We start from the raw sequence: 281,037 nt of genomic DNA on the forward strand, positions 1-281,037 counted from the left end.
AGGTTACACTCCATTTATAGTTATTATACATGGTGGCCATACTCCCCGTGTTGTACAATATATACTTGTAGTTTATTTATTTTATACATAGTAGTTTGTACGACTTCATCCCCACCCCTATCTTGCCCCTCCCCCATTTCCCTCTCCCACTAGTAACCACTAGTTCGTTCTCTATGTCTCTGAATCTGTTTCTTTTTTGTTATATTCACTAGTCTGTTGTATTTTTTAGATTCCACATATAAGTGATATCATACACTATCTATCTTTCTCTGTCTGACTTTAAGCAAAACTTGTAAGTTTTAAATACAGCATAGATGGGTAATCATGCTTTTAAGATATTTCCAAAGAAGTTGGCATAACAATTCCAAGTCACTCTTATTGTCAATATTAAAACTTACCCAAAAAAATGGGGTGGGGACTTCCCTGGCGGTCCAGTGGTTAGGACTCCATGCTTCCACAGCAGGGGACCTGTGTTCGATCCTTGGTTGGAGAACTAAGACTCTACAAGCCACACAGCACAGCCCAAAAAACAAAAGCAAACAAACAAAACTTACAGCATTTGTTCTTAATATTTGGGGAATTATGGATAAAACTCTGAATCTCTACAAAAGGCTCTACAACGAGCACATGGAGGTTCACCACTAGCTCTCAGGTTTCTCTCTAGAGCTGTGGTCCGAGATACCAGAAGCTGCAGCTTCCACCCAGAGGTCAGTAAAATGCAGAAAACCACTGCCGATGGTCACAGATGCCCACAGTCCTGGGCTGAGAATCGTCCAGGGAACGCGAGAGGGGCTGCAAATCCATCTGCTGAAGCCCTTGCTGCAGCCATGGCACAGATGCCCCTTCTCAGCCCTGTCCTGGAGCCTCAGAAATCTAGTCCCCAGGCTGCTTGCCTCTGTGACATCAGGGAGTAGGGGCTGTGCTGACAGTCTCTGACACTGCCTCTTTGGTCCTCTGCCTTCTCCATGCCCACCCCTGCTCCTCTACCCATCAGGAATCAACAACAGGGCACCCAGTAACAGAAGACCAGATGGAAAGCCTGAGAACCAGCACAAGACGAGTCAAGACCCTGGAAGTGGGGTGGGTGAGAGAAAGGCACAGAAGGTTTATGTGCAGTGGGAGGGGAAAACAGGAGGTCCAAAGGGGAGAACCTTTCCTCCTGCTTATAAGATAGTGGCCATGTTGGAGACAGAAGTATGGTTTGGTGCCAGTGGAGAATCTGGAGCAGGGAACTAGTCCTGTAGAGCAGAGGATCTGTGGCTGCAAGTCCCTTATGAATGAACTCTGTGATGGGCTGGGATGTACAGCTGGGACCTGAAGATAAGACTTATATGTTTTCCAGACTTTCTAGGTGTGCTCCCATTAAGACCGTTTGGGCAAGGTCTGTACTGCTCCCTCCCTTTCGTGATAGCATTGTAGGCTGAGGAGCTGTGTAAAATGATAAGATTCAGGACTCTGCTGTTTGATAAAGGGCCTTTGTGTGAACTAGAACAAGGAGTTGTGTCCCTGGAAAGATCCAGCCCCACACCAAAGCATGTGGCTTAATGAGTGTACTGCCAGCTGCACCTCAGCCCGTATTCATCCCCATTGTGCAGTGAGTAGCCTGCACAACCGTACATAGCAGCCTCAATCAAATCCTAGCAAGATGAAACCATAGTAAATTCATGTTAGCAAATATATATACAGGAAGTCTGGGCAGTCTTATTCACCATTTAGTCATCTTAATTGGCTTTTTTTATTGGTTCTTAGTTTCATAAAAAGACTCAACAGTTTAGAAATAGTGCTGCAGAGGATAGAAAGGATCTACATGCATCTCCAAAGACAGAAAGATTCCAATTCCATAGGAGAGAGACAAATCTTAGAATAAATGGAGGAGAGATATGAATTGACTAAACCAGTGTTTACAAACAAGAAAGAGACAACATGAGATGACATCCCCTTAAAGCCAGCAATGTCCGTATCAACTATAATTAGCACAAGCCTCCAGGTAGAATGAATAACATTGAGAAATAGATTGTTGATCTTGAAAGATCTCAGAAAGGAATCAGGGATGAAAACTAAGCTGCAGATCTCCCAGAGATGACATATTACCAATAATCGGGGACTTCTCTGGTGGTCCAGTGGGTAAGACTCTGCGCTCCCAATGCAGGGGTCCGGGTTCAATCCCTGGTCAGGGAACTAGATCCCACATGCATGCCACAACTAAGAGTCTGCATGCTGCAACTAAAGATCCCACATGCCGCAACAAAGATCCCGTGTGCTGCAACTAAGACCAGGCAAGGCACAGCCAAAATAAATAAATAAATAAATATTTTTAAAAATAATAATGATAATAATCGAAGCCACCGAGTGAATGATTCAGACAGGCTGCCTGTCCCCCGCTTGCCTTCATCTCCAAAAAATTAGGCAAAAGAAGGAAATGATGCATTAAACAGCATCAGGGAGACAAGATGGGAAGGAAGGAAGAAATGTTTTAGCAACTGTAAAACTTGTAGAATTAGGTTTAGAACAAATTTGCCCCTCAAATTCTCCAGGGTCTGGTTCAGGTCCAAGAAATACATAGCTGACCATATAAAACTCTGTCTTGCAGTTTACATACAATGGCCAACTCTTTAGAAAGTCATTTTTCACATAATGAGTATATTATTTAACACTTGGTTATGGACATAGTTAGTCACATAAAGAACACAAGTAAACAACTTTGTGTTATTGTTTTGTTCTTTTGAAGTCGATGGGAACTGATTGCCTGAAGTCTTCAAATCTCAAATCTACTCTTCTGCTCCTGCCTTTATGATGGCTCTGTGGCCTTTGAAAATTTCAGTGGTTCCTTCTTCTCTACACTTTTCCTCCCCCGATTTCTGGGACATGGCACAGTTTCCCTTTTTCCCCTCTGTCCGCTCTCTTTGCCTCCTCTTCAACTTTCTATTTCCTTGGAGCACCTCTTAAATGGAGAACTTTCTAGAATTCAACCTTTGCAGATGAGATCTCTGAGGATGACTCCTAAGGCCATATTTCCAAGCCTAATCTCTCTCCTGAGGTTCAGACCCATTTTCCCAAATGGTTGTGGACATCACACACCTGGCCCACATGTACTTCATTCAGCTCTCCAACAGGTACTTCAAATTCCTCAGACAGGACGAATGATCTTCCCACCAGCACTGCTGCCCATCCTGTGTCTCTCTTCTCAGCTAATGGTCCTACCATCTGTCCAGTCACCCAGGCAGAAATTCTTAATACTCTTCAATAACTTCTTTTTCTCACCTGTCATATCTAGTCATCCTGAAATTCTGTCCACTCCACCTGTATAAAACCTCCCAAATGTATCTCCTTTTTTTCTGACAGAGTCCAATATATGGCTTCTTTTGAAGCTGAGATGGAGGTTCCCTATATGTCTGATTTCAAGATTACTGGGAAGGGCCCAACCCCCAAAAAAATTCCTCCCTGAAATGGTGGATCCCTGAAATTCCTCTAACAGACAAGGTTTTTATTACAGAATTAGAAATCATCTTAAATGCAAAAGGCTCTGGAAAGGTGACATCTTATATTGAAAACACACGAAAGTGTCACTGCTGTATCATACAGCCTTCCAGTGGGAAAGTTGATGTGACACACAGAGAGTAAGGGTGTAAATTGGAGGGTGAGGGATAAGAGCAGGGAAGAAAATGTGCAGGGGGCAGAGAGTAGTCACTGGGGCGACATTTCATGAACATACAGACAAAGAAACTATGCTTGACCAACCAAGGCAGAATCAACTAAAATATACTTTTGCACTGAAAGGTAAATTTAAAAACTCACAAAGATGGGAGCCAAGGTAGATAGGAAATTGTTTTATAAAAAGATTCACAGACACTCTTCTCCTGTTTCTACAATAAACAGAATGGAGCAGTTTCCCATTATTGGGTCTTGTTACAATAAGACCCAATGAATGTGAAAGTTCTAAATTTATGTGAGATCTCTGAAATTACTGCAGTGGGAAATACTGCCGAAGCACTTCTAAGTTCACAAATAGATCTTCCTCTTGGAGTTTTCACAGCCAGCTCTTCGAAACTTGGCCACCTTTGCCGTAATATTCCATGAAAATCCAGTCGTCAAGAAATGTATTTTGGCTGGGACTTTTTCCAGCTCCCTGGGGTCGGATCAAATTAATTTAGGTGAGAATTTCTTTATGTGAATTCCACACTGGAATAACTACTATATATTCCATTCCTAACTCATTTTCCTTCCTTAGTTCCCAGTGGAACCAGAAAGAGAAATTAATGAGGTCAAGAATAACAATGGGGTAACAGGCTGTAAATTGTTTTTTCTAGGTTTCTTTTTTATTATTTTTCTTTAAACAATTGCCAAGACTGGAATCAAAGATAAAGAGAAGGCACAACAGTTTTGCTCTGGTTTTGTGTCATTCAGATTTTAAAATTTTTTTTGTTTTTTTTTTCTTTTTTACAAATACAAATTAAACATGAAAAAACTCTACTTCAGAAAGACTCTAACAGGGCTTCCCTGGTGGCGCAGTGGTTGAGAGTCCGCCTGCCGATGCAGGGGACACGGGTTCGTGCCCCGGTCCGGGAAGATCCCACATGCCACGGAGCGGCTGGGCCCGTGAGCCATGGCTGCTGAGCCTGCGCGTCCGGAGCCTGTGCTCCACAACGGGATAGGCCACAACAGTGAGAGGCCCACATACCGCAAAAAAAAACAAAACAAAAAACAAAAAAAAAGAATCTAACAGTTCAGGAAAAGCTTATCAGTTGCATACTAGACATTTAAAACCTATCTCACAATTTAAATTTCAGTGGTAAAAACAGTAGGTTTTGGAACTGTTTTGTGATCATGTATCCAAAGAAAAGCTCCACTAGCACTCCTTTTATTCAGGTTTTAAACATACCAGAGAGAATCTAAACTGTCAATTTTTCCAACAGCAAATTTTCCACACCAGAAGGTAGTCATGACTCTCAAAGAAGAGACAATTTGGGGTTTTCCTGCCTTCAAAATATTTATCAAATCCTGTTAATTCTCACAGTCTTTTGAAACATGTAGAAAATAAGTAAGAAATATTCCAGCCTTCCCTGGTGGTGCAGCGGTTAAGAATCCACCTGCCAATGCAGGGGACACGGGTTCGAGCCCTGGTCCGGGAAGATCCCACATGCTGCAGAGCAGCTAGGCCTGGGGGCTACAACTACTGAGCCTGCGCTCTAGGGCCCGCAAGCCACAGCTACTGAGCCCATGCACCACAACTAGTGAAGCCTGCACGCCTACAGCCCATGCTCCACAACAAGAGAAGCCACTGCAATGAGAAGCCCGTCAACACAACTAGAGAAAGCCCACACACAGCAATGAAGACTCAACACAGCCAAAAATAAATAAATAAAATAAATAAAATTTTTAAAAAAAGAAATATTCCAATGAATGAAACATACCAAATGTCAGTAATAAGCAAGACACATTCCTTTGGGGAAACTGTTAAAAAAAAAAATCCAGTCTGTATATGCAAATAAAGCAAGGAAATGCAGTCTTTTTTTTTTCCTTCTTCTTTAAAAATCCATTTCTCCTAAAATATCATTCCACAAAATTGGAAGTGAAGGACTAAAATGGGGTGAGGGGGGAGGAAGGAGCACACACCATTAACACAAAAAGTAAAACTGTACAAACTTAAGCAGTTTATGATAGACTAGGATCAGATTCCAAGATACCAAAAGTTGGCTGAAGAAATTCACCATTCTGTGGGAGCTAGGGTTTGTACTGCTGCCTGAAGATCGGTGAAGAGCAATTCACTGTCTCGGAGCACTGCCCCGGAGCATTGCCCCTTCCCACTCCAAATCCTGGGTTTTGCACCATGCCTCCGCGGGGGGGCGCCTCTCATCCCACCACCCAACCCGCCTTGAGGGCCTCTAGGTCCCTGCAGGCGGTTATCTCGGCGGTCCCCTTCCTGGGCGGCTCCAGTCTTCTTTTCTTCCACATTCAGGCAGACCTCACCTCTGAACATGATGGGCCTGTTGCGAAGCACCTTCTGAACAGGCTCAGAATCATCAAACAAAACGAACCCAAATTGGGTAATTTCCCACCACTGTTAATATGCAGCTCCACCACATTCCCATAATTTTGAAAAAAATCTTTAAGTTCTACTCCACCTCATGAGGCAGGTTGCCAATAAAGAGCTGGTGGCCGTCAGGGTGTCTCACGGGGTTCAACATCACCTGCTCACCAGCCTCACGGACTGCTCTAGGTTCCCTCTGGGGAGGAACATTTATTCACTGTTCTCGCACCCTTTGATCCCTCTGAGGCCTCTGCGGTGGAATCTGAGATTCAGGCTTAGACTCTGGACGAGGCTGTGAAGCTGGTAGTTTAACAGCATGAGGTGGTATCCCAGTAACTGGAACAGCTCCACTGGGTGGAAGGCTCTTGCTGGTCACAGATGCCCAAGAAAAGCTTCTCAAGTCCTCCTGCACTGTCTGGGCTATGTCTGCAGGCGCTGGAGAAGAACTCTTCTGAGCATTCTTAGGAGTAGTTTCTTCCAATACACTCAGGCATTTCCTCTTGGACCACAGACGCAGGTTCTTGCTCCGGTTCTGGTTCAGGATCAGGCTCTGGTTCAGCAACAGGTTCTTCTAAATGTCCTTCTAAGTCATTGCTGACAGTTGGATCATAGAAAGTTCCAGAATCATCAGGTACCACCTCAGTGGTCTGCTGTCTTTCTTCAGGTTCCTCTGCTTCTTCTTCAGATCCTTCCTGAGGCTCAGTGACTAAGCCACCAAAGACCTCATCTTGGTATCTGAAGATATCATTGTGAACATAAAAATTATTTGCAGCAGAGCCCTCAGGAGCAAGGACAAAGGTCTCATGAATGTCCTCAAAGCCTGGTTGTTATTAGAGAGCAAGCCTATCACCTGGACCACCACACCGTCATTCAGAGTGGCATGAGTGTCGACATGACGGATCTTAGTGCGGCAATTCGTGAAGTTTTGTGACATCACTTTCCTATGGATTTCTTTCTGTCCATAGACCACATCTGCTGGCTTTCCATTTGAATCCAATCCCCCATGGACATAAGAAGTGTTCTTTCCATAAAATTTGTGTAGCATGTCTGCGGCCTGGTTCAGCAGTGTGTAATACTGTCTCACAAATTCTCACCTGACCAGCAGGGGACTAGGCTTCTCCATAACCATAGCTTTGGTCAATTCAACCTGCATGGCTGAGCGGGAGAGGAACGAGCTCTGCTCCACACACGGCAAAAAGCAAAAAACCCCTCACTCAACTGCATCAGCACCAGTTGCAAAACTTAAAGCTATATCAGCTGGAGAATTGAACCATGGACCTTAGAAAAGAAAGAGGTATGCTCCTGGCATCCAGTTGTGAAGATCGGAGGGGACCAGCCCCAGAGAAACCTGTATTACTGCTCATCAGGGCATTATGTCTATAAGTCTAATAACTGTCTATTGGTCTGTGACAAGAGAAATGGGAAATCTGTCCACAAAATCAGAAAAGGGGTAATGTAGTCTGGTGAGGGGAACACTGAGGTTTTGTGGGACAAAAGATCATGGGCAATCCAGCTAAGGTTTTGTATCCAGTTTTATAATAGTCTATTTGAAAGCCATATATGAATACATTTTCTCATGAAAACAGGGGACTTGTAACTTTTCAAATTGCAAAATCACTTCTGATAATTTAACTAGCCACGCCTTAAGTCAGGGTCTATAGAAGTACAATGGTTAATTTTATGTGTCAACTTGAATGGGCCATGGGGGACCCAGACATTTGGAAAAACATTATTCTGGGTATTTCCATAAAGGAGTTTTTGGATCAGTTTAAAATTTAATTTGATAAGGCTGAATAAAGCAGATTGTTCTCCCTAATGTGGGTGGGCCTCATCCAATCAGTTGAAGGCCTGAATAGAACTGGAGGCTGACTCTCCCCCAAATAAGAGGAAATTCTTCCTGTTTGGCTGCCTTGAGCTGGGACATCAGATTTTTTCCCGCCTTCAGGTTCAAACTGAAACATTGACTTCATGGGTCTCAAGCCTGCCAGCTTTTGGCCTGGGACCACAGCTTCAGCTCTCCATCACACCCAATCCTGCCTCTCAAGCTGGCCAGTGGCAGCCTCCATGATCATATGAGCCAATTTTTCATAATAAATCAATCATTCTCTCTCTTCCTCTCTCTCTCTCTCGATATATATATATATATATGTATTTCAAACTGTAAAATCAAAATAAAATTATATATAATACATAATTATATCATATAAATATAATCTATAATATAAATATATTATATAATATAATTATATATTAATATAGCATAATATATAATATCGATATATAAAGCATATAAAGTATAATATAATTATATAGTATAAATATAATATGATATATAACATATATAATAATATACAAAAATATATAAGATATATAAAATATATAGTCTGACACCCAGGCCTGTGCCCCCCCATTCCCCCATGCACCTCTGAGAAGTGAGACATCTCATTTTGGAAGAATAAGGGAGATGAGAAAAGGAGAAATCATGTCCTTCAACACTGACAGATGAATTATTTAATCAGAAGCAAGAAACTGTGTAGAAAGTGAGACACCGAGGCAATTTCTCACTCCTCAGGCACACAAAGAAGAGGATGGCAATGCTTTTCAGACCATGATGACGAAGAATTGTGGTGTCTCATTGTGATAATTTTCCCAAATCAATGGGCACCGGCTAATTAATACTTCAACAGAAAATTTTGCTCCAGGAACTGTTAACACTTTTAAAGTAAAACAAAGAAACAAGAATTTTTTTTAACATCTTTATTGGAGTATAATTGCTTTACAATGGTGTGTTAGTTTCTGCTGTATAACGAAGTGAATCAGCTATACATATACATATATCCCCATTTCTCCTCCCTGTCTCCCTCCCACCCTCCTTATCCCACCCCTCTAGGTGATCACAAAGCACCGAGCTGATCTCCCTGTGCTATGCGGCTGCTTCCCACTAGCTATCTATTTTACATTTGCTAGTATATATAAGTCCATGCCACTCTCTCACTTCGTCCCAGCTCACCTTTCCCTGTCCCCGTGTCCTCAAGTCCATTCTCTATGTCTGTGTCTTTGTTCCTGTCCTGCCCCTAGGTTCTTCAAAAGCATTTTTTTTTTAGATTCCATATATATGTGTTAGCATATGGTATTTGTTTTTCTCTTTCTGACTTACTTCACTCTGTATGACAGAGTCTAGGTCCATCCACCTCACTACAAATAACTCAATTCCGTTTCTTTTTATGGCTGAGTAATAGTCCATTGTATATACGTGCCACATCAAGAAACAAGAATTCAGTGTTCCTCCATGCTCTGCTTTGACTTGATGGAAAAGGTGGCAGGGAGTATGACAGCGTCTGTGTTCACACAATGGGAAGAAGCAGGAAGTAGCAGTATTATTGTGGTCTTCTTATTCAATGTTCACAGAGGACTGAAGATCACCTAAAAGATAAACACCCAGCTTCTCCCCAATGAGTTTACTGTTTCAAGGTCTAGAGCTGGGGGGCAAAGGAGAGGAAGGAAGTAGAGACCACATACACACGCACACACAAACACACACACACTTGCTCCGGCTTTTCTCAAAGCGGAGGCATTGTTCCTGGAACTCCAGATACTTGTCTGAGGCTGCTGCTAAATGGGCGACAGAGTAGCCCCCAATGCCAGAGCCTGGCTCTGACGGAAGCCTCACTCCTCATCCAGGGAGTTGCTGCAACACCAGGTATCAGTAAGAGGGAAGCGACCTATTAGAGGCATTTACACGCACTCGCCTGAGTCCCTGTTTCCAGTTCTTCGGGGTGTATACCTAGGAGTAGAATTGCTGGGTTATATGGTAATTCTGTTGAACTTTTTTTGAGGAAGCCATCCTCAGAATATTTGGAGCCAATCGGGAACTGAATCTAACTAAAGCTCAAACGAAGCCCAGACCCAGCTCAGCTACAGAGTAGATGACTGACACAGCCACTTCACCGCCGGCCCAACAGAAGAAGGGGCGTACGCTTTACTGGATAGCATGGTGATTTACTTCTGGTATTATTTTTGGTGGTTTTTTGTGTTGTTGTTATTTTGGTTTTCTGGGGGTGGGGGTGGGCGGGTGGGCTGCGCCACGCAGCCTGTGGGATCTTAGTTCCCTGACCAGGGATCGAACCCATGCCCTCAGCAGTGAAAGCGTGGAGTCCTAACCACTGGACCGCCAGGGAATTCCCTCGGTGTTGTTTTTGCAGCTCTACTGAGATATGATTTACATACCTTAAAATTCACCCATTGTAAGTGTACAATTCAATAATCTTTATGCTGAGAGAGTTGTGCAATCCTCACTACAAACCAGTTTTAGAATATTTTCCTCAATCCCCCAAAATTCCCGCGAGCTTGTTTGCAGTCCAAGCCACTCCCAGCCCCAGGCAACCACAAGTGTGCTTTCCGTCTATGCTTTCCTTTTCTAGGCATTTCATATATATGGAGTCATAGTATAGGTAGATCATAGTTTAGGTAGTCTTTGGATCTGGTATCCCAAGCGTGTATCTTTTTCTACCAGTAGCTCAGATATGCACAAATATGTTACATATCTTTACTTTCTGTGCACCCAGCCCTTGCCCTGTAGGAGTGTAGTGAAATCCACTCTTGAGCATCACTGAGGCCTTGAGTGGAGGCTCTCCTTCCCTGGGGTCATGGAAAAATCCAGGAGGGCTTTTGGCATCCACTGGAGTTAGGGCCATTTATTCCTCAGCCCGTTAAGTTGATCAGTCCATTGATGCTGGTATCCTCACCATCTACCGTAAAGCTTCTTCTAAGGAGAGGGCAGGTTGCTCTGTTATTTCCAGTGACAAGCCAGCATTCCAGAATCTGCAGAAGCTGTGAGAACAAGTCCCCAAGGTCCAATAGATGTCTCATATAGCTGTGTCACTCCAAGAGCTGGCCATGTGTCCTGCTGCTGCAGGGGCTGAGGCTTGAGTCCTTGATGCTCAGGAGATCGCCAACCTCCACCCCCTTCCCATTCGCCCAAATGCTGTGAAAGCCCCCCACCCCACCTGGGTTCTCAGCTCTCTCCCTCCAGGACATCTGGGGTAGATGATGATTGGGCTTTCTCAAGAGATAAGAAGAAAGGTTGGTCTTCCAAGAATCTTGCAAATACCCTTGTGATAGGAAACACAAAGGGATTAGCTGTATTCTCCAAACAAAGCGGGTGGGTAGGGAGGGGCACAGAAAGCACGACACAAATGAGTATCTCACTAAATAGCCTACCACGCTGCTTTGCATTAACCTACCGCAAAACCACATCAGTGAACAGCAGAGAGCATGTCATAATTTCAGTTTCCTTAGCTGCACTTAGATTCTATCTACTAATGGAAGTGTGAGAGAGGAAGGAGGCACCCCGCTGGACTATTCAGGCTAAGAAACAGAATTGGTTCTTTTTATTATTATTATTTTATTTTTTTATTTATTTTGGGCTGCATTGGGTCTTCGTTGCGGTGCGCAGGCTTCTCCCCGTGGTGGCTTCTCTTGTTGCGGAGCACAGGCTGGCCTGTGGGCTTCAGTAGTTGTGGCTCTCAGGCTCTAGAGCACGGGCTCAGTAGTCGTGGTGCACTGGCTTATGGGATCTTCCTGGACCAGGGCTTGAACCTGTGTCCCCTGCATTGGCAGGAGGACTCTTAACCACTGTGCCACCAGGGAAGTCCCCAGAGTTGGTTCTAACACTAGCAGTAAGAAGAGCAACTAACATTGTGCATCAGGCATTGTTCTGAGTGTTTTACATGTATTATCCCTTAATCATCACAGTGACCTTAGGCAGTAAGCTCTGTATTTCCAAATCCTTTATTTAAAGCCTTTGGCATGAACTCTATTTCAGAACTCAGAATGTTTTGGATTTCAGGAAGGTAATAAGGTGCATGTAATTTACATAATATAACTCCCCAAGAGGGTCTGAAACAGATCTCATGCAATCTAATTAAGGTGGCTTCAGTGAAACAAATAATCATATTAAGTGATGTAAATAAAGAATGTAAATAACTTTGCATCGGTTTGGGTCTGGTTCTGCCACCAAATGAACCGAGAAAGGCTTTGGATTCTCAGACCTTTGGAATTTTGGACCTGTATTAGAGGCCCCATTTTACAGATAAAGAGAATGAGGCTCATCGAGATTAGGTAACTTGTCCAAGGTCACACAGCTAAGAAGTGGTGGGAGTGCTCAACGTTTCAGGAGCAAGTGGGTCTGGAGAAAACGACCCTGACCACTTTCTCTACCAGAAGCTCACCCACCCTCAACCTTCTCACTCTACAGCTGGTGGCAGCCTTGTGTATGACGCCTCCCCCCACCCCTAACTATCCCACCCCATCCCATCCCATCCCTGCTCCGAGCTTCTCTAATACTCATTTAAGCTCTCCTTTAACATGGTTTAAAATACCGGAAGTGAGCCCGTAGAGTTGACTCGCCCCAGGCACCCCTAACAAGCCCAGGAGGGGCCCTCCAGAATTGGGTCTGGGGCACGTACTGACTTGCTAGCCCTCTTTGCCTTGAGCAGGGGGTTAGTCTCTGGGTGGTGTTAAGGGTCGGGCAGGAAGAGCTGGCCTGGAGCAGGCGGTCTAAATAGAGGAGTTGAATCCTTCAGGATACCAGGAGAGGGCGCGTCCCCCCTTTCCTATTTCGATTAGGGTTTTTTTTTTCCGTTTCCGTCTAACCAGCAAGCAGTTCGGGTGAGCAGCAACGTGCTTGGTATCCCGCTGATTTGAGCAGCGTCAGCCTCTTCATTCGTAAATCAAGCTTCTTCCCACGTGCGACGCGTCCTTCTTACTCTTCAGCACAAACCTGCTCCCAGACTCTCTCTCCCCCACCTCCTGGGACGCCGCCCAAATTTGTTTTATCTTACACGAGTGGCCTGTTACCCGGAGAACCGGCCGCACCGGCTTCGCCGAGACCTGGACCTCGCGATCAGACGCCTTGTGTGTCCTGTGTCTGCGTCCTTGCTTATCCCTCTTCGCGGTGCTTAGGATGCAAACTAGGGCGGCTCTCCCTCCTTCCTCGTCTTGTTTCCTCACTTTTCACGCTGTCTAGTCTGGAGGCAACCACCCTCCTCCGGTCCAGTAGATCAATACTTCTGCCTTCCAGGTACAGTCCAGGTCGATCTAGTAATCCCACCTGCCTGGAGCACCTGAAACCTCCGAGTGTCAACGGCTGGCCTGTTCCCCGGGAACAAGAGCCCCAGAAGCATCCGGCAGGCTTTGTGTTTTTAATTAAAGGTCTATTTCAAGGGCAAAATCGGGTGGAAAGCCGTGAGTGCTCAATTAACTCTATCTAAATGTAAGGCCTTTAACAGAGGTTGAGGTCTCGTCCCAAGGATGCCTGGGACCGTCGCCCTCTTTCGGTGGGGCGCAGCGGCCCCCGTGGCTCTGGACTGCTACAGGCACCCCCTGCGGCGAAGACCGACACCTCACACTCCATTTAATTAACAGTGTTTTAATTAACGCCGTCCGTCAGAGCAGTCACACTGGCTTAATGCGCAACCCGCATTAACCCGCGTCCGGGTCTGCACCCTGGGAGAACTGCGGGGCTAGCAGGGAGGCTGTGGGCTGGCCCACGAGACAGGCAGGGAAGAGAGTTGGGGCGGGGCCTGCGGGGGGAGCGGCCTGCCGAGGGGCGGGCGTTGGGGTGGGGCCTGCGGCGGGCGGGGCCCGGGAAATTCCCGGGCGGAGGTGAGGAGGCTGGCGCGACTGTCAGCTGAGCAGCGCTGGGTGGGGTCGCGAGGCCGCGCGTCCGCCAGAGGCTCCCCAGTCCCCGCCGCCGCCGCCGCCGCCCCCGGCCGGTCCCCTGGTCGGCGTCTGCATCCGGGTCCAGAGCCCTCTCCCAGCGGTAACGATGCCGAGGAGGCAGTGACCCCGAGGGAGGCCAGAACCCGGGCGGCGGGTGAGCCGGGGCAGGGGGCGGGTAGGGGCTCCCTCTCCGCCCTGGAAGCGGTTCCCGTAGCCGCCTTCCCTGCGACCCGGAGCCAGTAGGGACGTGGGTGGAGAGGGTGGGGCGTCCCCTCGGGTGGGTCGGCTGAGCTCGCTGGGAGGGTTTCCGGGCCCTGGCGATCCTGACCTGGTGCGGAAGGGCAGCGGGGGCGTCCAGCCCAAAACGCCCCTTCCCCGTTTTTTACCCTCCAGGCTGGCCGCAGGTGCCTTCCCCTGTAGGTCATGAAGGTGGTCTGAGGCTGACATCCTTCCGCAGGTTGGGAATGATTGTACAGCCAGTTCCTCATTATAAGGGAAGGGGTTAAGGACACACCTTTGGAAGACGTGCAAACTACTCTAGCTTTACGAGATGGCCCAGGACACTGAAGAACCGGTGACCGCTCTCTAAGGTGGCGGTATTACTGAACAGCTGAAAAGAATCTTCATAAACCGTTGTGTCTAGGAGGGCATGTATGTATGTATGTGTTTGTGTGTGTTTATAGATACATAGAGAATATGAATATGTGATGAGGCCGAGAACCCCAAAGGGATTGTTTCTATCGTGTAAGCTGCAAGCAATGAGCATCGCTAAGAGAAAATGTAACCCAGGTTCCGTCTAGCCTCCTTCCTCCACCAGGAAGACTGCTGTATGGAAATTATATGCCACAGCACTGCTTAAGGATGAAACGGAAAACCAAAACTTAAAACATCAAAAGCCTGGGATCTGGTTAAGCAAACGCACTGTTAACAGAAGAACCCCTCACCCTTGCTCTTTGCCGGAAGGAGAGAAGAGCTAGGGGGCCCTGGCCACCCCGCCCAGGATATGCCCAGTTTGGAGTGGGCTGGGGAGGTCCAGTAGCAGAGGCCAGTCCAGGGACTGCCCCGTAATGCCCTGGGCAAGACAAGTCGAAATGTAGCCTGTAGAGAGGACAGTAATTAGAGTCTTCCGGGTGATTGGCCAGTTCTTCTACTGGGCCAATTTTAGTTTTTCATTATAAAAGTAGTATTTTTTTTTTTTTGGTAACTGACCTCAAGTTGCATATTAATGTTATGGGTTCCAACTAAACTCTCCGAAAAAACAAAAACAAACATTCTTGAAAGGAATTGGTCACTGTTTTACCCTCCCATGGAATCCCCACCCTTAGGTAGGGGCACATGGGTATTCTCTTCTCCAAGCCTCACTTTTTCTGAATTTTATAGAGACTTGGACTGTGTGATATGTTCTTTGGAATCTATGGAATAGTAAATCCAAAGGAAAAGGAAGAAATTAAACTGTGTTTTGAAAATAAAATCTGTTTCACTGAGAAAGAAAAAAATTATATTGAAAGTTCTTGTTTTCACTTTGACCTATTATGTGGGTTGAGTAATAGAATATGTGTTATGAAATGACATCCAGATACCTTTGTAGTAGTGATATTTTAAAAGTGGTACTAATTTTCAAAATAAATTGAGTTCAAGAATCCGGAAATGAGTGCCACTGAACTGTAGAAAAACTCATAATACTAGTATGTCGGGTTTGTGTTTTACAAGTGTATGACTTTACCTCTTACACTATAGCTTCATTTCATTTCAGCAGACATTTCCTGAGAGCCTGCTCTCAGTGTGCCAGTCTGCAGGAAGAATAAAATAGAGACCTTGACTTAGGTTTGATGGGAACATAGACTGGCATGGTGTGATCACAGTACTTTACATAAAAGGACCAAGGGGGTGGAACACACAAAGCGCTGTTGGGTGCTCAGAGGAAAGAACAGGTCATTTTACACAGGACATCTGTTCGAGCTGGCATTGAACTGTCCAGTGGGAGTTTGCCAGGGTAAAAGCAGATCCAGGCATCTCGGGGAAGGGTAGAAGAGCAAAAGAAGGCCAAGAACTGTGAGCTCTTTAATGTGCCTCCGGCATGAGTGGCATTGGTGACAGGAGATGATACTCCTGGGTAAGTGGGGGCCAGTCTCTGAAAGGCCATGTTTGTCTTGCTCGGGAGCTGGAACTCTGTCTGTGTGGGAGGGGTTTAAGCAGGGGGATGCCCTGGTATTAGGAAAGAAACCATGGAGGTAGTGGGGCTGCAGTGGAAGGAGATGAGTCCAGCCATGGAGGAAGCTACGCAAATTCATTCAGCAAGTATTTGTTGAACCCCCATATATGTCGCGTAATGTTCTAGGTGCTAGGGACACGGCAGTGGACAAAACAGACGAAAGTCCCGTACTCTGTGGGCCAGACAAGACAAGAAGGGCCTGACCTAAGCTGGTGGGGATTGAGAGGAGGTGGGAGTGACAGGACTCGGTGACCCATTAGACTTGGGGGAAGAGCAAATAGGAAGAATCAAGCATAACTCTCAGGTTCCTGCCTTGGGTGATGAGGCTGTCTATTTCCATTTTCTGTATGTTTGCACTTACGAAAGTCAGAGTACCATTTCTGGCATAAAAGCTAAGTCTTCTTTTACCCCCTTAATAGGATATGTACTTTGAGTTCTTTTTCCGGGATGGTGATGAGTTTAGTTGATGCAATCTTGGAATGTTACTCAATCCCCTTGAAAACCCAAACCAGGATTTGCCAATAGCCAGCAATTGTCTCTGATCAGGAAATAGGTTTTCACTGTTTAAAACTAATGTATCCATGTGGGGATTGAACCTGTGAATACTTAATCAGCAGGTTCGGAGAATCAGCCACACCAGGGTAAGGACCTGGGTTTATTCTGTATTATTCTTGATGGTCCAACGACCAATGGAGAGAAGTCAGTGTAAGGCAGATTTCTGTTGGATACAAAACAGCTTTCTGGCAGTCAGAGCCATCCTGGAATAGAACGGGCAGTTGCCTGCTAAGGTCATGTGCTCATTTTTTCTGTCATTGAAGTCATTCGAGCCTGGTCTATATGACCATCTGCCATGGAAACCGGACAGGACATTCCTGCATTGAATAAGTTCGGCTGGGTCATTTTTAAGGCCAACTCAGAAACAAGATTTAAGCTCCTGCCTACGAAGTCAAGTCACTGCTGTAATTACTTGACCTCTGGAATTAAGAACAATAATTATAATCAGGAATTTGAATAGCAGATCCAGGAATAAAATCTAGGAGATTTTGCTTTTGATCTTCCACCTTCCAGGTGGTTCCTATTTTTCCTCATTGGTGAAATCTTGACAAATCCTGTGCGAAATTAATTCACCCTTCTGTAGTTAAAAATAAAACACCTTTGTTTAGAAATGATGCATTTCTGATCATTGGTTGGATTTTTATGAGAAATTCTGTTATTAGACAGAATCTTGGAGTAAATGGCTTAGTTCCTTCGTTCATAACCTTTGAGGATGTGTGCAAGGATTTATAATACATCCCTGCATTTTCTCAATTGAAAATATTTCAAGGTGATGCTAAACATTTAGAGAATTCAGCTTTCTCTACCTGGCATTCTACCAGTAGACATCTCATATACGCACTGTACTGTGATAGGTTGTAATGACGCCCCCCAAATATTCTAAAATCATAAAATGCACTTTGAGTCACCAAAAATCAATTAAATCGCTTTTGGTAAAATTTTGTTTATAAGTATTTATGTGCTTATGTTTGGCATTTATGTTAACTTCTTATATACTATGACATTTGAATTACCAAATAGTTTTCCTAACAATGCTGCGTAGCAAAGAGCTCACTATAATCGGGACGGGCGTATGTATTAGTGAGAGAGGGCAGCATGGCTATGAGGGTGCTGGGGTGTACGTGCTGGACAGTGCGGGTTGGACTGTGATCTTGCTAGAAGCTTAATACTTTTCATAGGGCTTTTGAGCTGAAAGCAGCTATAGTGATCATCATTTGCTAGGCAAGTCAGTAAATCATCACAGAGGTCAGATGAGTTCTCAAGGTCACGTGTCTGGTTAGTGGCACCCGGTTTATTTTTCTACCGTCTCCCTCAGCATAACCCTGTTTGTTTTTTTTTTCTCTCATGTCCTTATAAAATCTGGGCAACCAGAAAAAGTTGATAAGTAGAATCGGTTTTAACTGTTACAGTTGTGCCTCAAGTCTTGGTGGAGATATAACGGAAAGTCAAGGAGGAAAAATACCGGAAGGAACAGTCTCTCTTTTCTCCCCTCCCCCTTCCCTTCTCTCCCCTCCCCCTTCCCCTACTCTTCCCTCCCTCTGCTTTAGATACTTTAAAAACAAATCTGTTAAAGGTCTCCAAAGTATAGTCTAATCCTTGAATACCTGAGGAAATTTAATATTGACAAGTGAATGACACACGTTACAAGGATTTTATCTTTGTCAATTACTTAGAATTTTAGTATTCTTTGCAAAATAGATAGGAGCACTGTTATTTAGTAAAAACCCATTTTTATGAAATTTTAGCGCCAACATAGTACTATGCAAAAGTGAGTTTTATGGAAAGTCAGAAACTGGCTTTATCCAAATTATTTTATGCAAAATAATCCAAATTACTTTATTGGGGAAAACAAGAGCAGTCTATTCTGGTCACCTAATGCTAAGAGATAGCACACTTTAGCAGTGTACTTCTTTCTAAATGAATCAGGATATGCTTTCAAAAGGCTCAAAATGCTTTATCCGTGTTTTTCACTTCACAGACTTGCCGTCCTCATTAAAGAATTCCATGAGGATGCCTTTCCTGTGCCAGCTGCTCTAGAGGAATCACACAGGCCACAGTGCTGGGGGCCGGCTGTCCCCTCAGCAGCACTGTCTCTGATTTCCTACAGGTCCTTTATTTTATTTTTTAAACATCTTTATTGGAGTATAATTGCTTTACAGTGGTGTGTTAGTTTCTGCTGTATAACAAAGTGAATCAGCTACACATATACATATATCCCCATATCTCCTCCCTCTTGCGTCTCCCACCCTCCCAATCCCACCCCTCTAGGTGGTCACAAAGCACTGAGCTGATCTCCCTGTGCTATGCGGCTGCTTCCCACTGGCTATTTTACATTTGCTAGTATTTGTAAGTCCATGCCGCTCTCTCACTTCATCCCAGCTCACCTTACAGGTCCTTTAGACCAAAAGCAGGTCACCAGGCTCTCAGTTCCAGGAGACCTCCAGAGAGCCTAGGGATTGCCTCCTGCCAGTGGGAAAGAAGCACCGCTCTGCACCCCAAGGGTTTGGTGCATTAATATACGGGCATTAATACATGGTGGTTTCCCCAGCTTCTGCCCTAACATGCGCAGGGACTTAACAACAAAAACCATAACTGAAGCTTCCCTTGCAGCCTCTTAGAGAGAGAGTCATTTGTACTCTGCCTTCCTGTCGGCAGTGGCAGGTTCTATCGACACACGTGGGAACTTCTCACAGGGACGAGGTTCTTTGGACGCAGTGAAAATTTGTTAGTAACTTGTTTGTAAGCAGTTCATTGACTGTTATTGCTAAGAAGTAAGAAGAAAAAATCCTTCCGGCAGCCTTGGTTATTTCTTTAAGATTTCTGGCAGTGTGCGATGGATGGGTGAAGTGGAATCTGAACTCTGGGTGAGGTGAATGGGCCCGCCTTCCATGTTTATCTATAGAGCACACCCAGAGGTTATACAGCAATAGATCAGAGAGCACTTCTCTCTCCTCAGCTTCCAGTGACTGATGCCGTAACTCTGCAATTCCTCATGAAAAGGTATATCATCATCTTTGTGAAATGTGTAAAGGAAAATGTTTGCCCACAGCATTTGATTTCTGTGTTTGCCCAGGTGGTAGGCCATACAGAAGTACAGTTGGGATACGCCCATCTATCTTATTTATGGTCACACTGACCCCTCGACAAATAAAGTGGTATGCTTAAAGTATTCTCAGAATATGCAACAACTAAGCAAGACTTTCTTAGTCTTTTAGAACGCTTTGCAAAAGTATCGACTATGGAAGCCTAAGTATTCAGTGCTGCCTTCACTGTATGACAGGGCTGGGTTTTGGAATCATCCTTAATGCTCGGTTGTGCCCTTCATTGAGTGACCTTGGATGAGCTATAAAACCTCTGTGAACTCAGCTCTGTCACCAGGAAAATGGCTGTCTAGTTGAGTTTTAGTGAGGATTAGAAACTGACAGTCTGGTGCAGTGATCAAGAGCATAGTAAGCATTCGAAATACGTTAGTTCTCCCTTTCCTCTCAGCCAAATATACAAGAAATAAAGAGATTTTGTAACAATTAATTATTGAGATATAATTCACATACCATACAATTGCACCCAAAATAGGAAGATTTGAGCTTAAAGATTTTTCTGGGGAAAAATCCATTTAATAATACTTTGCCAACATCTACAAATGTATACATGGAAAGCCTCTTGAACTCCCCACGTTAGGATTCCTGATCATCGTGGTATCATGTCCGTCTCTCCCTCCTCTATCCCCCATCTCCTCGCTGTACCCCTTTATACACACTTATACACAAACATACACATACAAACTAAAGCTAGGATGTACCTTTTTTGTTTAAAAAGGAAGAATCAAGGTTGTTCAAAATATAATGGGAGAGGGCTGCCCTGGTGGCGCAGTGGTTGAGAGTCCGCCTGCCAATGCAGGGGACGTGGGTTCGTGCCCCGGTCCGGGAGAATCCCACATGCCGCGGAGCGGCTGGGCCCGTGAGCCATGGCCGCTGAGCCTGCATGTCCGGAGCCTGTGCTCCGCAACGGGAGAGGCCACAACAGTGAGAGGCCCGCGTACCGCAAAAAAAAAAAAAAAAAAAAAAAAAAAATATATATATATATATATATATATGTAATGGGAGAGAAAGCACCTTGTAGAATACTTATTAGCACTTGCACATGGGCTTGTGGGACTCGTGAGGACGCCATGCAGAGGGGAACAGTTATATTTTTGGTTTGTGACTTTTCCATAGGAACTGCTGCCATGTCCCACCAACCAGTTAGCTGCCTGACTGAAAAGGGGGACAGCCCCAACGAAACCACAGGAAATGGACCCCCCAGTCTGGCTCACCCGAACCTGGACACGTTCACCCCGCATGAGCTGCTGCAGCAGATGAGAGAGCTTCTAATTGAGAACCATCAGCTGAAAGGTGAGCAGCACCGGCCCCATGTTTCTTCATTCACGCTGGGCCTTCGGGAATGCCATCCTTTGGTAATAGCTTATAGGTGAATCCCTGTCTCTGCGCCTGGTTCCTTGGGGGAAGAAAGAGCACAGAATTAGCTCTGAGTAAGGCTAACGCTGTTTCCATTGTTTACTTTTGGATACAGGTAAAAATAAAGAGTATGCATCTCTGGGAAATGGTATAATGACATTTAGCCCATTTAAAAGGAAAAAGAAAACAAGGCTGCTATTATTACAGAGTTAGTCCTAAATATTACCTTAAAAGAAAGCATTCTAATATCTCCAGCCATGGTTTTTGGGAGAACCAGTGTTCGAATCCAGAAGTGATGGACCTCAGTCTATGTAGTTATTAATAGACATTTTGTTATAAGTCAATAAAATCAATTTTATTTTCTTGAGACTCTTCAGGACTAGAGAGGACATTAGACTCTGCTAGTCCTGTCTGGAAGTGGAAACCACTCACTCATCTTGCTTCGCAGTCTTTCCGGCTGACCCTGGGGCCCAGGTGGGTTCCATTCATGTCCCCAAGTCCAGTCCCCTGGTGTGACACTCTCCCTCTGCGCCCCATGCAGAAGCCATGAAGCTGAACAATCAAGCTATGAAAGGGCGATTTGAGGAGCTTTCAGCCTGGACAGAAAAGCAGAAGGAAGAACGCCTTTTTTTTGAGACCCAGAGCAAAGAAGCCAAAGAGCGCCTAACGGCACTGAGTCTTGAAAATGAAAAACTGAAGCAGGACCTCAGAAAACTAAAAGGGAAAACTGAAAGGTCATTCGAGGTGAGCAGACTGACCACTTGTGATTTTACTCTGTTCGTATCTGTAGTGCAGTCTTACTTGACCAGACGTCTAGATCAAAACCTTTCACGGTGCAGGCTAGATGGGTGCTTTGCATTATCTTGAAAGAAGTGTGCTTGATGAGAACATTGGTTACAATTTTAAGGGTCATGGATAATCTCTGGTGAAGGAAAGAAATGGGTAAAGCTTTGACCATATTGATTATAGTCAAAAGAGTGTTACGGTTATAAGTCAGTATTTTGTATTCATTATAGATGGTACGGAAGGACCTCTGCCTAGAACCATCCAAGTGTTAGTCGTCAGTTTATGTCTTTGGTGTAGAATTACACTTTAGAAATCTATCACTCAGAATTTTCACTCATTGACCTTGTCCTTTCTCTCCGTCTAAAATAGATTCCTCGCTTTATGTTTTACATTTACTTCTGAAAACTGGTTTGACAAATGTCATGTGATATGAGGCTGTAGGGTTGCCACATTTCCACTGACCCAAAGAACCCAAGAAGTGTGCTCACACCTGAGAACGAGTATCAAAGATGTGAGTGAAAAAGAAAATCAGAGCACATTTGAAGCCTCTGCCCATATTCTAAGGCTCACTGGGTATTTGTTTAGATGGACATCTGCAGTTCATTTTCTTCCAAACCTAGAACTTAACAACTTTAGGGAGGATGGAACACTGGGTTAATTCTTGGATATCAGTGATTTTCTTTCCTTTTTTTTTTTTTTTCAGTTCATTTACAATATTGTGTTAGTTCAGGTATGCAGCAAAGTGATTCAGTTATATAAATTTTTTTCAGTTTCTTTTCCATTATAGGTTATTACAAGATACATAGTATAGTTCCATGTGCTAAACAGTAAATCCTTGTTGCTTATCTATTTTATGTACAGTAGTTTGTATCTGTTCCCTTATTTTTTTTCTTTTCCATCATGGTTTATTACAGGAAGTAGTTTGTATCTGTCAATTCCATACTCCTCATTTATCCCTCCCCTCATCAGTGATTTTTCTTGAGACTTTACCTTGAACTTTGTTGATGTCTAATTTCTTAAATAGGTAAAGAATACAAACAAAGAAATAAAATAAGGAAAAGAGAAATATGGAATAATCTAAAGAATGAAAAGTTGTGTAGAAAAATATCATAGTTTATATCAATGATCTTACTGATCGACTCCTGCTCATGGGACAATGAAAACATTCAGCTTTGATAAATTTGTATTTGCATTGCAAATGTTTCATTGTTGATAAGAGTTATCATGTCTGATGCTTCAGTTTGTCTTACAGTTCAAAGGGCATTAAGTCACTTCTTTGGGCGAAACCTCTCATTGTCTAAATATTTTTGAGGTAGAATACTCTGAAGAAATGATCACTGGGATATATGGGTAATTTTCTACTTGCTGGAAGAAAATATCTCACTTTGTTTTCCTCCCTTGGCTTTTGGGATGTGGGCTGACAGTTGGCTTCAGCCTGCGGGGGCCCAGCACTTTGAAGCCAAAAAGGAAGCTTCCAGAAGCAGTTTGTCTGCCTGAGATAGTCTGCCTGTAGGTTTTCCAAAAAGGTCCCAGGATTGGAAGAAGTTGAGATCAGAAGCTGGAGCTCTGGACAGCTTCTTTCAGTGCAGACGATCAGCTGAAGCAAACTACAAGCAGGACTCAGAAATGAGCCCTTGGGACAAAGTGACATTTAGGACTCTTAAAAACCCTTGGTCATCAGCTGTATCCCCCCAGACTGTACCTCCCAGGCCCACCCCTTGCCCCCCCTGCCTCTTCTGTAATGTTTGTCCCCTGGACCACTTGTGTTGTTGTTGTTGTTTTTTGGTTTAAAAAAAATTTTGTTTTAATTTATTTAATTTATTTATTTTTGGCTGCACTGGGTCTTCGTTGCTGCGTGCGGGCTTTCTCTAATTGTGGCGAGTGGGGGCAGTGCAATGGGCTTCTCATTGCAGTGGCTTCTCTTGTTGCAGAGCACGGGCTCTAGGCACGCGGGCTCAGTAGTTGTGGCTCGCGGGCTCTGGAGCGCAGGCTCAGTAGTTGTGGCTCGCAGGCTCTAGAGCGCAGGCTCAGTAATTGTGGCACACGGGCTCAGTAGTTGTGACGCACAGGCTTAGTTGCTCCGCGGCATGTGGGATCTTCCTGGACTAGGGCTCAAACTCATGTCCCCTGCATTGGCAGGCGGATCCTTAACCACTGCGCCACCAGGGAAGCCCAGTTGTTTTTAATTTAGACCCTCATCTTCCTGATTTACTAAAGCTCTCAAGGCCTCAGATTTTCCTCACTCATGCTGGCCTGTCTTTGCTGCTGCTTCTGCAGGATGCGCCCCTCCTCCCCACTCACCCACCCCCACAAGCCATCAGGGCCTCTCCTGTGGTCTGTGTCACACAAGGGAAGGGAGCAGGGAATTTCCTTCGGAAATCTGCCTCTGATCTTTAGGGTGAGGCCGAGGCATTACTGGTTCTGTCCAGTTTCACTGAATTATACATCGTAATGATCTCTAAAGAGTACTTTTTAACTTTTAACTACAAATGGCCAGGCAAAGGTCATTAGATAGACTCTTGTTTTTGGATTATAAAATGGCATATCATCCTGGGCACATTTCCAGGACAATACAAGCACAGAAAAAGACAGAGAAATTGTTGTGTCACGAAGGCTAATCAGTGCTAAGTGCTCAAAACTGATGAAACACATAACAAATAATGGAGCTGGGCTTGAGATCCAGAGAATAAGCCCTGGAAGTTTAGTCCGGGAAGACGATGCACAGAGCCTTAACAAGTGAAATGCAGAGAAATTTAAGGTGTCACCTCACGAGGTGTTTTATAGCCAAATCAGCGGATCCGTAATTTCCCCAGGGTAGCTAAGAGGTCCGCACAGTTGCATAAAAGAAAACTAACCTGACATCTGAGATTCTAGAGTCATGGCCTTATATCCCCGGTCGTCAGACCCTTGTTTAAAACTCTTATTTCCTTCCTTAAAAGTCCATTCTTCACAGTGTACTCAGGGAGGGCAAGAGGGTGGATGTGAAAATCCCTCACAGAGCATAGTCTTGCCCTTCCCCGCCTGCTTCCTAGTACGAGGCTAGGCAGTACATTTTCTTTTATGTTTTCGTGCCTTTAAATATACATTTCTTTGGTCTGAGTCATTACCAAGAGAGACTGCACAGGCTTCTAACCTTTCCTTACAGACCTAACCCTTCAGTTTTACAACGCGTTGCTTTTTGTAACGCTTGTGGGAGTTTCCTAGCAAGACGATGGTCCAAATGAAGGCAGAGCATGATTCCACTGGTGTGAGGGGCATTTCCATGCTGCCAGTTACTACCAAGCCCTCTCTTCTTAATACTTCATGGACTAGCTGGTTTATGGTCCGTGCACAAGCCTTTCTGATAATTTTTTGGTTTTACTATAAGCCTTTGGGCCTGTTTACCATTCCTTAGGAGATCTGTCATAGGGGGTGTGTGTGTGTGTGTGTGTGTGTGTGTGTGTGTGTGAGAATTTTCTGTGTGTTGCAATCCTCTGATAATCTCAAGTGTATGTGTTTCTGGTGGTACCATGTCCATAAGAGCAGTGAGGGAAGAAATCAGAGAGGCTAAGAAGGTCACGACTGGAAGAGACCACAGAGACCACGTGGTACCACGTCTTTCTTTCTGAGCCGAGAAAACTGAAGCCAAGACATTGAGTGAATCTGCTCAAGGTGACACGTGCTCTGATTAGCAGAGTGTCTAGTGGACTAGAATCTGCTCGCCCTTCTCCCAAGTAAAAACACCACATGTCCACAGGCTCTTTCTCTTATGACTTTGTCATATGTAGTAACTGCAACAGGATGAACACAGCAGGTACTCAGGGAATATTAATGTTTATTATTAATTTTTATAGAGACAGAAATTTAGTTTTTCCACCCTTGGTACCAGCCTCTGAATTTTCAGTTTTCTTATTTCTCACCAGACTTATTTTTAGCAACCTTAAAACATGAGCATAGAGTACTGTAGCAACCAGACTGCATACCTGGGAGAATTGCGTTGTGTTTTGTTATTACTATAACATTATGCCCTTGGTGCTCTGGCTTCTGAGTAGACATGACAAGAATGGGGAGAGTAGGGGTGGGTATGCATTTGTAGGGGGGAGAAAAAGGCAAGAGGTTGAGTTGTGGCAGTTCTTTGTGGAATCTGGGACTAGAATTTCCAAGTCTACCATTGCCAAAGTCTGGCTGGTTACTTTCATGGCATCAGATTATTTCAGCATGCTGAGGAAGCCTTTCTTGTCATGAGGTTATTTTAACTTCCAGTTATTTGCATATGATAAAATAATGTAAGCTTTTCCATTTTAATTGGCACGTCAAAATAAATGGCTAAGGATAAGCTAGAATATTCTACTGTGAAGCATAGCTGTCTTGCCAGTGGGTATGGAGACACTTGAGTCTGATGGCCAAGTCCCTAGCGTGATTCATTAATTCACTTTGCTCCTCGTCCACAAGGTCCCCAAGGCAGAAGCAGAACAGGAAGTGGAACAGCTGAAGACCCAGGTGGCACGCCTTCAAGCTGAAAAGGTCGATCTGCTGGGCATCGTGTCTGAATTACAACTCAAGCTGAACTCAGGTGGCCCCTCCGAAGACTCCTTTGTTGAAATCAGGATGGCCGTAAGTGTGTTGGTTTGGGTTTTGTTTTAAGCAAGTTACAAAAACCTCACCTGGACAGCTGCTACAAATACCACCATTTCCTTTCAACATGAGGTAGCCAGATAGTGGGGAAACTTCAGCGTAGTCAACGTAAGTGTATAACATGATGCTTGTGGCTATCATAGCTGAAATGGAAAATACTGGTTACCTTTTATGACCAAAGAGATAGTCCTTTTTCTTCCAGTATGTCCTGACAAGAGATAGTCCTTCTTCTTCCAGTATGTCCTGACAAATTTATGTGACTGACCTAAAAAGAAAAAAAAGGCATAAACTTTTTCAGCCCAGGTCTCAAAGCTGTGTTCAGCATTTCACTTAGGTAAGCGGAGCTGTGATCAGATGCGGTAAAATCAAAAGGCTTTAAAACACTGACTAATAACAGAACCCTCTTGTCAAGCAAAGTCTTACGAGGAACGTTGGTATATTAAAACTAAGAAGTGGAGAAAAGAAAGAGCAGAGTGGTTCTGGTTGGACCCTCAGGGAATACCCTGGCTTGTCCCTGCCCTCTAACGGCAGCTGCTAGGGAACCCCCGAGAACAGGGTTTGAAGGCAGGGTGGTCTAACTGGCATGTATGTGCAACCCCAAATGACGCGAGCTGGGCAAGGCAGCATGTGCCGGCCCATCCCTGGTGGGAAGCATGTGTCGGGGTAGCTGGCGTGCAGGCAGTCCTGCTAAAGAGCACAGAAGGTAAGTGAAGCCCAGAGGGACCTCTCCTCTGCCACTAGAAAAAAACTGCATACAGGGTGAGGGAGACAAGCCCAGGAGGAGAAAATCCTCCCTCACACACACAGTCACTCCGGCTTTGTCGGAGTACACGTCTGATACAGGCAGAGAGGTTACCTGTGTCTCTGAAAGAGAAAACTCGACTTTGTAGGTAAGTGAGAGTGGGGCGGGGTGAGGGGCACCTTACGAAAGCTTAATAACTAATGGATGTGTCTGAAATGGTCGAGTGCGACTTTACCTTCTCATTTATTCGCTGTGCACAAGGTGAACAGAGTTGCAGAATGGCTCTTAATAGCCCTACCACCCACGCCCCTCATAAATTTTCGATGAATGGGGGCTGAAGTCAAGCGAAGTAAAATACTAATCAGGAAGTACACTAATGTCAGAGGACTCTTTCTGCAAGTGAGCAAAGATTATGAAAACACAGCGTTGATCAAAGCGTTAACCTTCTGCAGACAGCTGATAAAATTCAGGAAGCCCAAGGAGCGTATCAGAAGTTTCCAAATGAGGCTTCTTTCTTTGGGATGAATGGTTAGCATAATATTCTCCCTCACTGATGAGTGACAGTTATTTCTAGTGTCAACATGTTTTTCTTGCCTTGCTTCTGTGAACAGAAAAACACTGCCCAAGATTTAGGAATGGTGTGCACACACAGAATTGTCTAGAACCATCTCTGTATTTTTGGAAGATCTTTCTGCTAGCTCACTGGAATAGAAATGTCTTTCAAGGGACTTCCCTGGTGGTCCAGTGGTTAAGAATCTGCCTTCTGATGCCGGGGATGCCGGTTTGTTTCCTGGTCAGGGACCTAAGATCCCACATGCTGCAGGGCAATGAAGCCCACGTGCCACAACTAGAGAGAAGCCCGTACGCTGCAACGAAAGATCCCGCATGCCTCAACTAAGACCCGACGCAGCCAAATAAATATTAAAAAAAAGAAAAAGAAAAAGAAACGTCTTTCAAATCATTTAAGCGTCTTAGTCTTCCTGTCCCCTAAGTGGCCCGACATGCGTGCAGATTTCTAATAGGAGCCATCCTATGCTTGTGAGCCTGGCCCGCAGAAAACAGCCTTCTTTTCAACGTGGCTTCAGCAAGTTCTAACATTTTGCATGTTAAAGGACTGTGTGGGAAAGGTATGTGGAACTGTCACTAGCTCTGTGTGACCTTAATCTGGTCGGGGAGAAGGGAACTGCCAAGGAGAAAGAGAAGAAGATAAGCTTTCCTGTGCTGGCGGTCAGGTTGACTGCTGAATGAGAGGAGCCCGACCTTCTCGACCTTCTCGTCTTCGCCTGGATGTTTATAGTCCTGACGGGGAGTGCAGGTTGAGGGAAGGGTAAATTTCCATTACATTTGAGTGACCGAATTTAAACATCTCACATTTCCACGTTTGATAGGTTCCTTGGGTTGTGTGTCATCCAAATTCCTGCTCTTTTGCCTTTTTCTCTTTTGATAAGGAATTTGTCTTGCAGACATACTATGTTAAATCCCTTTCATTTCTGCTTTTACAGGAGGGAGAAGCAGCTGTGGCAACGAAAGAAATCAAGCCAAGTCCTGGGCCCACAAGAACTGATTCCACTGACATGTATGTGAAGACAGACTAGGGCTTTCAGACAGACACGCTGGGCAGTCTTGTCACTTTCAGCTCTCCCCTGGGAGGCCAAACATGGTGGGCTGAAAAAGCCACTTATTAATTTATACCGGGACCTTTCAAGAATGTTCCATTTGAATTGCTATTTAATGTTGCAGCCCCAACTGGTGGGTGGAGAAGAAAAACTATGTTTGGTGCCTTTGTTGGTGAACTGACCCCTCACCACTCTGTGTAGAGGTGTTTCGTCTCCATCAGATGGGCAGTGAAAACAAGCTTCTTCTCAATTAAGAGACCCATGTTTCCTGATTTGTTTACCGGTGCAGTCTGATCCGGACCAGGCTGCCCAGCTGATAAGGGGGAAGTTTCCATTTCGTCTTCCCTGTTCATTCCCGAGTACAAGCCAAGGTGACTAATTCAGGATAATCTTCCATAGCAATGACTGTTGTTGCTCTGAGTGACGGTGGCTGTTTTTTGAAAGTGCCCAGATATCTTACCTGGTGAACTGCAAGTAGACTTGTGACAAGTAGATATTAGGAAGCCGACATCTTAAGAGGTGGGGGGACCTTGAGGAGGAGACGGCAGGGGAACTGGGCACCTGAGTCTCTTGCAAGCAGCTCTGACCCAGAATGCGCTGTCAGCTCATCCTCTGTAAGCAGGTTCCTACTGCATGACTCTGCTTAAGAAGAGTTATCTGAAAATTTCCCTAAGGATCTCTTCCCTCATAGGCTTTTAGTATCTTTTTTCTATAACTTGATGAATGTACTTATAAAACATAAAAGTGGGTTATTTTTTTTTTCAGTTATGCTCCCAAGCCTTTGTATAAGGGAGAAAATCAGGATTAGATAATATTTTTTCATCAAACAGGGCAGTTGGCAGAAATGAAAGTTACTCCCTTTTTTAGTTAGAAATTCCTCAGCTTCCCCCTTTCCCCTATTGCTTTTTTTAAAAAATTTATTTATTTATATTTATTTATCTTTGTCTGCATTGGGTCTTTGTTGCTGCGCGCAGGCTTTCTCTAGTTGCAGCGAGCGGGGGCTACTCTTTGTTGTGGTGCAAGGGCTTCTCTCTAGTTGTGGCGTGTGGGTTTTCTCTTCTCTAGCTGTGGCGCGCAGGCTCTAGGGCGTGTGAGTTCTGTAGTTGTGGTGCAGGTCCAGAGCACTTGGGCTCTGTAGTTTGCAGCAGGCGGGCTCTGGTTGAGGTGCGCCAGCTCAGTAGTTGTGGTGCACAGGCTTAGTTGCCCTGCACCATGTGGGATCTTAGTTCCCCGACCAGGGATCGAACCCGCGTCCTCTGCATTGTAAGGCTGATTCTTTACCACTGGACCACCAGGGAAGTCCCCACACAGCTATTTTTTAATAACAGCTTCCTTACCCTGTTTGAAAGTATTTTAAGGAGTCAGAGATGGATTTCTAGGTTCAGAGTTTGAGCTTTGGCGATGGGAACTGGGATTGAATCCTGGCTTTTTGTTAGATGTGTGACCTTGAGTAGGTTACTGAAAGAGCAGCTGCTGTTGGCATCAGCATAGCTGTCCAGAATGTTTAGTTGCTGCAGTGCTCGTTGTGGTTTTCTTCATCATTGAACTGCCTCTTGATTTAATCTGAGTTGGAAATCAAGAAAAATATTTGACATGCCAACAGTGCCTACATTTCTCTTCTCTAATTGTTTGAAACCAGAAACAAAAATGATTTTCTTCTCCTGACTAGAGAACGTGGTGGTTTCAGTCGAGATGGAGAAAGGCCGGTGGTCTGCATGTCACCATGGGCAGCACACATGCTTGTGCCCTTTGTATGACTGTGGTCTTCCTGGAGATTAGTCCTCTAGAAAAGCCAGACACCAAAAACCAGGGCTACCTCTGCCCCACTGTTTCGGTGGGTCCTGTGGTCTGGTGCCGTGGAAATGGTGACCATTTGGAGGAAGCGAGCACGTGCAGTGTAAATCGAGCCTACCCATCAGTCCCCACTCCTTCCCTGGAAAGCATGGAGGAGTGAGGCACTGGTGGTCACTGGGCCAGCTGTGCTTGGTCTGTAAATGAGAATTAACTAGAGAATATTCTGGAAAGCAGTTCCTTTAAACCGGTTCCAGTAATATTCGTAGACTCTGACATTTTTGTTTTCTCATGAAAACCTTTTAACCTCTATGCTGTCCTGATGTAGGAGCAAATCTGCAGAAGGTGCCAGGAATTACTTGGAATTTGAGGAATTAACTGTGAGCCAGCTCCTGCTTTGTCTAAGGGAAGGAAACCAGAAGGTGGAGAGACTTGAACTTGCCCTCAAGGAAGCCAAAGAAAGGTATGAAATAGGCAATGCGAAATATGCATACATTGCTTTTTTTTTTTTTAAGAAGATGTTGGGGGTAGGAGTTTATTAATTAATTAATTTATTTTTGCTGTGTTGTGTCTTCGTTTCTGTGCGAGGGCTTTCTCTAGTTGTGGCGAGCAGGGGCCACTCTTCATCGTGGTGCTCAGGCCTCTCACTATCGCGGCCTCTCTTGTTGCGGAGCACAGGCTCCAGACACGCAGCCTCAGTAGTTGTGGCTCACGGGCCTAGTTGCTCCGTGGCATGTGGGATCCTCCCAAACCAGGGCTCGAACCCGTGTCCCCTGCATTAGCAGGCAGATTCTCAACCACTGCGCCACCAGGGAAGCCCCATACGTTGCTTTTTTAACAGTTTTATTGAGATATAATTAAGATACCATACAATTCATCCATTTGAAGTGTACGTTTCAATTTTTTTTTTTAGAATATTCACAGAGTTATGTAGCCTTTACCACATTATAATTTTAGAACATTTTTCCTTCCAAATAAGCAACCCAATACCTGTTAGCACTCACTCCCCATCCCTCCTAGTAATTCTACTTTCTGTCTCCATAGACTTACCTTTTCTGGACACTTCATACAAATGGAATCATACAACATGTAGTCTTTTGTGATTGGCTTATTTTATTTAGCATAATGTTTTCAAAGTTTATCCATGATGTAGCATGTGTCAGTTCTTTTCTCCTTTTTGTTGCCAAATAATATTCCGTGACGTAACTAGACAACGTTTTGTTTATCTCTTCATCATTTGATGAACATTGGGGTTGTTCCCACTTTTTTCCCATTATGAATAATATTTGCTCTCAACATTCATGCACAATATTTTGTGTGGACATATCTTTTTAATTCTCTGGGTATATCCCTAGGAGCTGAATTGCTGGGTCACATGGTTACTGTTGAATATTTTGAGGAACTACCAAACTGTTTTCCACAGTGGCTGCACCATTTTACATTCTCACCAGCAATGTATGAGGGTTCCACTTATTCCACATCCACATGAACACCACTGTTGTGTATCTTTTTGATTATGACCATCCTCGTGGATGTGAAGTGGTATCTTATTGTGATTTTGATTCTGTTTCCCCAATGGCTAATAATGTTGGGCATCTTTTCATGTTGGCCATTTGTATATCTTCTTCTTTGCCCATTTAAAAAAATTGGATTGTCTTTTAATTATTGAATGGTAAGAGTTCATTAATATTCTGGATACAAGTCCTTTATGAGGTATATGGTTTGCAAATATTTTCTCCCAGTCTGTGACTTATCTTTTCACTTCCTTGTTGCCATTGCCAAAAAAATAAATTTTTTTTATTTTGATCTAGTCCTGTTGATCTGTTTGGTTTTTTGTCCCTTCTGCTTTTGGTGTTGTATCTAAGAAACCATTGCCTAACCCAAGGTTACAAAGATTCACCCCCTGTGTTTTTTCCTAAGAGTTTTCTACTTTTAGCTCTTACGTTTAAGTCTGTGATCCATGTTGAGCACATTTCTGTGCATGGTGTGAGGTGAGGGTCCAGCTACATTCTTGCATATGTAGATATACTGCTGTCCCACACCATTTGTTGAAAAGATAATTCTTTTCCTCACTAAACTGTCTTGACACCCCTGGTGTAGATCAGTTGACCATAAAGGTAAAGATTAATTCCTAAAGGCTCAGTTTTATTCACTTGATCTACATGTCTATCCTTATGTCAGTACTACACAGTCTTGATTACTTTAGTTCTGTAGTAAATTTTGAAATTGGGAAATGCAAGTCCTCCAATTTTGTTATTCTTTTAAAAGATTGTTTTGACTATTCTGGGTCCCTTGTTTTTTTTTTTATGTAATTCTTAGGATAAGTTTGTTAATTTGGGGGGAAAAGCCAGCTGGGAGTTTGTTAGGGATTGCATTGAATCTGGAGATCGATTTGGGAAGCATTGCCATCTTAACAATATTAAGCCTTCTGATCCATAAACATGGGTGTCTTTCCATTTACTTAGGTCATCCTTAATTTCTTTCAATGATGTGCTGTAGTTTTCAGCATACAGGTCTTGCACTTCTTTTTCAAAATTTATTCCTTTGTATTCTAGTCTTTTTGGTGCTATTATACATGAAATTGTTTTCTTAATTTCATTTTTGGATTATTCATTGCTAGTGTAGAGAAATACAACTGATTTTTTTTTTTTTTTTGCGGTACGCGGGCCTCTCACTGTTGTGGCCTCTCCCGTTGCGGAGCACAGGCTCCGGACGTGCAGGCTCAGCAGCCATGGCTCACAGGCCTAGCCACTCTGCGGCATGTGGGATCTTCCCGGACCGGGGCACGAACCCGTGTCCCCTGCATCGGCAGGCGGACTCTCAACCACTGCACCACCAGGGAAGCCCCTACAACTGATTTTTGTATATTGATCTTGTAGCCTGCAACCTTGCTGAATTCATTTATTAGTGCTAATCATTTTTTTAGTGGATTCCTTAGGATTTTCTGTAAACAAGATCATGTCATTTGCAAAGAAATAGTGTTACTTCTTCCTTACCAACCAGGATTCCTTTTATTTCTTTTTTTTGCATAATTGCCCTGGCTAGACTTCCCGTACAGTGTTAAATAAAAGAGGAGAAAGTAGACATCCTTGTCTTGTTCCTGATCTTGGAAGAGAACGCTTTCAGTCTTTCACCATTAAGCTGGTATTACCTTTGTTTTTCATAGATGCTTTTATCAAGTTGAGAAGCTCCCTTCTATTTCTAGTTGCAATTTTTATCATGAAAGGGTTTTGGATTTTGTTAAATGCTTGTTCTGAGTCTATGAAGATGATTGTATGGGTTTTTTTTTTAATATTTACCTTTATTTATTTGGCTGTGCCAGGTCTTCACTGCAGCAGGGGAGATCTTTTTAGTTGCGGCATGCGGGCTCTTAGTTGTGGCATGCAGACTCTTAGCTGTGGCAGGCATATGGGCTCTAGTTCCCTGACCATGGATCGAACCCGAGCCCCCTGCATTGGATCACAGAGTCTTAACCACTGGCCCACCAGGGAAGTCCCTGTATGGGTTTTTTTTAACCTCTATTAATATAATGTATTACATCAATTGATTTTCCAATGTCAAACTAACTTTTCACCCCTGGATAAATCCCACTTGGTCATGACGTATGATCTTTTTTATATGTTGCTGGTTTGGATTGCTAGTCTTTTGTTAAGGATCTTTGCATCTGTATACCTAAGGGGTACTGGTCCGTAGTTTTCTTTTCTTATGTTGTCTTTGTCTGGCTTTGGTATAAGGGAAATACTGGCCTCATAGAATGTGGTATACACACGCACTTTAGGATAAAATTTATTTACCTCATAGAGTTGTGAAGTCAGTGAATTTCTACGTGTGAATGAACTTTTTATGAAGGCAAAGTGCGAAATCACATAAGACGGGGGAGATAATGCAACAGTTTTAGGGTTCCATTGATTGCAACATTTAATAATAAATATACTATAAATAGAATATACTATAATATACATAAATATATTATGTCTGAGACATAATTAATTCTCTCAGACATTATAAATGGCTCATTAATCTTAAAATTATAGCACTATAAGAAGCACTTTCTAACTGAAGCAGTTGAAATTTTTAACTATAAGATCTGTTTTTAAAATATGAAGCGTAAGTTATTTATTCAGAATGAGGGTAACCTAGAATATTCAGTGTTTGTCCAATGACTTATTTGATCGTCAGCTCTTTTCAGAGGTGAAAAAGGTATGATAGCTATGAATCGTAGGTTTTTACCCCATATCCTACCACTGTCCCTTAGAAAAGTTCAGAGGTTAACTTCCAGGAAACTAGTACCATGTATTCTAATGGAGTAAAATATTCATCCTGCCTTTTTGACAAGTCCCAAAATCTAGTACTAATGCACAGAAAAATAATTAAGTAAAAGCATTCTTTTTACACCTTAATTATTCCAGCCAATTTTTAAAGGGAAGATGTTTTGCTTTGAAAAAGACCCTTAATAGTCATAAGTAATCAGTGTGTTTCTGTTTCATTGGCACGTTTACCCTCCTGAGTTCTGCACACCATTCTAAGAAGTCAAGTTTAGCCAGTAATTCATCCTTCCTCAGATAACATGATTAGCTTTAATGATAAAAGTATAAACTTAGGAATTTTCTGATTATACATCCGGATCTTTCATATAATCTAGTATATATTTCCTGCTTTCAAAATAATGATAGCTCTCTGTCTGGAGGTATAGCTTTTCAGATTGCAGCTAGGAAGTCAGGCCTGCCTTTGAGATGGGTTTGTCCCTCTCTCACCCTGAGCTCCCTGTAAAGGATCCCTTTCTCAATAGCATTAAATTTCCATTTTGTGAGTCAGCCTTCTCGCAGTATTTAACACCTGGCAAGTCAGTGACTGGTTGCCAAGAGTAATGTTCCCCGTGTGGGTATATTAGGATGACCTCCTGGCTAAGGTCGGACTGAAATCAAGAAATAAAATCACTGATTCCTGGACAACCTGGCTTGATTTACTATGTGGGATATGATGGAAAGACGTTCCAAGACCTAACATGTCTTCTTCTCAAATACATAAGTCAGTCTTCAACCATTTTCATGAGAAATAGGGGTAACAGACAGTTTAAAATTTACTCTGAAAAGTTTTAGGGATTTGTGGGGACAGCGGACAACAGACTTGCCTTTCTTCCATTGTTTGCCAGGATTCATATTTCGTGCAATTTGTGTCTTCTAAACAAACTTAAACTGATAGCCAGGAAGGAGAGGGAAAGTATACATGAAGTGTGACCCGGGATAATCAAGAAGTAGTAGGGAAAAGTCAGCCGAGATGAAAATTTGCCCTACAAAATTAAGTTGAAATTCAAATGTAGGTCAGAAGCCTGCGTCATATGTGAGTGGCGTGATAACGGCCCATCCTTCAACCCTGCACCAACCAGCTCTCGGCCCATTGATTTGCTTAGCTAGAAACAGTGCCTGTGCACCAGTTAGGTTGGGCAGTTTGCAACAGATACTAATGCTGTTTGTTTATTTGTTATTATCACTAAGTTTTTAATTTTTAAAAAATTTTTTAATTGTTTTTTTTCGGTACGCGGGCCTCTCACTGTTGTGGCCTCTCCTGCTGTGGAGCAGAGGCTCCGGACGTGCAGGCTCAGCGGCCATGGCTCACGGGCCCAGCCGTTCCACGGCATGTGGGATCTTCCCGGACCGGGGCACGAACCCGTGTCCCCTGCATCGGCAGGCGGACTCTCAGCCACTGCACCACCAGGGAAGCCCCTATCACTAAGTTTTTTAAAAATCAGGTTTGAATTCACATAGTTTAAAGAATTGGTTCCACAAGCTTTTTATGGAAAAACAGTAATTCTTTGACCAACCCCCCTCCACCCCCCACCTCCTTTTCCTGCTTCTCAGACAACCACTTGCAACATATTTAGCTGGTTCTTTTGATACATACTCCCATATATCAAGATTAAATTGCTACTTAAATTTTGTTTCCTATTTTAGACATAATCTATTGACCTCCCGCTATGAAGGATGAGGATTTAACTGCCTTTCACCCTCACCGTTGTCACTCCACACACTTCTGGACCCTTCTTCCCACCCCACTCCAAAACTGATTATATTGACATTCAGTTAGGTCACTACTGTTTATTATTATTTTGCGTACATACCCATGCACACATACAGTTCTCTGTTGAGCTGTGCTCTATGCTTTGACCACTTTTCCTTTTTTATACTTTAAAAAAAATCTCTATGCAGAATTACCTTTACAAAAATTTGCTTAGTTTCACCATACTCTTCTCCAGTGAGGAAATCTCAATTACATTCAAACATGTTAGTAGTCTAATAGTTTTCTCTTGAAGACTTTTCTCCTGGAGTCAGCCTGGTTGTTATCTAGGTCCTGCTGTATTGCAGTCATCTTGGAATCTCCCTTTGTCATTGTCCTGTGGAATTCCTTCATCTCTACTGTGTTGGATCACCTGTTTACTGAATCCAATGCCTTTCTCATTCCCTAAATATCTTTAAATATCTCCACTAACTTACTAAGAAAGAATATATGGGAAGGATATTTTCTGAGAACTGCATATCTGAAAATGTCTGTTTCTACCTTTTTATACTTAATGGATAATTTGGCTAGATATAGAAATCTGTATTGGATATAATTTTCCCTCCAAATTTTGAAAGCATTACTTCATCGTATTCTAGCTTTTGGTGTTAATGTTGAAAAACTCATTGCCATTCTGATTCTTAATCTTTTGGTTTAAAACTTCTTTTGTTTTTCCTCTCCCCCAAAGGTTCTGTGCTCTGTCCCAAGTTTTCTGACATTTCACATGTGCTTTGGTGTGACCTTGTTTTCATCCATTTGTTCTGGAGATTCTTGGCCTCTTTCTTTCTGCAAACTCATGTCCTTCAGTTCTCAAAAAATGATCTTGAAATAATTCAGGGATAATCTCTTATCCTCAGTTTTCTCTGTTCTCTCATTCTAGCACTACTGTTATTTTTAATTGGACCTCCTGGACCAGTCCTCTGACTTTCTCAACTGGGTGTTCCTCTTTTCCATTTTTCTCTCTCTCCTTATCTCTCTCTTTCTCTCCATCCCCCCTTCACTCTTGCTCTTTCTCTTTTTCTGCTTTCTGATACATTTGATCAACTTTCATCTTCTTTGTGGGGCGGGGGACAGTTCCTTTGAATGTTCCTCTTCCATTTTATTATGGTGGTAATACGTTTCCTTCTGTCCCTATTAATGATAGGTTTTTTGTGTTTTATTTGAAGTTCTTCCCCTTGGCATATTCTAATTTCAGTAAGTTGTTTTACTTTCTGGTTTACTTTGTCTGTTTCATTTTAAGGTTTTCCTGAAATGTCTGGTAATCTTTACTGTTTGATTGGATTTAAGACTGGGGGGTTAGATGCTGATCAAAGTGCTGTGTGGGGCTTCCCTGGTGGTGCAGTGGTTGAGAATCCGCCTGCCAATGCAGGGGACACGGGTTTGAGCCCTGGTCCAGGAAGATCCCACATGCCGCGGAGCAACTAAGCCCATGCGCCACAACTACTGAGTCTGCGCTCTAGAACCTGTGAGCCACGACTGCTGAAGCCCGCACACCTAGAGCCCATGCTCTGCAACAAGAGAAGCCACCGCCATGAGAAGCCCGCACACCTAACAAAGAGTAGCCCCCGCTCGCCGCAACTAGAGAAAAGCCCGCACGCAGCAACGAAGACCCAACACAGCCTAAAATAAATAAATAAATAAATTTATTTAAAAACAAAGTGCTGTGTGCATGTGTAGGGAGATCTGGCCGGGAGGTTTCCTTGGGGAAGTCTTACGTCAGAAACTTTAAATCTTTTCCTTTTCCTGATCAAATTCTCCAGAGGAGACTTTTCCAGTCTCCTGTCTGAAGGGTACTTTTCTAGATGCCAGCATTCTGGAGATGAGTAGGAACAGAAGGCTGAGGGTCTTAGTATTCTGTAAGTTCCCCTCTTTTCAGTAGGGAACCCAACCCCTCAACTCTGATTAATGACTCTGAGTCAAGAGACCCTTTATTTTATGACCTTCTAGTCATTCTTAAACAGGTCCCAACTTTATCCCCACGTCCAGAGGTACCTGGTGTCACTGATTCCTGAGCCTTTGGGGTCCCACAGTATGAAGTGGGTCCATCTTGGCTCTCCCTACTGGTGGCTCAGATCCAGTCCTCTTGGGCTATCTAGTCAGTTCCCACTCATACCTAATGCTTCCCAAATCTTCTTGCTATTATTTCCTCTCCCTTTCTCTTTGTTCTTGTAGGTATGTGGTTTTTAAAAGTCATTTTAGTGGCATTCAAGGTGGGAGAAAAATTACACGCGTATATTTAAATCTACCGTCTTTAACCACAAGTCTCTTTATTTCATTTGTATCGGGATGGCTTTCATATGATTATGATTCAGTGTAAGAATGTTGCTATATTTGTTTGTTTTCAGGACCTCATAAACTTATATGGGTCCCAAAAAACAAGTCTTTCCCTCTCTGCCGGATCCTTATAAAGGGACACCCACTCTCATGTAGCACATATGCATGCACATGTGTACAAACATAAAAACACAAATTTAAAAAATATTTCTGTGCATGACAATGACGTGAAAAGAGGCAGTATTTTTCAGTGTTCAAGATAAATTATACATATCTTATACCTCCATGTGCATTCATCCCTTAAATCAATTCTAGCCAATATCAGATTGAAAGCAAAACCAGAGCTAATATAGAGAATGCGAAGAGATTTTGAAAACATTGATCTTTTATCCAGATTTTGAACAGTGTTCTTTTCAGTGCTTCCGCAATTGTTTTTCCTCTGGAAGCCAAAGAGAAAGTAACTTTTCTATATTCTTTAATTTTTCAGAATTTCTGATTTTGAAAAGAAAGCGAAGGATCATTGTGAGATTGAGACCCAGACAGAGGGGCGCACAGAACAAGAGAAAGAAGAGGAGAAAGGCACGGAAACTGTGGGTACTAAGAGTCTAAGACTGTTACCATACCCCCGGTGGACAGAGAGTAGTGCAGGCGCTGGAGTCGCGTCTTGTGATGTGTTATTGGCTTTAGCAGTAGAGAAATAATTTCCATGTTGAGTATTTTCTATTTCTCTCATATTTCCTTGTCCTGATCTGAATTTCATTCATTGTAAATCGTACTGAGATGTATTCCTGTCCTAGTGATTCTAGGAAATCACGTCTCTCTCTCTTCTTGGCTGATTTTCTCTCCAGAATTCCTAAGTGGACAGGCCCACTAATTGAGAAAGGAATTTTGTCCAATTTATAATAAGATCATTTGAGGATGTGACCCAGAAACGTAAGGTAGCATTGAAAGATCTTGGTTCTATCCCACTACTGGTTTGAACAAAATAGTATGAACAAAAAAGGCTCATTTTTATATACATGCTCTTATACATTTCTGTTCTGTGGCAACTCAGAGACGTGCCTCGTAGCCTGTCCGAAGCTTGGGGAAAGGTGATGAAGGTAGGAAGTTGTAAGACCCATAGTAGCCCGTGAGAAAGGCATTTACATAAAATACTTCAGCTACTTTATTTATTCAGCAAGTATATATCAAATGCCTACTGTATGCCATGCTCTGGGCTGAGTCTCCTACTTTCAAGAGAATGGAGAATATTTTAAAAACTGAGATGAAGAGAACACCTGTGAGTAGTAGTACCCTATTGACTACAACTAATCGCTAACTAATAATAGAGAAGTACTGAGACTTCCATGGCACCATAAAACTCACTGACAAAAATTCTAGAGCTGCCAGGGAAAAGGCAGTACAGTGAAAATAGTTGAGTAAACTAGAAAAATAAATCAGCCAGGGAATATGGGCATGAGTTGCTAGCTGGATAAATTAGATTGTGCTTTGACATCACTGTGATCTATGATCCCTTGAACAATGATCAGGATTCTTTTTTTTTTTTTTAATTTATTTATTTTTGGCCGCTTTGGGTCTTTGTTACTGCGTGCGGGCTTTTCTCCAGTTGCGTCGAGCAGGGGCTACTCTTCATTGCGGTGCGCGGGCTTCTCATTGTGGTGGCTTCTCTTTGTTGTGGAGCACGGGCTGTAGGCACGTGGGCTCAGTAGTTGTGGCTCACGGCTCTAGAGCACAGGCTCAGTAGTTGTGGTGCACGGGCTTAATTGCTCCATGGCATGTGGGATCTTCCTGGACCAGGGCTCTAACCTGTGTCCCCTGCGTTGGCAGGCAGATTCTTAACCACTGCACAACCAGGGAAGTCCAGGATTCATTTTAATTAAGATAAAGACATTATCACAAGTGCATCCAAACTGATCAGTTAATGATCTATAATGAAACAGAGTTGTACCCAAAGCTTTTTTTTTCCATACAAGATATTTGGGGCGTTAATTGCCAAAAGTTTAATCAATTCAGCAGTCTTATTTAGACACCAGTGGTTCACACTGTTTTCTCACAAAGAGGTTCATTTAGCCTCTGATAAATGCGTGTTTGTGGTTGCCTGGATGACAGGTTGGAAGTGAAGTGGAAACGCTGAACCTTCAGGTGACAACCCTGTTTAAGGAGCTTCAGGAGGCTCACACGAAACTCAGTGAGGCTGACCTGATGAAGAAGAGACTTCAGGAGAAGTAAGAATGAGAGATGAATTTTATCCTCCTTCGAAAAGTGTACAGTTTTACAAAATATGTTAATATACAAAAATATAGTTTTATTACTGTTTTACTGAGTAAAAGAAAAAGAGACCTAATTAAAATATGAATTCAGAAAACACTAATGTTCAGGTTAATATAGAAACATATTAAGAAGTCCTTGTAGTAATATGGGGGAATGGGCCCAAGGGACTCTGATTCTGCTGTCTGGGGACATTTGTTAAGCGTATATGAAGACCTGGAAAAAGCAGTGAGCCAGACTTCCTGTGACTTACGTGAGCTGACAACATTGATGTGAACAAACATAAAAGCTACAAAGGGCAAGAAGAACTTGAGTGAGATTTACTTAGGAAAAAAAAATTGATTTTCAATCAGTTATGAAGTCTAATTTATAAATTGGGAGAATTTTGCATTTGCTTGTTTCTCTTGATGTAAGAAGTTATCCCAAATTTAGGAAAGCTAAGTTGATGTTCTTTTGGATTAGTTAGCAAACATATTTCCAGCCCAATATACAAGTGTATGTTTCCACGGAGTTACACTGACCAAGGTTGTACAGTATTAATGGTTATCTAGTACAGCATAGCAGCTGATGCTAAGGACTTTGGATAAACAGACCTAAGGGTGAAATATGGATCTACGCCTTATTTGTGGTATTTCCCTGGACAAGTTCTTTATTTAACCTCTCTGAGTCTCAGTTTTATCATTTGTAAACTGTGTGTCATAATTCTGACTTTGTATTAAGTAAGCTAATGTTTAACATGCTTTGCGTTTATATTTGCTGTTATATTGAAATTTTCTCTCTGATCTTTAAGAGGACTGAAAGCATTTCCTTCTCCCCTATTGAATCTTTGTCAGAAGTCATATTTTTTATGCTTAACACAGCCCATAGTTTTAAAAATACTAAAGATATCCATGGATCACTATATGAGAAGCACCTCTAGCCAATTACTAGTTTGGTCTGTATCTAAATCACAGAAATATATTTGCATGACTAGTTGAAACAATTACTCCAGGTAGACAGTAGCTTGTGTGATCTTAGATCTGTACTTGTTTATGCTAGGCATAACGGTTCAGAAATATGGAAATTTCTTTTACAAAAATCTGTATTTTTTTATATTCAGGCATAATGGTTCAGAAATATTACTTACTTCTAGTAAAGAAGCAGGGAGGATAAAATATTTAATTTTGTACTGTTAAATTTTTGAAAAATGTAATCCTAAAATTCTTTGCATTTGCTACATAATCTGGGGATTCGTTTAAAAGCCACTGAGAAATGAAGTATTGTTTTGTCCTCATGAAATTTTGCTCTTTCTTAGATGTCAGGCCCTTGAAAGGAAAAATTCTCCAAACCCATCAGAGCTGAATGAAAAGCAAGAGCTTGTTTATAATAACAGAAAGTTAGAGCTCCAAGTAGAAAGCATGCGATCAGAAATCAAAATGGAGCAAGCAAAAACAGAAGATGAAAAGTGAGTATGCTGTGACTGAATGGCTACTTGCTAAAAGAAGATAGAATAGCTCTTTTATGCAGATTGGAATCAGGATTTAAGAATAAATTTAAAATTTTTTTCTCTTTTATTTATTTGAAGGCGTACTAGTAGACTTTTCTGAGGAGATAAATGTTAAGTTTTATAATAACAATTATGAAAATTATTTGTAATCTATCTTGACTGGGGAGGGGGGATTTGTTTTCTTTGCAAGTAAGAACATGCTAGTAGGTGGTGGGATGATAAGGGTGGGAGGGAAGATTTTGTCACCTGAGTGTTCAGAAGAGGGTTGGGAGGTAAGACTAAGCTTCTATGATATTTTTTCCAAGATTCCATTTTAAAATTTCTTTCTAAATAGGTCCAAATTAGCCACTCTACAGTTGACACACAACAGGCTTCTTCAAGAATACAATAATGCACTGAAAACAACTGAGGAACTAAAAAGAAGAGAGGTACTCATAGAAAAAAAATTACTTTCATAGCCATTTAACATTTTATGTAAATATCTAAAGTAGTTGTGTTAATCCTTAACTAGGTCTGGTTTCAAGGGTTGTTTTTCCATTTGTAATTGATTTCTTGTGTCTAAGTGTTTATAACATTTTATAACTCCTGATATTCCACACATGTATAATGTGCCTTGTGTACAGAGGTGATGTGCATGTCCTATGGTCGGAGTACAGTTTTAGCATTTTTTAAATAAATTTATTTACTTATTTATTATTTATTTTTGGCTGCATTGGGTCTTTGTTGCTGTGCGCGGGCTTTCTCTAGTTGCAGTGAGTGGGGGCTACTCTTCGTTGCTGTGCACAAGCTTCTCATTGCAGTGGCTTCTCTTGTTGCAGAGTGCGGGCTCTAAGCACGCAGGCTTCAGTAATTGTGGCACACAGGCTCAGTAGTTGTGGCTCGCGGGCTCTAGAGCACGAGCTCTAGAGTACAGGCTCAGTAATTGTGGCGCCTGGGCTTACTTGCTCCGTGGCTAAGCTTTTAGCATTTCTAACAGTGGATGGGTTTGTAGGAGAGCTGAGCCTGGGCTCCTACATGAGTAATGACTGTATAGTGAGACTGCTGCCTGGAGCTATCACAGGGCTAGCTTGCCTGCTGTCAGTGAACTTGAGGCCTTGGACTTATCCGGCTGCATCTTAAATTATTGTAATAGTAATAGTAATAATGCCCCCAGAATGGTGTGATAATTTAAACACCATGGATAGAGATGTCAGGTGATAGATGTCGTAATTAACCCGATGGTGGGAATCCTTTCACGATGTATATGTATATCAAATCATCACATTGTACACTTTAAATATTTTACAATTTTATTTGGCAGTTTTACCTCAATAAAGCTGGAATAAATAAAGACCACAGGAGCTTTGAATTAGAAGGGGTCTTTGAGTTTATATTCTTAGAAATATATTTTCTGTTTTTCATTTACTTTTACTAGAATATTGTTCCTCTCTAGGACCTAGTAAATTTTTAATTCAAACATTCCACTGACTTCATAAAGTTAAGAGTAATGTGAGTGAAAGAATAGGAGTATCAGCAGCTTACACCCGCCCTGAGATAGGGTTTACTATTTTCTCCCTTATTTTAGTGTTTTCTTTTTATAAATCATTATTTTAAATTAGGAAATTATTATCTTCAAGGTGTAAATTCAGTGCATGAAAGTTGCCGAATAAGTTATCACTGCTGATTACCAGAATAGTTTACAGCCAGTCATTTTTTAAAAAATAAACCTTCATCTAATATTTTACTAAAATAGGTTGAATTATTTCAAAACCATGTCTAGAATAAGTTTGTCTTTTTCAGTCGGAAAAAGTGGATAAGGTGGTGCTGCAGGAACTGAGTGGAAAGCTGGAACTGGCAGAGAAAGCCCTGGCTTCCAAGCAGCTCCAAATGGATGAGATGAAGCAGACCATCGCCAAGCAGGAGAAGGACCTGGAAACCATGGCTGTTCTCAGGGCTCAGGTAGGCTTCGTTCCCAAATGTGAGCCGAGGCAGGCCAACCCCGATTATATTCTCTAACAGGAAAGTGATAGTGCTTAAAATATCTGTTTTGATTTTATACTATTTCCACCAGTATATTTTTAAAAACCTTTTTACTGAAGTATATCACAGGTGGAAAGTGCACCACACTTTTAAGGGTATTACTCACTGAATTTACCCATTCTACAGTTTATAGACAGCTGGATTGTTTCCAGTTTGGGGCTTTGTGTTTAATGTTGCGCTGTCATTCTTACGCGCGTCTCTTTGTTCACCTGTGCATTCGTTTCTGTTGGGTACACACCTAGGAGTGGAACTGCTTGTTCATAGAGTATGCATGTTACCCAGCTTTAACAGATAATGCCAAAGAGGTTTCCAAAGTGGACCAGTTTTCACTCCCACCAACAGAGAGTTCCTGTTGCTCTATATCCTTACCCATACTTGTATTAGAATTTTTAACGATTCTAGTGGGTTTATGATGGTGTCTCATTAAATCTGCATTTCCCTGATGGTATGAGAGTGAGTACTTTTTCAGATGTTTACGGCCTTCTAAGCATCCCCTTTTGTGAAGAGCCTGATCAGGTCTTTGCCCAGTTTTCTTCTGGTTTTCTGGCTTTTTCTTCAATTTATAGGAGTTCTTTATATATTCCACATACAAGCCCTTGCCAGTTATACTTTTTGCAGATTTCTTCACTCTCTGATTTGCCTTTCCACTCTCATGAAGGTGTCTGTTGAACGAAAATTCTTAATTTTAATGCAATCCAGTTTATGAGTCTTTTTATTTATGATTATAGTACTTTTTGTGTCCTGTTTTAAAAACTTTCACTATCTCAGGGCCATGAACATATTCTCCTATGTTGTCTTCTAAAAGTTTTATGGTTTTGCCTTTTACATTAAGATCTAAAAACCATCTGGAATTAGCTTTTCTATATGGAGTGAGGTAAGGGTAAAGATTCATATTTTTTTCTGCATGAATATCCTGTTCATTTGGCACCATTTATTTAAAAGGTCATCTTAAGGACTCTGATGCCCTCTTTGTCACATATTGTGTCCAGGTACCCACGGGTCTATTTCTGGATTCTATACTGTTCCATTGGCCTATTTGTACATCCTTGCTCTGGTACCACACTGTGTTATTATAAAGAATCAAATGCTTTGATATCTGGTAGCAAGTCTTCCTACCTCATTGAGATTCTTCAAGAGGACCTTAGGTTTTCCTTTTCTTATAAATTTCAGAATTCGCTTGATATTTTCTACACAGAAAAAAAACCCTGGGATTTTGATTAGAATTTTATTAAATATATAAAAATCAATTTGGAGATGATTGGCAACTTTACATCATTGACTCTTCCAGTCCACAAACATGACATATCTTCTTTAATTATTTTCAGTCATATTTTTAATCTTCTTAGTAAAGGTCTTGCTCATCTTTTATTAGATTATTCCTAGATATTTTCTATTTTTTTGATATTTTCTATTTTTATGATAGTTTTATAAATAGCATTTTTAAAACTTCATTTTCTAATTGTTGCTGCTATATAGAAATACAATTGATTCCTAATATTGACTTTCCATGCAGTAAACTTACTCAACTCACATTTTAATTCTAATAATATTTCTAAATATTCCTTTGGACTTGGTACACTAAGATCAGTTAAATAATGACAGTTTTTTTTTTTTCCTTTCCAGTTCATTATATTTTTTTTCTTTCTTTTTCTTGCCTTATTGCACTGGCTGGGACCCCAGTGCAATGCTGTGTAACAGTGGAGAGAGCAGGCAGCCTTGCCTTGCTCTCAGTCTCAGTGGCAGTGTTTCCAACATTTCACTGTTGAGTGTGTGGTGTTTGGTATAGGCTTTTCATGGGTATCACTTACTAGATTAAGAAAATTCCCTTCTCTTCCTTGTTTGCCAAAAATGTTTATTTTGAGTGGATGTTGAATTTTATTTAGGAAATGTTTTTCTTCGTATAATGATATAATTAGATAATTATATGCCTTTTTCCTTTAATTTGTTAATGTGGTAAATCACACTGATTTTTAAAATATTAAACTTTGCCTTTCTTGAATTATCCTCTGTATATATTGTTGGATTTGGTTTGCTTATATTTTGCTTAGGATTTTTGTATCTATATTCTTGAGTAAGATTGGCCTAGAATTTTCTTTCTGCTCATGTCCTTGTTGGGTTTGGATTTCAGGGTTTTACTGGCCTCATAAAAACAAGTTGGGGCACATTTCTTCTCTCACTGTTCTCTGGAAGAATTTGTGTACAATTGGCTGGTTGTGACTGTTTTGGCCCACTTTTCATACTAGTGGGTGGAGTCCTTAGAGAAGAGTTTTATTAGTGAACATGCATCCTGCCTGAGATGTAAAATCACCAAAAAAGTGGGGGGAAACCTTTTTTTGTTTGTTTCTATTTTGTTTGCTTAATTAAAAGTGGGATCATGCCATACATTTTTGCACTACTTTTTCATTCATGATATATCTTGGATATCTCTCCATGTTATTACTCACAGCCATATGTAGTTTTTTTTAACAGTTGTATGGTGTCCAAAGTGTACATTGCCATGACAGGTTTAACCAGTCCTCTATTAATGGACCTGTAGGTTGTACCAATATTTTTGCTATTATCAACAATGCTGAACTGAACATTCTTGTATCTGTGTCTTTGTGCACTTGTGGAACCTCTAGTAAGATACAGAAATGGAATGGTTGGGTCATTGGATATGCCTGTTTTTAAGTTAAATAAGTATTACCAAGTTGTCTTCCAAAAATGCATAATGAAAATTATTCTCTTACCAGAAGTAGATGAGAGCTCCTATTTCCCCACATCCTTGCATCACTCTTTTAAATGTTTGCCAATCTGAAGAAGATAAACAGATTATTTGTAGTGTAACAATGCCAGAAGTTTATTATTTCCTATATACATACTCAGTACCAGCTGCCCAGAGTGGCTGGCCCAGTGAAATATGGAAGTGGTTGACTGAACTTATGGTTTTAGTTTTATTTCGACAGGAATAGAATTTCAGCCTGAGCTCTTTAAGGCATTTCCTTTGTTTGTGCATGATACTGTAGTCATGTACTTTTGCCATGTTCTGTACAGAGACATTTGTTTTGATGGATACTCTTGTTCATTCATTCAACAACTCTTTTTTGAGCACTTTATGTCAGACACTGTTCTCACTGCCGGGGATATAGGAATGCACAAAACAAAGGCCCAGTTCTTACTGGCTCAAAGCTCATAACTGATGGAGGTGAGACTCTAACTCAGATTTAGGTCTGACTCAAAAAAAAGCCCATAATCTATCAATGATAACCATAAAATGTTGGATTACTCACAAATGGCAGAAGTCCCTTAAAATGATCTATTTCATACTTTTTTGGTAACTACAGTGTGATTAGAATATTTAAATTTTTATTAATTTTACTTTTTAAAGTAATGGATAAAAATTTGTATCCCAAAAAATAAATAAATAAATAAATAAATAAATAAATTTGTATCCGAGAACCACTAAATTTGAAATGAAAAACCCAATTTTAAATATAGGAAGTTAAAAACTGGTATTGAAATAATACTCAATTCACTATTAAGGCATTCATTTTCACTTTATAATTTTTGTAACAGTGAAGAAACTACATATTATGGCATATTTACTTTTTTATAGGTAACAAATTATTCTCCAAACGTAGCAGCTAAAACAACAAGCATTTGTTATCTCACACAGTTGCTATGGATCAGGAATCCAAGAGCAGCTTAGCAGGGTGATTCTGACTCAGGGTCTCTCATGAGGCTGCACTCAGGATGGACTGAAAGATCTATTTCCAAGATGGCTCATTTTCATGGCTATGGGCGGGAGGCCTCAGTTCCTGACCATGTGTGCCTCTCCATAGGGCTGCTTGAATACCCTCATGACATGGCAACTAGCTTCCCCCAGAGCAAGTGATCCATGAGAGAACAAGGCAGAAGCCATGGTGTCCTTTATGACCTAGTTTCAGAAGCCACACACCATTACTTCTGTAATATCCTAGTGGTTACACAGGTTGGCCCATTCATTGTGGGAGGGGACCACATGAGGGTATGATTACCAAGAGGTAAGGATCACTGGCGCCATCTTGGAGGCTGGCTACCACTGTGGAAAGCAGTATGGTAAATGGAAGCGTCCATGGTACATGGGCTTCAATCTGGGTTCAAATGCTGGTTTGAGCACTTAACTAATTTCCCCAAGATTAAGAGCTATTAAATTTATAAATGTAAGATGAGCATAGCAATTCTGCCTTCCCAGGATTTTGGATAAGGAGGAAATAAAATGGTCAATAAGGGCACCAAACATAGGACCCTGCAGATGTTTGGAATTCAATAAATAGCATGTATTTATTGTTGTTATTTTAAATTTAGCTTAAGGCCAGCCTTCATAAATATACCTGCCAGGGTAAATAAACCATTTACCATATTAAGCTAGTGCTGAATATTATTTTTAAAAAAGAGACCAGAGAATTTTACTGAACTAATGGTACACACAGTATTTAAACTACCTATATCTATGTAATTGCTGGGCTCTGATAGTTTAAAGCACGCGCACACACACATGTAACTTGTGTCTTCTAGGTAGTTGGAAAGTCATGGTGATTACACTGGTTTCTAGCAGGGACAAGTACCTGTTATTTGCAAGACAATGTCACAGGATGCAGCACTACCTCTTCACCTTATCAGCAGGTGAGCTGTAGAGAATCCACATTTGTCTGGGTGGTAACTTCTGTCTCTTTTTTTCCTCTAACAGATGGAGGTTTATTGTTCTGACTTTCATGCAGAAAGAGCAGCAAGAGAGAAGATTCATGAAGAAAAGGAGCAAATGGCATTGCAGCTGGCAATTCTGCTGAAAGAGAATAATGCTTTTGAAGATGAAGGCAGGTGAATGAGGGGAAGACTTAGAGCACATATCACCCGGTCTGTGGGAGAGGTGACCCACAGTGTTTCCTAATTTGAGCTATAAGAATTGCTCTGGGGCTTCCCTGGTGGCGCAGTGCTTGAGAGTCCGCCTGCCGACGCAGGGGACACGCGTTCGTGCCCTGGTCTGGGAAGATCCCACATGCCGCGGAGCGGCTGGCCCCGTGAGCCATGGCCGCGGAGCGGCTGGGCCTGCGTGTCAGGAGCCTGTCCACAACAGTGAGAGAGAGGCCTGCGTACCGCAAAAAAAAAAAAAAAAAAAAAGAATCGCTCTGAGCACACTTTGCCTGACGGTGTCCCTAACACTTAGTTTGCCCTGCAAGGCCTGGCAGCATCTTGTGGGAACCTGATCGAGTTCTTTTAGATAAATTGTAAAAACGTGACATTATGTGTTCCGAAGTCATATCCTGCCATTGTCATGGATGAAATATTCCTAACACTTTAAATAATTCTGTAATGTTTTCAAAGAAAATACTGCTAAAATTACTTCTATCTTTAAAATTTTCATTTTGATAAAAAACTGAAATATTGAGGAATAGAAAATAGAAAAATACAGAGAATAAAATAATACACACCAATATGTATCCATCCAGAATTGACAGTTACTTATATTTGTTTTATTTTCTTCAAGTATATATATATATATTTTTTTTCCCTTTGCCGTACGCGGGCCTCTCACTGCCGTGACCTCTCCTGTTGCGGAGCACAGGCTCCGGACGCACAGGCTCAGCGGCCATGGCTCACGGGCCCAGCCGCTCCGCGGCACGTGGGATCTTCCTGGACCGGGGCACGAACCCGTGTCCCCTGCATCGGCAGGCGGACTCTCAACCACTGTGCCACCAGGGAAGCCCCAAGTATATTTTTATTAAAAGAAAAAGGAGTTGTAGATGAAGTTGCAGTCTTCTCCCCACACCCCCTGCCATTATAGTCCTCTCTCCCTTCCCCACACTGCCTGCAACAGCATCCCCAGCTGTTTTGTACTTTTGCATATATACACATCTATATAATATCTTAAAACAAGGTAATATTAATTTCTTAAAACAAGGTGCCTAGGTTATAAAACGGTCACTATAGGTATTATTCTGCAACTTGCTTTACATAACTAATTTTGAACTCTGTGTGTGTGTATATATATATATGTAGATTTACTTCACTGTTTAATTGCTCTGTTGTGTCTTGTTTTAGAAATATGCCACTTTTTTCTAATCTTTTCCCCTGTCAATTGACATTTTGTTTGTTTCCTGATTTTTAAAAATCTTATTTACTTTTACTACATTGTGTCCTAGTGCCAGTAATATTTAAAGCTCAAATTACTCTTAAGTTCTGGTTTCTATGAACCTTGGCTTTGTAGTTTAGGTCTTTTTTTCTCGTACTTCTGTTGAATGCCTGCTCAACGTTGTCGTATTTCAGGGTTTCACATATAGTGCTGCTTTTCATCCCAGCAGGCAGTCCCTGATGGAAATGCAGAGCCGTCATGGGGCGAGAGCAAGTGACGCTGACCAGCAGGCTTATCTCGTTCAAAGAGGTGAGTCACGTGTGATTCTAGGTTGTCAGGGCTCCCGGGGTTAGCTATCCTATGAAGAAGATGCTTGAAGAAAAATTCCACTATACATCTATACAATGGATTCCAAATCAAGCTACCAAAAATGTAGCACCTATCAGTCTTTTTTCCACAGTACCTCAAACTCCATCTACTCTCTACTGAATCCAGACCAGACTCTTCACACTAGCAGTTAAGGCCTGGCATAGCCAAACTTTTGAGCCTTCTCTCACTCTGTTCCCCTATAGATATTAGCCAGTGGAATCACTTCCTGTTCCTTGAACTTATCCTAAGCTTATATAGCTACATATACTTGCTTATGCGGTATCCTTCACGTAGATGCCCTTCCCTCATTCATATCTCTCTTCCTACAGTCGCTTTCCAATGAACTCTTACCCCATTATTTATGTGTTCTAAATATGCATTTAAGTACTCTAATAAATAAGCTCCCTTGGAGCTTATATGCTCACCTGCTTCCTGTTTTGCACATAGTAATGTTACCATTTATTGAGAGTTGACTATGCATGGATGCTGTGCTGATCCCTTCATACATATTATTTCACGTGATCCTCAAAAATTCCACGAGGTATATAGTATCACCATCTTCCAGAAGACAAGGTTAAATAACCCAGGATCACGAGGACTTTTAGGGACAGATCTGGACATGGGACCCAAGGTTATCTGACTGTTCACCACTACATGGTACTGCATGTAATAGACTGGCACTAATTATGTACTACATCCAGATTTTAATTCCCTGAGTGAAATTGATCATGACACTCATTCAAAGTACGGTGCTTTGTTTATTGCGTGGTTTTAATACTCTAGTAATAATGTTCCGTCATTTACAGTAAATTACATCACTGAAAGGGAAGTATTTTCCTTGAGTCTAGATATGAAAAAACATAAAATTCACAGGATCAAAGACTGACATAGCTAGAAGAAAAGTTAATAGCAATGCCACTAAGAAGAATCAGGGTGTTAGATGTTATCCAAAAAAAAAAAGAGAGAGCGAGAGAGAGATGTTATCCACATTTCACATAACTGGTTCTTTAACTTTTTTTAAATGCTGGCTGAGTCTAAGTCCCTTCCACATACCAACAGACTATTGAAATGGAACTATCACAGTGTTATCAACAGCAAGGAAGCAATATTAGTATGTATAGTTAACTATTAAATCCTAGGGAAATTTCTGAGTATCCCTTTTACCTCCTAACTCCACCGATGCCCCTGCCAGAGTTCTTTTACAGGAAAAATTAGGTTAAAGTAAATATTAGAGGTAGTAATTCAGGTTAAAAATACACATAGAAAAAAAATTCCACAAAAAATAATACACATGGTATTCATGGGGCATATGCAGAAGCAGCACAGGGACTGACATAAATATTAGCCTCAGGCATTTTTTAGCATCAGCAGGTAAAGCTGTGTTCTCTGAAGGCTGCATCTACCCACGTGAGCACCACCAGGCCTTTTCTCTAACGTGAATTTAAATATCCTATAGCAACATCCATATACCCCATACCCAGAAGTGCCTCTAAGATTGTTTTGGTTCAAAAAACGGACAATCTCTTGCACCTGGATTTCTTAGGGGAAGATATAAGGCAAATATCTATTTACACTTAAAAAAAAAAAAAAAAAACTGGTCAAACACTCTTTGACTTATAATCTAAAAATTGCCACAGAGGGGCTTCCCTGGTGGCGCAGTGGTTGAGAGTCTGCCTGCCGATGCAGGGGACACGGGTTCGTGCCCCAGTCCGGGAAGATCCCACATGCCGCGGAGTGGCTGGGCCCGTGAGCCATGGCCGCGGGGCCTGTGCTCCGCAACGGGAGAGGCAACAGCAGTGAGAGGCCTGCGTACCACAAAAAAACAAACAAAAAAAATTGCCACAGAGTGCAAATGTATTCTTAATTATCCTAATAAGCTTTTTTGTCTTATAAAAAACAATATTCCAAACAGATTGTCTTAAGATTTTTTGTTTGTTTCCTAACAAAGCTGCCTTAAACAATAGCTCCCCTCAGTATATTTCATCATGGTTGTCCTCTGCCGTCTGCAGCCGTCTAAGTGTCTACTCTGGTCTGGGCGCTTGACTGAACACGAGGGAACAAAGGGGCATAAGGCATGGTCAGATCCGTGAAGGCCTATGGTTTAGTCGGAGAGACAGGATGTGCACATAAAAAGATGAATTCATAATACAAGATAACAAGTAAGGAATAGAAATAACAGTGCTGGAGATAAGAGGAAAGGATAACCCCTAAGGGCCAGGGGGGTTGAGAAAGGGCTTGGAAAGATGTGACTTTAAGCTTGACCTGGAAGCCAGGATTTAGATAACTTCTGTATGAGAATAAAGGGGCAAAGGCAGAAATGAGTGTGATGTGTTAATAATGAAAACTGACTAAGCTTATTTTATAGTGAAGAGCCAGGAGGCAGAGGGAACCCATTAGCTGACTGATAAAACAGCCCCAGTCTGCATCTTGAAACCTAGACCAGGACAAAAATAAAGGCACAGACAGATGCAATAAAGTTTAAAGGGATGAATTAACAGTCCCTGATAAGTGGCAGATTGTCATCTAGAGCAGGGTTTGGTAAACTGCAGCCCACGGGCCAAATCTGGCCTGTCACATGTTTGCATAAGTAAAGTTTTATTGCAGCATAGTCATGCCCTCTTATTGACATATTGTCTGGCTACTTTCATGCTACAGTGGCAGACTTGAGTAGTTATGACCAAAATTTATGACCTGTAAAGCCTAAAATATTTACTGTCTGGCCCTTTACAGAAAGTTACTGACCCCTGATCTGAAACAATGAGACTGTTAGAAAGCTCCCTGCTTCAGAAATCATGCTTTGCGATCAGTATTTCTATTCAAGGGTGCTTCTAAAGTTTGCTTAACACAAACTATCCGTAACAGTCTCCCATGTTAGTGAATTCAAATAATATGCTCAGAAGCAAAAAACCATACTAAAAGTTACCTCGGGCTTCCCTGGTGGCGTAGTGGTTAAGAGTCCGCCTGCCAATGCAGGGGACATGGGTTCAAGCCCTGGTCCGGGAAGATCCCACATGCCGCGGAGCAACTAAGCCCGTGCACCACAACTACTGAGCCTGCACTCTAGGGCCCGTGAGTCACAACTCCTGAGCCCACGTGCCACAACTACTGAAGCCCGCGCGCCTAGAGCTCGTGCTCCGCAACAAGAGAAGCCACCGCAATGAGAAGCCCGCGCACCGCAACAAAGAGCAGCCCCTGCTCGCCGCAACTAGAGAAAGCCCACGTGCAGCTACGAAGACCCAACATAGCCAAAAATAAATTAATTAATCAAAAAAAAAAGTTACCTCCACTATCATCTGCAAAAACAAACATTTTGGGGGCTGAATAAAAATCTAGAGACCTGGGTGGAGACGCTGAAAAACTAAAATGCTTTGCATCGGTGCAGAAAGATCAGATCAATGAGGTGCTCTGGGAACTAGAAACCATTTCCTGTACTGAGCACGGTCTGCACACAGGGGACCTGCTGAGAGCCCTGACTTCTTCAGAGCGTTCTTTGATTTAAGACTTGAACCTCAGTCCAACTCCAGAATTGGGGGAAACAATAGGACTGATTCTTCAATTCCTTCTCCTCACTTCCTTTATCTGGATAACTCTTGTTCATTCTTAAGACTCCTCTCAAGTGGAGCTGGTCTCATCAGGGGGCCTGTCTGCACCGAGCAGTCTGAGCCAGGCGCCCTTTCCTGCCCTCCCCAACAAAACCACCTTGTGTCTGACACAGCCTCAGTGCTTCCCTCACGTCGTGCCACTGTCTCTTTTTCTTGCCTGATGTCCCCACCATGTCTGTATCCCTCTCTCCCATCTCCCAAGTGCTCAAAAGCATCTACTGAATGGCCGTAATTGTTGTCTCTGCTCCTGAGAAGGTCCCTGCTGTGCCAGGGTCCCTCTCCATGCTCTGCGCACTGTCCAAATTCTCTCCTTCTCCTTAGCTTACATCCTCATCTATCCTTTTCTTCTCTCAAAGATTCTAGTTTTTACTAGAACGTGTATCATCCTGTACCTAAAACCAAAACCACATATTTTCACATACCTAGAACCTGGAACAGAGCCTAAATCCTAAAACATGATAGGGAAGCAGGTATTACTTTTGGAGATTTTTTTCTATGTGTGTCGATTACTTCAGTTAAAGACCAAAATAAAACCTGTATTCATTTCCCACGAGGTATTGATTACCAAGTTTAACTGATGTTAAAATTAAAATTTACCATCTGTTTTTAAAAACTGCTTGCAACATGGAAGGAATGGATTAACATTTCATTTAATGCTTATTCCCAGGAGCTGAGGATAGAAACTGGATGCAGCAGGAACAACAGAATATTCCAATTCATTCTTGCCCCAAATGTGGAGAAGTTCTGCCCGACATAGATACACTACTGATTCATGTTACAGACTGCATCATTTAAGTGTTGACCTTTCACCTCCCCCAAACTGTTGGTAAATGTCAGATTTTTTCCTCCAAGAGTTGTACTTTTGTGTCATTTGTTTCACTCAAATATTTTGGCTCATTATTTTAGGAGAAAGAAAACCATTATGTTCTAAAAAGGACATTTTTTGGTGCATTCCCACAAACTCGCAAAATAGAATCCTTAACGTACCACTCTTCTGATAAGAGGTCTGTTTTTTTTTTAATATTGTTGATGTGAGCACTGAACTGTCCATGCGGGTTATGAGTGTGTGACATCGTGGATAGAGTAAATGTGGTAATAAGATGGAAGAAGCCTCACTGATTAAGAACTTTCTAAGGAGGCAGGAAAAATGAAGTGGTCACAGATTTAATCAAGAAAAGTGTCTTTGAAGTATTTTTAAATAAATTACATTGTTATTTTTCTTTATTCATTTAAGATAGATCTATCTGGGGTTGTGTATGTGTGTATATCTTACAGTTTTATTTCAGCCACAGCACCAAAATTATGATGTGGCTCTTTTCAGATGAGCCCTGTGACCTTTTACTTGATCCTCAGGACAAGTGAAAAAATACTGACCTACATGAAGCGGATATATTAGGTTCACTGGATGTCACGTAATCATCCACAGTGTAAAGTTTTCTTTTTCTTTTGTTGTGCTGCAGGTATATGTTTATCAACTATACAGTAAATAGTGTATTAATTTCTAAAAAGAATAGCTATCTATTAATTTTCTTCCTGGATCAGGCTCTATATTCATAATCACAAAAATAGTTATTGCAAAAAAAAAGTTATTGCAAAATAAAATTTTGCTTATGAATCTTTCACATTGTTCATATATGACTAGCTAATTTCATAGGATGTGTTTTCTGTATTCAGCTTCATATAAGCTTAATACTTATTCAGAACCATTTTGTTAATTCCGTGAATATGAGCAAATCCCTTTACTAGATACCAGTAAGTGGTGTTTGAATTAGAAACTGTTCTTTCTAAGGAGGTGAAAAGATAGGGATTTGCCGTATTTTGTAAACCTACAGTTTACCAGCCATAAAAGTTAGCAATGTCCTTATGTATCTATATCCTAAAATATTTAAGAGAAAAATTTTAAATCTCCTCTGTTTGACTTTGTCATAAGAATCTCTCCTACACAAACTTGACTTGTGTGTGCCTATGTGTGTAGGTATATATATATTTTAAAACAGGAATCAAAACAGTTAATTACAGCTTCATGCCAGGAGAACACACTGCACAAATTCAACAGTAATTTAGATCCCCCCCCACCCCAGGGGGTTTGTTAAAGACATTTCTAAAATAACCATGAAATTTTTACTTTTAATTTCTTGTTTATAGTTTCTAGTTTAAATTCTTTTCCCTTACTATCTTATATTGGAGAAGATAGATTTCTACAGTATCCTAAATAAAAAAGCAAACCAAATGGTTCTACACTTATGATATTGGGAATATCCTTTTACTTTGTTCAAGTAAAAATATCAACCTGATCCCAATGTGAAATAACAGTGTGAATGTGCTGATCAAGCCTGTTACCAAATTGTTTCCTTGCTAATTAGATGGATTGTAAATGAAGGCAAGTTCATATGGTCAATTTAAATTGAGGCTATTGTTTTGGGGGAATCAAACAGTTTGGTAAACAACTTGTAAAGTCTGTGCATGTCTTATCCAGTTAATTTAGTCTTCAAGGCCTTGTTCCATGTTACCAGTTAACTACACCTCATCAGAATTTAGGTCCCTCTTCTAGGGCCAGCCATGCTGTATTCTTGTGTGGCTAATGGGAACAACAGAAAGATGGCAAATGTGAAGAAATATGAGGGAGCAAAAGAAACTTTTACAGCTAATAATTTTACACAATTAAGTCTTTAAATATTATGTTAAAAATAATTTTGGTCTGGCGTGTAAGGAGCTTGGACGTCATCACTCCTATCCTTATAATAAGAAAAACGCCGAACAAACTTAAAATCGTCAACTCTTTTAAATCTTTCAGAGAACTGAGGTCACAGGGTAAACCTCTGCCCCCAAACTGGAGAGACAAACAGGGAGATACAGAGAGTCGCTGATGACCAGACCACAGTCTCAGGAGCAGAAACCACAGTAGGAGCCAGTACCTGAGTAGGAAAATGTAAACTGTAATTGAAGAATTGCTAAAGTCTCAGTGTGGATGAGCTTGAGAGTTAAAAACTCCAGGGGGAGCCCAGTCTTAGGGGGAACCCTGCACTTTCATGAGTTTTACCTCCACAGATCCTACCAGATTCCCACAGTAAAGATTAGAAAAAACTCCCCCATAATTCCAGCAGGGCTGGGGGGCAGGTGGGAGTAGACATTTTGAAATACACCAGAGCATTCTGTTCTTCTTAAGGAGTTTCCTCAGGGAAACTTTTTTACCAGAGCCTTACTTGCTGGGATATTATCAGAGCCTGACCAACCTGGGGGAACAGATACACCCAACTTATGCCCCCTTATTCTTAGCACCTAAGGAGGAGGGAAAAAACCTGTAAAGGTCACAGCCCAGAGGCACAAGCTCACGAAAAGACTAACCATAGACCTATAGAATGCTTCCCCTCCCCGCTACCCCTCACCACTACATCAACAGGGCTTCTGTATAATAACAAGGGATTACAACGGAAACAACTGCACATCTTAGACTTTCTCTAAGAAGTCTATAGGGAAACCCAAAGACAACAGTGGAGACAAAAACAAGGACACCAGAGGAAATTTCAGCATATGACACAGCTGCAGCAAACACTAATAGTCCAACTCCTAACCAGATAAACAAAAACCCCACACCAAAGGCCTATTTACCACAGTTCCTTTTACCTAGTACATCATGTTCAGTTTTCAACAAAAAATTATAAGGCATACTAAAAGACCAAAAAACAGTTTTTAAAGATAAAGAAAGCATCATAACCAGACTCAGACATAATGGATAGATATAAAACGGAATTTGAAACAACTGTGATTAACATCCTAAGAGCTCTAATGGAAAAAGTGACAATATGCAGGAACAGAGGGGTAATGTAAGCAGAGAGATGGAAACTCTAAGAAAAACTCAAAAGGGGATACTACAAATCAAAAAGCCTGTAACAGAAATAAAGAATGCCTATGATGAGATCATGAGTAGACTGACCATGGCTGAGAAAAGAATCAGTGAGCTTGAAGAAATGGCATGAGAAACTTCCAAAACTGAAAAGCAATTTTAAAAAAAGAATGAAGAAGAACAGAATATTCAAGAACTGTGAGGCAGTTACAGAAAGTGTACAATGAGAATACCAGAAGGAGAGAAGGGGACAGAGGAATGTTTGAAGTAATAATGGCTGAGAATTTTCAAAAATTAATGACGGGTACAAACCACAGATCTGGGAAACTCAGAGAACACCACACAGGATAAATGCCAAAAAAGTCTTCACCTAAGTGTATCATGGGCAAAAAGCAGAAAATCAAAAACAAAAAAAAATTTTTTGAAAGAAGCCGAAAGGGAAAAATAACTTACCTGTAGAAGAGCAAGGATAAATATATCAGACCTCTCTTCAGAAACCATGCAAGCAAGAAGACAGTTGAGAGAGAAGAACCACCAGCCTATAATTCTGTGTCCATGGAAATTATTCTTCAAAAGTGAAGGAGCAGTAGACTATCTTAGACAAACAAAAGTTGATGGAATTTGTTGCCAGTAGACCTGCCTTGCCAGAAATGTAAGCTCCTCAGAGAAGGTCAAAAACTCAGATCTATAAAAAGAAAAGAAAAGCGTTAGAGAAAGGATACATGAAGATAAAGTCTTTTATTTTTCTTATTCTTCATGAACAGATAATAGGTTTTCTCGTTTTTTGTTTTTTGGTGTTTTTTTTGGCTGTGCTGCATGGCTTGTGGGATCTTAGTTCCCCGACCAGGGATCGAACCCAGGCCCTGGCAGTGAAAGCATGGAGTCCTAACCACTGGACTGCCAGGGAATTCTCAAATAGAATACAGTTTGTTCAAAGTAACAATAGCCACATGTATTTGGTGATTATAGCTAATGGATAAATGAAATACATGACAACAATGTTACAAGGGATGGGAGGGAAGAATTGGGGATACTCTGTTACAAGGTATTTTCCCTACCCATGAAGTGATATAGTATTCTTTGAAAGTGAACTTGGATTAGTAGTCGATGTATATTGCAAACTCTAGGGCAACACCACCCCACGCCCCAAAAAAAAGTTTTAGAAAGTATAATTGATACGCTAAGAGAAGTGAGAAAATGGAATAACATAAAATGTTCCATTAAAACCAGAAAAGTCAGAAATAGAATGAAAGACAATAGAAGAAACAAAGAACAAGGGCAGTGAACAGAAAACAGTAACAAATATGGTAGATGTTAATCCAGTTATATCAGTAATCACTTTAAACATCATTGGTCTCAATATACCAATTAAAAGACAGAAACTTTGAGAATGGATAAAAAAGCAAGACTCATCTATATGCTCTCTACCCACTTTAAATATAAAGACACATATAGATAAAATGTAAAGAGATGGAGAAAGATACAGCATGCCAACACTAATCAAAAGAAAGAGTAGCTATGTTAATTTCAGACAAGATTTCAAAGCAAGGAAAATTATCAGGGATAAAGGGGCATTACAAAGTGATATAGGGATCAATTCTCCAAGAAGACATAAAAATCCCTACTGTATATGTACCTAAAAACACAGCATCAAAATACATAAGGCAAAAACTACAGGGAAAAATATACCAATCCACTAGTATAGCTGGAGACTTGAAAATCCCTCTATCAGTGATTAACAGACCCAATAGGCAAAAAAATCATTAAGAACATAGTTGAACTGAACGGCATCAATCAACTAGATCTGACATTTATAGAATACTTCATAGTGTACATATGACAGGATACACATTCTTCTCAGGCTCTTAGAGGACATTTACCATGACAGACCACATTCTGAGCCATTAAACACAGAAATTTAAATTTAATTTAAGAAATTTAAAACAGCAGAAATCATACACAGTATGTTCTCATACCACAGTGGAACTAAACTAGAAATCAATAACACAAAGATACCTGGAAACCCTCAAAACACTTGGAGATTAAATACACTTTGTAAATTATACATGGATTAAATAAGTCTCAAGAGAAATTTAAATATATTTTAAACTAAATGAAATAAAATATAACATCAAAATTTGGGGATGAAATGAAAGCAGGGAATGTGTAGCATTGACTGCATATATAGAAAAGAAGATCTAAAATCAATAGTTAATGCTTCTTTAAAAAAAAAAAACAACTAGAAAACGAATGGCAAGTTAAACACAAAATAAACAGAAGAAAATAATACAACTGAGGCCAGAAATCGATGAAATTTAAACCAGGAACTCAATAGAGAAAATCAATGAAACCGAAAGCTGGTTCTTTGAAACAATTGATAAAATTGATAAACCTCTACCCATGTTAACTAAGAAAAGAGAAGACACAGATTACCAATATCAGTGTGCCATGAATAATTGGAACTTGAAATTAAAAAAACACGATAACATCTATATTAACACCCCAAAATGAAATGCTTAGTTATAAATCCAATAAAATATGTATAAGATCTGATGAAAGAAATAAAAGAGATAAATGGAGAGATATTCCATGTTTATGTACAGGGAAACTCCATATTGTTAAGATATCAGTTCTTCCTAACCTGATCTACAGATTCAATGCAATTACAATCAAAATCCCAAGTTATTTTGTGGCTATCAACAAACTGATTCTAAAGTTTATATGGAGAAGCAAAAGACCTAGAATAGCCAACACGCTATTGAATGAAAAGAACAAAGTTGGAAGGTGGACACTACCCAACTTCATGACTTACTATAAAACTACAGTAATCAAGACAGTGTGGTACTGGTGAAAGAATAGACAAACACATGAATGGAACAGAACAGAGAGCCCAGAAATAGACCCAGAGAGTCTTTGACAAAGGGGCAAAAGCAATTCAGTGGAGAAAGGATAGTATTTTCAACAAATGGTGCCGGCAAAACTGAACATCCACATTCAAAAAGAAAAATAATAATAATAATCTAGTTGCAGACCTTATTACACCTTTCACAAAAACTAACTCAAGCCACAGACTGGGAATAAATCTTTACAAAACACAGATCTGAGAAAGAACTGGTATCAAAATATCCAAAGAACTCTTAAAATGCAACAATAAGAAAACAACCCAATTTTTTAAAGGTCAAAAGATAATGGATACCTCACCAAAGATGTAGAGTTGGCAAATAAACATATGAAAAGATGCTAAACCGCGTATGTCTTTAGGGGATTGCAAATTTCAACGATACCATCTCACACTTATTAGAATGGCTACAATTCAAAACAATAACACCACCAAATGCTCGGGGAGGATATGGAACAACAGGAATTCTCATTCACTGCTGATGGAAATGCAGAATGGTACTTTGGAAGACAGATTGGCTATTTGTTGCAAAACTAAGCACACAATCCTTGGAATTTACCCAAATGTATTGAAAACTTACATCCATACAAAACCTGCACATGAATGTTCATAATAGCTTTACTCATAACTGCCAAAACTTGGAAGCAACCAAGATGTCCTTCAACAGATAAATGGATAATCAAACTGTGGTGTACATCCATATGATGGAATATTATTCAGTGCGAAAAAGAAATAAGCTATCAAACCACAAAAAAAAAAAACATGCAGAGACCTTAAATGCATATTGCTAAGTGAAAGAAACCAATCCGAAAAGACTACACACTGTATGACTTGAACTGTATAATGCTCTGGAAAAAGCAAAATTACGGAGACAGTAAAGAAGGTCAGTGGTTGCCAGAGGTTTGGTGGAGGGATGAGGGGTTAAGAGCACAGAAGATTTTTAGGGCAGTGAAACTATTCTGCATAATACTGTAATGGTGGATACCTCTGTCACAACCTATTGAATGTGTAACAAAGAGTGAACCCTAATGTAAACTATAGACTTTAGTTAATAATGTATCAATATTGGCTCATCAATTGTAACAGAAAGTCCCATACTAATGCAAGATGTTAATAATAAAATTGTGTGTGTGCCAAAGAAAACATACAGATGGCCAAGGGGCACATGAAAAGATGCTCAACATCACTAATTATTAGAGAAATGCAAATCAAAACTACAATGAGGTATCACCCCACACCAGTCAGAATGGCCATTATCAAAAAATCTAGAAACAAAAATGCTGGAAAGTGTGTGGTGAAAAAGGGAACCCTCCTACACTGTTGGTGGGAATGTAAATTGGTACAGCCACTATGGAGAACAGTATGAAGGTTCCTTAAAAAACTAAAAACAGAACTACCATATGACCCAGCAATCCCACTATTGGGCATATACCCTGAGAAAACCGTAATTCAGAAAGAGACATGTGCGACTTCCCTGGTGGCGCAGTGGTTAAGAATCTGCCTGCCAATGCAGGGGACATGGGATTGAGCCCTGGTCTGGGAAGATCCCACATGCCGCAGAGCAACTAAGCCCATGCACCTCAACTACTGAGCCTGCGCTCTAGAGCCCGCAAGCCACAACTACTGAAGCCCGCGCTCCTAGAGCCTGTGCTCTGCAACAAGAGAAGCCCCCGCTTCCTTAAACTAGAGAAAGCCCGCACACAGCAACGAAGACCCAATGGAGCCAAAAAATAAATAAATTTTAAAAAAGAGGACGTACCACAATGTCCACGGCAGCACTATTTACAATAGCCAGGACATGGAACCAACCTAAATGTCCATCGACAGGTGAATGGATAAAGAAGATGTGGTGTATATATACAATGGAATATTACTCAGCCATAAAAAGAAACGAAACTGAGTTATCTGTAGTGAGGTGGATGGACCTAGAGTCTGTCATACAGAGTGAAGTAAGTCAGAAAGAGAAAAACAAATATCATATGCTAACACATATGTATGGAATCTCAAAAAAAAAAAAAAGGTACTGATGAACCTAGGGGCAGGACAGGAATAAAGACGCAGATGTAGAGAATGAACTTGAGGACACGGGGAGGGGGAAGCTGGGACGAAGTGAGAGAGTGGCATGGACATATATACACTACAGAATGTAAAACAGATAGCTAGTGGGAAGCAGCTGCATAGCACAGGGAGGTCAGCTCCGTGCTTTGTGTCCACCTAGAGGGGTGGGATAGGGAGGGAGGGAGGAGATATGGGGATATATGTATGCATATGGCTGATTCACTTTGTTGTACAACAGAAACTAACACAGTACTGTGAAGCAATTATACTCCAATAAAGATCTACTAAAAAAAATTGTGTGTGTGGAAGGGGCTATATGGGAACTCTGTTCTTTCCACACAATTTTTCTGTAATCCTAAAATTGCTCTAAAAAAATAAAGTCTATTATTTTCTTTAAAAATGAAAAAAAAACCTTTTAACTATATATAAGATTATTTAATATGAACACATATAAAATTGTTCACATTAAATCATAAAATCAAGATTATGGTGAAAATTGACCAACAATTTCATTTGACCCATAATGAAAGGGCTAAGTTGGAATTGCTTTTAATGAAATATCAGATTTATTATGCAATCATTAATTCATGGAAGAAAGCTGATAGAACAGCTAGTTGCAGCTTTGAAGTGTAATAGGAATCAAGTATATGGACCAATATTCAAATGTTTTAGTGAAAGGACAGGTACCAAAACTGCTTTGCTATGAAAGCAAAAAGTAGAAGTAATTTTACCATCTTCTTTGGTATCCTTTGACTTACAGAGTTCGTCATTTTAAAAATTATTGAAATAACATTATGTTCTCTTTGTGAAGATATTGGTCATCACTGAGTATTGCAAGTGTTTTTTTTCTAGGTAAGTAATTGCAAAGATATGAAGTATAATACAAAAAAATATTGGCTTAGGAACTCTCAGTAAGCTGATAGGTTTATGTAGCAATTTTGTCCTTTAGACATATGGAGCCATAATCACGGGTAGAATTTATTCTGCATGGAGTGTGTATTGTAGTTATTAACTCAGCAAAACCAATGAAGAAATGTGTTGAGCATTCTCATGAATTAATTAAAACCAGCAAGGCTAGAGTTTTTTTTATTGGCTTCTCTTTGCAAAGCATCAGTTGAGATGGAGGAACATACCCTGTTGCTTGAAGTAACCTCTAGATTGTTTGAAAAGCAATAGACATTTATTTGGGCAACAAAGACAATATTCTGTTAGGAAAATTAAGGAGGCTGGGTTTTCCTTTCTCAGGAGGGCCATTCATCTTCAAGTAGAGAACTGCCTCTGAGGAAGGATGACAGTTTTCTCAGTAAAGCGTTTTTGTTCAGTTAGTTGGGCAAATTCAAGTTTGGGATAAGACTCTAGAGAATTCTGTGCCATAAAGCATGAGATGTGAAGGCAGATGTAAACAGATGTCTACAGGGAGGTGGTGTGGGTGCTTTGGAAACCGGCTGTTAATTCCAACAGAAGATCTGATTTTCTGATTTTTTTTTTTTTTTTTTTTTGCGGTACGCGGGCCTCTCACTGTTGTGGCCTCTCCCGTTGCGGAGCACAGGATCCGGACGCGCAGGCTCAGCGGCCATGGCTCACGGGCCCAGCCGCTCCGCGGCATGTGGGATCTTCCCGGACCGGGGCACGAGCCCGTGTCCACTGTATCGGCAGGCGGACTCTCAACCACTGCGCCACCATGGAAGCCCTGATTTTCTGATTTTGAATAGCATTGTTTCCTGCTGGGCCGAAAGGTGGAAGCATCGATTTAATCTTCTGGTGCATTAACCCTGGAAACATACTCAAAGATATTCTGCTTCTACAATCTCTACTTTAGAGAACTCAACTGCACTCACTAAGCCTACACCTGCAGCCCTGATATGTCCCCTTGGCTTGGGTCACATATCTAAAAGTAGCGCTGAAATCTCCCCACCATCGCCTCAGGCTGAACTCACATCTCTACCCTGTCCAAAGCAAGCTCCTCCTCTGTAAGTCAGCCGTCTCTCAGCTGTTGCCAACCTGGCCATCGTCCTCTCCTTTTCCTGCCAAAGGTAACTTTCCTTTGGTCAGTTACCAAAGCAGATAAGTTTCCCTCGTAAAGTGCTTCCAATTCGTCCCTTCCCTTCAGCTCTCACAGTCTGGGACTATCACGATCTATCAAGCTTCTTTGTCTTCAATTTCTGGTGTATCCAGTTCCTGAGCACCTATCTTTTGAATTTTTTTTCTTTTTGGCCGCACTGTGCGGCTTGCAGGATCTTAGTTCCCTGACCAGGGACTGAACCTGGGGCCACGGCAGAGAAAGCACCAAGTCCTAACCACTGGGCCGCCAGGGAATTCTCCCGAGCACCTATCTTTGTTAGCTTAATCGTCCTAAGCATTGCCTTATAAAGTAGTAAGAATAAAAGTTATTACACTTTTAATGCTTACATGTGCTGGGCACACTCTGCATATTTTCAAGTTTTTCTCATGAATCCTCACAATACCCTATGAAATAACTATGACTGTCCTTGTTTTGAACATGAGTAAGTTGAGGCTCAGAGAGGTTAAGTAACTTAGCCGAGGTTGCACAGTTAGCATGTGGCAATTAAAAATCATGCAGTCTTAACTGCATAGTCTGGGCACTTAGCCACACCTTTCTCTATCCATCTACCTTCCTCCCCCACCTGCTCAAACGGGGTCTCTTTACCGCTTACAGAATATTCATCATCTGCCACCCTATTTGTTTTACCTACATTTTAAAATGTTTCCACCTCATCTTTCCACCTATCTTTTACCTCCTCATCAGCAAGACTGGTGCTCCCTGGTAGTCACCTTATGTTATTTGTCTTTTATGCATAGATCACATCTCCCAAACTAGACTAAATGCCTACAATATGGACCTTGTCTTTGTCCAAACATGTACACCTGAGGCACTAAGATTATGGCTGATAACCAGTGTGTGAAAAGGTACTGGAAATTCTCATTTGATCCTTCCTGAAACCCTCTAGTTATCGCTATTATCAGCACTTTACGGATGAAGAAATTGACCCCCCGCCCCGCCCCCGCCAAAGCTAAGTGCCTTGTTCAGGAGCACATACTCTATTCTACTTTTTCTCTCTGTAAACATTTATTGTGTGCCAGGCACCAACAGCAAGAGAAAAGACAGAGGAAGAGCTAGGAAGATGAAAAAGACACGGTCCCCTGGTCTCCCGATGCTGACATTTTGGTGGGAAGAAGCAGAAAACAGTTATTCCCAACTCTGACGCAATTAAAGTCCACGGACCACGAACTCCTCCGCAAACAGTGGTTTCTACTGGGTCTAAGAATCTCATCTAGTCTTTCCTTCTCATTTTACAGACGGTGACGACGGTCAGAGAGAGGTAAAAGTGGACCAGATTTTTGGTTTGTTTTTCAGTCCCATTATCTCAACTGAAAACGAGGTTGTAAAATAACCAACCGAGCGAAATTATCAACAAGCCTGTTCAGACCTCTATACAGTCAACCCAGCCAGAGGCAATCTGTGAGGGCAGGGGGAAGGTCTGCAGTGGGTTCCGCGGTTTGAGCCTCAGTGTGCAGGCTTCTCCGCGTCAAGCGTAAGAGAAAACGAGGCTCAGAACTGGATGACACGGTCAGTGCCAGAAAGTGTCAGGAACTAACTTCTGACCTCCTATGAACATACAGTACAGGGACAGTTCTACTTCCCGGCGCCTGTGGGGACGCTAGAACACCTACCGGAAGAAGCCAGGGCTGCACCGACCGGAAGTTCCCTTGCCCCCAACAAAGAGGGCGCCGGTCACGTGAGCCAATCAGATTGCTCTACGCAAGGGTCACCTTCTTCCCGCCCCCCCACGGTCGTTTCCGCCAAGACCTCTGAAGTAGCCAATCAGTGCAGCCCCGAGCCGCGTGCGTCTGACGTCAGAGGCGTGGGGGCGGAGTCGAGTTGGAATTTTGGCGGTCTGGCTGTGGAAAGAGAAGGAGTTCGGAGCCGGTTAAGGTGCGGGTCTGCGACTGTTGAGGGGCAGGGTGAGGGACTGCCCGCGCGCGTCTGTGGGAGAGTTTAGCGAGCTCCGAGGGCGGGAGGCGCGGAGTCCGGGGGCGCTCAGGTGGGCGAGACTGGAATTGGGCGAGCGCGGGGGCGACCTGGGCCGAGCGCGGGGCCGGGCGCGGGGGTGGGCGCTGAGTGCTGAGCGGCGGAGGTTCCGGGGCTGGGGGATTGCGGGCAGTTTCGAAATGCACCGAGAGGTGCCAGGTGTTCGGCCGTCCAGGCTATTTAAGGGTCCAGTTTTTTCTTTTTAAAGGTAACCTTTTAAGACGCTTGCTAAACGGGTGCCGTCTGTACTGTGTCTTATTCATTCATTCATTTGTTCAAATTGATGATTTGCTAATAGTTACTGAATGCGTCACCCATCACTTCAGCCTTCGTGAAGTTTACACTTTAAAGTGGCTAACAGGTAACAGACAGGTACACCATAGTGGAATGTGCAATAAAGTCATGAAAAGGAGGAGGTGAGAGGGTTCCAGGGGCCTGGTCAGATAGGGTGGTCTGGAAAGGCTTAGAAAAGTGGAGAGTTAAGCAGAGACTGAGGGATGAGAAGGAACTAGGGGAGAGCTTTTCAAAGAACCTGAGGCCCCAAAGCACTTGTGTGTTCAAGAAGTTGAAAGCAGGCTAGTCTGGCTGGAGCATCCTCCGTGGGGGGGGGGGGGGGGGGCGGAGTGGTTTCAGAAGAAACTGAGGAAGTGGAAGTAGGCGGGAGAGAGAGTAGACATTGCCTCGCAGGAACTTTTGTAAATTTTGTTCTAAGGGCAATGGAAAAACCATTAAAGAAATTTTATCAAGGGAATGCTGCCATCTGACTTAACGTTCCTAAAAGACTACTAAGGAAAGAAAAGATTACTGTAGCTTTTGTACAGAGGATAAATTACAGAGACAGGGAGACCAATACAGGAAGCTAACACGGTAGTCCAGGCAAAAGATTGATGGTGGCTTGGACTAGGCTCTTTGGCAGTGAAATTGGGGAGAAGTAAAAGATTTGAGCAATATACTGGAGATAGAACCCCTAGCACTTGTCGGATGGTCCTAGGTGTGAGGGTGAGGAAGGGTGCGTGGGTTTGTTCGGGGGAAAACAGGGTTGGTTATACAAATAAACAAGAACAGTTTGCTCCTACCTAGCTCTCAGGAAGCTTACAATCCCGCAGATTCCCCAGTAGACAACACAGTGCAGGGTCCATAGAACCTGCATGATGGGTCCATAGAAATGTTTGTTGAATAAATGAAAAGAAAGCACCATAATTAATATTTGACATCGGACTTAGCACGGTCATATATATTATAGGGCCCATGTAAGTTAAGCAGTAGCCTAGAAAAATTTATATTTTCTTCTTGCAGTTCTAAAAACCATTTTAAATGAAAAAAGGAAAGTGCACAGAATTATATGACTTTATCCTAATTAATTATGCCAACTATTCCTCTGAGCTTTGCTAACTAGTACTGAATCGAAATCTTGATGTGACTAAGGCTGCAACTAAGTAGAACCACACAATAGGCTCTTATGGACAATGTAGATCTCAGATGTGTTACAAGAAATAAAACATAATAGCCCTACTATTTAGACCAGCCTTCATAATACCTGTTCACAATTTGTCTCATCTGTGTAACCTAATATCAAACAAACTATACCTCAACCAAGTTTCTGTAACCATAGATTGGAGACAAGAAAAGGAACTGCTTCCATACTAGGAGGCAGATGGTGTTGGTGGTGGGGTGAGAAATAGCCAGAGTCTGGATGAATTCTGAGCTCAAGCCCCTACAATTTGTAGGCTTCTGGGTTTGCTGGATACGCGTGCGATGTGAGAGAGAAGACTCAAGGGTGTCTTTTCTTACGTTCATTTCACACAGCCAAGGTCCTGCATCTCCTGCCGTCTCCTGGGCACCTGATCCTGCCGCACAGCTCTCCATCTCCACTGTTCTCTTGACAGCATGGATGGTGAGTCCTAGCCGTTTTCTCAGTTCCTCTTTGTTTCATGGAAAATCACTCTTGTGTTCATGGGCTTGTTGTTACTTATTCCACTTATAAAATAGTGAAAATCGCTGCCCTCCCCTCAAGCACTGTCTGAGTGTTTCGAAAGAAATCTCACTTCAGTCAGTGAATGTTATTTGTTTTAATCAGGTGAGATTTCTGTTCCTGACAGCACTGATTGTCTTTCATAATAACGGTAGTTGACATGTACTTACAATATGCCAAGCACTGCTCGGAGATCTTACGTATACAGTTGGCCTTCCATATCTGCGGATTCAACCAACTGCACATAGAAAACATTCGAGAAAAAAAATCCAGAAAGTACCAAAAAACAAAACTTGAATTTGCTGAGAGCCGGCAAGTATTTACGTAGCATTTTCATTGTATTAGGTATTACAAATCACCTAGAGGTGATTTAAAGTGTACGGGAGGATGTGCATAGCTTATGTGCAAATACTACGCTGTTTTATATAAGGGACTTGAGCATCTATGGATTTTGGTATCCATGCGGGATCCTGGAACACATGCCCTGTGGATACCAGAGATGACTGTATTAACTGATTTTACCCTCACAGCAACTATTTTATAGACCGGAAGACAGATGTCTGAGTGACTTGTCACAAGTGAAACTGTCAGAGGCAGGGATTTGAACCCAGGCAGCCCACGTCGGAGTTCACATTTGATATTGAAATCTGTTGAAATGGTTTCAGTCTAGCTCTCACTTAAATTCTTATAGTGCTTTTAAATTTTGTTCATCTTGCAGGGATGTGTGCAAAATATTTACCTAGCAAAGTGATGTTGCTCTAATTAGCAGAGCTTAGCCTGAGAGCTAATGATTGTGCTAAATGATTGTGCTGGCTGTGAAGAGACCCTAACAAGTAAAATGCATTATTTTTCTGGTTGTGTAATTTTGTTTATTATTTTTCAAAATTTTTATTGGGGTATAGTTGATGTACAGTGTTGTGTTAGTTTCAGGTGTACTCTGGCTGGTAATTTTAAAGCCCAACTTTGTTACACTTTGACTTTTAAAAAAATTAAAACCAAATGTTGAAATTCATCGCACTGTGATAATATGTGAGATTGATTGTACCATTGGTATAATGATAGTTTCCTATTTCTTAAAATCACCAAATTACCTACAGAGCCATTGATGTAATACAAAGTGTAACTTTTTGCTGTGAGGTGGTCATGAGCAGAAGTGGTGAATGGGTCCATGTTCTCTCAGAAATCACTGTATCTAAAAAAAGTCTCATTTGGCTGGCATGGCTTTACAATTTGGTCCAGTACAGACGAAATCAAAAAGTTTCCTGGTGCTAGGTGCTGCTGAACAACATCCGTGTTTACTTGCTAGTAGAGAGAGCAAGATAATAAAAAAACAAGTAGGGAAATATCAGGCAGTTGGTAAGATGGAAGGCGCTGGAACGAGCTTGGATGCTGAGAGGAATGCGCCAGGAGACAGGGAAGACCGGTGATGTGGGAGAGAGCTGGTGATTGTCACCCGAAGTCCTGGAGAAGCTGAAAGTGGGAACCAGTGTCTAAATGGAGAAATGGGCCAGAAATAGGACTCGACACTTCATCTGTCATCGCTGGAGGAAAAGCAGAGAATACAGGTTCAGGTTTGGTAGTGAAAGATGATGAAGTCTGATTGCTTCTATGTTTTTTCCTATAAAATACGAAACAACATCAGTCAGCCAAGATTAAAGTGGGAGGAGAGGGCATCAGAGGTTTAAGGAGAGACGTGGGAAGGAGTTAGAGAACAGGAAAGCAAGTGTTATCAGGGAAGTGTGAGGATTTTTAAGCAGTATTGACTGCCCGTTTGTTATTGGCGGGTGTATATTTAAAGTTAAACCAGTCATGGTGGTGGGTCTTTGTTCAGGAAAGTTCACCAGGTGGAGTGCAGGCAGGGAGGTGGTGGCCTCTCGGATTTCATCAGGGTTAAGAACCATGAGGGCAAGAGAGACAAGCAGGGGAGTTAAGAAGCTTTAGAAGGCAGTGATTATAATGATAGAACATGGATCCAAAGTGAGGAGATGGGGTATGAGGGTGGTAAAAACACTGTAGGAGGGTCGATGGATTTGGACATCTTTTTTTTTTTTAACTTTTATTGGAGAATAGTTGATTTATAATGTTGTTTAGTTTCAGGTATACTGCAAAGTGAATCAGTTAAACGTATATCCACTCTTTTTATTTTTTTTTTCTTAAGATTCTTTTCCCATATAGGCCATTACAGAATATTGAGTAGAGTTCCCTGTACTATACAGCAAGTTCTTATTAGTTATCTATTTTATATATAGCAACGTGTATATGTCAGTCCCAATCTCCCAATTTATCCCTCCACCCACCCCCATTATCCCTGGCAACCATAAGATGAGGGGAGGACAGGACCATTGAAGGTGAGGTCAGGAAACAGAGACGAAGGCATTGGCTGGATCATCCTTGTGCAGGTTGTAGTGACTGAGAATGGTGACAGCAGTAGAGATGGAGGGGAAGAGGGAGGCATCCAAAGGGAAATCAGTCGGTGACAGCAACCAGGAGGGGATCTTGATGAAAAAAATCTTCTGTCATGAACTGTGGCTTGAAGAAAGTTAAGAGGGGGCTTCCCTGGTGGCGCAGTGGTTGAGAGTCCGCCTGCCGATGCAGGGGACACGGGTTCGTGCCCCGGTCCGGGAAGATCCCACATGCCGCAGAGCGGCTGCGCCCGTGAGCCATGGCCGCTGAGCCTGCGCGTCCAGAGCCTGTGCTCTGCAACGGGAGAGGCCGCAACAGTGAGAGGCCCGCGTACTGCAAAAAAAAAAAAAAAAAAAAAAAAAGTTAAGAGGTTCCAGAGTGAACAGGGATAAGCAAAGAAGACATCAGAACCCTGGAGTTGATCTCCAGATATCTATTGCATGCTTAGTGCGTGCTGGACACCGTTCCAGCATTTGCAGTGTGGATGATTAAAGAACTTCCACTCAAGAGGGTCACAGGGCAGCCAGATTTTTGTTGTAAGAGCAACTGAAGATATAGGAAATGGGCTGGTAGTAGATTCTGTTGGGTCCAGAGAGCAGATTCCAGGAGTTTGGGAGCAAGGATGGTGGAAGATGGAGTAGTATAACTTGGAGAAGACAGATGATTTGGGGTGGTGACCGAGGTAAACTGGGATGGAAGGCATCACGGGATCAGCCCTGGTCCTCATGAAAAGATGGGTTCAAGGCCCAGAGTGTGGAGCCACTAGGCAACCTTTTTCACCTGTGGCTCCCAGTGGTGTGGGCCCAGGCCTCTTCCAGGGTGTGCTCTTTACAGCAGCTTGGAACGGGAGAGAGAGGAGGGCCTCTTGGCTCCGTTTGGGGGTGTGGTGATCTCAGCTGGCGCCTAGGGAGTCTCATGGGCTCTTCTCTCTTGCTGCACCCTGCTGTCTTGGAGTCTTTGTTGACTAAGCAATTCAGACTAATCGTTAGGCAACCCCTGACTTTAAGCTTTAGACTCTTTCATCAGATTCTAGGCCTTGAGTTTGGCTATTGGCTCATTTCCTTCTGGTAAGGGAGCATAGAGCAGTGGAAAGGATATTGGTTTACTGATCTAGAGATCTCCATCCTAACCCAGGCTCCTGTGCTGACCTGTTTCACCATGTGATCCTGAACAGACCCTTAACCTTTCTAGGTTTCAGCCCCTGTCTTTCGAGCGAGGGGGTGCATCACATATTCTTAATGATTTTGCTTTAAATGCCTTTGATTTTATAAAGGAATCATGCCCAAATAGGGGAAAAAATGAGCAAACAAAATAAACAGATAAATCAAGAAAGAAGAAATCCAACTGGCCAGTAAACATAAGCAGTTCTCTACCTCACCAGTAATCCTGGAAATGCCAATCAAAGCAGCAAGCTACCTTTTAAAATCATTCATCAGATTAGCAGAACATCTTAGATGATGTACCAGATGTTGGTGAGGTAGTAGGGAGAAACTCTCACAAATGTACAGGAAGGTAGATACATGCTTGCAGCCTAGTTTGTAGTGGGAAAAAATTAGAACTAGCCCGTTTATTGGAAAATGGCCTTTATTGGAAAATGGGTGAGTAAAACGTGATACAGTCTTACCGTGGAATACTATACAGCAGTTGAAAGAAATAAACTACAACTATATTTTGATTTGGTTGAATCTTACATGCAATGTTGAATGAAACCAGGATAGGAGTAACACGTACAGTATGAAATAATCTATATAAATATTTTTAAAGCAACCGAATACTATGTTAATGAATACTTATATATTTATGTTAAAAGTATGAAGAATGGCCTCGAGTGATATAGCAAAATTATGACAGTGATTGCAATGGGGCCTGGAGCCAGCCAGTGGTAAGGAGTTGGGACAAGATTTGACGTGATAAACCTTTTAAACTTTTTTTTTCCCCAACCATTTAATGTACAAGCTAAAAGCAAACATGATAAAATGTTAGTGATGGCTAATTCTGGGTGACAGGATATGAATACATTTAATATAATGCTTTGTAACTTTCTATAGTTTTTAAAAATTGCTCAGACGATTAAAAAGTGAGGGAATATGTCCATCTAGAACCTAAATGTATACTTAGCATGTTTTTCAGTTATTCCCTTGTGGGTTGAATTTCGTTTGCAGGAAGTGTCTGATTAGCTGAAGTAGCACAGGTAAACAGGTCTAGCCCAGTGGCTGCCCCACGGTGGTCACTAAGCAGATACTGGCTCCTGCTTTCTTAGCCCAGTGCCCTCCAAGAAGCACTTGGGGAGAGGAGAGGTAGAAACAAGAACAATACTTACACCAGGCAAAATGGTGAATCTGCCGAGTCATTTTAACTGCCTTATGAATGTTGAATGTTTTAACTCTGCTTGTCAACGGCTGTTTTTCACAGGTAGGCTTTCTTTCTTTGCTTTTTCTTCTTTTTCCCATAGTGGAGGAGGATGATTTGTCTCTGCTGACCGCACTGCTGGAGGAGAATGAGTCGGCCTTGGACTGTAATTCAGAAGAGAGTCAGCCCTTGACCCAGCAAGATGGTGAACCTGATGCATTCGATGAGCTCTTTGATGCTGACGGTGATGGTGAATCTTACACAGAGGAGGCTGATGAGGGTGAAGTGGAAAAGGCTGAAGACCAAAAGGAGAATTTGGATGCTCTCTTTGGAGACATGGATGACTTAGCAGATGAGGAAGAAGCTCCTACATCGCGATCAACGCACAGCAGGGTCCTCCCTGGTCCTGCCCCCAGTCAAGGGAAAACGAATCAGGAACTGCAAGGTGCCCTACCACTTGCTTTCTCTAATTCCTTTACAGTAGCCCTGATGCAGACCGCCCGTCTTACAGCTTTCCTCAAAGTAGCTGCCGAGTCAGGGGTAGAGATGAAGGACTTTGCCAAGGACATTGGACGAGTTAGTGGAGCGAGCATTTAAAGCCAGCATCGGAGGGTACAGAGGCCCCCTTATATCAGGGTCAGCCAGGTGTGACTGATCCTTCGCAGAATGGCTCTAACATTTCTCACGCTCGTTACAGAAAAATAATACTTCAGGATTTAGCAAAGGGGGCCAGGGACAAGACTACAAAGCAGCTACACGTTCTACTTCAGCAGAAGACCATTTCTGAACACTCACATTGAGGACTGCCATTTCCTTATTCCTGGCGTCTTTCTTATATATTTTTAAATTACAGTAAAATTCTGCTCTAATCAATGGGCTATTTCTTCTAATACAGGAGCCAGCATTTATTATATTAATTATGGTACTTGATTTACGAAATAAATATAATCATTTCTTGACTTAAGAAACTGTCAACCATGGACATGTATCTGTGATTATCTGTCAGTAGTACAAATTCATAACCAGCTTTGGTATTAGAGATTTGATTACTGGAAATAATCATGTTTCTTTCTCTGAGGGGACCCCTTCGAAGTGCAAAAGTTAATTGTGAGTTTTCGGTATGTGATTCTATTGTGGGTCTCAAGGTTGTGGAGGTGATGGGTGGACATCAAAAATCATTTCAGCACTTTCATCATGTATACTGTTTCCTCTGGTCTGGTTCTTAAATCAATATATTTTTCTTCCCTAGATGAATTAAGGAAGTTGCAAGAGCAAATGAAGTCCTTACAAGAACAGCTGAAACTAACTACAATTAAACAGCCTGCAAGTCCAGCCCGTCTGCATAAAACCCCAGGTAATCAGACTAATTCTAAGGATAGTATGCATTTCTCTTACGAAGAAACTATAACATTACTTCTGCATCCAACTCCTGGTAAAACGGTTTTTGAGCCCCTTTCTAAATTTTCTTTACTAATTTCTTTTACTTTTAATCGAGTAGATAAGTCTCCACGTCCCCCTCTTAAGGAGAAGAAAGTTCAGAGAATTCAGGAGTCGTCGCGCTTTTCTGCAGAGCTTGACGTCCCTACTCTACCAAAACCCAAGCGGGTGGCTCGGACACCCAAAGTTTCACCTGCAGGTGTAGTACTTGAGGCCTCCCTGGTTTCTCACTGCTTGGGTTCTGTTTGCAATATATTTTGGCAACGTCGTGTGTGTGTGTGTGTGTGTGTGTGTGTGTGTGTGTGTTTTGGTGTATCTTACCTGCCCATTGAGAAAAGTAAGCTTCCTGGGAATGGAAACCATATGCTATACTTCCTAATCTTTCTCTACATCTCAAAGTGCTTAGAAAATCCTTAGGTAGAGAATAGATATTTAACTAAATGCTTAGTGGATTCAATATTTTTTTAGCTCTTATAGTCCTATAGTTGACTTGAATTATAGTCAGGTATAACCACTGGGTTGAGTTTTTATGCTAGCAATCCAGAGATTTAATCTTCAGACTGTGAGACTGATCCCCTTATAAAATGATCAAGTTTTATTTGAAGCCAGGTTGTTTTAAACCAGAAGGTCCATTCTTTAGAAAAGACTTCTTTGCCAGGAGTATAGAATGGTACTCAAAATCCTATTTCAGCACGTACATATATACACACAAAATAAAATGAAAAGGATTTATAAGCTCTATGTATTGGTTTTGTCGTACTGCCTTTTTGCCCAAAGTGATTCTTTGGAAGATCTAAGACAAAATGGTCTGGAGATAACATAGTTTAGAGTAAGCAACATTTTATTGATCACATGTTCAGAGAGGCCCTTTTCATTACAATATGATACATATGGCTCAATAGGACGGAATAGCTGTAGGCTCCTAGTGTTCGTATTTATTTGACAAAAATTATATATTCCATGTATCCACTTATTAATAGTGTTTATCCCCTTAGGACCTTTGGTATATTACTAAGCTGTTTTATTAGGCAATGTCCAAAGTTAGGTTTTGAAGGGATGGGTCAAGGGCATGGTTTCTGGAGATTCTAAAGTTCTAGGGTTGTCCTGGCCCCTGGCTTGCGAGAAGTGATCCAAAGTCGCTTTGAAGGTAAACAACAATCTTACTTAAGAGAGAGAGAGATTGTATTAAGGAGAGTACCCAAGCTTTCTGACCCTCAGGAGCATTATCAGATGCTTCTAAAATATGAGAAGTAACCATGTCAGAATACCCTGGGCCCCCTAATTACGCCCCCCCCCCAAGTAAAATGGGATTGAAATGAAATGAAACAAGAGATAAGAAAACAAAGGGGAGCTAACTTTGGATGTTTTTCAGGTAGAATTTGACCCTGTGCATACATCTCCACTAATTACTGATTTCTGTAGGAGGTCTCTACCTCCCTTATGGAATCTTCTGCAGTGCTCTGTATATGGTGAATACTCAGTAAATGGCTTTGCCCAGAGGAACAGTGTTTTAGAGCAGCACTGCTGCAGCAGCCACTGGCTACATGTGGCTAAGTAGATTAAACTAGGCATCATTTCCTTAGCTACACCAGTCAGTTTCAAGTGGTCAGTGTCCACCTGTGGCTGGTGGCCGCCACACTGGACAGCGGTGCTATAAAACATTTTCATACGCGGCAAGCTCTTTGGACCACACTGCAGATCTGGGGGTAGTACAGAAATGGTCCTGTGGGCTTGCTTTGTTCTCTCAAGATTTGGTTATTGCATATGTTGATTAAAAAAAGAAGCAATTCCATTTAATGTTTAGTTATCAGTGTGGTTTTCTTTTTAATTTTTATGTTCATTTTTTAGAGCCCCAAAGCTCATCTTTCAAGATGACAAGTGCACCTTCCCAACCACTCCGAACAACTCCTGGGAACAAACCTGGTGGGATGACGAGGGATCAGAGTGCAGGGACCCCCAGGAGCTCTGGGGAAACAACTCAGACAGTCTCCGTGGAAGCCTTCTCTGGCCTGAGGCTCAGGTCAGTAACTGTAACGGGCCTCTCACTCTGCTCATAGGACCCACTAGATGCCTCTTCCTCCTTCCTAGGGACCTGGGGTTCCAGAAATAGTGTGTTTGTACCGCAGATCCGCATAAGACCTACAGCTCTTGAACTTGACCGTACTAGCCATCAGCACTGGGTTTGAACCATATATTTACATATGAATGAGGAAAACTTTCTCTTGCTTGTGTAAAGAATAAAAGATATATGTTCATAAAAAGAGGTCAGTAAATAATAAGTACTGTATTTAACCAGAAACTGATGGAAACAGTGATAGAGACTATTTTTAAACACCTAAAGGTATATACAGTTTAACCAGGATAGTAGTATCTTCTTACAGTTGATGTTAAGAGAAATAGCTGTGCTCTTTTTCTTCCTGATAACTTTTAAGGCCAATTTATACTCTGTGTATCTGTTCCATGGAGAAATTAAGATATTCAGTTAAAATAGGAATAAATCCCAGGATCAGTTCAGGAAAAAGCGGACTTTTAAACCTTCTGTGCTCTGCATCACTACTGCCTTGCATCTCCATTATTACTGCTCTTGAAGCCCAGGGCAGAGCAGTAACCCTTAATTCTGAAACCTGATTGCCTTTAGTACTGTCTAGCTGAGTAGCCAGGTGCAACCCCTCTAGAAGACCTGAGCTGTCAATCAAAAATAAAACTGCTAAGCTCTTAAATAGTTTATTATTAAGCAGGGGGAGAACAAGTGACTGCTAACATGCAGTAGAAGTTTATTGTAAAGACTCCGTACTCTCCAAAATTGGGGGGAAGATCAGTATCTTAATTACATTTGAGACAGTGTCGGAGGGACAGAATACAGTAAAAGCTCATTGAGGGGGCTCAGGGTTCTTTTTCAAGGTAAACATGGCCCTCCTGAGATGATACTGCCTTTCCCAGTTGAAACTCCCTACAGATAATGAAAGACGTTGCTGATGTGAGCGTGCTGAACGTTTGAACTGTATGGAAGTAGATGAAGTTGAAACACTCAGCCAAAGCTTCTGAGGGGCCTACAAATTTAGCGGATTGCAGAATTGTTTGAGTCTCTGTAATTGTTCTACTTGAACCACAGAACCTAGAAATACTCCGAAGGATCACTGCCTGATAGTAACCTATTAACTTACAGAAATAAGGCAAAGAAAGGATTTCTTCACCTATGTCACTGTTTCCCTCCTGAATATTCTTCATTGTTCAGAGGTAGCTCTTGGACTTTCTATTCTAGAAGCCTTCTGAAAGAGTCAGAAAGCATGTTTTTTCCTGTTTTCTCTTGTCCTTGAATATGTAATATGATCAAACATGGAACAGATGTTAATATTCTACTAGAGAAAAACAATTTGCAAATTCATGAGTTTTTAGCCACTCATTAGGAAAAAGAATATATTAATTGAAGCTAGGTTCAAAGCTTTTATTTATTATGTGAAAAGGTTGGCTTAAAGAAAACTAATTAGAAATAGTAGAACTTCTGAAATTCTTACAGAATTGATGGAATTGAAATATCTTATTTACTTTTTTCATGATTTTGTATTAAAGTCAAGAGATTATTTTTAAAAGGATATTATAACTTTATATTAGAATTCATAAGAACTTAAAGAATTTGTGATCTTTATTTTCTACAGAGGTCCCAGTTCTAGATCCAAGGAAGAGCAAACCTAGCTTTTAAAATTATCTCTCTCTATCTCTTTTTTTTTTTTTGCCGCACTGTGCACCATGTGGGATCTTAGTTCCCTGACCAGAGATCAAACCCGTACCCCCTGCAGTGGAAGCACAGAGTCTTAACCACTGGACCGCCAGGGAAGTCCCAATATTATCTCATTTTTATCTGCTGTAAAAATATGTGCCTTGTCCATTACTACATAACTACACCTCCCTGAAAACAGGTGCTTTAGAGATTTCTGCCAATTACATCTGTGCTAACCAATTTGCTACAGTGCCAGATAATCTCTTCTTAGAATAGTAATCTACCAATCGCTGGTTTTCTTGACCCAGGAAGCCTCGAGTATCCTCCACAGAAATGAACAAGAAAATGACTGGCCGAAGACTGATCAGACTATCTCAGCTCAAGGAAAAGATGGCAAGTGAGAAGCTGGAAGAAATAGACTGGGTGACATTTGGGGTCATATTGAAGAAAATCACTCCACAGAGTTCTAACAGCGTAAGCCATTTTATTGATTTCTCAGCTGTTTCATCACAGATTGACAGTGGGGACTCATATGTTCTTGATTTGCTACCCAGAGGCCATCAGTATTTCATTTTGAAGTCATTGCTAATAAGTTCCCAAGTTGCCACACCATCGTTGGGTTGGTACCCGAGGGGGAGATGTGTAAGGAGGGCCTTACACATCTGGTTGTACAGGCTTCTTGGGCTTTTTACTGTCCATGTCATTCTTTCTTATGTCACTTGTCATTGTTTGTTGATGCATGTAGATGCCCCTATGACACTGCAGTCCCTTTTGTGCAAGGGAAGCAGGTCCTCAGAGAGGCTGAGTTCACAGATCCTTTGGAAGCTTTACTAGGTGTAAGATGTCAATTGCAACAGTCCTGAAATTGCTGACTTGTGCCAGTACAGTATGGTATATTTAATTTGATGGATATTGCAAAAGATGTAGCAAGTTTTAAAATAACAGTTGACTGAGGCATAACAGGAAAATTATTTTATGGCCTGACAAGTCAGAAAACCTGGGTGCTAAGCCTCGTTCTCCACTTAGCAGGAGTTGTGGCCTTAGGGTGGCCCTGAATCTTTCTTTGAGGACCTCCATTTCCTTACCTGTAAAATGAAGGAACTGGCTTTTGATTCAAAGGCTCTCTCTAAAATACTGCAAGTAATCTTGCTCAAAACTAATTCATTCTCCAGTTTAGATCTTGGCCAACCTTAGATTTTTTTATGAGCTCTGACACGAGGGCTTGAGTTTCAGATTCTGAATCCTGCTCTAGCCCTGTTCTATCTCGCTGAATGTGAACAAGTCTGGTTTTCATTTGGTTAAGTTCCTAATTGCATCACTACTGGCTATAATGACATGGAAATAATAGGTGTGAAATTTATCTGAACTCCTCTGTACAAATCCTTGGGAGAATAATTAGAATACTTGAGTCTAGGCGATAGCTCACCATAACCTGTAACCATGCCCACTCTGGGCTGCCTCTGAAATAGCTTGATTCAATGTTGTGTGAATTATTTTGTTTAAAAAAAAAATCTGTAAACATGGAAGATGTTCATATTATAAATGGGCAGCATTTTGAGTTGCACTTCTTGATATGTCATAGTATTTCCAAAATTTTACAGTTAAATACAACTAGTTTTCTTTAAATGATGCTTTTTTCTTCTAAGCTAAGCAGAGATTTAGAAACATTAAGCTGAAACCTCCTTATTAATATTAATAACATAATCAGTGATAAATAATATTTACAAAATTTATATTAGTAAGTTCTTTTTTTATTGAAGTATAGTTGATTTACAATGTTGTGTTAGTTTTTGGTATACAGCAAAGTGATCCAGTTATACATATATATATTCTTTTCCATTATGGTTTATTACAGGATATTGAATATAGTTCCCTGTGCTATACAGTAGTGGTCCTTGTTGTTTAAATATTTTATATATCATAGTTTGTATCTGCTAGTAACAAGTTTGCTATTGGCTTGCCTTTCTTCACCTTCATTTCTAAAATGAGAAGAGTCATACCAAAACCTAGAGAAAGGATTAATTTATAATTAACAGACATTCTGATGATTACATATTCAGGGTGGGTTATACTTAGATATTTTTCCACAGTAGAACACTCGAACAGTAAATGGAGACATTGTAACCCATTGTTCAAAATTTATTAAAAATAAGAATAAATGTTTGCTCCAGGGGAAAACATTTAGCATCTGGCGACTGAATGATCTTCGTGACCTGACGCGGTACGTGTCACTGTTCCTCTTTGGAGAGGTTCACAAAGAACTGTGGAAGACTGAACAGGGTACTGTCGTAGGGCTGCTCAACGCGAACCCCATGAAGCCCAAGGATGGTTCAGAGGAGGTAAGACTCTGTTTCCATGATTTTTTTTTTTTTTTTTTTTTTTGGTCTTTATAACTTAGCTGAGTTCTATCAAAAACATTTATATTGGTCTACCTCCAGGTAATAAGTCAAGCTTTTATATTCTTTTGTCTCCATTAAACTGTTTTTTTGTTTATTCATCTACCCCTCACCCACCAATATTCTGAATTTCAGACTACTCTGGAGTATTTCATAACAACTTCTTTCATTATATCTTTTCAAGTTCGTTCCAAGGTTCCTGTAATTCTTTCAACTCTTGGGCTCAGGTTCCCTTAGATCTCCCATGAATTTCTATGATGGCATTGAGAAGCCAAGGGTTTATAGTTGAGGGAACTGTGTTCCATTTGTTAGTACAATCATAGCTGCAGCTTGTGAATTTTCATTTTTAAAGTGAATTTTCATCTTCTCAAGCATCATTAGAGTTTGGATACTACCTACTGATTCTCTAGTAAATTGCAAACTTAGATACAGTATGAATAGCAACAGTTTCTCCACTCAAGCCAGCAAGAAACTACTGCTTCTGTTGTAGGCAGATTATTATATCACAAGGAGTGAGAGACTAAGTTATTTCATTCCTTGCTTTCACAGAGAAGGGCAGCAAGTCTTCATTTATTGGTTAAGAAGGTGTTTGGCTACAAATAACAGAAGAACTTCGCTACAGTTTCTTTTTCATAGTAAACCCTGGGGTTTGTTTTTCTTATATAATAAAAAATCCAGACATAGGCAGTGTGGTGATGCCAGGGCTGGTGTCCATGAGTCTCTCAGCCTTTTCCTCTTAGTCACAAGATGGCCGTGAAGCTCTAGCCATCATATTTCCATTCAAGGCAGGAAGTGAGCCAGGCTCCTTGCTCTGCTTTTAAAGGAAAGCAGAAGCTTTCCCAGCTACCTTCCCTGCTGACTCCTGCTGAGTGGAGTCACATGACCACCACTAGCTACAAAGAATGCTGGGAAAACTGGGAACTGGATCCATCATCTAAGGCTGAGCGTTTGGATTCTGATAGCAAAGACACGGAAGAAAATAGATAGTGGGTGGAGAACTAAATGTGTCTTCTACACCTCCCATTTCTACAGCTGTCTTATGGAACACTGGCTTCAAATTCCAGTGCACTGATAAAAAGGATAAAAAGCTTCTTAACTCACGCCAACTGTTGTTATATCCATTCTTGCTGTTGAAAGGCCGTACCTTTGTCTGCTTTTAGCTCCAACTCCCCGTTTTTTCTACAGGTGTGCTTATCTATTGATCATCCTCAAAAGGTCTTAATTATGGGGGAAGCTCTTGACCTGGGAACCTGTAAAGCAAAGAAGAAGAATGGAGAACCGTGTACACAGACTGTGAATTTGGTAGGTTTCAGCTTTGTTGGGGTGGTTTTTGCTAAAGACAGAAACTAATAGGAATAAATTATAGGTACTTTACCTGTAATGACCTGTTTGGAACTGAGTTTCCTACATAACAGGAAGCATCAAAGTGAGAAAATTGAATGTGTGGTTAATAATGGCCAGTTTACAAAGCTGAGGGTGGGGGAAAGATTTAACCTCTTAGGAAAGTGATCTTTTATTGCTAGCTGACTAGGAGGTATAAGAAAGATAGAATTTTAATTTGCCCTCAATTCTTTCTAGTGGTGGAGATTAAACACTAATGATGAAATATACTGAAACCTTATTTTAGTCAATACTTAACTCTATTATACCTTTTCTTAGAGCTTTCTTTTTAAAAAAATAAATAAAAGCTTTATTGAGATAGAATTCACATACCAGACAATTCACAATTCTAAAGTGCACAATTTAGTAACTTTTAATATATTCAGAGAGTTGTGCAACCATCACCACTATGTAATTTCAGAACATTTTCAGGACCCTTCCAAAAAACCCATATCCATTAGCAGTCATTCCCCACTCTTCTCTCTCCCCAAGCCCTGGCAACCACTAATCTACTTTCTGTCTCTATAGATTTGCCTATTCTGGACATTTCATACAATGGAATTGTATCATATGTGCCTTTTGTGTCTGGCTTCTTTCACTTAGCATAATGCTTTTAAGATTCATCTGTGCTATATCCATGCTACAAAGCCATTTATTAGCGCTTCATTCCTTTTTATGGTTGAATAATATTTCATTGATGACCACACTCTTTTTATCCATTCATTGGTTGATGGACGTTTGGGTTGTTTCGCATTTGACTGTTACGGGCAATGCTGCTGCGAACATTCACGTACAGGTTTTTGTGTGGATGTCCATTTTCAGTTCCCTCGGGTATATATAAGCCTAGGATGGAATTGCTGGGTCTTATGGTAACTCTATGCTTAGGCTTTTGAGGAACCACCAAACTGGTTTGCAAAGTGACTTTTACATTCTCCCCAGCAGTATTGTAAGTGTTCTAGTTCCTCCACGTCCCGGCCAGCACTTGTTATTGTCTGTCTTTGATTGCAGCCATCCCAGTGGATACTATCCATCTAAGTGGTACTTCTTAGAGCTCTTTGAAAGGATTAAATGACAGATTTTGGTTTCATCTCTTTTTGTTTCCCTCATTCTTGTCTAACAGATGAACTAGTGAGCAGGACATAGGAAGGAGGGAGATGGTTGGAAAAAGAGGTCTCAGGGGGAGTACTTGACAAATCACTTAAAACGCCACTGCCACCATCTCTGAGGTTCACCCAATAGGGTAATACTTCGGAGTTTCTCTTTGTTCCTTTCACTGAAAGGGTAGCATTCGTCCAAGAGTCAACCAGAGAAACAGAAAACCTCACTAGAAACTGATTTTGTTTTATTTTTTAACTTTTATTGAGGTAAAATTCACATTATGTATAATTGACGATTTAAAAATGTACACGTCAGTAATATTTAGTGTATTCGCTTTGTTGTGCAACCACCAGCTTCTTCTAACTTCCAAACCTTTTCTTCACCCCATAAAAACACACCCTACCTATTAAGTAATCACTTCCCTGGTGACCTGTAATCTGCTTTATGTCTCTAGATATATGCCATAAAAGGAATCATACAACATGGGACCTTTGTGTCTGACTTCTTTCGCTTAGCATAACCTTTTCTTTTCTTTTCTTTAAATAAATTTATTTATTTTATTTTTGGCTGCGTTGGGTCTTTGTTGCTGCGTGTGGGCTTTCTCTAGTTGCAACGAGCGGGGGCTACTCTTCATTGCAGTGCACAGGCTTCTCATTGCAGTGGCTTCTCTTGTTGTGGAGCACGGGCTCTAGGCACGTAGCTTCAGTAGTTGCAGCACGCGGGCTCAGTATTTGTGGCTCTCGGGCTCTAGAGCGCAGGCTCAGTAGTTGTGGCGCACGGGCTTAGTTGCTCCGCGGCGTGTGGGATCTTCCCAGACCAGGGCTCGAATCCATGTCCCCTGCACTGGCAGACGGATTCTTAACCACTGCGCCACCAGGGAAGTCCCTAGCATAACCTTTTCAAGGTTCATCCTAGAAGCTGATTTTACTTCCATTGTAGAAAGAGGGCAAAGGCAGTGAATGATGCCACTTTTTCTTTCTCCCAAGTAGTGTGTTCAGAGGAGTTTAGGGGAAGAACTTCTCCCACCAACCCCGCTTTTTGTTTTAAATTTTTATTGGCGTAGAGTTGATTTACAGTGTTGTGTTGGTTTCGGGTGTACAGCAAAGTGAATCAGTTATACATATATCAATACATATATCCACTGTTTTTAGATTCTTTTCCCATATGGGCCCTTACAGAGTATTAAGTAGAGTTCCCTGTGCTCTACAGCAGGTTCTTATAGTTATGTATTTTATATGTAGTAGTGTGTATATGTCAATCCCAATCTCCCAATTCAACCCCACCCCCCCATCCTTACCTAGGAAAAGAACATCTAAGTTGCTGCTTAGCTGTGCGTTGAGAATGGTCTCGGAGGTCAGCAGGGAGGCTTCTGCCCGCAGAACAGCTCTCTGTGAGACTGGGAGAAAGGAGCTGTGTCTCTTAACGTTGTCCCCGGCCTGTCTCCCTAACGCTGATGCAGCCGCTCTTCCTTTTTACAGAATGACTGTGAATACTGTCAGTATCACATCCAGGCCCAGTACAAGAGGCTCAGCGCCAGGCGAGCAGACCTGCAGTCCACCTTCTCCGGCGGCCGAATTCCAAAGAAGTTTGCCCGCAAAGGCATCAGCCTGAAAGAAAGGCTGTGTCAGGATGGTTTTTACTACGGAGGAGTTTCTTCGGCCTCGTATGCAGCCTCAATGTGAGACATTCTCAGGGCTTCTTTGGGGTCAGGGGTCTTGCTTGTCTTCTTTTAAGAGTAAAAAGTGTGGTTGTACGTTTCTGTCCCGGTCCTGGAAGACTTGTACAGGTTTTATCTTTCATAGTGTGCTGCCTGGAACAAGACGGCTGAGGGCCTCTTTCGTTCCCGGGAAGAGAGGAAAACACTCAGAAGGCGGGGAAGCTAAGTCAGGTCATGGTGGTCTTTAACAGGGAACCCACACTTCCTCTTTGGCTTCTAATGTGAATAGTGCTGCTTTGTCAGGGCTGATGGGCCGTTAAAAGTGTTAATCATAGTGTTGACATACTTGAAATCATTTCCCTGACGACTGACTATTAGTGTGAGGTTGCCGACCTCTGTGGAACCCACATTTAATTTAGTGAATGAATATGCAGAGAAGCCTCACGGGGGAGGGGGCGCTGCTGAGGCTGGCATGCGTGGCCTCCCCTCTGGGGATCTCATTCTCTCCCTGGAGTCCCTGCGTAGATGATGGATGGCCTCGTCCCTGTTCTCTAGAAAGTACGTCTGAGGATGCGGCAGGTGGGGACCTGGCTCAAGGGAGCTACACTTGGTCCAAGAACAAAACAGATTTTGTCCTCTATCCAACAGAAATTGGGCTAGAGGACTCTCACTTCGTGTATATTTTGTGATATCAAGCACATTTTTAAGATTTAAAATAATTTTTGTATTTTACCAAATTGCAAAAAGCAATACACATGTTACTTTTAAAAAATGTATGTACAGTTTAGCCAAAAGGAGACAGTAAAAACCATCTATAATCCCACCACCTAGATAACTGTTAGTTTTGATATATATGGTTCTAGGGGTCCTTTTTTCTCAAATGTATAACGTTTTAATAGTATAAAATGAGATCATAATATACCTATACTTTGCCAACGTTCTTTTTTCCCACATAAAGTAATGAATTTTACTTTGTGGAACATTCACTTATGGCATTATTTTTAGTGGCTACATGGTGTTCTTTTACATGGCTCTGTGATAATTTAAATAAGTCTCCATAGATAAATATTCATAGCATTTCCAACTTTTAACAATACAAACAAAGCTTCCGTTAATATCCTAAATTTTTGGATAGGTCTTAGGTAAATCCTAGACTACTTGGTAAGTCCTAGTCTACTTGATCAAAGTGATGGCATATTTTTTATTTCTCTTGCCAACTTGCTCTTCCGGAACAGCCTTCAATCAAATTTGTAGGTCGCCTGTTGTTTTATATCTGTGACATAATGCACACACCAGTTATGCTGTAGGGCCATGGTATTAAGAAAGTCTACTTACATGGTGATTTGAGAAACGTTGACAGTTTGTAATAAATGACTACTTCTGCGCCTTCTTTACCTCACAGAGCATTGAAGTTCAGTGATTTTCCTTTTTTGAGGGGGTGACTCTTGTCATTTCAGTGCAGCTGCTGTCGCACCTAAAAAGAAGATTCAAACCACTCTGACTAATCTGGTGGTTAAGGGCACAGACTTGATCCTTCAGGAAACTCAACAAAAACTCGGTAACTTTGTTTCTAGATACTATCTTTCTTTCTCAGGTTTAAACGTGTAGCCTTCAGGATTGAAACTGGTTAGATCCTAACACTAAGTTATACTTGGTGAGTGATGTGGCCTCAGCAGAACGAACCAAGCTTGGTTGGCAGCATCTTAAGAAAAAACAGCATATTAATCTTAGCTGTGTCTTAGCTTTTTAAAATGTCTTGATGGGGACTTCCCTGGTGGTGCAGTGGTTAAGAATCTGCCTGCCAATGCAGGGGACACAGGTTTGTTCCCTGGTCCAGGAAGACCCCATGTGCCGCGGAGCAACTAAGCCCGTGTGCCACAACTACTGAGCCTGCGCTCTAGAGCCCGTGCACCACAACTACTGAAGCCCCCACACCTAGAGCCCGTGCTCCACAACAAGAGAAGCCACCGCAATGAGAAGCCTGCACACCGCAACGAAGATTAGCCCCCGCTCACTGCAACTAGAGAAAGCCAGTGTGCAACGAAGACCCAATGCAGCCAAAAAAATAAATAATAAAATAAAATAAAATGTTTTGATGTATCTGAGTCTAACTCTTAGTGTCCAGCACTAGAATCAGTAGTATCAGGTTCCTAGTCAAACTCGTCGGTTATCTTTCATTAAAACAGGTCTAGGTTGGAGAATGCCACCTCCACCCTGTCCTTGGGGCTCTGTTCATAACAGTGGTCCAGGTCTAGCATGGATCCTTATGTATAGTGCATATTCCAGGAATAGTGTATGAAATGACCCTGCAGGTATTAGTATTCTAATCATTTTTCAAAAATAAGATACATTTGTCTTACCCTTGCAGTCCTACTCGTCTGAGGTTAGAGGTGAAAGATTCTCTTTTCTCTTGATATTCCATCTACTTCATTTACAAATAACTAAAGTTATGAAAGCAGAGTTTAAAAAGGGATAAGTCACACAACATAAAATACTCTGAATTTTGAATCCTCTAATGCTGATATTTGTATATTCCAGGAGTACGCCAGAAGAGCTTGTCTTGCTCTGAGGAATTCAGGGAACTGATGGACTTGCCTACATCTGGAGCCAGAAACTTGAAACATCATTTAGCCAAAGTCAAGTCATCAGGTAGAGTCAGCCTGTACCTGCTCTAGTGTCTGCGCGTGGGTCCCCACAGCCTCTCAGAACCCCCTCAGCCTGTGCCTTGTGTTTCAGGGATCATGGAGAGCCCGAAACCTGCTTTCCAGTCTATCTCGGCATCAGCCCTCTTGAAGCAACAGAAGCAGCATATGTTAGAGTTGCGGAAAAAGAAATCAGAAGAAATACAGAAACGGTAGGAGTCACAGATTTAATGTTCCCTGTTTAGGTAGCTCATCTCAGGAATTCTGAGGATGTCTTAATAGATTTCAAAAGTGTGACTTTGGATTTGGGGTGGTTGGCTACCTTTTTAACTTTGGAAGTTTTTAAAAAATTAATTTTAACATAACCTTTAAAATTATAAAGCATTTAAAGTTATGTATTTCTGACTTATGCTAGTAAATCCTGAGACCTGGTGGTACAGGCTGCAGTAATTAATATCACTGTGGAAACGAGAAAGGAGTAACATATAAAGACAGTTTTGTGAAAAGGGAAAGTAGGTGTTGAGCTGTTTGGTGCCCATTTCTCAGTTTTGCCACAGTTCGGTTTTTAATTACAGGCTGGGCCAATGCGTAGATTCTGCATTTGTTCAGGTCAGTGATAAAAATGAGGCACTGAGAATGGAGAGTCATTTCAGAGGCAAAAGCAAGTGGAGATGGGTGTGGAAGGTAAACAAATCAAAGACTCTTGAACTCAAGTTATGCAGTGGTAGTAAGAGCTACTGCTTACAGTCACCCAGCATGCGCTGAGCCACCCTGCTTTACACTGTACACACATCTCATCGGGCCTTACCATAATCTGCGAGGTGTTATTAGCCTTGTTTTATGGCTGATGTAACTGAAGACCAGAGTTAGTAAGTGGTGGAGCCAAGTTTGAACTCACACCTACCTGTTCTACTCCAGTGTTGAACCATTATGCTGTCCCAGATCTAGGCTCCTGTAGGGTACCTAGTTCCATGCAAAAGGACACCTATTACGAGTCAGGAGGAAATGCTTTGGAAAAATAAGAGAATGGATTTGGCCTCAGGCAGGTTAGTTTGAGGTGCTGGTGGGATATCTATAGAGGTATTCATCAGGGGCCTACAGGTGACGTAAATGTATATATATGGACATAAAAATGTATATGGAGTTGTGAACCTTGTAGGGAGTAGAAAGCACCCGTCAGTTTAAAGGCATTAGTCTGAAGTTTTTCAGAATTTTGCTGGGCAAACAAAACATACCTTTGGGCAGGATCTGCTAGGCAATTTGCAAACTCAGCCTAGAGCCTACAGAAGTGGGGATGTGGTAGGGGAGAGAAGACTGGCCCAGGATTACCTGGTACTACTAGTCCCGGGCCTCTCACTTATGAGCAGTTGGCTCTTGGGCCTCAATTTCTTTATCCCTACAATGAGAGGTTTGGCCTAGATGATTTCTGACCTTTGTTGTTTTTTTTGTTGTTTTTTTTGTTTGTTTGTTTGTTTTTTGTTGCGGTACGTGGGCCTCTCACTGTTGTGGCATCCCCCATTGCGGAGCACAGGCTCCAGACGCACAGGCTCAGCGGCCATGGCTCACGGGCCCAGCCGCTTCGCGGCATGCGGGATCTTCCCGGACCGGGGCACGAACCTGTGTCCCCTGCATCAGCAGGCGGACTCTCAATCACTGCGCCACCAGGGAAGCCCCCCTTTGTTGTTTTTAAATAGTCCTTAAAGCCATATATAAAATAATCACTGTGTGAATTATAGCACCTTTCTGTTAGGACTTCCAAATGTAACAAATGTGTTATCTCTTCCCAGTAGAGGAAATAAAGTAGAGAGATTCGGTGAGTTCCTGAAGGATCTCAGCTAACCAGAGGGCTAGGAATACAGTCCACAGCTTGCCTTCGGGGCTGAAGGTGCTCCATAGTCTGCACCCACTGGGAAGCGAGTTGATAAGAATAGTAATCAGTTCTAAACTGGTGAAACAGTTAGCACTTATTCAATGAAAAACCAGTTAGCTTAAGAGTTAGTGAGGCTAGTATTGTTTCTACTGTGCACTAATCTGAATTAATAACCAAGAAGGGAAAATTATTTTACTGACGACTGCTTATCAGCTGGTGGCCTGCCTGCGGTCTCCCAGTCTGCATGTTTTGTGCTCGTGTGCATAGTTTGTGACTGCCTATTTCTTTAAAGATTTCTCCAAAGTGCGAGTGAAGTTGAGAGCCCAGCTGTGCCATCCTCTTCTCGGCAGCCCCCTTCTTGGTCTCCACCAGCAGGGGCTGAGTTCCCCAAGCTGAAAGGAACCCCAGCCATACAGATGCCAAAGCTTGGAAGAGACATCTCAGAAGGAGATGATGTCCTATTTTTTGATGAGTCACCACCACCAAGACCAAAACTGAATAAGTTAGCAGAAGCCAAAAAGGTAACTGGCATCTCTTTTCTTCACCACTTGAATTTGTATTCTGTGACACACAGCTGGTATTTCAAACTTTATATACCTGTGACCAGGAAAGACAGTCCCCTCATACCTATTTATTGATCATGATAACTAGTCAAAGGAATTTTAAATGATAATGGGTATCAACATAATGCCATTAATTTAATCCAAGAGAACTAGCTACTGTCTCCATACTAGTTCTTGTTGGGCTGCAGGAGATAACCTAGAAGAAGATACTGTTTTACAGCTGGAGACCCTAGTATTAGGGGGAAACATTCTTGGAATTGTTGAGGCAATTGAATTGTCAAATAGTGGTTTAAAGAATCCTTCTTTAAAAGAAATCTTACACAGAAGCCCAGTCTGTAGACAGATAAAAGCTAAGCTGCTCTGATTGAATTGGGAATTGGGGGTGGTCAGAACCCCACCACCTCAGCAAGCTCTGTCTCTCCTCTTCCTGAGTCACCCTGAGCCCCCAAATTGAGCCTGTCTTCTCTTTATTCTAGTTAGCAGCTAGAACCACATGAAGGGCAAAGGCTAGCTGCAAGCCAAAGCCATACCTACAGTAATAGTAATAGCAATTATGCACGTATGTTACTGTGATATGTGCATACATGCTATTTACTATGTACAAGTACATGCTTGGCTTGCATTGTCTCATTTTATCCTTAAAACCACAACCCTAAAAGGTAGGTTAGTGCTGTCATCCCCATTTCGTAAATGTAGAAACTGAAGCTGAACAATTAAGTCAGGTTATAAACTAGTAAGTGGCAGGGCTGGAATCTTTTCCTAATCTGTCTATTCTGAAACAAACTTCCAAAATGTTTATGTGGTTCCTCTGTGGGTCTAAAAGCCTACACACTAGCTGAAGGACTAGCTGAAGTTTAACTATTGATATTTAAATAAGCTGAGATTTGTTCAGAGACCTGTCTTCCATTCTTTGAAATTTTAATAATTGTGTTAATGATGCTAAGTAAAATGAAGATATATTTTGCTAATGTATGTTTGAGAACAGCCAGAATTCCCTGGCTAATCACTGGAAAGGGATACAGAGCTACAGATGCCTATCTCATCTTTTAGATTTTTATCTCCCTCTCTTTCCTTTTTTTTTTAGTTGGCTGCTATAACCAAATTAAGGGTAAAAGGCCAGATTCTTACAAAAACAGACCCAAACAGCATTAAGAAGCTAAAGGAACCCCAGGATGTCCTGGAAGTGAAGGAACGTGTAGAAAAGAACAACACATTTTCTCCTCAAGGTACTGCGAATGGGAAACTTAGTAGTAGGAAAGAGACACTGCTTATAAAGGAAATGGTCCAAAACATAACCAGCCTCCCTGACATCAAAAGACATTATTTTATTTCCATTTACCTCTATGGAGAGTACCTAAGTAGAATTTCTGCAGTTGGAACTGATTGTTTTTTATAGTTACATTAAATTAAAATGAAATTATGCACAATTTGAAAACTTGAGATTACTCATTGAATCTTTGCACATACATATTAGTAGATAGATTTGTTTTGAAAGAAGTAGAATTCCTTTGTTTTAAATTGCCCTATTTTTATTTTTAAAACTCTGAAGCTGGCCGTGTCCTTTTAACATGAGTTTGTAAATAGGAATTTTGTTGTTGTTGTTGTTACCTGTTTTCATAATTGGCTCTTATTTTAAGGTGAAAACTATTCTAATTTAGTGGTCAAGTCTGCCATCCCCTCCCGCATATTCTAGTTTGTACTTCTCAACTCAGTTCTCTAAGAGCCATCCTTTGCTCATACCAAGTGGGGGTAAATGCAGTTTGAAGGGTCTTGTAGGGGGAGACGCAGCTGAGTTGGCGAGGCCCGCTGGCCCTCTGAGGTTCCTCTGTTCACTCTTTTTCTTTCTGCTCTAGCTGAGGATGAATTGGAGCCTGCCAGGAAAAAAAGGAGAGAACAGCTTGCCTACCTGGAATCTGAGGATTTTCAGAAAATTCTAAAAGCAAAATCGAGGCACACAGGGATCCTAAAAGAGGTAAAAAAGAGCCCAGAAGGTCAAAGGTGACAGAGATGTCCTCAGACTCGGGCTAGTATTGTTAAGAATCTCTTCCTGTTTCCTTAGCCGAGATGTTAGTTGTATGTCAGTTTGTTTGATTTTGTTTTGAAGAACAGGAATATTGCTAATAGATTTTAGCTTTGCCTTTGTTGCATTGAAGAATATCATTCAACATTATTTAAATTGACTTCAGTATTATAAAATGTTTCAGTCAATATTTTATAACTTTGAAGTATATTCTATAAAAATGTCAAATTAATGTGTTGTACACCTAAAACTAACTAAGGTGTTCTACACCTTAACTAAGTTAAGTCAACTATACTTCAATTTTAAATGATTAATTAACTCTTTAAAACGTTTACCTGTAGTTATGGCTGTGAAGTTATGTTTTAATGGCTCTCCACTATCTACTATTTTCTGCCTTGCAATATGGGAAGGGATTTTTCCATTCATACATTTTTATATGGACCCTGCAAATGCTCTAAATCAGTAGTTCTCAACTCAGCACTCACAATGCCCCTTTTTAATAACAAGTGTTTTGTATTGTTCTCTTATTCTGAAATTAAATCGTGGATAATGTAAATTACCTAGCTAGTAATTTCAAAAATACCAATATAATATCCTAGCTGTAATATAAAGAGGAAAAAAGGAAAATGTTTATAATAAAAATATGTATTTCATTATGTAAAATACATGGGCACAACTACCCTTGAAGAAGGAATAAAATAGAGGCTTGGATTTGTAAGTATATATAAGTGGATTTATCAGGCAGCTAGCAATGAATACTCAGTAGATGTGTTTTCTTAGAAACTTGAATACCGTGGGCCTATTTCTTTGACAATGTGGTTTATTTTTTTAAACTTTTGAAGACATCAAAGCACAGTTGTCTCTCCACATCCACAGGACTTGGGGAACAGTCAGTGTATGTGAAAACCATGCACAAGTACTGTGGTGTTGTATATAATGCTTCTAGGTTTGAGGGTTACAATCGGGTTTTTCATCCACATGGATGCCCTGTAGAACACTGAGAACAATCCTTTGATGTGTAAGGGACTGTTCCATGCATTGCAGAAGGTGTAGTGTCCGTGGTCCCTGCCAGTAGCAAAGGTTATGGTCACTGGGATAACAAAAAAAGTACTCCCACAGATTTTCAAAATGTCCCCCACTTAGTGCCAATATGCCAAATGATCTGCCTTTCTTTTGATTAACAAAGGGCTAACGAGACAATGATATAACTTTCTACTGGACTTGAAACTCAGTCAGGAGAGGTGCTCAAGCAGACCCCAAAAGACTGCAGAGCTGAGTTCCTTGGTTCTTGTGGCCACCAAAGACCTTGCGCCTTTTGCCTGGTGCAGCTGCACTGACTCGAGCTGTGACCACATCCTGCCCTGAATATCTCTCTGCACTCACACCTCCTACCTGTGTTCCAGACAAGCAGGGATTGTTCCTGCCAAGTGCTTGGTCTGGAGAATAGTATCGAATAGAATGGGCGTCATCACTGGGGAAGCATCCAGCACCTCTCCCATAGCTGAATCTATATTGGAACAGTGGAAACAGTTCCCTTCTGGTGCGCACTTGATCTGATGATGCTGTTAATCACATCAGTAGTTTAAATTTGTATTTAGTGTCTCACACATCACCAAATGCTTTCATACCCTCTTTTTGCCCATTAAGGGCTTGTTTCTACTTACTGTCTGGGGTTGCAGTTCATTGATCCTCATACAGTTAGCTTGTCTGTTCAGTTCAGATTTGATTATTATTAAGCAGCTGCCTGAGTCTATATCAGATTTGGTACAAGGTCTTCTGGATGTCTTGTCATTCCAGGCCGAGGCTGAGCTGCAGGAACACTATTTTGAGCCCCTGGTGAAAAAAGAACAAATAGAAGAAAAGATGAGAAACACCCGGGAAGTGAAATGTCGAGTTGTGACGTGCAGGACGGTGAGTGCGGGAGACAGTTCTCCCCACGACCTGTCTGGGGTTGCTGGGACTCAGCAGGATGTGGAGAGTCTGGGGTGTGGGCCCACGTCTTATGACCAGAGTCCTGCCCGGGCCATTTAATTAGGCTGCAAACCAAATGGCATCCGATAGCCCAGCACCGGGCTTCTCGTGACCCATCCACTGAGCTCTGATGGTAGAGCCTTTGTATTGAGATGTTCCTCATTTGGCCACAGCTCCTGGTTCTGTGGAAGAGCCTCTTCCCATCTGACCACTGGACTGAGTATTCTTATCTCTCCTCCTCAAGTTTTAGCACGCCCTCAGTCCATAGTACCTAAGACCCTGGGGCCTTGGTTGAACAACTTGATTTGGCATCAGATGTCATGATCAACTACTGTTGTTCCCTTCTGCTCAGGTCCTAACCTACTAGATTGAATCTCAGGGCAGAGTGTGAATTGTATTATTGTCTCTGTTTGTGGAATTTTTACCCTGAGTCTATTAGAAAATTCAAAACCCTCTACTCCTCAACATTAATCAAAAATGGCCAAAAAAAAAAGTTATTGCTGAATACTACTTCCATTACCATTTCTTTGAAATAAGTCTGCATGGCTAATCCGCTTCGTGAACACATGTAAGAGGAGAAAGAGGTTTAGCTTACCCAGTGCAATTTTCTCTATCTTTATTCTCTTTAAAACCTTAGATTCTCCTTTACATTTAGGGGATGGGCCAAAAGGTGGAGCTTCCTTGAGAAAGTTCAGGCTGTGGAGAATCAGTAAAGCTTTTACTTCATAGGACAGCTTTTCCTCTGACAGCGTGGCTGTATTAGGACAAAGCTGGTGTATTCATTTCCTGTTGCTGCTGTAACAAATGACCACCAACTGGGTGGCTTAGAACAACACAAATTTATTATCTCACAGTTTTGCAGGTCAGAAGTGGGTCTCGCTGGGGTAAAATCCAGATGTCAGTAGGGTGCGTTCCTTTCTGGAGGCTCTAGGGGACAGTCCATGTCCTTGCCTTTCCCGGCTTCTAGAGCTCACCTGCATCCCTTGGATCGTGGCTCCTTCCTCCATCATTGAAACCAGCAATGGGAGGTGGGGTCCTCTCGTCACAAATCAACTGATTAGCAACTGTAATTGCATCTGTAACCTGAATTCCCCTTTGCCATGTAACATAACATGCTTGTAAGTTCCAGGGAATAGGGTATGCACATCTTGGGGGGATTATTTTGCCTGCCCCAATTGGCATACCACTCTCCTCTGCCCTCTTTGAGGCTGCCAAGGCCAAAAGTTACTTATCTAGACTCAGTGTGATTACCCGAAATTACATTGCACACTGTCTGGCTCTGTTTCAACCTTCACCCATCATTTCTTGTTCTTTTCAGTCCTTTGAAGGATCAAAATTAAAAGTAAATTAATATCTGTCTTGGTTTTGCTGTGTATGAAATAGGAGTAGTAATAAGTTTATAATCCTTTCCAGTGGCCTTATAAGAGAAAATGAAAGAGCAGCTCATCATCCTTCCTGAATAGGCCCCATGGGTGTAATCTGTTGTCTTACAATAAGGGACTACAGTGAATACAGGGCAGACCAATCAAAGCTACTTAGAGATTTCCAGTCCTTTTCTTCCTTCGCCCTAGCTATTGTCTTGATGTCACAGAAGATTATTGTGTATTTTACACCTGACATTGGGGCAAACATGAGAAGTGGTATCAGTAGGGGGAAAGTCAAGAAATCACATGATCACTGCAGCCAGAAGATAGTAGCTCCACCGGCACCTGCCTGGTGGCGACGAAAGAACAGAAGTTCTCAGGACAGGCTGCCCTTGTGGCGGGTGGCTCATTTCTCCTTCGGAGCTCTTGACATGACATGTGCCTTCTTTCTGCTGTTCTGTGCAGTGCGCTTACACCCACTTCAAGCCTCTGGAGACCTGCGTCAGCGAGCAGCACAACTACCACTGGCACGACAGTGTGAAGAGGTTTTTCAAGTGTCCCTGTGGAAACAGAACTGTCTCCCTCGGCAGGCTCCCCCAAAAGCACTGCAGGTTTGAGAATTGCTGGGGTTCTTGGTCTCATCCAGGCTTCCTGAACCTTTTTCCAATTCCCATGTGTTGCTGTTCCCTTGGAATTGTGGACAGTCCGTGACCCCGGGAGGGTCACCCTTGCTCTGTGCTACCTTACGGCTCCTGGGTATCCCCAAATGCTCCTGGAGGGAAGGGACCCTGCCCCTTTCACAGCTGTATCCCCAATACTAAATATAGGGCCCAGTGCATAGTAGGTTATCAGAAATGTTTGTTGAATAAATAAATGGAGCCTGCGTATGGTGGGTTGGTGAAATATGTGTGTTTGTGGGGGGCTTGGATAGGGAATTTTTTTTCTCTGCTGTAAAGAGTTATTTGTTTAAATTTTTATAATATGTGAGTATGTGTGTTTTAAGGGACTTTTGCTTTTACTTTGGGGGGGAATTTTGGATACAGAGGCAGAGCTGCTGTGTTTGACTACTCGGGGCATGCTTCACGTAGAACAGCCTGAGGAATACCTGTGCAGTTCGGGGTGCAGTTTGTAGAACATTGTCCTTGGTGCGTTCAGTGCTCTCCTAATTTATGTATTTCTCTGTCCCCTTCTTCACTCACTATGAGTGTTGTTAGATATCTTTTCTTATTTTCCTTTGATTTATCAATGTGGTATATCACATTGTTAAGTTTTTCTGAAGTTGAACTTTCCTTTTTTATTCCTTGGATAAGCACGACTTATCCTGATGACTTTTTTTATTTCAGCACACTGTTATAATCAATTAGCTAATGTTTCATATGTGATTTTTATATCTATTCATAAGTGAATTAGACCCTTTTTTTCCTTTTCTTATATAGACCTATCTCGTTTTCAAACCAAGATTATGTGAGCCTTATAAAACGAATTGGGCAGCTTCCTGAAATAACCTATCAACTAGCAATTATTTCTTGAAAGTTTAGTAAATCTCAGCTATAAAATTATTTAGGCCGTGTTCTTGGAAGAAAGGGGTGGCTTTGATTACCATTTCAGTTTCATGGTCTCTTTTCTACCAATTTCAGCTTTTTATATTTTTCTAGGAATCCATTTCATTTAGATTTTCAAACTTATTAATATTTAGTTGTCCCTAATGTACTTTTTTCAGTCTGTTACTTGCTATATTTTATTAATAGGTATTTGCTGTATTTTGTTCTGTTGTTTTTGTTCTTCTGTTTTTCAGAGTCAACCTTGATAGAAGTCTCTGCGTTCTTTTAACCTTTTCAGAACACCATCTTGTAGTTTTCTAAACATTTATTGATTTTCTTTCTGTTTTCCTGATTTCCACCCTTATCTTTATGTACTTATTGTTTCTTTGGGTTTGCTTTGTACCGTTTTGTGTACATTCTTCAGTTAAAAGCTTAAACTCAACTTATTAGTATGTAACCTTTCTTGTTGCCTCATAAATCAATTTTTTTTAAATGAATTGAAGGTTTGTGGCAACCTTGAGTTGAGCAAGTCTATTGGCACCATTTTTCCAACAGCGTTTTATTTATTTATTTATTTATTTATTTATTTATGGCCACGTTGGGTCTTTGTTGCTGCACGTGGGCTTTCTCTAGTTGCAGCGAGTGGGGACTACTCGTTGAGGTGCGCGGGCTTCTCACTGCTGTGGCTTCTCTCGTTGCAGAGCACGGGCTCAAGGTGCGCGGGCTTCAGTAGTTGTGGCTCGCAGGCTGTAGAGCGCAGGCTCAGTACTTGTGACACACGGGCTTAGTTGCTCCGCGGCATGTGGGATCTTCCCAGACCAGGGCTCGAACCCGTGTCCTCTGCATTGGCAGGTGGATTCTTAACCACTGTGCCACCAGGGAAGTCCCCTTATAAATCAGGTTAAAGCTCCTATTTCCCTCTAAGTAGTTCTGCTTTAGCAGTCACCTGCAAAGTTTGATACTTAGTTAAAATTATTTCTTAATGTCTTGGATGATTTCCTTTTTGACCCAAGAGTTAGTAATATATATGGGATTGATTTTATCCTTTTTGTTATTAATTTCTAACTTTATTGTGTTATTCTTGAAGGACATAATTTGTATGATGTTGATTCTTTGGAATTTGAGGCAATCTCACTATCACCTCTTCACCAGGATATTCTCACTACCTTTTTGTTTGCTCATTTCGTTTTGGTTGTTGTTTATTTCCTGGACCCCTAACTCCACTCATTTCCAGTTTCTCCAAAGTTGATTTGGGATGAGGGTGGGGGCTAGTTCATCACCTTATCAGGAGTTGGTTTCTGCATCTTTTTACAATCTAGGTTAGAATTGTTCTAAGTAGCTATTTGTATATTGATATCTGACTTCTCTCCAAAATATTGTAACAGCAAGAGCCTGTGTAAAACATTTGATTATCAGAGAAATGTGTTCATTGAGGATAAGCAGTAAGTACAACTCAAATGGAAGAACACGATGCCTTTCAGCCTCCAGGTGGCACTGTTATTTTTGTTAACATCTGCTTTCTCTGGTCTCTCTCTTGTCAATTCTTGATCTGGAGCAGAAATGGGCAAACTGTTTCTGTGAAAGGCAGATAGTAAATATCTTAGGCAGGCAGTGTGGTTTGTTTCACCGCTCTTGTGGCAGCCATAGGTGATGCTCAAACAAGGAGGCTTGGCTGTGTTCAGCAAAACCTCACGAAAACTGTGGCAGGCTGGATTTGGCCCTTGTGTTGTAATTGCCAACCCCTGACAGTAAGCTGTGCGTAATATCATCACTGATCTGGTCGTAGGCCACGAAAGTCTCTCAGTAGACATTCAGTTGGTCTCTAGCTGGGGAAGGTGGTGGAGAGGCTCGGGGCTAAGTCCTCGGGCAGCTGATGCTCAGGGCGGGAGTGGAGTCTAAGCCAGATGGGGAGGAAGGATGAGGCTGGTGGGGTGACCCCTACAGCCCGGACCCTCTCAGATCCAAAGCTGCTGGGAGACATAGTCCCACGGCTTCACTATATTTCTTTTCTGTTTCTCTCTCTCTTCTCCAGAGTAAACTTCATAGACAATGAGCTGTCCCCATAGCATCCCAGTGCCTCCTCGGGGCTGGATTCACTTACCATGTTAAAAAGTGAGAATGAGAGTCTGCAGGCCCTTTGAGTGAAGAGAGTGAAAAATCTCTGGGTTATGAAAAGATTTCCTTCCTGTTGTGTTGGTTTCACACCAAATTTAACATTGACCTTTGAGTGGAAAATCAAGATAGCACTGTCTTCCCTGTTCTTAACTACTGAAAAAGGGGGAGGGGGGAGGATTGTTCAAACCAGAAGGAAGAGTAATCCTTTCTTATCACAGCCTTTTAGTTCCAGAACAGGAGAAAAAGGGGCAAGCCATAGGCTGCACGTAGCTGTAGGCTGGCTTCCTCGATCCAAGGGTCTTCCCAGTGACCAGCACTGGAAACCAAGCTTGCACTCACCACCTATAGCGTGTGTAGCCCTGTTATACTACCATTTGAAATTCCTTCTCTGAAGTATCTAGCTTACTGCAGAGTTGAAGACCGTTTCTCAAATCACTGGAGTATTTTCAGTAGCAATAGAGCATAGCCTGGAATATGAATGTCACCTTGATCAGCTTCTGCTTAAATGGGGGAGATCTTCCCCCAAGTGCAGGGAGTGCTATTACCTTCATGTCTATGGGCCCATAACCTCACTGCTGAGTCAATCCCATCTTTTCTGTTTCAGTAATTGTGGCCTCTTCAAGTGGGAACGGGACGGAATGTTAAAGGTATGTCATCTGCAAGGTGATGGGTTTTAGTGACCCATGCAAATAATATTGACCCATTTCTTATTAAACTATTTTTATTTTTCTAGGAAAAGACAGGTCCAAAGATAGGAGGAGAAACCCTGTTACCAAGAGGAGAAGAACACGCCAAATTCCTGAATAGCCTTAAATAGCCCCGACTTCAAACAGGTACCCACAGCCTACATTGCTTCTTGTGGTTCTGGAAAAGCAAGAGTATTGGCTCTGAATTGCCCCTGTTCCTGATTGACACAGTCAGAACGAATACTTGCTAAGCCTACAGCTTTGCCTCCTTCCTCGGTTGTGTTGGTTTAACATCAAATTTAACGTTGACCTTTAAGTGGAAATTCAAGGTATCATTGTCTTCCCTGTTCTCAGTACTGATGGCAGAATTCATAGTTTTTATGCCCCAAACTGGAAGGTAGATAGAGAGTTGTGTTTCTCTCTCTTGGGTTGTAGAGAATGCAGTGTTGCTTCTTGATCACAATAAGGTTCTGGTATTTATGTGGACACCCAGAGACAAAAGAATGAATTTAGCTCAGGTAACCTGCCTAACTTCTGGGCTTCAGTTTCCTCACATGTAAAATGAGGAAGGTTGGACTAAATGATCTTGAAATGTGTCTTTGAGCACTCAAAGTCTAAAAATAATACAATGTTTTGCCATCTAGAAAATTATGACCGTCGCCCTTGATAGAGAGTCTTGCTGTATTGATATTAAAAGCTGGGTTCCTTCTGTTGATTCCACTGTTACCTCTCTTTTGTTCTTGGAAATCAAGTCACTGACCCACTTGGCATTTCAATTCATATCTATATGGTCTCTGTGCTGTTAGAATATCGTGGAGCTCTGTAATGGAAATGCCTAAAATCTCATCATTTTAAAATGTGGCTTTATTTAAATATGGCTTAAAGAAAGTGAAACCTCTAACCAAAACAAACATAAAATTTGAGAAGCCATGAAGCCCAATTGGAGAACAGAAACATCCCACAAGGAGAATCCTCTGGAGTTTGGGATTTGCAGATATGCTTTATCATACACGTTAAGAATTATAGGTCGGGGATCGCTGCATGTTGCAGGGTGAGGGGCAGCCTGGGACTCGTGGTTACGCCCGAGTCTCAGCCCTTCCGCTCGCTAGTTCTGTGTCCTCAGCCGAGGTGCCCGTCCTCACTTTCCCCGTCTGCAAAACGAAGGCGATGGTGTCTTGGTGGCGCGGACTCATGTGAGATAGCGCGTATGCGCAAGGGCTCAGTAGGTGCGGCTTTTGTTACGCTTCCCAGGTAAAAGCACAGAGACCCGAGAAAGCAGGCCCTGAAAGGAGAGTTTGGTTGCGGGTCGGGAGGCGGTGTCGCAGGTGAGGCTGGAGAAGGAGGCGGTGGCAGACCTTGAACTTTGCAGTGCCTCCTTGGCTGTGGTGAGGACATGGGTCTTGGTCCTGTGTGTGCTGGGACCCACGAGAGGGTTTTCAGCAGGGGACTCTCTCATACCACTCAGCTGCTGCGTGGAGAATGAGGCGGGGGCAGGGGTGCTAAAGGCAGAACGATGCTGGCAGATCGCAGCACCTGAGGGAAAGGAACGGCAGCCTGAACGGAAGGGTGATGATGGAGGTGGACAGTGGTGGATGGCCTCAAAGGAACAGACAGATTGTGCTGGAGAGGGAGTCCAGGGTAGCGTTCCGGGTTAAGTAACTAACTGCATGGATGTTGAGGGGAAACTCTGAAGAGGTGGGAGACAGACAGCCCAGACGTTCAGCTGCACCAGGCTTCCCACCCAAGGGAGATCAAGGCCGTGGCAGGAAGCAACTCTGGGGCAGCTTGGCCCACAGGGCAAGACCCATACTGTCTGAGGTTCCCCCAGAGGTTGCTAAGGGCACATGGGAATGTGGACTGTAGCCACCATTTGGTACAAACATTAGGTGCTCAATATGCTTCTGAAGAAATAGCAATTTTATGAGGACCAAGGGCCAGAAGAATGCGGTCAGCATTCGAGATAAGGCACGATGGGGTTTCACCGGGTCAGCTCCGTCTTGTCCTTCAGCCAACTCAGAGGCACCCATAATGTCTTGGGTCTTTGCCCTGAACCAGCCCAGGCTTGGGAGTCACCGTCAGGAATCAGGGTGTATGACTCTGTTAGAGTGACCGGCAGAAGAATAGATGGGGAGATGAATGTTACTCATGGAAGATCCTTTCCAGGTCATTCCTCAAACACAGCTCAGTATTTATGGGTGAAATGATAAAATTGTCGACGATTGGCTTTCAAAGCAAAGTAAAGGGATGGAAGGCAGCAACGGGGCTTTCGGTGAACCACAAGTGGCTGAGTTACCAACTGTTAAAGCCGGGTCATGGGGACATGGAGACTACTGCTCATCTCTATATTGTCACTTATGTTGTAAGATGTCATGATGAAAAGGAAAAAAACAAGATAAGCAGCTTGAGCATGCTTTCTCTGTGACGCCTGCCCAGTGTCCCTGGGAGCAGTCGGCGCTCCTTCCTCCAGATTGTTGCTGTATTTTGAATGTTGCTCTGGCAGGGAACTTATTGTAATGGGTTTGTTTATCCATGTCACCTGCTAGCTTGTATATTTTAGTGTGGTTCAATTTCCAGGTGCCAAACATAGTGCTGACCTACTGGTGCTCAGTGAATGTTGGGTGGGTGGAGGGATTTTACAAACTGTGAATACAAGGAACTTAATGTTTTCTGAATTGTTCAAACAAACAAATAAAAAAATAGAAGTATAGGTCAAACCTCACGCAGGTTACCACCAGAAAATTCCATTTAGGAGAGTCCTCTGCCTGGGCGACCTGATTTTCCAAATACCGTTTGACCCAAGTGAATGCCACTTAAAGATTGGGTCAATTGGTAGGATTATTATATTGGGATTTAAACTCTAGCTAGGAATAATTTAGGTTTCCCCCAAGATGGTATTATAGTAGGGACATAGGTGGTTGTGAGAGATGGTTGCTTTAGGTTTCCGAGAGCCAGAAATAAATTTCACATGCCTTAGATTTCATCGAAGTCTGCTCTCTGTGCATAGAAGGTGCTGTGTCTGATGCTTGCGTTCCCCCTAAGGTCACATCCTTATAGCTATATCTTTAGGAGTATTTCACTTTCCGGGAGGTGTGTGTGTGGTTTTTTTCTTTAATTTTTAACAGAGAAAATGTTTTAAGTTTCAAAAAGAACCAAAAGCCCTTGAAATTCTGATATTTTTGATGGCTCATCTTGAGTAGATGTGTTTGTCCCATAAACCTAAAAGAGAGCTATGGATCTGAAGTAGGTGACTACTGAGCAGCTGCCTGGACACTGAATGCCAGGTTGCTCTTTGAGGAGCCCCTTCCTATGTAAGCAATTTGTTCTTGTTTGAACCAAGGGTGTTGTCAGAGTCCGGATTCACTTGTATATTGTGTATAAGTCATGTAGTAACTTTCTTATAAAGGTTAATGGGTGAGCTGAACCTAGATGCCCTCTGTTTTTAAATTTGATTTTTACATTTTAAATAATTAAAAATATAATTGAGTTACTTCTCAGTTACTCTAGGTGTTGGGGGGCTTCCACTGGGTTGCCTTGTGTGTGTGTGTGTGTGTGTGTGAGAGAGAGAGAATATTCAGGGATGGGAAGGGATGGGTGGGCTGGAGGGGGCACGCACTTGTTTGCATTGAAAACGTGATTCATCGTGAGGCAAGTCTTTAATCCTGCCACCTTCTTTATCAATGTGTATTAAATGCTTTCATATAAATCCAAAATGTGTGTTTTTTTCTTACGCTGTCTTTGACAACATAGAGATTATTGTATAATCACGGGCCATCAGAAGAGAGTAAGCACACGGTGGTCTAAGTTAGTACACAAAAACTGGCCATGTCCTTCGTGGTTGATCACAATGTTCTGATCTTTACAATAGATTTTTTTTTCTATGCCTTTTTCCTTTATTTTCTTTTTTGGTTTATTTTATTTATTTATTTGGCCGTGCCACAGGGCTTGCAGGATCTCAGTTCCCCGACCAGCGATTGAAACTGGGCCACGGCACTGAAAGCCCAGAATCCTAACCAGTAGGCCACCAGGGAACTCCCTATGCTTTTTTCTGTTTAGAGGAATTAAGTGGCTTTTTAAAGAAAACCATCTTTTTCTTGAGTTTTGTTAAACCATACTTTCCCTTTCCAAACAACAAAAGGAAAACTGAACTAATGTAGATAACAGTGATCCAGAATAGCAAATAAGAAGCTTCTGAATGATTGGTGTGGAATTGTCCCCAAAGGGAACTTAAAACATTTAAAGTTTCCACTTTTAAAATTTTTCCAGTTTTCAACTTCTAAAAACGTTTCAAGTTGATATATAGCTAAGTTGACAGGCAGTGATTGAACGATTGGGTTCTTGTGTAAAAGTTGATGATAGAAGTAAAGCTTGATGTTCATAAGAGATTAAATGTGTCTGACAACATTAATTTCTTAAAATCAGGAGAGTAAGTCTGTTTGCCTAAGTTGTCACTGCTAGCAGCCCATCAGAGCCTCTGCTCTTACACGTAAAACAGACATCTCAGGTGCCACGAGGAGAGATTTGCAAACAGCACCACTCAAAAGAAGGATGACTGACCCCCAAAATGAGATTCTGTATTTGCCAATATTGAAGAAAGAAACGGTGATATATCTAAAGAAAATAACAGAGAGGCACAAAAGGTGGAAGAAATCAGTTGGCATAAGTCGACAGCAGTTTGTGAAAAAGCTGTGGAATTTTAGAAAATTAAAGAAAGGCAGTATAGCCACACAGCTGAACTCTCCAGATCAAAATGGGGGAGAGGCCTGCCATGTCCTGCACAGTCAGACCATGTATCCAGTAAGACTGACCTGCATTTTGGAGAAAAGCAGGACATCAGTAATCACGGTGGTGAAAACTCAAAGCCATTTCACCAAAGAAAGGAAGAAAGAACTAGAAATACATAGAGAGTGGATTTTTGTTATTCACAGTAATTATGTTTCATAAAGTCACCAGCTGAACTAGCAGATACCCAATCACTGCTCCTAGAGGAAATACAGGCTTAGGTTCCCTTGAGCCTCTGGTCATGTCTTCTTCACCGGATCAGTACATAACCTTGTATTATGTGTGTTTCTGTTTAAAAACACCTTATTTGATATGTATCGTCGATTCATTAACATGGAACTCACAGCCGACAGCAGTGTATCTCCTAATGGAACAAAGCTGATCTCATCACACGCTTTTTCTCCAGAGGGTGCATCCCAGCCTTCTTGCCCTCAGGAACACTTAAGCACTATGCCTGTGGGCCATTTTCAGCAGCAAAAGTACACCAAAGAAGCACAAAAATGTGATGAACGTGGCATGAAAACGACATCTTTTTACAGCATCAGAGCTGAAACCAGCAAAAGTTGTTGTTCTACCTCAGCTGAGAACAACTTAGATTTCTTGTTGGTCTGCACATGTGCATGTCCGTAAGTGACCACAAAAACACCACATTTATTGCTTTTATAAATTTTAGCAATTAGGTGAATTTGGAAAAACATGGCATCCACAAATAATGAGGAGCAACTGTATAATATTTCCCAAAACAGGGCCAGATCGGGAGTGTCCCCATTTTGCAGATTAGAAAATTCAGTGATTTGAAACTATGGGAAGAAACCAGGATTGCAATCAAGTCTGTGGTAATGTTGCTTGAGCAGAGACTTCTCTATTGGTATTTTTTTAAGTCAACTTTATTAAGGGCTAAATTTCACACAGCAAAAGGCACGCATCTTAAGTGTACAGTTTGGTAAATTTTGATGAATTTATACATCCACATGACCACCACCACAAGCAAGATAGAGAACATTCCCACCACCCCAAAAAGTTGCCTCTGCCACTTCCCAGTCAGGCCTCATGCCCTGGTCCCATCCGTCACTGATCCGTTTACAATCTGCTTAGATCTGTCTTTCCTAGAGTTTCATATAAATGGAATCATACAGAATGTACTCTTATACTTCACTCTGCATATTTTGAAATAAATCCATGTTATTGCCTGTGTCCATAGTTCATTTTTTATTGTTGAGTATTTCAACTGTATGGATATGTCACTGTTTATTCGCCTGTAGATGGACATTTGGGTTGGCTTGTTTCCAGTTTGGGGCTGTTACGAATAAAGCCATTAGCAATATTCAGGTATAAGTCTTTCTATGGATATGTTTTTGTTTCTCTTAGGTAAATATCTAGGAGTGGGATTCCTGGTAAGTATGTTTAGCTTTATAAGAAACTGCTGGGGCTTCCCTGGTGGCGCAGTGGTTGAGAGTCCGCCTGCCGATGCAGGGGACACGAGTTCGTGCCCCGGTCTGGGAAGATCCCACATGCCGTGGAGCGGCTGGGCCCGTGAGCCATGGCCGCTGAGCCTGCACGTCCAGAGCCTGTGCTCCATGGCGGGAGAGGCCACAACAGTGAGAGGCCCGCTACTGCAAAACAAACAAACAAACAAAACTGCTGAACTGTTTTCCGAAGTGGCCTTTTACATGCCCACTGATGATGCACCAGAGTTCCATTTGCTCCACACCCTCAACAGTACTCGGTGTTGTCAGTCTTCTCAGTTTTAGCCATTCCTGATGGGTGTGTGGTGGTATCTCATTGTGGTTTTAATTTGCATTTCCCTCATGACATCTTTTCCTGTGCAATTGGCCGTTGGTATATCTCTTTTGGTGACATATCTGTTTACTTATTTACTGGGTTGAGTTGTAAGAATTCTTTCTATGTTCTGGATACAAGTGCTTTTTGTGGATATATGTATGGTGAATATTTTCTCCCAATTTGTGGCTTGCCTTTTCATTTTTTTAAGTGTCTTTCAAAGAGCATTTTTGTCATTTTGGTGGAGCCCATTTTATCACTTTATGGTTCATGTGTTTTGTATTCTAGCTAAGAAATCTTTACCTGCCTTAAGATCACAAAGATTTTCTAGAATTTTTTAATATGGTTTTAGCTTTTACTATTAGGTCTATGATCCATTTCAGGTTAATTTCTGTATAAGCTGTGAGGTAAGGGTTGTGGGTCCTTGTTTTCCAAATGGACATTTAGTTGTTACGGCACCACTCAGTGAAAAGATTATAATTTCCTCATTGGATTATTTTCACTCCTTTGTCAAAAATCAGTTGACCATACATTTTGGGGGTCTACTTCTGGACTTAGTGCTGTTAAATTAATCTGGATGTCATTCCTTATGCCAGTACCATTGTCTTAATTACCGAAGCTATATAGTAAGTCTTGGAATCAGGTAGTGTTAGTTCTCCAGCTTTGTTCTTTTTAAAATTTGTTTTGGCAATTCTAGGTCCTTTGCGTTTCAGTGTAAATTTCTGAATCAGCTTATCAATTTCTACCCCAGAAACCCTGCTGAAATTTTTATTAGGATTGTGTTTAGTCTTTAATATTAAGATTTTGTATCTATGAATATGCCTCTCCATTTATTTGGGTCTTCTTTAATTTTCTCAGCAATGTTTAGTGGTTTCAGTGTACAGATTGTATATATATTTTGTCTTTATTTTTAAATAGTTTTGATGGTGTCATAAACGGTATTTTTTTCCATTTTAATTTCCAATTATTATTCTGCATACATGCTAGTATACAGAAATACAATGCATATTTGTCTATTGGCCTTGTGTTCTGGGACCATGCCAAACTTACCTACTAGTATAGCAGCTTTTTTATACATTCCTTAGGATTTTCATGTGGGATCTTGTTGCCTGAGAAGTTTAACATTTCATTTCCTGTATGACTTTTTTTTCTTGTTCCCAGTCTGAGGAGGAAAGCATTTTCCTTCACCATTAAGTGTCAAGGAAGTATTTTGAGTAAGGTTGGATGAGATCTCTAAATAATGGTGTGGTTTTTCTGTTTGTCTTCTCTTATATTCCCTGGAGTGATGTTATCAATTGACCGTTAGTGGGCTCAACCTTGAGAGGAGGAAGTGGATTCAAGTCCTGAGCTAAGTACATTTTCAGGTGGTGATGCTGACTTTATTACATAATTATTAATCTTGCCCAAACAGAAGTAGTGTCCAGTTGTATGTCATTCGTGCACTTTGAGTTAAAGGTTCAAGAAAAGCTGTCTTCAGTGACTTACTAAAGGAATGTACTGTTCTCTCTTTTTCAGCAGTGATTTCAAGGGACCAATCTAACGGTATATTTGGGTTTTTTATTATCTAAATCCGCTTACAAAATAGAAAATATCTTGCACCTTGTTACTACAATTCTGTGCTGGGTACATGATAAACAAACCAAACATGAGCTAATAAAACCATACTCGAAGGCTCCCGGACCTCACTGCCTCATATTAATGACGTTGTCATTTTATTTAGAAAGTTTTTAATTTGGGAGCCTACACACTAAATGGTTCAGGCTCACTAGTGTGTTATTTGAAACTCATTATTACAGGGTCTAAATTAATGAGAAATTATCTAGAAAAATATTTTTCACTTTTCGCTTTATTAAAGCAGTGTTCTTTTCAGTCATGTCTCCTCAAATATCGCCGTTCCCATAGGAAGCTTTTTCTTTAAAAGGCTTTATGAAAACTACTTAGCTATAAATTACTATACAGATTTTCAGTGGTAGAAAATTAGTTTAATATGTAAAGTAGGCATCACTGGTCAAAAATGAATTTTAAAGTTTAAAAATAAAAGTGGAAAAGAAGTATAGCTGGATACTTAGATGTGCACAGGTCACTTGAAGGATGCTCAGGACTTGGGGATGATGGTTTTCTTTGGGAGACAGGGAAAGGATATTGAATTCTTTTTTGTCCTGTGAAAAATTTAAATCATGTGTATACATTGCCTATGCACAATATTTTTAATTAAAAAAATCAAAATAACGTGGAAAGTGGACAAAACTTTTTTTACAGTGGTAGTACACTGTAAGATCACAGAGTATACCAGTTAAAATTGTGAACTAGAATATCCAGACTTAACCAATTTGCTTTTGGACAAATCCCTTAAGAGCTTTTAAATTATGAGAAACTTGCCAAAGAATTAGAACGTAATGGTTGAAAAGGAATTAGAAATGAATTTTCCCAACTAAATATTTTTAAAAAGCATATGACACTTTTTTAAAAAAAATTTAAAATCATTTTGGGTCTTAGGAAAATTACCACCTCCTTCCAGAAATCTAAGTAAACAAAGGCACATGATAATAAGTTACAAAATCTCCCCTGGAGCACACACACTCTCAAAAAAATAAAAGAAGAAGAAGATGAAGAAGAAAATAAAATGACAACATACAGAATTAGTGGAAAAAAATAATGAGTTTTCACCAATTCATCGTTTGACAAAATTTGTTTTCAGCCACTTACCTGGAACCCCTAAAGGACTTGGGGATGGTAAGGAAAGAACAGAGAAGAGTTAGAAGAATGTCCCAAAGGCCACCCTTTTGACAAAGCCTATCTCTGAAAATATAGATCCTCCGTTACTAATTCCTGTGAAATTCAGCTACCCCGATTCCGGTCATGTTTCCTTTGGCATCCTTCTTACCCTACCCAGGAAATGGCTGCAATTGGTTCTGAGAGAAGGAATTCTAAAACCCTGAGGTATAATGGGGCCCTTGTTAAGGATGGGGTAGAACAAGGTAATAGAATTCTTCCTTCTGCCAGAATTCTTTATCTAGAGCTGACATGCCAAGCCTGGCTCTTGAACAAACAAGGAAAGGCTGCTTTTCTTTTTTTTTTTTTTTGCGGTACGCGGGCCTCTCAGTGCTGTGGCCTCTCCCGTTGCGGAGCACAGGCTCCGGACGCGCAGGCTCAGCGGCCATGGCTCACGGGCCCAGCCGCTCCGCGGCATGCGGGACCCTCCCAGACCCGGGCACGAACCCGCGTCCCCTGCATTGGCAGGCGGACTCTCAACCACTGCGCCACCAGGGAAGTCCGCTGCTTTTCTTTTAAACCGGCCACTCACCAAGACCATTCTTGGTATTTGACATCTATATGGGCCCGGCGTTCCCTCCTGTGTAAGCAGCAGGCTTTTTGAGCCAGGTGGCTGCAGAGTATGGCCTTGAGTCAGACTCCATGGGCTGCCGTGCACCTGGTTCCTGGCCCTCCGGTCAGAAGGCGTTGGGTGTGTGATTGTCACCATATGAGCCAGACTGTGGCTCCTTTGTTTCCTGGCTGAGGTGAGAGAGCAGTGCTTTGCCTTTTCTCTGTTGTACATCTGGGTGTGTGAAAACGCACGCACACCTTCGTCAGTTGGGGTTACCAACCTAAAGGGTCAGGGGCTGGATCTTCTGGCTTGGCATCTGGCTCCTGGTCAACCAAGAGGGCATTTCATGCGGGTAGAGCACAGGCCCACTTGGATCGCTGGCCCAGCAGCTGGCAGCCCTGAGCTCAGGACCTGAGCTAGCAGTCAGCAGAACTCGCACCTGCCCCATGACAACCCTGTCTCTCGCTTCCCTGAGTAACTGAGCTGAGCAGAGGCACTGTGGTTCCTACATGCCTGTAGCAAGAATTTCTCATCTGTGTGTGTGGCCGGGTACCATGAGGGGCCCCGCCCCCGAGAGCACAGACCCTGGACCAGGGGGTCTGTCTGGCCCATTTGCTAAGGCTCCCTGTCCTGCTCTTTTCAAGGGTGCAGTAGGAAGCGGGTGGGATGCGTGTGTGAGGCTCCTGCCCTGTAGTTCAGAGAGGACCATCTCTGACCTATGTTCCCCTCAAGCTGACTGATTTCTCCAGTGTAGACCAGAGATCGCAGAGATGGAGGACAAATAGCAGAGCTCCCTTTTGGTCTGTTCAGCTTTACGCTCCGAAACTTTGGAATACTCATTCCTCCCAAATAATTTCAGTCTCATCAGGTAATAAGAAAAAACAGTAATGAAATATTGAGGCACCTGCAGAGTTTTTATTTCATGCCAGTTTCTTCCACTGCTATCACCTTCTAAGTTGAAGCTCCTGGTACTTGTAGTGGGAGCCGTGGGGGGCAGCGGGCTTCCCGAAGAGCCTGTCTGTTGAAGACAGGCCCAAAGGCGGGGGGTGGCCAGTGGGAAAACGTAGATCGTGTAGGTGGGGTGTTCGCTGACAACCTGGTTTCAGATGAAGTGCTGGCTCTGCATGAGGCGGCTTGGAATGTGCATATTGCTTGATCACTGAATGTTTTTAAAGATTTTATCCCAGGCTTTTAAAAAATTCCTTTGCATTCATTGCACAGTGTCCAGATCTGGTTAATTGTTCCACCTCTGGTGGGGGGTTTTACTACAGTTGAGCAGCTTTTCCTTGAAACAAAGTTGCCCTTTACTGTTCTGGAAACCCAGCCTCCAAAGCAGGCTGGAGCAGCCAGCCTGGGACCCAAGTCAAGGCGGCGGAGGCACAAGGCCCAGGAGCGGGGCGGGGAGGTGGCCAGGAGTGGGTGCTCATTCTTCACCCACAGTTCGCTTTGTCTTCGAGAGCTGACCCCACAGGGGTGCCCACTTAGGCTGTTCTTGAGTTTTCTGCATTCTTAGTGTGGAATTCCTGAAGGCAGTTGGGAGCAAGGCTGGAAGCAGCCTCGTGCAGAGTCTGGGGCAGGAAGGCAGAGCCCTTGGGACAGAAGAAAGGGCACTGCTATGGGCGGAATTGTTTCCCCAGAAAGATATGCGGAAGTCTAACCCCTGAGACCTGTGAGTGTTGACCTTATTTAGAAATAGGGTCTTTGCAGATATAATCAAGTTAGTGGGGCTGGTAGGGTGGGCCCTTAACTCAATGACTGTTGTCCTTATAAGAAGAGACACAGAAACACAGAGGGGAGAGTGTGTGGAGACATGGGGAGAAAAGGCCGAGTGACAGTGACGACAGAGACTGGAGTGACGCTGCCACAAGCCAGGGAACAGCTGAGCCCCCGGAAGCTGGAAGAGGCAAGGGAGGACCCTCACCCGGAGCCTTAGGAGGGCGTGTGGCCCTGCCCACACCTTGACTTCAGACTTCTAACCTCCAGAACTGTGAGAGGATAAATGTTCATTGTTTTAAGCCTCCCAGTTCTGGCACTTGGCTGTGCAGCTCTAGCAAATTAATACTATGAGGAAAAAGGAGGTGATACTAAAACTAAACCTTATCTGCTGTCTAGTTTTGGTTACCGCCGGCCTTGCTCGTACCCTGGCCTCTGAGTGATGCCATTAAGAAACCACCGTTGAACCTTAAGACTTTTTTCAGAGACATGCGAAGCACCTGGGCTTTGGAGAATGGTTTTTCCCAAACAGTTGCATTAGCAGGTCCCTTCCAGTCACGTGACTGCTGAGACAGGCTGCGGAAATAGTGAGCAGTGCTCCTGAGTCCAAGCTTCCCGACACCCAAGTCGGGAGAGGCCCAGTGTCACCTGGGAGGGACAAGCTGGTGCGGCTCAGCGTGAGATTCAAGAGGATGGTACAGAGTGTTGACTCAGCGTTTTTATTCATAGACTATAAGCAGACACGTGGTCTTTTCTCTCTACTGTGATTCTTTCATTGTTCTATGGGCCAGGAGTCTCACTGTGGGAACCATGGCGAAGCAGTGGGAAACCACCATAGGGGTGATGCCCCACAGGCCTTGGCTCACCTCAGAAATTCACCTGCCCAGAAGCGCAAGCCAGGGCGTTTCCATCCAGGAGAACAGAAGGCCCCAGGCTGAGGCCCTGGGAAGGGGCCTGTTTGTATGCAAAAGAGGTGCCTGAATGCCGAGGGTGGGCGCGTTTGTCAGGTGCTGTCTTCTGGGTGCATCGGGCTGAGGTCAGATATGGTGGCGGTTGTAGAGATAGGGTGGGTACAGGCCGTCACTGTGCCACTGGCGCCACTGCTCGATGGCCTCTCGGCTTCTCTCTTCCTGTTCTGGGGACGAGAGATGAAGTCGTCGTGTGAGGATGGAGGGCTCTGATCTGGGGGCAGCCACCGAGTCCGCCCAAAGCCCCTCCCCCCCCCCGCCTGTGACACGTGACATGAGCCACTGTGCCTGCGTGCATGGATGACAGACAGAATCCCAGCTGGAAGGGCCTGAGAGGATGCCGAATCTAAAGTCCTCGTTTTAATACAGATCAGGCCCAGATAGGTGAGCGTCACAGAGCTGATTGCCAAGAGAGCGGAGACCGGGGCCCTGCCTTCAGTTCAGTGTTCCTTCCCTGTACAGCCAGCGAAGGGCGAAGAGCCGCGTGCAGAAACTGGCCCAGAGACACACCAACTAAGACAGAATCCAAAATCACAGCAGCAGAAAAACAGACTGCAAACCATACTGTTGAAAAACTCATGGAAATGATTGTCAATTCCGAGTGATGGGATTATGAGTAAGGTTTTCCTTCTTACTGTTTCTTAGCTTTAAAAATAAAGTTATGTTTTTAAAGCTAACTGGGGAAAGGGGTGGGTGAAGCAAGTGCAGGAAGATCTTGATAACCCCTGATTCTGGGTGATGGTTATATGAGAGTTTGTTATACTATATACTTTTCCATGTGTTTGAAATGTTTCATAGTAAAGGCTAAAAAGAGCAGAAGGGAGTTTTTAATGAGTAAGAAAGTCCTGATTTTTCTGTCTTTGATAAAGACATGTTTCTGAATAACGCCTTTGTGAAGCTATAGAATTAGGCTCCTGATGCCAGTTCAAGACTGCCTGTCACTCACTGTTAGGTACACTCACTGTCGCGTTAAAGCGCGAGCAGATATCCCAAGGCTCTCGGTGTTTAAAAAGCACCCTCAGAAAGCTAAACAGAATTACCATTAACCCAACCGTTCTTAAAACAAGAATAGATGAATCGATAAAATGTGAGATGATAGATAGACAGACAGACAGACAGGAATATATAGATATGTCTGTATGTATTATTCAGCCATAAAAAGGAATGAAATTCTGATATGTGCTATAACATGAATGAGCCTTGAAACATGCCCAGTGAAATACACCAGACACAAAAGGACAAATATATGTGATCTCTCTTCTGTGAAATACGTAGTATAGGCAAATTCGTACGGGCAGAGAATATATTAGAGGTTTCCAGGGCTGTGGGGAGAGGGGAGTTAATGCATAATGGATACAAAGTTAGTTTGAGGTGATTAAAGGGGTTTGGAAATAAATAATGGTGATGGTTGTGGATGTACTAAATGCCACTGAATTGTACACTTAAAAATAGGTAAGGTGGCAAATTTTGTGTTCTAGATATTTTACCACAATTTTTTTTTTTGAGTATTTGGAGAAAACGTTGAGAGGATAGAAAGTTAATAGAAGGTAATAGCAAGGATTCAAAACTCAAAATGTCTTCCTTGCCTATTTTCTCAAATGTGGGCTTCACCAAAAAGCCTGTGACCCTGCCTTGGTGCTAGTGACACGCATCCTCTGTGGCATTGGGCAAACAGGACAGCCTGGTGGCTTCAGGATATGGAGGAAGTGGGTGTCCCCGTGGTCCTTAGCACCTGTGAGAGCCAGGTGCCCGCAACAGGAAGGGCCCTTGTGACCACGGGGTGTGCAGGAGCCATGTCTGCTGGGTATGTTTCCTTCTATGTGAACTTGGGGTTGGCGCTACCCTGGATGCTGAGAATCCTCTTAGGGACTTGGTTCCTCAGAGGAAACCTGGAGCTCAGAGTCAGCCCAGGCTGTTAGCCTTGGGCCATTCAGACCTTTCTCAGGCCACGTAGAGCAGCTACCCTTGGCCAATCTTGAGAGCATGATTCTGACATAAAAGTTGATTTTTTCTTCCCAGATCATGCTGAACTCTTCTTAGACCATTTCATTTAGACAAAGGGAAGGTCTCGCTGGTAAAGACCCAAGGCCTGGACACTGTAGCCTTCGTGTAGGGACCACTTGTGGCCAGGCGTCGTGCAGCCAGCCTGGGATAGCCTGACCCAGGCTTCCGGCTTTGAAGGTGGAAGCAGACCTGGGCTGCTACCACGTAGGCCTTAGAAGTGGGAGTTCAACACTGTTTATCCTGAGCTTTTGGAGGCAGAACTCAGCTATTTTTGCCTTGAAGTTGGTGGTTTTGAGTAGGGTTACAAGCTGGAGCCGTGACAGAGCCGAGTGAGACTCTAACCACGCCCCTCCCACTTCCCCAGACAAGGGCCAGTATCCTGGGTGGGTTGGTAGAGGGGCCTTTGACTAAGGTGGGGTTTTCAGGCCCTCAGCAAGGTCACCGGTGTCCAGAAATCTCCCTTCAGACCACCTGCCTAAAATTCCTCCACTGGAAACCCAAGTCCTTCCCGTCCCCCGTGGCATCTCTCAGCATTCGCTTTTATGCAGCAAGTACCTCGGGGAGAGAGCATCATCCGCTGCTCTCCAGTATTCTGAGACTAGGTGACGTTGTCAATCAAGAGAGCTAACCGAACCCGGGGTCCTGACCGACGGGGAACGTGGGCGCCTCAGAGAAGGGCTCTGAGCGCTGCTCACGGTGGAGGTTTCCGGCAACCTGGCCTCTGTGCATGGTCTGTTCCGGGGCAGAGGCAAGGGAAGGGGGGAAGCGGAAGCGAGTTTCACCTTTGTCAGTGTTTACCCTCGGCCAGGCTGGGCCCCCTGCACCTCTTTGCCTCTCCTTCTTTCATCAAGCTCGTGGGGGGGGGGCGACCCCCGCTGAGCTGCTCTGCGTTGCCCCCTCCCTCCCTCCATCCTCACGGGCCACGCTGAGCTGCTCTGCGTTGCCCCCTCCCTCCCTCCATCCTCACGGGCCCCGCTGAGCTGCTCTGCGTTGCCCCCTCCCTCCCTCCATCCTCACGGGCCCCGCTGAGCTGCTCTGCGTTGCCCCCTCCCTCCCTCCCTCCCTCCATCCTTGGGTTGAAGAACCTCTCCAAGACCTCTACGCATTTGGTCTTCCTTCGGTACAAAAACATGGGCTTTGCTGGCAAACTCGCCTTCATTTAAATCCTTCACTACCTGCGTCACCTTGGTTATTCATGTATCCTTTCTAAGCCTGAGCTTTTAAAACTGTAAAGTGGCAATTGTAAGACCTGAGATGCTGGTCGTAAGCATTAGGTGGTTCAGTACAGTGTCTGGCAGGGCAAGTGCTCAACCAGTGACAACGGCTGCTGTCACTACAGTCCCCGAAGGCCTGTGCCCTGCCCTGCAGCCTCTTCCTCTATGGGCAAGGCCTGAGGCCCCTGACCTTAGTCTCCTCTGGCTTTGGTGGAGGACCTGGCATCCCTCAGGTGCCTAACCCCTCATCCTAATCCATCGTGGGAGGGAAAACAGGGAATGGTTTTCATCCAGATGCTAGGGATTTGGACCTGAAACATTTCAAAATGCACAAAATAAAATGCTGCTATTAATACTGTGAGTTAGGGGCTTCCCTGGTGGCACAGTGGTTGAGAGTCCGCCTGCCGATACAGGGGACGCGTGTTCGTGCCCCGGTCTGGGAAGATCCCACATGCCGCGGAGCGGCTGGGCCCATGAGCCATGGCCGCTGAGCCTGCACCTCCGGAGCCTGTGCTCCGCAACGGGAGAGGCCACAACAGTGAGAGGCCCACGTACCGCAAAAAAAAAAAAAAAAAAAATACTGTGAGTTAAAAAAAAAAAACACTGAAGGAATTTTAGAGGCCACATCCTCATTTTTTAAATGCTTCTCCCCAAGCTGTCCACCAAGGTAAACAGATCTTTAACAGGAGTATTTGCCTCTGAATTACTACAGTCTGAGCTTTCCCCAGGATGTTTGATTTGCTGGGATCCTGCCCAACACCTGTCTGCAGGGCTCAGCCAGGTGCCACCCGCAAAGCCATGGGCATGGCCTGCAGCCCCCTGATACCTGGTGATGGTGTCCTTTCCACTAAGAGGTGCCCTAAGGGCATATTACCTCCCAAATCCACCAGAGCAGGCAAGCAAGGGGTTGACAACTTGGGAACTGAAATTGCAGACTTTCTCTAACAAAGGTCACCTTAACTGGGGTCTTATGTCCAAGCTCACCTGCATCCAGGAACTTACTTGGAAGCATTTAAATCTTGAAGTTTTGGAAGAGACCGAAAAAGGAATAAAAACACACATTGGCCTGCCTGGTCTGATCCCTATTACCCTGTTCTATGGATTTTTTGCTATAGGTGACCCTTGAGGGCACTTAATAGATACCAAGTCCAATCCCATCCCCCATGGGAGGCTGGGATTCAAAGGCAGAGCCTCCCTCCCCCTCCACCCTCCCCCACACCCAGAGGCCTGGTTGAAACCAGCATTCCTGGGAGGAGGCTGGAGCCCTGTCTCCCAAGGCCAGAGGGTGGGGATGAGGTGTGCTGACTGTCTGGTGAGAGACACAGAGGCAAAGGTCAAGGCTTTGCAAACGAGACGCTCGGGGCCCCCTGGGTGAGGGAACACGCAAACCCCATAAAAACTTGCTCTGGGTGAGGGGAGCCGCCCCGTGGGCTGTAGATGTTGACGCTGGAGGTGGGGAGGGTACAGAGCTCCCGTGACCAGAGCCATCTGAGTTCACTTGTCCTGGTTTGCTTCCACTGGTCACCCGATGCTGATGATAATAACTAGGTAAATGAAGGCCTAGGTTTTCCAGGATGGGCAGTTCCTAGAGCCATGACATTGATGGAAATCCAAGGCCCTTGAAAGTGAGTTTGAAATCCTCCCAATTCAGCTCTAACGGGAACTAAGCCAGGAGTGCAGCTGCTAAGACAGAACACACAAGTAGGAGGAGAAAATACGATCAACCAAAAACTCCTCCAGCCCCACAGTCTCCAAGCCAGTGGTGTTCTGTCTTCCATTTCTTCTCAAGTTCTGTAGCCACTTTTGTGACTTTCTCCCTGTTTTCCGAGACTCCCATAGATATGAATTGAAAGTAGACCTCCTCTTACCTCCCTCCTCTAGTTAAAATTTAGGGATAAGTACAGGCAAATCACATGGTTCTCCTGCAGAGGTCCACTTCCCCGAAGTCACTGGCTGACGAGCTCTTACCATCGTTTTGCTCCTCCACGAAGTTCTCAAACTCGTTCCTTTGTTCCTCGTAATGTTCTTTCCGTAGCTCATCCGCCTGCAGCTTCTGCCTGTTCTCCGCTGGGGGAGGGGAAGAGGTGAGAGTTGCCCCCAAGCATAGGGGCAGCCGCACGCATTTAGGGGGACACTAATCATTCTGCCTGAGAAACTTAATCAGGTGCAAAAGGGGCTGTTTGTGAGGGGCTAAGAGTGGGGCTTCACTGAAATGGTTCACTCCTGACACAGACTTTAAAACCTGAGGGACCTGGGGGAGTGTCCCACCCAACTGCCTCGTTTTGTGAGTGAGAGGACAGACCCGCAAAAGGTGAAGCCATCTAGCTCCAGGTGCAAAATGAATGGTGTATCCAAGCATGCTTGTCCTCTTAGAAGCTAGGAATTTGATGATAGAAATGAATTCTATGAGGGAATAATCCAACTTAATTTCACATTAATTAACCTGCAAGTCCATTCAGCATCTTTGCGCTCCTCTCATGGCCAGAATATATACTAAGCACTGGGATTAAAAGGTCAAGTAAGAAAGATTCTGTCCCTCTGCCTAAGGGGCCTGTGATCCACTTAAGGAGAAAGATATGAAAATAAATTACACCCAGCATTATGGCTGCTGTGATAGAAATTGCCACGGGGTGTAAGGCTGTGGTCCAGGGAATCTAAGATGATCCTGATATTCATGCCCTTAGGTGATTCTCTCCCCTTGTGTGGACTGGCCTAGTGGCTCACTTCTAATGGGCAAAATATGACAGAAGTGACGGGTTATGACTTCTGAGATTAGGTTACAAACAAGACTGGCTTCCATCTTGGGTTCCTCGGTCTGTCTATCTATCTGTCTATCTCTCACTTTTGCTCTTGCTCGGAGGGAAGCCAGCTGCCATGTTGTAAGCTGTCCTGTGGAGAGGCCCGCTCATGGCAGGAACTGGTGTCCTTGACCAGTAGTCCGCAGGACTTGAGGTTTGCCAACGGCCATGTGCGTGAGCTTGAAAGCGAATCTTCTCTCAATCAGGCCTTGAAATGAATGCAGCCCCAGCCAATACCTTGACTACAGCCCATAGAGACCCTGAGCCTGAGGCCACCAGCTAAGCTGGACCTAGACCCCAGAAGCTGGGACAATAAATGTTTGTTGTTTTAAGCTGCTCAATTTGGGGCTCATTTGTTACACAGCAGTAGATAACTAGTACAGGATATGGGGTGATCAGGTAAACTCCCTGATGATGAAAATACCAACCTCAGGTATCCCTTAGTTTGTGAGGCAATGCATTCCAGTAAAGTTGGCTGTAAACTCTTTTATGAGGAGTCCCAGTTTCACATTATAAAGCTGAAGGTACGCCTCTGGTTGGAGAAATACCCCCAGTGATAACTGAAAACTGCCACTGAGAACACGTAAACACTCCTTGGCTGTTGAACATGAAGCTTACCAGAGGGAACCTTACCTGAGCTGCCAGGTCACATCTCACCAGCAGGTACAGCTGTCCCTCATCTGCTCTAATGCAGCCCCCTCAAAAAACCTCTCTAGATTTTAGATTTTCCAACGTCAAATAAGTTTCTAGGTTCATCCATTTCTGCCCTCACACCTTTACATCTTTAGTCTGGCAGAAGCTTAGAGATAGGAATTGCCTGTTTTCTGGTTCCAGATTCAAGTTTATCAAAGTGTTGCCTGCCTTTACTGAACCTCAGACATAACTGGGCATTGTTCTACCCATCACCGGAGTTGACCAGGTAACAATAGATTAACTCAGGTGCATCCTAGGTGTTCACCGGGCTGTCCTGGGTTCCCACGACTGAAACCCCGAGCTTCCAACCTGGGTGACAGACCTCTGGCTTAATCATACATCTCATTGTTCTGAATCCACTTAGAGAATGGAAACTATTTGCCTCTTAAATTCCTGCACGTTCCCCGCTGGGAGTCTGCCAAAAGTTTGCTTCTCTCATTTCCGTCAAGAACTGCCCAAACTCCATCAGTCTTTTCAGTGTTTCTTGACATTTGCTAACCTTTAAATCCCAAATTGTGCGAGGCCTGGAGATTTTCCCAGTGTGGTTGTACTTCTCCACTTAAAAAAAAAAAAGGGAATTTCATCTCCAAGCATTTTCATCTCACTTCTTGCCCATCATTTGAAAACAGTCCTGTTATTTTCACTGAGCAAGTTACCTTGCTGAGTGTGCTGAGAGGCACAAAGAGTTTATTCAGACAGACACATAAGTAACGAATCTAGCCTTGGACTCAGAGTCTGTCAGACCTGAGTCCTTGGAAGAATCTAGTTCAAGGACAGAGAACTCAAATCCCTTCAAGGGTCGGCAGGTCATGGAAATGAGGGTCTCTGCCAAGCAGGGGATCCCAGGGCCTACTTCAGGCTGAGAAGGAGACATACTTCTGAGCTCAAAAGCCTCCCAAATGCATTGGAAGTGAAGACTTTTAAAAACACTGCTGGCAGATGTAGAGAATGGACTTGAGGACACGGGGAGGGGGAATGGGAAGGTGGGACGAAGTGAGAGAGTGGCATGGACATATATACACTACCAAATGTAAAATAGATAGCGAGTGGGAAGCAGCCGCGTAGCACAGGGAGATCAGCTCGGTGCTTTGTGACCACCTAGAGGGGTGGGACAGGGAGGGTGGGAGGGAGACACAAGAGGGAGGAGAAATGGGGATATATGTATATGTAGCTGATTCACTTTGTTATGAAGCAGAAACTAACACACCATGGTAAGGCAATTATACTCCAATAAAGATGTTTAAAAAAAGTAACTAGAAAAAAAAAAAACACTGCTGGCTGAACACCACTCTTTCAGGGGCTTGTAAATAAGGAAACGGGCCCAGGGAGAATAAGTGGTCAAGGCCACTTAGCAGCAAATCTGTCACCAAGCCCACATTTCCAGTTCCCGGTCCCATGTGCCCTCCTCCCTGCTTACAGTGCCCGTAGGGTGCACCATGAGTACCCGGAAAGCACACACTGAGCTATTATGTCCCCTCTCCACTGAACATAGATTTTCCCCTTAACATTTCTTTTTTTGGCCTCGCTACACGGCATGCAGGGTCTTAGTCCCCCGACCAGGGATGGAACCCGTGCCCCCTGCAGTGGAAGCAGGGAGTCCTAACCGCTGGACCGCCAGGGAAGTGCTGCCCGTCCCCGACCTTAACATTTTTAACTTTCAGAAACTGAGATGCAATTCAACACTTAAGTGCATTCAGTGTGGCCCTATCCTCTTTGTTTCTTACCCCTGCAGCATAGCCAATCAAAGAGTGACCTACAATCGAGGGAATGTGATGTAACTTCTAATTCAGAGCTGCAGTCACTGAGACCCGAGGGCCTAGGTTGAGCCCTTGGTCCCTGGCCCAGCTGACTGTGGGAGAGAGAAGGAACACGAGGCAAGAGCAGAAGGCAGGCCACCGGCATCCTTACCATTGACCTCTTCTCGGGATTTGGAGGACCGCTTGCCTCGCTTCTTGAGGAAATTCAAGGCATCTGATTCCTGCATGAAGATCTTCCCTTCCACGCCTGAAACCCGAGAGAAGCCGGTCACAACCGGCACATGCTCACCAGGGCTACCTCGGGAGCCCCCTGGGTGGCCCCGGCACTCACCTTCCTGCACCTCATGTCCTGCCAACTGCCTGGAGCCCACCGCCACAGCAGTCCCCTCCCGCAGGGCTGTGGGACGAGAGCACAGCGTGAGGGCTGCCGCACCCCGACAGGAGCCCTCACCCTGAGCCAGGCCGGGACAGTCCTTCCCAGGGCTGGACTTGCCCTGGAGACTGGATGCCTCAGATACCAGCCACACAGCCAACTTCCCCAAGAAACCACCAGGCGTGCTGGTTTCTCTGTACTGTGTTGTATTATACACACAGACACACACAAACACACACACCCAGGTACAGCCTTCTGAACAGAAGGTACACCCTCTACCTGGCCACCTGAGCAGCCTCACCTAACACCAAGGCCATCCTGGGGCCTCGCATACTCACTGGACAGGAGCACAACGGCCGAGAGACAGCAGATCAGGAACAGCTGTCTCCAGGCCATCTTTGCAAAGGCCGAGGCTCTGTCTGGGAACTGCAGACACAGGGTTCTACAGATCCTGAGGCTGCCAGGTCCTCACTACTGTGTCAGGCAGATCAGGAAGGAGAGAGAGAGGCAGGAGGCTGGGATGCCACTGAGGGGGGTGGGGGGTGGGGAGTGGGAGGGGTCCCGGCCACGACTTCCATTGGCCGCGCCTGCCAGAGTACCGGAGATGTTTTTGGCACCTTGCAAACCACACAGAAGCAGAGTCTGTCATCGGAGCCTCAGCCAGGACAGTTCTGAAGTGGCCTCTCCAAGATCCGCACCCAAGGAGTTGCCTCAGAGTCAGGATTCCAAAGACCAAGGGCAAATTTCAAAGAGCCCCTGGCATCTGCTTCAGGGGAGGTGGGGACTCTAGTCCTGGAAGCTGAAGCATGTGGGGGGCTCAATGGGGGACTTTGACTCAGCTGTCAGGCCAGGAGGGACCGTAAGGCTGGAAGAGCCCCCCTTAGTGTGACTCTGGCATGGACACGTGGGCCATTCTGACAGTAGCCCCCGACTTGACATGTCCCCAGCTGATGCTCACTGTCAAGCAAAGCAAAGACCCCTTGGCCTGGGGCCCTCGAGCCCTTTCAAGACATCGAGAAAGAGAGGCAGTCAGCCTTCCACGGGAGAGAGGCGGAGCACAGTGTGTAAAGAGCCCCTCCTCTGGGCACGCTTCTCACGGCACACCCCGTGTAGGGGAGGAAATGCATTCCCAGAAATGGAAATGCTGATGGAATCCGAGCCCTACGGGGCCATCAGAGCCCAGTCCCTTAGGAGCTTTGTTCTTGACACTGTCATGTAGTTTGAACCGTCCAAAGAGTTGCCTTTGGGCATTGTTTAGAATCATCCTAATAGTGACCATCCCTAGACCCACCCACATGAAGCTCCCCTTTCATCAGACACGTAGTAACATCCCACATGTACTTGGACCATTGGCAGGAAAAGAATGTTAATAGCGGAAAAATAAGCAAGGCACAGCCAACAAAATAAATGGGTTGTTTTCCAGTGGAGGGAAGTGCGACTGACACCTCTGCCAGCTCTCGGTGGCTGTGAGCACACAGAGGGCTCCCCTTCAACACTGGCTGACCTCACTTAACCAGGTGCGGGTGGGTTCTGCATGATCAACCCAGGAGGGGCAATACCCATGAGGACACATCGGCAAGGATTCATCTGTCAGGTTGACTAGCTGTCACTTGAAAGAGAGAAGGGCCAGGAGACAGAGCGATGTTGATGGGACTTGTGGGTGAGAAAGTGGGTGTGTGAAATACCTGTGACATCCTTGATACACTAATTCTTCTTGCTGCCTTTTTTAGTTCCATTCATTTCAACCATGAATATTTATCGAACACCTACTCTAAACCAGGCACCTGTGCTAGTCACATGCTCACCAGCTTTTAGTAAATCTGCCCAACGTTTCCAAAGTACCTTCCACCTCAGGTCGGACACTGTGCATCCACTGTCCACGCAGAAAGGCTTAGGGAAGAATCTCAAGCCCTAGGAAGTTCTCTCAGACCCAGCCTGGAAGAAAAGGGCAGGAGATCCAGAATTCACTGAATGGAGGATGGAGGCTTGCAATGGGATGTAAGCTTTGTTCTGGAAAAACAAGCTTACATTTCTTACATACCAAGGCTGGTGGCCTGAGATTTCTATCGGCTACACTGATGTGCTCCAAGGAATGGTCTGGCCACGGCTGGTCTCAAAGTATAATCTCTCAGTTCTTCCAGAGCTTTCTCTCCCTCTAGACCCTTTGGTGTCTACACTTCCCACCCTCCTTCATTTTGCACCTTCAGCTCGCCCACCTCTGGGGCTGCTCACTGCACCTGGCTGTGCTGCAGAGGTGGCCTCCTCGTGACATCATACCCCAGAGTATAACAAGCCACCCACCGCAAGGCAAAAGCATGATTCTAATGCAACTATAATTTTATGAATATACTAAAACCCATTGAATTGTACACTTTACGTGGATGAATTGCATGGTATGTGATCAACATCTCAAAAAAGCTATTACAAAAACATGTGTATAGGGTACTTCCCTGGTGGTGCAGTGGTTGAGACTCCACGCTCCCAATGCAGGGGGCCCGGGTTCGATCCCTGGTCAGGGAACTAGATCCTACACGCATGCCGCAACTAAGAGTTCGCATGCCACTACTAAGGAGCCCGCCTGCCGTAACTAAGACCCAGTGCAACCAAATAAATATTAAACAACAACAAAAACATGTATATACACATATATTACACAATATGGAAACAGCTTCAGGATACTCATCTGTAGGGGTCATGGGGGTTGGGGGAAGGTCAGGAAGACTTTAAAGAAGCACTGATGGCTGAGATGAAGCCTGAAAGATGAGGGTTTCCAGAGCCCAGTTAGACGGAAGGCATTGTCAAAGGGCCCAGAGAAATGAAGCCCTTTTGAGAAATTGCAGGCAATGAGCAATAGCAGAGCACGGGAGCACACGGAGGGGCTGGAGGTAGCCAGGGCCTAGGTCACGGTGTAAGGGGTCTGGCCTCCATCCTTGTGAGACTAGTATGGCAGCTGTAAGCACATATCCCAGGGCCAGTCCCCCAGTTCAGCCCCAGCTCTGGACTGAACCAGCTGCATGGCCTTGGGCAAGTCATTTTACCTCTCTGTGCCCAATTCCCTCCTCTGTCACACAGATTGATGTGAGGATTGGAGACAATGCATCCATGGTTCTTACAGCAGTGCCTGGCATGCACAGACCATTGTATATGTGTTTGCTCTCATGACACAATAACGAACCATTGAATGATTTTGAGCAGGGAAGTGACATGAGGGTTTTTTTAGGAACACCACGCCTGTGATGTGGAGGGTGAGAGGGATTAGACTAAAGTGGAGACAATGAGAGAAGGCTGTTGCATTCGTCCAGGTGAAGCTCAGGAATGGAGAGGAGAGATATTTAAAAAGATTGAAGAAATAGAATCAGTGAGACTTGATGACTTATTAGCTCAAGGGAGTGACGGATTGGGAGGTGTGCATTTCAGGTGGCTCCTGAGTTTTTAGTTTGGATAACTGGGTGGATGGATGGTAAGATCATTCTGTGAGGTGGAGAAAACAGAGGAAGTTCAAGGGGTGTGTCATTGGACAAATCAAGTCCAGTGATCTGTGGATTCAAACCAGGTCTTCTGATGTCAAATCCAGGTTCTTCCCATCTTCCCACAACCGTAATTTTGTGAATATACTATCCCATCCCCACGGTCAATTTTAGAACACTTTCATCACTCCCCAAAAAGAAATTCCATACGCATTAGCAGTCACTCCTCATTTTCCCCAACCCTCAAAGCCCTGGGCCACCACTACCCTGCTTTCTGTCTCTGTGGATTTGCCTCTTCTGAATATTTCACCTAAATGGAATCATACCCTGTGCGGCTTTTGTGACTGACTGCTTTCACTTCAAATACAGTGTTCAAGGGTCATCCATGTTGTAGCATGCATGCAGACTTCACTCCTTCTTATTGCTAAATAATGCCGTGTTGTACAGATATACCATATTTTATTTATCCATTCATTGGTTGATGGACATTTGGGTTGTTTCTACCTTTTGGCTATTATAAATAATGGTGCTATGAACATTCTTGTGCATGTTTTTGTGTGGCCATAGGTTTTCATTTCTGTTGGGTGGATACCTAGATGTAGAATTGTTGGGACATATGGTAACTCCATGTTTAGCTTCTGAGGAACTCTCACATTATAACTAAGATGTTCATTTACTTGTCTGTCTCCTTCAATGCTGTGAGGTCTCTTTGAGGAGGAGTTTCCACCTTGTTCATACCTGAGATGGTCTCTGGCACCGAACTGACGCATAAATGTTTCAATAAACATTAATCAAGGAAAATACTCTGGGTGAGGGCATTAAAGGGAAACATTTATGAGCTCACTTCAATGGGCTATTCATAAGAAGGTACCTCCCCAGGGACCTGAAATTTCCAAGTTTATGTATCACTGGGTTCAGGGTCCTTCTCAAGCAGCAGACATGAATTCTGTGGTTCATTTGTGGGTTGTCTTAGAGGGCAACCAAGATGGCCTTCATGTTCCCCTCAGTTTGACTGAACTTTAGACAGGTTTCTTTCTGACTGTAAGCCCCTGACCTCCCTTTTGTAAGAACGTTTAATTTAGAAAACGTGCGCTTGTAAATGCTTACCCTGCACCTTTGAAATGTATGCAAATCTTCTAACCTCTTGCCAGACATTCAAGCCAGGAAGTGTCTTTCTCAAGGACCTGGGAATCATGTTTTTGAAATGAAAACACCAAAGGAGATAGCACTTCTATCTCACACCAGAGGAGGTAGCATTTTTGCCCTCTGTGGGAGGGTAGGCACCTGACTTTGATGGGCACTTTATTCCAATTGTGACGGCCAATTAGCAAACACAGGTGGCCTGTGATTCCCCCTACCCTAGCTCTTAAAACCTCTCCACGTCTACCATACCATCCAGCAATTCCACTCCTGGTTATTTATCCAAAGAAAACAAAAACACTAATTCAAAAAGATACATGCTTAAAAAAAAATAAAAATAAAAAAAAAAGATACATGCACCCCAATGTTCATAGCAGCATGATTTACAATAGCCAAGATATGGAAACAACCTAAATGCCCATCAACAGATGAATGGGAAACAAGATGGGGTATATATACACAATGGGGTATTACTTAGCCATAAAAAAGAACGAAATGTTGCCATTGGTAGCAACATAGGTGGACCTGGAGGGTATTCTGCTTAGTGAAATAAGTCAGGCAGAGAAAGACAAATACTGTATGTTTTCACTAATATGTAGAATCTGAAAAGTAAAACAAATGAACAAATATAACAAAACAGAAACAGACTTACAGATACGGAGAACAAACTAGTGGTTTCCAGAGGGGAGGGTATAGGGGGAGGAACAAGATAGGGGAAGGAAATTTAGAGGCACAAACTACTAGGTATAAGGCTGTAATGTACAGTGCAGGGAATATAGTCGATATTTTATAATAACTTTGTATGGAGTATATTCTATAAAAGTATCAAATTACTATGTGGTACACCTGAAACTAATATAATATTCTAAGTCAACTATACTTCAATTGGAAAAAAAAATCTCCAGCCCTTTGTTTCAGTAGAGTTGAGATCAGTCTCTCTCCTCTATTGCAATAGGCTTTTTATGTTTTATTTTTAAATTTATTTGGCTGTGTCGGGTCTTAGTTGCGGCACGCGGGATCTTCATTGCGGCATGCGGGATCTTTCGTTGCAGCGTGCGAGCTCTTCACTGCGGCACGCGGACTTCTCTCTAGTTGTGGCATGGGGACGGGGCGCTTCCGAGCATGTGGGCTCGGTAGCTGTGGCATGCAGGCTTAGTTGTCCCTCAGCATGTGAGATCTTAGTTCCCCGACCAGGGATCGAACCTGCATCACCTGCATTGGAAGGCAGATTCTTAACCACTGGACCACCAGGGAAGTCCCTACTGCAATAGTCTTGAATAAATTCTCCCTTGCTTTTTCTGGTGCAGTTTTAACTTTGACAAGGGCACTGACTCAGCATCTCATTTGATCCACCAGGGAAAGAGGGCATAACTCATGTAAGTGGAAATGATCCTTAGGGAGTGGGTCCGTGCAGGTGAGGTCACCAGATGCCATGGCCCAACTGTAAGTGTTATCCTGAACTAAATATAGAAAAACCCGTTGTCTATAGCTAATACTAAGAATATATTATGTTCTTTCGTTTCACTTCATTTTCAATGGACTAATTCTACCCCTGAGCACCTCCCCGTGTGGTAGAGGTGAGTTAAGGATTGTACCAAAAAGGGGACTCATGACCCTTGGAAGCAGGAGGTCCTCAGAGCTCGGCCCCCTCAGGAGCCCTCACAGAGCACGTAGATGGACACCTTTCCTGCCGCCTCCTCAGTGAGAAGGAAACACCCTATAGATGTGAATGTGAAGGCTTATTTGTTGGGCAAGAGAGTGATAGTTTGCAAAATATAAAGTTTCAACTCATTTGAAGTGCCTCTGGATCTGACTGTGTTGACACAGGTGGGTGTGGAAAGTGAGGACTTCGTGAGTCAGGACAACATTTCTAAAACCTTCCTGGTTTCTTATTTTCCTGTGAAAGACATTCATTTCTCTAAGCACCTAGCCAGCGTGTCATAGAGCTTCTTTATAGCTCTTTCCCTCATGCACCATGGAAATATTATCAGTCCCTATGAAAATGGTGTCTAGAAGTCTCCTCCTGAAATTAAGTCTGGCAGGAGATGTCTCCATTCAGTGCAATCGGCATCACTAGGCTAATGTTCTGTTCTCAGTGTGACCAACGACGTCCTTGAGTTTATAGAGAAAATTATAACCCTTTCTCTGTGTCTTGCTTTCCCCACATGCCATGCAAGGAAGCCAAGAAGCATTTGCCTTCCACCATCACCACTAGGCTATATGACACATTAGCGGAGAAAGCTCTGAAAAGGGCATGGGGTCTTCTACAGCTGCATGGAGTACTGCTGTGAATATCTGAGTTGATATTCAGCAGGCAAGCACTGTTATGGCTAAAACAAGTTAACTAAAATATCAAAATACTTCCTTATCAGTTGTTCAGTATCCACTTTCCTGAGCCATCTCTCACCCACTGTTGCCCCAGGTACCCCAGGCTACCTCTCAGGACTCCTACTTTCCATAGTCCATTATCCAAGGGGACGATGCTTGGCCCAGCGGGGAACCCTGCTCTGCTCCCACAGCTGGCCTTGATTCTGATTGGTCAATGTCTGTCCTGTGTCAGCTAAACATATTAATATCCCTCTGAATTCAGAGATTTCTAATTACTCACGAGTCATCTAAAATTACATTATATTTTTTCCCACCTCTCCTCTTTGCCACCTTTTGTGTTTCTCACACCGAAGTACTATCCCTAACCCTCACCAAAAATCCCACATCTATTACAAAGACTCATGTGCACCGAGGCTTAAAGTATCTATACTTACAAAAGTGAAAAGTGGAAACAGTCTAAATAAAACAGCAGGGCACACATGATGGTGTATGTGTGAGAGAAGAGTGTGTACCTACTGGAAATGTTATGAAAGATGGAGAACATGATGGTGTAATCATTGCTGATGAGAAGCCACAACAGTGTAGGTAGCCAGAAAGGTGTTCCACCGTGACAGGTTCTCCTGGTTTGCTGAGGAATCCCTTTAGAGTTGGGGTGAGTAAAGTAAGTTAGTGATGTAAGGGAAAGGTGAGTTGGGCCCATTTTTCTGGAAGGAGATCAATCACCTGGAATGGGTAGATCTTCACTGTTGTGAAAATTAGTCACTTTGGCAGGTCTTATGGGACGGGGAGGGGTTGGAGGGGTAGAGGAGGAAGAAGAGGGGCTGGAGGGATGTTTCAGGTCAGTGAAGGGGGGTCTTGGGCAGGTCCTCACCCAGCATCCCTTGGGCTTCTTGTCAGTGGAAACAGCAAGAGCTGATCATTAAGACTGCTGAGACTTGTCATAGCTTGGGCTTAAGACCCTAGACTGAGAGTCACCTGGGGCTCATCTCCCCGCAAAGAAGCAAAGTGAAGGACGTTTGTTCTACTACCCGTGACAGCAACTAGAGCAGAGCACGTAGCTTCCACCTCTGGAGCGCCCTGTGCCGCCACGGTCACCTGTGCCCTAACCGTACGAGCCTGAGCCTTGTGACCCAGACTCTCTGGCTCCCACCTTCCTCAACAGCCTCTTGCCTTTGACCCATGAGACTGAACCCCTGCCCACTTTCCAAGCTGCCCCAGGCTTTGGGAGTAGCCTCTTGGTGCCTGGGTTACTGGTACACCACACCCCTAGCCTTCACTGCTCAGAAGTTGACCCGTCAGGGATTTAAAAAGCCTCCCAGTCAGAGTGGCTTGAAGCCCCTGTCCTGAAGGTGACACTTGAAGGTGGGAAGCCCACCCCCAAGGGTTTACTGCTCTACATGGTGACAACAGCTTAGCAATTACAACCACTTTAGGAACTGAAGACTTGACCCAGCCTGCTGACAGACCCAACTCACCGAGGCCAGGTTCCAGCGCAAACCCTAATCTCACTAGGCCATGGTCCCAAGATTAACGTCCCAAGATTCAACCAAGGCAGACTGTACGGCTGCCTACAGGACCCGTGACGTACAATGGGAAAGAGCCTGGACTTCTGTCAGATGGAGAGACTTGAACGCTCTCACTCTTGGGATGGATGGATATACATTAGCTTTACTGTAGAGGGTTTAGAGATGTGGTTCGCAGACTTGACTATGAATTCAGATCTCCCTGGTGCTTTAAAAATACCAGCACTGGGGACTCCCCTGGCGGTCCAGCGGTTAAGACTCCACAATTCCACTGCAGGGGGCACCGGTCCGATCCCTGGTTGGGGAACTAAGATCCCGAATGCCGCGTGGTGTGGCCAAAATAAATAAGTAAAATAAATTATTTTAAATAATACCAACATTGGGCCTCAACCTCTAAGAGTCTTTGTGTGTGTAATTTGAAAAATTCATGTCTTTCACAAATGAACGTATCTATGAAACAGAAACAGAATCAGGGACCTAGAGAATAGACTGGTGATTGCCAAGGGGGAGGGGGGCTTGGAGAGGGATGGATTGGGAGTCTGGGATTAGCAGATGCAGACTGCTTTATGTAGAATGGATAAACAACAAGGTCCTACTGTATAGCCCAGGGAACTATATTCAATATCCTGTGATGAACCATAATGGAAAAGAAGGTGAAAAAGAATGTATGTATATGTATAACTGCATCACTTTTCTGTAAAGCAGTAATTAACACAACGTTATAATTCAACTATACTTCAATTAAAAAATTTGTTTTTTAATTTTGCAAGGACAGAGGTATTATCGATAACCTAGGTCTGCAGTGGCACCTAGAAAGTTGTGCATTTTTCTCAACAAAGGCGCGCTATCTCTCTGGAGATGAAATACAGAGCTGCTTTCTGGTTTCAGGATGGGCTCTCTGGGGCAACAGAAAGGCAAGGCCCATGGAAGAGCATACAGACAAGGTCTATGGGACAAGAAGTGTGGGCCAAGCTGACTGGGGTCCCTGGCCATCCAGGAATCCTGTGAATATAAGGCTTATATCCTGGGTTCTCCACAGTCTGGACAGCTCGGCACGACATAAGGCAGGCCCAGGGAGGAGAGAAACTAAGTCACATCAAGAAGCTTGGGCCAGGGCTGAGCCGTGTTAAAGGAAAACAGGCACACAGTCCCCCCCAACTTGTCTTGCCCAGCTTGTGGGGACAGCTTTGCAGGCAAGACTCGGGTGCGAGGGGACTCTGTTAGGCTAAGTCCTACATGACAGGCCTGGGGAACCAAAAGGACTGGTAAATAGCAGGCAAGACCCCTGACCCTCTTCCTCCCACCAGATGCCAAAATGCATCTCACCGGAGGTAGAGGGCATCATCCTGTCACTCCCAGTAACAGCCCAGCACTGGGGAATATTTTAGGGTGTAGGTTCCCCAAAGTTTGGACACCCTCTACTACAAGATACTCCAAGATGAAAGGCTTCCAGGGTCAAATAAATTCGGGGAGTACTATATAGACTCTGTTCTCCTCCTTTGTGCCAGATTCACAATGCACAGGAGCATATTAAAGGCTCTGACAAGGCCTGCAGCTGGAAAATCTGTTTTTATTTAGCATTCCCCAAATTTAATTGACCATGCCATCTTTATCCCCCGGGATAAGGGAAAGAGTCAGCAGTTAAATTGCTCCATTGCTGCCCCACACCATCCTCCGAAGGCAGAAGTTCCCCAGGCCCTCTCTGTAGATGTCCCTGTGACCAAGCTGCAGGCTGTTTTGTTGTGAAGCTGTGGCTGGTTCAGTGTCACACCAGCCATCTGACCACTGCTCCCTCTCCTTCCCAGCCTCCCCTCCTCTCCCTCACTCTCGTCTCCTGGGGTTTCACTCCCCAACAGAGTCAGTGCAGAAGTTTTTGCGTCCAGTTCTGAGACTTAAGGAATCAGAGCTCACATAGACACTTCCTCTACATTCTACCAAGGAAAATAAACCACAACCATGATTTTCTTTGTGATTATAAGTAAACACCATCAGCAGGTATTCTGAGTGTGGTGTGATAGAAAGCGTCTGATCTAGGAATTAGAACTCCGGGATTTTCCAGTCTCATCTCTTGCACAAACCAGCTAAATTACTCTTCAGAGAATGGATTACCAAAAATGGGGCAACACATGTTTGTCCTCATATCTCACGTTTGTGAGGATTAATAAGCATTATAGGGACTTCCCTGGTGGTGCAGTGGATAAGAATCCACCTGCCAGTGCAGGGGACACGGGTTCGATCCCTGGTCTGAGAAGATCCCACATGGCACAGAGCAACTAAGCCACAGCTACTGAAGCCCACACGCCTAGAGCCCATGCTTCGCAACAAGAGAATCCACCGCAAAGAGAAGCCCGTGCACCACAACGAAGAGTAGCCCCCGCTCGCCACAACTAGAGAAAGCCCACACGCAGCAATGAAGACCCAACGCAGCCAAAAATAAATAAAATTAAATATTAAAAAAAAAGCATTATAACTAACACTTGTTGAATGCCTACTACACTGTATGATCTCTTTTGATATTCCACCAACAAGCTGGATATTTTTACTTTCAAAGACAGGCCTTATTAACTCCATTTTTCAAATGAGCATTCTGAGATCCAGAGAGGTTAAGTAACTTGCCCAAGTCACACAGCTATTTAATATCAGAGCCAGGAATTAAATGCAAGTTTGTCTGACCTCCAAGCTCATCTTTCCACCGTACCGTCCTGCTTGTCCAGTGAGGAAATGCATATGAAAATATGTTAAACTCCACAAAACATAGATAGTAAAATGTACTCTGTCAGAGACTTCCCTGGTGGTCCAGCAGTTGGGACTCCATGCTCCCAATGCGGGGGCGCCCAGGTTTGATCCCTGGTCAGGGAGCTGGATCCCGCATGCCACAACTGGGGATCCCGCACGCCATGGCTGAAGATCCTGCACACCGCAGCAAAGACCTGGCACAGCCAAATAAACAAATAAATACTAAAAGAGAAATGGTAGCATCAAAAAGTTTTTAAAAAATGTATTCTGGGAGTTGAAGACACCGCTGATCACATTTATCCTAATAAAGTCTATGTTCTTTGAGGCCTTTTGTTCTGGAAATGAGACACAAAGTCAGTGACTTAGACAAAAGTTAGGTCTTTTATGTATATCCTTTTGGCCCCTAACTCCTTCTTGCCACTAGAGATACCTCCACACATTGCCACAATTTTTAAAAATTGTCTCAGACCGGTAACAAATATTGGCCGTCTCTAAGCCGGTGTCCTCTCTCTCCCCGCCTCGGTGGCAGCCAGCAGGTGGCATGTGGCTCACATTCTGTCCCCAGAGCTTGTCCCCAGGTCTTGGCTCCAGAGCAGGGGCCCCAGGGTCAGGGGTGGGGGTGGGAGGGTCACAGCTCTTGCTGCGGCCACTGGCCCAGCCCATCTTTCGTGTGTGCTCTTGTCCACTGCATGCTGGGCCTCCTGGCTGCCTGCATGTTTCTGAGCCCTAGAGAGCCTGCCAGCACGGCGCATGACTGTTGCCTATGGTCATGATCTGTGTCTGTTGTTTGTAACCAAGAGTTTTGATGGACATTGATGTATATAATTAATTAATTAATATATATGGACATTGATGTCCATATAATTTGATGGACATTTGATGTATATAATTGATGTATATAATTCTGTGACTCTATCAGCATCTCCTCTGCACCTCAGAGGAGCTCCTTTCTGGGCTACAGACTACACCACAGGTCTCGGGGGTGTCCCTAACTTAATCGAGATCAACAATGGGCCGCATCAAGGAAAAAAATAAGGATGTTAACTAAATTTCTGGTAGTCACTTTGCAGTATATGTGTAAATCATCATTATGTTGTGCACCTAAAACTAATACAATGGTATATGTCAATTATATTTCAATTTTATAAAATAAGAATACATTTTTTTTTTTTTTGCAGTACGTGGGCCTCTCACTGTTGTGGCCTCTCCCATTGCAGAGCATAGGCTCAGCGAGCCCGCTCCGCGGCATGTGGGATCTTCCCTGACCGGGGCACGAACCCATGTCCCCTGCATCGGCAGGCAGACTCTCAACCACTGCGCCACCAGGGAAGCCCAAGAATACATTTTTAAAAAAGAAAAGCAGAAAAGGGAACAGCCATCCATCACACGTGAAAGCAAGCCACACTCTGCCCTGGGCAGGGCCAGGCTCACGGCACCTTCTGTGTCCTAAAGAAGCACTGTGCGGGGCCTTCCTGGTGGCACAGTGGTTAAGAATCTGCCTGTCAATGCAGGGGACAAGGGTTCGAGCCCTGGTCTGGGAAGATCTCATGTGCCACAGAGCAACTAAGGCCCGTGCGCCACAACTACTGAGCCTGCGCTCTAGAGCCTGCGAGCCACAGCTACTGAAGCTCATGTGCCTAGAGCCTGTGCTCCGCAACAAGAGAAGCCACCGCAGTGAGAAGCCCGTGCACCCCAACGAAGAATAACCCCGCTCGCTGCACCTAGAGAAAGTCCGCGTGAAGCAACGAAGACCCAACACAGCCGAAAATAAATAAATTTATTTTTAAAAAAAGAAGCACCGTGGGTGCACCCCAAGCACAGCTGCCACTAGGCCAGATGCTTCTTGCCCAGGTGCAAAGGACTTGTTTGCTCTGCTGACTCCGGGCATTCATCCAGAGCACGGGGGCAAACAGGAGCTGGGGTCAAATCTCACAGGCCACCTGTTTTTGTAAATAGAGCTTCGTGGGGTCACGGCTACTGTGGTCCCCAGCTGCCTCCCGGAATTGTTGCAATAGACACAGTATGACCAGTGAAGCGAAAAATAAATATTTTTGACTCTTTGACCCTTGACAGAGAAAGATCACTGACTCCCGACCTAGGGCAGAAATCCGGAGAAGGGCAGAGAGAGTTTTGCTTGCACCCCTTAGTGACCAGTCTCTGAGTCACTCTCAGTTTCTTCCTGTTCATTTTTTTTACTTTAAAATTTTGCTTTAGTTTCTGAATGGGGAGTGCATTCACCTGGTTCAGTCAAAGTCAAATAAAAGAGAAAAGTCCTGGGCTTCCGTGGTGGCGCGGTGGTTGAGAGTCCGCCTGCCAATGCAGGGGACATGGGTTCGTGCCCCGCCCACATGCCGCAGAGCGGCTGGGCCCGGGAGCCATGGCTGCTGAGCCTGCACGTCCGGAGCCTGTGCTCCGCAACGGGGAGAAGCCACAACAGAGAGAGGCCCGCGTACCGCAAAAATAAATAAATAGATAAATAAATAAGAGAAAAGTCCTGGGCCTTCCTCTCCCCACCCAACTCTGTTCCAAGAAATGACAGTTCTCAGGAGAATTGTGTGTATAGCGGCTTTCTTTTTTGAGGTGACAGAAATGTTCTAAAATTGACTGTGGTGATGGTTGCACGTATCTGTGAATCTACTGAAAGCCACTGAATTGTGTATTTTAAATGGGTGAGCCCTCTGATATGCAAAATAATCAAAAAAATCAACAGTGCAGAATATGGGTGCGTGTTAATTAAATTTAATCTGCACCCTCGGATTAGTCAGCATTGAAGCATCCCCACCAGGAACTCATGTTCAAGTACTTTAACTATCATTATCTAAATCTGCACCAGAGGGTTTGTCATTCCCATAAGGGAAGCTAGAAACAGTGCTCCATCCTTAATAGAGTGTCGCTTGTGGCTAGAAAGAGTGTGTGGCCACAGCTCTCCTCGCATGTACAACACAGAAGCAAGCGGCCACCAGACCCCAATGGTGTGGCATTCTAGGTCCAGGGACCCTCATTCACAAGGACCCTGTGGCCAGATCAAATGACAAGGCTCACCTGCTCTCAGATCACTGTTTCCTACCCCAGGATGGCAAAGGAGAGAGATCTGAGATGAACAGACCAGGTTAGATGACTGACTCCTCTGTCCCTTTGCCAACAGCTGTTGGAATCGGTAGCAGAATCTATCCTGAGACTTGCTTTTATTGTCCATTTGACAGTTGTTGGAAGCAGGTGACATCAAAATGTTGAATAACTAGTGAGGCTTGGCATGTTCACGGTCCTGGGGCAGGTCCCCTCTGGCCGCTGGATTTGGGAAGTTGTGGGGAGGAGTCCCAGGAGAGAGGTGGGAGCAACTGGGATGGAGAGGCGGCACTTGGCCTGGGGGGCGGTGATGGAAATGCTCGGGACAACGGCTCGCTACCCACTGTTATGACGGTTTTTCCGTATTTCAGCAGCAGATATAACTGCTCTGGTACACATGGGCTCAGTGCCAGTTCTGGTGAAAGGCCAGTTTTGGCCTATGTCACCTTGCATCACTGTTACACACCTCCCGTGACCCTCTTCCCTTTTGCTTTTCTATCCCCATTTGTTGTCTTTCCTTTGTTCCCAAGGCTGTCCCATTTCTCTTATCAAAAAGGAGGAAATGTCCCACTAAGATGTTAGGATTTAATGCCAGACTTCCTGAGGCACTTGAGTTTTAAAAGAGAATGTCTAGGGACTTACCTGGTGACGCAGTGGTTAAGAATCTGCCTGCCAATGCGGGGGACATGGGTTCGAGCCCTGGTCCGGGAAGATCCCACATGCCACGGAGCAGCTAAGCCGTGAGCCACAACTACTGAGCCTGTGCTCTAGAGCCTGTGAGCCACAACTACTGAAGCCCATGCGCCTAGAGCCCGTGCTCCGCAACAAGAGAAGCCACCGCAATGAGAAGCCCACGCACCGCAACGAAGAGTAGCCCCCGCTCACCGCAACTAGAGAAAGCCCGCGTGCAGCAACGAAGACCCAGCACAGCCAAAAATAATTAATTAATTAATTAATTTAAAAATAAAGTCAAGTCCCATTTTTTTAAAAAAAAGAGAGCGTCTAGAAAGAGGCTCTGTCCTCAAACTCATGGCTAGGGTGGAATTTGTGACATGGGTGGAAGATGATTTGAAGTGGGAACCTTCTCAGCCCTCTTGCAAACACATGACAAAGGGGGTCAGCCTATGTGGGACCTGCCTTGTTCAGGATAATGGCATTAGAACTAAAACCCAAGAGTGGCTTATGTTTATTTGGAATAATTTTGTCCCTGTGAACTTCCAAAGGTATCCTTCTGAAGAAGATAGAATTGATAGTTCAGAGACAATGTCTTAGCCAAAGACTAAAGTATTGTGAGATGGAGAAGTTACCAGGTTGGAACAGTGAGGGAATTTACATAATGATAGAGATGTACACCACCTCCCTCCACCTACTCTATTTCAGTAAGGTAGTCAACTTTCAACTGTCCTTACAAGTCTGAGCTAAGAATTTTACTTTGGTCAAAAATATCTAACCCAGCACCACCTCATACCCATTAGGATGGCTACTATAAAAATACCAAAAATAATAAGAGTTGGAGAGGATGTGCAGAAATTGGAACCCTTGTGATTTTTCGATGGGAATGTAAAATGGTGCAGCTGCTGTGGAAAACAGTGTGGTGGGTCCTCAAAAAATTAAAAATAGAACTACCATATGATCCTGAAATTCGGCAAAAGAATTGAAAACAGGGTCTCAAAGGGTTATTTGTATACCACGTTCATAGCAACTTTATTCACAATCGGTACAAATTGGAAGCAACCCAAGTGTCTGCAGATGGATGAATGGATAAGCAAAATGTGGTCTATCCATTCAGTAGAATACTATTCAGCCTTAAAAAGAAGGAAGTTCTGACACTTGCTACAGCATACATGAACCTTGAGGACAGTATGCTAAGTGGAATAAGCCAGTTGCAAAAAGACAAATACTGTATGATCCCACTTACATGAGGAACCTAGAATAGTCAAATTCATAGAGATAGATAAAAGGTAGACTAGTGGTACTCTGGGTTGGAGGGAGGGGTAAATGAGGAGTAGGGGGTTAGTTTTGCAAGATGAAGAGGGTTCTGGAGATAGATGGCAGTGACGGTTACACAACAATGTGAATGTACTTAACACCACTCAAATGTACACTTAGAAATGGTTAAGGTGGTAAATTTTATGTGCATTTTACTGCAGTTAAAAATTTTTAAAGCATATCCACCTAAAAAGTAGATATCAAACTCAACACAATCAAACCTATTGTGGAGCTTCTGATGAGTAACCAGACTTCTCAGTCACAGTCACCTCCTTTCCCAGCGTCCCTGTCCCCCAACATATATGAAAGAGGTACTGGTGAAGAGGTGAAGAGTGCAGTGGAGCGAGAGGTGGCTGGAACACTCAGGGGAAGACATGTCAGGAACCGGAAATCGGGGCCAAGGCTGCACAGGCCAAGTGTGTTTAAGAGGGACATGCTCTCTCTCTTTTTTGATGTACAATGTTGTGTTAGTTTCTGCCACACAGCAAAGTGAGTCAGTTGTACATATATATATACATATATATATATCTGCTCTTTTTAAGATTCTTTTCCCATATAGATCATTACAGAGTATTGAGAAGAGTTCCCTGTGCTATCCAGTAGGTCCTTGTTAGTTATCTGTTGTATATATAGCAGTGTGTATGTGTCAATCCCAATCTCCCAGTTCCTCCCTCCCACCCACTACCCTGCCTTTCCCCCCTGGTAACCATAAGTTCGTTTTCTACATCAGTGACTCTGTTTCTGTTTTGTAAATAAGTTCATTTGTATTATTTTTTTAGATTCCATATATAAGTGGTATCTGATATTAGTCTTTCTCTGTCTTACTTCACTTAGTATGATAATCTCTAGGTCCATCCCTGTTGCTGCAAATGGCATTATGTCATTCTTTTTAATGGCTGGGTCATATTCCATTGTGTGTAAGTACCACATCTTTATCCATTCATCTGTCGATGGACATTTAGGTTGTTTCCATGTCTTGGCTATTGTGAATAGTGCTGCTGTGAACATTGGGGTGCATGTATCTTTTCGAATTAGTTTTCTCCGGATATATGCCCAGGAGTGGGATTGCTGGATCATATGGTAGTTCTATTTTTAGTTTTTTAAGGAACTTCCATATTGTTCTCCATAATGGTTGTACCAATTTACATTCCCACCAACAGTGTAGGAGGGTAGAGGGACATACTCTCTTACGAAAGAGAAACAGTTACAAAAATGAGGGACTTCCCTGGTGGTCCAGTGGTTAAGACTCTGCACTTCCACTGCAGGAGGCAGGGGTTCAGTCCCTGGTCAGGGAACTCAGATCCCACATGCTGTGCAGCACAGCCAAAAAAAATGAGAAGTTTGGTGCTTACATTGAATAAGCAATAAATAGCAAGGGTCTCATATGTGAGGGCACTGTGAGCACTAACAGAGGTGCCCAAAGGAATAGGCAGGGCCTTCAAGGGTCTTTACTATCTCTATTCAGGAAGGCAGGGTATTTACAAATGGGAAAACCATACTTTCAGGAAATGTATTAAGTGCCAGGTGGTGGTATGTACTATACATACAGGATGGTTACAAGAGTTGAGTTGAAGGAGAGATTAATTCAGGTTGTGCTGGGTTAGTAAGAAAAGATTTTGACAGGTAAATTTGAGATGGTTTGAACCATTGAGCTGTATTACTAGAATTAGCTTTGGGAAATGTTATCATGTTTTGTTGATGCAATCATAAGCTTTTCAAACTCATTTAACCTGTGGTTTAAAAGGGGCAAGCTCAGGGGCTTCCCTGGTGGCACAGTAGTTGAGAGTCTGCCTGCCGATTCAGGGGACGTGGGTTCGTGCCCCGGTCCGGTCCGGGAAGATCCCACGTGCCGCGGAGCGGCTGGGCCCGTGAGTCATGGCCGCTGAGCCTGCGCGTCCGGAGCCTGTGCTCCGCAACGGGAGAGGCCACAACAGTGAGAGGCCCGCGTACCGCAAAAAAAAAAAAAAAAAAAAAAAAAAAGAGGCGAGCTCCAAGCAGATCTCAGGAGCAAAGGTTTCTGGTTTTCCTATGATTAGTCCCAAATATAGAAAAAGAGGAGCCTTTCTATTTGTTTTGTTCTGTGCTTTGAGTACCTCATATACTCTTTTTAGATGGGTCTCTGATGAAATAAACATAAGCCCAGGATAAATCCCCTTCACCCACTGTGAAGCCAGGCTCTTGTTTTCTTCCAGGCTTTTCCTTATTCTGCCAAGATCTAGTGATATTCCTATCCCAGCCCATCAGTTTCCAGCGGACATCGGCTCCCACCTTTCCAGGGGTCCCATAAGCAAAATAAGCAGTCAAGTTCATCCTGCTACTGTCTTCGTTCCATACTTGGGCCTGTTACGCGGAGTGAATGTGAAAGCGTGGGTAATCGTTAGTCAAATCCATTTCACCTGCCTCCACTAACCAAGGTCGTTTTAATTGTTGCTATACGATGTTTGCCTGAGTTCTTGTCCCAGAACTTGGAGTCAGCTGTGTCTGCCTGGAGGTGAACTGGTTAAGACCGGATAGGACCACCCACCCTCCAACTGGGCATGCGCGAGTCTCCGTTAAGTGACCTTTTGACATCAGGGGGCTGAAGACACCACCCTGGGTCTGTGCAGAGCGCCTGCCTTTTTGAACGTGCAGAGAACTGAGGCTTAGCCACACCTGCGCAGAATAACAGTGATGACCTGACTGCACCTTTCCCCAACCACCTTTCCCACGCTCCCCATGCCTCAGTCCGCCCTGCTGCCTTATCCCATAAACAGCCCAAGCCCCTTGCCTTCCAGGAGGCAGATCTGAGGCTTTGTTCTTCCGTCTCCTCCCTGCTGCAAACCTCGGGTCTCAGCATTTTGGCTTGAAAAACTTTTCTAGAAACTGGTGCAAAACGAACCTGGTTCAGTAACAGATGCTTGGATATTTGTTAGATAACTAGTAGGCAAAAGGGACACGGGAAGATGGGAAATGTTTCCCAATTGACTAGTTGGAGTTCACTCAAAAATGCACACGGGGGCTTCCCTGGTGGCGCAGTGGTTAAGAATCCGCCTGCCAATGCAGGGGACACGGGTTTGAGCCCTGGTCCGGGAAGATCCCACATGCCACGGGGCAACTAAGACCGTGCGCCACAACTACTGAGCCTGTGCTCTAGAGCCTGTGAGCCACAACTACTGAGACCACGTGCCACAACTACTGAAGCCCGTGAGCCTAGAGTCCGTGCTCGGCAACAAAGAGTAGCCCCCGCTCACAGCAACTAGAGAAAGCCCGCGCGCAGCTACGAAGACCCAACACAGCCATAAATAAGCACAAGGGAAGTGACAAATTCTGCTGTCTGGTTTTCCTGCTGAAGTCTACTTTTTCACATTTATTTTAAATTCAAAATTAGTTGGGGGCTTCCCTGATGGTGCAGTGGTTGAGAATCTGCCTGCCAATGCAGGGGACACGGGTTCGAGCCCTGGTATGGTAAGATCCCACATGCCGCGGAGCAACTAGGCCCGTGAGCCACAACTACTGAGCCTGCGTGTCTGGAGCCTGTGCTCCACAACAAGAGAGGCCGCGATAGTGAGAGGCCCGCACACCGCGATGAAGAGTGGCCCCCACTTGCCACAACTAGAGAAAGCCCTCGCACAGAAACGAAGACCCAACACAGCAAAAATAAATTTTTAAAAGAAAAAAGAAAACCTTAAAAAAAAATTAGTTGGAAAAGTTTATTGCAGAACAGTGCCCCATACATGCTGTTTACACTGGCTTTCCCTATGTACATTTTGTTTCCAATTATTCCATAATCCTTAGACGCTGTCAGGGATTCTCATGTCTTCCCCAGTATCTAGCGAGACCTGAGCTTAAACTGGGTGTTCTTACAGAGAAACTGACAAAAACGGTGAAGCTAGATTTAGGAAAACATGTGCATAGCAGAATGACAAAAACGGGGACTCTTTCTTTCTTATTAAAGCTTTAACTAGAATTTTTAAGAATAAGGACCGTGGCTCCTTGCTGCCCTCAGCTGGTGTAGAAATACAGTGCTCTATTAAATTCCCCCAGTCCACACCACTCGAAATCCAAATCAAAAGTATCTAACCATATGGTATTTATTTTTCTCTTTCTGACTTACTTCACTCTGTATGACAGACTCTAGGTCCATCCACCTCACTACAAATATCTCAATTTCGTTTCTTTTTATGGCTGAGTAATATTCCATTGTATATATGTGCCACATCTTCTTTATCCATTCATCCGATGATGGACACTTAGGTTGCTTCCATGTCCTGGCTATTGTTATAAAGCAGAAACTAACACACCATTGTAAAGCAATGATACTCCAATAAAGATGTTAAAAAAAAAGTATCTAACCATTTTCCAAGACCTTTGAAAGAGGTTAGATTTCATTCGTAAATGCTGCCCTGCCCAATATGAATTGGCAGAGAAAGTGACCCTGGTCTTCTCTCTTTAGAGAAAAAGGCTTGGAAAGATCCAGTCTTTAAGGAGGTTGGTTGGGCTGGAGAGGCCATGGAAGGGAATCCTGTGTCAGAACATGAGTCTCCACCCACATTTTTACTCCCTGATGCCCTTCTTAGGCCGTCCACTAACTGTGCCTCTAATATTCATTGTTCCAGATTTGAAAAGAAATCTCTCACAACACGAAATTGGGAGGTGGTGGGCTTTGCGTTTCAGAACATTAATCCCTGCTTGGGTAAAGAGCTAATTGAATGAAAGAAACTGATCGAACAGACTTCAATTATGCATCACCTTTATTAGTTGCAACCCCAAGTTTTCCTTAAAACAGTAATATTTCACTTCTACTGATTTTATGTCCATTAAAGCCACGCCGCCGTGCTGCAGAATTACCTGTATGCAATTAAGTACTGGATCTGTGCACTTTGATTTTGTTAACAAGTGGATAGAAAAGATTACATCATCTCATTGAGAAAAGGTTTTCCTCTGAGACCTTGTTCCATCCTGGTTTTCTTGAAAAGAGTTCGAGCGAAGGGCTATTTCAGAGGTTGATTCTTTCTCCTTTCACGACGCGTGCTCGAAATCTCCAAACATCCTGGAAATAATACCAAACACAGTGAGTTTATGGGACACTTTGATTTACCTATTCACCATAAGGCAAAGTAGATTACTAGCATCTACAAGTGGTTAAATACAAAAAAGAAAAAAAAACCATCCACAATGGTCATAACAGTAAATAAAGCACATTCTGAGAGTCCAGTTAATGTCCCTGCCAACATCTAAAATCATGTTTAGTAGCCAAGACAGTGAGTCCCCACTCGTGTCAGTCTTGTTTTACTTGGCGCTCGTGCTGATTACAGGTGTTGGAACTGGCGGTTAAGTCTGGTCACAATACAAACAGTTTAGTACCCAAGCTCCTGCTTTCCTTGGTTATGTTTGCCTGCCCCATTCTGAGCCATGTACCCCTGATTAGATCATTATCATGAAAATGATGTCCTGGGCTACTGGTTTGGGTTTTTTCTTCTTTGTTCCTAATAAAACAACTCAGACTTTCTTGTTTATTTTTGAGCAAACAGCAAGGTATCCTGGGAAGAACGATTTGGGAACTGGACCTGACTCTGAAATCTCCGTCACTTACGTAATTGAGGGCAATCTCTTGAACTCTTCATTTTCTCATTAAGAACTTGGAGCTATAATGACTGCTCCACTGGGTTTTGGTGAAGAAGAGAAGAAAAGGGATATGAACGTGCTTTTGTACCTGGCAAAGAACTCTATAGCAGAAGTTAGTATTGTTCTTTTAAGTAAAGCCAATGAACTATAGCTGAGAGAGTAACGAAAAATAAATACAGGAACTGATTCATTTAGTACAACTGTGACAGACCTCAGACGTATATACATTTTTTTCCTGCCTTGAAATTCAGGGTGTTGGATGGAAGCTCCAGTTGGCAAAATATGTTGCCTTTGTAGGACATTTAAGTACTGGACAAAGGGAGAAGGACAAGACTTCCAGGATGTGCCAGTGTGAGACCAGAGCATTTTCAGATATGGGATACATTCACAGATTCCAAAGAGAAAAGGGGTTAAGGGTGGAGGAAGATTTGTGCTCTGGGAAGTTGTTTCAGAAGGTGGTACCCTGCCTTTGGTGAGCAAGGCTCTTCAGAGTACTAGAAGGCCCTGAGTTATCATTACACTCAGCCTATTTGGGGGTCATGTCGCCCCCAGAATAGATGCATTTAGTTATCTAATGCACATTTAACAAGTAGGGTCAGGTTCTTGGTTCAGATGCTAAAATGTACACAATCTACGATGCAAATAAGTTTATTTGCCTTGACTGATAACTTGTTGTCGATCAGCAGCAGCATGGAATGTTCACCAGTTAAAAACAAATAATCTGCAGATGAGGTGTATTAATTAGGGAAGCATATGGAACACCGTCTTACGCCCGCTATGACAAGCATCCGTGATCTCTCATCTCTGCTGCGTGCAGGCTCTCGTCAAACTCCAGATGCAAACTGACCCAAACAAACACTTGCTTGAGAATTGCTTTCTGGGAGTCTTACTGGAATTCCAAATGCATGTACTCTCTTTACAAACAAAGGAGGCCTATGACTGACAGCCCAAACCTTTAAAACGTGTGCGTTCAGAAGGTAGCCTTGTCCTCCATTTGCTCTCCCCTGAATATGTTATCTACTTCCTCTCCTACCTGTCCGTTCTGCAACACGACGGCCTGCGTGCCACAGGACAGCCCAGAGACTTACAGAATTCAGGTCTCCCACACTGGGGAAGCAAGTAGTACAAACAAACTCCACTGTCATTCTCAGGTCTCAGCAATGTTTCCGAAACGAGCTCTAAACCCAAGCATTTTATACTTTCAAATTAAATCAGGTATGAGAATTATTAAGCATCTGAAGAAAAGACAAAACCAAGATCTTTACCTTGTCATTTCATACAAACATACATACCTTCAGGCTGACGTCTTTCACTCCATGGATTTTACTGGCTATCTCTAAAACTTCCTCTCCAATGTTTTCTTGACTGGTACCCTTCACATCGATGTAGTGGCAGTTGGCATCCGCAAAATGGCAGGAAATTGCCTGTGCAAAGTGAATCGATTCATGTTACAAAAACAAGAACAAACAAACAAAAAACACCCCGTTAACACCAGCAACCTAGCAAGGAGGCTTCTTTTAGAAAGTCAGTTCTGTCACTGAGCGTTCGATTTCTAGACTGAACGCTGTTCCCACGTGTCCTGAATCAGTCTCTCGATGGCTCAGCTGCTTTTTTTTCCACCCAGCTAAAGGCTAATTGAGAATTTACATGACGTTTTTCACTAGCTGTGTTATTTATTTTCCAAAGGTATATACGGGGCAGGGAACAGAATTATGTAAGTAAGAAGTCTTTAACTTTTTAGCATTTGATTTTTCTAATGAGTGGATACTGCCAAGTCCTACAGAGGAATGTATTGCAGGGTTTCTCATCACCTCAGTTACAGAAGTTACTCAGTTAAGTTTGTAATGAGTTGGTATTTCAATGGCCACAGATGATGGGGTGAAAAAACTGAAAAGGCCTTGCAAAGGAAATAATAGGCAGACACCCCTCTTGAATCAGAAGGATGTTTAAAGTTTGATCGCATTCACATACAATACCCACCTCGTTTCCTTTTGAAGGTAGGATGGAAGTTCCTTGGTTCTCCCCATTCTTGAAGGAGTTATAAACAGATCTAACTTGCAAGGCGGTAGTTAAAACTCACCTTCCTTGTCACAGGTTAGTTGTTTTAGGGTGACTGCACCCATCAGAAGAGCTTCCTACTTTGCCCCAAATATCAAATTTCGAGGCAGTTGAGTCACAGACTTTATTTCCCATGGAAGCCCTAGTGCCATACCAAGCCATCCTGGAGCCTGAGGCAACAGGGAAAAATTGTACAGTCCTACCTGCACCCTTTTATGTATTTTGTAACGGTTAATACTTCCCCAAACATTAAAGCAGTTAAAAAATATTGAAAAATTATAAAGTCGGTATATTAAAACACATTATTTCCAGCGTAGTGCCTGTACCCCTTTGCACAGTTCTGAGGGTCACAGTTCTTTCCTCGTCTTTAAAATTTTGGCGTTGTGCTCACCATGGATTTTTTGGCATTAATTTTGATTTTTTAAACTACTACATTAAAATATTATGTAACTGGACTGTGGAGTGTTTTGGGTACCCCTGAGGGGAGTGCCTTCTTCCCTCATGCCCATCCCTCACCAGGCCCATGGAGCCTGCTGGATATTTGAATGAATGGAAGATGAAATCTGACAACTAACCCCCAGCCTCAGGGAGACACAAGGGCTTGTTGTGACAGACTGGAAAACTTCCCTCGGCCCCAAAGAAGCCCCTAATATTTAGTATAAACAGCCATGTCATCATAGGGAAATGGGAGCCCATAGTAGCGTCAGATCTGCGGAATCTTAGAGAGGCAAGGAATCTGGGAATTTATGAGAAATTATGTCAATTTTTAATGTAAGCACTGAAATCATGAAATTGAAAACACTGAGGCTAAGGGGTGAAAAACATGGCCATATCTGATTTCCGGGAGGCCAATTCAGACCTTCCTTTGCGATCAATAATATTTTCCCCAGTAGCAATAATATTACAAACGTTCCTCTTATATGAGCTGTACACATCCCAGATGTTCTTATTTGGTATGTCTGCCTTTGTTTTTGCCTCTGAAACCATACGCTAGCAGCTTCCAATTAAGTAAACTCTCACTCTGAAGCAATTCCATGAATGTTCAGTAGGCTGGGATCCTGAGGTCACCTGGCTCCTTGCTGCTGTGAGCAAGAAAGCGTGACGGAGGCAAATATATTTCCTGCTAAATAAACCAGACTAAAGGGCAGTTTAGTTAAAAGTCACAAATCCTTTAACTTTGAATATATCATGGCACTTTTGTTCCTAACCCGTTCATCTTCAGAAAGAGCTGTGATGTGAATGCATACCTTCCGGAATCCTTGACTTTTGTTCCGACCAGATCCATGGATGAGCAAAGGATGAAAGAAAACGGTGTCTCCTTTCTCCATCAGGAGGTGCACCCGGTCATTATTTTTGTCATAGTCCTGGATCCCGTGGAACATGATGTTAACCCCTCCCTAAAACACGAGAGAAGCCAAGTCCAGATGTGAGGAAGCCACTAATTAAGATCCTATCAATGACTCATCAGGAAAAAACAAAGCTTCTCTAAGTTCTTCCAAGAGAAACAGATAAATAAATTAGATTTAAAAAAACCAAAAAACCTTACATATACCAAAGCTTCTCAGATGACTGGTTTTAAGAAAGCCACATGTTGATGCTAAAATTTTGGACTTTTTAGACCGGATGAAAAATTTGGAATTTCCACCTACCCTTCATTACTGAATTATAAATGAAGATCTAGATCAGCTTTGCATTTTGTGGTAATGCAGGAGACCAGCTTTCCAGGTTAACCCATAATCATTCTTTCCCACCTGGAACTTGGCATAAATCATTCTTCTGTTACTCAGGAGCATCTCTGAGAAGCTAACTATTCTCCCAGACTAGGGGAGAGAAAATACTCAGTTTTTCTGGGCTGAAAAACCACTCATGTCACATGCAGAGTAAAGAAAGAATAGTAAATTATAACATTATGGGGACTTCCCTGGTGGCGCAGTGGTTAATAATCCGCCTGCCAATGCAGGGGACGCAGGTTCCATCCCTGGTCCGAGAAGATCCCACATGCCACAGAGCATCTAAGCCCGTGCGCCACAACTGCTGAGCCTGTGCTCTAGAGCCCGTGCGCCACAACTCCTGAAGCCCGCGAGCCTACAGCCCGTGCTCCACAACAAGAAAAGCCACTGCAATGACAAGCCCGCGCACCGCAACAAAGAGTAGCCCCCGCTCGCTGCAACTAGAGAAAGCCCACGCGCAGTAACGAAGACCCAATGCAGCCAAAAATAAATAAATAAAATAAAGAATAATTTTAAAAAATAATAAAATAAATAAAACATTGTGTTTGTTTATAACTATTTTCAAAGTTAGTTACTGTATTAGGTAATGGTTATGTCTTTATGGAAGAAGCTAAAACGAGAAGTGACAAAGTTTGCAAACCTTTATGGGTCTTTGGAGGGTAGCATCCCATTTCCTTTCCTAAGACTATCCCAAATACAAATTCCTTTTGGGGAATGACTACTTTCGTACTGCACTGTATTGGGACTTTGACCCAGTGAGCTTCTCTCCGTGCACAGGGTTGATATGTAACCAAGATAAGCTAATCTGACCTCCCACCGAGGCCGCTTTGAATCTGAGCAGAGGATCGAAGAGACCGGATGTAGTCAGGGTCCACTGCCCATGCCAGGTACCCCACCCAACTGTTCCCGCCGAGCAAGGACTTCCGCTTTCCTTCCCCATCCCCCAACCCCCAGAGCTGGTCAGCCTTCCCACCGATTCTGCCTGCCCCTGCAGCCCTCCATTCCCTTCGGCTGAAGTCGGTGAAAACCCACTTCTGTTGCTTGCACCAACCTTTCCTAAACCTCAACTTAATCGACGAATTTCAGATTTTATATCAGAATCTAGACTCAGATATTTTCACTTAGCACTAATCCTCAGTGCAAGAATTCTAACTAGGGGCTTCCCTGGTGGCTCAGTGGTTAGGAATCCGCCTGCCAATGCAGGGGACACAGGTTCGATCCCTGGTCCGGGAAGATCCCACATGCGGAGCAACTAAGCCCATGCGCCACAACTACTGAGGCTACGCTCTAGAGCCCGCGTGCCACAACTACTGAAGCCCACGCACCTAGAGCCCGCGCACCGCAACAAGAGAAGACACTGCAGTGAGAAGCCCGCACACCGCAGCGAAGAGTAGCTCCCACTCGCCACAACTAGAGAAAGCCCGTGTGCAGCAACAAAGACCCAGTGCAGCCAAAAATAAAATTAATTAATATTTTTAAAAAAGAAGAATTCTCACTAGTTGGCACAGAAGTCCTAAGAGCCATATTCTTTACATCCCACAGAACCGTGTCCATTCTGTCTGCCTTAACAACAGGTGCTCTTCCCACCTTGATCATCATTATGGGATTTTTGAGACATTGCCTTATACCTAAAATGCTAAGAGTCTCCTCTCTGGTTTCTCTGCCTCTGGACTCTTATACCTGCAGTACATTCTGTGCCAGACCACAAGGTTATCGCCTTGAAGAACCAATTTGACCTCATCATTCATGGGCCCCAAAGCATTAATCAGTCCTCCAGCATCATCAGCTGAATCGATAAACCATGAACAGCCTCGCAACAGGATACTACTCAGTCCTCCCCAGAGCCTCTCTCTGCCCGTCTGTTCAGCTGGAAGGAGATGATCCCACTTGTTTACTGCGAGACCCACCAATCAGGGTGTAAGACTCATGTGGCACTTGGCACACACATCTGGTGTTGCCGCTTTGTGTCTTACCTCTGCACTTAGGCTTCATAATCTCAGATCTTTTATAGCATCGCCAAAGTTCCCCACTTTGGTTGGCTTTCAAGCACTTGTTGAAAGAACAAAGACAGTCATTTTATCTGACATCCTTGAATTTTCCCTGATTGTTATTCTAAATCCTAGAACAATGTTTTGCTAAGAAAGGAAATGTCATCTTATTGGCAAAGCTCCTTATGTATACTGATGTGAAATCAAAACAACAAAAGATTCTGATCAAGACTCAGCCTCCAGGCAGACTTACCTCCCACTGGGGATAATCGTGTGTCTTCAAGGGGCCTCTGTGTGTCCCTGGGAGCACAACCAGACAGCCATTGTCCCGGTCGATGTGCTCCATGGCTGTCCAGGCACAAACGATGCTATTGCTGGGCCTGAAGGGGAAATAGTGCAGATCCTGGTGCAAGGGGTGACGGGATGTCTTCTTGCCTAAAACAGAACCTGCTGTTAAAATAAGTAAACTCAAGTCTCAGAATTCTTCTCCTCTGCCTGAAAAACCAGAACAATGACCTATCCCTGCAAAAGCAAACAGATGAAACAATGCTAAAGAAAACCAGCCTCAACAGATAAGCACCAAATTGGAACACTGAGTCAGCACAGTGACTGTCTTTTTTTTTTTTTGGCCATGACGCGAAGCATGAGGGATCTTAGTTCCCCAACCAGGGATTGAACCCATGCCCCTTGCAGTGGAAGCATGGAATCCTAAGTGCTGGACCACCAGAGAATTCCCATCAGCACAGTAACTCTGGATCCTGTCATTCTTTCTGGGCTTCTGGTAGCCAAGGACTACTTTACACTATTTTCTAGCATGCTGTACATATGTCATCATCTCTGTTGTGCTTTATTCCTTCCTAACTCTGGTTTGGGCACAGAGTTTGGTATTCCCAAAAAAAGGCTGATTAATTAAAGAGAGTGGTCAAATCTGAGGTCCTCTGATAGCCTTCAAAGTGCCTGGTACAAAAAAGTATATCGTTAATTAACTAACTAACTAAATAAAAGGCCTCTCAGAGGTTTCCCCACCAAACTAGAAGCATTTGGTGTACAATCAATGTGGATTATCAGAGATACTAGGCCCATGTTTACATTTTTCCCTAGTTTTGCCCTCTGAACGTGGTTCCCCCAGGCCACCGGATCTCTCCAGGCAAGACACCCAAGGAGGGAAAGACTTGATGTTAAACTACAGACCTGTCACATAAACCTCTCCCAGCCATCAGGAGGAAGACAAAGTAGAAAAGGATCCAGAACCTCTAGTGGCCGATTACTACCGCTGGTACAGCTGAATTTCTCAGTGTGGCCAAGAGCCATCTGCATTAGCATCTCTGGGTATGGTTAATAAAAATGCAGATTCCCGGGTTCTGTTTTCTGAATCAGTCTCTCTAGGAGGGAGGTCTTAGAAGCTACATTTTAGCAAGCACAGGAAATTTTAAGAATAACTGTGGTATATGATTTATAAGAATAGTTTTAACTTTGGTAGTAATAGTAATGGCTTTAGATCAGGAAGGCAAAGTCCACACTCTCATGCATGGGTGAGACTGCTAACAAGGCTGAGAGATGTTGAATAACAGCCTCTGGGGTGTAGGGACAGTCGTGTTTACTGAACTGCATCTTTCAGAAGCCAGTTGTGTAAAAACCCAGCGATAACCCTATACTTCAATGTTTTTATGACGTAAGCTATCTTAAGACTTAAATAAAAGTACATATATTCATTGATGCGAAGTTTAGCAGTTGTACACATTGCTATTAGTTAGGACATCAACCTTATGTACTTAAACACTTTTTTTTGTTGTTGTTGTTGCTTCTACTTTACAAATAAGAGCTCTTTACCAGAATCTGGAGGTTTGTTTATCAGCATCGTATGCATGGCCATAATATTGGGTCCGGTGAAGCACTCCACATATTTCAGAATCTAAGGGAGAGGGGGAAGAAAGTTCATGAGAAATCAGATACACAGGCAGGTGGCACAAAGTACATCTGTCTATACAAGAACTCAGATGGCAACTGTTTAAAACAATCAATTGATATTTCACAACCTTGCAAACAAACCATGGAAAAGTCAGCAACTGGAAATCATTGGAAATTTACAACACTCTGAACTAAACAGGCTTTTTGGAGCCAGCTGGAAACTTGGGTACTTCTTCTACAAGAGAGGCGTGAGTTTCTGTGAGACACCAACTGCAAAGGGCAGGAATGCCCTTCTTTCCACCAAAGCTGTTGGCAGTTGCCCAGTGAGAAGGCAGCTTCCTTTTCCTTCACGGAGACCCTTCGTAAGAAGGGACCACGAAAGGCCCCGACAGGTTTGCCGCTGTCATGAGTAACCCCGAGGGCAGGAGAACAGGGGCCTGGAGACCACTTCACAATCAGCATGGCCATTAATTCAACAACTCCCTCCTAAGGTCTCTGCACCAGGCAGAGTGACAGCAAATAGGGACACAACAGTGAACAAGATAAGCGGGTCCCTGCCCCAAAGGAGTTTATATGCTGGTGGGGAAAAAGGTGTTAAACACATAATGACGTGGGCCGATGTGGTTGAGACCCACGCTCCGAGGAATAAGCTGCAATGGAAGCAAGTGACAGGGAGGACCACCTCCTGCATCAGACCCACTAGAAAGGGGTAAAAAGCAGAAAGGACTCAACACTGCATGCCTCCTACCTGCCAGGGGCTTTCTATATATTGACACATCAGCTCGGTTAAGCCTCACAATAGTCCCTGAAAATTAATGCCCCCATTCATTAATAATACTTTGAAATGAATGCCCCACACGAATAAGATGCCTAAGTTTGCAGAGCCAGTTAAATGAAAAAGATGGTATTCAAACTCCCTTTCTGTCTGCCTCCAAAACACGAAGCCCAGTCTACGGCTTTCTCTCTATTTGATCTCTTGTGTATAAGGAAAATCGGCAGTTTGAGTATGAAACACTTGAAATGTTACAAAAATCTCAGGAGTCAGGCCTCATGCTTGTTTTTTTAATAAGAAGTTTGTTTTTGTCTTTTTTTTTTTTTGGTATTCACTTAGGCTGCGATTTTCTAAACCTTCGTCATTCAAGAGCCATCCTCGCCGTTTCTGTCCTGCTTTGCAGAATTTCCCAATATATTTAGCCAATATTCTCCCTCAATTAAATTAACTCACTTCTTTTACTTAGTTTTTTTTCTTTTTTAAAATATTTATTTATTTATTTTTTGGCTGCGTTGGGTCTTCGTTGCTGTGCGCAGGCTTTCTCTAGTTGCGGCGAGCGAGGGCTACTCTTTGTTGCGGTGAGCGGGCTTCCCATTGCGGGGACTTCTCTTGTTGCGGAGCACGGGCTCTAGGCACACGGGCTTCAGTAGTTGTGGCACACAGGCTCAGTAGTTGTGGCACACGGGCTTAGTTGCTCTGCGGCATATGGGATCTTCCCAGACCAGGGCTCAAGCCCGTGTCCCCTGCATTGGCAGGTGGGTTCTTAACCACTGCGCCACCAGGGAAGTCCCTCTTTTACTTAGTTTTATCCTGATTAATAATATTCCTGAAATCATGGATTTGAGGTGCTGGTTCATTTTTCCAATACATATTAAAATAAATACCCAGCTATTAAAAGAATGCCTACCTCCCTAAAATCATTGCATGAACCACCAGATACGTGGTTCACATGTTGCAGAGGTAGGAAATCTGAAAGTCCCGATAGAGCTTAATCTATTACATGTTGCCTGTGATCTCCAGCTTTTTATCCTCGATCCATCCACACAACTTCCATTTCTATAACAGGACTTGAGGTTGGGAAGCATGCATGGCTCAGGGGGGCCACTTCTCCTCCCACCCCCAACCCAAGGGGCCCGACATCCCAGGTGGCTCAGCTATACAGTCTTTCTTCACGAATCAGATTTTTTAACAGCACTTGAGATTATAGTTTCTAGTGAGTACTTTGTGCCAAGTGTCCTTTCAAACCATTCTAAATAAATGGTCATAAACTGTAGTACATTTATGCAATGGAATACTATGCAATAGTTTACAAAGTATAAAGTAGATCGAGATACTAATATGGAAAGATGTCTCAGATCTACTGCAAGTGGAAGAACAAAGTGACAACCAGTACGTTCCCTGTCACACAAAAGGTGGGGTTATACAGATATGCTTGATTATACCTGAAATAATTCTAGATGAATACATAAAAAAACTGAACAGTGAGTGATGCTGGGGGTGGGAGAATTCACTTTTCATTTCATGTCCTTCCATACTATTTGGATATTTTTATAAATATGAACTACTCTTAAAGAATAATTTTTTAAAAACTAGTTTACATTTATTTGTTTGCTTTGGTTTTTTTTTTTGGCTGCATTGGGTCTTGGTTGCTGGGCACAGGCTTTCTCTAGTTGCGGTGAGCAGGGGCTACTCTTAGTTGCAATGCATGGGCTTCTCACTGCGGTCCCTTCTCTTGTTGCAGAGCACAGGCTCTAGGCGCGTGGGCTTCAGTAGTTGTGGCTCGGGCTTCAGCAGTTGTGGCTCTCAGGCTCTAGAGCTCAGGCTCAGTAGTTGTGGCGCACGGGCTTAGTTGCTCCGCGGCATGTGGGATCTTCCCAGACCAGGGCTCAAACCCATGTCCCCTGCATTGGCAGGTGGATTCTTAACCACTGCGCCACCAGGGAGGCCCTAGTTTACATTTAAAAACAAACTCACAACTCTACTGACCAGATCATAAAACAAAATGAAAAAATAAATGGATATTACAGTAAATAGCCTCAGCATTGTCACCCCTGTGGAAGTGCCTGTATGAAGTGTGAGAAAGGCTCTCTTGCTCTCTCTTACCACAGAATTCCTGCTCTCCTTCACCCGAAATAATTAGCAAAAGCAGGATTTCTCAGTCTTGGCACTACTGACATTTTGGGCTGGATAATTCTTTGTTTGCGGGAAGGGGCTCTTCTGTGCATGATAGCATCCCTGGGCCCAAGTAGCAGCATCCCTGACCTCCACCCATTAGAAGCCAGCAGGACACCATTCCTCCTGCCTGACAAGCAAACACGTCTCCAGACATTGCCAAATGTCCATCTCTGATTGAGAACCACCACTCTAGGACCCCAGTAGAAAAGGGCTAGATGAAGTAAAAAATAATAATAATATTTCAGAGGCAGGCATGCAGATGGGCAATTAGCTTAAAGAGAAAGAGAACACAAGAAGGCCTTGAACCTCAGGGAGGGTGCAGTATCTGAAGAGTTCCTTATCTTCTTGGAAATCTTGGACCTTGGTGATCACTTTCTCACTTGGCACATACTCTGATTTTGCAATGGTCACATCTCTCATCACCATCAGTCCCAGTGGTTTCACCTCCATTCTGCAGATTCTTTCAAACTCATCCCTAGAAAATTCAATTGGTAAATGATGTCATTACCGCAGGCTCCAAGCACCTCCCTGGCCTTGTTCTGTGGAAAGATTCGAAGGTTTGGGGGTGGTTTTTCTGCACCAAGTTGGCCTCTAGCCCCAGGTTGAATAGTTCTGATGGGAGGAAGGAGAAAATGGCCAACTCAGAAGTGCCTGCCTCCTAACTGTGAGGCTGAAACTTGCTCCCAGAGTTCAAATATTCCTTAGATTGGCAGACCAGTGGGGAAATATTTGTGAGTTGGTTTCATCTGAATGAAAGAGCAAACACCTCCCTAGCACTACAATAAGCCAGGCCCTGTTTAAAGTATTCTCTCTCTATTTTACCTATTTAGTCCTAAAAACAACTCTAGGACGTAAGTACTGTTATTTCCCCTGTTTTGCAGATATGGAAACAGGCATGGAAAGGTTAAGGAATTGCCTCATACACACAATGTTAAGCGACGGGGCTAAGATTAAAGCCAGCCACCCTGGCTCGAGCCCAGGTTCTAACAAACCACTTCCTAACAAACCCAATCCCTGAAAAATATCTGTACAGACACAAGCTCATCTTACTCATATTCCCACTGTACACATATAATACATATTTCTGTTATATAACAAATAGGGTTACTGTACCTAAAATATTGAATATCAGCATCAGACACCAAATTTTTAATGACAAGAAATCCATTTTCTTCATAAAATTTTCTCTGTTCTAGGCTTAGAATATTATTATCCCGAGTATACCTAAAGGAGAAAAAAACCTCAAGTAAGTCCAATTTAAAAATCACAACCTAACAATATGTATCAAGAACCTGAGAAATGTATGTACTCTTCCACTAAGCATTTTTATTTCTAAGACTTTAAGGAAATAATCTGAAAAAAATGTTAAAGCTTTAGATCCAAAGCATTAATTACTGTCACCAAGAAATGGAGGAGTAATTAACTAATCATTAAAATAATTACCCATTCAATGGGACATGACTCAAGCATTAAAAATAAAGAGCATATAATAGCATGGACAATGCCTATTAAATTAAAATATGATGACAATGATGTAAAACCAAGACACTACTTCTTTAAAAAAAAGACTATAAGGAAGTACAAAAAAAATTTTTTAATAGTGATTGCCTTTATGTAATGGCATTATGATGTTTTTTTAATTCCTTCTATTTCTCTGATTTTAAAATCTATTCTGTAATGAATATGTATGGTTTTTCAGATGGGAAACTAATATATTTTATGTTTTAAATTGTCTAGTTCGTGCATTCACAGAAGAAATCAAAGTAACAAAAATCTGAATAAGTGTACAGCGCACACACACAAACTCAGATCACCCTGTCCATTACTCTGGTTTGGAACTGTGACCCTATGAGAATATTCCACGGAGATCAATGTTTTCCACTTCAAAGGTGATTTTAAGACAAACCAAAGATGCTAGCTAATACATCAGACTAACCAAACGACAGGCTAATTTAAATGAGATATACGATGCCTGAATTTTACAAAATAAGATTATGCACTTTCTCACATTTTTCCCCCTTTCTGAATTTTAAAATACATATAGAAAAAGTCAGGGTCTTCAAAATTTTCCATGATCGTTAGAACAAATCCTGGAAATGGAGGATTTGTATAATGCATTCTCATCGGGCAACATGTATTTTAAATCCTAGTTACCACTAGAAAAAAAAAAAAAACCTTTATATACATTGTATGGTTAAAAATTAAAATTAGATCTACTCACTGGAATTGTTGAGGATGGAAGCCGGCAGGAGAAACAGTCCCTGAAGTGTGGTGCGCTATCTAGGATGTGAATTAAGGCAAATGAAGTAAAGTTTAGGTGTCAACCTTTTCTAGAAACGGTCTGCCCTGGATTGGTTTTCACAAGGGAAGACGGGCTCTAAGTAGTCACCAAGCAAACTGATGACACACGTAAGCTCTGATGCGCTGCTGCTTACCTCATTTCATTTCACAATAGCCTGAGGAGGTGGCTGCAAGCCAGGAGCTTTACTATTCCTGTTGCATAGAGAAGGAACCCTAGGCTGGGAGAGCTCAGTAACTAGTCCAAGGTCACCGAGCAGAAAACAGCTGAGCCAAGGCTTCCACACGGTTTTCAGAGTTTCCATCCGTTTCATTCCCCCGGCTATTTCTCCCACCGAACTACTGAACAAAAAAAAATGGAAAGGCTCTATTCTAGAAATAAGGAGAAACCTGTGCTATTCAAAAGAGGAACTTAACTTAGTAGGAGTCTAGTCCAAAATATTAGCAATATTGGCTGGTCATTAGAAAAAAAAAGTGTACCTTTATAGAAAATGTTTGCCAACCCTGGCTCAAGACTAGGAGCTGTTGGGACTTCACTGGTGGTGCAGTGGTTAAGAATCCACCTGCCAATGCAGGGGACATGGGTTCGATCCCTGGTCCGGGAAGATCCCGCATGCCGCGGAGCAACTAAGCCCGTGCGCCACAACTACTGAGCCTGCGCTCTAGGGCCCACGAGCCACAACTACTGAGCCCCCGTGCCACAACTACTGAAGCCCGTGTGTCTAGAGCCCATGCTCCGCAACAAGATAAGCCACTGCCTTGAGAAGCCTGCGCACCATAATGAAAGAGTAGACCCCGCTCGCCGCAGCTAGAGAAAGACCACGCACAGCAACGAAGACCCAAAGCAGCCAAAAATAAATAAATTATAAAAGAAACAAAACTGAGTTATTTGTAGTGAGGTGGATGGCCCTAGAGTCTGTCATACAGAGTGAAGTAAGTCAGAAAGAGAAAAACAAATACCATATGCTAACACATATATATGGAATCTAAAAAAGAAAATGGTTCTGATGAACCTAGGGGCAGGACAGGAATAAAGACGCAGATGTAGAGAATGGACCTGAGGACACGGGTAGGGGCAAGTGTAAGCTGGGATAAAGTGAGAGAGTAGCATGGACATATATACACTACCAAATGTAAAATAGCTAGTGGGAAGCAGCCGCATAGTACAGGGAGATCAGCTCGGTGCTTTGTGACCACCTAGAGGGCTGGGATAGGGAGGGTGGGAGGGAGACACGACAGGGAGGAGAAATGGGGATATATGTATATGTATAGCTGATTCACTTCGTTATACAGCAGACACGAACACACCACTGTAGAACAATTATACTCCAGTAAAGATGTTAAAAAAAAAAGACAGCCCAAAGAACAGGAAAAAATGTTTGCAATCATATATCTGATAGGGGACATGTATCTAGAATATAATAAAGAACTATTACAACTCAATAATAAAAAGATAAATAGCCCAATTAAAATTTGACAAAGGAGGGACTTCCCTGGAGGTCCAGTGGTCAAGACTCCATGCTCCCAATGCAGAGGGCACAGATTCGATCCCTGGTTGGGAACTAAGATCCCGCATGCTGCACAGCACAGCCAAAAAAAAAAAAAAAAAAAACACTAGTTGCCTTAGATTTAAGATTTGCAGCAATACAGCCTTTCACAGGCCTCTGAATTACCTATGGTGTCTCAAAAGAAAAAAAAAAGTCTATAAAATAAACAATGACTCCAAGAAAAATATGATCCACGTAGCAGAGTATCATTTTAAATATCTTACAGAACTAGAAATTCCTTTTTGTTTTCTATCCAGTAATCACAGATGACTGACTTAGCATCTTGGTTTTTTTCTTCTCATTTTTTTCATTGTTTCTTTAGCTTAAAGAGTTACTTTCAGAATGTCACTTCTCTTAAACATGTTATCCTTTTTGAATGATGTCTTTATATAACTGGGGACAATATAATAGTCAAGGAGATGGGAATTCCCTGGAGGTCCAACAGTGGAGGGCCCAGGTTCAATTACTGGTCGGGGAACTAAGATCCCACAAACCACGCGGTGAGGCCAAAAAGAAAACGTCAAGGAGGGGCTTCCCTGGTGGCGCAGTGGTTGAGAGTCTGCCTGCCAACGCTAGGGGATACGGGTTCGTGCCCCGGTCCGGGAAGATCCCACATGCCGCGGAGCGGCTGGGCCCGTGAGCCACGGCCGCTGAGCCTGCGCGTCCAGAGCCTGTGCTCCGCAACGGGAGAGGCCACGGCAGTGAGAGGCCCGCATACCGCAAAAAAAAAATAGTAAATAAAATAAAATGTATCAGAAACAAGTGCAAACAGATCGCTGGGCCCCATGCCCAGGTATTTTGATACCACAGGTCTGAGATGAGCCTGAGTATCTGCGTTTTTAACAATTGCCCAGGTGACGCTGATACTGCTGGTCCGGGGACTGCACTTTGACAACCACTGCTTCCCTTAAATGACCTTGGTCAGGAGTTTTCATCTCCCCTAGCCTCGACTGTTTTCTCAACTGTAAAATGAGATTACAGAGTCACCTGGGTTCCCTTCATCAGTTTGTGGATGAAATTTTAAATTTACAACGGTTCCGATTCATCAAGGCTTGGAATTCAGCCGAGAGAGCAATAGTGAAAGTAAAAGAAACAGCCAGTAAGATCGTTTCAGGAAAGATTTCAGGATCCTAAATATAGCAGAACAGGCCACAAGGGAAAAAAATCCCAGGCCCAGTTTTCTGCGGAGCTTCCAAAGGTTCGCGCTGAACGAGAACACTTAAACTGAGCAGGCAAAAACAATTCTATAAAGCTACTTGACTTCTATGTCACAGTGACATCTCTCTGGATCCAACGCCCGTAGGGCACACATGCTCTCGGGGATTAACTTCTCAAGGCCTGACCAGGAGGGGACACAGGGCACCCAGCCCTTCTCCAGGAGACAGTGTTAGCTCCACGGGGCTCCCCTGGAGAAGCAAGAGCTGCTCCGCCCTGAGAGGACTCCGTGGCTCTTCCAGGTAGCTCGGCGCCCCCGTTTACGGTCTCGGTCTCTGGGCAGCCGCGGCCATCAGGCGCGGCCAAGTGCAGAAAGCGACAAGGTAGCAGAAAGCAGGCCCGCTCGGTAACGACTTCCCCCCCGCCCCCCCGCCCCCAAAGCCGGGGAACAGAGGCCCTGAGGGCCCGGACGGCTGCAGCGACGCCACTCCAGTCGCTGGGGCCAGCAGTCCCGGGCCTACCGGGCGGGCCGGTCCCCTCTGGGGCATTGGGGACCACCGGCTCCTGGGGTCGCACCTATCCTCGCCCCCAGGGCCCGGAAGAGACGTGACCATTCACGGGGACAGGCGGCGCGGAGCAAGGAAGAGCCGGCGCGGCGGCTGTGTGATGCGCCCTGATAGCCACCACCCTTCCAGCTCGAGACCCCCGCACCCAAAGGATACGACGGCCCCGGCCGAGCGGCCGCCGAGGTGTCGCAGCAAGACGCGCAGGCGGGCGGAGGCGCGATCCTCGTCCATGGCATCGGGCGGGGGGACAGCCGGTGGCCCGGCCTGGGCCGCACTTAACTCCGCGGGCGACCCCGCCTCCGCGCGGCGGGCGGGGCTGGGCACGGACGCAGCTCAACCGGGCCGCGGGGCTCGGGGAAGCGCCGCCTCCGGGGAGCGGCCTAGGGCGCTACGCGCAGCTTCACATGGCGACCACAGCGTGGGGTCGCTGCCTGCGCACCTTGCTTCTAGCGGATCGCAGAGGTCATCTTTGTCGCACAGAGCAGGAAGCTAGTCCCCAAGGGCTCGGTCACTAGGGTAAGATCAACCAGGAGGAAATCCAGCCAGGACATAACATGCTTAATGGCATAGTTTCCACTTATTTTATGCTGTATGACTGATCCTTCCACTAAACTGCTGAAGGAATAAAAATTCAAATGTTCAGCCCTAGAAGCAACATGTGCTTTCCAAAAGAGACCTTTAATTTAGTGGGAATCCAGTCCGAAATATTAGAAACAGTTTGGTCATTTTTAAAAAGTGTAATAAATGATTGTATGAAATGTCTAAACCACGGTCTAGTATAACATTTTTTATTTTTTTGGCGGGCCACGCAGCATGCGGGATATTAATTCCCCGACCGGGGATGGAACCCCTGCCCCCTGCAATGGAAGCGCGGTGGGTCCTAACCACTGGACTGCCAGGGAATTCCCTAATTTTAAATTTAGTAAAGAACCAGAATTTTTTTTTTCCCCCAATGGGATGAGTTTGGGGACGAGTGTGTGAAACCATCACCACCATCAAGGACATAAACATCCATCGCCTCTCAGTTTCCTCCCACACTGTTTATCTCATTTGTGTGTGTGTGTGTGCATGTGCGTGTGTGTGTGTGTGTGTGTGGTAAGAGCACAACACAAGATCTACACTTCTAGCAAATGTTAAGTATAGCTACAGGCACTATGCTGTATTGCAGATCTCCAGAACTGTTTTCTCTTGCATAACTGAAACTTTGTACCCACCTCTCCATGTCTTCCTCCCATATGCCCTGGTAACCATCATTCTCCTCTGTGCTTCTATGAGGTTGACTTTTTTTTTTTGAGGTTGACTCCTTTAGATTCTACAGAGTAGTATCAGGTAGTATTTGTCCTTCTGTGATTAGCTTATTTCACTTAGCATTATGCTCTCAAGGTTTATCCATGTTGTCACAAATGGCAGGATTTTCTTCTTTATTAAGGCTGAATAACATTCCACTGTATGTATATACCCCGTTGTCTCTACCCGTTCATCCATTGATGGACACTTAGGTTGTTTCCATTATCTTGGCTATTGTAATAATGCTGCAGTGAACATGGGGGTGTATGTATCTCTTTGAGATCCTGATTTCAGTTCATTCGGATAAATACCTAGAACTGGGGTTGCCCGATCATATGGTAGTTCTATTTTTAATTTTTTTGAGGTACCTTTATAGTGTTTTTCATAGTGGCTGTAAGAGCTAGAAATTCTTCCCATAAGATCTCTTTTCCATCTAATATCTACAGATGGCTGGCTAAGAATGTCCTTGGGGTTTTTTCCTCTCATTTTTAAATTGTTTCTTTATCTTAAAGAGTTACTTTCAGAACGTCTCACCTCGTAAACATGTTTTGATTTCTTGATGATGCCTTGATACAATGTGGTCAAACTGCCTTGGTCAAGGAGAGAAGCAGGACTCAGAATTACTGTAAGCTGCTGCCTGTTTTCTCCAAGGCAGAAAGGAGAAAGGACTGTCTTTGGGCTTCCACCTCTGGATTCTTCATTCTCTTTCCATGATTCCTCCTTACCCACACTCCCAGATTCTTTTACTTAACAGGAGGGCCCTGGGCCTTCCCTTATTAGCTCTTAACCTCATTCCCCTCAAACTTCTCATCCCGTGGCTGGAACCTGACCCTGAACTTGTCGACTGGAACTTTAAGGGTTTCCAGGAGATATACTTGTGTTTATCATAGTTTGAAACGAAGTATCTGGCCTTTGATAGGTACACGAAAGAAAATCTGCATCTTTCTGAAACTTTCTGAGAAAAACCCCGACGGAACGGGAATGGTCAAATAGGTATCTCCTTACTGCCCTCGCGTGGTGAAAAGTGGAGACTGCTGGGAGGAGGCAAAAAAAGTAAATATGTCAATTCAGTCTACCTCTACCTGAATTTTTTTTTTTAATTGAACTGTAGTTGATTTACAATATTGTGTTAGTTTCAGGTGTGCAGCAAAGTGATTCAGTTATACATGCATATATATGTATATATAGTCTTTTTCAGATTCTTTTCCATTATAAGTTATTACAAGATTTTGAGTATAGTTCCTTCTGCTATACAGTAGGTCCTTGTTGTCTATTTTAAATATAGTAGTGTCTGTCTGTTAAACCCATACTCATAATTTATCCCCTCTCCCCCTTTAGCAACCATAAGGTTGTTTTCTGTGTCTGTGACTCTTTCTGTTTTGTAGATAAGTTCATTTGTATCATATTTTAGATTCCACATGTGATATCATATATTTGTTTTTCTCTGTCTGATTTAGTATGATAATCTCTGGGTCCATCCATGTTGCTGCAAATGGCATTATTTCCTTCTTTTTTATGGCTGAGTAATAGTCCATTGTATATATATACCACAGCTTCTTTATCCATTTATCTGTTGATGGACATTTAGGTTGCTTTCATGTCTTGGCTATTGTAAATAGTGCTGCTATGAACATTGGGGTACAAGTATCTTTTCGAATTATGGTTTCCTCCGGATATATGCCCAGGAGTGGGATTGCTGGGTCATATGGCAACTCTATTTTTAGTTTGTTAAGGAACCTCCATACTGTTTTCCATAGAGGCTGCACCAATTTACATTCCCACCAACAGTGCAGGAGGGTTCCCTTTTCTCCACAACCTCTCCAGCATTTATTATTTGTAGACTTTTTGACGATGGCTGTTCTGAGTGGTGTGAGGTGATTGTAGTTTTGATTTGCATTTCTCTCATAATTAGTGATGACGAGCATCTTTTCATGTGCATGTTGGCCATCTGTATGTCTTCTTTGGGGAAATGTCTATTTAGATCTTCTGTCCGAATTATTTAAAGATTAAGACATTTATCCTTACAGGACTTGAGAGAAGCCTTGGCTTTCCTGACCAATGAGAAATCGGAATGAAATGAAGTTATCTACACCTGTATTTTTAATGTTACCCTAAAATATCCTCATTTTACAAGTGTGTGAAAATCCCTGCCCTCTCTACCACCAGCCATTTACACAATGGTTGTGTGTAAGTTTATGACTGTTAGAAGAGATGAGGAAATCCCTGAGTACTTCCAGTTGTTATCTGCCTTTTTAAAATTAGAGGCAATGCTGGGTTTAAATTTTCCATCTAAGATTCCATTGGGAATTAAAACAATAAATTGTCCTTTAGGTAAAGAGGCAAATGTTACTAGTTTCTTGTTTTGCTTTGTTTTATCTTTAACGTTACTAGTTTTTTAAAATAGCAATTTGGGGGGTTCCCTGGTGATCTAGTGGTTAGGACTCCGTGCTTTCTCTGTCGTGGCCCACATTCAGTCCCTGGTCGGGGAACTGAGATCCCACAAGCTGTGCAGCAAGGCCGGAAAAAAAAAAAAAAAAAAAAGGTAATTTGGATCATTTGGAAATTCCGTACGTAAGCATCTTTAGTAATTGTGTTATTAAAATAAAAAGTTTACAACCATTGAAACAAAACATTAATGGAATGTGAACATTATCACAGGAGTGACGATTTCTTCTTCAGCGTTTGATATTTATTCATTTCTTATTAAATAAAATATTTATTTTCCCCCCTTCAAGCAATGTACTTGGTTTACCCAAATATTGAAAGTAATCTTGAAGACAAATGTTGAAACGTAACAGTTTTCAAAATCATCTAAGGAATAGTTTTTCCCAATGTGTAAGATGTTTAAGGAAATGATTTTTTAGATAATAGCCATATATTTGAGCAGCTAAGAGAAATTAGGGGAATTCCCTGGTGGCGCAGTGGTTAAGAATCCGCCTGCCAATGCAGGGGACACGGGTTCGAGCCCTGGCCTAGGAAGATTGCACATGCTGCGGAGCAACTAAGCCCGTGTGCTACAACTACTGAAGGCTGCATGCCTAGAGCCCGTGCTCCGCAACAAGAAAAGCCACGGCAATGAGAAGCCCACGCAAGGGAGAGCAGCCCCCACTCGCCACAACTAGAGAAAGCCTGCGCACAGCAACAAAGACCCAACACAGCCAAAAATAAATAAATAAAATGAATAAATTTATAAAAAAAAAATTAGGACCTAGGAAAACCTTGGATTAAATTGTTCAAGTGTTGTGCACACTAAGAAAATTTCATTATATGAATGAGAAAATGTAATCAATTCCAGATTGAAAAATGCCATTTCCTTTTGAGAAAAACAGATATGACTATAGGCCACGTTATTTGGTAGCGAGTTTTTTTTTTTATTTTATTTTATTGGAGTATAGTTGATTTGCAATGTTATGTTAGTTTCAGGTGTACAACAAAGTGATTCAGTTATATATATACATATATTCATTCTTTTTCAGATTCTTTTCTCATATAGGTTATCACAGAATAATGAGTAGAGTTCCTTGTGCTATACAGTAGGCCCTTGTTGGTTATCTATCTTATATACAGTAGTGTATATATGTTAATCCCAAGTTCCTGATTTATCCCTCCCCCTTGGTAACCAGAAGCTTGTTTTCGATATCTGTAAGTCTGTTTCTGTTTTGAAAATAAGTTCATTTGTATCATTTTTTAAAATTAGATTCCCCATGTGAGTGATATCATATGATATTTGTCTTTCTCTGTCTTACTTCCCTTAGTATGATGATCTCTAATTCTCCATCCGTGCTGCTGCAAATGGCATTATTTAGTTCTTTTTTAGGGCTGAGTAAGTGAGCTTTAAAGTGCACTTAAGGAGTTCCCTGGTGGCCTAGGATTCCGGCCTTTCACTGCTGCGGCCGGGGTTCAATCCCTGGTCGGGGAATCCGCAAGCCAAAAAAAAGCACACCAGAAGCCAGCACACTTGCCATCTACCTGCAGCTCTGCTGTTGAAGGACCGTTCAGTGCTCCCAGCAAAAGCCAGCCCTCCCCTTGTGCATCCCTCGTCTTGATGTTTCTCCTCCTCTCCTTCTCCATCTTGTTGGGTCCTTCCCCCATCAGCATACAACATCCTTTTTTCCCCCCTATTTTATAAAAGCTCCCGTTGGCCTCACCTCTCCTTCCAGCTGTCACTCACACTTCTCTATCTTTTTGCAGCAAAGCTTGAGAAAATTGTATAAATTCACCGTCTTCAATTTTTCTCATCTCATTTTCTTTGGAAGCCAGTCAATCTTTCAGCCTCATCATTTCACTGACACTGCTCTTGTCAGGTTCACCAGTAATCGCGAGCTCGTTGAGCATCCAATGGTCAATTCTCCTTTCGAAACTTACCGGACGCCTGAGCAGCTTCGGACCCAGTGAAACACTGAAGGGGCCACTTCCTGCTCTTTCTCAGCCTCCTCTGCTGGTTCTTCCTCATTCCCTGGGCTCCCCATTCAGTCCTTTTGTTGCAGGAAGGGGGACCCCTTCCAGGGCCCGAGAGTGGGCTTTTGTCTAACACTCGGAAATGAACTGCCCGAGGAGACACACGTGCTGACAAAGCAAGAGACCTTGCTGGGAAGGGGCGCCCGGGCGGAGAGCAGGAGGGTGAGGGAACCCAGGAGCACTGCTCTGCCACGTGGCTCGCAGTCTCGGATTTTATGGTGATGGGGTTAGTTTCCCAGTTGTCTCTGGCCAATCATCTTGCTTAACCCGTCGTCTGCCTCAGGGCCCTTCTGGTGGCTTGCGCAGCTCTTAGCCAAGATTCTAGCGCGAGGGTTTGTGGGAGGTTAGCGGGACATATTGTCTCCCCCCTCCTCCTTTTTCCCCACCCGAATGCTTCTGGGTTAGTTTTATAAGACATACTATGGGCTGGGGTCTCCTCCCTCCTTGTGGCGCCTCTCGAATGCTTCTGGGTTAGTTTTACAAGACATAGTATGGGCTGGGGTCTCCTCCCGCCTTGTGGCCCCTCCCGAATGCTTCTGGGTTAGTTTTACAAGACATACTATGGGCTGGGGTCTCCTCCCTCCTTGTGGCCCCTCCCGAATGCTTCTGGGTTAGTTTTACAAGACATACTATGGGCTGGGGCCTCCTCCCTCCTTGTGGCCCCTCCCGAATGCTTCTGGGTTAGTTTTACAAGACATACCATGGGCTGGGGTCTCCTCCCTCCTTGTGGCCCCTTCCGAATTCTCCCGGTTAGTTTTCAGCGGCAGCACCATGTTCTTTATCGGGACCTCGTGATGTGAGACAGCTCAGGCCAGCGGTTATCATCGTGCCTGGCCCAGGTGGGTGGTTTCGGTCAATGGTTGCTTAACACTTTGACATCTGTCTTCTATAAACTCTAGTTCCCTCGGTAATCTCCGGCCTCATGATGTTAAGTTCCTTCTGTAAACTGGTGATCCCTAAATTTATATCTCTGGCCTGGACTCTCCAATAAATTCCAAACCCTGTGTATCCAACTGCCTACTTCACGTCGTCACTAGAGTTTCGAACAGACATCTCAGAACAGAATTTCTGACCTTCCCTCACAGCGGAGGCCCCTCCAGAAGATCTGTCCATGTCTTAACCCCTGGAAAGGGTCATTGTGACCTTGTTTGGAAAAAGGGTCTTTGCAGATGTCGACTGAAACGAAAATACATAGGAGAATTATGTTTTATTCGGCGGACTTGCTGGCCATAAGCCCAGGAGAGAGAGAGCCTCTCAGAGAGGTCTGAGCGACTGTAAAGGAGGAGGGGCCAGGATATAGAGAAGTTTTTGCCAAAAGAAAACCAAAACCAAACCAAAACCAAACCCAGGTAGTTGGAACGTCAAAAGACTACCATTAGTTACAGAAAAACGAGCTGGCCCAAGTTCATGAATTTAGCACTTTTCTTTTGTATGGGAAGATGCAAGAGTCTGGGCTCCTTGAAATCATTCCTCTGATGTGCACCCTAACTATCTAGGGCTGGTATCCCGTGTTTTCTCCACCCTGAGTCCCCTCAGGGCGCACAGTCTGGGGCGGCTGCAGTGACTGCTGGAGGATGGCCACAACATCCTTTGTTTCCTGATATGGAAGGTGACGTTTTTTTGTCCACACAGATGTGATTAAGGATGTAGCCGTGAGCTTATCCTGGGTGAGCCCTAAACCCAAGGAAGAATCTCTCCAGGTGACTTTGACATATCACTACCCTCACTCCCATCCCATTGAGAACCACTGATTTCTGGCGTTTTTGTGGTGAAGGTAGGGTAGGGAGGAAGGAAACAAGAAAAAAAAAATCGCACACGCACACACACACAGCACTCATTTCCATTCCTTTAGCTCTGACTTATAATTTCTGCATCTGTCCCATAAAGATCATGGTCTTCTCTTATGAAAATAATTTAAGTAAAACAGCATAAAGATATTTCTAAGGGCACAAATATAATTAAGCTGTGTGTTGAAGTTATAATACAAACCTCCTATAAATCATTTCCAGACAAAGAGATGCAAGTTTATTTTCTCCAAGCCCATTTCTGGTGTCAGCCATAATTAAAACAAGTCTGAAGAGTTGAGAAAACGTGTGGTGCAGAGAGGTTTTTAATCTTTCAGGAGGAACTAGAAACTAAAGGCTATATATGTACAAATTCAGCAGAAAAGGAAGGATAAAATTATCACTTTATGGAATTGTTAGGATTGAAAAATGTCAAGAGGACTAGGGTAAATTGTCCAACATGAAATGAAGATAAATCAACCAACACAACTTCACACACTTCTTGGGTACCGAATTTGTGCAGGGCTGTCTGCAAAGTACAGGGGGAAATAGAGAGGGATGCGGGTCAGCATTCACGTTAGCAGAGGGTTCACAGTCTAGTTAAAGAGGAAGACAGTAAGCACCTGGCAAGGGCTTCAGGATCTGTACAAGGCGTTTCTCCACGGGGAGTACATGCAGCCAGAGGGGACAGGGGACAGGGAGAGAAGCTGGTACCAGAGACCCTGGGAGCTGGTGGGTCAGAGGGAAACACTATAAACCAGGGGAGGGAAAGATCCTTAGAAGATGTGTCAAGTCCAGAATTTCTCTGCCGTTTTACAATTCAAGTATTTGGGGATTGGCTGTTTCTCTAAAATACCACTTATAACCTGCTGGTTTATCCTTGCACGTCAGAAGAGCAGACTATGCCACAGGGTACCTGTGGGCCCAGGCTTGCCAGGTGCCCAGGGCTCAGCAGTGAGTGATGAAGAAATCTTCCTCCCAGCCGGCCCTACTTGGCAGGGCCGCGTAAGCAATGCTTGTTAATTGATTTTCAGTGAGTGCCCTACGTACGAACCTTCAAGTGTCGAACTTTCCCAGATGAGAACGTGCGTTTTCATGTCCAGTCACGTGAGTTAGTTCACGTGTCCGGCATACACTGTCATGTGAGCGCATCCTCTACAAGTGGTTGCGCTTTTGTGTACTTTACAGTACTGCATAGAGTACAGTAGTACAGTATCTTTATTTCAAGCTAGATCTGCGAGAGGACAACCTCATTGAACTTGCTGTGCAACACGAGCTTACTAATGAAGATCTGATGGAATCTGCCTCCAGAGAAAGGACGAAGAGAGACGAGAGGAAGAAGTAAACTGAAAAACTGAAGAGATTCACGACGCAGGAGACGGCAAGGGGATTTTCTGTATTTGAGGAGGCACTGTGAGTTTCTGAGGCACGGGACCTGAACGTAGACTGGTAGACGAAGGTTGCAGCAGCCATTCAGAATGCAATCCAGTGCTACCGTGTCATCTCTGATGAGAAAAAAAGAGCTACTACCCAGACATCCCTGGATCGTTTTTCAAGAGGGTAGGTAGACTTGAATTCAGCAAGGAACCAGAACCTGTGCCATCCACGTCAGGCGTGCGTGAAGTTGCAGCTGGCCCTCTGTCTCCTATCGCTGACGATCCTTCAGCTCTACCATCGCCCACCTCCTCTCCCTCCTCCAGTCAGTAACTCTTCTTGCCAGTTCACTCGATGCCAGCCCCTGGATGCCAGCTGTTGTACTGTACTACTGGGCTTTTCAAGGTACTGTACTGTAAGATTAAAAATATTTTCTTTCTTTCTTTTTTTTTTTTTTTGCGGTACGCGGGCCTATCACTGTTGTGGGCTCTCCCGTTGCGGAGCACAGTCTCCGGACGCGCAGGCTCAGCAGCCATGGCCCACGGGCCCAACCGCTCCGCGGCATGTGGGATCCTCCCGGACCGGGGCACGAACCCGTGTCCCCTGCATCGGCAGACGGACTCTCAACCACTGCGCTACCTGGGAAGCCTGTTTGTTTTTTTATGTATTATTTGTATGAGACTATTCTAAACCTATTACAGTACAGTACTATATAGCTGATTGTGTTAGTTGGGTACCGAGGCTAACTTTGTCGGACTTATGCACAAATTGGACTTACGAATGTGCTCCTGGAACGGAACTTAAGTACTGTGTTTGAGCCAACACTTGTCGCCTCGAACAGGAGTGAACATTTAGGTTTGCAGCATTTCAAGGATTAGTGTTCAACAAAACTGAAGGTGAGTGAACTGGAGACAATTAGAAACATCTTCAATATTTCTGTTTCAATGCCTGAGTATCCTACAGCCATACAAGTGGATACTACATGAGGGTTGAAGTGATCGGGGATAGTTCTGGCATTAAACATGATAAGAAATTAGGTCCAGGGTATATTAAGTGAAAAGAAACATGTTGCACAACAATATATCTACTATATGCCAATTTTTAAAAATCTCCATTACCCGTTTGGCATTTCTCTTAGTTTTGTTCACCTCCATTATTTCAGACTCTGGAAATTCTCTTTCATTCTTCCCTTAAAATATAAAAACTGCCATGAAAACACTATGGCCGGAGGCAAGGCAGTCTGCCCAGCCGAGGACAGTGGTGTGACGTCCTTCACCTGCCACTTAGTGTCACCGTGTCTGCAGTCTACCTATGTGAGTGGCTTGGTCACCACCAAGCCAGCCTGTGTATGTATATATGTACGAATGTGTGCCTGCTTGTGTTATACATGGAGAGGAAGCGAGTGTGGTAAAATGTCAACAACTTCACATTTCTAGGAGAGTCCATTCTGTTTCTTCAACTCTTCCATGTTTAATTTTTTTCAAAATAAAAAGCTGGGGAAAAGAAATAAATGTTCCCTGGACTTGAAGCACCACCCCAAAACTTCTTAATGTAGGTAGACTTACTAGACCTATTTCCCTGGCATAAGGTGGCCATGGCCTTTTATAACTTATTATTTTTAATTTTTTTACTTTTTTTTTTTTTTGGCCGTGCTGCATGGCTTGAGGGATCTTAGTTCCCTGACCAGGGATCAAGCCCGTGTCCCCTGCAGTGGAAGCGTGGAGTCTTAGCCACTGGACCGCCAGAGAAGTCCCCCCGGCAATTCTTGAACGTGTCTAGACACCTGTGAACTCCCCATCTCACTGATGGTTTCACTGGATGAAGGCCAGACGATCCACCGACTCCCAGTCTTTCAAGACACGGAGACTAAACCAGAGGCAAAATGACATTCTGATGCTCCACTTTTAAGACTAGGGCTTTGGGGGTTTTCCTGGTGGGCCCTGGCATGTTTAATAATTGCGTGGTTCACTGTGGATCTTTAATGAGAAAAGGTACAAATTACCGTTCAAAGTAAATTATATTGTCTACACAGCCATTCCCTAATAGAGGGAAAGGGTGAGTTGGTGTGGAAATGAGCAGCTCAGGGAGATATATACACACTTACACACACACACACGTGCACACACGACAGTTAAGTATCTGAAGCATCAATATCTATGCTTGCTTTATTACTTCTAAAAATTAAGAATAGTCTAGTATAGCTATTCTGCTCTTTCTTTACAGAATAACACTGTAAAATTTAGAATTCAGATGAACTCTTTCAAGGGTAATGCTGAATTCAGGCTGGAAACTGCTGGCTTATACGTCTACAATCAGAATGATTTTGAAACACTCTCATTTATAAGGCATGCAGAATTTGGAAACTACAATATACGAAGGCATGCAGAATTTGGAAACTGCATAAGGCATGCAGAATTTGGAAACTGCAATTTACTAAGGCATGCAGAATTTGGAAGGCATGCAGAATTTGGAAACTACAATATACTAAGTTATTTAAAAATACTGAGCCCCAAAGTACATATTGCTTAACACAGTATTTGTTTCTTTTCCTGGACTGAATCACAATAAATCCTTCAACACAGCCTGTGCAATTAACAGACCCAGCTTTGATACTCACTGGCAAATGACTCATCTCCTGAAAGAATTACTGAGCTCCCCAGGGTCCAGGCTCTGTAGGCTGTCCTCACCAATGCTGTGCATTCTAACAAACTGTATCTTTGGATGCCAAAACATCATAGGGTTGAAAGGCAGTAAATCTCTATACCAAGATGAACATGCCTCAGTGTGGAGTTTTAAAGTGCTACCAGAAAGTCAAATAATTGCCTATTTATTAACTGTTCACCGAATTTTAAAATAGTCACCATAGATTTTGCCAAGAACTCAAATATTCAGTGACAATCACTTGATTCTTCAAAGAACGTGCAAGATAACTTGGGGGGTTTTCTTTGTTTTGTTGGACCCAGATGTCAATAAACAGACTGGTCAAGACTTGAAAATTCCCGGAAAAGCTTGTGGTAAAAAGCAAGGTCTCTCCCTCCCTCGGTGCCTCTGCAACGAGTGTGCCTAGCCACGCAGGGCTCTCACTTAAGCAGGCTTCCCTAGTCTCCCCGCCCCCCCCAAATTCTGATGCTGTTGGCCTGCGGTGGGCCCAACAGTTTGACTGGGACAAGCATCCCCAGGTGATTCTGATGCAGGTGTGACGTGGACTCGCTCTCTAAGAAACACCCCTTTAAAGCCCCGTTCTTCCAACTCGAGTACACGGACTTCTAAGTACCCAGCATTTTCTTTATAAACATGAATCTTCACGAAGATGACTTCCTCAAGTGCATCATTCAACTGGCTCACTTCCTCTCAGCAGACCTGCCACCAAGGAAACCATCAGCATTCAAGACATGATCAACATTGAAAGGAGTTCAGATTTAGCCGCCACGCCTGTATTTAAAGAAAGAAAGAAAAAAAGCTCAACAGTATGTTTCTCTTACTCAGGTTTCCAACACATTTTATTTTGCAGACCACCTGCTTGTAGCTTTTGAGGACCAACATGGGTTTCAATTCCTATAAAACGTCCAATTAATTTCAGTTCTGCGGCAGCCCCTCGGTCCCGCGCACCGAACTTATGGCTTGAGTTCCAGTAACACGTGCGAAGAGGCTGCGCTTTGGCCCCTGAAGAAGGACGCGTCCAGGGTGGAGCCTCTTCCAGGGCTTCGCCTCCCAGGTGGTGGTTTCCTTTGGCAAGAAGTCTGGCTGTTCTCTCGGCTTCGGCGCCTGCAGGCAGGAAGTGCTCAGAAGCTTCCAGCGCAGACGCGTGAGGCATCAGTGCACTTGTGCTTGAGGACAGGAGCCCCCTCCGACTCATTCCGTAGGGGAAAGTATACGGAAGCCTCTGTTTTTAAGTTAACACCGATAAACACCTTTTTAGATTGCCTATTTGTTCTAGAACTACAAAATTTACCTCAAGAAAATATAGGTCCCGTGAAAGACTTAAAAGTTTTATAAAACTAAAATCTAGTTTTCCCCCAATAAACTGTATTTTAGCCAAAACCCTCCCGATGCTTCTAAAATAATACTAAAAGGGGCATCTGATTATACAAGAGCAATAACAAAAATTAAATATTTATTTGAATAACAAGTTGGAAGTCCGAGCTGCACAGCTGGCGATACGCGTTTCCACACAGATCACAGGAAGCGTGCACGGAAAAGTACTGGCGCAAAGGACAAAATAATGCTAAGGATCAGGCTAAATAGCTGCTGATTTTAAGAAATCAAAAGGCCTGAAATCACCATACAAAATATAAAATGTATTAAACACTACTATCCACAGAACAGTCTTTATTTTTGATTATATTTAAAAATTATTTGTGTAGCTAATTATATGTTGACTTGTAAATGAGTATTATACACGAACCCCCTTTCGGAGGGCAATTCCTTGCTGCGCTATCGAACATCTAATTACATTGCAGAAAGTGTCCTTTTTTGCTATCGATAAAGAAAACAGTTAATATTACTGTAAGTATTAGGAAGGCTACAAATAAAAGAAGTAACATTTCTTTTTTGTCTTCAAAGTGCTTCCCATGCAGAGTTAAGCACTTGCCTGGTTTAACTGAATGCACTCTTGGGTCAAAGAGATGCTATGGAATTAGAAGACTCAAAGGACTCATGCAACCCTCTCGCTACTGGGATACCATTTTGTCACTCACTCACCAATTCTGTCTTTCCAGAATACCATTCCAGACACTTCAAAAAGGGTCAGACCGATAATGATAAATAGACACAAAATGAAAAGACACAAACTGCTATTTGACACTACAATGGGTAATGTCTGTGCTACGTGAAAGCACCTTTAAAAAGAGCCTACTCGGCAAGAGATAAGTGTCTAAAGATTCAAAATGAATCAACAGTATTGGATAACAATATAATTCTCAACTCAGAAGCTGCCTCAAGATTAGGTGCATCTTCAGTTAATGTAACGGGAAAAAAAGGCAATGGATTTTATTTGATTAATTGCATCCACTCACAAATCGACCTAAGGTCACCAGATGTGTAGACACAATGAGATTTTTTTCATTGTTGTTTATAGTCTTTAATTGAAACGATGATAAAGGAAATAGAGCTATTTAAAAACAAAACCACACAGCTGCCTCGGCCTAGATTAAGAGGTGGCACCAGGTGTGGGGTTCACATTCTGGGTGGCCACCTGTGGCGCGACCTCGATGATCCGGGGTTTGTCGATGATCCTGGCCGTGCGGTTACCCTTCTCCACGATCCCAATAATCCACGCTTGGTGGCCTTCCCCGTATTTGGGGGACTTTATCTCTGCGCAGAACCGAGCTGCCTGCTCACGCGGTAAACAGATTAGAAGGCCTCCTGGCAAAGGGGAAAAGAAGAGAAAAGGATGACCGTTAACTGTGATGCTATGTCTGCAGTTTCCCTGCCACCATCCCTCTAGAAAATGTCTGCACTGAGCTACATTCTACGAAGAAGCCGGCTGCACTGCCTTCACCTCTTCCACACTGCAGAGTCATTACGCAGCTCCTTGGTCAGCTCCTACTGTATTTCAGAACACACACGACAGAACTTAAATCATGAAAACGCCCCACCTGAGGATCGTCTGACGCTGTGGAGGTAGCAGTGAGGTGTCTGAGGTTCAGTGATATACGTGGAGGCTATCTTTTCCAGGCTGCGCTGAAAGGATTATTTAAAAACAAAAGAGAACTCCTTTTCTATTTGATTCTCTACATGGAGTCCTCATTTTACAAAAAAAAGGCTTTTGGTATATATATACTTTTTAAATTTAAAAATTAAGGTCAGGAAGAAAGTGTGCGTGCCCCAAAGTATGTGGGTTCTGTCACTGGTTCTGTCATTATCTTCAAAATGGAAAAAATATAAGATACATGAAAAGAAATCTTCATTGGTACTGGAGTAGCTAGGCTAGAATATTTCATACATTTGTAAGTAGAAGAAACACAAATCAGGCAAAAGTATATACTACACTTTTACAAAAAAGGAGAAACTTCTCATATTTGAATAGAGACAGGTTGCATTAGTTGGGAATATTCGTTAGTTTGTTCCAACTGATTCCATGCCCTCCAGGCGGCAGGAGCTGTTCTACCAGCAGTTCAGTTGCCCTCCTGGAGCTTACTTCTAGGAAATGGATTTCGTATCTATTTCGAGGCCAGGAAGTGGCAGGATCCTCTCCACTGCCATGAGAGGCCCACCAGAGACCCCAGGCCCCCCTAAAGGGCTGGTGCGTGGTTGGGGCTTTGTGGTCTTGGCCTCTGGGGGTCAGAACTTCTCACGACCAGGCCCACCCCAGACTGACTTAATTAGGTTTCCTAGGGGTCCAGTCTAGGCATGGGTATTTTTCTTAATGCCCAGGTGATTCAACTGTTTTACCAGGGTAGGGAAACTACTGAGTTATAGAAAAAATAAAATAAGAAGTAAAAGAAACTAGGGGGAGAAAAGAGGGTTGGGGTGGGGTGGGGGACTGAAAAGATGAAACAGAGATCCAGGTAAAAAGAAGAGAAAAAAACGGGACAAAAAAAAAAAAGGTACTTTGGAGACATAGTATACTATTTCATCTCAAAACAGCAATTTTAGACTTATTTTTGCAAGGAAAAAATACAGCCTCTTCAATGTAACCTATGGATACATGGGTTATTTAAAATGCTGAGCTGTCAATGGAAACTGAATGACCTATTTTCCCCATATCCGCCCCTCCTTCCCTCCCATTCCATCACCAAACACACAAACACTGGACTGAAAATGACACTGCGCATCACAGGCAGGACGGCAGGAGACGCTGCAGGGGGCTGAGAACCCTTGCAGCCAAAACCTCATGTGGGGTTGGGGGGTGGGTGTCCAGCTCCTGAAGCTGGCTTCCTCCTCCTCGGGGACATCCCACTGACCTCCCTGCTGAACCCTCAACCCGGCCTGCGGCCCTGGTACCTGATGTCTCTGGGCAGGTCCCGTGCATGAGGCCAAACATGTTCCCGCAGGCCTTGCTCACGGCTGCCATCTTGGCCAGGACTGGGAGGTTGTGAATCACAAAGGACACCTCATTCCTCTGCTGCTTGGCCAGGTTCTGTGCGTGGCCCAGGATCCCAAAGCCCGTGATGTCGGTGGCCGCGTGGGCGTTGAACGTGTGCATGAGTCCCGCCGCTGCCAGAGGACAGAGGAGCCTTGATCATCTGGTGTCGTGAATGGAGACCCCAAGGAAACACCCTTCCTCAACTCAAAATCTTACATATGCTTTGATCTCAAAACTCCTAATTGGTTGGCAACACCATACGATGGAAGTGGAATCAACAAAACCTGGAGTGAAGTTCTGAAAGCTGGTTTCCTAGTTCAGTTTGAACCGCTCAGAACAGCAGCTTCAACCAACAGTAAATTCCCAGTAAACTAAAATATCTGTAGAGAGGAAATGCTGTCTCAACAAAAGTAAACCTGTCTAAACTCTCCTAAAATCAAAGAACAAGATCTTTTAAGACTGTCTGACCTAAATTCAAGGTACCTTCCTGATGTCTAAAAGGTTAATCTCTTTTATTTTTTAGTTAAAAACAATAAAACACTTTATCTTTTGGAGTAGTCTTAGGGTTAGAGAAAATTGAGCAGAAGTGCAGGAAGTTGCCGTACGGTGCCCCCCAACCCCATTTCTCCTGCATTGACACCCAGCGTCAGTGTGGTGCTGTGATGAATCAGTATTGATACGTCATTACTAACTCCAGTTCAGTTTACACTGGGGTTCACTTGATGTTGTACAGTCTACGGGTGTCGGCAAATGTATGATCACGTGTATCCATCATTAGAGTATCATACAGAGTACTTTCACTTCCCTAGAAATTCCGTGTTCCACCTTTTCACCCATTCCTCCAACCCCTGGAAACCACGGATCTTTTTACTGTCTCCATAGTTTTGCCTTTTCCAGAACGTCAGAGAGTTGGAATCACTATATTTGGTCTTTTCGGATTGATTTCTTTCACTTTAGTAACGTGTACTTTAGGTTTCTCCGTATCTTCTCATGGCTTGATAGCTCACTTCTTTTTAGCACTGAACAACACCACCGTCTGGATGGACCCGTTTATTTATCTGTTCACCACCTACTGAAGGACTTGTTGGTTGCTTCCAAGTTTTGGCAATTATAAATAAAACTGCAACAGACATCCATGTGCAGGTTTTTGGGTGGACAGAAGTGTTCAGTTCATTTGGGTAAACACCAAGGAGCACAACTGCTGGATCTTACTAGTAGATTTAGTTTTGTAAGAAACTGCCAACCTCTCTTCAAAGGTGGCTGTACCATTCTGCATCCCCGCCAGCAATCAATGAGTTGTTATTGTTCCACATACTCACCAGCATTTGGTGCTCTGGATTTTAGCCATTCTAGTAGACGTGGGGTAGTACCTTGTTTTAATTTGTAATTCCCTAGTGACGTATGATGTGGAGCATCTTTTCATATGATTATTTGCCATCTGTGTACCTTCTCTGGTGAGGTGTCTGTTCAGATGTTTGGCCCGTTTTTGATTGGATTTTCTTACTGTTGGGTCTTGAGAGTTCGTTGTATATTCTGGATTATCAGTCCTTCATCAGACGTGTTTTGTGAAGATTTAGATTTTCTCCTAGTCTGTGGCTTGTCTTTTCATCCTCTCTCTCTTTCCCCGAGTTTTTTTATATTAATCAAGTCCAACTTGTCAATTTTTTCTTTTAAGGACAGTGCTTCTGGTGTTATCTCAGTAGTCATCACCAAATTCAAGGTCACCTAAATTTTCTTCTAAGTTATCTTCTAGGAGTTTAACAGTCTTGCATTTTACATTTAGGTCTACAATCCATTTTGAGTTAATTTTTATGAACGGTTTAAGACCTGTGTCTAGATTCGTTTTTTCCTGTGGATGTGGTTTTTCCAGCACCATCTGTTGAAAAGATTATCCTTTCTCCATTAAATTACCTTTGCTCCTTTGTCAAAGAGCAGTTCAACTATACTTATGCGGGCCTACTTCTGGGCTCTCTATCCTGTCCCATTGATCTATCTGTCTCTTTTTTCACTAACGCCATACTGTCTTGATGTCTGCAGCTTTATATGAAGTCTTGAAGTTGGGAAGTGTCAGTCCTCCAACCTGCTCTTCTTCAACACGGTGTTGGCTGTTCTGGGTCCGCTGCTTCTCCATATAAACTTCAGAATGAGTTTGCTGATACTCACAAAATAACTTGCTAGAATTGTAGTTGGGATTGCATTACTCCTGTATTTCATTTTTGGGGGGAAAGTAACGGAAAGGCTGATTTTGGAATGAAATATGCCCTGCGTTTACAGAAGTACTCTGGGGTGAATGCCTTTTTGGGGTCCATTTCCTCTCTTTAGACCAAGATCTCTTTTACTTGGGTGCAATCTCAACGACACATGCAGAGAGGAGAATCGACCCTTCTAGTCCATGCTGCTAGATAAGCAACTAGGACGGCCCATCCTATTAACACACCCGCACCTGGTGCAGTGGGGCAGCCGATGACATTTAACAAAGCCAAGACCTGCACTTCAGCTCTTCCCAAGCTTTGAGGACCATAGTAGATAAGAGGACCCACTGAAACCTACAGTCAATAAGAGGGATTCAATTTTTGAGGTACTGATTACCACTTCTTCCCTGTATGGGGAATTACTGTTGCTAATTTTTACTACGGAAATTTCAACGAAACACAAAGTAGAGAGAGTAGCAGCCCACAACGAACTCCCACGTACCCAACAATGCCCAGCTTCAACCATCACCACCTTTCTTCTGGGGCCTCATCTACTCCTGCCCACTTGCTGGGGGATGTGGAGGGTCCGGGGCGTGGGCAACTTTAAAGCCAACCCCAATCATATCACTTCGCCTATAAATACAATATTTCCGTGTGTGCCTCTAAAAGATAAAAAAACTTTTAACAGCCACAGTATCATTATCACACCAACAAAATTAATACTACATTTGATTGTTCTCTCTTAAACTTCTTAACAGTTTCCCCTCCTTTCCCCCCCACGTCATTTACTCGTGGAAACTGAGCCATTGTTTTCTGTAGCATCTCCTGCATTATAGATGTGGTGATCTCCCCCGATGCTGACATGTTCTACCATCTTCCTGACTTCCTGTACTGGTGTTCAGGACCAAGGCTCCAAGAGACTCAGGTTCATTTTTTGCTGGCAAGAATACTTCATGGGGGTGGGGAATATCTCAACGAGAACCTTTCACCAAAAGGTTTTAGCAGCCACTGATGTTTGCTGTTGAGGTTCATTAAATCAAGGGATCAGCAAAAATGGCAACTTTGTTAATTCCATCATTTTTCCTGTGTTTATTAGATGTGACCTCTATAAAGAATTTTTTAGAAAATATGGTTTCCCTGAAATACACTCCATATAAAACAGGTAAAATAAGGGGTTGATTCCTTTTATTTCAGAACAAGTTGGTGCCCTAGCAACTTCCAAAGGTGACCAGAAAAGTTTTAATTATCATTTGTTTAGATACTTGATACGGTCACTCTTGTCTTTGATACTCAAACTGCACCCCCCTCTCCACTGTGACGGGTGGGAGCCCCTTCAAGCTGTCGGGAAGTGACACGACCCCACTAGTCGCTGACAGTGCCGCCACTTTCAGGCACAGGAAGTCCAGGCTTAGCTTCTGTACTTCCTGTCCCCAAAGTGGAATCTGTCATTTCCCCAGGGAGTCCTGGCCCTTTTTAGTGGAGAACATTAACTTTCCCAACAGAATCTGGGCACTAGGACTTCAGGCCTGCAGGTTATCACCACTTCTAGGCCTTTTCAGTAGGCACGGAAATGAACATTTTTATAGAAAAAAAAAATCCTGAGTTCACACTGGTATTTCCGAATGAAAGATTACAGATTTCACTTAGCTTCTTTGATCTTACTACTTCTCTCTTATTCTTAAAATCTTTGTTCCTAACTACATTAACTTATTCGCTTTATCTTACTATGCCAACATTCTCACAAACACAAACCCACGGATGACAATGAAATATTTTTGTGGATTTTTGTTCTGAGGATGTGCCCTGAAACTACCAGGCTCAAAGTGATTTGAAAGAATTCTTCATGTGATTTTGCCACTAACTTAGAAATATGTTGAACGACCTTAAAAAAATTTGGTTCGTTGGCAGTCTGTATATCTTCTTTGGAGAAATGTCTATTTAGGTCTTCTGCCCATTTTTGGATTGGGTTGTTTGTTATTATTGAGCTGCATGAGCTGCTTATAAATTTTGGAGATTAATCCTTTGTCAGTTGCTTCATTTGCAAATATTTTCTCCCATTCTGAGGGTTGTCTTTTGGTCTTGTTTATGGTTTCCTTTGCTGTGCAAAAGCTTTGGAGTTTCATTAGGTCCCATTTGTTTATTTTTGTTTTTATTTCCATTTCTCTAGGAGGTGGGTCAAAGAACCCTGAGAAAACCATAATTCACAAAGAGTCATGTACCAAAATGTTCATTGCAGTTCTATTTACAATAGCCCGGAGATGGAAACAACCTAAGTGTCCATCTGATAAAGAAGATGTGGCACATATATACAATGGAATATTACTCAGCCATAAAAAGAAACGAAACTGAGCTATTTGTAATGAGGTGGATGGACCTAGAGTCTGTCATACAGAGTGAAGTAAGTCAGAAAGACAAAGACAAATACCGTATGCTAACACATATATATGGAATTTAAGGGGAAAAAAAAATGTCATGAAGAACCTAAGACAGGAATAAAGACACAGACCTACTAGAGAATGGACTTGGGGATATGGGGAGGGGGAAAGGTAAGCTGTGACAAAGTGAGAGAGTGGCACGGACATATATACACTACCAAACGTAAAATAGATAGCTAGTGGGAAGCAGCCGCATAGTACAGGGAGATCAGCTCGGTGCTTTGTGACCACCTAGGGGGTGGGATAGGGAGGGTGAGATGGAAGGAGACGCAAGAGGGAAGATATATGGGAACATATGTATATGTATAACTGATTCACTTTGTTATAAAGCAGAAACTAACACACCATTGTAAAGCAATTATACTCCAGTAAAGATGTAAGAAAAAAAAATTTGGTTCGGATTCGTAAAATATGCTATTTTAACTTTTAAGTATAGAAAACTATACAAAACATGTATTTCCAAGTCAAACTTACAAAACAAAGCATGTTCAGAGAGGGTCTGCTTCCTCCCTATTCCCTCTTATATGTAACCATTTTTATTAATGATTTATTTTTTCCATTGTTTCTTTTTGAAAGTATAAAATACATATTATTAATTCATATTCATTTATGAACATACAAATTAATTCACTTATGAACATAATTCATATTCATTTATGAACATGCTTTTTTCATCTGGCCATATCCTAGAGATAGCTCCCTAGTAATAAAGCTTTCTTGTTCCTTTTAATGGCTGTATAGTATTCCTCTATGCACAGAGATGAGATAATCCAATCAGTCACCTAGTGATGGACATTTGGACTGTTTCCTTCTTTTGCAGTTATAAACAGTGCTTCAATGAATAGCCTTGTACACATGTCATTTCATACTTTGGCCACTGTAGCTCTGGGACAGACGCACAGAAGTGGGACTTCCGGGTCAAAATAAACATACACAGGATTTTGCTAGATATGACCAAACACTCCTGCACAGTGTTCTGCCATACTGTATCCCTACCAGTAATGTCTACAACTTGAGGACGGGGAAGCTTAAATGCTCAAATTATAAACAAACTAATAACCCACATGGGTAAAAATAAATCCATTACAAATTACTTTCTTATTGTTAAACTACTTAATTTGAAGGACCAAAGAAAGGAAAAAGACTCCTTAGACTTTTTTTTTTTTTGCGCGCGGTACGCGGGCCTCTCACTGTTGTGGCCTCTCCCGTTGCGGAGCACAGGCTCCGGACGCGCAGGCTCAGCGGCCATGGCTCACGGGCCCAGCCGCTCCGCGGCATGCGGGATCTTCCCGGACCGGGCCACGAACCCGTGTCCCCTGCATCGGCAGGCAGACTCTCAACCACTGCGCCACCAGGGAAGCCCTCCTTAGACATTTTGAACGGCACAGGAAGAGAAGTACGAATGAAAAGCCTTGGTTGTAAGTGATGAGAACATCTGAGAACACAGAATTAAATAATTACAATTCAACTTAATGTTGAATATTGCCAAAGAAATACTCCTGGAATGCAGGAAAAAAAAATTATAAAAAAATTTGATCTCAAAATAAATTGTTCAAAAGTAGGCAAAAAGTAATTTAGTTATGGTATATCACTCTGGTAGAACATCTGGCCATTAAACATTATGTGTACTAGGATTATATAATATGGAAAAAAGAATTTAGTGATATTAAATGAATAAAAGCAAATTCCAAATATAAGTAAAATGTACGCTAACCATTAGTTTACAACGTCAACAATAAGACAACAGTAAACCACCAACCAACCAAAGGAAAAAATCCTGGGAAAATACATAAACATATTAACAGAAGCTGTTTTTGGCTGGTGGGATTATGAACAATGTTTTTTCTCTCCTTTTTTTCATTTTCTGAAAGCTTTTCTATAGTTAACATGATTTTTTTTTAACAGTAGAAAAACTATAGAAAATAAACAGGAAGAGAAAACATATTAAAGAATCTTTAAAATGTAGCATACTCTCAAAAACTGTGGTATACCACCACTCTGGGAATCATTTAGGACCTTCTAGAAAAGCTGAGGCAGTACTGCCCTCTTTCCTACACATGTGCACCAGAAGTTCTCAGCAGCAGTCAGTCATGGAGTGGAAGATTATACAGTGGTGAAAACAATGAAATCCAGCTACACACACCAGGGATTGACACTCAGGAACATTGAACAGTGTACAAAACAGCAAAAAGGAAATAAAATGACACAGGGATGATTTAGTAAAGCAAAAAATGCAAAACTAACTTATTGCTCAAGGGGACAAGGCTATGTGGCAAAAACAGTTTAAAACACATGAGAATAAACATTAGATTCAGAACAGCGTCGCCCCTTTCCCCGAGCTGGGTGTGGGAGGGGCCCCTTGGGGCTTGTAAGGCCAGGTTCTCTTTCTCACATGAGATGGTAGACACATGGGTACTGTGCTGCTGTTCCTTAAGCCCTGCACATATTTTATAAAATAACTTTTGTATCAACTTAGTATCTAATAAAAATTTTTAATAAAGAAGGTGGGAAAGGCAGATGTTGGAAAAAAATCTCTTTTCACATTTTTTTTTTTTATTTTTTAAAATTAATTAATTAACTTATTTATTTTTGGTCGCGTTGGGTCTTTGTTGCGGTGCGAGGGCTTCTCATTGCAGTGGCTTCTCTTGTTGTGGAGCACAGGCTGTAGGTGTGCAGGCTTCAGTAGTTGTGGCTTGTGGGCTCTAGAGTTCAGGCTCAGTAGTTGTGGCGCACGGGCTTAGTTGCTCTGCGGCATGTGGGACCTTCCCGGACCAGGGCTCAAACCCATGTCCCCTGCACTGGCAGGTGGGTTCTTAACCACTGCAACACCAGGGAAGCCCTCTTTTCACACTCTAAAGTGACTTTAAAATCAGAGTTTCGGAGAAGATCTTTTGAGATCCCCTGTTCAACAGTCAAATTTCTTCTTCTTTTTAAATAATTGAAGACTTCATGGCTTAAGTATTGCATATATTGGGTTCAGAGTCATTTGGGGTAAGTTGTAGATGGGAGGGATGAGATTTCTGACTGCTGGCTCAGCGAACCCTGAGTAACTAAATAAACAGGGACTTTTTTTAGGATAAGATTTTTGAACTTCATCTAGAACTTCATCTTCAAGTATCTTCAAAGTTCCAAAATAGGATTCCACACAACCCAAACCCAGGTCCTTAAATACAACATGCAATTAATGATGAGGAAGAAAACTGATATTTCCAGAATAAAACTGTACCAATTTCTATCACAGGCTTATGTAGATAGAACAAGTGGGAGAAACAGTGGCCTTTATAAAGTTGGACAGATTTGGGTTTGAGAATAGACCTGCGTGTATTCCTTACATGTATTTCTTTTCAGACAAAGGAGGAAAAACAGGATCCAATTCACAGGATTGTTCAAAAGATGTCCATGAAGTACCAAAAAGAAGGGCTAGCACAGAGTTCACTCATTCCATCCAGATTTAATGACCCCTGTGGTGTGTCCTTCACTCTTCTAAGTGCTGTGGACACTGCAGTGAACAAAAGAGAGCTCCCTGCCCTCCTGGAGCTCACATTCTAAATGCTGGTTTGCTTCCAAATCCTCTGTACAGAGCGACCCACACAGATGCTTTTCCAGAAAGGGTTCCTCTGGCTGGTCAGAGGTTAGGACTTCAAAGTCACCCAACAAGGGCGTCCTTTTTTTTTTTTTTTTTTTTTTTTTGCGGTACACGGGCCTCTCACTGCTGTGGTCTCTCCCGTTGCGGAGCACAGGTTCCGGACGCGCAGGCTTAGCGGCCATGGCTCACGGGCCCAGCCGCTCCGTGGCATGTGGGATCTTCCCGGACCGGGGCACGAACCCGTGTCCCCTGCATCGGCAGGCGGACTCCCAACCACTGCGCCACCAGGGAAGCCCGGGCTTCCTTCTTAATTATAAAATATACCTGCTGCTTTCTATACAGGTATAGAAAGCTAATAAAAATCAACTGTAAGATGCTTAACCTGCATCAAGTGAGTCCCTTGGCAGCCTTGCTGCTTCCCAGAAGATGACTTCTGGCTCTTTCCTGAACTTTCCTGTTCTACTTTAAACTACTTTTAAGATTCTTAGCATAGTACAAAGTACTCGTTCAATTACTGTGCACAAAGGCTGTGGAGAGGGCCTTGATTTCTTACTAAATCATTAAGAAAAGGATAGAATATAACACTTAAAGGCATTATAAGCAGTCGTTTCAAAGCATTAAAAGCGTATCTGGCTTCAAATCCTAGGTCCCCATCGATTAGCTGTGACCTTGAGCAAGTTACTTAACCTCCCTGTGAAATGAGAATAATAGTAGCTACCTTGATAAGGTTGTCAGAAGAATTAAATGAGAAAATATGTCAGGTTCCTGGTACATAATAACTACCAAATCAATGGTAACCACTATTATTATTATTACTTTCTAATCAGTATTAAGAAGCTAGAACTAGAAATGAAATGTCAAAAAATTATGGCATGAGTGTCATTACTCATTTATATACACAAATCTGGGAATTAAAAATATGACAATGTTAACGCTTTAAATTAATAAGTCAGTCAAGTATTTCTGAAAACATGCTATATAAATTTCTCTTCTGTTTGTATTGGGGTGCAGAGGAATTCAATGCTGCCCATAATCACAGGAATGTAGAATTTGAAGCAACAGAGAGAAAATGTGACCTTAGCTCTCCATTTCACAGATTCATAAAGTGAACTGATGACTTCATCCATACTTCTCTGCTTCTCCCCGGTGCCTGGCACTGTCCCCACGGTAAGCGATTCTAAGCCAGAGGGGACACAGATGCTGGCACAGGCGCAGTGCCCTGGAGAACTCCAGACGCACACCTCAGAGAGGAGTGGCGGGGGACAAACGCTCACGGCCTCACCACCTGACCTAGCGCAACGTTCAGGCCAGTGGCCAGCCGTTTACTTCCTCTAAGGTGAGTCACATTTACCCCACGCTTCTGTCAAGAACACACGACATAGCTGGAGTCCCACCGGTGCTCCAGGCACCGACAGAGGGGGCTCTGCAGTCACTGGCCCAACCTGGCCCATGGCCAGTTCCTCCAGCTAAGAATGTATTCTGGTTTTTTGTTTTCTGGTTTTTTTTTTAAAAGAAACGTGTTAAAAGAGTCATGGGGGGAAAAGAAAATCAATGCAACTGAGACTGTCTGTGGCCCACAGAGCCCTAAGTGTCTCCCGTCCCAGCCCTGCTCAGAAAGCTGGCCAACCCCTGCGTGGCGAGCCCTGGCCGCACCTGTCCTGTTGAGCCTGGCCATGTTCATCATCGCCTCCTGGTACGCCAGCTCCACATCCTCCTGGGTGACCACCAGCTTGATTTTATTCCATTTCTCAGGCTAATGATAGGAACACAGGTGAGGGAGCAAAGAGAGAAAAGCGTGATCAGTCTTTGCTTCTAACCACTGAAAGAGTATTTTTTCCTTAGCCATCTTCTGGGGCGTTCTGCTTCCCTAATTCTGCACACAATATTAAGGTTTCTAACTCTTCCCCCCGTGACTACTGCTTTAAGTGGCCGTTAGATATATCATCTGGCACCTTCTCTGTCCTCAGCCGCACCTCTGTAGTCAAACACTGCAGCGTACTGGAAACTTGAAACCAGCAAGACAGTTCTGAATGTCCTTGGGTTCTCTTCTCCATCTCCCCTAGTAAGCGGATGGCTTTCATTTTTCGTGTAATTTATACTCTTACTGACTTTCCCTGAATTCTGGGATCAAGTCCTCTTGAGGGACAAATGAATGGGAAACAACTTGAACTGTATCAGCTATGAGGACGGCATGGGTGACCACAAAGCACATCCTCTGAAAGACTGCCGTCTTCCCCCTTCCTCCTCAGTCTGAGTTTTAAAGGATCTGGCATCGCGATGCTGAGTTCATGACACACAGTCATCATGGTCCATTTTAATAGCCAGCATTCGTGCGTTTGTTCCTTTCTTGGTAATACCCAACATCTACTGCCCAACAAGTAACTTAAGTCTATGTCTGCGTCCTTCCCTTATCCCCCTGCCCCCATCCCTCCCCCAGAGGTAACAATGATTCTGAATTTTACACTTGTCATTTCCCTGCGTTTCAAAAAATAGTATCCTCGTACGTATAGATGCCCAAACAATACTCTTGGGTTGCTTCCGACCTTTATGAAAGGGTATTGTGCTGTTACTTTGCCTTTGAAACTTGCTTTTTTCAATTCTGAGCATCTTTAAGAAACTGGTTAAAAAAAAGCAAAGGCAGTGTCAAGCTGGGGGTGGGACAAACAGAAGGATCCCAGAGCCCCTCCTCCTGGACCCCCTCTGCCTCACCTGGGCAGTCGTATTGGAAAGCACCTCTGGATTACTGGCCTGTAAAAGCCCTATGGTCTGACTCATAGGTGATCACACCTGATGGGAAATCTCCCCATCCTCACTGGATGAGAAGGGAAAAATAACTAAAGAATGCGGCCTCCTTAAGAGATTTTCTCTGCTCTGTTTGTCAATCTAAGATATACCTGGTTGACGAATAACATAAAATTGTTCATTTTCAATTGTTTCTCAGGACTGATGGTTTCAGATGACAGTTGTAGAAATTAAAAGCATTGAGATATGTGAGAATATACCACAATCATATTAATTTTTGAGTTGTTATGGCAATGAAAAGTCTTAAATGAAGAACAACTGATCATAGCTCACTTGAAAAGTGACTCAGGATAAATATCTTCATATTCTAGATGCTTTCTCCACGACATAATTATTTATCAAAATGTTCTGAGTTACTAATTAGCTTAAAAAGACAAAACAAGCAACCAGAAATGACCAAAAAACTCATGACTAAAATAATTTAAACTGTCAATAAGCCTGGCCTTAAACCTCAAATATCAAACCTTGCACATATTCTCCTCTGTATTATTATTATTTTGGCTCCGTTGCGCGGCTCACGGGATCTTAGTTCCCAACCAGGGATTGAACCTGGGCCCTCGGCAGTGAAAGTGCGGAGTCCTAACCACTGGACCGCCAGGGAACTGCCTCCTCTGTATTATTTTTTAGTGATGTTTAAGTATGGAAGACATACCCATCTCAGCACCAAATGAACAGATAAACTGCACCACTCACTGTCCCCCAAATTCTCCTTATGGATTATCTCTGAACCCCGAGCAGGGGATTACCTACTTCAAGCATTCAATACATGAAAACTGGATCTAATCAAAGAATAGGGACAATTCCCAGGATTTCTGAAGGCCTAGATGGACAGCACACTCCCTGGTACTAAAACTAGAAGAGCTTATTTTAGAAACCACACTGCTGACACCGGAAGGTGAAGGTCACTCACAATGTCCAGCCACTGGTGCACGGCCACAGCCACCTGCGTCCCCAAGGGCTTGGTCAACACGAGCACATCGCCTGGCACTGCGTTATCTGGCCTGAAGAAGAGAGCACAGGCAGGTCCTTGTCAAATCAACCGAGGAGATAAGTTCATCATTGTCGGTTAAACAGGAGAAAGAAAAGGCCGGTAAAACCACTTGTGTGTTTGCAAACACTCACTTATATTTAAGCCAACTAATGCCATGTATTAGAGCTCTGCCGTTTACTACTAGGATGACTGACGAACAAAACATTAAATGAAAAGTGAGGAGGCCGCGGACTTCGACAACACTTAGGCCAGTGACTTATCAGTTTCCCAAAACGAATCGCTTAGTCTTCAAAGGCCTCATCAGGCCCTGATTCAGCCATGCTCTTGTGTACTTTTCTTTTTCTTTTTTTTTTTTTTTGCGGTACGCGGGCCTCTCACTGTTGTGGCCTCTCCCGTTGCGGAGCACAGGCTCCAGACGCGCAGGCTCAGCGGCCATGGCTCACGGGCGCAGCCGCTCTGCGGCATGTGGGATCTTCCCGGACCGGGGCACGAACCCGCGTCCCCTGCATCGGCAGGCGGACTCTCAACCACTGCCCCACCAAGGAAGGCGGACTCTCAACCACTGCGCCACCAAGGAAGCCCTCTTGTGTACTTTTCAACACAGACCCACCAGGGTTCTGAGGCAACAAGACTTCTGGAACAAAAACGGTTGTTTTTTTTCTTTCTTTTCTTCCTTCCTCCCTCCCCTTCCTTCCTTCCTTTCTCTCTCTCTCTCTCCTCTCTTTCTTTCCCTCTCTCTCTCTTTCTTTTTTTTAACAGTCACTTATATGATAGAGATGCAGGTGGGATTTCTCAGGATGTGGCATTTGGCTAGAATCCGTGGGTCTAATGTTTTGGTGATTTCAGCATCAATGTTTCAAACTCAGAGTTATGACCAATAAGTTTCCTACTTGGTACACAGGGTCCCTGGTTGGTCCCTGTCTTAAAGACAGAAGGCAAATACTAAAAAAACGCAGCCCTAAAAGCAGAAAGACTGTCCCCCCTCAGACAAAACTCCCATCTCACTTGTATCCTCACGACCAGGACATGGGTCTAGCATTCATGTCTTTCTTGTCCAAGTTCAAGGAGCTGTCCACACAGCCATCCCGTCCCCTGACAGCGAACAACTCAAATACTCATACAAGTCGATTAAAAAGCCAGGGGCACAGACTTAAAAATCAACAACTAGCTCCTCGACTCATCCTGTAATATCTATATCCATTGTTAGCTTTGAAAAATATTAATTCTGGGAGAATTAATTACCAGAAACTCATTTTCCAAAAACGGGACCTTAAGACATAAATGCCTTTCAATTCTGACTCAACTGCACCTGAGAGCTGATGTGCTCTTGTGCGTCACTGGTTATGTGCAACCTACAAATCTGTATCAGCAAGTGAAGTATGATAAAATTGCTGCGTTATTTTTAAGTTTGTGGGCAGTCTTTTACAAAACATAATCATCTGCACAGGTGCATTCTTATTTTACAAAGTAAGCATACACGTTGTTGACAAAAAATTCATTGAAGCCTGTTTTATTGTTTTTTCCTCTCTCGTTTTTTGGCTACAGCTGGGTTCCTTTTCTATGGGAAAGCTGGAATGGGGGAGACAGGTGCAAGTTCTCTTGTCCCATCTAAGTGGAAAGTTTGAGAACTACCAACATAAAACATAGGAAAATAAAACCTGGATGTAGGTAAAAGGCAAGACCCTTAACACGGACGCACCCATCAGTCAAAAAATGGACCAAAGACATGAATACATGAAAATTACACTCACCCTTACTCTCAGGAGTAAGGCAAAGACCAAGGAGGCTGTCACCAGGCTGTGCTAGTTAGGATGGGGCAACCCAGCACTCTCACCCATTGCTGGTGGAGCCTCTATGAAGGGCTAACTGAAGACATCGATCAGAATTATGGTGCACAGGCAATGGACCCAGCAATGCCATTCTGAAAAATTTCTTACCGAGAGTCACACATGCAAGATGATCTATGCATTGGAGTACTATGTGTAATGTCAACATAACTGAAGATAATCTGAATGTCAAGAGTTACTTGGTTAAAAATACCCAAGACTGGTCAAAGTGTTTGCCACTAATGACTGAGGGCAGGTGAGGGATTCTGCACCACAGGGCCTTTCACACCCCTGGAGTTCTGAACACAGTGCCTGCTCACAAAATCAGATAAAACAAACGGAGCTTTTGCTTCCTCTAAGAATAGGACAAGGTGGCTTTTCTGAATAAGACATCAAACACGAAAAGGGCCAACTTCTGTTAAGAGAGAAACTTCTCCAAGGATCTAGAAATGGCCAGAGGGCACAAGAAAAGATGCTCACAGAACTGGCCACCGGGGAAATGCCAATCAAAACCCAGGGAGATGTCGCCTCATACCCACTTAGACAGCTATTACCAAAAAGACAGTAAAACAAGTCCTGGTGAGAGGATGTGGAGACATCAGGGTCCCATCCATGGCTGTGGGCAGGTAAAACGGTGCAGCTGCCTTAGTCTGTTCCTCAAGTTAAATAGTTACCACGTGACTCAGTAATTCTTAGGTATCTACCCCAGGGAATTGGAATGTATATCCACACAAAAAAACTTGCACACGAATGTTTACAGCAGCATCACGCACCACAGGTGGAAATAACTCAAAGGTCCACGACCTATGACTGGATGAATAAACTGTGGTCTGTCCATACAATGGAATGTCATTCACCCATAAAAAGGAATGAAGTAGTGACACACATGCAACATGGATGAACCCTAAAAACGTGCTAAGTGAAAGAAGCCAGACATAAAACATCACATGTTGCATGATTCCATTTATATGAAATGTCTAAGACAGGCAAACCCAGGAGACAGAAAGTAGATCTGTGGCTTCCAGGGGATGGGGGAGGAGGGAGTTGGGAGTGGCTGCTGTGGATACAAGGTTTCTTTCTTGGGGAGACGGAAATGTTCTGGAATTGGATAGTGGTGATGGTTGCGCAACTTCGTGAATACTAAAAACCAATGAATTGCGTACTTGAAAAAGCTAAATTTCATGTTATGTGAAATTTTGTTATATGAATTATACTTCAGTAAAAAAAAATCTAAAACTTTTTTATAAACAGGGATGAGGTACTGATACATGCTGCAAAATGGATACACCTTAAAAAGATTATGCAAATATTCTGTGCAGTGGAAGAAGCCAGGATGGAGATGGGGGATGGAGATGGGGGCTGGCGGTGGGGTGTGACAGCCGAGGGGGTGGATAGAGTTTCTCGCTGGGGCAATAAAAGTGTCGTGAAGTCGACTCTAGTGAGGGTTGCAAAACCCTGTGACTATACCAAAGACGACTGAATTTATAAACACTTTAAATAAGTGAACTGTATGGTATGTGAATTAGTATCTCAATAAATATATTTTTAAAGAAAAGAGAGAAAGAGAGAGAAAGAGAGAGAGAGAGAGAGAACCTGGCCAGGGGACATGAAACCAAAATCAACTTACATGATAAATTCGTTGGGCTGGCAGACAGTCGTAGCCACACCTCCTAGAACAATCCAGGGATTTAGCACTGTTTGGCCGCCGGTTACAGATGTTCCGGCCTCCTCTGCTGCATCTTTAAAACCCTGTATAATTAGGGGCATCACTTTATCCCTTTCCTACGGTTTAAAAGGACACAAATTAAAAGTCACATCATTCAGTTCAAAACCCACAGAAGAGAGTCTACCCCTGTAGTTATAAAAAGATCATAAAACCCTTACAGGAAGCCCTGAGAGTTTACAGAAGGGGCAGGGAACAGTTCACATGGTATAGCCCTTTTATCAAAAGTAGGAAGAGGCTCTAGGTCACAAAGCGAATGTAGCCCAGACGACAGAGGAGCAAACACCGGAACAGGCTGGGTGCACAGGGCTGCCCTGTACCTGAGCCAGCTCTCTGGACGGTCCTTAACCATCCCGTGACCAGCTAACGCGTGCCCACACGCCCGCTCCGGGTGTCTGTGTACCAGCAGTGGCCCGAGAGCACGCTGTGAGGGCAGAGAAGGGCCTATTGAATGCTCAGTTCTATGCGCAGGGCAAACTTCTGGCGGGGACGAAACCAATTACCTGTCAAAAATAATCTAAACAGGAGTTCACCTCTGGGCCAAGGAGGGGGTCAGGCAGCAAGGCCACAGATGCTAGCGGGTGAGCACAGGGCACCCCAGCCCCACCGCCGTCCACGTCACCAGCCAACCGTGACCGAAGAGGCGGGTGCCCGGCCTGGAGGTGCTGTTACTGCGGCCTAAACGTCACCACGACACACACACGCACGCTGGCTTCAGTTTGCCCAGGAGAGAGAAGCGGAAGTAGCGGGTGGGGATGGAGACACGAAGAGGCCAGCCTATTCTAATTCGCTGCTAACTGCCAAAAAGCAGAGGGCGGGTGGGACATGGACAGCCTGACTTCACGGCGGGGAAGGAGGGCCAACCAGACAAGTGACAGGACCACAACCGGGGCCGAGGATGCAGCCGGACCGGCTCCTGCTTACCCTGTCGGTCATCTTATTACTGATTCCAAGGAGCATCAGCATGTTGTCGCATTCTGTGACCCCCATGGCGTAGAGGTCGCTGAGGACGTTGGCACAGGCTATCCTGCCCTGGAAGAGAGGGGAGACGTGAGCAGGCGCCACAGCGGGCTTGCCGGGACGTGGTCCCCGGCTCTGTGCTTCACGGACTCACCGCCTTTCCTCCATCACAGAACCACTCTCGGGCATTCCCGTTACCACCTCTCCTTTCTCGTGCAGCACCCATCGTCTCCAGGTTCTTTCCCGTTCTAAACTTTAGGGAGAGGTCTGCAATTTATTTGGGTGCGGAACGGAGCGGGGAGATGTCGGGGAAAAGCTTGGAGTGCTTGGTTTCAGAGGAGCCGGAGTGGAAGTGCTGGGAAACGACTGTGCTAGAGAAGACGTGGAGCCGCCGCTTCTCCCGAGCAGAGCCTTAAAAATGTCCCCTTTGCTGGTTATAGAGAAGATGGGTTCTATACACCTAGACGGAGAAATCTGGGGAGCTTCTCGTACGAGATAAACAGGAAAATCATCTTGGTTGAGAAACAAAAAGACAGAAGAAATAAACGACACCTAGGCCTGAAATCAGATTGTTTTCTAAAGACAAAGGGAAGCATTTCCCAGTGAACTATAAGGTTTTATTGAGGAACTCTGAAACAGTACTCAACAGAAACGTGGTAATAAAGATTTTCTACTGCCAACAGACATTTAAAAAAATTTTTAAAGTTGCCCTTCTCTAGACAGGAAAGGAGAAAACGACCAATTTTTCTTTCTGACGTAAGGGTAATCAAACCACAAGTTACTATCACTTCCAGCGGCCGTTTCATTGCCCGTTTATGCTGTCTCACGACCGCCTGGCAGGTCGGCAGGGAGCCTGATCACCTCCCGTGACTCACTCGAGGTAACGGGCGCAGCGCCGTCAGTAGCTGGGAGGCGCCAACCACAGGCTCGGGCTGCAGCGACCTGCTGCCCCTTCTGCGTGGGCGCTCGGGTCCTTCTACGAGATGCTGGCACAGGATGAACTCCGGTTCTAGCCCCCTGGGCCCCCGGACAGGTGGGACACCGGGGGAGTGGCGTGCGCAGCTCTCAGGACTGCTGCGCCAGAGGCGAGAAACAGGTTTTTGGGAGCATGCGTGCTTGTCCCCACCTTCAGACCTCCCGGCCTCAGTCCCTATGTGGGGCTCGATCCCAGTGCCCCTGGCACAAGGAAGGGCCTCCGGCACTTTCTAATGATAGGATGTTGCCAATCTCTTCATCGGCTCCTCCCAGCTGCCAGGGTGGAGGGTCCAGCTGGGAAGAAGGAGCGGCTGCTGGCAGCAACCCTGCAATGAGCAGGACGGGGTGTCGGGGCAGAGCGTGATCAGCAGGCGGATGCACACGCCACACAGTGGAATAAGACACGGGGAGAGGGGCTTCCCTGGTGGCGCAGTGGTTGGGAGTCCGCCTGCCGATGCAGGGGACGCAGGTTCGTGCCCCGGTTCGGGAAGATCCCACATGCCGCGGAGCGGCTGGGCCCGTGAGCCATGGCCGCTGGGCCTGCGCGTCCGGAGCCTTTGCTCCGCAACGGGAGAGGCCACAGCAGTGAGAGGCCTGCGTACCACAAAAAAAAAAAAAGACACGGGGAGGGGGAATGACCAGATTCAGGATCAACGGTCAGGTTTAATGGTGATGAGATGCTAAGCTCTTTCTTTCTGGACAGAGACATCTAGGATCAGTCCTATTACAGAGGATGGTGAAACACAGGAGTGTGGCGTTTACAAATGTCCCAGAAAGAAAAGTACAAGGAAATAAAGAAGAAAACTACAAACACATCAGTCAACAGACACGCTTAACAGACCACAGGTGTTCTGGCACAGACACACAGGCAGGTACGAAAGCAGCAGGGGACGCCCCCCATCCACCTTAACTGCCTACCTCATGCACGGTGCCAAGTGTGAGCAAGGGATCGACCAGATCAGATCTACAACCACGGGAGTCAGGGCAGGGGTAGGATGAGAGCAATTTGTGTAGAACGAAAACAAAAAAACCCACACAAGAATAACAAAACCCCAGCCACCACCCAAAACCAAAAGAGTAAGCAGTTCCAGATGTAAAAACACGTTGGTTAGACTTACCATCATGTAAGGGTCATCGACGATGGGATAAATGTAATCTGTGGTTTGAACCAAGGAAAGACCGCCGTGCCTCAAAGGAATGACACAGGTATCCATCCCGATGCCTGCAAAGATGGGGGTCATCATCATCCAAAAGTCAACAGGAAGAGCCATGTCATTTTGTACCTGCAGTGTTCTGAATAGGAGGGGTTTTGCATAAGACACTTACGGAACACTGCTCACCGCCAACAAAGCAATGTGTTTCCTATCAAGAAGCATAACTGCAATAAACGTGAAACAAAACCAGCTTAAGATAGAAAATGAGAACACAATTTGTTAGTCATAAGACTCAACTTCAACATGGTACAATTTTTAGACTTTAACGATGCCTTGAACAGAAAGTTTCCTTTGTGTTACTGTATCACGTGACTGGCACCATACAGAATTTCTGTAAAGATGAGAACAGCACAAATGGAACTTGGGTTGTCTTCTCCATAGTTACTTAGGAGTATATCTTTGGGCATGATTCTGTTTTTCCAACAGAAAATCTGTAAAATATTTTACACATATAAAATGCTATTATAGGGCTTCCCTGGTGGTGCAGTGGTTAAGAATCCGCCTACCAATGCAGGGGACACGGGTTCGAGCCCTGGTCCGGGAAGATCCCACATGCCGCAGAACAACTAAGTCTGTGCACAACAACTACTGAGCCTGCGCTCTAAAGCCCGTGAGCCACAACTACTGAGCCCACATGCCACAACTACTGAAGCCTGCGCGCCTAGAGCCCGTGCTCCGCAACAAGAGAAGCCACTGCAATGAGAAGCCCACGCACCTCAACGAGTAGCCCCCGCTCGCCGCAACTAGAGAAAGCCTGTGCGCAGCAACAAAGACCCAACACAGCCAATAATAAATAAATAAATAAAAATTTTAAAAAATGCTATTATACTACATTTTAGTCAAAAATGACAAAAATAAGAAAGGAAAGAAGGGAGAAAGAAAGAGAAAGAGAGAAACGAAGGAAGGAAGGAAAGAAGAAAGAAAGAAAAGGACAATGCTAGAACAAGTATTCATTGATTCCAATCAAGCATGTACATAAACACTGTGGCTCCCAAGAAACTTTAAAATTCCATGCATTCCACTCATGAGAAACTTATGTCACCTCTACTAACTTAATGAGCAGGGAAAGAAAAATTTGCTTAACAAGCCTATGGGATATATTTCAACTTACTAAAAATTGTTTCTAAACATTTAGAAAGATAACACAGACAACTGATGGGCTAATTAGAAACAGTTCCCTTTTCCTGAAATCAGTTTAGAAACAGTCAAGACTAGCTACTGCAGGCTACATTTTTTTAAAAAAATCACCTGTAATGCAAACCCTTCAAATTCAGACTGGCCTCTCACCAGGTAAGCCTAATGGAGTGCTTTCCTACACTCACCTCTCTCAAGAGGATGCCCTCTGGCCCTCAGGAAGTATTTCAACCTGGCAGCCCAATGGCCAAAAGCAAAGGACAAATCCCATGAAGTACGAAAGGAAGCAGGTAGATGTTTACCGTCTGGATTCAGAATTTCAAACGGAATAAGTCACACCCAAGTCACACAGAGAGGACCACGTGTGGCTTTCTTTCACAACTACCCCAGCACCATGTCAAGTCCTGATCCATTCTTACTAACACTAAAATAAAATCAAGTTTAGTGAAAGATCACTCTGTGTAGGCAGGCTGATGTTTTATTACTACACTAGATGGCAAAGCAGAAACTCCTGGTGGAAGATCCAGTTAGGGAATGGAGGACTTTGATTCAGAATGGCAAGCCTCACAAATTTGTAACAATGGAACGCTCATTACCAGTGATCAGAAAGCGTGTGATGATTCATCTCAGCGACGCATGTATGCAGAAGCGCCCTCTAGCGGGGCTCTCTAGCACTCAAGAGCCACAATTAAACTCATACCGACTGCTCCCCCAAACTGATCTTTCCAACAACTGGGTGTTCCAAGGCTATTACCATTCACTTTGGAAAAGAGGGAAGAAATACTGTTTTTCTTTTAGATTTTCATATAAACTATAGGACTATTGAAAGAGAGACTAAAAAGAGTTGCTGAAAGTTAGCTTTAAATGTTTTGTAACGTGGGAATCTTAAACTGGAATTCAATCTTTTTGGTTTGTAAAGCAGTTAATTTCTCTTGATACCCAGCATCAGAGCGTGTGAAACATGACTCCCCAGCACGCTCCTGGGGCTGACAAGAAGCTTCCATCACCTACAAGTCCTCTCTCTCCATCAGGACACCACTCCGTGTTAGAAGGAGGGTCAAGGGCTGTCCACATGGGAACCACCAGCCACATGCGGTTACCGAGCATGTGAGATGGGGCAATTCCAAAGTGACATGCGCTACAAGTGCACACACTCGATTTTTAAACACTTAGTACTGAGAAAAACCAACGTCTTGTTAGCAATGTTTTATATTAATTATGTATTGAAATTATAGTTTTTATATACTGGATTAAATAAAATATATTAGAATTCAATTCCCCTGATTCTATTTTTTTTTTTTTTAATGGAACTATCTGTACTAGAAAATTTTAAATGACACAGGTGGCTCACCTCATCTTTCTTTGGGACAGCACTGGTCTGTAGTGACTGGTCTACAAATCACCTACCAAATTTCAAGAAAGGAAGAGAGAGAGGGTGAGAATGGGACAGGCCATGGGCCTTGCAAACGAGGGTATCAAGTTGAGAGAGAGAGGGACAGTACAGGCAGAGGGCAGGTAAATGCCAGAGTAGAGGGAGCCTCAAATACCAGACCGAGCAGGGTGTATGTAACCATCAGTGGGTGGTGACGGGGAATTCTAGGTTTCAGCAAGACTGAAACTATCCATCAAAAAAAAAAACAACCCAAATCATCACTCTACCCCCACGGCCAGCAGCCATCAACACATGGCAGCTTAGGCATCAGGCAACAGAGGTACCAAGTACTAAGACACACTTATCTTAACATTTCTTTAGTTAGAATACATTTAATAAAAGTGTATATTTAACAATTGTTACGGTTCATCCTTAGAATCCAGGAAATACGACATTCTTTTAGAAAAAACATTTTAAATACAGGTCAACAGACTTGTGTGTATACGTTATATAAACATTATACACACACACACAAGTATTATGTACACGGGTACAGGTGCACAGGGTGCATATACATACACACACGGATAATTTCTTCTACTCACAACAGTTGCAAACAGTATTATCACCCCATTTTACAGATGGGAAAACTGAGGTTCAGGAGGGTTACGAACTTGCACAGAGTAACATTGATTTCTCTTTCTCCTGCCTGGACCCTTGCTGTCGACATCTGTCCCCTTTTGCCACTGCTGAGTTACAGCTGACGCGGCTCCTCTCCCCATGAACACGTATGGACTTAAAAACCAGACGATAAGCAGTATGGTGGGCGGAGGAATTGGAAGATGTGGATGCCAGTTACTGACCCCCACCAAGTGACAGGGAACAGGTTACCCGGCCTTCCTGAGCTCCATGGAGTGCTCAAGAAGTCAACGGGGGCAGTTACAGAGGGGAATGATGCCTTTATCCATGAGGTTTTGACTGCATTTGTCTCTGCCCATTCGGCCCCGACAAAGTCATCTAAGGGCTTTCTCAGTATATTCTCATTTCTTGACAAGCAAGCTGACATCCACTCCACCTCATTCCTGTGGTAGTTCTCCACGCTGAGACATCAGCTAGATGAGGATGATTTTCTAACTGAGCTCCTGCAAGCCCTACAGGTCCCAAGAGTGCAGGGTGTGAATTCTCCTCTCCCACCCAAAGCAACTCTGCGTTTCTCTGCTTTATACATCAGGAAAGAAAGGAGTACCCTAGGTTCAAAACCAATGTTGTAAGACAGAACATGACCATAAAAGAAATGCAGTTAAAACCTTATGTAAGAAAGCTGATCAACTCATACACCGTAACTACAAAACACCCACAAACTCCTAGAATACATGTCAAACACCCAAAAGGCAAAGTGATCACAGTCTTGCATCATGTACTTAACAAAGCACACAAGAGAAGCTAACAAACAGCATCCCAGTAGCCTAGAATTTCTGAGCTCTGTGTTTGAGAAAAGGCAAACCACTAATGGCAGCAGGAACTGGGTCAAGGAAACACGGCTCTCAAGTCCAGATGCCGTCCTGGGGTCCAGACCCCGTCCAGTGTTCTCACCTGCTGTGTCTCCCTCCTCCCCATGGGAGCTTTTCAAACAATGCCTGCTGCACAGGAACCCCGAGTTCCCCCCAACCCAGGCACTGCTCTCTAAAGGTGTCCTGCACTACTCTGATTTAATAAAAAATGCTCTTGCTGTAATACAAGTGTCTCAATCGCATAGTAACAGTTTCAAAATGGTTAGAGCATATCTCTTCATGTTTTTCAAGTCGCTCCTCCAAATAAGTTACAATAAGGTAACAGTTACCATTGCTTTGCTCTTTGAATCCTTCTTGCAGAAACTTTAAAAAAAAAAAAAAGGCAACATGGGAGGAGAAATCTAGTTTTTTGACTCACTGACTACATTGCAGCCAAGATGCTCTACTCAGGGAAATATGAAAGAAACAGCAGTTCACATACCAAGCCTTGGCATAACTGCTCCAAGAAACTGCTCATCTTCTTGGAAGTGGTTCTCCTGTAAGGATTCCAGCAATTTCTGCAGGACATCTTGGGGCACTTTGCAGCCGGTGCCCTTCAGTTCAGTGAATCTGGTTAACCGGAAGCTCTTGTCCAATTCATAACTTTCCGGGTTAAAGGACTCCCGCGCAGACATGGTTCTCGGGCGCACACACCTCACCGCTGGGTTCCTCCCCTCCCTCTCCTACACGGCTGGTTTCTTTACAGATCCACCTGGGGAGCACCGAAACACAAAGACACCATTAAAGAGTTCTTACCAGTACCCGCCAAGAATCTAGTGAGTGAATACATGACAGTGAAAAGTAAACATGAAAAGGGCTGCAATCACCAAGACCACAGGGAAACAGCCATCTGGGACCACAATAGTTTGTCACAGTGATGCATAAGCTAGAAGTCGTCATTTTAAAAGGTGACTGTACCATTAGAGACATATTCTATGGAAGGAGATCTGATGTCTGTGTTGTTATAATGGTGGCTCTGAGGGGCTGCAAGGAAGACGGAACTATGGGCCAGCTGACTTACAGGACACAGTGCCATCTTGAGTTAAAAGTTCCAAACGTTCTTCTAGCCGGCAGCATTACAGGAAAACTAGTCACTTCACCTATCAACCAGGAAGTACTATGGTTTAGATATTAAATGCCCTGGCTAAAGTGACTTTTCAGGAAGACCTTTTACTATCTTTTGCTATCTCACAAAGAAAGATAATATGCTTAACAGATACTTTTGGTGAAAAGGACATCGGTGGATATGCATTTGATGAAATTCTTTACGACGCTAAGTTCAGTTTTAGAAAAACAGGTTTTCACTCTGAGCCAGAAGTACACGACATGATCCAAAACTAACAGGAAGCCTCTCTAAAGAACACAACTTGAGAACTGGAATGGCTGTTTAACACAGCAAAGCTCATTTTCTACAAGAGAGCAGTGGAAAGTTTTCTGATGTTTTAATTCAGTGCTATTTCCTAGAAAGCAAACACCCCGCCCAACAAACTAGTACACACACACATCATTGATAAAATATGCTACTGCTCGTTACTGTTTCACTGCAGACCTAAAGTGATAAACTGTACTAAATCACAAGCATTTATGGTACTTGGTATCGCTGGAAGTTTCTGGAACAAACTTTTCTAAGCTTGAAGCCTTTGCGGCTAAACGGAAACCTTCCACGTGCTCCCGGGGTTTACAAAACTTCCAGACTGATACTTTACTGGGCATAGAATTAGACACCCCAAGTTTTAGGGTCAGTTTCCCCTATAAAATTTATCATTAAGAACATAATTCCCATTTATAGAGTTTTCGATCCCCTGCGAAGCCCATCACTCATTTAAAATAAATCTCCTAGAGCCTGAGTTTGGGCAGTAATCCGAACTGTCTTTACAAAGCCATGTTTGGGGTGAGCAATGATTTCCGTTTGAAACCTACAAGCGTAAAGGAGTAAACCTTCCAACATTCCAAGAAAACCACCTGTCCGAAAGGAGGGCGCCAGGAGAGCTAAGTTATGGAGCTGGGAATTTTGAAGCCATTTTAGAGTTAGGAAAAGTCCAATAGCAGTTTGACTTGGGTTTGGAACAAAAACAACAGTCCTTTCCTCACCAAATGCCTCGCACTTAACACCGCCTCACTCCTACCAGGGGTAAAAAAAAAAATCCAACTCACGAGGCATCCAGTTATTTTCCTACCTCCAATCCCTATCCAAAAAAAAAAAAAGAAAGAAAGAAAGAAAAAAAAAAGGCGGGGAGGGGCCCTTGGAATTCAGGGGTCTAACTTCCTTTTAAATCTTCCTAGGTTTTTAAGGGCAAAAAGTTTAAAACACCTTAAGCCCAAAAGGCACTCAGGAGTTTTAAAATTCCAAATGGAACGAGAGACATAAATCACACACATCGCATCCGAATCCTAAAAAAACATAAATTCTTACATTTTTTGGACGGGATGAGAAAATGGGGGGTGGAGGGGGACGTGAGGAAAGGCGTAATTAATGGTGGGGGGCTGGCATAACGCGCAGACGACTTCAACCCCGAAGCCGCCTGTTTACACCTTTAAACAATGACATGAATATTTAAAAACAACGGTTAACCCTTTCCTTCTCGGCCACGTTTTAATTTTTTCAAACGAGGGCGCCAAGCTGGCCGCAGAGCCGAGGGAGCACGGTAAGTGGGGGTGGGAGAGGGGGCAGCCCCGGCCCGGTACCTACCTCCCCCCAGGTTCCCAAGCCTAGGAAATAAAAAACAGAGGGGACGCGGCGACGTGGGCGCAGGGGCGGCGCACCCCTCGGGAAGCACACGTCGGGGCGGCAGCCGGTGCGTGCAGGGCAGCGCTCGGGGACACCTTAAATCCCCGGCTGCCGCCTTTAAAGGCCACCCGGGCCCAGGCTCTTTGTGCGGCGCGGCCCGGTGGAGGCGGAGCGGGGCGGCCAGCGGGGCCATGCCGGCCCGCCCGCTCTCTGTCCCGGCGGCAGCGGCGGGAACCGCGCGGCCCAGGCCGCGGGGCGGGAGTGAGGCGCGCACGGCCCACCGGCCGCGGCGGGTCCCCCGGCTCGCGGGCCGGCCAGGCCGGGACGCCCGGGGTCAGGCTGCGCCCGCGGGGCCGGAGGGAGGGCGCGCGCGGACGGGGGGGCGGGGAGGGCCCGGAGGCGCCGCGCGCCGCGCCCCGGGCACCGGGCTAGGCTCTCCCGCCGCGCGCGCGGGCCGCCGCCGCCGCCGCACAAAAATGTCGGCGGGCTAAAAAATTAACCCCTGCGTCGCCGCCCTCCCCCTCCACTCCTCCCCCGCCCTCTTCTCCCTCCCTCCTTCCTCGGCCCCGCGCGGCGGCGGCGGCGGCGGCGGCGCGGGCGGTGCTTCTTTTTTAAAGCGGCCCCACCAAGCCCTGGCTCGGCCCCTCTCCAGGCTGTGCTGCAGAGCGCCGACCGTGCACGGCTCCCGGCGCGCCCAGGCGGCCCGCGAGGAGATCCGCACGGCCGCCCTGGGCCTGCGGACGAATATTCCCCTTTAAGCCTGGTGTCTCGCCCCCCCTCCCCGAGCCAGGCGCTTACCGGTTCGCTTTGCGCCCTCCGCCTCCTCCCGCGAACGGGACTCCGCCGCTCCCACAATGCACCGGGCGCCGCCGGGCTCCCTTAAGCGTCGCCTGAATAAAAAGGCCGCTCCCGGCGGCGGCGCGGAGGGCGGGAGGGCCCCGGGCCGCGCCTGGGCGCCGCGGGGGCTCGGCCTGGCTCGGCGGGCCCCTGCCGGGAACGGGGCCGCCGTGCGCCGCGCGCGAGGGTCCTTTAAGGGCCGGCTCCCTCCCTTTAAGAGGCGGCGGGCCGTGGCCAGAGCGGCTCGGTAGCTGCGTGCGGCCCGGCAAGGGGGCGGAGGCGATGTGCAGGCCCGAGCGCGGCAATGATTGGTCTCGGGGGAGGGGTGGGGGGTTGCAAGCCAGAGGAGAGGTGGCATCCGTTGCATGATGCAAAAAGGATTGATTTCAAAAGTTGCGAGTTGCATTGGCAGCAGCCTTTGGCGCCCGGGCCACCTCCTTTTCCTTGATCCGCTGGAAGGGCCGGGAATGTCCCAAAACCTGGCCGGGCTCAACCGCGCTGCACTCTGCGGGACGCTGTACCTGCTCCCCCAAGCGCCCCAAGCGCTGCCGTTGTTCCTACTGGCAGACAATGAGCGTGGAAACAATTTGAAAATCGAATCGGAGCAGAGGAAAGGCCCCCTCTGCTGCGATGAAGGACTTCGAAACACAGACGGCGCGTTTCGTTAATAACGAGTCTCCCTCTATTGTTCAGCCTGGCTCGGGAGTTAATATGAGCCTTAGTGAACGTGCACACGTCCTGCAAAGTTTCTTGAACGTTTCATGTGCTTGGTAGGAAGTCAAAGCTTAAGGTTCCTCAGTTACATTGTTTTCTCTCCACGGGTTCAAGTAAACATGGCAGTCTAATACTGTTTGTGTTTGAATGGACACCCATAGGAGCGATTCAGCTTCTGAGATTACTTTTTTCAGGTTTTCAACTTTCTAAGGCACTGCTGAATAAAATAAAGCAAAATGCTTTCCTATGGCGTCTTTTAGGGCTCCCCTTAAAACCGAGAAGTGAGGGAGGGGATGCCGATCAAAGTTTTCTAGAGTGGTTCGACGTTTTCCAAATGTATTTTGGGGCAGGAGCGTTTTTTAACCGAAAGGTGCTGTAGGTTCTGTTGTCAGGTTTGTAGGCTACGCAGATGCCCTTTTCATTCTTAAAATTTCTGCTTGGCAGTTCCCCAGGGTTTTGATCTAGGTGAGGATGCAATCGTGATGCAGTCTAGAATGCAGTCCAGGCTGATGCAGGCTCCTCTCTGTCTTTTCTCTGCAGCCCTACAGGAAGTTAGGAAAGAGCATAGTAGCCTAGATTCTTTGATGTGTTGGACTTTTGTCAGAGTGGCATAACCCACTGGTTGACAAACCTAGATTTGCCTCCGAATTGCCTGGGGAAACGCAGGTACAGGCAATCCCCAGGCAACACTCCAGACCTTCGGGATCAGGGAAGGAGGATACAGATATCTTAACTCCCCTCATCTCCTCCCTTTTAAAATCGATTTTGTGAGTTGTTTGGGGCATTTTGGTATGTTGTGTGTATTTTTTAGCAAACAAATGTCACAACTAGGAAAAAAGATTTTGGGGATTGGGGGAAGGTGACAACAGAGGTGAGTAGGACCCTCTGTGAGGATGCATGTTTCATGCCGAGGAGTTTGCTGTTTATGCCGTAGTCAGCAGAGTTTGTCAGATTTGGGTTTTACAAGTTTAGCTTGTAAAAGAAGGCTGTACCGCATTTGGGAGGATGCCCTCTCCCAGAAGGGAGAGTGGGGCCACATCTCTAATGAGGAGGGAATTGTACTAGTCAAGCATGGGGTCGAGGGTATCCGAACTGAAGTTGCAGGAATACAGACAAAGGAAGGAATTTCAGGTGATTTCGCGTATGGTTGGCGGAAGAGGCGGAAGATGGCACCCAGATTTCTAGTTTGGGGGGAACCGGGTGAGTAGTGAGGCTACTAGTTGAAACAGGAACTTACTAGCAAGCAAACAGGTTTGGGGGTTAGTTCAGCTTTGGAAATGTTAAATTTCAGGCACCCGCCAGATGCTCTAGGCAGAAGGCAATTGGTAAAACTAGGTCTGGCCCTTGGAGTAGGGGTGGACTCTGAGTCTGAGATGCAAATGTGGGCACCATCAGCATATAAATGGAGTTTGAAGCCCCGGAAAGGGGTGAAATTAACCAGGAGTGAGAGCAGAGGAAGAAAAAGAAAGAGACCTTGGACAGAGCCCTGCGGAGTTTCAAAACTGAATGTCTGGGCCAGCAAGAGGCTGATCCCCGCTTTGTATGGGAGGCGAGCGTCCTCAGAACCCACTCCTTCCTCCCCCAGGCCCTGGGGTTGGAGCTCTCCGGCAGCTCCAGGACAGCTTGAGTCAGATTCTCCCGAGCGGAGTTTGTAGACTCTGGTCTAAGCCACGATGCCTTGAGCAGCCTGGAGCCAGGCTACAGTGTTGGGGACAGATACTCCACCAGCGCTCTCATCCTTCCCTTCCTTTGCCCTAAACACAAGCCTCTCTCTCTGTGCTTCCCCCCATCAGCTTTTTTTCTTTCTGTGAGTCTTCCCCAGGCGGCTCATCAGAGCCCCATCCTGTTGTGAACCATCTCCCCTGAGTTCTCAGGTCCTACTGGCTCCAACTGAAAGATGGTTCTCCTGGGTTGCATTACCTGGTGGAAGCTTGTTGAAAATACGCATTTACCAGCCCCACTCCAAAGATTATATTGATCAGGTGTCATGGGTGGGATTGTGACAAAGATGATGTGCTTGGCCAAACTTCAGTCTGGCTCCTGAATCTTCTCCTAGACCCATCTGGGCACTTCCTTGTAAAATCCAGTTTTAGCAAATCTGATCACCCTCAGTATCTGATCAGGGTCCTCAGCCTCCACCATCCCCCAGGTAAACATCTGATCACCCTGGCCTGCCTGCAGCAAGTGCTTCTAGAGCCGTGCTGTCCAATAAATACGGTAACACTCCATGGTGCGTTTTGAGTGCCTGGAATGTCCCGGCTGAGATGTGCTCTCTGTAAAAAATGCACTGGATTTTGAATACTTAAAATGAAAAAAGAATGTAAAATATCTTTGTGATTTTTCTATTGATTCATCTTGCAATAGAATATTTTGGATATGTTGCGTTACATAAAATATATCATTTAATCTCTTTACTTTTTTTTTTAATATGGCCACCTGACCATTTAAAATGACATAGGTTGCTCACAGCCTATTTCTACTGGACAGCTCGGCTCTCTATGATGCCCCAGTCCCCAGAGCCACAGACACAGGCATTCAAGTACTTACATGAGTGTTCCACAGACGCTTCAAATCGAGCATGTTCCAGACCAAAGCAATTCTTTCCTTCCAACCCTGCCCCCTCTCGCCCGCCCATCAGCTCCCCCTCTATTTGCCATCTTGGTGGATGGACCGGTATCTGCTGCACTGCACATGCTAGAACCCTGGTAGTCATCCCCAGCTCCTCCCTTTCCATTTCCAGTCTTCACTGTTACCTGTCAGTTCTACCGCCTTGATATTGTTCACATCCAAACCCTCCACTCCCCTCCCACAGTCCCTGTCTCTGTTCATGTCTCATCTCTCCCCTCAACTATTGTGGAAGTCTCCTAATTTACGGGCTTTCTGCTGTGATTTTCACCGGTCTCTGTTCAGTCCAAAGTGATTAATGCTACGGGAATGATATTGATCCAAGGCAACCCTGATCATGTTCTTTCTTTCCCTGCTCAAAACCTTTAGGCTGTTTCAATGCCTCTGGCTCCATTTCTCAAAGTATGGTACTCACTCATGGGTGTATGTGATTTTAGGGTGTACAGGGAAGAACATTTTATAGTTACATACACATCTTAACACACACTGGAAAGATATAACTAACATATAAAACCTGTGATTCTGTGGGCATTATTCTTTAGGACAAAAAGTGAGTTAACTTAAAGTTGTTTTTTTTTAGAATATTTGCTTTATTTAATTAATTAATTTATTTTTAAGGATAATTCCCAAGGTGTATTTATTTATTTGGGCTGTACCCGGTCTTAGTTGCGGCACGCAGGATCTTTTTTAAGTTGAGGCATGTGGACTCTTATTACTTGCGGCATGCATGCGGGATCTAGTTCCCCAAGCAGGGATCCAACTGGGCCCCCTGCATTGGGAGCATGGAGTCTTTCCCACTGGACCACCAGGGAAGTCCCTAAAGAACGTTTTAAAGAAAAAATAGCACAGTCTAAAGTAATGGCATTGGCCAAGTAAATGCATTTCAGATACATTTCAGACTCAATTTGGTTTAAAAACAAAAAACTTCACGATCCAGCTTCTACTTTTCCTCTCTCATATGATCTCTAGAAGGTACCCTCTTCCTGTACTTCAGCCATGCAACCATGCTGGATGCTTACAGATCTCCAGGCTCACCTTCTCTTTCTACATTTAGCCTCTCGGCAGGCACTAGTCCTTTGCTTGTACCACCTTTTCTCCCCTTCTGGCAAATAAGAACTAACCCTATAAAATTCCCCTGCAAGAGTCTTCTCTCTGAAGAGTTGTCTGGCTGCTCCAGGGAGAGCTCCATCTCTGGTAGACAGCAGAGTGGTCCCCAGAGATACTCACATCCTAATCACCTGTGACTGTGTTACCTTACCTGGCAAAACAGACTTTGCAGATGTGGTTAAGGATTTTTTTTTTTTTTTTTTGGCCGTGCCACACAGCATGCGGGATCTTACTTCCCTGACCAGGGATCGAACACATGACCCCTGCAGTGGAAGCGCAGAGTCTTAACCACTGGACCACCAGGCAAGTCCCATTAAGGATTTGTTTTGTTTTGTTTTGTTTTTTACAGTATGCGGGCCTCTCACTGTTGTGGCCTCTCCCGTTGCGGAGCGTAGGCTCAGCGGCCATGGCTCACGGGGCCCAGCCGCCCTGCGGCATGTGGGATCTTCCCAGACCGGGGCACGAACCCGCGTCCCCTGCATCGGCAGGCGGACTCTCAACCACTGTGCCACCAGGGAAGCCCAAGGATTTTTTTTTTTTTTTTCTTTTTTTTTTTTTGCAGTACGCGGGCCTCTAACCGCCACGGCCTCTCCCGCCGAGGAGCACAGGCTCCGGACGCGCAGGCTCAGCGGCCATGGCTCACGGGCCCAGCCGCTCCGCGGCATGTGGGATCTTCCCGGACCGGGGCATGAACCCGCGTCCCCCGCATCGGCAGGGGGACTCTCAACCACTGCGCCACCAGGGAAGCCCCCAAGGATTTTTTTTTTTTGATGAGATTTTCCTGGGTTATCTGGATGGACCAATGTAACACCAGGATCCTTATACGGGAAAAAAGGGAGGCAAGAGAGCCTGAAGAGTTGTGACAAAGGAAGCAGAGGTCGCAGTGATATGGGGCCACAAACCAAGCAACGTGCGCAGCTTCCAGAAGCTGGAAAAGGCAAGGAAATGGATTCTCCCCTGAGCGCCCTGAGGGAACCAGCTGCGCCTTCCTACTTTGGTCCTTATCGTAGAACTCATCCCCCTGATTTGCAATGATTCCATGTACCTAATCTCTCCTCCACACCTCCCCCCACCCCCCCTCGCTCCCCCCTCCCACTAAAAGCCACGAGCTCCTGGGGAGACTGAATACCTTTGCCCCCCAGTGCCTAGGGCATTCTCTGGCCTGTGGTAGGAGTGACAGGAGAGAGTTACTCTTGAATTGGGGGACGAAAATTCTAAGAAGGTAGGAGGAGTCAACATTGTCACGTGCTACAGAAAATCGACATAAGGGCCAAAAATAAATCATTGGATTTAGTGGCCTTGGGGTACTTGAGTGCAGGTGGAAGACGGGGTGTAGGGGGCCGAGGAGTGAGTGTGGGTCGGCAAGTGCAGATAATGAGTATAGACTCTTTTAAGAGTCCTTGAAGAGTCTATACTGTGCCTCTTTTAAGAAGCGTGCTGTAGAAGGGGCAGAAGAAGAGAGACATTTACTTGAGGGGGAGAAGGGGGTTGTTTTTTAGAACCTGAGAAGCTTTGAACAGGTGCGTAAAGCAAAGCAAAGGAGACTAAAGATGTAGGAATGAGGAAGGGTAGCTGGTAGAACAAGGTCCTGGAAGGAGGGGAGAGGCAAGGCATTCTGGCAGCTGGATGGAGACAGAAGAGGAAGCAGGTACGGATGCTCCGGTAGCTAAGTTTAGTGGGTGGATTGTACAGTGTTTGTTCTGCTTTCCTCATGGCCTGTCAGTTCCACGCAGGCAAGGACCATGGCTGTGGGTTCAACACAGTGACAACAGTTAACACTTCAAATCGCTTGCTGTGTGCACGCCAGGCAGGCTTCTGAGAGCGCGGCATAGACAAATTCACTTAATCCTCATAACAACCGGATGAAGTAGGTACCATTATTATCCATTTACAGGTGAGGAAATAGAGGCACAGAGACGGTGAGTAACTTGTCCAAAGTCACAGTGGCAGAAAGTGGAGGGCTTGGATTTGAACCGGGGCCATCTGTGTCCCAAGTCCACACTCAAAGATGCAGGCACTCACTAAGTAGTTGTCAAGTGACTGAGAACGCACTTGACATGCTCCGCCCGCAAATCGCAGGATGGTTTACCCTCCTGCAGCTACCTTCCCCCTCCCCCAAGTGGGGTGTTGTCCAACTGCACTGTCCTCTCACGCAAATGAGGGCTGACCAGAAGGGTCACAGTCTGCTGGACCAGGGTTGAGGTCACACAGATGCCTGAGAAACTATCCCTTACGCTCCACCTCGAGGCAGGGACTCCAAATGTTCGGTTCCATTAGGATGACACCTTCTGGACACCTTGCTCTCCCCTCTCCCTCTTTCTCAGCCCAGGACAGACTAGGATCCACTAGGCCATCCCTTGCTCCCAAGCAGGGTACAGGAGTGTTCCTTCCGCACCGCCCATCACCCCCTGCAGGCCTGGCTTTGCAGCCCTAGAACTGTCTGCTAGCAGGGCTTAAGGCCTGGGGGCGAGTGTCAGAACCCCGACGGAAGGTAGGTTTCTGTGGGGGGCGAAGGGGGGCAGAAATTCAGATCCAGAAGCAGGAGTCCCGGAGGTAATAAATTCAGAGGCTGGAAAGGGAAGATGGGGCCTTGGCAGCTCTCATGGGAAAGCAAAGTAGCGCCTGTGCCTGGAACCACTCACTGTCGACCCCCTCACAGGCAGCATCGTCCTGGTGGGCAGGTTCTAGAACGGAACAAGATCCCTAAGGCAGATTTTAGCTGCATCCTGATCTTTTGGGGGCATTCTCTGTTTTCCCCTAGGCCTCTATCTAGGCTTATTCTTTTTTTTTTTTTGCACGCGAGCTTGTGGGCTTTCTCTAGTTGTGGTGAGCGGGAGCTACTCTTTGTTGCGGTGCGCGAGCTTCTCATTGCAGTGGCTTCTTTTGTTGCAGAGCATGGGCTCTAAGCGCGCGGGCTTCAGTAGTTGTGTCACACAGGCTCAGTAGTTGTGGCGCACGGGCTCTAGGGCGCAGGCTCAGTAGTTGTGGCGCACGGGCTTAGTTGCTCCATGGCATGTGGGATCTTCCCGGACCAGGGCTCGAACCTGGGACCCCTGAATTGGCAGGTGGGTTCTTAACCCGTGTCCTACCAAGGAAGTCCCTAGTAACTACACATCTTTCTAGATCAATCTAACTCTCTCAAGGGCTAAGGCTGAAGATCCCTGTCTATATAAGAGAAACTGGCTCTTTTTTCACACTATGAAATTTTCCAGTGATCCAAATCCCAGTAAAAATGGTAACAGCTTAAAGGCCAATCAGTTTTTTTTTTCTTGAGTGACATAAACATGCTTTCTCCCTGTTTTTAAATGTCATTTCTCTCATTTCACCATTCTTTTTTTTTTTAACATTTATTTGGCTGTGAAGGATCTTTGTTGCTGCATGCAGGATCTCTTTTTTTTTTTTTTAGTTGTGGCACATGGGATCTTTATTACCTCATGCGCGATCTTTTTTTTTCTTTTTAGTTGCAGCGTGGGATCTTTAGTTGTGGCATGCGGGATCTAGTTCCCTGACCAGGGATCAAACCCAGCCCCCTGCATTGGGAGCGTGGAGCTCTAGCCACTGGACACCAGGGAAGTCCCTCATTCCATCCTTCTTGCCTGAAAAGTCAGGTGAACAATAAGCCTTATCTTTGAGCAGCTATTAGTTTGCAGGCGCTGTGCTCAGTGTTGGGACTCTGTGAACAGGTCAAGATCCCAATCAATGAAAGAGAATTGCTGTAATACCAAGTGCTAAGTCAAGGTCTCAGCGGTTTCTTTTTTCTTTTTTCTTTTTTCTTTTTTGGAGAGGAAGGGCAGGGGGAGATCTATGAACCTTCTGAAATTACGTGCAAAATTGTACCTACTTGTGCATTTCTGGGAAGAGAGTTCCTAGCTTTTATCAGCTCCCCGGAGGGGTCTGTGACCCCCCCCCCAAACTGAGTAATATGGTGGCAAGTGCTGGGGGAGAACAGAATCTGAATTGAGAGGAGCAATTGGAAATATAGGGAGTGCATTATTATTCCATTAGTTCATTAATGCTACAGTCATTACAATAATCATTTATTTTCTTCAGTGGTCTTTTACAATCTTTGGTAAAAACCATAGCTTTTTTGGCAAGAAACAAAGGTCACAAGAAATTAGAGTCATGGTGTTTGAAGTGAATCGGTTATTTCAAAAGGAAGGAAGCTCGTTGGAGTAGACCCCATAGTTAAGAAGTCCCCTGCAGGCCCTCTGGAGGGTCTCCCCTCTCCCCACCAAGCCTGGGGCTCCCCCTGAGACCCACTTCCTGCAGCACCCCGCATGCATGGCTCTGAGTGTGATCGGCCGAGGAGGGTACTCTCCACTGAAATACAATTAACAATATGATGCTCTCCAAAATTCTGGCTCTGCACCACCCAAAATTTAGCCACATTCCAAAAGATCCCACTATGCTGTGGTGTTGTCCCTGGTGAATCCCATTTTTCTTAAGCACAAAAGTGATTAATTTGGTGCTATAAAGTGAAGATTTCATTGTTTGCACCCCGAGAGTAGCAAAGGCTACAAAATTAATTAAGTTTTCCCTTTGTCTCTGATACATGAGAGATAATACGGAGGGAAGTAAAACCAGTTTATTTTCTTCAACTGCATTTTCACATTCCCTCTCTCTTCCTGTCTCCACTGATTAAAATGAGTGAGGTTTTGCACATAATTTCCAAAAATGCATAGATTACTGCCCCCCCCGCCCCGCTCCCCCTAAATCCTGAGACCTTGAGAGCCATCCACACCTGATTCATTTTCCAGTTTTTCCCTCCACCATTCCATTCCCTCTTCCATTAAGGAAAGCTGCTCTTGCCTTCTAGCCAGAGATCCTATCCCAGCCATTTCCAGCTTCCTGCCCTTCAGGGCTTGGTTCTGCAATATAATAAATGAAGGGTCTTGGTTACTTGGTTCGGGTGCATTTCTTCCCGCTTTTCTGAATTACATGTAATTGGCTCTCCCCTGCCCCCTAGTGTCTAAGTCATATTGTAATGAACGATGAGTGTCAGAAGCCCAATTCTCCCTAGTATTTGGTGGGGGAGGAGAAAAGAGAGGAAGAATGAGGAAGGGGAGAAGCAGAGAACACAGGTAGAGATGACATGTCTGTGCAGATATAAGATTCAGGCTTCCTGTCTATTTCCTGCTCTCACAATTGGTTAAACAAAAATTGGCTCCAGAACCAAGCCCTAAGTGGACCAGAGTTCACTGTTCTGCCAGCAGAGGAGCAGCTATTTATTCACATTCTTTGTTCCCCATACTTAATCCGTGGCTGACTTCGCCCTTTGCTCCCAAATACACCATCTCCCTTAATTATCTCCTCTGCTGTGAGGCTGCTTGGGAAGAGAATCACAGATTGAGTCCATCCCACCCGAGGGTTCCTGTCCTTGTCTGGCGCTCGCTCTGTGTTGCAACGTGTGAGACTTGCGCTGGACACGGCTCGGAGGTGGACCCGGCCTCGGGGCCTCCAGACACGAAACTAGACATACAGGATACAAGTGAGGAATAATAAATAAATAACGGCAGAGGCAGAAATCGGTTTTAGTTTAAGTTTCTCAGGGCGCCCACATCTGGAATGCAGGGACCATGTCTGGTTTTGGATGTGGTTCAGGTTTGGCCCTCCTTGGCTTGAATTTCTCTGAGCTGAGCCAGTCTACCTGGCTGCGGTGGTACTGTTTTCTTCAAAGAGAGTGAGCAGACATGTTTCCATTTCCATGCTTGGTGACCGGGTCCAAACAACACGTGGGTGGTTGTACTGGATGAGCCTTAAGATCCTTTTCTACCTGGAGGTTCTGTGATTCATTTAAAATGGGGGTGCACCCCTGACAGTCTGTTGGTGGTGATTTCCTCTGCTGGGTCTGGCTTCCTGTTGATTCTACTTTACCGAATATTGCCAAATCCATTCATTATTTTCCTCCACCGGTTCTTCCTAAGTTCATATTTCAGTTGCCTGAATGACTTGCAATGGCCTCTGCTATGGACTGAATGTTTGTATCCCCCTAAAATTCATATGGTGCAGCCCTAACCCTCAATGTGATGGTATCGGGAGATGGGGACTTTGGGAGGTAATTAGGTTTAGATTCAGCCATGTGTGTGGGGCCCCTATGATGGGATTAGTCCCCTTATAAGAAGAGAAAGAGACCAGAGCCTTCCCCCTCTGTGATGTGAAGATACAGCAAGAAGGTGGCCATCTACAAGTAGGAAGAGGGTTCTCCCCAGATGCTGAATCTGCCAGTACTGTGATCTTGGACTTCCCAGCATCCAGAACTGAGAGAAATAGATATTTGTAGTTTAAGCCACCCAGTCTATTGTATTTTGTTATAGCGTCCCAAACTAAGACAGTCCCCAAACTGATGTCTCTGCTTCCACACTGTGGTCCCAACCCTCATACACATTAAAATGCATGTTAAAATGCATAGATTTAATAAATTAATGCTTTCACACACATACTCACACACAAAAAAATCAACACTTATCAAAGAAATTATAAGAGTTTCTCTTTATGTCCTCAGAACAAGAAGGTGCTCTTAAATAAGTTGCTAAAAGCATCAAGTAAAAAGAAAAAAAAAATGATAAATTTGGCTATATTGAAATTAAAACTTATGTGGAATAAAAAAGATACTTACACCAAGAGGCAAGCCACAGACTGGGAGTAGATATTTGTAACTCATAATAACAAAGGAACACTTTCTAAAGTATGTAAAGAACTCCTATGAATCAACAAGAAAAAACAAACCAATAGAAAAAGTGGTAAAGGTATGAACAGGGAATTCAGAAAAGGGGACATTTGTGTTGCTAATAAATATGTGAAAAGATGTTCAACCTAACCAGAAATCAGGCGAATGCCAATGAAGGGCTTCCCTGGTGGTCCAGTGGTTAAGAATCCGCCTTCCAATTCAAGGGACATGGGTTCAATCCCTGTGGGGAACTAAGATCCCACATGCTATGGGGCAACTAAGCCCACGCACCACAACTACTGAGCTCAGGCACCTCGACTAGAGAGAGCCCACGTGCCGCAAACTACAGGGCCCACGCTCCCTGGAACCCGTGCGCCACAACTAGAGAGAAAACACCTGTGCGCCACAACTAGAGAGAAGCCCAGGCTCTGCAACGAAGAGACTGCGCGCCGCAACGAAAAATCCTGAGCGCCAAAACTAAGACACGACGCAGCCAAAAAAATAAAATACATAAATATTTTTAAAAAACTGCGTGCGTAGCTTGGTTTCACTTAAAAAAAGAAGGAATGCAAATGAAAATGTGACCCCATTTTATATCCACCAGATTGGCAAAAATTAAAAGTCCAGTGAGACTAAACGTTGTCAGGAATGTGGGGAAATTGGGGTTGTCTTATGCTAATGGCAGGAATAGAAATTAGTAAAGCCATTTTGGGGATGGATTGAATGCTCTCTAGTAAAGATGGATATATCCTCTGATTCTTATTAATTCCTCTCCTAGGGGGATGTATGTACAAAGAAAGAGTCATATATCAGGATATTTGTAATAGCTGCAAGTTGGAAATAATTTAAATTTCCATCAAAAAGGAGGTGGGGTAATAAAGGTTGCACAGTCCTATACTGGAACGCTATTATAGCAGTTACAATGATAGAACAAGTCAATGTATCCAGTTGAAGGACCGTGAAAACATGATGTTAAGGGAATTAGTGTTTGATGGGTATGGAGTTTTAATTCAGGAAGAGGAAAAAGTTCCAGAGATGGGTGGGCTGGTGATATTTGCCCAACAAAATGAATGTAGTTAATGCCATTGAACTGTATACTTAAAATGGTAAATTTTAAGTTATATCTATTTTACCACAATTTAAGGGGAAAAAAACCCCCATAATGAACAGAATTAGGCGCACCATGAAATGCATTGTATGATGTGCTCATGACATTTAAAAATATTAAAGAATCATAACTAACTAAATAAAGCATTAAACATATTGAATATGTATATATATGATCCGTTCATAAAGATGTGAAGGAATCACGGAATGCAAGATAGGCTTACCTGCTGGGAGGGAGAGGAGGAAAGTCTGAGGTCGTAGCTGTGGTAGAACTCTATCTGTGACATTTTATTAAAAACAAAAAATCTAAGAAAACTCATTAAATGTTAAAACAAAATAGGTGTTACACCCGTCTCGACATTGTTCCGTCTGAAGACGGGGGCGGTCTCTCCGTCTGTGATCGGGCTTTTATGTGTCACGTGCTCTCTGGCCTTGCATCTGTTCAGGACCAGCTCTTAGCCTTATATTTCTGGAGGTCCTTTTATGTCTCAGGCACATTGCTAGGCGCTGGGAACTCCATGATGAACAGCACAGGCATGGGTGCTACTCTTAGCATTTTCCTCCCAGGAATGTTCTTGCACAACGGTTTTCAGAGAGAGGCCCCTGGATTAGCAGTATCAGCCTCGCCTCGGAACTTACTGGAAATGCAACTTTGGGGGCACCACCCCAGACCTGTTAACTCAGGTGCTATGGGGGTGGGGCCCCATATGGGGTGCGGCCCCATATGGGGTGCTTTCACGAGCCCTCCAGGCGATGCTGGTGCACGCTCAAATTTGGAAATCATTGCTCTTATATAAAGAAGAGAATGCTATCTCCTTTGTACACCCCATCTGAGGTGGAGGTAGGCAGGGGGTGTCCCAAAGTGTTCCAGAGGTGAAGAAAATGCCCTTTCATCACGGTTGCATACACCACCCCGGTTCTGGTGCCCGCTGCCCTGGGGCGCTTGGGACTCCCTCCCCTGTCCCCGCCCCACGCTCAGCCTTGGGGCTTGCCTGGTTTCCTAGTCAGACTCAGCCTCCACGGACCCTCCCTCGAAGCTGCTCACACCAGGTCCTCTGTCTACGTACGTCCAAACTCCTGGGGCCGACCGAGTTCAAGTCATTTTCCCAGAAGTACTACAGCGCCCAAGGGCAAGTTGGACACAGTTGGATACCTGGGTACCGGAGTGTCTGTGCTCCACGGGCCCACGGACACTCCATCCCAGCTCCTGCCTGGTCAAGATATCCGACTCCTCTCCTTAGTTTCACATTTAAGACCCTCAGTGACTTGACCCCATGTGCCTTTCTCTCTCTCCCTCCTGAAAGAAGACTCTGGAAAAAACAGCACTTTTCCTTTCTCATAGAAGATATTCACACTTTCCTGTCTCAGAGGCTTGTATTTTCTTTTCTTTTGTTTGGATTTCTTCTGTCTGGAGTAGACCCTTTTCATATATGACAACTCCACTCTCCCCACTTCAACCCCCATACGTACTTACCATTTCAGAGCAGCCTCAAATGCCATTTCCTCCCTCTCTAGCTGAAGGCGATTGCTTCTTCCTTTGTGCTCTCCTAGTCCAAGGCTTTATCGGCTTCTGTAACCTGCCATTTCTCTCTCCCATTTCATTTTGTATTACAGTGTTTTATGTATTTGTCTTATTAAATCATGAACTTAACTTATTGTCTTATTCAGACATCTGAGTCGAGACGATTCCTTTAAGGATGCTGAGCACACTTTCAAGCTCAGGTGATATCAATAAGGGTATTGTTCCAAAGTGTCTAAGACGTGGTCTTCTGTCCTCAAATTACTGGAGGACTAGAGGGGGAGCCAGATACCTTGTTTATGCAAGGCGACAGAGTTCAGGACAGGGTGATGTGTTTGGCTGGAGGAGAGAGACACTGATTCTGCCTGTGAAGGCGTTGGAAGCGGGATGGGTTGATGGAGAAGTTCTGCCTGGAAGCTGTCAGAGTGAGGAGATCTCATTACAAGAAAGTGTAAGACGATGGGAGGCTGAAACAGGGCAAAGATGTCCTCTCCATTTTCGAGGAGACGAGACAGAAAGGCATAGATGGCAAAGAAGAGGGGTAAGTACAGTTTCACAGAAACCAAGGGAAGAGTATGTTTCTGTAGGAATGGAGTTAGAATCAGCACCAAAAGTTAAGTAGAGAGATGCCTTTGATACAAGGTCATCCTTACTGCCAGACTTTTTCTGCGGTACGCGGGCCTCTCACTGCTGTGCCTTCTCCCGTTGCAGAGCACAGGCTCCGGACGTGCAGGCTCCGTGGCCATGGCTCACGGGCCCAGCCGCTCCGCGGCATGTGGGATCCTCCCGGACCAGGGCACGAACCCGCGTCCCCTGCATCGGCAGGCAGACTCTCAACCACTGCGCCACCAGGGAAGCCCTACCACCAGACTTTGCAGGAACTACAGGAGGGACCTAACCTGAGAACAAAGGTAATTGCCTTGCAGGATCTCCCGTGGAAACTGAAGGCAACTCTTTGAATTTAAGGTTTGGTTTCTATTTGAACTTCCTTATTTGCAGGATTTAGAGTGGTGTTTTTTCAATCTACGGACTGTAGGTATATTTAAGATATACATTTTTCCCTTTAGAAAGAGTCTATAGTAATTAAGTTGAGAAGCGCTGAATTACAATTTTCCTCCCAGTGTGTTTTGTGCAGTCTCGGTCTGGCCGGTAGGAGGCAGCATAACCCCATGCTCTGAGTCAGGATCCTTGTTGCTGGAGTCGGCTCTGGCCCAGGGAAGGAGGCTTCCCTCCGTTCTGTGCTTCCGTTTCCTTCTTTACCTCCTGAAAAAGGTAGGAATTAACAAATAGCCAAACATTTTCAAAACGTTAAATGATCTGGGGGTGCCGGGTAGAAATCACAGCTGAATATAGTCCCAATCCCTCTCTGACTTGGCCCTGAAATCTGAAAAGCTCAAAGCTTGTCACAAGGGAGTCTTGTTCCTATTTCTGCAAACGGAAACTCTGGTATGTAAATTCACAAAAGACAAGGATGTCCAGTGTGTAGATGTAAGTAAACTAAAATAAACATCACAGCAAACTTCCACCTGTAGGTATGAAAAAGTGGAAAAGCAAGGGTTTTTCTGGCCGTTTCCATTTCCATTTTGTTACTTTAATGCTCTAAAATTGTTTAAAACAATTATATTACTTTTGAATATATTAAAGCAGTCATTTGTCTATTGCAAACACTGTATATTACTATCTGAAAGAGCTGAAATATTAGGTCTGATGTATTATATTTGCAAGTCCCTCCACTTCCCAGAGGCAGCAAAGCATAGTGGAGACGCATACCAGCCCCTCCCTCCAGCTGTGTGACCTCAGAGAGGTGGTCCAACCTCTCTGATCTTCCCAGCACCTATGAAATTGGACAGGTCATAATAGTACCAACTGGGTAAGCTTGTTGGTGAACATGAAACAAGAGCCTGGCACATAGTGGACATTCAGTAGATATTTCAGGAAATTATTAGTGGCTGGATATTTGGTCCCTAATCTAGAATATGACGTGAGGCATTGGATTGGGTACCTTCCAGATATCAGGTTCTATGGGATATGGTGAAATGATAAAATGTATTTTCATTTTGGTTTTGTTAAAACCACCCTCACGTTAAACACCTACAGAAAAGTTACTCTGCTGATCTTTTTTTTTTTTTTTTTGTGGTACGCGGGCCTCTCACTGTTATGGCCTCTCCCATTGCGGAGCACAGGCTCCGGACGCGCAGGCTCAGCGGCCATGGCTCATGGGCCCAGCCGCTCCGCGGCATGTGGGATCCTCCCAGACCGGGGCACGAACCCGCGTTCCCTGCATTGGCAGGCGTACTCTTAACCACTGCGCCACCAGGGAAGCCCTACTCTGCCACTCTTGACCATGTTAAAGCGGTCAGGATCACGCGCTACATCCTCAAAAGGCCTCAACTGCTTTTTCTGTCCCCATAAATGAATTTCTTTGGGAGGTGCACTTCTGGGCTGAGCACTGCAGCTACTGTCATTCACTAAACAGGATTCCAAGCCACTCATGGGAATTAATGGACATGATTATGTTTGGGGGACCTGTGAAGGAGAATCAGTATATAACTAGAACAAGAGCCATGTGAAAAATGGTTGTGTGGTCATATGTGTTTGGAAACCCTGCATACTACAGTCTCCTCCTAGAGATTCACCATGGGCTGCCATGGATTAAAAGCTCCAGGCAGCTCTGTCCAATAGAAATGGCATATGAGCCGCAGGTGCAACTTAAAATTTTCTAGCAGCCACGTGAAAAAAGGAAAAAAGGAACAGATGAAATCGATTTTAATAATATATTTTATTGAACCCCATTTACCCAAAATAGTACCATTTCAACCTGTAACCAATATTTTAAAAGAATTTAAATTATCTCAGTCTTTGATAGATGACATGTATTTTAACACCTAGCGCACTTCTCAGTTGGGATTAGTCACGTCTCAGTTGGGATTAGTCACGTCTCAAGTGCTCTGGGACCACACGGAGCTAGCAGTTACGTTATAGTATGACTCAGGCTCAGAGAATCCGTGCTTGGAGGGAACCCCAATAGAACCTGAAAAGGCCCCAAGAAGTTACAGGGAAAATAATGGAAAAGAATAGAAGGCGCATTTAGGTTACCTTAAAAGCCAAGATCTTAGAAGAGAGACTGTCCAGAAAAGGCTTAAATGACAACAACTTAAGTTAGGGTTAAAAACTGACCAATCTCAGCATTTTTCTTAAAACCCCTGGCGGAGATGGGCAGAGGCACCTACGGTCCAGATGAGGAGGTGGTATGGTCTTGTGTTTACTGACCGCTCTGAATTCTCCTTTAATCTTGTGCTCCTCTGCTTCTGGGTGTCTATAGGTGGAGGCTGGACGGTGTTGCGTGATTTTTTAAACATCTTCAAATCACGTACGTTAGCAGCAGCCCCTTCTCAAACTCTTCAGCAAGAGGCAATTTTTGTTCCCCGTCTCATCCCACTTTTGTGCTCCCAACCTTTTCACTGTGTCTGCGAGCTTCACTCCCCATCCTGACTCCCCCGACTTCGTCTCATCTTTGGGCCAGCTCTCTTCCCCCAGACAGAAGAAGCCACAGACTTGAAATATTTGGTCCCCTCCTGACCTGTTGTGAAATACTTCCTCTCACGTGCCTCTTAAAAAAAAAAAAAGTTTTATGATCCCGCGTATTCATCCACGTGGTTCTTTATCAGTGCCGCATAATTGTACCATGAACCGCAGCCATAAGTTAAAGACCTTCTCTAAACTCTCAGTGATTGCCCTGGACCGTAGTGTAGGAGGGAAGATGGCAGAAGTTTAATCAGAGACTAGGAGTCTTTCAGGAGAACACCCAGCCTACCTCAGGACTCATCCAAAGGCTGCTTGCTTTTCCCTCCCAAGCTTTTCGCTTGATCCAAGGTCTGTTAACAATTTGAAAGTCAAATCCCCCTCTCGGGTTACGGAATGGGTATCTCCTTTTGTCGTGAAAGGGGGTGTGTAATTATTCCGTCCAGGTTCAGACACCTGATCCCAGCTGGTAGATCCCCCAAGGACACTCCTTCAGCACTAAGCTCCCAAGTTACCTTCTCAAGTGGGCAGTGCCACGAAACCAAAGCGGCCATCCGATTGCCCCTCCTGGAAGGCAGCAAACATCTGCTGGGCTCCAAGGACCGTGTTTTATGTAAACACACCCAGCTCACTTCATCATCTGGAGACGTGTGTGGAGAGACAGGCAGTTGAGCCGGGACCACATGCTTTCGATAATCTTTTGGCAAAGTGAGTGTTTCCCGAAGCCAGGATTTGTCATTATCCTTTCTCTTTCTTAGCTGTGAGAAAAATAGATACATTTTTTGTTGGTTGCACTTTTTGAAAGTCACTTGTCTGTGTTTTGGTGCCCGAAATGACTTCCAAGGCTATGAATGTCGATTTTGGTTACTTTACCTCCCGTGGTTGAGGTTGCTTTCCTTCTACAGCGGGAGAGGAAAGATGGGCAGGAAAGATGACCTAAAATGACCAAGACAGATTGTAGTTTAGGGCAGAGGGCCCATTCCCCTGTCTGGGCCTGTCTACACCTCCAGCCTGGGCGCCTGCAACTTCCTGCTGCTTCACCCTCATCCTCCCAGCTAACGTTTGCTCTCAGGAGCTGATGAAGGTGATTTATACCTTAGCTTCAGGGTTTTTTTTGTTGTTGTTGCTGTTATCATACATATATCATAAAATCCACTCCTTTTAAGTGTTTTGTTAGTATATTCCAACAGTGTGCGACTATTACCGCTAATTCCAGAACATTTCCATCATCCCTAAAAGAAACTCTGTGTTGAACAGTCATTCCCCTCAGCCCCAGCGCTAAGCTACCTTCTGTCTCTAGAGATAGGCCTCTTCTGGACATTTCCTATAAAAGGAATCCTACAGTATGCGAGTTTTGTGTCTGGCTTCTTTCACTTAGAAGAACGTTTTCAAGGTTCGTCTATGGTGCAGCATGAATCAGTACTTCATTCCTTTTTATGGCTGAAGAATATTCTGTGTTCCTCCCTTGGTTTATCCACTCATCCGTTGATGGACATTTGTGTTGTTTCCACCTTGCGGCTAATACGAATAATACTGTCGTGAACATTCCTGTACAGGTTTTTGTGTGGATATAAATGTTTTCATTATATCCTTTGGATATATCCTTTGGAGTGGAATTGCTGGGTCGTGTGGGAACTATGGTTAACTTTTTGAGGGACTGCCAACTGTTCTCCAAGTTGGCTGCGCCGTTTCACACTCCACCAGCAATATCCGAGGGAGCCACTTGTCCACATCTGCAGCAATGCTGGTCACCGTCTGCCTTTATGCTCGTGGTCATAAGTGTGGATGTGAAGTCCTATCTCATTGTGGTTTTGTTTTTTTTTTTTCCGTACGCGGGCCTCTCACTGTTGTGGCCTCTCCCGTTGCGGAGCACAGGCTCCAGACGCGCAGGCTCAGCGGCCATGGCTCACGGGCCCAGCCGCTCCGCGGCATGTGGGATCTTCCCGGACTGGGGCACGAACCCGCGTCCCCTGCATCGGCAGGCGGACTCTCAACCACTGCGCCACCAGGGAAGCCCCCTAGCATAGTATTTTGAGGTTCATCCGTTTGCAGGTTGCCTCAGTACTTCATTCCTTTTCATAGCTGAATAATATTCCGTTGTGTTGCCCTCCTAATTTTTTAAAACAAAGTTCAGCTTAATTACCTATATCCATAAACGAGTAGACCAGCAGTCTCTCCCAGCCCTTCCCAGGGTTATGTGACCACAGCCTGACGGGCGGAATATTACACTAACAGGATTGGACCTCTTCATCACTGTGGTCAAAGCTGACTCTACTTAATCAGATAATGTAAGCTGTTCCAATTTAATTCCACTCAAATAACATCATGAAATTTGGGCACTAGGAAGGATTAGTGGCAGAAGAAAATAAATATGAGTGAAGCTTCTGAACAGACTTGATTCCGGCTGGAGGCATGTCCCACCCCGCTGGTCCGCCAACCTGTCACCATCATCAAACTCACAGCCTGCATGCTCTTCCAGTGGGGAAAACACTCCCTGCACTAGAGCTATTCGGACTCCGAAAAGCTGTGATTCTGTAGGTCCTTACGTCGTTGTTTCTGCCCCAAAGGACTCACATTGCTTGATATTGGAATGTTTAGGGAGAAGAATTGGGAAGAATCAGGGGGACCATGAGCTCAGGAGCACCCCCGGAGGCAATGAGGACAGGGTTTGAATTCCGTGGAACTCTCGCGGCTAAAGCAGGAGATGGTCACAAGAGCAAGCTTGTGGATGAACCACAGGGCACAGAGATCTGGGGCACGGGATGTGGGTTCTAACTATGGCTGCAAACGTTGAGCTTCCTTTCGGTCTCTCCTTGCTTCCGTGTCTTTCATTCTTCTGCTCGGGGATAGTGGGAGAAATCAGGGGGAAGAAACCAAGGGGTCCCCACTATGAAAGTTAAGGAGCAGAATATACTTTGTTTTTCCAACAGTTTCAGTGGCGGCTACATGAATGAGCTGGAGAGGGAAGAACAGTGAGATTACAGCACTGCACAAGGTAACTGAATCGAGTCATTTGGAGATTGGATCAGAGAAGGAAAAGCATTCATCTCTCCAAGCTGCAGTGTATTCAACTGAAAAATGGGAATGCTAATCGGAAAGCACTGCTCTCTGTAAGGCGCCAGCAGAAAACGTCAGCACGGCTGCACTTATTGGAGGAACCATTGAAGGGTATCAGGAGGTCCCTCCCGCCAAATATGCCACTTTGGCATAAGGATTATTTTGAGCTGAAGGCAACTGAGAATCAACAGATGCAGGAAGAATTCTCTGGCCTCCCCTTATCTACCTACAGCTGGGCATAAATTTCCCTTGGTGACAAGAGTCCCTCTCTCCTGTACCCGGAGGAGGAGAACGACTCATATCACCGGAGAAAGAGAATCGGCACCGAGATGAGTCTGCATAAACAGACTTTACTGAAATAACCCTTATCTTCCATTAGCTCTTCCATGTACATCCTAGTCACTTCCCCACAATTTATTGTGCCTCGAAGCCCAAACCCCCTTTCCTTTGTTAAAATGATATATAAGCCCCCGAGTCTAATCACCTCTTTGAGTTTTTAGTTCTTCTCTTTTTAATAATTATTTACTTTAGCTTCGCTTGGTCTTAGTTGCGGCAGACAGGCAGCATCTAGTTCCCTGACCAGGGATCGAACCCGGGCCCCCTGCATGGGGACTGCAGAGAAGTCCTGAGTTTTAGTTCTTTTCTATAAATCCCCATGCATGTAAAATATTATTAAAAATTGTATGCCTTTTCTCCAATTATTTTGTCTTTTGTTAGTGTAATTTGCAGGCCCCCAGTGACAGAGTTTAAGAGGATAGAGGAAAGGTTTTTCCTCCCTGACACCATGTGTCCTGCAAGATGGGCAGATGACCCAGAGGAGGGCCGCGGTTTTGCCGTTAGAGGTGAGGGGACTCCTCGCAATTTGATTCAATGCCTTGGCATCGTGGGATTCTGCCAAGGCTATTTTTGTGGTGACTGTCCACCAGGATTGCTTGGTAAATACCTGTTGACCGACTGGCTGATGGCATGCTAACGGCAATTCGCAGAGAACGGCTGTCTTCTGATGAGTTTTAGTCCCAGACCCAGACTAGAAAAGCGATAGAAGCAGCCAGATGTTAAGGTGAGACTTGGGAGAAGAGACGAAAAACTGCTTTACTGAGAAGAGTCAGAGGTACGAAGTGATACTGAGTTTCTTGTTTTCCATGAGGAGAAAGGACTTAACACAAATCGTTGGCTGATTTGAGAGGAACTGATCACCCAGTCATTCAGAAAGGGCGTTTTGTCATCTGAAAAACATTCCAAGGCAGGAATTTTGTTTAGAGAATTGAGAGTACAAAGTCTTTGACTGTAATCCCAGGAGACACATTGGTGAAATTTAGTTCCCTAGAATAAGTGGTACTAAGCCTTCAGAGGAAGACAATACATGACACATCTTAAAAAGTATTTGGGGATTGATATGGGAGCCTGTGATTTAATTTTCCAGAGGCACAGCCCCAAGCAGGACAAGAAACAAATGCTTTTACGCCTAGAACGAGAAATAACGTGGTTACAAAAGATGCTAGTCTGAGATGGCTAATAAGCCACGACCATGAAATATGCCAGGACAATGAAATGAAATACACAACAATGAAATACCAAGTGAAATACTGGGCCGGATTGGGGAGTGGACAGAGGAATGTTGCACGTGGCAGAGAGATGATGGAATGATCCTTCCACCTTTGAGAGCAGAGCAAGGTTATACGATTATGAAGAACCCGGGCAGTAAACCTGCAAACACAGGCTGAAGGAGCCCTTGAACACAGGACTCCTGAAACTGACCAGCTCAGGTGTGCAGACTGCAGGGAACTCCTTCCACGATGAGGTGGTACCTGTGGGACTGATGGACGATTCAGTTTGCCCAGCATCAGAATAAAAGAGGTGGGTAGGGGAAGCACATCGAGGTAGCTCCCGCAGTGGAGACCAGAGAGCAGAGAAAAAGGAAAAAAGATCACTGGGTTCTGAGTCCAGACATGAAAGGAAAAGTTAGGTCAACTAAAACAAAGGAGAGAACAGGGGAAACAAAAAATGCAGTATGGCCTGGCATTGTGGTCAAAAGCGAGAAACGACGGTGGAAACCAGTCCTTCTTATTCTCCATGGGCAAAAAGAATAAGCCAGGCCAAGAGCAGATAAAGGAATCCGAGGCTGCCTGCCAAAGACCGGAGGTAAAAGACGCAAGCAAGAAGAGTTCAGAAGTTCAGGAAAATAAAAGAGGATTATCATTCAAGGGTTCTGTGAACCAGAGAAAAGGTGAAATGACAGGAAGCTCTGGGAGTGGCTGGGGGGGTGGGGACAGAGGGGGTGGGGGAGGGGAGAGGAGCAGTCACTTGGGTGAACTCCACCCTGTGTGGATGGGAGTCTAAGTGCACTGATGCAGGCGGGCCGGCTTTCTTCTCGCAGAGCACCTAATGGACCAAGTAAACCCCCCCCGAAAGACCGGACTAGATCTGACGGTGGAGGACTGATTCTGGGCTGGCTCCGTTTTTACATTCTTGGAGAGAAAATTCCTACTGCCTTGGCATTTCAAGCTTTTAAAAAAGTTTAAGTTTTTCTATTTCATTGTTTTAATTTAGTTATTTATTTTTGGCTGCATTGGGTCTTTGTTGCTGCATGCGGGCTTTCTCTAGTTGCGGCAAGCAGGGGCTACTCTTCATTGAGGTGCGTGGGCTTTTCATTACAGTGGCTTCTCTTGTTGCGGAGCATGGGCTCAAGGCGCACGGGCTCAGTAGTTGTGGCACTCGGGCGCAGTAGTTGTGGCACGTGGGCTCAGTAGTTGTGGCCTTCAGGCTCAGTAGTTGTGGCTCACGGGCTCTAGAGCGCAGGCTCAGTAGTTGTGGCGCACGGGCTTAGTTGCTCCGTGGCATGTGGGATCTTCCCGGACCAGGGCTCGAACCAGTGTCCCCTGCAATGGCAGGCAGATTCTTAACCACTGTGTAACCAGGGAAGCCCAAGTTTTTCTATTTTAAATAAAACCATGCTAGATTTGAAAAAGCACTCAGAGGGCTGCTTGTAACAAAGGAAGACAGAGGAGTGGGGCATCAGTGGGGATGTCTAGGGTCCCCCTTTCCAGGGAATGGAGGATGATAGAAGATAATGAAACAGATGTAGAGGTAATAATTGCGGTGAGGGGCTTCCCTGGTGGCGCAGTGGTTGACAGTCTGCCTGCCGATGCAGGGGACACAGGTTCGTGCCCTGGTCCGGGAAGATCCCACATGCCGCGGAGCGGCTAGGCTCGTGAGCCATGGCCGCTGAGCCTGCGTGTCCAGAGCCTGTGCTCCGCAAAGGGAGAGGCCACAACAGTGAGAGGCCCGTGTACCGCAAAAAAAAAAAAAAAAAAAAAAAAAAAGTGCAGTGAAGGCAGGATAAATTAGAGAACTAAAATACTGCCCAGAATAGGATACAGATCTACAGGAAAATATTGACAGCAAGGAAGAAAGAAATCTCTGTAAATGATGGAGATGAGAGAAAAAATGAAGACATACAAGAATAAAATCCAAAGGGGAAAGGCAAGACAGGTTCTGTTGAAAGCCGGAAGCATGAAGGATCATTGAGGGAAAGGAAGGGAGTCAAAATGTTGGTAAAAATTAGGATAAATAAAACTAATGGGGCTTCCCTGGTGTCGCAGTGGTTAAGAATCCACCTGCCAACGCAGGAGACACGGGTTCGAGCCCTGGTCTGGGAGGATCCCACATGCCGTGGAGCAGCTAAGCCCGTGCGCCACAACTACCAAGCCTGTGCTCTAGAGGCCGCGAGCCACAACTACTGAGCCCGTGTGCCACAACTACTGAAGCCCACGCATCTAGAGCCCGTGCTCTGCAGCAAGAGAAGCCATCGCTATGAGAAGCCCACGCACCACAACAAAGAGTAGCCCCCACTCAGCGCAACTAGAGAAAGCCTGCGTGCAGCAACAAAGACCCAACGCAGCCAAATATAAAAATAAATAAATTAAAAAAAAAAAACTAATGAACAGAATTTTTAAAAGTTATAATTTTTTAAAATTTATTTTTTTCAAGTATAGTTGATTTACAATGTTGTATTAATTTCTGCTGTATAGCAAAGTGATTCAGTTATACATATATATTCTTTTTCATACTCTTTTCCATTATGTTTTATCACAGGATATTGAATAGAGTTCCCTGTGCTATACAGTAGGACCTTGTTGTCTATCTATTCTCTATGTAATAGTTTGCATCTGCTAACCCCAAACTCCCAATCCATCCCTCCACCGCACCCTCTCGCCCTTGGCGACCACAAGACTGTTCTCTATGTCTGTGAGTCTGTTTCTGTTTCGTAGATAAGTTCAGTTGTGTCATATTTTAGATTCCACATATAAGTGGGATCATATGGTATTTGTCTTTCTCTTTCTGACTTACTTCACTTAGTATGATAATCTTTAAGTCCATCCAAGCAAATGGTATCGTTTCATTCTTTTTTATGGCTGAGTGATTGTCTGTTGTGTGTGTATATATATACACCCCATCTTCTTTATCCATGCATCTGTAGATGGACATTTAGGTTGTTTCCATGTCCTGGCTATTGTGAATAGTGCTGCTATGAACATTGGGGTGCATGTATCTTTTCAAATGATGGTTTTCTCCGGATATACGCCCAGGAGTGAGATTGCTGGATCACATGGTAGCTCTATTTTTTATTTACTTGGCTGTACCAGGTCTTAGTTGCAGCATGCAGGATCTTCATTGTGGCATGTGGGCTCTTTTAGTTGCAGCATTCGGGCTCTTGTTTGCAGCATGCATGTGGGATCTAGTTCTCTGACCAGGGATCGAACCCAAGCCCCCTGCATCGGGAGCACAGAGTCTTAACCACTGGACCACCATGGAAGTCCCTGGTAGCTCTAATTTTAGTTTTTTGAGGAACCTCCATAATGTTCTCCATAGTGGCTGCACCAATTTACATTCCCACCAGTGTAGGAGGGTCCCTTGAAAAGTTATAATTTTTAGTGTACTCAGAAGTTTAGAAACTTTGTTAAAATGATGCAGATGGGACAGAATATTTAGATTTTTAAAGACCAAAATTAGAGCATAAAGAATGTGTTCTTGTTTGGCTAGACTGTTGGTTTAAAAAAATGATTTTCAATATATTTGGTCATAGGGTTTTGATGCACTCTTGGAAATTTGAAATGACTGCAAAAAGGGAATTCAAAAATCATTTTGTGAAAATGGTATATTTTCTCTATTTCTTCCTTTCAGTCTCTTTCTGTACACAAACTTGAATATTCTTTTTCCTAAACATTTGCAGACATCATGATACTTCAGTATGCATTTCCTGTTAGTAAGAACATACTCTCACCTGCCCACGAAAACTCTATCACACCAAAACTTCTTTTAAAATTCACACCTAAGAAAACAAATAATAATTCCATAATATCTAATAGGCAGTCATATTTAAATATCAGCAATGCCAACAATAATTAAGCTCTTGTTTTTTTAAAGAAGAATCCAATTAAGTTTCACCCATCGCGTTTGATTGTTTTGTCTCTTGAGAGTCTAATCTTTTTAGCCCAAACTCATCATTTCTGACAGGAGAAAAATACTGTTGAGATGAGGTGATTTGCCCAAGGCTGATGCACAGAGCATATGCTCCATTTCACTTAAGTAGGATTTTGTAGTAAGATAGCTTTAAATTTTTAAATAATTTTAAAATGATAAGTATCAAAGATGTCATCATCATGCAGGAATTGCTTCTCCTCTCTTAGCAACACTGAACCTTCAGGACAAGTCACATATTGTCTTGGACATTTGCATTTGTTAGCTTAGTTAACATGTCACAAACCCCGCGATGATGACTCAGAGACGCTGTCCTGTCACACAGTGGAAGCTCAGAGCTGTTGCCATCCTGAGCTGGGTCTGGAGGCTGGCAGAAGACCTGGACGGATCTGCTGAGCCTTAATACCACTTTTCTGCTCTGACTCTCCAGGGCAGCAACACATGCTGCCTCTGAGTATATTTCGAGACTGCAGTGGGCCCTCTGTACCCACGGGTTCCGCATTCGCGGATTCAACCAATCGCGGATTGAAAATACTCGGAAAAAAAAAAAAAGAAAGTTCTGAAAAGCCAAACTTGAATTTGCTGGACACTGGCAGCTATTTACATAAAATTTACATTGTATTAAGTATTATAAGTAATCCAGGGATGGTTTAAAGTAGACAAAGGATTGTATGGTAGGTTATAGGCAAATACTGTGCTATCATTTTATATCAGGGAGTTGAGCATCCTCGGATTTTGGTATCTGCGGAGGTCCTGGAACCAGTCTCCTGCTGATACCGGGGGCGGGGGGGGGGGGTGACTGTATATTTGTAAACTATATGTAACTTTTCGATTGAAGTCATAAAAATAAATTGTGCCCTCTCCCCAGCGAATTGCCTGCCAGTATTCTCAATAGCTGGTGCTGGAGAGTCAGATGCCTCTTTGGAGAAAGGAAAAGTGGCGAGCAAGGCAAGGTGAAATATTCAGCCTTTGATGCTTTCGCCAACACAAACTAATGGGGTTCCTAGGACTCATTTTGGCAATAAAGGGTGACTGCAGAACACTTAGTAACAGTAAGAGGAAGAACAGGTGATACAAATGAGAAATACTGCTGCTAAATGAACCTGGATTGAAAGTAAGATTAATGAAAGTGGCTCTTTCTCTTGCTGCTTCTGTTTCTTTTTTTCTTGGTAAACTATATGAAGATGCCAAGGTAGATACCTTGGTTTATTTGCCTTTGCATTCCCTGGACTTCATGCATAGTTTGCAATATACATTGGTATTCAGATACTACATTAATTAAGCAAATATTTCCTGAATACATCTGTGTGCCAGGTGCTGTGCTGGTCCTGCCCCGAGATAAGAAACAGGCAATTTCCATCCTGCTTGGTAAGCTTGATGGACGATGGGGTAAGGGCTTAGTGTCGCAGGCTTGGGAGGGACAGGAGGCTTCCAGGAGGAGGTGCCACTTAAGTCGAGACTGAAGGTCGAGTAGTGATTCAAGTAGGCTGAACTGAATGGGTGAATTTTCTTTGAAGCAGCTTAAAGCCACAGGGAGCAGGAAACTATTAGCACAGATCGTTCTTGTTTGAAATGGCAACCAACTGGTGAGAGTGGTAGCCTGTGTGTAGGAAACCAAAGGACGGGGACAAGGACGTATACCCTTTTACACCTTTTATTTTTATTTATTTATTTTTAAAATTTATTTATTTTTGGCTGTGTTGGGTCTTCATTGCTGTGCGCGGGCTTTCTCTAGTTGCGGCGAGCAGGGGCTACTCTGCATAGCGGTGCGCAGGTTTCTCATTGCAGTTGGTGGCTTCTCTTGTTGCAGAGCACGGGCTCTAGGCTCACAGGCTTCAGTAGTTGCAGCACGAAGGCTCAGTAGTTGTGGCTCGCAGGCTCTAGAGTGCATGCTCAGTAGTTGTGGCGCACAGGCTTAGTTGCTCCGCGGCATGTGGGATCTTCCCGGACCAGGGATCGAACCTGGGACCCCTGCATCGGCAGGTGGATTCTTAACCACTGCACCACCAGGAAAGTCCCTTACACCTTTTAAATTGTCTACGAATTTGTTTGAGTAATTAAAATGATTTTTTTGTACTTCTTGGCACCCCTTTGAGAAAATTTTAAAAAAGAAAACAATGCATTTATGTTCTAGATGGAAGATCACCGCAGGGAACAGAACAGGGAAGGACATAAATGCATCCCCCTTCAATTGAGCAAAATTTGAGGATGCTGTAAACTTGACAGTGGTCTAAGGGAAGGGACTGTGATTTCCAATGTGTGAGCGTGTTGTGGGCTTATCCAGCGTCCAAAGACAGGAGACCAGGATGGTGAAGCTGTTAAGAGTCAGGGAATGAATGTGAATGGGTTCATTAAAATCTTGGCAATTTTTTTTTTAAAAAGGAAACCTCTAGAAACAGAAACAGGGAGACAATCTGGAAAAAGAAGAGAAAAGAAGACTATAGGAAATACGGCAAATGCATCCCCTAAGCAATTAATCCGTTTCTTTTGATCCTTTGTTTTATATAATTGCTGCATTTCAAATGAGAAGCAGACAAAGGGCAGTTTTGATGAGGAATGTTTGTGCAGGTGACGAAGCAAATACATTTACAAGAGGGTTAGTATTATCGTGCGAGAGTGTTCAGGTGCTAATTTATTTTATTTTACTTTTTTATTGAGGTATAATTGATTTACAATGTCAAGTTAGTTTCAGGTGTACAGCAAAGTGATTCAGTTATATGCATATTCAATAATACATGTATGCTCTTTTTCAGATTCTTCTCCCTTGTCGTTATTACAAAATACTGAGTACAGTTCCCTGTGCTATACACACTTCTGCTATATACACTTGTTGGTTATCTATTTTATATATAATAGTGTGTATATGTTGATCCCAAACTCCTAATTTATCCCTCCCCGCCCTTTCCCCTTATGGTAACCATACGTTTGCTTTCTACGACTGTGGGTCTATTTCTGTTTTGTATATGAGTTCATTTGTATCATTTTTTTGAATTCCACATATAAGCGATATCATATTATATTTGTCTTTCTCTGTCTGGCTTACTTCACTTAATATGATAATCTCTAGGTCCGTCCATGTTGCCTCAAATGGGAGATGTGAATTTTTTAATGGAGCGATTTGTTTTTACTTTTTGAAATTTGTGTTAGGGCAGCATGTTAAAGAAAATGTAAGTCTTCTAAACCCAGTGCAAACCATGAAGTTTGCGGGGAGGGTACACGTGTTGGATCAGGAAGGCTGCATTTGAGTCCTGGCTCTGTCACTCACTAGCTCTGGAACTTTGGAGATATTATTCAGTTTCTCCACATTGCGTCTCTCTCCGTGGTATCGAGGTAGTAACCCACGTGAGAGGGTTGTTTTGAAGGTTGACGATGAAGTGGCGGCTCAGAACACCATCCTCATGTTATTTCCACTGGGCAGGACGGCCAGAGTCCTGGGAGACCACCCAGCTCCTGGGTGGGGGGGTGGTTGCTCCGTAGTTCTGGAAAAAAGACGTACGAAGTGCAGGCAACCCACTGATCAGCGAGAAATTCCTGATGGCTTACTGGGCTGTTCACTTTCTCTGCAGCCTCCCACAGGAAAGGAGTCGGACCTCCGTAATAGGAACCAGAGAGCCCCAGACCCAGGTAAGTCACAGTTCGTTGAAACAGAGCAGTGGAACAGCTAAGGGAGGAAAGAGGGAAAATCCTCAAGAGAAAAGCAGACATGTCAAGAGGCTTTTACGGATTGGGGGGAGAGGGAAATTGGCAAAGGACGTTTCTGTGTCTGTGGAGGAGGGGTGAAGCATATTCTAGGTCTAGGTGGGAGATGACAAAAAGCAGAGGAAACACAAAACTATCAAATGTCTGCAGTAACGTTTTCGAGCAACTAGAGCAAGACGTGGGTGAATGAGAGGTCAAAAAAGGATTGTATGAGCGTATTTTTAAAAAAATACATACAAGAACGGGACTTCCCTGGAGGTCCAGTGGTTGAGACTTCACCTTCCAGTGAAGGGGGTGCGGGTTGGATCCCTGGTTGCGGGGCTAAGATCCCTCATGCCTCGTGGCCAAAAAACCAAAACATGAAACAGAAGCAAGGGCCTCCCTGGTGGCGCAGTGGTTAAGAATCCGCCTGCCAATGCACGGGACACGGGTTCAAGCCCTGGTCCGGGAAGATTCCCACATGCTGCGGAGCAACTAGGCCCGTGTGCCACAACTACTGAGCCTGTGCTCTGGAGGCCACGAACCGCAACTACTGAGCCCACGTGCCATAACTACTGAAGCCCACGCACCTAGAGCCCGAGCTCTACAACAAGAGAAGACACCACAATGAGAAGCCCGCGCACCGCAACAAAGAGTAGCCCCTGCTCACTGCAACTAGAGAAAGCCCGCACACAGCAACGAAGACCCAACGCTGCCAAAAATAAATAAGTAAATAAAATTTATATAAAAAAAACCCAGAAGCAATATTGTAACAAATTCAGTAAAGGCTTTAAAAATAGTCCACATCAAAAAAAAATCTTAAAAAAATACATACAAGAACACAAAGTTGGATTTATATTGTTTCAATGCCTTCATCAAATAAGTGACAATAAATATATCTTTTAATGTTATACAAACAATTTACAGGTGCTCTACAATGGGTTTGGGCCCTGTTAAAAATATTTGGAGGGAACAGCCCAGGTAAAAATATTCACATGGAATTTGTACTTATATGTGTCTTGGAAGGGCCCTTAGCCCCTGTGGACCATCCCTGCTGGTTATTTGTACTGGCTCCTCCTACTGTCCTGTTGGACCTGATAATTCATATTTGCAAAACACTTTCGAAAAAAAATATCAATACATACAAGACAACTAGAGAAAATCATGTAAGGAAGTCACTTTCCGGGTCAAGGATCCGTAGGCGCTCCCCTTGTCTTGATGTTCAAGGCCTTCTATAACCTGGACCCAAATGTACTTGTCCAGTCTTGACGCCAACTACAATAAATAAATGAGTCATTTATCAAACCCTTGTTGACTTGCTGTCGGGGTCTGGGTACCGAAGGGAGGAAGCCCTCACTGCCCTGTCGTCTCACAGGGAATGCCATCCTCTGTGGGTAAGCCAGGCTGCCTCCAGAAAAAAAGAGAGCTCCATCCTCCCTTCTGTTAAGAGGTGAGAAAAAAGAGAATAGCTCAGAGGAGCACAAGTGACGAAGGCATTCCAGAAACTGCTCCCCTGGTGAAGGACCTGGGATTCTTCCTGTTGCCTTGGAAGTTTCCTCAAGCTTCTTCTTCCCCATCTAAGTCCCACCTTCCTTCTCTGGCCACTCAACACATCTGGCCAACAGCCCTCCCCTCAAGGAGTTTGTAAGTTGGTAGAAGAGATTAAACAAGGACTTAGTAACTATGACAGCGGCCAGCATGTGGCAGAAGGAGTGCAAAATGCTACTGGAGAGAGGAGGAGGGTGGAAGAGGAGGGAAAGAAGGTACTAGAATGACTTTGAGAAGGAGGTAACATCGGAGATGGAAAAGCATAGATAGAATGTGGAGAGGTGGTCAAGTTGAAGAAGAGTTGGTTGAGAACCGTGCACGGCTGGATTTGGTTCTTTTTTGGGTGTTAATTTTCAGGTGACAAACCCAGAGAGAGTGATTTGGGCCATCCCGTGAAGAGCCTTTATTGGCAGGCTGAGAAATGCGTACCTAACATAGTAGCCAGTAGGGATCCATTGGAGGTCTTTGAGCAGCAGAGGGACACAGAACCGCGTGATCTCTGGGCTCAAAGGAACTTAAAGGCCTTTGGTTCCATCCAAAGCTTGACATCTCTGACTGTCAAGTCTAGACTTGGCCACTAGATTCTCCTTGTTGTGAGGGTTTAATGAGATGACACTTGTAAAAGGCTTAGCTCAGGATTTGCCAGAGAGTAAAGCTCAGTAAATCTTGACTGCTGTTGTCAACATCACCATACATTGGGTTATAATTTAGGAATGTTTTCCTTAAGCCTTCTTCCACATTTGTCCTGTAAGACTTTGAAGACAGCTATCCGATTCCTATTTGAGCTTTTTCTTCTCTAGACCGAATATTCTTGGTTTCCTCCACCACTCCACGTTCCTTTACCTGCCTGACTGTCTCCAGTTCTTATAAAATGTGGTACATAGGACTTCCCTGGTGGCTCTGTGGTTAAGAATCTGCCTGCCAATGCAGGGGACACGGGTTCAAGCCCTAGTCCGGGAAGATCCCACATGCCTCAGAGCAACTAAGCCCACAAGCCACAACTACTGAGCCCATGTCACACAACTATTGAGCCTGCGCTCTGGAACCTGCAAGCCGCAACCACTGAAGCCCGCGCACCTAGAGCCCATGCTCCGCAACAAGAGAAGCCACAGCAACGAGAAGCCCGCTCACCGCAAGGAAGAGTAGCCTCCGCTGGCCTCAACCAGAGAAAGCCCGCGCACAGCAACGAAGACCCAACACAGCCAAACAAACAAACAAACAAACAAATAAGTAAATGCGGTACATGGAACCCAGTTGTCTGATCACAGCTGACCAGGGCAGACCCTTCCCTCCTCTCATTCTACAGAAGATGCCTGAAGTGGAAAAATAATTTAAGATTTTTTTGGGGAGTCACATTCAATATGATACTGGCACTCATCACACTGAACTGATGAACATAGTACTGATTTCAACTCCTAAGCCATTCCCGAAGGCACTACTGCTAAGCTATAAGCTTTTCTATTCTCTCCTTGTACTTGGTCCCTGCAAAAGACCTCAGATTGCTTTATGATTGTTTCCTCTTATTGTCAGGAAAAATTGTGAAAGGCCTTGAAACGGGCAAAAAGATTACTGAGTTTCCATTCAGTGGATTGCTGGGTATCATCTAACAGATTCTTCTGGGTTGTCTGGTTTTTACGGGGGTCTGTGTCTTTCATTGTTTTTCACAGAACTGTTTTGCAAATATACATTGTAGAAAACACATAGTAGTGATGCAAAAAATTCTTGTCCAGAAAGAGAAAAATGAATTTTGTCTGGTGGGCATGCAATTGATTTCCACCCCGTGAAAGAGGCTGCGAGTCTTGCATCGATTAGCAAATTTATTTCAACATTTCTGATTGCTTCTATACTTGTCCGTTCTTTGGATTCCCCTTGGAGCCAGTTGTAATGTTTTACTGCCTTCATGGTTAGTTAATGAGTTAATTAATGGACACATGTTCATTTTATATTAGTATGAGAACCCTTATTCTTAAAATTATTTTTCAGCACTGATTTTCTTATCCCTTCACAAATTGGAAAGGCATGAAAAGGGCAGAAATGAAGACTGATCAAGCAATAGAGACCTCATTTTAAATTGACATGGATTGCAATTGCCAAGATATGGAAGCAACCTAAGTGTCTATCAACAGATGAATGGATAAAGAAGATGTGGTACACACACACACACACACACACACACACACACACACACACACACACGATGGAATACTACTCAGCCATAAAAAGAATGAAATTCTGCTATTTGCTGCAATGTGGATGGTCATAGAAAATATTATCCATAGTGAAATGTCAGAGAAAGACAAATACTGTACGTTATTACTTATATGTGGAATCTAAAAAATAAAACAAACTAGTGAATATAACAAAAAAGAAACATTCACAGATATAGTGGTTACCGACTATGCAGACCGAAGCTATGGTTATCAGTGGGGACAGGGATGGAGGGGGTCACGATAGGTGTAGGGGATTAAGAGGTACAAACTACTATGTATAGAATAAATAAGCCACAAGGATATATTGTACAGCACAGGGAATATAGCCAATATTTTATAAGAACTGTAAATGGAGTGTAAGCTATAACATTTTTGAATCTCTGTGTTGTACACCTGAAACTGACATCATATTGTAAATCAACTATACCTCAATTTTTTTTAAATTATAAGTTTTTTAAAAAAGAAAAGAGATTGACATGGGTCTACCAACCCATATCTTTTGTTAAAGTTGTTCAACAAGTTATTAATCCACTGAACCATACCAACGTGCCTCTACTTACAAACAAGCTGTTCATAAGTCCATTTGTGCATAAATTCCACGTGATTAAGAGGGGTTAAAACTGCTGTCCCAGGACTTCCCTGGCGGTCCATTGGTTAAGACTTCACCTTCCAATGCAGGGGCTGCAGGTTCGATCCCTGGTCAGGGAGCTAAGATCCCACATGCCTCAGGGCCAAAAAACCAAAACATAGAACAGAAGCAATATTGTAACAAATTCAGTAAAGACTTAAAAAAACCAAAACAAACAGCTTCCTTTAAAAAACAAAAAAACTGCCGTCCCCAGGTGTATTCCCTCTAATGATGGATGCAGGTCTGACTTTGATAATTTTTAGATCCATCATAGATTTCCTATTCCTTGCTCATTTACATTCGAATGGATACCCTTTGCCAAAATAGACCAGTTTTACCTGCACTAAAAGTCCTTAATGATCTTGTTGGAGAGTATTGAGTAGGAGAACTGTATTGCTTTGGAGAAGGGGAGTTCGGGGGTCGGTTAGTGGAAACAATGCGTTAAGTGAATGAAGTTAAGGTCTGTTACCAGCCTGCAGAAATAGTGCAGAAACAACTAGGAGAACAAAGGTGGCTGCCATGATGACATTTTGGTCTCGAAGACAGTGAGACAGCCAAGATGCAGGTGGACAGAATGGAAGAGGGGCACTTCCTCATGCTAATGATATTAAAATGATAAGTAAACATGAATCCGGTCCTAAGGGAGCCCGTGTCTAGTGGATGCACCTTGGGAGAAGGACAGGAGGGTTTTGAGAGGATGCTCTTGAGCAGACAGAGGACGAGATCCTGGACAGGAAAGGACTGAGTCAGGAGAATGAGAGCTGGTGAAGAGGCCTGGGTGCTGGAGACCTTCTTGGGTATTACAGACTGGTATCCCGGGGTTGGTTCGGGTCTAAGGACATGATAAACCAGGATTATGCCTCCACAGTGCCTCGCCTTGGCCATCGCTACACTAAAGGTAAACTTAGAAGGAGCAGGATAAGTGAGGCAACAAATTGCAGTCACTTTGCAGGACATTGCTTAGCACTTACTGTATTCAGATTCACCACTCTTGACAGTGGAAGTGGCCATGCCCACTGCACCACAGTTGACGGTTGGTAGAGCCCCATCGTTGAGCTTTCACTCTGGACCAGCTCTGTTTGCATCGACGTGAGGTCTTCTGCTAAAATGCTTCTGGGTTATATCCACATCACTCAACCTTCTGTCCAAGGATGAGAGGCTTGTTAAATGACTTGCTCAAGTCCTGACCCAGTATATTTAGTACTTTTTCTAATTTACTGGTTTAGCCATAGAAAGAAATTAATCTTAGACAACACCTTAGAAAGATTATGCCTTAGAAAGATTAATTTGTCATCAGTGTGTAGGCTGTATCAGGAGGGTGCATAGAGAGGTGAGCATGGAATTTGAAGGAGACCACGCTTGCCAGTCGTTGTACAGATGACAGTGATAGTTGACAGTGTAAGATGCTACAGAGAGGATGAGGTGAGTGAAGGCTTTCAGACAGAGCAGGTGGAAGGTCACTGACGGTCCTGGAATCAAGGTAGAAACCACATTACAGGAAGTTAAGGAAAGAGTGAGTGGGGGGAGATATTTACAACAGGTGTAAACTTCTCTATCAATCAGATCGATATGAAGATGAGGGAAGAGACGAGATGGGTAGCATGCGTGGGAAGGAGGATTATTTGGGGGACTGGGTAGTTCGAGAACAGTCATAAAAAGAGGAAGGAATGAATGTATCTGGAAAAACTGAAGGTAAGAGTAGAGAGAGGAAATAACCATGGAGCGGAATCCTAGCGATGCTGGGAGGGGACATCATTAAGGTCACAAGTACCAGGAAGGAGGAACCAGGGGAAGGAAGGAGGATGTTTGCTCCTGAGAAGAGAAGAATAGGTGGAGAGTCAGGAAGACGTTGACGTAAAGCGAAGGTGTGTTGAAATAGGTCACTTCAGATGCTCTCAGACGTTTTAAGGCAAAGCAGATCTGAGGATGAGGAATAGAGGGAGCTGGAGAGTCCAGTAACCACCTGTTCAGATGCCTTAATTTTGCACTTGCTCCTTGATGCCCTCACGCCCTTGACCTTCCATTGCGTCCAGCCTGCTCAACCTTACCTCCTGGGCAACCCGATCACCTGTTCAAGTGTATCCGTGCGCACACCAGCAGCTGCATGAAGCTAAGGGGGAAAGCACATGAGCTGAGTGCACCTTTCAAAGGCCGTCAGCCCTGGCTGGAACAGTGATGTCATCTGTTCCCCAGAGCTGCTGCTCTGAAACTCCCCCGAGAGGAAGGGATGTGTAGGTGAGTCCATCGAGCTCTACTTTTCAGACCATAAGTATTTCAGATATTCTCTTTGGGGCTCTTGGTAATAGAATGGTTTTTAAAATTAACAAAAATAATGCTTTATAAACATAATTTATGTATATAGGTGTTTTAGAAAAAAAAGATTAAAAGCTGGTTTGTTTTTCTTTTTTTTTGTTGTTGTTTTTTTAAAATTAATTTTATCGGAGGGAGCTTCCCTGGTGGTGCAGTGGTTGAGAGTCTGCCTGCCGATGCAGAGGACGCGGGTTCGTGCCCCGGTCCGGGAAGATCCCACATGCCGCGGAACGGCTGGGCCCGTGAGGCATGGCAGCTGGGCCTGCGCGTCTGGAGCCTGTGCTCCGCAACGGGAGAGGCCACAACAGTGAGAGGCCCGCGTACAGCAAAAAAAAAAAAAAAATCAGTTATGCATCTACATACATCAATTCTTTTTTAGATTCTTTTCCCATGTAGGCCATTACAGAGTATTGAGTAGAGTTCCCTGTGCTATACAGTAGGTCCTGATTAGTTATCTATTTTATATATCATAGTGTGTATATGTCAATCCCAATCTCCCAATTTATCTCTCCCCCTCTTTCCCCCCAGTAACCATGTTTGTTTTCTACATCTGTGAGTCCATTTCTGTTTTATAAATAAGTTCATTTGTACCATTTTTTTAGATTCTACATATAAGTGATATCATATGGTATATGTCTTTCTCTTTCTGACTTACTTCACTTAGTATGATCATCTCTAGGTCCATGCATGTTGTTGCAAATGGCATTTTTTCATTCTTTTTTATGGCTGAGTAACATTCCATTGTATATATGTACCACATCTTCTTTTTTTTTTAATAAACATGGTTCTTTTTTTAAATCAATTAATGAATTTTGGCTCTGTTGGGTCTTAGTTGCAGGTACACAGGATCTTCCTTGAGGCATGAGGGATTTTTTCGTTGTGGCGCATGGGCTCTTCGTTGCGGCACTTGGGCTTCTCTCGTTGTGGCCTGCGGGCCTCTCTCTGGTTGTGGCATGTGGGTTTTCTCTTCTCTAGTTGAGGTGGGCTCAGTAGTTGTGGCGCACAGGCTTAGGTGCCCCGTGGCACGTGGGATCTTAGTTCCCTGACCAGGGATCGAACCCACGTCCCCTGCATTAGAAGGCAGATTCTTTACCATTGGACCACGAGGGAAGTCCCATGTACCACATCTTCTTTATCCATTCATCTGTCGGTGGACACTTAGGTCGCTTCCATGTCCTGGCTATTGTAAATAGTACTGCTGTGAACGTTGGGATGCGTGTGTCTTTTCGACTGTTTCTCATTTAACAAATATTTATTGAGCACTGTCTTTGGTGCACAGGGATGCAGATTCCCTGCCTTCGTGGGCTTCATGTTCTACTGAGATAGTCAGGCAACAAGCAAGAACCACAACAACAGTAATAGTAATAATAATATAACAGGACTCTGAACCAAATTAAGGCAGAGTAAGAGTATAGAGGGTGTTAGCGCAGGGACAGTGGTATCTCAGGACGCTAAGATTACAGATAATTTGCCTTTTTTCTTCGTGTTTTTCTCTATTTTCCAAATTGTTTACAATAAACATGCATTCCTTCTGTAATTAGAAAAAAATAAAAGCGATTCGGAGAAATGTCCTGTTAAGTGGCAGTGACAGATTATCAGCCTTCTGTTCACTTTCTCCCTTGCTCTTTTTTGACAAAGGTCTTTGTTGTTTGCTGATCCGCTGTGTATGACTTGTGATTTTCCTGGGGAGAACAGGAAGAAAGAAAGGGTAGGTGGATTTACCGGCATTTCTTTATTTACCTCAGCCTGTAAGCAAAGTGCAAGAAACCAAACACTGATCAGGTCACTCTTGGGAGGAAGTGAGTTGGCAGAGCGCTAAATGCAGCCCTGGGCATCTGCCGTCCCACCTGGTTGCCCCTCCTCCTTGGTTCTGTGTCCATCACTGCAGTTAAAGGGCACCGCCGCAACTGGCAGAAACCCACTACCTCCACCATGGGCCACAGGTCCCTGGGGATGATGGTTGAGTCCATAACTCTGGCTGTGACACCCCCGCCAGCAGAGCCTTTGTACCCACCCAGTGCCACCACGTGAAGGACACCCGCAGCCCCTGGCTTGGAGCTCAGGTGCCGGAGCCGGCTGCACCTGCCTGAGACTTGATTAGCCATTATCAAGTTCATGGAGCAAAGTCATGTAAGGGTGATAAATGGATAAGAAGCAGCTTGGGAATTCCGCAGAGAATCTTAGAGATTGAACCAACTGTAGGCTGGTGTTTTTAGAGAAAAACCACCAGGATATGCCTAGGAATCAAGATGCTGGTGTTAGGAGAGAGGGTGGAGAGATGCAGGGCTGGGTATGACCGTTCTGTAGGTGCTGTGAAGTTAATCCTATTATATCTGTAGGTGTCTCTTACTAGGATGTAGATGTCCTTGGGACACGCTGGTTTTTCCTGATCTTTTCGGATACTCTCCAGAACTTCATCTCCCCTCCTAGTGGTTTATCAAAAAGAAAGCTTTTCATTCCGTAATTAGAGATAAGGATGAAAATGTAAATTCTGGCCTGGTCCCAGCCCTCAAGGGAACAGCGTGATAAGAGGCCAGGCCGGGTGCTACAGGAGTGTAAAGAAGGGGCAAGAAGACGTGGGAGCAGTGAACACAGAATTTGGTCTCTAAATCCAGTCCCCCTTGGGTCACACAGCTCTAATTTTCATAAATCACACAATTCACATATGCATGAATTTTCAGGGTTGTTTTTGTAGAAATATTTTTCTTTGGGATGTCGTTAATTGAATCCATTCCACAGCTTATCTTTTCAGGAAAGGGGACCACGGTCTGACAGCCCGGGTCGCTCGAAGAATCCCAGTCTGATCTATCGCACGTTGGTTAAACTCAGTGGGCCCTTCAGGCCAGTTCATCAGCTCTTCTACCCAAACTGTAGGGTGCTTTGGTGTGGAACTTTAAAAGTCACGTGGATCGACTAAACTGAATCCATGTGTCATGTGAGTGAACTATAATAATATAATAAGGTTTTACATCCATGATTAGTCTCCTATTGCTGCTGTAACAAATTACCACAAACCTAGTGGCTTAAAGCAACACAATTTATTATTTTACTATTCTGGAGGTCAGAAGTCCCGTAAGGGTTTTAGAAGGCTGAAATCAAGATGTTGGAAGCTCCAGAGAGAATCTGTTTTCTTACCTTTTTCTGGAGGCTGCCATCATTCCTTGGCTCACGGCCCTACTCCTTTGTCTTCAAAGCACGTCACTCCAATCTCTGCTTACGTCCTTGCATCTCTTTTCTCTGACCTTGACCCTCTTGCCTCCCTCTTTATTTTTATTGTTGTAAAATATATATATCATAAAATTTGGCATTAACCCTTTTTTTAAGTGTACAATTCAGTGGCATTAATTACAACCACAATGTAGTACAACAGTCCCACTATTTCCAAAACCCTTCCTCGCCCAAGCAGAAACCCTTTGCATGTTAAGCAATAACTCCCCGTTCCCTCCTGCCGGCTGGAGTCCATTTGCTGTTTCTACGAGTTGCCTATTCTACATATTTCATGTAAATGGAGTCATGCAGCGTTTATCCTTTTGTATTTGTCCTTCTCACTTAATGTAATGTTTTCGATATTCATCCATGTTGTAGGATATTTTAGAACTCCATTCCTTTTGTGGCTGAATAATATTGCATTGAATGCATACACCACGTTTTGTTTATCTGTTCATCAGTTGAGGGACACTTGGCTTATTTCCACTTTTTCCATGTTGTGAATAATGCTGCAATGAACATTGGAGTACGTTTAAGTTCCTGTTTTCACTTCTTTCAGTTGTATACCTAAGAGCAGAATTGTGGGATTATATGAAAATGCTACGTTTAGATTTGGAGGAGCTGCCAAACTGTTTTCCATGGTAACTGCACCATTTTACATTCCCACCAGCAATGCGCATGGGTTCCAATTTCTCCACATCTTCACCAACATTTGTTATTGTCTGTCTTTATGATTATAGTTATCTTCATGCATGTGAGGTGGTTTCTTGTTGTAGTTTTGATTTCTTTAATGACGAATGATGTTGAGCATCCTTTCATGTGCTCGTTGGCCAATTGTATATCTTCTTAGGAGAAATGTCTATTTAAATCTTTGGCCCATTTTTAGTTGGGCTGTTTGTCCTTTTGTCATTGAGTTGTAGGAGTTCTTTCTGTATTCTGGATATTAATCCCTTATCAGACATACAATTTGCAGATATTTTCTCCCACTGTCGTTTCACTCTCTTGGTAGCGTCCTTTGATGCCCAAAGTTTTGCCTCCCTCTTATAAGGATCCTGTGATTACACCTAATAATCCAAGATAATCTCACTATCTCAAGATCCTTAATTTAATCACATCTGCAAAGTCTGTCCCTTTTGCCGCGTAAGGTAATGTATTCACAGGGTCTGAGGCTAGGAGGTGGACATCTTTGGGGGAGCCAATATTCCGTCTACCACGATTCATTTCAAAATGTCTACAAAGTCAGAAATTGTGAATGTATTTGTGCAAAAAGATGTAAGCAAGCAACTGTGAAAGAAAGCAACCTGCCTGTGTGCAGCTGTCATTTAGGGCTTCTGCCCTGAATCCCCGTTTCACCCTGTGCTGGGTTACTTAACTTCTCTGGGCTACTGAACTTCTCTGTTCATTCTTCAGATGAGACCAATTGTCCTTCCTCTTTTCCTCCTGTGGGTCTTAAGGGTGAGCGAGGAGTAGACCCAGTTGGGGCTTTTTTGTCATCTGCATGAACAGAAGTCCTAAATATAAAAGTCACTTTAGGGAACATCAAGAAAACTGGAGCACAGTGAGTGCCTAAATGCAAGCCAACAAATAAGGTTTATGTTTGGATCTGTATCAGAAGGAAAACTAACAGACCTAAGAAGATTAATGAGACCATGTCTCGGAAAACCTTTGAGCTCTTTGGAGGAAAAGTGCTTTGTAAATGCAAGCATTTCTACACCCCTCCTCACCATTTTATCCCCACGAGCAGCTGCGGTGCTTTTTATTCCTCGTGCCTATCACAGCAACCTGTAATTATTGGAAGTAATAATTGTGCTTGGGTGGAAAGGTGGCAGAGGGCAAAGATACCTTGGTAAGAACATAGGACCAAATGCTGGATTAACATCAGGGGAGGGCCTGACCCACGAAGTCACAGAATCTGAAAAGACAGCTCTTTTCCTATGTTCCCAAAGCCTTCAAAATAAGTGTATGTACATTAGATAGAGTAATTTCACTAATAGGAATCTAGCCTAAAGAAATGCTCAGAAACACAGGCTGGGATATAAACCAAAGATGTTTGTCATCATTATTTGTAATTGAGAAAGACTGGAAACAACCTAAATGTTGCTTCCAACAGTTAGAAATAGGTAAATGACATCATGAAACACCACGTAGTATTATGCAGCCGTTCAACATGTCGATGAATAATTTTTAACGATGTTAGGAAAGGAGTCTGATCAAGTGTAACAGAAAAAAGCAAGACTGATTTCAATATGAACTGTGTTCTCAGCAACGTAAGGTACTGATAGGTAGGAAAAAGGAAAACAGAAAACAAGGAATGCACTAGATGTTGCCACCTGTTATTTCTGCTTGGTGGAATTCTGGTTGTGAGTCCAGTGACCCAGGGAGGCTGGGTTCTTTTGCTTACTGGGTTGCCGTTTCCTGGGGATGAGGCTAACATGTTGGGTTGTTTTTTGATATTTGCGTTGCTTTGAGGAAGGATCAGAGAACTGAAGTATTAAAACAAAATTTAGGAGAAAACCATAGCTAACGAGTGCTGAGATTTACTGCTATAGGTGTTGTTTTTGAAATTTCCTTTAAAGGTGGTGAGAATGGAAATGAAGATAACAAAACATAGTTTCTCTGCCTCCTTGCTATAAATTTAGCTATTTCCGATAAGTTAAACAAAACATCTTTGATGGGCCTTGTGCTAACGCTGGATTCAGCAGAACCTCCTCGGTCATTTCCATACTGTATGGGCTGAATTGTGTCCCCCCCCGCCTCCAAATTCATGTATTGAAGCCCTAACCCCCAAAATTTCAGAATGTGACTGTATTTGGAGATAGGGCCTTTAAAGAGGTAATTTAGGCAAAATTAGGAAATATGGATGGGCCCTAATCCAATACAACTGGTGTCCTTATAAGAAGAGGAGATTAAGACTCAGACACCTATAGATTGAATGTTTGTGTCCCCCCAAAATTCATATGCTAAATCCTAGCCCCCAATGAGATGGTATTTGGAGGTGGGGTCTTTGGGGGTGATTAGGTCATGAGGGTGGAGCCCTCATGAATGGATTAGTGCCCTTATAAAAGAGACCCCAGAGAGCTCCATCACCCCTTCTACCATGTGAGGACACAAGGGAAATGGCTGTCTATGAACCAGGAAGTGGGCCACACCAGACACCAAATCTATCCTCATCTTGATCTTGGACTTCCAGCCTCCAGAACTGTGAGCAATGCATTTCTGCTATATACAAACCACCTAGTTTGTGGTATTTTGTTACAGCAGCCCAAACAGACTAAGACAGACTCATACAGATGGAAGACGATGTGAGGACACAGAGAGAAGGCAGCTGTCTACAAGCCAAGGAGAGAGGCCTCTGCAGTAACTGACCCTGCCCACACCTTGAACTTGGACTTCCAGCCTCCGGAACTGTGAGAAAATACATTTCTATTGTTTAAGCCCCTCAGTCTGTGGTATATTGTTATGGCAGCTCTAGCAGACGAATACACATACATATATATTTAAATGTGTTTATGTCAAGTGTTGAGGATCCCAAACACCGCAAGACAGCAATAGTTATGGAGCAGTTAGCGTTAGGAAGATGGGTGTGTGGAGATGAGTATGTGCTTAAAACTTGTATTGGGTTGGCCAAAATTTCATCTTTAACATCTATGGAAAAACCCAAACAAACATTTTGGCCAACCCAATATTTAGTAATGAAGGAAGGAGGTGCTGATTTTTTAAAAACTGGAACTTAAAGTAAGTTGCCCTCCTCAAAGTTGGGACCAGAGAAAGGAACCCTGTTTCATTCTCTTTCTGTTGGTGTGAATGTCACTAGGGCAGGGCCCCCTAACCAGGAGGAGCCTTGGCCGTGCTCACCCAGAACATCTGACCCAGGTCGCATAGCTGAGGTCAGAGTCCTTCCCACCTCAGAAGGGGCCCTGAGGGGCTTCCCTGGTGGCGCAGTGGTTAAGAACCCGCCTGCCAATGCAGGGGACACGGGTTTGAGCCCTGGTCCGGGAAGATCCCACAGGCCGCGGAGCAGCTGGGCCTGTGAGCCACAACCACTGAGCCTGCGCTCTAGAGCCTGCGAGCCACAGCTACTGACTAGAGCCCGTGTTCCGCAACGAGAAGCCACCGCAATGAGAAGCCCACACAATGGGAAGCCCACGCACCGCAACGAAGAGTAGCCCCGGCTCGCTGCAACTAGAGAAAGCCCAGGTACGGCAATGAAGATCCAACGCAGCCAAAAATAAACAAAAACAAGTAAATTTAAAAGGGGGGGGTGCTGAGAGGTAGGAATACTTCAAAGGCAATGGCGATGGGTCAACTTAACTTCCACCTGGAAGGGGGGTGTAGGAAGCGGGCTGCCTGCTCACTGCTCTGGGGCCTGGGCCTCCCTGCATCTAAAGGATGCATTCAGATCTGGGGATGCTGCCTCGAGGTCAATCTAAGGTCGCTCACCCTCTTCCAACCGCCCAGGACTTGAGCCAAAAGGACACTTTGCCTCCTTGTTGTCTGGCCCTTCCTGCTCTCCGTCCACTTCAGTGACCCAGGCCTGCCCAGCGCCGACACTGGCCCCTGGGGTCCTGACAGTCTGGGGTGTGTTTCTGAGTGAGGGAACTCTGAGCTCTAGAGGGAATCCCCACGAGTGGTTTGCACCTTCCCTCTGCCAGCCAGCTCTAACTTTGCTTCATAAATAAGAACTTCTGTACACCGCGGTCCAGCCTCCGTGTTTCCCCAGCTGCAGGCCTGGAGTTTCCACGGCTTTGGTACTGCTTCTGCTTGAGAGGTTTAATTGACAACATAATGAAGCAACTTAAATACAGCCCAGTAACTGCCTCTCTCCAAAGCCAAGGAACTGCACATCTCCTCCCCAAGCCTACCTGTCCTGGGATTGGGGCCCTGACCTGGCCTCCTGGGCTGGCTGAGTCCACACCGTATCCTCCTAAGGACCAGGAAAGGGGCCATGGGTGATCCCGGCCTTTTCACATGCAGCAGGAGACCCTCTGGTACGTGTTTCCTGGGCATATCTGGTCATAGAACAGTTTCCTCAGAGATGATACAGTGGTCATCCCTGGATGGTTTCTCTTCACTTCTGCAGTGCCAAGGCTCCGTGCTGGGAAGTGATGTTGGAATACGGTGAAAGGCCAGGACCTAGCTGCTTGTGGGCTGTAAATTCAGCCTTTCATTTTAAAAATTAGTGTTTTATTGTGAAACGTGTATTCTTATAGCTTATGACATAATCTCTGTTGGCAGGTAGTACAGTATGTTAAAAAAAAAAAAGCTTAGGCTCTGGAACCAGACCGCTTGAGTCTAAATCCTACCCCAGCCAGTTAGAAGCTGTGTGAGCTTAGGTTTGTTCCTTAACATCTCTGGTCACGAGTTTCCATGTTTGTAAAATGGGATAGATAATGTCAGACCTACCTTAAAGACTGTTGTGAAGGGTTATATGAGTTTTAAACAAGGAAAGCACTTAGATCAGTGCTGGGCATAGAGAAAGCATTCAGTAAATAATAATAAGTTCTTTTTTATTGTGGTAAAATGTACATAACATAAAATGTACTATTTTAATCATTTCTAAGTGCACAGTTCAGTGGCACTAAGGGCATTCACATTGTGCAGCCGTCACCACCATCCACCTCCAGAACTCCTTCATCTTGCAAAACTGAAACTGCACCCATTAAGCAGTAACTCCCCACCTCCCTCTTCTCCCAGCCCCTGGTAACCACCATTCGTTCTATGAATTTGACTGTTCTAGGTTCCCCATATAATTGGAATCACACAGTATTGTCCTTTTGTGACTGGTTTCTTTTACTTAGCGTCATGACCTCAAGATTCATCCATGTTGTAGCCTGTGTCAGAATTTCCTTCCTTTTAAAGGCTGAATAATATCACTTCTACGTCTACACCACGTTCTGTTTATTCATTCATCTATAAATGGACATATGAGTTGTTTCCACGTTTCAGCTACTGTGAATAATGCTGCTATGAACATGGGTGTACAAATAGCTGTTGGGGTCCCTGCTTTCACTTCTTTTGGATACATACCCAGAAGTGGAATTGCTGGATTCTATGGTAATTCTATGCTTAATGGTTTTAGGACCAATCCTACTGTTTTTCAAAACAGCTGCACCATCATTCTCATGGTTTTAAACACTATCTACAGGCTGATGAATTCCAGCTTTATATCTATAACTTCATACTTTTCCTGAGCTGTAGGTAGACTACGCAATTGCCCACTTGGTCTTTTCAATTAGATGTTTCACAGGCATCTCGAGATTAAACACGTCCCAAATTGCACTTCTTACCCCATCCTACTCTTCCCCATTTTGGTAAATGACACTAATTAAAAATCTGGCTGCTCAAAATGCAAACCTTTAAGCGGGACCAGGTACATAATTTGCCAGACCTGGTGCTAAATGAAGATGGGGGGAAGCCAAATCCCCCTTCTTACAGTTCTGTGCCCCAACCCCCAGTGGACCGGCCGCCCTGGGGGATCGCAGCCTCCGTGCTGGGATGTGCCCAGTACCTGGAACCATGGTGGCCGAGAGCCACCCTGAGGTCCCCGCCAACCCTGGGTGGGGACGGCTGTTGGCACTGACTACACCCCCATGAAGCTGGCTGTGAATCCTTCAATGAATCCTTTTTTTAAAAAATACCTTTATTGGAGTATAATAGCTTTACAATGGTGTGTTAGTTTCTGCTTTGTAACAAAGTGAATCAGCTATACATATACATATATCCCCATATCCCCTCCCTCTTGTGTCTCCCTCCCTATCCCACCCCTCTAGGTGGACACAAAGCCCTGAGCTGATCTCCCTGTGCTATGCGGGTTGTTGTTTCTTAAAGGTAACTTGGTGATATTTTATTTATTTATTTTTATAAATTTCTTTATTTTATTTATTTATTTTTGGCTGCATTGGGTCTTCGTTGCTGCACGCGGGCATTCTCTAGTTGAGGCGAGCAGGGGCTACTCTTCGTTGTAGTGTGCGGGCTTCTCATTGCGGTGGCTTCTCTTGTTGCGGAGCATGGGCTCTAGGCCTGCGGGCTCAGTAGTTGGGGCACATGGGCTCAGTAGTTGTGGCTCGTGGGCTCTAGAGCGCAGGCTCAGTAGTTGGGGCTCACGGGCTTAGTTGCTCCACAGCATGTGGGAATCTACCCGGACCAGGGCTCGAATCCGTGTCCCCTGCATTGGCAGGAGGATTCTTAACCACTTTGCCACCAGGGAAGTCCCTGCCCTGTGCCACATCTTCTTTATCCATTCATCTGCCGATGGACACTTAAGTTGCTTCCATGTCCTGGCTATTGTAAATAGAGCTGCAATGAACATTGTGGTACATGACTCTTTTTGAATTCTGGTTTTCTCAGGGTATATGCCCAGCAGTGGGATCGCTGGATCATATGGTAGTTCTATTTTTAGTTTTTTGAGGAACCTCCATACTGTTCTCCACAGTGGCTGTATCAATTTACATTCCCACCAACAGTGCAAGAGGGTTCCCTTTTCTCCACACCCTCTCCAGGATTTATTGCTTGTAGATTTTTTTATGATGGCCGTTCTAACTGGTGTGAGGTGATACCTCACTTCAATGAATTCTTGATTCCTTTTTTCTCCTCACCCTCCAAGTTCACTTTGTCAGCAAGAGCTATGAGTTCCACCTCTAAAATCAGTCTCAGCTCTTTACTTCTCTATCTCTCCTTCCATGATGAGCACCCAAGCCGCCATCCCCTCTCTCTACTATTAAAAATCTCCCACCTGGTCTCCTTCACTCACCCTTGCACCTTCTCCCACATTCCACACAAGAGCCAGAGTAACTGTTTCCAAAAATAAACGAGTCCGTGTTTACTGCCCGGTTTTAAAACATTCGTGGGCTCCTCTCCAAGGCGCACAAAGGCGGGTGGTTTCATAGCCCTGCCCTCTCTTCTTTTCTTCTCCGGGTGTGGTGTCCTGCTTTCTACACCATGAAGATGCCAAGCCTGTAATGGGCAGGGTTTCTCCACCGGCGCCTCTGACATTTTGGATAATCCTTTGCATGGGGGTTTGTCCCCTGCGCTGTAGTTCAGCAGCATCCCTGACTGACCTCTAAGCCCTAGATGCCAGTGGCACTGCCCCTCCACCACCTTGTGAGGACAGTATGTCCCCGGACATTAGCAAATGTTCCCCAGGGGCCACCCCCTCCCTATTCCTCAGAACCTTCCTTGGAGCCTCAGAGCCCTGGCTCTCCCTCTGGCTGGACTGTAGCCTCCACACACCTTCCTCTACCTTCACACTTGCAGCATCTTCTCATCCTTCGGAGAGCAATTTAAATGTCACTTTCCCTGATCAACCAATACTGTACAGAGCAGTCTCTCACTCCCACTCTCTGTTTTAAATTGCTGTCTAAATACTCACTGGTCTCTGGTATCTCTTTTGTTTAATTACTTGTTGACTTTCTGTTCCCACCTCCAGCCCCTACCAGGATGCAGGCTCCTTGAGGGTGGTCATGTCCATCGTTTCATTGACACCTGGAATGGAACCTGGCACATAGTAGATGCTTAGTACATCTTTGCTGAAGGAACGAATTCACAACGCTTTGATTTTTTTTTTATTTTCTTAAATTGAAGCATAGTTGATTTACAATGTTGTGTTAGTTTCAGGTGTACAGCAAAATGATTCAGTTACACACACACACACACACACACACACACACACACACATATATATATATATATAAATATATATATACTTTTTCATGTCCTTTTCCATTATGGTTTATTACAGGATACTGAATATAGTTCCCTGTGCTGTACAGTAGGGCCTCATTGTTTACCTGTTTTATATATAGTAGTATATATTTGCTAATCCCAAACCCTGATTTATCCTCCCCCCGCTTTCCCCTTTGGTAACCATAAGTTTGTTTTCTATGTCTGTGAGTCTGTTTTTGTTTTGTAAGTAAGTTCATTTGTATCATAGTTTAGATTCCACATATAAGTGATATCATATAATATTTGTCTTTCTCTATCTGACTTACTTCACTTAGTGTGATCATCTCTAGGTCCATCTATGTTGCTGCAAATGGCATGATTTCATTCTTTTTATGGCTGAGTAATATTCCACTGTATATATGTACCACATCTTCTTTACCCATTCCTCTGTCGATGGACGTTTAGGATGTTTCCATGACCTGGCTATTGTAAACAGTGCTGCTATGAACATTGGGGCACATGTATCTTTTCGAATTATGGTTTTGTCTGGATATATGCCCAGGAGTGGGACTGCTGGATCATATGGTAGTTCTATTTTTAGTTTTTTAAGGAACCTCCATACTGTTCTCCATAGTGGCTGCACCAATTTACATTCCCAACAACAGTGCAGGAGGGTTCCCTTTTCTCCACATTCTCTCCAGCATTTATTATTTTTAATGATGACTATTCTGACCAGTGTGAAGTGATACCTCATTGTAGTTTTGATTTGAGTTTCTCTAATAACTAGCAATATTGAGCATCTTTTCATGTGCCTATTGGCCATCTGTATGTCTTCTTTGGAGAAATGTCTACTTAGGTCTTCTGCCCATTTTTCGATTGTGTTGTTTGTTTTTTTCTTATTGAGTTGTATGAGCTGTTTGTATATTTTGGAAATTAAGCCCTCATGAATTCACAACACTTTGAAACCCGTGTTTGTTTCTGTGTACTTGTCAGGCCGTTTTCATTTCTTTCCAATGCTTTCTCTTCTTTCCTTTTTATAGTCTCTACTTTCCCTTTAGGGTCCCCATTTGTGCTCTATTGTCTTTTTTTCCTTCTCTTCCTCTTAGCACAGGTGATAATTCCCACATTAATTTGATTCAGCATCTTTCATAACAGAAACACAGGCCAGTCAAACATGACACAGATAAAGTCTCAGTGAAGTTGAACTAAGCAACAGGATCTCATGGTCAATGTCATTGGACTTCACATAGCAGGAGGGTCTCCCGGACACAGAAGATCCCAGGAGTTGCCTGGAACTAGAGAGGACAGCCCTGGGGGGAATCCCAGGGGGCGCTTGCTCAGTCTCTTGTCCTTCCTTCACTCTGAGTGTTGACTTCACTCTTCCCTCTTGTTACAGCCCAGATCCCTGTGCCTTTTGTTCATCTGGTGAGAAACATTATTGCCATCAATACTTCCATAGGCTTTATTGAAGAAACCAGGCAGACTGAGCTAACATGTCTTTATCCCAAACTCAAACAAACCACTGGGGAAAGGATTCCTTGGCTCAACTTGGGAACGAGACTGTTGAGTGTCTCCAATGTGCCAGGCACCTCTGGGTGATGAGGATACAGTGGAGAACACAACAGACACAATTCTTTTTTTTGTTTAATTAATTAATTAATTTATTTATTTTTGGCTGCATGGGGTCTTCGTTGCTGCCTGCGGGCTTTCTCTAGTTGCAGCGAGCAGGGGATACTTTTCGTTGCGTTGCGCGGGCTTCTCATTGCAGTGGCTTCTCTTTGTTGCGGAACACGAGCTCTAGGCACGTGGGCTTCAGTAGTTGTGGCATGTGGGCTCAGTAGTTGTAGCTCGTAGTCTCTAGAGCACAGGCTCAGTAGTTGTGGCGCACGGGCTAGTTGCTCCACGGCATGTGGGATCTTCCCAGATCAGGGTTCGAACCCGTGTCCCCTGCATTGACAGGTGGCTTCTTAACCACTGTGCCACCAGGGAAGTCCCAACAGACACAATTCTGATGTCATGGAACTAACATTCTCTGACACTGCACTTGCCATATGTTTATTACTAAATGCCTATCAAGAACCAGGCTCTAACCTTATACCAAGGATACAGTGGGTAAAACACACAAACATAATTGCATATGGTGATAGGTTAATTCATTTAGTCAATAGTCTGCATTTCTATATGAACCTACAGGAGGGGGGACTTGATTTGGTTTGAGAAACTGGGGAAATTTTTTTTTAATGTGATTTAAATGAACCTTATTTTTTTACAACAGTTCGAGATTTGCAGAGAGATCGTGAATGTAGTTCAGAGAGTTCCCGTCTATCCCAAACCCGTTTTCTCCCATTATGAACATCTTATATTACTGTAGCGCATTTGTCACCAGTAATGAGCCTGTACTGTTACATTATTATTAACAGAAGTCCATACTTTGTTCAGATTTCCTTAGTTTGTACCTGATGTTCTTTTTCATTCTAGGATCCCACATTGTAATCATCATGTCTACTTAGGCTCCTCTTTGCTGTGACAGTGTCTTGGATTTTTATTGTTTTTGATGACCTTGACAGTTTTGAGGACAGCTAGTTAGGTATAGCGTAGGTTGCACCTGTACTGGAGTTTTCCTCATAATTAGACTGGGGTTATGGTTTCTGGGAGGAAGACGACAGAGATAAAGTGCCGTTTCCATCATGTCATATCAAGGGTACATCCTGTCCACATGACATCACTGTTGATGTTGACCTTGACCATCGGGCTGACATAGTTTGCATCAGGTTTCTCCAATGTGAAGGTCTTTCCCTCCCCCTTTACATACTGTAAAGCAGCTGCATTTTAGGGGGGAGGGTTGGTATGCGCCACCTCCTTGAAAATGTGTTTTGTTTTTCATGGCTTTACTGACGTACAGTTTACATGCCACAGAATTCACCCATTTTAAGTGAACAGTTTGACGCGTTTTACTAAATTGATATAGTTGTGCCTGAGGAAAATGGTCTTGGAGCTGACAGCCAAAGGATGAGGAGGATTTAAATAGGCCAAGACGGGGCTTCCCTGGTGGCGCAGTGGTTGGGAGTCCGCCTGCCGATGCAGGGGACACGGGTTCGTGCCCCGGTCCGGGAAGATTCCACATGCCGCGGAGCGGCTGGGCCCGTGAGCCATGGCCGCTGAGCCTGCGCGTCCGGAGCCTGTGCTCTGCAATGGGAGAGGCCACAACAGTGAGAGGCCCGCGTACCGCAAAAAAAACCACACAAAAACAATAAATAGGCCAAGGCAGGGAAGGTCTGTTCTAAGCAGAGGTCACAGCATGCACTAGCCCCTCAGGGGAGGAACCTGGGGGAGTCCTGAATCACCTAGAAAGCGTAGACCGTGTCACGCTCCTTCCCTGAAAATGCTTCGTAAATATTTTCCCCAGAACACTTAAAAGTCAACAGCATTTTATTGCCTGAGTGTGTAAATTCCAGTTCTGTGAAACACGTGTCTGTCTAGAACAACTCCATCCCTGTTGGTTTATCCAAGGTTTTACTGTAACGATGAGTAAATATTAGGATAGTAAAATTCAGAATGGTCCCTGTGCCTACTCTTTTTTTTTTTTTTTTTTTTTTTTTTTTTTTTTATTAACATCTTTATTGGGGTATAATTACTTTACAATGGTGTGTTAGTTTCTGCTTTATAACAAAGTGAATCAGTTATACATATACATATGTTCCCATATCTCTTCCCCCTTGCGTCTCCCTCCCTCCCACCCTCCCTATCCCACCCCTCCAGGCTGTCACAGAGCACCGAGCCAATATCCCCGTGCCATGCGGCTGCTTCCCTCTAGCTATCTACCTTACTACGTTTGTTAGTGTGTATATGTCCATGACTCTCTCTCGCCCCATCACAGCTCACCCTTCCCCCTCCCCATAACCTCAAGTCCGTTCTCTAGGAGGTCTGCGTCTTTATTCCTGCCTTACCCCTAGGTTCTTCATGACATTTTTTTTTTTTTCTTAAATTCCATATATATGTGTTAGCATACTGTATTTGTCTTTTTCGTTCTGACTTACTTCACTGTGTATGACAGACTCTAGGTCTATCCACCTCATTACAAATAGCTCAATTTCGTTTCTTTTTATGGCTGAGTAATATTCCATTGTATATATGTGCCACATCTTCTTTATCCATTCATCTGATGATGGACACTTAGATTGTTTCCATCTCCGGGCTATTGTAAATAGAGCTGCGATGAACATTTTGGTACATGACTCTTTTTGAATTTTGGTTTTCTCAGGGTATATGCCCAGTAGTGGGATTGCTGGGTCATATGGTAGTTCTATTTGTAGTTTTTTAAGGAACCTCCATACTGTTCTCCATAGTGGCTGAACCAATTCACATTCCCACCAGCAGTGCAAGAGGGTTCCCTTTTCTCCACACCCTCTCCAGCATTTATTGTTTCTAGATTTATTGATGATGGCCATTCTGACTGGTGTGAGATGATATCTCATTGTAGTTTTGATTTGCATTTCTCTAATGATTAATGATGTTGAGCATTCTTTCATGTGTTTGTTGGCAGTCTGTATATCTTCTTTGGAGAAATGTCTATTTAGGTCTTCTGCCCATTTTTGGATTGGGTTGTTTGTTTTTTTGTTGTTGAGCTGCAAGAGCTGCTTGTAAATTTTGGAGATTAATCCTTTGTCAGTTGCTTCATTTGCAAATATTTTCTCCCATTCTGAGGGTTGTCTTTTGGTCTTGTTTATGGTTTCCTTTGCTGTGCAAAAGCCTGTGCCTACTCTTAAATCTCCCAGTTGCTGGATACCTACTGACGTCTTAGGATCCACAACCAGAGACCAAGGCAAGTGGTATTTAAAATGTGCACAGGGTTACTGAGAAGCTGGGGTAACCGGTTATGAAGCCAAGAGCCCTAAGATGGGGAGGAAAGGAAGAAAAATATAGACTTGAAAACGTTAGTGGGATAAGGTGGATTTGGAGTACTCATGTTGGAAGGAAGGAAGATATACAGGGAAATGCAGAGATTATTAGGGATATGTTGAGACTGACCAGGCGCCCAATTTTCCTCTTCGTTAGTTATGCATAGCTCCCATCGCCAGGGTTAGGGTCCTGCTGAGGCAGACCTTTCTCATTAATGACCCAGTGGAATAAAAGGTTCAGGGGAGCCCCCAGGTGTCCCCGGAGGGAGGGATTGGGTCTGCCCAGTGCTTAAGTTTGTTCTGCAGTTTAATACAACAGTGGCCTAAAAGCAGAGGAGCCCAGTTAGGGCCAAGCAGCAAAGTGCGCCAACGTTGAGAGGGTGGTGGGAAGAAACACTGACAACTGAAAAAATTAAAAGCAGAAGGTACTTGTCAGAGAATTCAGCCAAGTGAGGACAAAGGACAGCACCCAAACATGAAAAGTTGGGTGTTTACAGGTGTACTTTGGAATGTTGCGAGTTTGGTTCCAGAACCCTGCAATAAAGCGAATATCAATAGATTGAGTTGCACACAGTTTTTAGTTTCCCAGTGTATGCAAAAGTTATGTTCACACGCTACTGTAGTCTGTTAAGTGTGCTATAGCATTGTGTCTAAAAAAATACTGTACGTACCTTAATGAAAAAACACTCTCTTGCTAAAAGTTACTAACCATTATCTGAGCCTTCAGCAAGCTGTGGTAGTAACATCACAGATCACGGATCACAGATCAGCATGACAAATATAATAATAATGAAAAAGTTTGAAATGTTGCAAGAATCACCAAAATGTGACTCAGAGACACAGAGCGAGCAAACGCTGTTGGGAAAATGGCACCGATAGACTTGCTCGATGCAGGGTTGCCACAGACCTTCAGTTTGTAAAGAATGCAGAATCTGCAAAGCACAGTGAAGTGAAGCACAATAAAAGGAGGTCTGCCTGTCCACAAACATCCAAAAGAAAAAGAATATTGAAGAAGGATTCATCGGTAAATGCTTGGTCATTAAAACCAGAAATCACTTTAGGCGTTTCAAACAGAGAGGGATTTAATATAGGGAATTGAGTCATAAAACTGGTGGAAGGGCTGGGAGAGCAAAAAGGCAGAAGGTGGTATTACCCAGGGGTCAGAAATGCAGGGAGCTGGGGACACATTCCAGGCAGTTAATTCTGGATGATGAAAGCTGTTTATCACCCAGTGTTCTAAGAACAGCTCTGTAGCTTTTCTGATCTTTGTGCCTCCCTTAGGTATGGGTTAGATTATAATCCCAAGACTTAATTTTTTTTTCACATCTTTATTGGAGTATAATTGCTTTACAATGTTGTGTTAGTTTCTGCTGTACAGCAAAGTGAATCAGCTATACGTATACATATATCCTTATGTGCCCTCCCTCTTGAGCCTCCCTCCCACCCTCTCTTTCCCACCCCTCTAGGTGATCACAAAGCATCGAGCTGATCTCCCTGTGCTATGCGGCAGCTTCCCACTAGCCATCCATTTTACATTTGGTAGTGGATATATGTCAGTGCTACTCTCTCACTTCGTCAAAGCTTCTCCTTCCCCCCTGTGTCCTCAAGCCCGTTCTCTATGTCTGCGTCTTTATTCCTGCCCTGCCACTAGGTTCATCAGTACCATTTTTTTTAGATTCCATATATATGTGTTAGCAGACGGTATTTGTTTTTCTCCTTCTGACTTTACTCTGTATGACAGACTCTAGGTCCATCCACCTCATTACAAATAACTCAATTTCGTTTCTTTTTATGGCTGAGTAATATTCCATTGTATATATGTGCCACATCTTCTTTATCCATTCATCTGTCCATGGACACTTAGGTTGCTTCCATGTCCTGGCCATTGCAAATACTGCTGCAGTGAACATTGTGGTACATGTATCTTTCTGAATTATGGTTTTCTCAGTGTATATGCCCAGTAGTGGGATTCCAAGGCTTAATTTTATGGCCTATATGACATGCAGAGCCCTGTAGGGGCTCAAGGCCACGGCAGTGATCTTGTAGTAATGGACAGCCTGTGAAAGCTTGTCCATGGCGTCTTAAACTTTGGCGAGCAGGCCATTCATACGGCTGGGCTCCCTTGGTTTTGCCTTCCTCTGATTCAGCCCAGGGTTTATTTGCTGTGCGTGATGGGCTGACATTTATGTAAATCAAGGGATGGTATGTGTGCCTTTTCCTCCTGAGTGTGTTCCAGGGGGAGGAGGGCATCTGTGCTCCAGGTGTGAGTTTGATGTACCTAATAGCCTGATCTTATGGCAGGGTTGGTGAACATTTTTGTGGACAGTCAGGGTTCCGTGAGTTTTTGAAGGAAGCAGTTTGGGAGGAGCTCAATGGTGACTTTGCAGAAAGATGGAGCGAGGGCGCTGTTTTGGTTTCTAGAACGCTGTGATGGTCTCTCTCAGGGGCCGGCATACTAAGGCTCCTTCCTCAGGCTCCTCCTTTGTCCTCCTGCCACCCCGTGTTGTCCCTTCCTCCTTTGCTCTCTTGGGTCAGTCCTCCCTGCCTGTGGTAGGAACAGGGATCCCAGCCGTTCCCCAGCTGATCTTCTCATTGACAATAGCCCTGCTGACAGAGGCTGTGGTGCTAAGTGAGAAGTCTTCCTGTTCTGAGGCCCCTGCTTGCTACTCTAGAGCAGGTTGATGGGTCAGTTTCCACAGACTGACACGTGTCTCTTCTTTGGTATTTACTCTTCACTTAAGTGGGAAGATTCTGTATCAAAAACCAAATGTTTCCACTGAATTCTATCCCTAAGAGCTTTCCAATCTCTCTAAAGTAGGGTCAAGTTCGCCAACCTAAGTTTGTCCTGAGCTCGGCTGGGTATCCCACTTGTTCTCCCCCCAGTAAGCACTGGGCTGTTCTAATCAAATTACTGAGTAGGACTCTCCCCCCAACCCCATCCTCTCTGTCGCCACGTATAGCTCCCCCCTTCACACTCTGCCACTGATAAAAGCTGTCTCAGCAGGGAGGGTCTTACTACAATGGTCTCCCAGCATCTCCTAATCCCACCCTGCCCAAGGAAGGTGACATTCTGGGCAGCTTCTTAAGGAATATGATCAGAAAGGCTGCGATTACCTCTCCTGCATATGATCCCCAGGAATGCCCAGACTCAAGAGTCCAGCCAAGCTGATCAAAGGGCCACAATTTCCCCCATGCACTGTGATGGGCGGTTTGCAAAGCATTTACTTTTTTTTTTTTTTTTTTTGCGGTACGTGGCCTCTCACTATTGTGGCCTCTCCTGTTGCGGAGCACAGGCTCTGGACACGCAGGGTCAGCGGCCATAGCTCATGGGCCCAGCCACTCCGCGGCATGTGGGATCTTCCCGGACCGGGGCACGAACCCGTGTCCCCTGCATCGGCAGGCGGACTCCCAACCACTGCGCCACCAGGGAAGCCCTCATTATAGTTTTGATTTGCATTTCTTGAATAATTAGCAATGTGGAGCATCTTTTCATGTGCCTGTTAGCCATGTGTATGTCTTCTTTGGAGAAATGTCTGTTTAGGAATTCTGCCCATTTTTTGATTGGGTTGTTTGTTTGTTTGTTGTTGAGTTGTATGAACTGTTTGTATATTCTGGATATTAAGCCCTTGTCAGTTGCATCATTTGCAAATATTTTCTCCCATTCCATAGGTTGTCTTTTTGTTTTGTTTATGGTTTGCTTTGCTGTACAAAAGCTTGTAAGTTTGACTAGGTCCCATTTGTTTATTTTTGTTTTTACATCTATGGCCTTGGGAGAGACTGACCTAAGAAAACACTGGTACAATTTATGTCAGAAAATGTTTTGCCTATGTTCTCTTCTAAGAGTTTTATGGTGTCCTGTCCGCGGGCCTCTCACTGTTGTGGCCTCTCCCATTGCGGAGCACAGGCTCCGAACGCGCAGGCTCAGCGGCCATGGCTCATAGGCCCAGCCGCTCCACGGCATGTGGGATCTTCCCGGACCAGGGCACGAACCCATGTCCCCTGCATCGGCAGGCGGACTCTCAACCACTGCGCCACCAGGGAAGCCCCTTTAAGCCATTTTGAGTTTATTTTTGTGCATGGTGTGAGGGGACTGTTCCAACTTTATTGATTTACATGCAGCTGTCCAGCTTCCCCAACACTACTTGCTGAAGTGACTGTGTTTTTTCCACTGTATATTCTTGCTGAAGGGCAAGCTTTAGCACAGCAGGGCCACACATCATCCTCCTGAATGCTCCTCACAGCATTAGGAGTGTTCAGAAACGTACACAATGGCCCAACATGGGGAGGATGGGGCGTGTGATTCAGGCTTCTCTCCTCTTTAGGGAGAACGGGCATTAGCAGGTGGGCTGTCTTGATGTCCAGGGCCTTGAAGAGAAGCCTCAACCTGAATGCAGACCCCTGAGCGGCAGGAGACAGGACTGGGGGGAGGAACCTTCCTGGGACCTTCAGGCCTTGAGAGGTTGGGGCAGTGCCTAGCCTAGCAGGGAACCACAGTTAGACTTGGAGAAAGAAGTGTGTGCCACGTGGTTGTGAGAGGACACACATACCCGTGAGATCCCCCCATGAGATGTCCCAGAAATGATGACTGAGGCTTTTGGGGTGGCCGGGGAGTCCTACAATGGTAGACAGGGTCGGAGCTAGAGAACGACTTCATATAATTTTACTGTGTAATGTCTTGTTTGGGGTCTGTCCTGGGCCAACAAGCAGCGCTCCCACCCTCCTACTGAGTGAATGCCCAGAGGTGGAACGGCTTGAGGCCACCAATGAGAGAAGCAGCCACAGGTGGCCTCAGGGCTTGGAAAGCTCACCGCGTGAGCACCCGTGCTTGGCTTGGCTCACGAGAAGGGCATCGTCTCTGCTCAGTAAACCCCAGATTCAGGGCTGATCATCTAAGGTACGCGAGGCAAAGGTGGCAGGCAATCTTTCATCAGGTTTCCCGGGCTAGGGCCATGCCTGGTTCACCTTTTTATTACCTTCTCACCTCTCATTGGTGCCTAATCTATGTGATCTGTAGACTCTGACGGAATCGGATGACAAGCCAGAGCTCCTTCTCGGCCACACTCTACCACCCTCTCTCATCCCTCATCTTTAGCCCTCCAGAGCGCTCCCGGGGGAACCCTAGTAGGTTCCACCTAATGGATCCAGAGTGAGAGCCAGAGAAGTGAGGGATATAGTTTGCATGGAGGCAAAAACAGAAGGAATGGAGGGAGTGTGCTCAGTGAATGCCGGGAAATGGGGGAGGGGGCTGGTCACCTAATTACCAGCTAGATTACAGCTCCCGCTGTATCCCTGCTAATCCCCGTGGCTCCCTCTGTATCCCTGGCTGCGCACGTCTGCCCTGTGAACGGCACCACAGGGTCAAAGTAGCATAACGGAGGTCAGAAGGAGGAGGCAAAACATCCCGTGAGCACTGTCACCTCCAGGGCCGACACTGGCAAGTCTCCTGAGCTCTGCATCTGGACGTGATATTAGGAGGCCAGCGAGGGCGTGGCGGGTAGCAGGAAGGTGAGGGCTTGCGGTGTTTACCATCCTTGTTTGAGCACAAGAAGATTCTGGAGGCTGGGCACTTTGAGGAGGTCTTCAGTGACCCAGAGGCAGCGCTCAGTCTCCAGAATGCCGCGTGACACCCACATTTGGGGGTCTCTGTCCTCTTGACAGAGCTGGCTTCCCACAGAGCCCCGTGCTCAGAAGGGCCCTGCACGTGGCTAATGCTCTGCTGCTACCATCTTATTTAATCACTTTTCTACCGTGGCAAAGTATATATGTCCCAGTGTTGTACGATAATTAGAAATAGAAAACACCCACACACTTCATAAAATTTGTCATTTTAAAGTATACTATTGGGACCTCCCTGGCAGTCCAGTGGTTAAGAATCCGCCTGCCAATGCAGGGGACATGGGTTCGAGCCCTGGTCCGGGAAGATCCCACATGCCGCGGAGCAGCTAAGCCCATGCACCACAACTACTGAGCCTGCACTCTAGAGCCCACAAACCACAACTACTGAGCCTGTGTGCCACAACTACTGAAGCCCGCACGCCTAGAGCCCGTGAGCCACAACTACTGAGCCCACGTGCCGCAACTACTGAAGCCCATGCATTCTAGGGCCAGCATGCCATAACCACTGAGCCTGCGTGCTGCAACTACTGGAGCCTATGCGCCTAGAACCCGTGCTCCGCAACAAGAGAAGCCCCTGCAATGAGAAGCCCGCGCACTGCCACAGAGAGTAGCCCCGGCTCACCGCAACTAGAGAAAGCCCACGTGCAACAATGAAGACTGAGCACAGCCAAAACTAAATAAAATAAATAAATAAATAAAAATTGTAAAAGTATACTATTGAGTGATATTAATTACAGTCACAGTTTAGTACAACCATCACCACTATCTATTTCCAAACCTTTTTCCTTACTCCAAATAGAACATCTAAACCCATTAAGCGATCGCCCTCCCTTTCCCTCTCCCTTCAGCCCCTGATAACCTCTAAGGCATTTTCTGTCTCTATGAATGTGCCAATTCTGGGTATTTCATGTAAGTGGAATCATACAATATTTATCCTTTTACGTTAAGATTATTTCTTGGGACTTCCCTGGTGGCGCAGTGGTTAAGAATCCGCCTGCCAGTGCAGGGGACACGGGTTCGAGCTCTGGTCTGGGAAGATCCCACGTGCCGCGGAGCAACTGAGCCCGTGCGCCACAACTACTGAGCCTGCGCTCTAGAGCCCGCGAGTCACAACTACTGAGCCCACATGCCACAACTACTGAAGCCCACGTGCCTAGAGCCCGCGTGCTCCGCAACAAGAGAAGCCACTGCAATGAGAAGCCTGTGCACCACAACGAAGAGCGGCCCCCGCTCACTGCATTTTCATTTTGCACTGGGCTCTGTAAGTTATGCTGCTGGTCCTGCCTTTCAGGGCTATTGTCAGATACTGAAGTCTAAGGCATACTTGAATCACCTCTCCCTTGGGTGGTTTAGCATGTGTCCCCTCTATTTAACCGGAAATTAGCCACCACACCTACCCTAGAGCCCACTTAGGTTTGCTGTACTCCTGTGGGCAAACATGGTTTTGACTTCTCTGTATATGTCACAGTGCAGAAGGAGAGTGGTTTACTCAAGCTCACTGGCTCAAGGAAAGCATCCATGTCCACAGAGCTTACTTACGTCTGCGTTAATGTGACCTGTACCACGCAGTCTTCACCAACATGACTTGATTCCGCTGTCTTTACCAATGTGATTTGAGCATTGTGGAAACGCTTGCCCAGGAAGATAAAAGCTGCAAATAATTTTATTATTTTAGGAACTTCCCCCAAACCCACTCAAAACTGCTTAGCCTTTCAATAGATAACATCGAATGACTGTTAACACACCTTGCTGTTTCCACAATCCTGAACTATTACATCAGGAGACTTAACACAGTCCTTATGATTCCCACACTGAAAGACCCACCTTCGACCAGCTGAATATCCTGACTTCACCTGCCTGACTCAGAGACGCTGTCAAGACTGCCAGGTAGTGACCTCTCTTACTGCTGGGAGCTTTGCTTTATCAACAGGCTGTCTTGGTGGTATTTTATGGGAGCCTGTATTCAGTAAGCTACGATTTTACTTTCTGCACAGTGCAGTTGTTCCAACCCTATTTGATCCAATGTACACCCACCCATCCCTCTATTCATTGATTTATTCACTTATTCAACACATGTTTATTGAGTGCCTACTATATGTTAGGCACCCTTAGACACTAGCTCCATGATGACTGAGACAGATGTGGCCCTTGTTTTTGCAGAGCTCACCCTCTGCTTCATCCTTCTGTCATGTTCCTGCTGCTAGAGAAAGAGGAGATTAAGAGCCAGTTTCAACTTGAATTTACTTAAAAATGGAGTTTTCTGCAGCAAACAAGTTCAGTACCTGAGGGCCTGTGAATTTAACCAGCGAAAGACAGATTAACAGGAGAAAAAGAAGATGAATTTGATTAATATTTTACATGCACAGAGTTCACAGAAAAAAAGTGAAACTCAAAGAGGTAGACTCAATTTGGGCATTTATATCTCATCTTCTTCAACAAAGGAAAGGAGGTTTAAGCTTCTAGAGACGATACATTGTGGAGAAGTGACTAGGAAATATAAGGAGGAAACTAATGGAAGATAATGGTTTTTGTTTGTTTTGTTTTTTAAAAATTTTTGGACATCCCGAGGGGCTTGTGGGATCTTAGTTCCCTGACCACAGATCGAACCCATGACCCCTGCAGTGGAAGCGTGGAGCCCTAACCACTGGACCGCCAGGGAATTCTTGTGGGTTATTTGAATAAGGTCTGTTTCTGCAGATTCATCTCAGTGACAACTCTGTCTTGGTGATAAGAGTCTCTCTCCTCTTTCTAGTACAGGAGAGGGGGAAGCCTTCACCAAGGGAATTTTATGCCCTGCTTTTAGGCAGAAAAGGGGAGGAAGAACTCATCCTATGTCTTGTTCATTCTCACTTGCCTTCAGTTTAAAATTATCCTTACGCCACAGTGGCATATTTGGGGATGGTACATCCTGGTCCCTTCAACTTGACCTTTAGAAGGCCAGGCACCAAGATGGTCTTAGGATGAGTTTGTCACTCCCAATGATTACCTACCTCGTCAGGCCTGTGTTTCCTTACCTCTAAGGTGAGTCTTGTGTCCTGGTGCCACCCTGTGCAGCCAGTGCAGGGACAGAGCCCAGGGCTGGGAAACCATAAGGTGGCCCGAGTCCCCCAGCACAGCCCTTTCAAACCCAGCTCCCAGTTGGTGAAATGACCCAGCGGCCCATCCCAGGGGAACCCCCAGAGGGATGTTTCCAGGATATGTGATCAGCCTGGTAAGGAAGGGGCCCTATTAGAAGGTATGACGGACCAAACCGGTTTGTAAAGCAGCCCCAGCCACTTGGGGGTGGGGAGTGGACTGTTACGCGTCTAGATGAACGCGAATCCGGACGCTCAAACCGTTCTCTCGATGTTTGGTTTGCTTTTAACTTGAGATGGGCTTTCACTTTTCTTCCCTTTTTATCTTTTCTGCAGCCGGTGCTCGAGATGCTCCAGCCCAGCCTGTTTATCTTGTGAGCTGCGGCAGCTCCGTCCCCGTGTGATTACATCTTTCCTTGGTAATGGGGTTTTGACTGGCCTTTTGTATAATGCCAAGCCACCATGGGACTGGAATATTCTCCCCTTATTTTTATCGGGCGCTTTTATTTCCTGAGCTGTTTTGTTAAGTGTGCCTGTTTCTGGTTTTGCTCCTGGTCAGGAAAGGGGCCCAGGATTCAGGGAGAAGATCAGATGCCCTGGTGTGTGAACTGGTCTTTCAAAGAACGAAGCAGGAGTTGATCACCTGCTGAAGCTCAGGGCCAATGCGGAGCTGCCTCCCAAGAGGCCAATCAATTTCAATTAAGGAGATTAAAAGCCCCGAGCGCAGGGAGGGCTGGTCACGGGCTTCTGAATGCCTTGCTTCTCCAGCAGCCTGAGAGCAGGCCATGGGCCCCAGAAGCACTGGACGGTGTCCTATGGGCCAGTGTCAAGATGGCAGTGAGGGGTCAAATGCAAAAGGAGAAGCTGGCTGAAGGGGCTCGTGATGCTTCAGGGGCCCTAGTGGCATTTGGGGCAGGACGGACCTGTCAGTGTCCTCAGCCCCATCAAGTATCCAGTGTCCCTAGTCACTGAGCTGTCCCAACTCAACCCAGCCCAATCCCCACCCCCGCTTCCTGGTGGGACCACCCTGGGCTCCCGGCAGCTGCCTCTGATCTGCTGTGTAGGTGAAGGGCAGGCCTTCTGCGGCTTCCGGGTGGAGAGCTGGTTCTCCTCGTCTGGACCCTCCTTCTCCACTGGGCATCCCGGAGGCTCTGTGTCTGCTACCTTTCCGAGCTGCTCGGGCATCGTAGAGGCCACACCCCCGAGGGGTAAGGGCAGAGGCCAGAGCGGGACGTCTGGTGGAGGAGAGGGGCTTTGGCATCCCACAGACCCAGGGCTGAGCCCGCCTCTGCCCCTTACTGGCTCTGCGTTGGCCCTGAGTCAGCGCGTGACCAGCCTGTGCTTTTTTTTTTTTAAAAACCAGTGGACACCCCAGGGCATCCAATCTGTGCCCAGGCAACCAAGTGAGCCTCACTTTCCATGTTTATAAAAGGGAGCTCTCCACCCCGGGCTCACAGGAAGAACGGCCTGTACCTACAGTGTCTGATGTCCCCAAGCCCCCTCTGATTGTGGTGGCCCAGGGTAGACAGGGGACCGGAGGCAAAAATTACCCTCAGCTCCCCAGACCTGGAGATTTTTGTTCAGAAGCCAATAAATCAACAGCATCGCGAGGATTCGATGCACGTGCTTTGTACGCTGTAAGCGCTAGGTAGGGGTCGAAGGGCGGGGGCGGGAGAACTGGGGCCGTGGGAAGAGAGTGCACAGGATGCAGGGGAGGAAGGAGGAAGGAACCTCCAGGAGGGGGAGCGGCCTGAGGCTGACGGGAACCACGGTGTCTGTTAGGCAGGAAAGAGAAGCCAGGTCCAGCTTCGCGGGCAGCAGCAACTACAGAGACAAACACAGACTTTGCTGGGAAGCCCAGGAGGCTGAAGCCGCCGTCCCCCCGGCCCTCGGGGGTGAGGTTCCCTCGAAGGACTGGCTGTTCGTCCGGGGGGGTCTCTTCCTTCTATCGGCTGCTTACCCTTCTGGCTACTTTCCTATTAACAAGACAGCCTGGGGAAGGAAGGGGGCGGGGAGGGAGGCTCATTTCAGGCCATTTGGCTTCTTGTTTAATCTAAAGGACAGGATGGCCACTGTAGAAAGTGTCCTTATCAAGAAGGATGGGGTCACAGAGCTCCAAACCCTTGTGGGGAGCCAGGTACAGGGCGGGTCACAGACTTACCCAAGGTCACCCTCGTTAACAGCAGGGCCAGTCTCCTGCTGTCCTGCTACACCCCCCAGCCTCCCGGGCCTGCTTTCATCCCTGACCTACTTCTCCCAGGATAATTGAGAAATGAGTGATGGGAGCTGCAGGCTTCTGCTTGCTGTCGAGAGCTGGGTGGCTGTTCATAAACTTTTAAAGCATCTGGACCTTTCTCTAAAACAACAACAAAATCAGTCTCAGGCACGTTGCGTTATATAAAAATGGTCTTATTCTTGATACAAATTTATTTCACAAATGCAGAGAAGTGGAACGTACCATTTGTACCGAAGAGGAGGAAATGATTGCTATAAGGAGATTTAAGGTTGCTAAGAATGGGGTAGGAGAGTTTCCAAAAGGAATCCCACCTCGAGGTGGGACTGGCTTTGTGGGAGGGATGGGATTATGACCCCCAGCCCTTCCTTCCTGAGATGGAGACCTGAGGGATGGCACGAGGGCAGGTTGTGGCCCCCAAGTTAGGCAGTAGGAAGGGGATGGCGTGTGATGTGTCCTAGGACCTGCCTTCAAACCCAGCACCTTGTTAGGGACAGGTTTGTGTCCTGGGGAACTGGCTTTGTCATGTCATGTCATGGGAACCCTGCCAATTTTGCTAAGGACCCAAGGGAGGAAATGCTGCCAGTAAAGGAAGCACCAGACGGCAGGAGGCTCAGCCTCAGCAACAGGGCCTTGGGTTGTCAGTAGCAGAGCCAGAGTCTTTGTCCGTTCGGGTTGCTATAGCAAAATACCACAGACTGGGGGGCTTAAACAACACACATTTATTTCTCACACTTATGGAGGCTGGAAGTCTGAGATCAAGGTGCCAGCAGACTTGGTTCCTGGTAAGGCCTCTCCTCCTGGCTTGCAGACGGCCACCTTCTCGCTGTGTCCTCACAGGGCGGACAGAGAACACTCTGGTGTCTCTTCCTCTTAAAAGGGCACCAATCCCGTCATGGGGGCCTCACCCTCATGACCTCATCTAAACCTAATTTCCGCCCAGAGGCCCCACCCCCTTATACCATCATACTGGGGGTCAGGGCTTCAACATGTGGATTTTGGGGGGGGACACAGACATTCAGCCCATAACACCTGGGCTCCATGCCTCCCCATCATCTCTTTGTCTCCCTATTCATTTATGCTGGCCTCTGGGCAGTGCTTCTCAAGGTGTCCATGGTAAGGAACCAGTTTTTTTTTTTTTTTCTTTTGGCCGCCCCCCTCAGTTTTCAGAATCCTACTTCCCCGACCAGGGATTGAACCCAGGGCCATGGCAGTGAAAGTGCCGAGTCCTAACCACTGGACCGCCAGGGAAGTCCCAAGGACCAGTTTCGTTATTTGCAATGAAGTATGATGTGTGCTGAGAAAAATGAGATGACTGTATGAAATACAAGCTCATTTTTTTTTTTATGATTGGGTTCCATGCCGTAGCATTGCTGTTGAATTGGCATGAATGCCCCTGAATGCTCCTGCTTGCTTTCTGTCTCCGTCTCATTCTGGAGCAGGGACTGAACCTTTGAGGGCCTCCTGCTGCAGACCACCCTTTCAGTGGCGCTCCTTAGAGCTCCATAGAAAGTACGCCATCAGCCGTGGAGAGGTGTTATCTGAAGCTTCCAGAGACAAAATGTCACGAGCCCCAGCTCAGCAAGGTCCTCACTGGGCCTTTTCACCTTCGTTATCTTGGGATGTGTGGGGTCTGTAAGGAGGATGGTCATCTGGTTGCCTCTCTCTCAATGGCATGCTGAGGTAGCAGAAGCACAGGCCTGAGTCAGAGAGCGGAAGGCAAATCTACCTCCCCCACTTGTGAGCTGTGTGAATTTGGGGTGAGTGATTAACTGGTATGTGCCTCAGTTTCTCCATCTAGCAAATGGAGGTGATGGTAGCTTCCCCTCAGGGAGCTTCCCCTCAGGGAGGTGAAGATTAAGTGAGACGTGCCTGAAGTAGGCACGGTGCCCCATCCCTCTCTCTTCCTCCTTCCTCTGAAGAAGGGCCCCAGTGGAGAGGTAGGACTCTGCCCCAGGGGAGAGAGGCGTGCGCTTGACAAGAGCAAAGGGTCGTCTTTCACAAAAATCACAGGATGTCCAAAAAGAGGGTCTGAGTCAGCACAACTGGGAATCCAGACAGGAATGAAGATTTCCCCGGAGAAAATTTCCCCAGCAAGAGCACTGGAGCAAAAAAGGTCGGATGTCAGCTCAACCTCAGACCGGTTGACCAGATAGCTCAAATCCTGCATTCAGATTTTCTGGGGGATGATGCTCTGACCAGAGAGGAGACTGACCTCCAAGGTATCTAACATAAATATGATGCATGTGAGCACCAAACAGCTGGTATGTCTGTGGTTTCTGGGTTTCGCTCAGTAAGCCTCCAAAGCCCGATCTTGGGGCATTGAGATGAATGTCACGAGACCCGGGGCCTGACACTCATCAGCAGCAGAGTGGCAGCAGAGGGCCCTGTATTCGTTTGCTCAGGCTGCTGTAACGAAGTCCTGCGGACTAGGCTGCTTAAACAACAGAAATGTCTTGTCCCACATCTGGTGGCTAGAAATCTGAGATCAAGGTGTGGGCAGAGTTGGCTCCTGCTGAGGGCTGTGACAGAAGGGTCTGTTCCAGGCTTCTCTCCTTGGCCTGTGGTTGGCTGTCTTCCCCCTGTGTCTTCACGTCGTCTTCCCGCTGTACGTGTCTTGTGTCCCAATTTCCCCTTCTAATAAGGACACCAGTCACATTGGATTAGGGCCCGCCCTAGTCATGTCACTTTAAATTAATTACCTCCTTAAAGGCCCTATCTCCACATACAGTCACATTCTGAGGTCCTGGGGGTGTATGGATTCAACGTATGAATTCTGGGGCCAATTCGGCCCGTTAGAGCCCTTGAACCAACTGGTCTCAATTTCACCAGCAGAGAGATAATGGGTGAGCCTGTGGGTTTCCAGATTTCTCCTGATTTTAAGCAGATTCAGGTTCAGCCCAGAACTGTGCATCAACCTGCCAAATGCAGCTGAATGTGTGACTTAGGCCATGTCATCTTTCCAGGTTAAAATTTATTTATAAAGCACAGATAATGAAAATAACATCTATTTATCTCCCTAGGTGTTCTGAGCCTTAAGTTACAGATGCAGGGGTGATGCGTTACAAAACCAAGCAAATCAGTCCTTAGGACAGGCGACTCAGGCAAATAAACCGTCACCACCGCAACAAAAGAAGCTTTCAAACCCACAAGACAAGACAAGATTGTAACGCCTTCCTAACAACATTGCTTTATTGACGCAAGGCAAGGAAAACGACATTAAATTCTATTGATTCTCTTTGAGATCTAATAATATGCTTTATTCAGATCTTATTCACATCCCTCTTCTTCCACGGGTCTATCTCAGGAGCTGACATTGGCCAGTTACAAAACAGAATTGGTTCTGCTGTCATTGGAAGTCACAGAGGCGAACGTGTTTTCGAACACAAAATCTACCATGCTTTCTTTGGGAAATAAGGCACAGCTGGAAAAAAAAAATCTCACTTCAAAACAAAATTGAAAGCGTGGCTAACTTGAGATTTATTTGATTAGTCTTTCTCTGGGCTAATCAGTTTTAGAACCCATTCCTATTGGCACCAATGCGCCGATAAAATACCCAGCAGGAGAGAAGTATCACATCACTCAGAGAAACAAGGTTGTTCTTTTTTTTTTTTCCGGCGCCGGGGCCCCTCCAGAGCCGGCAGCCTCAGTGAGGCCGCCCTCCCCTCGGCCTCCGGGGCACTTCCGTGGCGGCGGAGGGAAGAGACCCCGAGCTGCGGGAGTTCCAGCTCTGCGGAAACGCGGGCTCCGTTCTGGGCGCCGGGGGTGGGACCCGCTTGTTCATTTTTTTAAAAAGCATTGAATCAATGTTTACACTGCTGAGTCAAGTTATTTATACATATGCTATAGGTTTTGCATCTCCAGAATATGTTTGCATTAAGAGTATGATAAATTGTACCTGACTTACTTGTGAAAAATCATCTTGAGAAAGGTTTCTTTTTCCCTGGGAAAATATGGAAATGACACATGGTGTGTACAGCCAGAAACACTCAGCAGAAGGAGAGGCGGGTTTTTAGCTGTCACAATGGATGGTTAAGAATTTCGGATTTGGGTCAGTGTCATTACGCTCAAGTCACTTCACCTCGAAACCTCATTCTTCATCTCCAGAATAGGTTCCAAACTCAGTGTTTTCTGTAAATATTCAATAGGATAATACGTGCACAGAGTTCGACATTAACCCTCCCAGAGGCCAATAAGAATCCAATAAATGCCAACTTCTCTCATATCCTTACAGAAGAATGCTTGCCTGCTTTACCTTTCGTCTGTGGAAAAATCACAAAAAGGATTAAGTTTGTTGAAAAGAAAGGTGGGTCTTGGGCCCCCTTAGCACACGTTTTCTCCATCCTTTCTAAAAAGTGATGCTAACAAGCGAACAGGTGTTATAGGGAGAAGGTGGAGTAACCAGAACATTCCTACGTTGCTGGTGGGAATGTTAAAGAGTGTAGACCTTTTGGAAAACTCTTTGGTGGTGCCTCAAAAGTTAAACAGATATGGCCCAACAGTTCCACTCCTAGGTATATACTCAGGAGAATTGAAAACATGCATTCATACAAAAACTGGTGCATAAATGTTCACCACAGGATTATTTGCCGTAGTGGAAAGGTGGAAAGACACAGCTCAAGTGTCTAGCAACTAATGAATGGATAAACAACATATGGGACAGCCGTGCCAGGGAATTTTATTGGGCAACAAGGGACAGTGAGGTACGGACACAAGCTACAACATGGATAAACCCTGAAAACATGATGCTGATGGAAAGAAACCAGTCGCAAAAGGCTACATACAGCATGATTTCATTCATACGGAACATGCAGAATAAACAGCTCTATAGAGACAGAAAGTAATTCGTGGTTGCCTAGGGCTGGGAGGGAGGGCAGGAATGGGGAGCGACCGCTAATGGACACAGGGTTTCTTTTTGGAAGGATGAAAATTTTCTGCAATTAGAGAGTGATGATGGTCATACAACTTTGTGAATATTCTCAGGACACTGAACTGTACCTTCTAAAATGGTGAATTTTATGCTTTATGAATTGTATCTGGAAAAAAAAATCAATGAATGCTTAATGTGGAAAATAAGAAAACAAGGAAACAAAAATTGTCATTGTAGCATCCAGAGATAAGCACTGCAAATGCTTTGATGTAGATCCTTTCAGACTGATGCAAATATATACATTTAAAAAATAAAATAAAATGGGATCATACCAAACATACTGTTGAGTGAAAGGTGTTTTTTTTTTTTTTTGTATTACTGTTACTTTTCCCCTCGATATTAAGAAATTGCCTCTCTAAACATAGGCGGCATCCACCTCAGAGTCTTCTCAAATGTCTTGCCTTTCCACTTTCCTCGGCCAAGCCGTGCTTCTTCTCTTTCCAAAGCTCTTCTTAGGACTTTTCAAGAGAATCTATTCGCCTTGGATCACCAGAGTGCTTTCAGTTGCTTCCTGTCACAGCTTGACCTGTTACAAGCTATTTCATTCATATCCATGATTTCAGTGGAATTGTTCCCTAAACCCATATTTCTACCTTGACCTCTATTCCATACACTAGTCCTGCATCTCCAAATGCCTACTGGAAATTCCCACTTGAACATTCATCACTGACATTATCATAAGACTAAACTCGAACTCATTATATTTTTCAATGCCCCAGCCAGGCACAGCGGAAGATTTGAATTTTGAAGTGGACGTTCATGCCCACACTTGACCTTTCTCATTCAAGTCAAGCTTTTTAGAAGCCGTGGAAACCTACTCTGGCTAACTTAGAAAAGGTAGGTATGGAGGGAGATGGGGTAGCTCACACAATAGGCAGGGGGGAAGGCCGGGGAACCAGATTTGGAAAAAGGGCAGGAAAATGGCATTCCGGGGGCTGCACGGCAGTGACCACAGCCAGGTCGGCCCCCGAGCGAGGTCTGGGCCGGTGCCTGCTGCTGGTACAGGCATCCCTGCCGCTGCTGCCGGGCGTGCTAATGGTCCCGTGTCACTCTAGCAATTGCTCAGAGTGAAGAGAGCAGTCAGATATGGGACAGTGTAAAGAAAAACAAGTGCCTATCCACTTAGTCTTGGTTTCCTTAAACCAAGAAAAATGGAGATCATTTTCCTAACCACCTCGTGGGGTTGTAAGAAGGTCAGCTGGTATTTTGGAAGATACTTTGTAAACCACGAGCCCCTCCACAAGTGTGGGTTGTTTCTACTAAGAAGTGAGGTTTTCCTTCCAATCTCTGTTCCGTTCCTGACGGCGTACCTCTCCTCCCCCTCAGGGTTTCCATATCCCCTCATGGCCCCCATATCCCCTCACTGCCTCCTGTTGGCTGAAAAAAATGCACAACATGAGAATGGTGAGTTAAGTTTTATTTGGGGCAAAATGAGAACTATAGCCCGGGAGACGGGATTTCAGACAGCTCTGAGAAACTGCTCCAAAGAGCTGGGGGGGAAGGTCAGTATATATGTGATTTTGGTAAAGGGAGAGTACATGCAGTCAAGCACATTTTTTTTGTAGAAGGTTTCTGCTAGTCTCGTGAAGGTTACTGCTAGTCATGAGGTGCAGACGTCACCATGAAGGATTTTAGTGCTTTTCTAGATACGAGGAGATGCAAGAATTGGGCTCAGAAAATCTTCACCTGAAAATACCTATCTGAAGATCTGTTCTGCCAGTTTTCTCCAGAGCACAGAGTGCCTCATTTCTGATCTTCACCCTGAGCTCCCTTCAGGGGGTGTTGAAGGTCAGCAGCTGCAGTGGCTCGTAATTGAATCCTTGTAGAGGTAGATGGCAAGTACCAATTTGTAGGTGACACTCCAGATCCCCTCACGGGCCCCACGTCTAAGCCATGCTTATTATTCCTTCTTCTTCCCACCTGTCCCTTCCCATCATCATTGGCCCATAGCATTCAGCTGCAACAATGGAAACCGCTCATTCCCAAGCTTGATGATACATTGGACTCACCTGGGGCAGTATTTCTGCTTCAGAGGAGCTGTGAGATCTCCCAAGCCATATTCTCAACAAGCTACCGAGGAGATCACAGCGGGAGCAGACCCACCAACCCACCAACTGAAATCTACAAACTGAGTTTGTTACATGGAGCATTAGTCCTCTGAAAAAGGGTTCTATATTGAAATGTCTGTAAAACGCAGCCTCCAGAGATTCACAATTGAAGAGGTCCTGCAGGTGAGATACCTGTGAAACTGTCCAATGCAGAATGTCTAAGACCTATGAGCTTGTGAGAGCTTCAGAGGTGTCTCTTGTTATGCTAATGAGGTAACTTTTGGAAGCACCTGAGGATGGGGGGGGGGCTGGTTGCCACGCAGCCAACCCTATGATTGGAGGGTTGCACCTTTGAGTCCCACCCCTTCACCCAGTGGAGAGGGGCTGATGGCCAATGATGCAATCACTTATGCCTACGTAAGGAAGCCTCCGTAAAAAATCAAAAGGATGGGGTTCTGAGAGCTTCTGGGTTGGTGAACACATGGAGCTGCTGCAACAGTGGTGCCTGGAGAGGACATGGAACCTCCCAGCCCCTTCCCACTGCCCTGTGCTGTGCATCTCTTCCGTCTGGCCGTTCCTGAGTTACAGCCTCTCGTAATAAACTGGTGATCCGGTAAGTAAAATGTTTCTCTGAGTTCTGTGAGCTGCTCTAGCAAAGTACTCGAACCTGAGAAGGTTGTAGCAACCTCTGATTTATAGCCAGTTGGTCAGAAGCATAGATGGCAACCTGGACTCGTGCCTGGAGTCTGAGTGGTAGTCACCTAGGACTGAGTCCCTCGCCTGTGGGATCTGATGCTGTCTGGGTAGGCACTGTGGGAACAGAGCTGAATTGCAGGACACCCAGCTGGTGTCCCGAGAATCGCTTGTTGGTGTGGGATCCCCTCCCCACATTGGATTTGGTACTAGAGCTCATTCAGTCCCATAACATCTGTTAAAATTCTACCAAGAGAATATTCTGAGAAATATACTAACACTTTGGGGAAACCCTGGCCTATGGAATCAATTTGGAATTCCTTACTCTGGTTTCCAAGGTTTTTGACCACCTGGCTGCAAGCTTCATTTCCTCCCGTGCCTCTGTATATACAGTCAGCCAGGGGATTGGTTCCAGGACCCCCGCGGATACCCAAATCCTCAGATGCTCAAGTCCCCTATATAAAATGTCCTAGTATTTGCATATACCTCATCTAATACAATTAATACCTAATACAATGTAAATAGTTGCCAGGCATGGGGCAAATTCAAGTTTTGCTTTTTGGAACTTTCTGGAATTTTTTTTCCCCGAATATTTTCTACTGGTGGTTAGAGGAACTGCGTATCCAGAGCCCCTGGAGCTTGTCCTGCCTCTGCAGTTGTGCTGGGTTGATGTCCTGCCTCCTCAACTACCCCCTAAAAGCAGTAACCAGGTGCTAGGTACTTTTAGTCCCCTTTCCTGGTGCAGGGCCCTCCGAGGTAGGGGCCTGGTAAATAGCTGTCGGTTTGCTGAGTGTCTTGGGATTTGTGGGTTTGGTTTCTTCTCAGCTGGTGCTTCCCCACCTCCTGGACATCCTGTTTGTGCGGCTTGGGGTCACCCTGGAGGGCGGAGTGCCGGTCAGGGCTGCTGAGTGGCTAACATGACTGTCTAGGGCAACCATGGAAGGGACAGAGGGGAGGTCCGGGGGGAGGAACACAGCCGCCGAGAGGGTCTTGGGAGGGAGTGACCGGCTGAGTATGTGGCCCAAGGAGGTGAGAGTTCTGGGGTTAGTCCCTGCCCTCTAGGGGCCTCAATCCAGCAGCCAAAAAAGAGGGGGCTGGGTCTGAACTTTTCCCTACGCTTGTCCCGCCTCCACCAGTCACTGGGGAACTGGCACTTCCGGTTGCTTCTGTAATGCCTTCCCGTTCTCTCCAATGAGAATGCAAGGGGCAGTGATGCTATCACAGGGAAAGCTTTGAATCTGCTCTGACGCACTAAGGGAGCGAATTCACATTGTTATCCGTAGTCACAAGTTACTGGTCATCCATGTCGTGCTCTGAGGTTGGGGCCTTGCCGTACTGCCCAGGTCTCCTAGGACTGTGGCTTCCAAACTTTCCTGTGCGTCTGGTTGGCCTGTAGGCCGTGTTCAAAGGCACCGGGCCTCACCCAGGAGCTGCCAGGTCAGCAGGTCCGGGGCGGGGCTGGAGGTTTTGCAGCTCTAACAAGTTCCCAGGTGATGCTGATGCTGCCGGTCTGGGGAATCACACTCCGAGAACAATTGATTTGGGGCATCACGCCCTTCCGGCTTCCCCAGCCCTGCCACCTGCAGCAAATGTCTCCCCACCGAAGTGAGGGGCTTTCAGTGGCTTTCATTATGCTGGGGATAGTCTGACCTCCATTTCAGTCTGTCTCCTCTAATTCTTTTGGTGGACGGATGGACAGTGGAGAGGGGAGGAAATTAGGGATAAAAAGATCGCCGAGCTTAGTAAATGGTAGAGCCAGTATTTAAACTGTGGTCATTCTGATTACAAAACTCCCTCTGTGGACCACTTTGCTATGTGCTTTTGGAAACCTTTTAACAAAGAACCTGTTGTCAGGTTAAGACACTAGCTACTTCCCCGGCTCTTTCTGACAGTGTGTTGGGGATATTTCCAACGAGATGATTCAATGAAAACACTTAAAACAAGGCCTGACATAGAACAAACATCCAAGACATGTACACAGACGTACGTCCTGTAGCACAGAGATTAGAAGCATAGGCTCTAGGTCAGAATGCCTGCGTTTGAATCCTGGCTCTGCCGCTTATTAGCTCTTTGGGCAAGTTAGTTAAGCTCTCTGTAACCCAGCCTCCGCATCTGTAAAATGGGGAGGATAATAGTAGTACTTCCAGGCTTAGAACGGAGATCCACTGAATTCTTATCTGTAAAATACTTAGGACAGTGTTATCATTTCTGGTTCAATGCTTTTGTGCAAACTAAAGTATAAAGGGCATGGTAAAGGCAACTCAGACAGGCCTGGACTTTCAATGGGGTTATTCTGAACACTTTACTGAATGTCTAGATGAATGCGAGCTGGAGTCACACTCCCTGGACTCAAGTCTTGGCTAAAAACGACTCCTTAGTGAACTGGAACAAACAGCCTCACGTTTTTCATCTGTTCAATTGGGATAACCGCAGTAGTTCCTTCACAGGATGGCTTTGTGGACTACATGAATTAAACTGGACTTTAAAGCATGAGAACAGTGCCTGGCCTGGACTCTGTGCCCAATACGTGTCGGCTGGTATTCACAGAGAGTGGGCAGTACCTGTGGGCCTGACAGCCTTCAATCTGTTTTCCAAAGCACGTCTCCGGTTAGGTCCCTGTCACCTTGCACAGAGGGATAAGCATGTGAGTGAAGACTGTCGTAGTCTTGCTGCCTGTGTCTCAGTTTCATTTGTTATAGGAACCCACCCGTTTGCTTTTTCTTAGGTAGCCATTCTCCCCAAATCCCAAAGGCCCTGGCGGAATTGTTTTTTGAACTGATGTGTCAAATGCACTTAGACCTCAGATGGGTTTCTTATCTTGCAGCTAATACATTTTTTATAAATCATCAGCTCTGGTTTCCTTTCAAGCTGCAGAGAGGATATCCTTTTCCTGTTAAGCTGCAGAATGATTTTTCCCCCCTTCAAAGTAAAGCATTAACTTCCAGAGCCCTGTAAATCAGTTCAAATGTACATATTATTAGAGTAACAAGCTGAAGTTTTTGGAGCTTATATGATACTTTGGAAGCCTGTATTACAAGACTTTACATCGATATTTCAGGCATTCCTAACAGTATCCAAACAGTGCGCATGACATACAAATACAAAGACCACTGAGCCTTTTCTTCCTTTACCTTTATTTTTTTCATTTTAGAAAATGATGTGTTCATTTTAGAAAACTTACACAAATAATTTTTTAAAATCACATATTATTCTACCACCCAGAGCTAACAACTCTTAACAACTTCTATTCTTTTTTTCTGTGCATGTGTATAAATATTTCTTTTACTGAATGTGATCAGGCCAATGGGTGATACATCGTCTATAACTTTTTAAAGGTGTAGGAGGTTGTTGATGTCGGTATAGTCTGGACATGCTGCAATTTGTCTGTAGTTACACACAATGACCATTAAACTAACTTTTTTTTTTTTTTTTTTTTTTTTTTTTTTTTTTGGCGGTACGCGGGCCTCTCACTGTTGTGGCCTCTCCCTTTGCGGAGCACAGGCACCGGACGCGCAGGCTCAGCGGCCATGGCTCACGGGCCCAGCCGCTCCGCGGCATGTGGGATCTTCCCGGACCGGGGCATGAACCCGTGTCCCCTGCATCGGCAGGCGGACTCTCAGCCACTGCGCCACCAGGGAAGCCCCATTAAACTAACTTTATAAAAATAAATGAGTTTCTGAAATTAAAAAAGTATGATCAGAGGGGCCTGCGTGTCCGGAGCCTGTGCGCCACAAAGGGAGAGACCACAACAGTGAGAGGCCCGCGTACCGCCAAAAAAAAAAAAAAAAAAGTATGATCAGGCTGAACATGCTATTTAATAGCAAATATATTGTGAACATTTCTCCATGCTATAAACATTTTTTTACATTACTAAAATGTTTAAAAAATAACTTCTCTTTTCATTGCAAAAGCAACACATATTCATTACAGGAAAATTAATTGAGGTAAAAAACAGGAAGAAAAATTTAAAGTACCCATAATCTCACTATTCACACGTAGCCATCAATAGTTGGGTGCATGTCCTCTTAGACTTTTTTTTGAGTTCAATTATTAAAAAAAACCAAAAGATCCTAAAGTACCTATTGTTCTGTGACCTGCCTTTTTCAATCAATTGACTGGTGATCTCTGTGTACACCACTGAAAATGGCTGTGCGGTATCCTTTTTTTTTTATTTTCTTGAAGTGTAGTTGTGTTAATTTCTGCTGTACAGCAAAGTGATTCAGTTATACACACACACATATATATATATGCATTCTTTTCCATATTCTTTCCATTATGGTTTATCACAGGATATTGAATATAGTTCCCTGTGCTATACAGTAGGACCTTGTTTATCCATTCTATATATGATAGTTTACATCTGCTAATCCCAAACTCCCAGTCCATCCCTTCCCCACCTCTCTCCCCCTTGGCAACCACAAGTCTGTTCTCTATGTCCGTGATTCTGCTTCTGATTTGTAAATAAGTTCATTTGTATCATATTTTAGATTTCACATATAAATGATATCATATGGTATTTGTCTTTCTCTTTTTGACTGACTTGGTATGGTATTCTCTAGGTCCATCCATGTTGCTGCAAATGGCATTATTTCATTCTTTTTTATGACTGAGTAGTATTCCATTGTATATATTACCACATCTTCTTTACCCATTCATCTGCCAATGGACGTTTAGGTTGCTTCCATGTCTTTGCTATTGTGAATAGTGCTGCTATGAACGTAGGGGTGCGTGTATCTTTTTGAGTTATAGTTTTGTCTGGATATATGCCCAGGAGTGGGACTGCTGGATCATATGGCAACTCTTTTTAGTTTTTTGAGGAAACTCCATACTGTTTCCCATAGTGGCTGCACCAATTTACATTCCCACCAACCATATAGGAGGGTTCCCTTTTCTCCACACCTTCTCCAGCATTTGTTATTTGTAGATTTGTTAATGATGGCCATTCTGACTGGTGTGAGGTGGTACCTCATTGTAGTTTTGATTTGCATTTCTCTAATAATTAGTGATGTTGAGCAGCTTTTCATGTGCGTGTTGGCCAACTGTATGTCTTTGGAGAAATGTCTATTTAGGTCTTCTTCCCATTTTTCAGTTGGGTTGTTTTCTTGTTGTTGAGTTGTATTTTGCAAATTAAGCCCTCGTTTGTCACATCATCTGCAAATATTTTCTCCCATTTCGTAGGTTGTCTTTTCATTTTGTTTATGGTTCCTTTTGCTGTGCAAAAGCTTGCAAGTTTGATTAGGTCCCATTTGTTTATTTTCGCCTCTATTTCTACTGCCTTGGGAGACTGACCTAAGAAAACATTGGTATGATTTATGTCAGAGAATGTTTTGCCTGTGTTCTCTTCTAGGAGTTTTATGGTGTTGTGTCTTATATTTAAGTCTTAATTCAGAAAATGGCTGTACAGTATTCTGATTTAAGGATGTATTATGGTTTAAACTATTGTTGACATGTAAATCATTTTAATTTTTAAAAATATTAAACAATGTGGTGATGAACACCCTGTAGCTTGATCTTTGGACAAATCTTTATTTCTTCCAGATAAATTCCTTCAAGTAAAGTTGCTGGGTCAAAAGGTTTAAACAAATTTAAGATTTATTGGCAAACTGCCCTCAGAAATATTGTACCAGTTAACATGCCTATTAGTAGTAACTAACAGTTCCCTTCATCATAAAAAAACACTGGTGCTACCTTTCTTTCAATATTTTCCAACTGAATAACTGAAATTTTCTTACCTGTTTTAATTTGCATTTCTTGGTTTAATTTTAGCATTTTAATGTTTATTGGACATTTGATTCGTAAGAGTTGGATATATGATAGGTATCTTCTTTCTTAAAAGATTTATCCTGCAAATGTTTTTCTCATTTTGTCACTTGCTGTTTACCTTTGTAAAACTTTTGAAGTATGATTTAAAAATTTTAATTAATTTTTACTTGATCATTTCTTCCTATGGCATCATGTTTGAGAAATCCTTTCTCTCCTCAAGCTTATATAAATATTAATTACAAAATTTCTAGTATTTTTATATAATTTATATAATATATAAAATTTATATATTATATAATATAAAAATTTATATAATATATAATTTATATAATTTTATTTTCTAGCATTTTTATTATTTAAATCCTTGAAATATCTGGAATTAATTGTCACACAGAGAGTAAGGTAAGAGGGTCCAACTTAACTATAATTTTTTAACAGCTTTATTGAGCTATAATTCACATACTATAAAACTTGCCCTTTTAAATTATACAAGTCAGTGGTTTTTAATATATTCAGAGTTGCACAGCCATCACCACTATCTGATTTTAGAACACAGTTGTCATTCCAAAGGGAAACCCTGCACCCATTAGCAGTCACTTCCCATTACCGCTCCCCATCCCGGCCCTGGGCAACCGCTAATTACTTTCTGTCTCTATGGACTTGCCTAATCTGGACGTTTCATATAAATGGAATCATAGTATATGTGGCCTTTGTATCTAGTTTCTTTCACTTAGCATAATGTTCTCAAGGTTCGTCCGTGTTAGCATGTATCAGTACTTCATTTTCTTTAATTGCCGAATAATATTCCACTGCATGGATATACCACATTTTGTTTATCCATTCATCAGTTGATGGGCACTCAAGTTTCCAACTTTTGGCTACTATGAATAAGGCTGCTCTGAACGTTTGTGTACAAGTCTTTGTGAGCTCAGATGTTTTCAGTTCTCTTGAAGTTCCCCTCCACTCTTATTCCCCTTCCCATAGTCTTCATTATAGATTTAGGCTGGTGAGCCAGCTTTGACCACATGGATGAGGATGTCTCCCAGGGGTGGCAGAACCATAAGGTGGATGTAACTGGGTTTCCAGATGACCACATGGAGCAGAGCTGCCTACCACCGCCCTGGACCACCCACCCACTACTAGGCTGTTATGAGTTCTTCTACCGGAATGTGCAGTTGGTCCACCACTTCATTGAACCAATTTAGGATGCTCAAATTTCCTTTGTAAGATTGAGTTTTTGCTCCATATTCGCATCCAGGGCCCTCCACGTTTTGAATCTGGGTGGCACTTGGTGGAGAGTATGCGCACCTGGAGTT

The 281,037-nt window shown here is 44.1% G+C and overlaps 5 protein-coding genes and 1 pseudogene across 17 annotated transcripts; 2 read left to right on the forward strand and 4 right to left on the reverse strand.

Annotated features, from left to right (window-relative positions):
* Window positions 1-5,721: 5,721 nt before the first annotated feature.
* LOC307182403 (ras GTPase-activating protein-binding protein 1-like) lies at window positions 5,722-7,157 on the reverse strand (annotated as a pseudogene). The gene has a single exon. The product of its transcript is annotated as a ras GTPase-activating protein-binding protein 1-like (transcript).
* Window positions 7,158-13,688: 6,531 nt separating this feature from the next.
* OPTN (optineurin) lies at window positions 13,689-57,114 on the forward strand. 5 transcript variants are annotated; one of them, XR_013827331.1, is made up of 15 exons: window positions 13,775-13,904; window positions 18,496-18,624; window positions 20,732-20,908; window positions 21,513-21,715; window positions 26,189-26,350; window positions 28,616-28,689; window positions 30,849-30,983; window positions 39,336-39,438; window positions 40,958-41,073; window positions 42,411-42,560; window positions 42,937-43,030; window positions 44,382-44,540; window positions 49,330-49,460; window positions 50,946-51,021; window positions 55,351-55,391. XR_013827331.1 is itself a non-coding variant. In XM_079914917.1 (15 exons), exons 3-15 carry the CDS (start codon window positions 20,743-20,745, stop codon window positions 55,476-55,478), a joined length of 1,704 nt encoding a protein of 567 aa, XP_079771043.1. In that variant the 5' UTR covers window positions 13,775-13,904; window positions 18,496-18,624; window positions 20,732-20,742; the 3' UTR covers window positions 55,479-57,114. The 5 variants fall into 5 exon arrangements, 4 of the variants coding, with proteins under 4 accessions (XP_079771046.1, XP_079771043.1, XP_079771045.1 ...); XM_079914917.1 differs by having other exon boundaries at window positions 50,939-51,021; window positions 55,351-57,114; XM_079914919.1 differs by having other exon boundaries at window positions 50,942-51,021; window positions 55,351-57,114.
* A 10,131-nt stretch (window positions 57,115-67,245) lies between these two features.
* On the forward strand, window positions 67,246-185,949 carry MCM10 (minichromosome maintenance 10 replication initiation factor). 2 transcript variants are annotated; one of them, XM_079912546.1, is made up of 21 exons: window positions 67,246-67,439; window positions 69,342-69,429; window positions 74,363-74,704; window positions 75,509-75,613; window positions 75,758-75,895; window positions 77,545-77,716; window positions 79,723-79,888; window positions 81,586-81,753; window positions 82,996-83,112; window positions 85,767-85,966; window positions 87,403-87,503; window positions 88,484-88,594; window positions 88,682-88,799; window positions 90,750-90,978; window positions 92,105-92,246; window positions 92,874-92,992; window positions 94,838-94,951; window positions 96,841-96,986; window positions 100,636-100,678; window positions 100,765-100,864; window positions 185,410-185,949. In XM_079912546.1, the coding sequence occupies exons 2-20, from the start codon at window positions 69,423-69,425 to the stop codon at window positions 100,846-100,848; spliced, it is 2,622 nt and encodes an 873-aa protein (XP_079768672.1). In that variant the 5' UTR covers window positions 67,246-67,439; window positions 69,342-69,422; the 3' UTR covers window positions 100,849-100,864; window positions 185,410-185,949. The 2 variants fall into 2 exon arrangements, with proteins under 2 accessions (XP_079768672.1, XP_079768671.1); XM_079912545.1 differs by lacking the exon at window positions 185,410-185,949 and having other exon boundaries at window positions 100,765-101,602.
* On the reverse strand, window positions 113,017-122,748 carry UCMA (upper zone of growth plate and cartilage matrix associated). Of its 2 annotated transcripts, XM_079914141.1 has the most exons (5): window positions 122,459-122,670; window positions 122,079-122,144; window positions 121,899-121,994; window positions 118,468-118,566; window positions 113,017-113,448 (listed from the first exon to the last, which is right to left on the reverse strand). In XM_079914141.1, the coding sequence occupies exons 1-5, from the start codon at window positions 122,514-122,516 to the stop codon at window positions 113,351-113,353; spliced, it is 417 nt and encodes a 138-aa protein (XP_079770267.1). In that variant the 5' UTR covers window positions 122,517-122,670; the 3' UTR covers window positions 113,017-113,350. The 2 variants fall into 2 exon arrangements, with proteins under 2 accessions (XP_079770267.1, XP_079770268.1); XM_079914142.1 differs by lacking the exon at window positions 122,079-122,144 and having other exon boundaries at window positions 122,459-122,748.
* PHYH (phytanoyl-CoA 2-hydroxylase) lies at window positions 143,082-160,483 on the reverse strand. Its single transcript, XM_079913327.1, has 9 exons — window positions 160,327-160,483; window positions 156,826-156,884; window positions 155,718-155,828; window positions 154,911-155,079; window positions 151,580-151,661; window positions 150,003-150,184; window positions 147,279-147,428; window positions 145,266-145,397; window positions 143,082-143,398 (listed from the first exon to the last, which is right to left on the reverse strand). Exons 1-9 carry the CDS (start codon window positions 160,399-160,401, stop codon window positions 143,345-143,347), a joined length of 1,014 nt encoding a protein of 337 aa, XP_079769453.1. The 5' UTR covers window positions 160,402-160,483; the 3' UTR covers window positions 143,082-143,344.
* SEPHS1 (selenophosphate synthetase 1) lies at window positions 172,561-203,546 on the reverse strand. Of its 6 annotated transcripts, none has more exons than XM_079912551.1 (9): window positions 202,387-203,546; window positions 199,303-199,572; window positions 194,709-194,812; window positions 192,580-192,687; window positions 191,560-191,681; window positions 188,026-188,116; window positions 185,967-186,066; window positions 176,019-176,231; window positions 172,561-174,437 (listed from the first exon to the last, which is right to left on the reverse strand). In XM_079912551.1, exons 2-9 carry the CDS (start codon window positions 199,493-199,495, stop codon window positions 174,223-174,225), a joined length of 1,146 nt encoding a protein of 381 aa, XP_079768677.1. In that variant the 5' UTR covers window positions 199,496-199,572; window positions 202,387-203,546; the 3' UTR covers window positions 172,561-174,222. The 6 variants fall into 6 exon arrangements, with proteins under 6 accessions (XP_079768677.1, XP_079768673.1, XP_079768675.1 ...); XM_079912547.1 differs by having other exon boundaries at window positions 191,560-191,714; XM_079912549.1 differs by lacking the exon at window positions 202,387-203,546 and adding an exon at window positions 202,215-202,310 and having other exon boundaries at window positions 191,560-191,714.
* Window positions 203,547-281,037: the final 77,491 nt, after the last annotated feature.

Source organism: Stenella coeruleoalba (assembly GCF_951394435.1).
Source record: "Stenella coeruleoalba genome assembly, chromosome: 2".
Lineage (NCBI taxonomy): Eukaryota > Metazoa > Chordata > Mammalia > Artiodactyla > Delphinidae > Stenella > Stenella coeruleoalba.

Coding starts and splice junctions, on each gene's coding strand:
- OPTN (XM_079914920.1), top strand. CDS start 20,743: ATGTCCCACCAACCAGTTAGCTGCCTGACTGAAAAGGGGGACAGCCCC. Junction 39,439..40,957: donor AGGAGAAAGGCACGGAAACT/GTGGGTACTAAG, acceptor CCTGGATGACAG/GTTGGAAGTGAAGTGGAAAC. Junction 49,461..50,938: donor GCTTTTGAAGATGAAGGCAG/GTGAATGAGGGG, acceptor TTTTCATCCCAG/CAGGCAGTCCCTGATGGAAA.
- MCM10 (XM_079912546.1), top strand. Junction 75,896..77,544: donor ACCCAAAGTTTCACCTGCAG/GTGTAGTACTTG, acceptor TTCATTTTTTAG/AGCCCCAAAGCTCATCTTTC. Junction 79,889..81,585: donor CTCCACAGAGTTCTAACAGC/GTAAGCCATTTT, acceptor TGTTTGCTCCAG/GGGAAAACATTTAGCATCTG.
- UCMA (XM_079914141.1), bottom strand. CDS start 122,516: ATGGCCTGGAGACAGCTGTTCCTGATCTGCTGTCTCTCGGCCGTTGTG. Junction 122,145..122,458: donor GGCCGTTGTGCTCCTGTCCA/GTGAGTATGCGA, acceptor CTCGTCCCACAG/CCCTGCGGGAGGGGACTGCT. Junction 121,995..122,078: donor AGGACATGAGGTGCAGGAAG/GTGAGTGCCGGG, acceptor CTCGGGTTTCAG/GCGTGGAAGGGAAGATCTTC.
- PHYH (XM_079913327.1), bottom strand. CDS start 160,401: ATGGACGAGGATCGCGCCTCCGCCCGCCTGCGCGTCTTGCTGCGACAC. Junction 155,829..156,825: donor TTCCATCCTCAACAATTCCA/GTGAGTAGATCT, acceptor TTTCTCCTTTAG/GTATACTCGGGATAATAATA. Junction 155,080..155,717: donor GCTGATATTCAATATTTTAG/GTACAGTAACCC, acceptor TGAATTTTCTAG/GGATGAGTTTGAAAGAATCT.
- SEPHS1 (XM_079912547.1), bottom strand. CDS start 199,495: ATGTCTGCGCGGGAGTCCTTTAACCCGGAAAGTTATGAATTGGACAAG. Junction 191,715..192,579: donor GTAATAAGATGACCGACAGG/GTAAGCAGGAGC, acceptor TTTAAACCGTAG/GAAAGGGATAAAGTGATGCC. Junction 186,067..188,025: donor TGCACCAGTGGCTGGACATT/GTGAGTGACCTT, acceptor TCCTATCATTAG/CCTGAGAAATGGAATAAAAT.